This window comes from Schistocerca americana, chromosome 5 (assembly GCF_021461395.2).
Source record: "Schistocerca americana isolate TAMUIC-IGC-003095 chromosome 5, iqSchAmer2.1, whole genome shotgun sequence".
NCBI classification, from domain to species: domain Eukaryota; kingdom Metazoa; phylum Arthropoda; class Insecta; order Orthoptera; family Acrididae; genus Schistocerca; species Schistocerca americana.
The window spans coordinates 539,084,500-539,372,857 of record NC_060123.1 but is presented as its reverse complement, the minus strand read 5'-3'; positions in this window follow the sequence as shown (position 1 = coordinate 539,372,857).

Sequence of the window (288,358 nt, the reverse complement as noted above, 5' to 3'; positions counted from 1 at the left end):
TGCACACAGCACAGCCAGTGATTTTCATACAGAGGTGGCGTTACCAAAAAAAAAAAACCTAGACAGCCTACTTACATAGAGAAAACATGAACAGCCTACTCACATAGCCCCCATGCTCCCCACAAAAAATTTTACAAATTGGTTTGGGCAGTGCCCAATACAGATTTGAAAAATTTTTTCATAATTACAATAACAAAGATATCAAATGCACACACTTATTGATACAATGTTGGTCAAAAGCTAAAATTTTCTCACAGTCTATAAAGACAGTCCTGATTCATCACAGTAAAATTACAGTGTTTTTCTTTTTTTTCAAAGTCTGAACAGTAAAAGAAAATGCACACAGAAGTAGTGGATTTCCATGCAGTCTTGAAGAAGTAGTGTTGTCCTTCCAACGGAAAGACAGTGCTGACTTTTGACATGCATACAGGTAATGGGCCACAACAGAGTAAACCCACAGCAGAGTCAGTCGACGTTTTGAAGAGTATTGGTAGGTAGGTCATCACAGAGCAGACCCACTGTAGTCCTGGTAGAGATTACGGTATTGGTGGGCCACCAGAGGTGCAGACCCACTGCAGTCCTTGTAGAAATAATGGCATGGTGGGTCATCATAGATGCAGACCCACTGTAGTCCTTGTAGAGATAATGGTACTGGTGGGTCATCAAAGATGCAGACCCACTGTAGTCCTTGGAGAGATAGCCAGCAGCCATCTGGTGTGACTGTGCAGGTGCACAATCACCGTTGAAGAGTCTTGCGGATAATATAGCAAGTCCATAAACCACCACTTGTGCACTCACAAAGTTTTTGAAATTGTCCTTAGAACCAGCAATGCTGTTATCCAGTCCCTTGCTGAATCATTAACACACGTGCAAACACTATCAGTCCCTACTTCTCACATATTGTCCATATACTATGACCAACAGAAACGTGTGCAGTGAAATGTAACTAACAAGTTAATAATATCATGAACTGGTGTCAATTACAATTTTATAAATTTACAACAACATGAAAATACAATTACAAAGGTACAAAATACATCATTAAAGAACATAATAATACAGATAACGTTTGTAGTAATAGGGGCTTTACAAAAGAATAGAAATAAACATATACATCTGTGTTACAGGAATTATTACATGAGTACATACATAAAAGATCGAATAACTTTCGAAACATCAACTTCACACATGAGCATTAACACAAAACAGAATAAATAATGTCTAAACATCTTTACAAAGTAAATAACACATTATTAATGCCAATTGTATTTGAGGATAACAGTATTCCTCATCATAGTGAATGTAACTTAGTATTAGAAGAGAAAAAAGTTCTATGAAACAGTACACAGAGACAGGAAGAAAACAAATACACAAGGGTACACAAACATATAGTGGGATAACACAAAAGGGAAAGGGCCATATGAAACGTCCCCTTTGAACAATTCTTACATGACTGTCCTTAAACTGACACACAATATTTTGTTAGCGCAACGCAATCTGACTTTCAAAATTCTCTACAAAAGAATGGCCCTGACTAACATTAAACTATACCTTTCACAAATCACTTACCTCACAAAAATCTTCGCTGCTCAAGCTACTGCAATACAGCGAGCGCCACTACTGCCAGCTAAATAAAAGATTCAAACTATGGAAGGCACTAACTACTGATAGGGATAGTTAGCAAATGAAAGATATTAATAGAGAACAAACAATGTATTTACCTTGATATCATCATATATAAATATAGCAGTTCATGACAAATTACAAACCTCCGCCATCTCTCTCCCCACATCCACCACTGCTGGCGGCTCACCTCCAACTGCGCAATGCTACGCGCTGTTCACAGCCAGCTGCCTAACACTACAATGGCGAGTATTACAACAATGCAAAGCAGCCACAGACTGCACACAGCACAGCCAGTGATTTTCATACAGAGGTGGCGTTACCAAAAAAAAAAAACCTAAACAGCCTACTTACATAGAGAAAACATGAACAGCCTACTCACACATGGACCAAAATAAGACAAAAATGACCAGCAAACATGGACTCTAAAATATATACAAGCAATGAGCTCTTCATTATTGCTACTACGAAACACATTTTCTTCTTCATCAAGCCCTTTATTCTTATGAAGGGCCTACATTATGCATTAAGAATGAGGACACATTTCTGTTTTATTGTCCTTGCATGAGGTGTCGGTGGAACTGTTCAGCATACCTTACTGTGATCTACTTCACGTGGGTGAAAAGCTCCCAGTGCAGTTTTGTGGCACGTTGCCGATCCTCATTCGGAGGTCCTGCAGCTGTACGAAGGTTGGCTTTCAGCAGAGAACAACTTCATGAATATTCTGTTCCAATAAGTGAAAGTTCCCTTTTCTGAGCTAACTAAAAGCTCCAAGGCTGCCGTAATTACGAGACCTCCTCACCATACTAAGAAGAAAGGAACGATAGAGATAATTGGAAATGCAATCATCTGCATTGGTGAATATTTCTTTCAGTTCTCATGCGGTGTTAGTGATTTGACTTGAGTGACTATAGGGATCTTTATGTTCACTTATAAAGCGTGTTACTGGGGAGTTTGAGAATAAACTGCCACGTAATACATGGACACAACACACAGTAAATATTTCGTAGCAGTAAAACTGTAAACTGTATTCACAGTTCTGGATAAGTGCGGTGCATACATTAATCTTAATGCATGCACCGCACTTATCCAGACCTACTATATATAACCAATACACAAACTTATCAAAACAGAATCTGGTTAGTCTTAATGCAACCAGATTGTGTTGCGATAACTTTGTGTATTCGTACCATATTGTAGTTTCATTTTGCAGTTATTAGTTCACTGGAAGCCTGTCATTCCACACAGGAAATAGCAGACACAATCTTGTGTTACTTTTTCCCAACATTCTGTTTGTGCATCATTGTATATCGAGCACTATATGCCTTCCAGATGACACTTCTGCGTAAATCGACTCCACAATTAATACGAGACACCTAAAAGTAAAATTCACTACAGAAAAAGAAACTGACAGAAAGTTAAACGTCCTAAAACTAATAAACATAGGAACAGCAGGCAAAGTCAATTCTGTAAGTACAGGAATCCCACCACCCTCAGTAGAGCCATTTACTAAATTTCCACCTACCCCATAGCACACAAAGAAGCCGATTTCTGATACACACTACACATACTGAACAGATCTTCACACAGTGAAGATGACTGTAAATACGTTACTAAGAATCAGACAAGTAGCTTTTGTAAATGCATATGAAAACATACACGATAGACGATCTGAAGAGTGAAGGATTAAAAAAACTGGCCAGGTGTGAGTAAGAGTTGCGCACTGAGGATACCTTACAAACCGAATTATGTGTGCAGGCAGTTTACCCATTCCGAGAATCGAGGATTATGACAAATTTTGTCTGTTATCGGCCATAATAGTGGCACGTTATGTGTCCCAGCGATTCCAAGACCTTCGAAAATGTTTTAGTTTCATCTCTGGAGCCGGATAAAAAATTACCAGTGAAATATTTTTTCGTGTGATATGGTTAAAATTATCAGTTTCGGATTCTTCCCTTTACCTGTTCTGGGAAACCTCGCATTTTGCCATATTTCATGATCCTTGTTCAACGGAAAGTGCCCTACAGGTTTTGGTGAATGAATTTTAGAGTATGATGATGTTAGACGTAAATGGACGTATCTTTGGCTGAACTGACTTAGAAGCTTAAAATTTTTACACCACCATAGACTTCGATATGTGCCACAAATTTGAACTTGAGATGTTTACTCGTTCCTGAGAAAAACTGTTCTCAACAGTTGGACAGGCAGACAGACAGACAGACGAAAGACAGACAACAAAGCGATTCTATAAAGGTTACATTTTTAGAGATTGAGGCATGGAACCCTAAAAGGGAAACCCATCATGACCAATAAGCACAGGCACAGAGAAAACATACAGGCACAGAGAACACACCCAAACAACAATCATTCACAACAAATAAATAGTACACTCTTTTTTAAAATAATCGAGTGGGTTACATGGCTGGGAAACGTTCAGGAATCTCGGACCTAAAATAGCCTACAGAACACTCATTGTCAGCACATAAAGACAACAAACACGAACATGGACAGTCTCTCAGCTCATATGTCAAAGTTGCAAGTTAATATATACTCGGTAAACACGAAGAAACTTTTAACACGGAACACTTAAGGACACCAACTAATTAGTTGCAGCTGTTACTCCACTTTTGGGGAGCGCCTAATTGATACAGAACACTAAAACGTCCTAAGACCTCTCAAAAGTAGTAAAAGCGCTCTACCGAAAATGATAATGGAAGGAAGTACCACACTCAACGAAAGCCAGAGAAAGATAAAACGAAATTGTCAATGAATACTAACTTCTCTGTAATGAACCATTGTTTTCAGCTCTGAGAGAACTTCCACACACACATACACACACACACACACACAGAGACACACACACGCACACACACGGATGAGGAACAGAGAGAGAGAGAGAGAGAAGACATAGCCATCAAGGGCTGCTGCCACAGGAAATTTCGAAATATGCACCTAGAACACCAACACTGTTGTGACAACTAGGAAACTGTCAGCATCGAAAGAAAATTACACCAAAACTTCCTCAGATTCAAAATATATATCACGATTATTATGTTTTCTCGATTAACGAACAGGAATATTTTCACAAACAACCACAAAAACTTTCAAAATAAACGAGAAACGTATGTAACGTGACGGTATTAACAGTAGAAGTAACAAAGAAATAGTAGTAGTAAATCATATAACCATAATAAAGTGAAAAATAGCTCTAGCACCAAAGTTTCAATTAAGTCTTAAATTTTCGCTGCATTGAATGAACATCACTTCCCAGAAATTCTTATTATTGCCCGCGTCATGTTGAAAGGCGGCCCTATTGCCAGCCGTTCTGCGCATTCCCCACCATTAACTGCTAGTAGCCAATAAGATTCATTCTCTTTCTGAGACGCTAGCCGCGAGTTACAAACTGGACTGCGAGTATCTCTCTCCCAAGTGCTGCGCTGTTGCCGCATATTTTTAACAATACGGTTTCATTCGCAGGGCGACCGATTTGTTCATTCAAATGTCGATGTTACTTTCTTGTAGCAGTACAGCTGTGAATGTGTATCTCTTAACGTTTCAGTGTGATTTCCAAATGCAAATGTTATGTGACGGCAATAAACGTGAAGTTCCTCACAAGCAACTTTAATTCAATTGCGTGCCTATGGTGCATCGTCTTAGTCATGCGAGTGGTTTCGTGATTTACTGTCAGAAGGATCACTGAATGTAGTAATCAACGGAAAATCATTGAGTAAGGCAGAAGTGACAGAAATGATATCTGGCGTTTGCAAGGAAGTGTTATAGTACCTCCTCTGTTCCTGAGCCAATAAAAGATTTAGGAGACAAACGGAGCGGCCCTCTTAGCCTCTAAGCAGATTATGCTATGATTTACCGTATTACAAAGTCGTCAGAGGTTAAAACAAATCAGAAAACGACTTAGACGTCTCTATGGTGAGAAAAGTGACAATTGACTCCTAATAGTGAAAAGTCTGAATTCATTCGCATGATTACTAAGAGGAATCCACTAAATTCGGTTTACAGGATGAGGTACACGATTCTAAAAGCTGTAAATTCAATTAACCACTTAGGGATTACAATAACGAGTAACTTGAAATGCAACTATCACATGGATAACGTTGTTTGGAAAGTAAACCAAAGATTTCGATTTATTGGTAGAACACTTAGAAAATGCAACAGGTCCGCTAGAGAGACTACTTACACTACGCTTTTCCGCCTTCTTCTGGAGTACTGCTGTCAAATGTAGGATCCACAGAAGATAACATTGATCGAAAAGGTTCAAAGAAGGGCAGTTCGTTTTGTATTTTCGCGAAACAGAGGGGAGATTGCCACGTACATGATACTCGAATTGGGGTGGCAATCATCTAAACAATGGCGTTTTTCGTTTTGGCAGTACATTCATATGATATTTCAGTCGCCAACTTTCTTCTCAGAGCGTGAAAATACTTTGTTGGCGCCCACCTACATAGGGAGGAATGTTCATCATAATAAAATAAGATAAAGTTCGCAAGGAAAGATAAAAGCGTTCGTTTTTCCTACGCACTGTTCGAGAGGGGAAAAGTAGAGAAACAGTTTGAAGGTGGTTCTATGAACTCTCTGCCAGGCACTTAATTGTGAATTGCAGAGAAATCATGTATATGTAGACGATTCACAGGCACTCAAGAACGTTTACGTCCCGCATTTATAACTTCTTCAAATTTTAAACTGAAACCGATACTTCTATTATTGACATTATCAAGACTCAAGAACTAACTGCAGAAGTACGTGTCGGCAAAAGAACTGTACAGAGAAAACTGTACAGAGTAAACAAAAGTGTCGGAGCTATGCAGAGGACAGTACACAGATGCGTCGGAGCTGTAGAAAACTAAGGAAATTTTGTTTTCGTGCCGCCTGAAAATCATCGAAATGGCAAGAAACCTGTAACACAAGTACATGGTTTTGACAACGATGTTTAAAGCGCTCCGTGTTTAAAACGTACATAAGAAGGGAATACCCAACATTACAAAAACGTGTTACAATTATGCACCAGCAAATTGGCTTCACAGGTAGCGCTTCGTCAATGCAAAGAATTATAAATACATTGGTTTTAAACATGTTAAGAACAGAGTTTTTAATTTAAAGAAGTGACACAGAAGCAGCATGAGGCAAGTCCTTATAAAGATGTACGATACAAGAGGAGCAGGTAGTTCTGCAGTGTATTACGTGGATGAAACATGGGTGAATCAGAATCATTCAATGAATACTTGCTGGAAAATGAGTGAAGGTACTGGCGGTTTGAAAGTTCCCTCAGGAAAAGGTTGTCGGATACTTATTCTGCATGCTGCCTCATCTTCTGATTTGGCTACTGAGAGTAAACTTGTATTTAGATATAAGAAAAACGGTACTGACTACCATTCGGAAATGAACGCTGTCACTTTCAAGAAGTGATTTTCTGAAAAATCTTGCCATACCTAGCCTCGAAGTCTGTCATTTTAATTACCGTGCCAGTTGTCATTCAGCTGTTACAGAGAAATGACCAACTACGTGTACCAGGAAAGGCATACTGTGCTCTGGCTGAAAAATAAAAATATTCCGAGAACTATAAGCCATACTGGTGCTGAACTCTTGCAGCTCGTTAATTTATAAAAGTCACGCGACAGAATCTAAAAACTTGACTTTCTTGCATGTGAATATGGTCACACTGTTTGGATTTACTCACATATTACTGTCAGTATAAATCGATAGAATTAACTTGCGCACAGGTTACGAAATATGTGGGAAAAAAAAACATTTAACACAAAAGACATTGAAAGGCTTGAGTTTTAAGCAAAAGACAGCATCCGCCTTCAGCGTGGGCGCACTGTGTGTGCGTGTCACACTGAAAAGTTCCAAAAACGAGATTTTCACAGGGAGGTGAAGATGAATAAAAGCGTTGAACGTATCCTCCTAATTTTACAATCAGATGGTTCGGACATGGACAGTAGATGGTATTACGGTGTAGATTTTGAAACAAAGTAATGATCTTCCTTGGTTTTAAAGACTCGTGGTTTAAAAACGTTTTTGTCAGCATATCAATTGCATACGCTGTACACGAGAACTTCCTAGCTTTTATTGGTTGGGAATATGTAGCCTGTGTAGTATTCCAACTATAATGTTCAACACATTGTCCAAGGAGAGGTTAAGCTTTTCCCAGCCTGTTGGATTACTTGCGAGAATGTGGCTGGATAAATTCGTCGAAAACTCCAGTATTTGGAAACGTAAACCTCTGTCACTTTCAAGACACGAATTGGAAAATTCCTTAAAATGAAAGGAAAGGTTGCCTGTCGAAATATCGGTTGTTTAGGACGTTATCGGTCAGCATTCCGTCGAGTTATTCACAGAAGTTAGTTAATTGTTAGCCTGTTCAATGGATCATAAATGCGTTCCCCCACTGTAATGTCGAACGAGTTAGTTTAAACTCATAATGCCTGTTGACACCGAAAAATATGATAACACACTGACAATTTTTACGATAGTCTTTTGCACTAGTGTTTGCTAACAGTAATTGTATCGTGTCCATAGTGGTTTACACTGAACGCCAGTGAAACACACATACGCGCATTAAAGCAGTTGTCAAACAAATATAATAATTTCGGTTTGATTTTGAAGTTTATTTTTTTAGTATTATATTTTTACATATAACGCAGTCCAAATCACAAAAAATGCCAATTATTGCAACTATTTTCGATAATCCTGTCGTTTGACAATCTTCGTTTTGTGAAAATTGGTCTTGACGTCTTCACAAAGCTGTATCACCTGTTCTCGTCTTCCGATGTCACACAGACAGTTGCTGTGGAGCAGTGGACACAACCTCAAGATTCAAAAGTAAGATTTCTCTCAGGTAGACGAATGATGGAAATCGGTTTTAAAATGTATTGTTAGCACATAGTTTTGAACGTATAAGACGATATACCGAAGGCAAGGGAACATGATTGTGGTCCTCAGGAGCACAGGTCCGCAACACGGACATCGTTTGCCCGCTCTGTGCCGCCTCGCATGCGCAAATCGTATCCTCTCCACGCCTCAATACAGCTCCGCCTCAATGTGCGGAAGCCCCGTGTTATGTGAAGCAAGCTTATAGTGTTAGATGAGAGACTGTTTTAGTTCAGCAACTGTATTGCAGAAGATAGACAGCAACGTGGACAAAACAAGTGCTGTTAAAGTATTTGGTTTAACTGCCACACTTCTATAATTGCGTTGGCTTCCGCTGCCAGACTCAGTTGACATAAAAGTTTTCTCGGTGTGGTACCGCGTCATAACGTATAAAACTACTGCTGCTCGTTGAAAACCAACGTTTCGGCCACGGTTGCAGCGACCTTCTTCTGAGTCAGTAGATCCAGAAGAAGGCTGAAGCAGTAGTTTTATACATTACGACGCGTTACCACACTCAGAAATCTTTTATGTTCACAATACCAACTTGCATGCGAATTTTATCCATTGCGGATGCTGTCGAACTCCGTGACTGTCCCTCTATACGGTGCAGAAAAATTTCCGCTACCACTCACGATGGAAATGAACGTTTGGCGTCATTGGCCGGGAGGCCCCTTACGGGGCAGGTCAGGCCGCCTTGGTGCAGGTCTTATTACATTCAACGCCACATTGGGCGACCTGCGCGCCGGGTGGGGATGAAATGATGATGAAGACAACACAATACCCAGTCCCTGAGCGGAGAAAATCCCCGACCCAGCCGGGAATCGAACCCGATCCCCTTAGGACGACCAGTCATAATAAAAGGTTATTTATTTGTCACACGACCCGTTTCGGGCTTGTGCCCATCCTCAGGTGTTTAGGCATTCATGTAATATTTATATTGCTGGAGATTACTGTATAAATACAAAAAAATTATCTGCTGGTGACTGAACAGATGCAAGAGGGACAATTGTCAGTGGCAAGCCAGCATGTGTCGAAAATATATCTGAACTTACATAAATGTGAAGCATCATTATTCCAATTACGCTGTGGAGTCAGTTTTTCCGCTTACTTACACACTTGTTATCTTTTGCTCGTCCATATTTCAGTTTTATAAAGTTTAGCTACATATTTCACTATTACGACGTGCACTCGTGAAATACACTGTGTTTACATACAAACATGTGGGCTATGATCAAAGAACGTAGACGTAGCAGGTGTAAAGATGTTGCTCATACAGAAACATGTAGGTTACCGTCAAAGAACTTAGCCATAGAAAGTGCAAGGATAGTGCACAGCCGGCCGCGGTGGTCTCGCGGTTCTAGGCGCGCAGTCCGGAACCGTGCGACTGCTACGGTCGCAGGTTCGAATCCTGCCTCGGGCATGGATGTGTGTGACGTCCTTAGGTTACTTAGGTTTAAGTAGTTCTAAGTTCTAGGGGACTAATGACCTCAGCAGTTGAGTCCCATAGTGCTCAGAGCCATTTGAACCATTTTTTTGATAGTGCACACATTGTTGTTGTTGTGGTCTTCAGTCTTGAGACTGGTTTGATGCAGCTTTCCATGCTACTCTATCCTGTGCAAGCTTCTTCATCTCCCAGTACCTACTGCAGCCTACATCCTTCTGAATCTGCTTGGTCTCCCTCTTCGATTTTTACTCTCCACGGTGCCCTCCAATACTAAATTTGTGATCCCTCGATGTCTCAGAACATGTCCTACCAACCGATCCCTACTTCTAGTCAAGTTGTGCCACAAACTCCTCTTCTCCCCAATGTTAATTATCTGATCTACCTATCTAATCTTCAGCATTCTTCTGTAGCACCACATTTCGAAAGCTTCAATTCTCTTCTTGTCTAAACTATTTATCGTCCACGTTTCACTTCCATACATGCCTACACTCGATACAAATACTTTCAGAAACGACTTCCTTACATTTAGATCTATACTCGATGTTAACAAATTTTTCTTCTTCAGAAACGCTTTCCTTGCCATTGCCAGTCTACATTTTATATCCTCTCTACTTCGACCATCATCAGTTATTTTGCTACTTTAAGTGTCTCATTTCATAATCTAATTCCCACAGCATCACCCGACTTCATTCGACTACATTCCATTATCCTCGTTTTGCTTTTGTTGATGTTCATCTTATACCCTACTTTCGAGACGCTGTCTATTCCGTTTAACTGCTCTTCCAAGTCCTTTGCTGTCTCTGATGGAATTACAATGTCATCGGCACACCTCAAAGATATTATTTCTCCTCCATGGATTTTAATACCTACTTCTAATTATTCTTTCGTTTCATTTACTGCTTGCTCAATATACAGATTGAATAATATTGGGGATAGGCTACAACCCTGTCTCACTCCCTTCCCAACCACTGCTTCCCTTTCATACCCCTCGACTCTTATAACTGCCATCTGCTTTTTGTACAAATTGTAAATAGCCTTTCGCCTCCTGTATTTTACCCCTGCCACCTTCAGAATTTGAAAGAGAGTATTCCAATCAACATTGTCAAAAGCTTTCTCTAAGTCTACAAATGCTAGAAACGTAGGTTTGCCTATCCTTAATGTTTCTACTAAGATAAGTCGTACGGTCAGTATTGCCTCACGTGTTCCAACATTTCTACGGAATCCAAACTGATTTTCCCCGAGTTTGACTTCTATCAGTTTTTCCATTCGTCTGTAAAGAATTCGCGTTAGTATTTTGCAGCTGTGACTTATTAAACTGATAGTTCGGTAATTTTCACATTTGTCAACACCTGCTTTCTTTGGGATTGGAATTATTATATTTTTCTTGAAGTCTGAGGGTATTTCGCCTGTCTCATACATCTTGCTCACCAGATGGTAGAGTTTTGTCTGGACCGGTTCTCCCAAGGCTATCAGTAGTTCTGATGGAATGTTGTCTACTCCGGGGCCTTGTTTCGACTGAGGTCGAAACACATAGAAACTTAAATAGCTATTATAAACTGTGAAGTTATTCGATGCACATTACGAAATTTTTTTCCACATCTTCGTCGGAGAACATAGATCTAGGAAGTACAATGATGTTACTATATATGAAATTTCTAAAAGCTATTACAAATTAAAAAACAGTTCTAACTGTCCATTTTATTGGAAGCAAGTAAGAGGTAACAGATTTTGATTAAGGGGAAAGTTTAAAATTGTGACAATAGCAACGTCTGTTGCTGAGATGATATTAGTCAGTCTTCAAACAAGAGAGTAAAACCTCAAGATAATGCTACTCAAAGGAAGTAAATTACTCACCGAGTCAATTAGACCTCCGACCCTTAACAAGTCGATACGCAACTCTATAATTATCGATATCGGCGATGAGAAAACACGCTGCTACACAAGACAGAATGGGATGGCAGGTACTCAAATTTAAACTGAGCCAACGTTCAACCTTCTCCTTGCATCAACTAACGTCCGTTAACTACTAGTGTTCTTCCACACTTAAAAGTGGAATGCACCACTATTTACAGTAATTAAGTAAAATACAAAGAATAAAAGACAAAGAACGGAATGCCATCACCTTAGGACGAATTACTGGCATCAGTAGACATGATCCTGCGCGAATTTACACTCGCTGCAATAGCGTCCCAACACTAACAGATTTCATGCACACGATAGGTACAGATCAGTGACTCGTCCGCATTCAGACAAAACTATCTAAACGTAACCCAAAACTTTTAACAGCTATTAGACACTGTCACAAAATATCTTAGCACTAAACGAGGGTAGTCAAGAAAAGTCGCCAGGGCCAAAATTGAATGTGAGCTCATTTAGTAGTGGAAATTACTGCTCTTATGCACGAGCTACAGCAGAACTAAACTTTGACTCAACTAGATTAATGAACGCTACTTGCACATAAATCCTGTGTACACACACAAACAATATATATCACATGATACAATAACCGATACACTAGCAGACAGGCTTACACTGGGAATTCATAACTAGTATGACGCTACTAGTGAACAGGTAGGCAAGCTAATCCCACGGGCCTGATAACTACGTATTTCCAAAAGCGAGCTTATCGTAAGACTTGCAGTTCTACGAGTGCGGCATTAAGTAGCCAGGCGTGCCACAGGTTTTGAGAATAGTAACAGGAAGACAGGTGCCTCCACTCCTTACCGTAAGAACATCACAGGCCTCCTCCAGCACTCACCAGCTAAATTCACTACGACATCACGGCAGAGTCACTCGGCACACACCCAGCTCACTGCCCAACCCGTGAACACCGGCTCTCCACACTGCCTGCGTAGACGCTTCCACACTGCCTGCGTAGACGCCTCTCCCTTCGCCCAAACGCGACCTCCTGTGGTCAGCACACTGCAAGAGACGCTTGCTTGGCTATTATATCGAAACAGGTGAATAAGTAATCTAAGTATCCGACACATGGCGCAAATATATACCAAAATAGGTTTTTTATTTTGTAGATTCCAGAGTCATCACTATACATAGGCGAGAAAGTAAATTGCGAGGGCTTGTAGTCAACAAAAAACTGCATATTGTATCTAATACAGTGTTGCTCCAGCGATATGGGGGAAGAATCACAGACTAGCAGCGATATTACAGTGCCTGACAAAGAAAGGAGCGGGATATTATACGAAACTCCACAGGTTGAGAAGGTGTATGATACTATTTCCGTGACCGCAATACCAAGTGAAATTTACAAAGGGCTTGGCAGTAAGAGCTATCCACCCTTTGTCATGGATACATGAGCTATCTGCAACACATAAAAACTTTGTAAGCACTATTGATGACAAGAATGATTCAGTATTTCAAAACAAATTACTTAACTTTTAATTTGAAAGCTGTATGTCGAAAGGTTCGGGGTTAAGATGTGCACCTGCGCTTAAAGGTTAAACAGATTAGCAAACAGTGTGACAATGATAACGCCTACCTCAAAGCAACCAACCTCTTAATTTCAGTTGGCAACGAAGATGCGACTGGGCCCCAACCCGTCTCTTCTGACAGTTCACTAAAGCCCTGGTGGCAGTTGGCTGTTAATATTTTCAAGGTTAAACTGTCAGTTATTAAGACCGCTCTGTAGGAACGTCTTAAGACATCACTCGCATGAACCACAGGATCCAACTAATATACACCAATAATGACAGAAACGATCAGCTTAGTACAACAGGTTGTTCAGATAATTAACTAATGACTGAGAAATGCAATTACCATCAAAGAATTGAACCGGGTAACAGCTAAATCTAATCCCAAGGTCCCTCTTTTGTTTAACGGCAACTTGAGCCGGCCGAAGTGGCCGTGCGGTTAAAGGCGCTGCAGTGTGGAACCGCAAGACCGCTACGGTCGCAGGTTCGAATCCTGCCTCGGGCATGGATGATTGTGATGTCCTTAGGTTAGTTAGGTGTAACTAGTTCTAAGTTCTAGGGGACTAATGACCTCACCAGTTGAGTCCCATAGTGCTCAGAGCCATTTGAACCATTTGAACGGCAACCTGTCCCTTAGTACAATTGTTCCGGCTGTATCTACGACCAAGAGCTAATTAATTAGAACATTAATGGTCGGGTACAAACCAGAAAATAATAAGGAGGGCAGATAGACAATGAAACAAATCATCACGAGGATTACAGAATGTTACTCCCCTTCATCAGCAAGCAGTTCCATGGATCCACGGTATGTCGCAGCGGTTACTGAGTGGTGCCGATGAAAGCCGGGTAGAAGAGGGCAGACACGTCACGAGCGCTCGTCCGACACGAATCTACTTCTACATCTACATGGTCACTCTGCAATTCACACTTAAGTGCCTGGCAGAGGGTTCATCGAATCATTTTCATACAACTTCCCTACCATTCCATTCTCGAATGGCGCGTTTGAAAAAGGAAAACCTAAATCTTTCCGTTCTGGCTCTGATTTCTCTTATTTTATTATGATGATCATTTCTCCCTACGTAGGTGGGTGTCAACAAAATATTTACGCATTCAGGAAATAAAGTTGGTGACTGAAATTTCGTAAATAGATGTCGTCGCAAAGAAAACCGCCTTTGTTTGAGTGACTGCCACTACAAACCGCGTATCATATCAATGACACTCTCACCTCTATTGAGCGATAACACGAAACGAGCTGCCCTTTTTTGCACGCTTTCGATGTCCTCCGACAATCCTGACACGCGCAGCGATATTCCAGCAGAGGACGGACAAGTGTAATGTAGGCTGTCTCTTTAGTGGGTTTGTCGCATCTTAGAAGTGTTCTGCCAACAAAGCGCAGTCTTTGTTTCGCCTTCCCCACATTATTATCTGTGTGGTCTTTCCAATTTAAGTTGCTCGTAATTGTAATTGCTAGGTATTTAGTGGAATTGGCGGACCTTAGATTTGTGCGATTTGTGCGATACCCTAAATTTATCGGATATCTTTTAGTTTGAAAAATATGTAAAAAATCAGCCAACCGGTTGCATAGGTTTTCTATATACCTTGACCAGGTTTCGTCACCTCTAAGGGTGACTTCATCAGAAGGTAAGGTAAATACATGAAGAACATATCGTCAATGATGTACAGTGATTTAAGAGCTGAATTGCTCAAGTCATACATTAAAATATAAAACATAATGTTCTTCAAAAGATCAAACATTAAAACATAAGTAACACCGGTGTGGTAATGTAGCTACATTACGTTTACTTGGTAGCGTGACTAATTGCCACACAGTCAGTCTCCTCATACCACACCGGTGTTACTTATGTTTTAATGTTTGACCTTTTGAAGAACATTATTTTTATGTTCTAATGTATGACTTGAGCAACTCAGGTCTTAAATTACTGTACATCACTGACGACATGTTCTTCATGTAATTACCTTACCTTCTGATGAAGTCACCCTTAGAGATGAAGAAACCTGGTCAAGTTATATAGAAAACCTATGCAACCGGTTGGCTGATTTTTTTACAAATTTTTCAAATTTGTGTATACGGTTGCTGCAAACGTCAGCCATGTTCAAAGTCGTAGATTTCTTTTAGTCTCCATGTGGATGACCCCGCATTTTTCTTTGTTTAGTGCCAACTACCACTTTTCGCAGCATACAGATATTCTCTCTAAATCATTTTGTAATTGGAATTGATCGTCTAATGATTTTACTAGACGGTAAATTACAGCATCATCTGCAAACAATCTAAGGGGGCTGCTCAGATGATGACCTAGATCATTTATGTAAATCAGGAAGAGCAGAGGGCCGATGACATTACCTTGCGGAGCGCCAGATATCACTTCTGTTCTCCTCGATGATTTTGCGTCTATCACTACGAAATGTGACCTCTCTGAGAGGAAATCACGAATCCAGCCGCACAACTGAGACGATATTCCATATAAACGCAATTTGATTAATAGTCGCTTGCGAGGAACGGTATCAAAAACCTTCTGGAAGTCTAGGAATATGGAATCGATCTGAGATGACTTGTCGACAGCACTCATTACTTCGTGGGAATAAAGAGCTAGCTGTGTTGCACAAGAACGATATTTTCTGAAGCCGTGTTGGTTATGTATCAATAAGTCATTTTCTTGAAGGTGATTCATAATGTTAGAGTGTAGTATATGCTCCAAAACCCTACTGCAAATTCAGGTCACTGATACGGGTCTGTAATTCAGTGTGTTACTCCTACTTTCTTTCTTGAATATTTGACCTGTGCTACTTTCCAGTCTTTGGGAACCGACCTTTCGTCAAGTGAGCGGTTGTATATGATTGCTAAGAAAGGCGCTGTTGTGTCTGCATATTATGAACGGAACCTGACTGGAATACCATATTGACCGGAAGACTTGCCTTTCTTAAGTGATTTCAGTTGTTTCGCTACACCTAGTATACACTCCTGGAAATTGAAATAAGAACACCGTGAAGTCATTGTCCCAGGAAGGGGAAACTTTATTGACACACTCCTGGGGTCAGATACATCACATGATCACACTGACAGAACCACAGGCACATAGACACAGGCAACACAGCATGCACAATGTCGGCACTAGTACAGTGTATATCCACCTTTCGCAGCAATGCAGGCTGCTATTCTCCCATGGAGACGATCGTAGAGATGCTGGATGTAGTCCTGTGGAACGGCTTGCCATGCCATTTCCACCTGGCGCCTCAGTTGGACCAGCGTTCGTGCTGGACGTGCAGACCGCGTGAGACGACGCTTCATCCAGTCCCAAACATGCTCAATGGGGGACAGATCCGGAGATCTTGCTGGCCAAGGTAGTTGACTTACACATTCTAGAGCACGTTGGGTGGCACGGGATACATGCGGACGTGCATTGTCCTGTTGGAACAGCAAGTTCCCTTGCCGGTCTAGGAATGGTAGAACGATGGGTTCGATGACGGTTTGGATGTACCGTGCACTATTCAGTGTCCCCTCGACGATCACCAGTGGTGTACGGCCAGTGTAGGAGATCGCTCCCCACACCATGCACACCATGATGCCGGGTGTTGGCCCTGTGTGCCTCGGTCGTATGCAGTCCGGATTGTGGCGCTCACCTGCACGGCGCCAAACACGCATACGACCATCATTGGCACCAAGGCAGAAGCGACTCTCATCGCTGAAGACGACACGTCTCCAATCGTCCCTCCATTCACGCCTGTCGCGACACCACTGGAGGCGGGCTGCACGATGTTGGGGTGTGAGCGGAAGTCGGCCTAACGGTGTGCGGGACCGTAGCCCAGCTTCATGGAGACGGTTGCGAATGGTCCTCGCCGATACCCCAGGAGCAACAGTGTCCCTAATTTGCTGGGAAGTGGCGGTGCGGTCCCCTACGGCACTGCGTAGGATCCTACGGTCTAGGCGTGCATCCGTGCGTCGCTGCGGTCCGGTCCCAGGTCGACGGGCACGTGCACCTTCCGCCGACCACTGGCGACAACATCGATGTACTGTGGAGACCTCACGCCCCACGTGTTGAGCAATTCGGCGGTACGTCCACCCGGCCTCCCGTATGCCCACTATACGCCCTCGCTCAAAGTCTGTCAACTGCACATACGGTTCACGTCCACGCTGTCGCGGCATGCTACCGGTGTTAAAGACTGCGATGGAGCTCCGTATGCCACGGCAAACTGGCTGACACTGACGGCGGCGGTGCACAAATGCTGCGCAGCTAGCGCCATTCGACGGCCAACACCGCAGTTCCTGGTGTGTCCCCTGTGCCGTGCGTGTGATCATTGCTTGTACAGCCCTCTCGCAGTGTCCGGAGAAAGTATGGTGGGTCTGACACACCGGTGTCAATGTGTTCTTTTTTCCATTTCCAGGAGTGTATCTACTTATATGTCACTCATGCTAACAGCTGTTCTGGTTTAGAATTCTGGAATATTTATTTCGTTTTCTTTCGTGAAGGAATTACGGAAAACTGAATTTAGTAACTCCGGTTTAGTGGCACCGTCATCGGTAACATTTCCGTCGCTATCGCGGAGTGACGGTATGGACAGTTTTTTGCCACTGGTGTTCTTTACATACGACCAGAATCTCTTTGGTTTTTAAACCATATTTTGAGACAACGTTTAGTTGAGGAAACTATTAAAACCATCTCACATTAACGTCCGCACAAGATTTCGAGCTTCCGTGAAACTTAGCCATTCTTGGGGATTTGGCGTCCTACTGAATTTGGCACGCTTTCTTCGTTGCTTCTGCAACAGTTTTCCGGCGTGTTTTGTGTACCATGATGGATCAGTCCCGTCTCTTATTAACTTACGCGGTATAAATCTATCTATTGCTGTCGATACTGTATCTTTGTATTTGAGACATATCTGGTCTACACTTACATAATTAGCTTGGAAGGAATGGAGATTCTCTCTCCGGAAGGCGTCAAGCGAATATTTGTCGGCTGTTTTAAATAGATATATTTTGCGTTTATTGTTAGTGGTTTTGGTTGAAATGGCTTTGAGCCTCGCTACAATGACCCTGTGTTCACTAATCCCTGATGACGCTTTCAATTAGATCAGGGTTATTTGTGGCTAAGAGGTCAAGTGTGTTTTCACAACCGTTTACAATTCGTGTGGGCTCACGAACTAAGTGTTCACAGTAATTCGCAGAGAAAGCATTTACTACAATTTCGGAAGATGTTTTCTGTCTACCACCGGCTTTGAACATGTATTTTCGCCTACAAATCGAAGGTACATTGAAGTCTCCACCAACCCTAACTGTATGAGTGTGGTACTTGTTTGTATTGAGATTCAAGTTTTCTTTGAACCATTCAGCTATTATATCACCTGAGTCGGAGGATCGGTACAAGGAGCCAATTATTATTTTGGTACGGCCGTTGAGTAAAATCTCTATCCATATTAATTCACTGGAACTGTCTATTTCAACTTCACTAGAAGATAAACTATTACCAACAGATACAAACACACCACCACCTACTTTATTTAATCCATCCTTTCTGAACACGGTTTGCACCTCTGTAAAAATTTCGGAAGAATTTATCTCCGGCTTTAGCCAACCAACCGACGGGATGTCGGCCTGCTGCTTCTAGTCGACGCTGACCCCGGTGAAGTACTCCGGTATCTTCGCTCTACGCAGGCCCTCCTTGCGCAGCTCGTGGCTTCGGCCGCTCGGACCTCGTGACCACCTCTTGTCGCGACGCTGTCGCCAATCCCCAAACCTCGTGCCTCCCTCTCGGGCCAGCGAACCCCGTATATATAGCGGCAAGCAAAGACCTTCTAAGGACACAACCCACAGATACCAACTCATCCTCATAGATATTGGCAATGGGGCCGCAAGATGGATAGTCGATATTACACCTGAGCCAGTGGCGCCAGACAGAACAATCTGTGAACTCACATGGTTTCTTCCTAGAGAGTGGTACAGTTCCTCATATGTCATGCCTTAGCGCCTTCTGCTGGCATAGTTATTGGTAACGCTTTGTCCGTTTCTCTTCTTTTGCTGACTCACCTTGTAGTGGTTGTGATACAGCGTTGTACACAACAATTTCGTATTCGAATCGAGACTTGCCGACATGGTGTTTACTTACCGAAATGCCGTCCGCCCCCGGCAGGTGCGTGGTCAGCGTGACAGAATGTCAGTCCTTAGGGTCCAGGTTCGATTCATGGCTGAGTCGGAGATTTTCTCCGCTCAGGGTCTGGGTTTTGTGTTGTCTTAATCATCATCATTTCATCCCCATCGACGCGCAAGTAATCGACGTGGCGTCAAATCGAAAGACTTGCACCAGGCGAACGGTCTACCCGACGGGAGGCCCTCGTCACACGCCATGGAAACGGGCAGCGGGTACCAAGATTTTTTCAGGAGACTCATGCCCGCCGATAACAACCTCAGCATTCAATATTTGCAACAGGCTTTGTGAATTTAGAAATTTGTGGTAAGGTTCTATGGGTCCAAACTGCCGCGTGGGATTAGCCGAGCTGTCTGGGGCGCTGCCGTCATGGACTGTGCGGCTAGTTCCGGCGGAGGTTCGAGTCCTCCCTCGAGCATGAGTGTGTGATTATCCTTAGGATAATTTAGGTTAAGTAGTGTGTAAGCTTAGGGACTGATGACCTTAGCAGTTAAGTCCCATAAGATTTCACACACATTTGAATATTTTTGGACCAAACTGCTGGAGTCATCGGTTCCTAGTCTTACAGACTACTTAATGCAACTTAAACTAAATTACCTGAGGACAACACACGCACCCATGGCCGAGGGAGGACTCGAACCTCCAACGAGGGGAGCCGCGCGAACCATGACAAGGCACCTCAAACCGCGCGGCTACCCCGCGAGGCGACTGTGTTTGTCTGGGACAGGGTCGTACCCGTAATGTTCGGACACCAGGCTAGGAGGAGAATGTGATTAACACTGTGGAAGGCCTGTTAGTACCACGCAGTTCGCCCGCCAGCACAGGCTGGGCCAGATGGCCAGATGGCCGTGTGGAACATTCTCCATGACAATTGTTTCTACTCTCAGCACTTACAGCGCGTGCAGGGCTTATTAGCGACAGACTTTCCACATCGGGAGCAGTATTGTCACTGTTTTTTTTACCAGGCAACCATGGTTCGGGGATATGTGTCATCCATCCTATTCACAGATGAGGTCACCTCTAGGCGGAGTGGTATCTTCAATTTTTTAACAGTCATCTGTAGGGTAGTATACAGAACCCCTGTGGTATGGTGACAGCCGGAATGTGTGGACCGGGATAACTGGCGGCCGTATTTTGGGACCAGTCTTCCTTCCACGTTGCCTAAGAGGCCGGAACTATCGGCGTTTCTTTCGGGTGACTATGCCTCCCCTCCTGGAAGAAGTGCCATTGATGATTCGAAGGGTTATGTGGCTGCTACATGATGTTGCTCTAGCACACTTCGCCTTTAACGTCCGGTCACATCTCAACCGTCTTCCTTGGTCAATGGAACGGACGAGGGAGTCCGGTAGCAAGCCGTGCTCGTTCACCGGATCTCAACTCGTGCGATTTATGGTTACGGGGCCATGTCAAAAATTTCTTGTATGCAGAGCTCATTCCACATGTGGAGACAATGGAGCAGCGTATTCAAGTTGCCTTTGACACTGGATTCAGCCTGGCAGATGTGAACGTGTAGGACAGAACATCATACAGCGCGCACACACAAGCGTTGAGGCACATGGAAACCATTTTGCCGGCCGGAGTAGCCGTGCGTTTCTGGGTGCTACAGTCTGGAACCGAACGACCGCTACGGTCGCAGGTTCGAATCCTCCCTCGGGCATGGATGTGTGTGATGTCCTTAGGTTAGTTAGGTTTAATTAGTTCTAAGTTCTAGGCGACTGATGACCTCAGAAGTTAAGTCGCATAGTGCTCAGAGCAATTTTTGAAAACATTTTCAACACGTACTTGGGTGCATGGTACAGCGCGTGTTAGAAAGCAGTTTCTGTAACAATGTATGATTGAGTAAATGGCCTGTGGCGTGGAAGCCATACATTTCCGGACGTAAGTTCATTAGTCCTTTTTCGTTCCGTTTCCTCTCATCAATCAGTCCCTAGAGTTTGTACACGGCGGAAAAAATCACCCTTTATAAATGGAAACATTTTCTTCAACTGAAAGTTTCTGTGAGCATAATATACACCAACGAAGAGTAGGTGACTACTGAAACATCACTGGATTTGTCTCCTTTAGCACTAGTCGTAAGATGATATCAGCAGAAATTAATATAATTGCATTTCAAAAGAGACTGTACCCCGTTTAGTGAGGACATTCACAAATAATCTGTGTGGAAGCAGAAGTACAATACGTTAAACGTTTTAGGGTGTACCTGACGTGAAGAGCTCAGTTGAGTCAGCCAGCATACCAACTGCTCGTTGAGTGTTGAAGCCATACAGGCGCATTCTGGGATCCTAAGGTCAGTAAGCAAGGAAACGTTATTTTTTCTACAGGTGTCGGTATTCCAGCTGCCCCGTTTGAGCTCTGATTTGTTCAGATTCAGATATAACGCTTTTATCGGAGGTCAGCCTAATTTTGAAGACAAATTTCTAGCTAAACTCCTTAGATGATCATAAGCATTTTGCTTCAGGATTTCCAGCCACCGTGTGAGAAATATCTGTCTCATTTTACCAAGTGACTGGAGAGAGAACGGTGGATTTTGTAAGTTCATTCAAGTTGTTCATATAACTGGATAAACTGGAAGAAAACAGAAGTGGAACACTCCAGTATAGTTCACTGTGCAATTTTCTTAGATCATTAATGTGAATAACTGACGTCTTTGTGTCTTATACACCCGAATTTTTTTTTCTGTTTGAACAGCTCTCTCTCTCTCTCTCTCTCTCTCTCTCTCTCTCTCTCACACACACACACACACACACACACACACACACACACACTCACTCACTCACTCACACACACACACACACACACATATATATATATATATATATATATATATATATATATATATATATATATATATATACCTGTGCATAGCCCATATTGAAAACAAATATGAAATATCATGTCTAGCAACATGATTGACAACACTTTCACCCTCTACCAGACTGAGGTCAGGGTGATATCAGAAAACAGCTATAAACAGACAGGTGAATAGCATAGGTCTACGCAAAAGACGGACCGACGAGAGCTGAAACGGCTGAGTTATGTTACAAAAGTCATAAAGAGCTGTACGAGTCTGTTATATAGCTGCATAAATTTCAAGCGCAGATATTTTAGTGACGTATCGGTAATATAGCTTTATGTACAAGGGTTGGAACTTTAACTGTGGCAACCATTTATTTACAGCTCGTACAAAATAGGTACGTGTTTCAAAGTTTACTGACATTCAGCAGTCACCAGCATTGTGTGTAACCCATTGCCAGCGATGTTGAAGTCGTAGTATACTCTTAGCAGTGCCAGTCGTGTTCACAGTTCGAGCGACGCGGTCTTTGGCCCGACGAATTTGTAGCAGTTTTGAAGCGATGCCGTGAACTGTTTCCTTCAGTTTAGAAATCGAGTTGAACTCGAGAGGGCTTAAGTCAGGGGAATGCAGTAGGTGGTATAGCACTTAGCAGCCCCATCAGTCAAACAAATCAGTAACAGCTTGTACTGTACGTGCTTGAGCATTGTCCTGCAAAATGATGGTCAGGTCCTGGCAGAAAGTGTAATAACTTCCGTCTCTAAACTGGTCGTAGGTTGTGTTCCCGAAATGAATACCAATAGACGGATCCCAAGCCCTGTCCGAATCAAAAACGTTTTCTCTGTTTACTAAGTTATTGCTTAATCGAATTTCTATGGCTTCCTTGAAAATAGAATGGATGTTAAATTCCTCACGTCCTTGCAGCTCATCGAATGACTCGCATCTACACAATATCCTGCCGCAGCTGAGTTGCCTGGCTGCGGTAAGCGTGTGTAACTACAGTGTTCCACGCACCTCTCATGAACGGAACGTGTTGTCTGACCTATATATGACATCACAATTTCTCAAGGTATGTGATATACACCCGCCTTACGACACAATAAATCATCCTTCACTGCACAAAGTAAGGCAGCAAACTTCATCGGAGCCTGAAAAATCACCTTACCACGGTGTTTCTTGAGTGTACGGCTTATCTTCGAGGAAAGAGCACCGACGTAAGGCAAAAATGTTCTTGATCTGAAGGTATTACGTGTGTCTTCCAGATCACGTACTTGCGTTGTAGATTTCAGACTGAATGCGAATTTGTTGCTGGAAATATCCATACGCTTTTTAAAGATGTTCTTGAGGTGTGTGAGTTCTTCTAGCAAATTATCATTATCGGATACACAGTATGCCCGTGTATTAAGGTCTTAAGGACACCTATGGACTGTGATGGGTGATGGCAGTTACTGCCGTGTAAATATCGGTTAGTATGTGTTGGTTTACGATATACAGAATGTCTGAATGTACCATCACCTTTGCGAAAAACGGAAACATCCAAATAAGAGAGATGTCCATCTTTTCTATTTCCACTGTAAATTTAATGCTAGCGTCGATAGAATTCAGATGATCGAGAAATCGGTGTCATTCATCCTTCACACGAGGCCAAAGTACTCGGTACTGTAAAGGATAATTTATTTGCCTGTAAGACGGTTATGTACCAGTTTCCTTGCAGATATTTCGGTAAGTCATTTATAGGTCAGACCACGAGCACCTTTCGGGAGAGGTGAGTGGAATACCCTAGATACGCACACTTACTACAGCCAGACAAGTCAGCTGTGGCAGAACGCACGAGTTATTGGATGAACGGCAATGACGTGAAGATTTTAACATCCACCTCTTCCTTTTGGTATTTTGTTTTCGAGGAAGCAACATAAATTCGATTGACCCTGTAAATGAACCGAGAAAGTGGTCTTAATTTGGATAAAGCATGAAAACCGACTCTTGGTGTAATTAAATTGCAGAGAGATCATCAAGGTATTACATCGATAAGCGAATCGAATGTTTGAACGTTTTCTCCACGCATGGCACGTGAGTGTCGATCGTTTTTTGTGACCCGTATGTGCAGTATCGCCGTGTCAGAGTATATATACCCTCACTTGGCAACTTACCGGTCTTGAGACTCAATCTGACGATGGCCTGAAAGTACCCTGGCGAAATGTATGTGGAAGAACTAGTAGTTATGCGGCTGGATCCCGAAATTACGCCGCGGGAGTTAAAAATGCAAATCATTGTACAAGAGTGACATCGGCATTGTTCACGTCGCTGCAGGTTCTCGCCAACGAATACGATCGATATGGAAACCCCATGCTGACCGCCAGTGGGCGGCGCACTCGCCAGATCTTACGTCACTCGCCGTTATGTCCGACAGGTAGCAGTAAATATGCAGTTAGAGACGGCCACCGAAGGTCGCAACCCACACCTCTTCGTCAGTCGGCACAGGCAGAGAAGACGCGTCGAACGGACTATGGATACACAGACGCCAGCGCCACAATAATCGGTTTTTAGGAACAACTGCTCAGCACCAACGACAGTATTCTCACTCAAATCACCGTAAACACAACAGAAGGAGTTACGCAACTGCCTACTTGAAAATTTTTTAAATAACAGCGTCTGAATTTTACCCTTAGATGTACAAGGGGAGATCAAAAAGTTTCCATTAGAATGCTGTCCAGTTTTGAATAGGTAAGCCAATCAGGAACAATCGATGTGAGCATTCAGGCACTCATCCCAATGACGCACCAGATTGAAGATACCCATGTGGTATAACATCCTGGTATGCAAGAGGTCCGCAACTGTCTGCTGCACACCCTTGTCCGAAAGGAATCGTCGATCCTCCAAGGTCTTTTTTGGTAGCCGAAGGCGAGACAATTTCGTGGGGAGATATCCGGACGATAGGGCACGTGCTCAATTGTCTCTCATTTGAGTTGGCGTAACTTCTGCGTTGCGAAATTTGCGATACAGGGACGTACATTATCATGAAGAAGAAGATACCTTTGTCGTGCACCTATCGACAAGGGTGGTTTCCGACAGACATGCTACTCCATAAATATTCTCCATTCTCCGATGAATGACTACCGGCCTTTGTCTTTCTGTAGCGAAGATAAGAATAATAGCAGGACATTTGGTAATTTCCGTCATTTACCGCGCGCGCGTTGGGAAGGTAATCCCTTCGCTACTTGGCGCACTAGCTTTGCGCTACGTTACATTTACCCTCCAGCAACGCCCTCAAACGGAAACATTTTGGTCGTCCCTTATATTGCCCTTGTGTTTGGACTGCTGCGATGTACCTAGTATCCTTCATCTACAACTGCAGACACAACAAACATCTTTGGCAACGAGAACCGTATTGAGACACCCTTGGAACTGAGACAGCTATCGGATTCTTACGTACAATCGATAAAACAAAACTGTTCGCACGGATTGTGGCTAAGTCCCACATCGACCATTATTGGCGTGTACAGTACGTCTTAAATTTTGGCAGCTCTTTCGTCCCATCACTACCCAAATTGAGTTATAGCGACAACGTTTTATTTTACCAGTGAGGCATACTATACAGAACGTTGAAAATTAATACCACTTAAACATTTTACACGGAAGACAGGATGTCGGCAGTGATCGTAAAATATGTAGTGATTTGATCGCCTGCGTTACATGCGGATTGAAGCAAGTCTTATATCACTCACAGTGATAGTCAAAGCTCACAGTCAAAGAGAACGGTCGTCACTCGTTGAATCAGAGTGCGTTTCTGCCATCTGGCCAATATATACAGATCAAAAAAAAGTTTTGCATCACCCTGGTTCCCAAAACTCAAGAAAATAGATGTTGACTGTGGGTTTTGTATCACAGACACAGTCCCTTTGGCTGTTCAGAGACGTCACTAAGCCATCCCAAAGATGTAAACAACCATGCATGAGGAGCGCCTATTAGACGGAGGGGGTCCGACAGCCGATCAATTCCAATCATTCCACCAGGAAGGTGGTACACGGCTCGTGTTGTCTGCAGTTCAACCATGCCTAGACGGTCTATATCGCGGTTCCATAGCGTCCGCATTGTTACTTTGTGCCGGGAATGGCTTTCAACACGGGAAGTGTACAGGCGTCTCGAGTGAACCAAAGCGATCGTGTTCGGACATGGAGGAGATACAGAGAGACAACTGTCGATAACATTCCTCGCTCAGGTCGCCCAAGGGCTACTACTGCAGTGGATGACCGCTACCTAGGGGTTATGGCTCGGAAGAACCCTGACAGCAAAGCCATAATGTTGAATAAACCTTTTCGTGCAGCCACAGGACGTCGTGTTACGACTCAAATTGTGCGCAATAGGATGCGTGATACCCAACTTCACTTCCGGCGTCCATGGTGAGGTCATATTTGCAACCACGATACCATGCAGCGCGGTACAGATGGGCCCAACAACATGCCGAATGGACCGCTCAGGATTGGCATCACGTTCTCTTCACCGATGAGTGTCGCATATGCCATCAACCAGACAATCGTCGGAGACGTGTTTGGAGGCAACTCGGTCAGGCTGAACACCTTAGACGCACTGTCCTGCGATTGCAGAGAGGTGAAGGTTCCCTGCTGATTTAGTGTGGCATTATGTGGGGTCGACGTACGCCGCTGGTGGTCTCGGAAGGCGCCGAAACGGCTGTACTATACGTGAATGCCATTTCCGATCGATAGTGCAACCATATCGGCAGCATATTGGCGAGGCATTCGTCTTCGTGGACGACAATTCACACATCTTGTGAATGACTTCCTTCAGGATAACGACATCGCTCGACTAGAGTGGTCTGCATGTTCTCCAGAAATGAATCCTATCGAACATGCCTGCGATACACTGAAAAGGGCTGTTTATGGACCCAGCAACCACTCTGAGGGATCTACGCCGAATCGCCGTTGAGGAGTGGGACAATCTGGCTCAACAGTGCCTTGATGAACTTGGCGATGGTATGCCACGACGAATACAGGCATCTGTCAATGCAAGATGAGGTGCTTGTGGGCATTAGAGCTGTACCGGTGTGTACAGTAATCTGGAGCACCACTTCTTAAGCTCTCGCTTGTTGGTGGTACAAAATGCAGTATGTGGTTGTCATGAGCAATTAAAATGGAAATGATGTTTATGTTTATCTCTGTTCAGATTTTCTGTACATGTTCCGCAACTCTCGGAACGGAGGTGATGCAAAACTTTATTTGATGTGTGTATTTTTATGTACCAGTCGTAGTAGGTGCCAACGGCCGTTCTGTGGGAGCTTCTATAACCTTGATGAGTAAAACACAGGTGAATATAATTTGCACTCTTTAAGGGAGCTATTATAATGCAACCCAACAAAAACTGTGTCGCAAAACTCACAAAATTGTAAACAGAATTTTTCCAAAGTATTTTAACGGCATACATTTTATACGAGTGAGAGTATATTTTTATTTTGAGGAGTAAATGATTTTAAATCAGTGAGGTTTCTAGCAAAAGTTAATCCTTTGAACTGTATTACAAAACTCACAAAATTTTAAATAAAATTTATCCGAAGTATTTTAACGGCATACGTTTTATTCGAGTGAGAGTATATCTTTATTTTGAGGAGTAAATGATTTTAGATCAGTGCTACTTCAAGCAAAATTTCATCCTCTGCGAAGCTTGTATTTGAAATACTGGACAGAGTAACTAATCAAATAATCATGCACTTCTTTGGTACGAATGAAAATGGTAATGATACACTATCATTCTACATTTCGATTTCAGTCAGGTCCAAATTAAGTTGGTGAAGAGGGAGTTTTATCCCTAAGCCTAAAACTATTTACAGAACTAGCAAACAGAACGGGAAAGCAGATGCATCAGAAAAAGTCACTTACATGAAACTGAGTAGGAGAGAATAAATGTTTATCAACGAGCCCATGCATTTCGCTGTCGAAGTAAAATTATCAAGGCAAGTGTACGATATGGCTTTCGAACACAAATTATACTTCGCTTCTTCTTATTTCTCAACGAAATATTTGGTGTTTTTTTTTTTTTTTTTTTTTTTTTTATGCTGCCAGGCTAACCTTCGTGTCTCAGAGCAGCACTTTCACCTTACGTCCTCAATGATGTGTGGTGTGTATTCCAATCTCTGTCTTCCCGAACTGTTTTTACCTTCTACCACTCCCTCTATTAGCGTGGAAGTTATTCCGCCATATCTCAGCACATTTCGTATCACCCTGGCCCTTCTTCTTGTCAGTGTTTTCCACAGATTCCCTTCCTCACCGATTTTGCGGAAAACCTATTTCCTTACCTTATCAGTCCACCTAATTTTCAATGTTCGTCTGTAGCACCACATCTCAAATTCTTCGATTCTCTTCTGTTCCGATTTTCCCACAGTCCATGATCCACTACCTACAATGCTGTGTTTATAACGTATTTCCTCAGAAATCGCTTTCTCAAATTGTGGCCTATGTTTGATTCCAGTGGACTTCTTTGACCAAAAATGCACTCATAAAGAATATTATTTTCAGAAATCTGTCAATAGAGTCTGATTGCCATAACTACTAATTTTCTTTTGTTGAAAATTCGGAAGAAGCATTTAATTATTTAGGAGAAGAAGAATGTCTTAGCTGTGATCGCTATAAAAAAACTTTATTATAGATAACCGGTTTCGGTAAAACTAAGTTACTGTCTTCAGATTAACTTGTGGCACCCTGGTAGGCGTTACATATCGTGGTATGCGAACGATATTTTGTCGAACTGTGATGTACGTAGTAATTTAAATTTTGACGTACCAACAGTAGTTCATTTCATGTTTTATGTGCCCGAAAATTCAGAGGAAAAATTTTGTGCGTAGCTGGCACAAGATGTTTGTAAGAACCCTTATGAAGAGCTGAAGCTCGTAACTTAGTTTTACCAAAACCGGCTAGCTACCAAAAAAAAAAAAAAAAAAAAAAAAAAAAAAAAAAAAAAAAAAAAAAAAAAAAAAAAATATTAATAGAGATCTCGGCTGTTCTTCTTCCCCTAAGTAATCACCACAGATCGCCCGTTCGAGCTTAACATGAGTAAACCAACACATAAATATTCTTTTCTCTTCAGTTTGGACCGCTATACTTTAAGGAATAGTTTTTCTTTTTTTCCTTGTTCTGTGGCACACCTGATGCTCATCTACTTTCGCTACAGCACACTTTCCATTTTTTAATGTTACTGAACCCTTGTCTAAATGTGGCACTTAGTGGAAGTCAATCACGATGCTTGTTTGGTTTGAGAGTCGTCAATGAGCTAATGACTATGTAAAGCATTCATGTGGGAACATCAGCTGTAGCTCCCGAAATCGCAAAGTGTAGCCTTAAAATACAACACGGCATGTTCTTGAATATAGCTCTTCCTACTAAAAGATGTGCGAGGTTCTGCAAATACGGAGCATTGCAGTAAACAACATCCACGATAACATTCCGTAACACTACTGGAGGCAACTTGTTTCTGTCACGTCGTTTAGAGATATATCGTGGTCTTCGTCCTCATTGGCTTTTTCTCCGCTGGCCGCTGGCTTCATCGAGCACGCAGAAAACAGCGCAGGATGTAGTGGCAACTGGGAAATATGTTAGAGCTATCATAATGTTACGGAACATATGGATGGCGACTGATTTTATTTCTATTTTCAGAACCATAAAATCAAGAAAATGATTCAAGAGCGAGAATAGTATCAATAGCCATAGTAACGTTTCTGGACACAAGTTATCTGTAGAGCAGAGCAAAAGTCACAACAAAATGCTTCATGCTATGTCATAGTTCACATGCCATAAGACATAAATGTTTTTTTGAGGAAAATTTAAAAAATTCGATTAGTTTTTACTTGAAATCGAATTCACGCATTGAAGTATTTATTACGTCCACAGAAGCGGCTCGTAGACTCACAGTGAGCTATCTTAACAAGTCATGGTCTACCCCTCAGGGCGCACCGTTGATTGGTTCACAGTTTTCACCAATGATCATCAACATTAACTGAAAATAGTAGTTAGTTTTTAATTGTGGACTGAAAGTTATTGAAATCACTATTAACAAGCCATCAATGCTAGTAACGTCGACAGCACCGTTGGAGATGTATATTAATACTCAGACAATAGATATAAGTGATGAAAGTTATGTTCTTTCGCGCCAAACGTCCAACAAGAATCCGTGGTGTATGTTTAGGTTCCAGCATGTGTTACGGCTCTTAACCATGTCACCTTTCTCATGCTCTGAGATCACCTGTCACGCGACGTCAGGTGTACGCTTCTCGCTGCCTCACAACGACATAAATCTTCCTATGATGGATAAAATGTAACGAAATGCGAAATGTAGGTGGAGATGTGGCATGTACGCCACATATCCCCCTAAGAGAAATGTTTCTTCACAAGTTCACAAGTTCTAACCTAACCAAAACCTCCTGTGCACTGTCACGTAATTGTTCCTGTAGTTATCCTTCAGGATTTCAACATTGCGTTCTAAGGCGATGGTCTCTACTGACGAAATACAGTAACATACACACATAACTAATTATACTGTATGAAAAATATGGCTCTCATAGGACAATGTTACAATTGATTAAAAAGCCGCCGCGCGGGCTTAGCCGAGCGGTCAGGGCGCTGCAGTCATGGACATTGCGGCTGGTCCCGGCGGAGGTTCGAGTCCTCCCTCCGGCATGGGTGCGTGTGTTTGTCCTTAGGATATTTTAGGTTAGGTAGTGTGTAAGATTAGGGACTGATGACCTTAGCAGTTAAGTCCAATAAGATTTTACACACATTTGAACATTTTGATTAAAAAGCTCTTTTTGTTCTTTCTTTCCTTTCGAATACATCAAAACAATTTTTATATTCTGCTCTCACGACTCCTTCACATCATGTCCATTGTTTTATTTTGGGTGGCTAATGGCAGAGTCATCAGTTGATTCTCAAGTTTCTTGTGTGGTTTAGGTGTTCTGGCAATCATTCTTAACTACCCTCAAACATTTTGACACATGCAGCATACATAAGCAATACAAACATTAGACATATAATTTACTAATTTCAGCTGTCATTCCACATTTTTCATTAGCTATCATGGTACCATTGCTATGTACATTGACTACATTTCCCTTTGTGCGTATCTCATTATCCATATTCTTATTAACATTACTCATCTTGCGTCATCTGTAACAACCACAATCCACTAATTAAATAAACAACAATTATTTAAAGCACCAAAGTGACGTATCATCAGAATTGCGTTGAAAGTTCGTTCCTGAATAAAATGCTACTTATTTAAAAAACCAATGTTGCTATACTTGTACATTAACTCATTTTCAGTGGTGACAGTAGCACATCCCTCCCGACCTCCGCACGTGAAGTCTCGCTTACGGCCCGCCACACGTCGCGGACGCCGCATATTCTAAGACGCTTCCGCGGATTCGCTTCGTCGGCTGAAATACGTCCAGACGCCAGTACCGTGTGCCTGCTCTTGCTGCGCTACAAGTCGGTAACATCCTCAGATGATTACGTCACCTGCACTCTCCCAGCTCCACCTGCACAGTACACACCGTCACCAGATTAATATTGTGGCAATAAACAACTACCCATTGCACCTTATATCTGCAGTGTTCTGTAATAGGAACTATGGGAAAGACGCAGATATGGGCAAAGACGCAGATATGGGCAAAGACGCAGATATGGGCAAAGACGCAGATATGGGCAAAGACGCAGATATGGGCAAAGACGCAGATATGGGCAAAGACGCAGACATGGGCAAAGACGCAGATATGGGCAAAGACGCAGATATGGGGAAAAACGCAGATATGGGGAAAAACGCAAATATGGGGAAAAACGCAAATATGGGGAAAAACGCAAATATGGGGATAAACGCAAATATGGGGATAAATGCAAATATGGGGATAAACGCAAATATGGGGAAAAACGCAAATATGGGGAAAAACGCAAATATGGGGAAAAACGCAAATAGCGGGAAAAATGCAAATAGCGGGAAAAACGCAAATAGCGGGAAAAACGCAAATAGTGGGAAAAACGCAAATATGGGAAAAATGCAAATATGGGAGAGGAGAAATTTGTGGCACAACATGACAAGAGGAAATAATCGATTGGTAGGACATAGTCTGCAGCATCAACGATTCGCAAAATATGGGAAAAACTAAAATAGGGGAAAAATGCAAATGTGTGAAAAATGCAAATGTATGAAAAATGCAAATGTGGGAAAAATGCAAATGTGGGAGATACGCTAAAGTGGGACAAACGCCTGTATGAGAAAAACGTAAATATGGGAGAAGACAAATTTGTGGCACAACTTGAGAAGAGGAAAGAATCGGTTGGTAGGACATGGTTTGAAGTATCAGGGCATCACGAAACGTGGGAAAAACGCAAATGTGGGAAAAACGCAAATGTGGGAAAAACGCAAATGTGGGAAAAACGCAAATGTGGGAAAAACGCAAATACAGGAAAAACGCAAATGTGGGAAAAACGCAAATGTGGGAAAAACGCAAATACGGGAAAAACGCAAATACGGGAAAAACGCAAACGAGGGAAAAACGCAAACGTGGGAAAAACGCAAACGTGGGAAAAACGCAAATGTGGGAAAAACGCAAACGTGGGAAAAACGCAAACGTGGGAAAAACGCAAACATGGGGAAAATGCAGATGTGGAAAAAACGCAGATGTGGAAATAAAGCAAATGTGGAAATAAAGCAAATGTGGAAATAAAGCAAATGTGGAAATAAAGCAAATGTGGAAAAAACGCAAATGTGGAAAAAACGCAAATGTGGAAAAACGCAAATGTGGAAAAAACGTAATTATGGGAAAAACGCAAATATGGGAGAAGAGAAACTTGTGGCACAACTTGACAAGAGGAAAGAATCAGTTGGTAGGACATAGTTTGCAGCATCAGCGCATCACGAAATATGGGAAAAACGAGAATGTGGCATAAACGAAAATGTGGGATAAACGCAAATGTGGGACAAACGCATATGTGGGACAAACGCATATGTGGGACAAACGCATATGTGGGAAAAACGCATATGTGGGATAAACGCATATGTGGGAAAAACGCAAAAGTGGGAAAAACGCATATGTGGGAAAAACGCAACAGTGGGAAAAACGCAAAAGTGGGAAAAACGCAACAGTGGGAAAAACGCAAAAGTGGGAAAAACGCAAAAGTAAGAAAAACGCAAAAGTGGGAAAAACGCAAAAGTAAGAAAAATACAAAAGTGGGAAAAACGCAAATGTGGGAAAAACGCAAAAGTGGGAAAAACCAAAAGTGGGATAAACGCTAAAGTGGGATAAACGCAAAAGTGGGAAAAACGCAAAAGTGCGAAAAACGCAAAAGTGCGAAAAACGCAAAAGTGCGAAAAACGCAAAAGTGCGAAAAACGCAAAAGTGCGAAAAACGCAAAAGTGCGAAAAACGCAAAAGTGCGAAAAATGCAAATACGGGTCCAACGCAAATACGGGACATACGCAAATACGGGACATACACAAATACGGGACATACGCAAATACAAGACCAACCCAGTACGGGACCAACGCAGATACGGGACAAACGCAGATACGGGACAAACGCAGATACGGGACAAACGCAAATACGGGACAAACGCAGATACGCGACAAACGCAAATACGGGACAGACGCAAATACGGGACAGACGCAAATACTGGACATACACAAATACGGGACATACGCAAATACAAGACCAACCCAGTACGGGACCAACGCAGATACGGGACAAACGCAGATACGGGACAAACGCAGATACGGGACAAACGCAAATACGGGACAAATGCAGATACGCGACAAACGCAAATACGGGACAGACGCAAATACGGGACAGACGCAAATACGGGACAGACGCAAATACGGGACAAATGCAAATACGGAACAAACGCAAATACGGGACAAACGCAAATACGGGAGAAACGAAAATACAGGTCAACGAAAATCCAGGCCAAACGAAAATACGGGAAAACGCAAATATGGGACAAACGCAAAGGGACAAACGCAAATACGGGACAAACGCAAACAGGGGCCAATCGCAAACACGGGACAAACGCAAATATGAGACAAACGCAAATACAGGACAAACGCAAATATAGGAAAAAGGCAAATATGGGGAAAATGAAAATCTGGGAAAAACGCAAATATGGGAGAAGACAAAGTTGTGGCACAACTTTGTAAGTAGGCAGCAGTGGTGGATGTGGGCAGAGAGATGGCGGAGTTTGTAAATTCGTAAGACTGGGTGTCATGACCTGCTATAAATATTATGAGTTTTCAACACTATTAAGGTAAATACACCGTTTGTTCTCTGTTAAAATCTTTCATTTACTAACTATTAATATCAGTAGTTAGTGCCTTCCGTAGTTTGAATCTTTTATTTAACTGGCGGTAGTAACGCTGACTGTATTGCAGTAGTTGGAGTAATGAAGATATTTGTGAGGTAAGTGATTTGTGAAAGGTGTAGGTTAAGGTTGGTCAGGACCATTCTTTTGTAGGGATTATTGAAAGTCTGATTGCAAATATGAGGAAAACGCAAAGATGGGGAAAATGCAACCGTAGGGAAAACGCAACCGTGGGAAAAACGCAACCGTGGGAAAAACTCAACCATGGGGAAAACGCAACCGTGGGAAAAACGCAACCGTGGGAAAAACGCAACCGTGGGAAAAACGCAACCGTGGGAAAAATGCAACCGTGGGAAAAACGCAACCGTGGGAAATACGCAACCGTGGGAAAAACGCAACCGTGGGAAAAACGCAACCGTGGGAAAAACGCAACCGTGGGAAAAACGCAACCGTGGGGAAAACGCAACCGTGGGGAAAACGCAACCGTGGGGAAAACTCAACTGTGGGGAAAACTCAACCGTGGGGAAACCGCAACTGCGGGAAAAACGCAACTGTGGGAAAAACGCAACCGTGGGAAAAACGCAACCGTGGGAAAAACGAAACCGTGGGAAAAACGAAACCACGGGAAAAACGAAACCATGGGTAAAACGAAACCACGGGAAAAACGAAACCACGGGAAAAACGAAACCACGGGAAAAACGAAACCACAGGAAAAACGAAACCACGTGAAAAACGAAACCACGTGAAAAATGCGACCACGGGACAAACGAGACCACGGGACAAACGAAACCATGGGACAAACGAAACCACGGAACAAACGAAACCACGGGACAAACGAGACCACAGGACAAACGAGACCACGGGACAAACGAGACCACGGGACAAACGAGACCACGGGACAAACGAGACCACGGGACAAACGCGACCACGGGACAAACGCGACCGCGGGACAAACGCGACCGCGGGACAAACGCGACCGCGGGACAAAGGCAACTGCGGGACCAACGCAACCACGGGACAAACGCAGCCACGGGACATACGCAACCACAGGACAAACGCAACCGCGGGACAAACGCAACCACGGGACAAACGCAACCACGGTACAAACGCAACCACGGGACAAACGCAGATATGGGACAAACGCAAATACGGGACAAACGCAAATATAGGAAAACGCAAATACGGGAGAAACGCAAATACGGGACAAACGCAAATACGGGGCAAACGCAGATACGGGGCAAACGCAGATACGGGACAAACGCTGATACGGGACCAACGCAGATACGGGACCAACGCAGATATGGGACCAACGCAGATACGGGACCAACGCAGATACGCAACAAATGCAGATACGCGAAAAACGCAGATACGCGAAAAACGCAGATACGCGAAAAACGCAGATACGCGAAAAACGCAGATACGGGACAAACGCAGATACGGGACAAACGCAGATACGGAACCAACGCGGATACGGGACAAACGCAGATACGGGACAAATGCAGATACGGGACAAACGCAGATACGGGACAAACGCAGATACGGGACAAACGCAGATACGGGACAAACGCAGATACGGGACAAACGCAGATACGGGACAAACGCAGATACGGGACAAACGTAGATACGGGACAAACGCAGATATGGGGCAAACGCAAATACGGGACAAACGCAAATATAGGAAAACGCAAATACTGGACAAACGCAAATACGGGACAAACACAAACACGGTACAAACGCAAATACGGGTCAAACGCAAATATGGGTCAAACGCAAATACGGGACAGATGCAAATACGGGGCAAACGCAATTATGGGACAAACGCAAAGGGACAAACGCAAAGGGACAAACGCAAATATGGGACAAATGCAAATACGGGACAATCGCAAATATGGGACAAACGCAAATACGTGACAAACGCAAATACGGGAAAAAGGCAAATATGGGAAAAACGCAAATATGGGGAAAACGCAAATATGGGGAAAACGCAAATCTGGGGAAAATGAAAATGTAGGAAAAACGCAAATATGGGAGAAGACAAAGTTGTGGCACAACTTTGTAAGTAGGCAGCAGTGGTATATTTGGGCAGAGAGATAGCGGAGATTTTAAATTTGTAAGACTTGGTGTCATGAACTGCTATGTATATTATGAGTTTTTAACACTATTAAGGTAAATACATTGTTTGTTCTCTATAAAAATCCTTCATTTACTAACTATTAATATCAGTAGTTAGTGCCTTCCGCAGTTTAAATTTTTTATTTAGCTGGCAGTAGTAACGCTCACTGTATTGCAGTAGTTGGAGTAATGAAGATTTTTGTGAGGTAAGTGATTTGTGAAAGGTGTAGGTTAAGGTTAGTCAGGGCCATTCTTTTGTAGGGATTATTGAAAGTCTGATTGCGTTGCGCTAAAAATATTGTGTGACAGTTTAAGCACATTCTTGTATAATTTTTCAAAGGAGACGTTTCAACTTGACAAGAGGAAACAATCGGTTAGTAGGACATAGTTTGAAGCATCGGGGCATGACGAAATAGGGGAAAAATGCAATTATGGGAAAAAAGCAAATATGGGGAAAAAAGCAAATATGGGGAAAAAAGCAAATATGGGGAAAAAAAGCAAATATGGGGGAAAAAAGCAAATATGGGGAAAATGCGAATATGGGGAAAAAGCAAATATGGGGAAAACGCAAATATGGGGAAAAAGCAAATATGGGAAAAAAGCAAAAATGGGAAAAAAGCAAAAATGGGAAAAAGCAAAAATGGGAAAAAGCAAATAATGGAAAAAAGCAAATATGGAGAAAAACAGCAAATACGGGGAAAAAAAGCAAATATGGGAAAAACGCAAATATGGGAAAAACGCAAATATGGGAAAAACGCAAATATGGGAAAAACGCACATATGGGAAAAACGCACATATGGGAAAAACGCACATATGGGAAAAACGCACATATGGGAAAAACGCACATATGGGATAAACGCAAATATGGGAAAAAAACAAATATGGGAAAAATGCAAATACGGGAAAAACGCAAATACGGGAAAAACGCAAATACGGGAAAAACGCAAATATTGGAAAAACGCAAATATGGGAAAAACGCAAATATGGGAAAAACGCACATATGGGAAAAACGCACATATGGGAAAAACGCACATGTGGGAAAAACGCACATGTGGGAAAAACGCACATGTGGGAAAATCGCACATACGGGAGAAACGCATATATGGGAGAAACGCACATATAGGAAAGACGCACATATAGGAAAGACGCACATATAGGAAAGACGCACATATGGGATAAATGCAAATATGGGAAAAATGCATATATGTGAAAAATGCAAATATGGGAAAAATGCAAATATGGGAAAAATGCAAATATGGGAAAAATGCAAATACGGGAAAAATGCAAATATGGGAAAATGCAAATATGGGAAAAATCCAAATATGGGAAAATTGCAAATATGGGAAAATTACAAATATGGGAAAAACGCAAATATGAGAAAAAGCAAATACGGAAAAAATGCAAATATTGGAAGAACGCAAATATTGGAAAATCACTATATGGGAAAATCACCATATGGGAAAAACGCAAATAAGTGAAAAACGCAAATATTTGAAGAACGCAAATGTGGGAAAAACGCAAATGTGGGAAAAACGCAAATGTGGGAAAAACAACAATGTGGGAAAAACGCAAATGTGGGAAAAACGCAAATGCGGGAAAAACGCAAATGAGGGAAAAACGCAAATTTGGGAAAAACACAAATTTGGGAAAATCACTTGTGAGGTGCCGGGGCAAGCAGTGTATGTAACACTAAATTCTTCTAGAACCTACTTATGGAATTGATGCTCTAAGCCCCCCTATTCTAACTCCGACTTTTGCTGTTACACGTATATGCGAACTTATTGTAATCATCCCTGCAAGTGGAGTAGAATAGAGTTTGGCACCTGCAATAATTTAACTTGATAAATAAGTTAAATAAAGGATGGTTTCATTAACGTAGTGAGAAATGATGGGTTGCTCTACCGATTAACAGAATGGAAGTTCTGTCCAAAATAACAATATGATTTATTAAGACTAAACACAAAATAATAAACAAAAACACATGAAACATTTATAATACATCAAATTGGCTCAAATTGGATACTCAAACAAACGCTGTGAAGGTGAAGTTGTCCCTAAACTAGATTGTGAGGTTTAAGGTGAAGTGGTATGTGGAGCCAATTCCTTGCCACTCAAATCTTAAGAGAGACACACAGCTAACCCAACATTAATTGCTGCTACTCAAGACAGAACAAAGTTGGAAAAAGACGAACAGGAGCGCTCTGCTGAGCTCCGATTATCACCTAGGAAAATCCCTATCTGCCGGTGCTGCAGACATACATTAACAAACTGTCTTCTTAACTGCCAGAACACGATCTGTCGTACCGGAGGCGATGGCTGGTTGCTTCGACGTCCTCGACCGAAAGGCGAGAGCCGACTCCTCTTGAGTACCCGTACATGCCGAACACCGAACATTCCTGCCCCCACGACAATGGCCGTGGTTAAACGTTCCAATCAGCAACTCGAAAACCGGCGGAAAATTCCACTCCATTGCCGAAGCACTACCATTCCACCAATGGAGATTCTTGGCGCCAATTTCTGCGCTGATTTTGCTACGTCACGGAGCTATGCCCTGAGCAAGCCAATCACAGTTACTATTTTGCAGAAAGCGCGGGAATTTTCCCGCCACAACTGCCTTGGTACACAAGTAATTCCCACGCCTCGCTGGTAGCCCGCCAGCAAGTGTTTTCGCTAAGTTTCTGCGAAGTAACGGGACCTCTAGCCCAGCCGCTATTCAGGCCCCTCCGGGCATATCTTTTGACAACGTCGGCGTCTGGAAAGCATTTACTCGACTCCCTCACACCCTTTGAAAATCAGCAGAGCCCGCGTGTCACCAGACCTCCCGGGTGACGAGAGACGCTATGTGGGAAGTCCGCGTGTGAAGGAATAGCAACTTTCCACCTCATGCAATTAGAGAGGAGAATTGTAAGATAGAAATATGAGAGGGGGCTCATGCCACCTCTCATTGTCTCTACGCCATTTTAGATTGTAATTGGTGAGCGGTTGGCTCACTTAGGAGCAAGGTAGTGAGTCAATCGCCCAAGAACAATCTTGCAAACTGACTCCACATGCCGCACTCTATAAAGAAAATCACTGCAACTGAAAAATGCGGCTCATAGAGGGAGGATTATTTATGATGTAGCCAACTTCACCTTCTTAATATGGAACTCTAACACTCACATCACACATCCATACCCAGGGAGCCCCTTCCAAACACCGATTCACACAGACTTTCACGCTCTAAATATGGCCCGGGCATGTGAGCCAAATATGGAGCAGTTTATTCTTTACAATCAGAGTTGGAGTGCTCCGCAATCAAATGCCCAAGATGTTACAACAATTTGTATCATTAAACTAACCTGAACTCACTCACACATGATACTATTTAAGTTAACAATCTCTTTCAGAATCTAATTACAACCTCCGATTCATTCTGTGGTGTCACCGCCAGACACCACACTTGCTTGGTGGTAGCTTTAAATCGGCCGCGGTCCATTAGTACATGTCGGACCCGCGTGTCGCCACTGTCAGTGATTGCAGACCGAGCGCCACCACACGGCAGGTCTCGAGAGACTTACTAGCACTCGCCCCAGTTGTACGGACGACTTAGCTAGCGATGCAACATTGACAAAGCCTCGTTTATTTGCAGAGAAGATAGTTAGAATATCCTTCAGCTAAGTCAATGGCTACGACCTAGCAAGGCGCCATAGCAATTGATAGTTATCGTATGAAGGATGTCTCATCAAGAACGATGTATACAAATGATGGATTAAAGTTAAGTATTCCAGCAGCTACGTACTTTTCTTTACAGCATTCATTACATATCCTGTTTCAGACCTCACGCCATCCTGCGTGAGCTTATAGCGTGCATTTCGGCTTCCTCAAACAACACGGTGTTGGCACTTCTGCCGACACTTCACTTTCTGTCTCCCTGCAGCAAGAATAACCTTTACAAAACGTTCCCTGAACTGATGGTCCATTCACAATGACAGTGGTGGTATCTGCTTCAGTTTATGGGGACTTCAGGCACACTGTTTGCATACACACAACAATAAATTCAAAATACAAAAAAAACAACATGGTGTGGAGAACAATACAGTAATTTGTAATAAGAATTACAGTGTAAAACACAAACACATACAAGGTATAACATACATTACAAAAAACAACACTAGAGAAAGAAATTTAAAAACAAATAACAAGGTTCATGGGGCATCAAGTTGTGTGTGCACATTGCACAATGTTCACGACTGTGCTGAGAATGAGGCACTAAATCACATTGTTAGAAATATTCGAAGCACTTCACAAATTCCACAGTACTGACATCACATAGGGCTAAACGCCGGGTGTTGTTGCTACATTGTTGCAACAGCAATAGGGTGTGCTGGAGCATCTGCAGTACTCTGTTGAGATTGCAGCAAGACCCACGGATATGATCACGGCAGTACGGTAGGAAGACACAGTAATAGGCTCTCCTCACGTCGATTAATTGTCTCTGAGGTCTACTTGTTGGGATACATCACTAGTCTAGGTCTCTTCTCTCGCTGGACAGTACTTTACGTTTCCCAATATTGCAGTTCGACGAGGGATGATGGCACGTGGAGTGACTCCACAAGTGTGTGAGTTCATCCATACAGGATCGAACTAGTAGTGACGAGTGCTATAACTGCTCTCTAATAGAGAGGAGAAGTTAGAAATGAGACAATTCATTTGTTAGAGTTTGTGGCACGATACTGCTTTGTGTATGCAGATCGGCCAATGCTAGTGAGTTGTATAAACCCAAACAGGTGAGTATATAGCGTCCCTTTCTGTCCTGCGGCACATGAGACGCCGGTTATGATACCATGTTATCTTCTTCGTGTACTCACGACAACATGGTCTGCCGCAGGGAATCCCTCCAAACAGCTGCCACGTCCGGAGAGCTAGCTGGCTGTCATGTATGGGTCGCGTGTCAGTGTCAACAGCCAGCCTCACTTTCGCTTGTGGCCCGGCGCGGGCTGTCTGCCGCGTAATCCCTCAGGTATACGGCCCAGTGACTGTCAGCTTGTAGGACCAGATGCTCTCGCGCCCTTCACGTCAGGTGGCGCGCTGACGCTCTCCTTGCAGGTAGCCGATGACCTCTTGTTTTTGCTCCTCCTGGCCTCTGCATTGCCACGATTCCCGTCATCTGCACAGTTCTCACAAAAGTCTTATGCCTAACTTTTTCCCATGACCTTCTATGTTATAATAAATTTACATAACGATACATTGATGGTCTGTCATTTCAGACACTTATTTTAATTTTATAGTTATCAATCTATGGCTATACCTATAACCAAATCTTGGTGTATCTAAGCTAGACATGGAAATAATCTATCTTGATATTTGTGTAGAGACTGATCTCACTACTGTACATGGTGTGTGAACCTATACTGGATGAACAATTAAATGTGCGGGCCCGCACTAATATTACTATTAACTATATAGATCGACAGTTGACATGCTCAAGAATTAACTACCATTTGCCAACGATCTACATTCTATGTCTTTCAATTAAATTATGTTGTTATGCAGGTCTAAGTTTTACTGTGCTATAAAGAACATGCAACTATGCTACTTTCGCTCGCCCATCGTCCCTCCATCTCGGGTCTGTGGTTTGGTGACCTGAAAAATAGCATCTCAACAGGCGCGCGCCAAACACTTGTGGTAGAAAACCGCCACAATATTAAGGATCTAGTTATTGTAAAATCCTAAAGTTTAATTTATCCTAGTATATGGTACTCTATTTTTTTTTTACCTTATACAACACTCTTACATAATTCCTGTTACGCTGAGATGTCTCGCTGCTCGCCGCTGTTGACGACAGTGATGTGCGCGCCATATGACATGGCCTCCGAGTTCTCACTACGCCTCACTGAAACTCCAGAGACTGGGTTGGCCATGGCTATACAAGACAATAAATTTATAGTTGCAACTTCTTTTTCTATGTTATGCAGTATTCGCGATCAAAGCACACCTTTCCAGAGGCAATGTAATATGACCAAGCCAGGACTGGTTCCTGTTGAGGATTCCGTCGCCCACCACACATCAGCTACACAGTATGTCACGAATTCCCAAGTATAATTCCTTGGTTATTCATCTGTGACAGTCACAAGCAGCACGCTAAATCCCCAACCAGCACATTGGCATGGTAGGCTTTATGCCCGCATTTCTACCGTCTAGGCCCTAGGGCACCATTGGAGTCAAACGCTCACAGGTTCACCCCGACTTGCAAGACAACGATGCTGGCGCATCACTGTAAAAATTATACTGCACATGTTCATCCTCGAAATCAAGCAATATACCACAATCTTGCAGTGCACTGACGCGTGCCTGCAAGCATTGGTATGAACGTCTCACGAACTGGTTGTGGCCGCTATGGAGCGTATCACGACTTCTCAGAACGCTTCTAAGAGCACGTTCTTGTATGCGCCCGTTTGTGCGACATCTCCTCACTCATCATTATCCCTCAACATGGACACCAGACAGGAAAGGACTAAAACATAGCTCATGGAAAGGTAGTGCCTCTTATCGCAACGACAGAGGAGATCCCGAACATAGACAAAGAAAGTTAACAGCAGTAAATTCTTATGCGAGAAAACGCAGCGTGTTAATACTTTAACAATCTTAATCTATTAATGTAACGATAATTGTTCCCCAAACAAAGGTTCATATATTTGCCTATTCTACTATGTACATCACTTAAACTACTATTATTCCACGACCTTCTTTGTGTGAGAGATGTGGTGGAGTCCTATGGACTAGCGCCAATCCCTTGTCAGACTCCCCGTCCTCTAACGTGCATTAGGATTTGCAGGTCTAATTTCAATCTCCTGGTTCTCCTGTGGTCCTTGATTTCGATCTCTCCAGTTACGGTCGCTTTGCCGTTCGTTATTCCTCCTGTCCCAGATTCCTTGTCTAGATTGACCCTGTTCCCTGACGTTCTGGTTTCCGTGTCTCTGGTTCCCATAATCTTGAATTGCGTAACCTTGATTTCCGTAACCCTGGTTTCCTAACTGACGAGCGCGATTATGCGATCTGTTGTCGTCTGCCCTTGCTGGCCCGTGGTATTTGTTATTTTGCGCCTTCTTCCTGTCCTTTGCGTCTTGTTTATCGAAGACCACTTCGAGTTCGCGCAATAGACTCTTGAATGCTTCTTTGTCAGATCCACACTTGCCAACAAGTGTCTCTTGATACCTAACAGGCAATTTGGAAAAACAAAATTTGATGATTTCTCCCTTGCTATATGGACTATCTAAAAATTGATTCTTCTTGAGTAAATCATCAAAAAATTTGGTTGCGCTCCTTTGCCCGGACACTTCCAGTTCAGGACAAAATATTATTTCCTCTTTAATCCTGTCTTGCGTTTCCTTTGACCAGTAGATCCCCTGGAACGCATCAACAAATTCCTGATAAGTCTGTCACGTCGCTGCCACACCCCGCATCTTTTCCGCGGCTTGGCCTTCGATGTGTCCACACATGAATTCTAATTTTGCCAAGGTTAGCCATGATGACGGTAATGAATTTGTAAACTGCATCACCCAGCTCTTGGGATGCATCGACCCTCCTTTATCTCTGAACTTTTGGAATTTTAGTATCGACAGGAAGTGATTGTGATCAAAATCCTGTCCGATCCTCGCACTGGTGTTGTCACTCGTTTCCGATACTTGCACGTCTGCTGAGTGTCCTGATCTGTCTTGCTGATAACTGTGATGTGCTACGTCTGTATCACAGTGGAAGTGGCATTCAGCATTCACTCTCCTAAGTGGGCTGCAATTATTGGAGCTATTACTCGCAGTTTCTGCGTGTGCATTGTTCGTTCCGCACGCTGTCACTGGGCTAGAGCACGGCGGGCTTTTCCTCGGAGACACAATCCTGTGTATTCCATCATTGGTATCCGAACGCGCAGTGCTCGTGTGCCCGTTTCGCTCTAGTTTTGCTATCCGACTCTCTACTTCTTTCATTCGTTTCGTGATGTTCGTAACCGCAATATTACCTTGAGTCATTAAGGCCGCTAGGGATTTGGAGTGGACTTGTGTCGCACGTCGCAAGCACCCTGCGAGCTGAGAAGTTACTCTTGCGATTTTCATTGCCCCTGTTGCTGCAGTTTTGGCTAGGCTGCTACTTTTTGTGCTACCATTGACATTTGTTTTGCTTCTCCACATTCTTTCTTTATTGTTAATAATTCCCCACGAATTTCCCCTATGTGCGAAATTATTGCCTCCGTGTCGTCCTTACGCTGTTCGTCAGCTTCTTCCTTCTCCTTCTTACGTTGTTTCTCAGCTTCTTCCTTCTCCTTCTTACGTTGTTTCTCATCTTCTTCCTTCTCCTTCTTATGTTGTTCATCAGCTTCTTCTTTCATTGATCGTAGGAAGCTCAGTATTGGGTTTACGTCATCTTTTTGATCCTCTTCAAACATGGGCGATGTAACTCTGGACACCTGGGCGCTAGAGCTCTGACGTGACCGAGCTGGCCTCTGTCTGCACTTGTTCGTTTGACTATAAACTTCTGCTACCGTCTCGACCTGTGTGCCTGTCTCTGTTCCATCCTCCAATTCACTATCACAATCACGGTCGCGACGTTGCTCTAAGATCGCGTCCAAATCACCTTCCTCATCATGACCCTGTCGTCCTGTGCTGCTAAAAATGTGCCCATCTCATCTCCGAACCTATCCTCGTCAGTAACCTGCCTCTTATCCATTATGCTATCCTCTTTTGTTTTAGTTTCTCCCGATAATAGTCGTGCCTTACTTCTCGTGATCATTCATGAAAAAACAAATTCATCTAAAATTCACAATAAAAATCATCTACTCCCAAATATTTTTCCACGTAGACATAAAATTTCAACAACGCCATTCCAACGCTGTAACTACAAGCACGATTTGTTGTGGTACAGAAACTGCACACAAACCCGACAATGTGTGATGAGGTACGGACACCACATCAAAGAAACACAAAAAAACAGTGAACACACAAAAAATTTATACACTGAAAACAAAAACTGTAATCATGCGCCGCTAATAAAAACTAATCGCGGAACTACAAGTAAAAGAACTTGGGTACTAATCATAAAAAAAGTAGAGAAAAAAATTTTAATGTTCCTACTAAGAATACTGTTTGTTAATCAGTGATTCACAGGACAGATCCGAGGCTAAGGGTCGCCAATTTATGCGAGGTGCTGGGGCAAGCAGTGTATTTAACACTAAATTCTTCTAGAATCTACATATGTAAATGATGCTCTAAGCCCCCCCTATTCTAACTCCGACTTTTGCTGTTGCACATGGATCAAAAAATATACCCAAACTGACTGTAATCAACCCTGCAAGTGGAGTAGAAAAGAGTTTGGCACCTGCAATAATTTAATTTGATAAATAAGTTAAATAAAGGAAGGTTTCATTAACGTAGTGAGAAATGATGGGTTGCTCTACCGATTAACAGAACGAAAGTTCTGTCCAAAATAACAATATGATTTATTAAGACTAAACACAAAATAATAAAAAACACATGAAACATTTATAATACATCAAACTGGCTCAAATTGGATACTCAAACAAACGCTGTGAAGGTGAAGTTGTCCCTAAACTAGATTGTGAGGTTTAAGACGAAGTGGTATGTGGAGCCAATTCCTTGCCACTCAAATCTTAAGAGAGAGACACAGCTAACCCAACATTAATTGCTGCTACTCAAGACAGAACAAAGTTAGAAAAAGACGAACAGGCGCGCTCTGCTGAGCTCTGAATATCACCTAGGAAAATCCCTATCTGCCGGTGCTGCAGACATACATTAGCAAACTGTCTTCTTAACTGCCAGAACACGGTCTGTCATACCGGAGGCGATGGCTGGTTGCTTCGACGTCCTCGACCGAAAGGTGAGAGCCGACTCCTCTTGAGTACCCGTACATGCCGAACTCCGAACATTCCCGCCTCCACGACAGTGGCCGTGGTTAAACGTTCCAATCAGCAACTCGAAAACCGGCGGAAAATTCCACTCCATTGCCGGAGCACTACCATTCCACCAATGGAGATTCTTGGCGCCAATTTCTGCGCTGATTTTGCTACGTCACGGAGCTATGTCCTGAGCAAGCCAATCACAGTTACTATTTTGCAGAAAGCGCGGGAATTTTCCCGCCACAACTGCCTAGGTACACAAGTAATTCCCACGCCTCACTGGTAGCCCGCCAGAAAGTGTTTTCGCCAAGTTTCTGCGAAGTAACGGAACCTCTAGCTCAGCCGCTACTTCAGGCCCCTCCGGGAGTGTCTTTTGGCAATGTCGGCGTCTGGAAAGCATTTACTCGACTCCCTCACACACTTTCAAAATCAGCAGAGCCCGCCTGTCACCGGACCACCCGGGTGACGACAGACGCTGCGTGGGAAGTCCGCGTGGGAAGGAATAGCAACAATCCACCGCATGCAATTAGAGAGGAGAATCGTAAGATAGAAATATGAGAGGGGGCTCATGCCACCTCTCACACTATGTGGGAAAAACACTATGTGGGAAAAACGCAAATGTGGGAAAAACGCAAATGTCGGAAAAACGCAAATGTCGGAAAAACGCAAATGTGGGAAAAACGCAAATGTGGGAAAAACGCAAATGTGGGAAAAACACAAATGTAGGAAAAATTCAAATGTGGGAAAAACTCAAATGTGGGAAAAAGGCAAATATGAGAAAAAGGCAAATATGGGAAAAAGGCAAATATGGGAAAAAGGCAAATATGGGAAAAAGGCAAATATGGGAAAAAAAGCAAATATGGGAAAAAAGCACATATGGGAAAAAGGCAAATTTGGGAAAAACGCACATATGGAAAAAAGGCAAATATGGGAAAAACGCACATATGGGAAAAACGCACATATGGGAAAAACGCACATATGGGAAAAATGCACATATGGGAAAAACGCAAATATGGGAAAAACGCAAATATGGGAAAAACGCAAATATGGGAAAAACGCAAATATGGGAAAAACACTATATGGGAAAAACACTATATGGGAAAAACACTATATGGGAAAAACACTATATGGGAAAAAACGCAAATATGGGAAAAAACGCAAAAATGGAAAAAATGCAAACATGGGAGAAACGCAAACATGGGAGAAACGCAAATATTGGAGAAACGCAAATATGGGGGAAACGCAAATATGGGAGAAACGCAAATATGGGAGAAACGCAAATATGGGAGAAACGCAAATATGGGGGAAACGCAAATATATGAGAAACGCAAATATGGGAGAAACGCAAATATGGGAGAAACGCAAATATGGGAGAAACGCAAATATGAGAGAAACGCAAATATGGGGGAAACGCAAATATGGGAGAAACGCAAATATGGGAGAAACGAAAATATGTTACAAACGAAAATATGTTACAAATGAAAATATGTTACAAACGAAAATATGTTACAAACGAAAATATGTTACAAACGAAAATATGTTACAAACGAAAATTTGAGACAAACGAAAATATGGGACAATCGAAAATATGGGACAAACGAAAATATGGGACAACCGAAAATAGGGGACAAAGGAAAATATGGGACAAACGCAAATATGTTACAAACGAAAATATGTTACAAACGAAAATATGTTACAAACGAAAATATGGGCCAAACGAAAATATGGGACAAACGAAAATATGGGACCAACGAAAATATGGGACCAACGAAAATATGGGACAAACGAAAATATGGGACAAACGAAAATATGGGACAAACGAAAATATCGGACTAACGAAAATATGGGATAAACTAAACTATGGGATAAACGAAAATATGGGATAAAGAAAATATGGGATAAACTAAAATATGGGATAAACTAAAATATGGGATATACGAAAATAAGGGATAAACGAAAATAAGGGATAAACGAAAATATGGGATAAACGAAAATATGGAATAAACGAAAAAGTGGGAAAATCGCAAATATGGGAAAAACGCAAATATCAGAAAAACGCAACTATGGGAAAAACGCAAATATGGGAAAAACGCAAATATGGGAAAAACGCAAATATGGGAAAAACGCAAATATGGGAAAAACGCAAAAATGGGAAAAACGCAAAAATGGGAAAAACGCAAAAATGGGAATAACGCAAAAATGGGAGTAACGCAAAAATGGGAAAAACGCAAAAATGGGAAAAACGCAAATATGGGAAAAACGCAAATATGGGGAAAAACGAAAATATGGGGAAAAACGAAAATATGGGGAAAAACGAAAATATGGGGGAAAACGAAAATATGGGGGAAAACGAAAATATGGGGAAAAACGAAAATATGGAGAAAAACGCAAATATGGGGAAAAACGCAAATATGGGGAAAAACGCAAATATGGGGAAAAACGCAAATATGGGGAAAACGCAAATATGCGGAAAACGCAAATATGGGGAAAAACTCATAAATGGGGAAAAACGTAAATATGGGGAAAAACGCAAATATGGGGAAAAACGAAAATATGGGGAAAAACGAAAATACGAGACAAACGCAAATACGAGACAAACGCAAATACGAGACAAACGCAAATACGGGACAAACGCAAATACGGGACAAGCGCAAATACGGGACAAACGCAAATACGGGACAAACGCAAATACGGGCCAAACGGAAATACAAGACACACGCAAATACGAGACAAACGAATATATGAGTCAAACGAAAATATGGGACAAACGAAGATATGGGACAAACGAAGATATGGGATAAACGAAAATGCGGGATAAACGACAAAATGGGACAAACGAAAATATGGGACAAACGAAAATACGGGATAAACGATAAAATGGGACAAACGAAAATATGGGACAAGCGAAAATATGGGACAAACGAAAATATGGGACAAACGAAAATATGGGACAAACGAAAATATGGGACAGACGAAAATATGGAATAAACGAAAATATGCGAAAAATGAAATGTGGGAAAAACGAAAATGTGGAAAAAACGAAAATGTGGGAAAAACGAAAATGTGGGAAAAACGCAAATATGGGAAAAACGCAAATATGGGAAAAACGCAAATGTGGGAAAAACGCAAATGTGAGAAAAACGCAAATGTGAGAAAAACGCAAATGTGGGAAAAACGCAAATGTGGAAAAAACGCAAATGTGGGAAAAACGCAAATGTGGGAAAAACGCAAATGTGGGAAAAACGCAAATGTGGGAAAAACTCAAATGTGGGAAAACCTCTAATGTGGGAAAAACTCAAATGTGGGAAAATACAAATGTGGGAATATACAAATGTGGGAAAAACAAAGAAAGCGAAAAACGAAGATACGGGAAAAACGCAAATACAGGAAAAACTCAGATACGGAGAAAACGCAAATATGGGAAAAACGCAAATACTGGAAAAACGCAAATACGGGAAAAACGCAAATACGGGAAAAACGCAAATACGGGAAAAACGCAAATATGGCAATAACGCAACTATGGCAATAACACAACTATGGCAATACCGTAACTATGGAAAAAGGCAAATATGGGAAAAAGGCCACTATGGTAAAATGGCTACTTTGGAAAAAAGGCAACTATGGGAAAATGGAACTATGGGAAAATGGGAACTATGGGAAAATGGGAACTATGGGAAAATGGGAACTATGGGAAAATGGGAACTATGGGAAAATGGGAACTATGGGAAAATGGGAAAATGGGAACTACAGGATAAAAGGGAACTATGGGATAAAAGGGAACTATGGGAAAACAGGGAACTATGAAAAAAGGGAACTATGGGGAAAAAAAGAACTATGGGAAAAAAAAGAACTATGGGAAAAAAAGAACTATGGGAAAAAGGCAACTTTGGGAAAAAGGCAACTTTGGGAAAAAGGCAACTTTGGGAAAAAGGCAACTTTGGGAAAAAGGCAACTTTGGGAAAAAGGCAGCTTTGGGAAAAAGGCAACTTTGGGAAAAAGGCAACTTTGGGAAAAAGGCAACGTTGGGAAAAAGGCAACTTTGGGAAAAAGGCAACTTTGGGAAAAAGGCAATTTTGGGAAAAAGGCAACTTTGGGAAAAAGGCACTTATGGGAAGAGGGCAACTTTGGGAAAAAGGCAACTTTGGGAAAAAGGCAACTTTGGGAAAAAGGCAACTTTGGGAAAAAGGCAACTTTGGGAAAAAGGCAACTTTGGGAAAAAGACAACTTTGGGAAAAAGGCATCTTTGGGAAAAACGCATCTTTGGGAAAAACGCAACTGTGGGAAAAACGCAACTTTGGGAAAAACGCAACTGTGGGAAAAACGCAACTGTGGGAAAAACGTAACTGTGGGAAAAACGCAACTGTGGGAAAAACGCAACTATGGGAAAATGCAAGTATTGGGGAAAACTGAAATAAGGGGGAAAACGCAAATATGGGGAAAAACGGAAATATGGGGAAAAACGCAAATATGGGGAAAAACGCAATGAAGGGAAAAACGCAATGAGGGGGAAGAACGCAATGAGGAGGAAAAACGCAAATATGGGTGTAGTGTTGGCATAAGAGGCAACACTGTGTGCTAGAGGAGGCCGAAATACACGTGTTTGATTACCCGCTGACTGGCGTGAGGTCTGGAACAGTTAAGGGAATTAATAGTAGCAAATAAAGTACGTAGTTGATATAATACTTAACTTTAATCCACAATTGTAGAACATCTCTCGTTACGGTACATGCTTCACAATATTAATTATCAAATGCTATGGCGCCTTGCTGGGTCGTAGCAAATGACGTAGCTGAAGGCTATGATAACTATCGTCTCGGCAAATGAGAGCGTAGTTGTCAGTGATCCATCTCTGGCTAAGTCGGCTGTACAACTGGGGCGAGTGCTGGTAAGTCTCTCTAGACCTGCCGAGTGGTGGCGCTCGGTCTGCAATCACTGATAGTGGCGACACGCGGGTCCGGCGTATACTAACGGACCGCGGCCGATTTAAAGGCTACCACCTAGCAAGTGTGGTGTCTGGCGGTGAGACCACAATGGGAAAAACGCAACTATGGGAGAAACGCAACTATGAGAAAAACGCAACTATGGGAAAAACGCAACTATGGGAAAAACCACAGTCACTTCAACTCTTTGAAACGTTTCTTAAAATATCATTCCTCCATTTCCCAAGGTTTCTACACCATTTAAAACCTTTTTCTGTAATCTCTGTGCACATAACGCGTTTCGTAACCACAGTTAAAAATAATTTTATGTCCCAGTGTTCATTGTTAATAATGGATAAAACTACGCATAATCAATAGTCACATGAAAGTTTCGTAGTTAATAACATATCATCCACAACAAGAATAAAATTCACTGTTCTCCTACACACTGTTCAAAATGCCTTCGACTTCAATCAACGACTGCCTGATCACTGTTTTTCTGAGGTCGCGCATTATTTCCACTTCATAATTTTAACAATTCTTCCATGTCTATAACACACCGTTTACTGGCCATTTCCCCAGTTAGGGATGCCAATTATAAAGCATCTATCCGGGTAGTTGCATCCTACTGCCATTAACATGTGTCAAACGGCGTTTTCTTCACCACAATCAGAATCACCCCTCAAAGCATGCTCCCATTTTCGCATGTACCCTTCTTCGAGATTACCCTCCTTCGCGCCAACCGTGGCAGGTAAAACCCTGCTTTTATACAGGTTCCAGCACGATACGCCTCTTACCCATCCTACCGTTCTCACATTCAGAGACCATCAGTCACGTCACGTGATGTGCACACTTCTCGTTACCCTATGCGCCACGAATATTCCCATCCTGAATGTTAAAAAAAAGTGTAATGAAATATAGGTGGAGTCGTGGCATAAACGCCTCAACCTATACCACACAACTGCTTTAAGCACAAAAAAAGAAAAAAGGCAGGAAAGCTTCGAAAGCTGTTAGTGATTGTCAGAATTCCGAAGGTGCAGTGCCGCCTCCACCGCTTTGTGCATTCGACGCTAAAATTTAAGAATGGAGGTAACATAAGGCGCAGCTCGAGCAGCACTTCTCAGCACACAACATTCACAGTGAATCTCGTCTTTCATTTTTCTTACGCTGGTTAGGAGATTCTTTAGACTCTGTAGAAAATTGTTTTCTCAAGTTGATTCGCAGAATTTGTCCTACGTTGATCTCCTGAGTAAATCATGAATCTCAAGTATTTGTGGCTGCTTGCTCGCTCCAGAGTTTTTAGAACGTATTAACAAGCTGCAAGTCATATTAAAGAATGATTACAGATCTTAAAGACGAGACTGATTTAACTCTACTTGTGGCGCATCATTTAGGGACGAAATGCCATTGTCCAGAATGTAGCGTACAGTATAATGAAGGTAGAAATTTTAAAGGATCGCATCCCTTGTCTGAGCGACTTACTACAGTTCACAGATGCCAGGGAAGTGGAGTTAGATCTGACGAGCCTGTAGTTACATCTGTCTTTTACAGTGGCCCTTCCAGTCGCGAACAGTTCCTGTTGCTCAGCGTCGAGAGGGTGAACACTTGGCAATGCTACCGAGCCGGAACAATAGCCGTCCCGCGCCTGAAGTCGTGTGCCAAGTGCTTTATAATGCACCGCCGTAAATATTGCTTTTCCCGCCAAGCAGAATTCCGAAGTTGTCATAAAATCGGATACACACAGCAAGTGTGCTTACACAAGGTCAAATGATTTGAGTTCCATGTACACTGCAAATGTAGAAAATGGGAATATTCACTGAGCTGGCAAAAATAATGGGATACCTCCCAATATCGTGTCGGACCTCCTCCTGAACGGCGCAGAGCAGCATCTCGGCGTGTTGTGGACTGAACAAGTCGTTGGAAATCCCTCACAAAAATATCGAGCTATGCTGCCTCTACAGCCGTACAATATGCAAAAGTGTAGCCGGTGTGGGATATTGTGCACGAACTAACCTTTTGATTATGTCCTATGAATGTTCAATGGGAATCGTGTCGGCAGAACTGGGTGGCGAAATCATTCGCTCAAAGTGTCCAGAATGTTCTGCAAGCCAGTTGTGAACAACTGTGGCCCGGTGACGTGGCACATTACAATCCATAAAAACTGCCTCGTTGTTTGAGAATATGAAGTCAATTCAAATGGTCTCCAAGGTACTGAACGCAACTGAAGATACAGCCCATTCCATATTAATAGATCCCACACCGTTATGGAGCCACCGCCCGCTTGCACAGTGCCCTATTCACAACTTGGGTCCATGGTTTTGTGCGGTCTGCGCCACACTCGAACACTACAGTCAGCTGTTACCAAACTGAATTCGGGACTCATCTGACCAGGCCAGGCTTCTCCAGTCGTCTAGGGTCCAACCGACATGGACGCGAGTCCAGAAGAGGGGTTGCATGCGATGTCGTGCTGTTACCAAATGCACTCACGTCGGCCGTTGGCTGCCATAGCAAATCTTAATGGATACGTTCGTCTTACGCCCCACATCGATTTCTGCCGTTATTTCACGTAGTGTTTCCCGTCCACTAGCACTGGCCGTAAAGGCCGCTGCTCTCGTTCGCTAAGGTAAAGCCTGAAGTCTGGTGGTCTCGGTACACTCTTGTCACTTTGCATCTCGAAATACTGAATTCTCTTACGATTTCCGAAATGGAATGACCCATGCGTCTAGGCCGGCCGGCCGGCCGGTGTGGCGCTTCAGTCTGGAACCGCTTGACCGCTACGGTCGCAGGTTCGAATCCTGCCTCAGGCATGGATGTGTGTGATGTCCTTAGGTTAGTTAAGTTTAAGTAATTCTAAGTACTAGGGGACTGATGACCTCAGCAGTTAAGTCCCATAGTGCTCAGAGCCATTTGAACCATTTTGAACCATTCCAGGTTAAAACTCTGTTAATTCTCGTCGTCCTGTCACAATCACGTCGGAAATCTTTTCACATAAATCACCTGAGTTAAAGAGACAGCTGAGACAATGTATTGTCCTTTCATGCCTTGTGTACACGCCACTATCACCTACCGTATAAGTGCGTATTTCTATCCCATGACTTTTGTTACCTTGGTGTATATGATTTCACTAACGCATTTCGCAGGCACTCCGCCCAGCAGAAATCTGTGTAGGTGAAAGCGAAATCGCACGAAGCACAAACTTAAAAGTGCATACGAAGTCTTTGTTTTCGAAAAGTCACATCAGATGTCTCCTAACAGATGAAAATTACATCGTACACCCAGCCAACATTCAATGCCTGACAGTTTCCCGTAGAAGAAGTACGACAGATTCCAAGCAACAAGCTCAAATTGTTCTTTAGTGTGGGGTCTTGCCCACTCGTCGCTAACAGGGTGCGTAAGTGATGCAGCGTTCTCGGAATACAATACAACAGTTCTAACAAACAACATTAGTAGTTTTATTTCTATAAAGCAAATGACAATACTTAACTTTGGTGATACAGCAAATGCCGCTAGTGAGAGGCGACATGAAAACAGTAATATTCTTGCTATGCACAAAGTCCTAGTAAGCAGATGATACGGATCACGACGTAGCGCAAATGTCCGTTGCAGATTCGGGCGATCTGAGCGGTCGAGGCTAGCAGGAGCGGCGTTTCTATTCGCTTCTTCGAGGTGTCGCTCTTGGCGCGGCGCGGTCCAATTCCGCTCACCATTGGCCGACGTTTCCTCACTGTCTTCTCTGGTCTTGCGTTCCGCATCTTCGTTCCGGTGCTTACACCAGAACAATTAGTTTACAGGTTGTCGATGAAAATGTGAAATGTCCGCTAGATATTACGGGGTGGGGCAATAAAAATTGCTCGGAAGTGCGTATACGATTGGACGTGAATGTGTGCATATAACCACACCCCGTGACGCACACACCACGCGTACGCTCACCCTGTGATCCCCACCGCTGCGGGCTGTGTCAGTGTGATTGGAGTAGTGTAGAGGAAACCATAATACTCACAGTGGAGCAATGGGTGTTCATTGTCGAAACTTACTTGACATTAAAGTCGTGGAAACGGTGTGGTCAGTTATTTGTTAAGAAGAGAGCCCGAAAAAGGCAGGAAGAAGAAAAAAAAAATCCGAAACTTGCCCACACACCAGAAGAAGTGGCTGCAGTTCACCAGAAAAGTCTTCAGAGTCCTACCAAATCAACTCCACGTCTGCCGTAAGAGACCGTCATATCACGTCGAATACTCCACGCGGATCTGCACGTCACCTGATCTGCCAGTGAGCGATTACTTTGTGTGGGGAGCCTTCAGGGTCAATATGTGTCGCAACAACCCTCATAGTTTTCACGAATTGCAGCAAATTATTTCGGATGAAACTCCAGCAATTCCAGCAGTCCAGCTTCGATCCGACTTCAGCATCTTTCTGACAGTAGCCCAGAGGTGTCAGGAAATGAATGCCGGACACTTTCAACATTTGCTATAATCAGGTTCGTACTGTATTTCCTTTCCTCTGCTATGTTTCTTTGTATTCTGGGACTTTGGTCTTCGGGTCACTTTTATTTGCCCCAGCCTGTAGCTTCAGTTACCTTATTTAATCAGAAACAGGCGAACAATTAGAACTCCTAAGCCTTCAGCAGTCAAATCTATATCTCACCTTATAATGGCGGAAGAATTTCTATTCTCCGAATGTGTATAGTAAGAGCAAAAAACCAAAAATACGGCCAACAAAGTAACATTCATTGTAGTACTATCCCATACTAATCCAACAAATATTTGAATGAACACATTCGATTCTTCCGGTCTGGGAATTCAAGACGATGTCTTATCACTGATCAGATGTCACATGAGAGCATCAAATGGCTATGTGGCAAATATAAACATTTGTCCGTTGACACTGGGTTATGTGAAGGATTTCAAATCCCGTTTTATCTTTAAAGATAATGCCAAGCAAAATATCACAGAGGACGTCCTGCACCACACTCACATCGCAATGAAGTCGCTACTGAATCCAAAAGACTTGAAGTAATCGAAGTCCGGAAACCCATATCACTAGGTCAATGGGCTTCTGCTCTGGTGATCTCTAGGATGAGAAAAGTCAAAATTAAACGGCGTGAACATTTCAAGGCCACGATATATGCTCAAACAGGTTATAGATTAATTTCCACTACTACGTACCGACGAATTGATGGATTAGAAAGCGAAAGATGTTTGTCGAAATTAAGATTTAGCAGATGCTTACCTACAACTTCCCCATGACAGAGAGCAAAGAAATTCGTGATAATTAATATGCTTGAAAACTTGTATTATAAGTTATCATTTTAAATATATGTTAGTGAAAATGGATCTTATAATCTCCCCCCTCCTTTCTGCTGTCCACATTAAACAATGTCCAGTTCAAGTAATCAATAAGCAAAGTCTTTTATGAAGATTTGAGAGGAGCGAAGCTTACATTAACCTTTCAAGTTTACTTAGCTTGTCGGCTCCAGTTCTTCTGGTCTAGGGATCTGATTCTTGAAGCTGAAAATCTCACATCACCTCCTCAATGATGGTTTGAACTAAATAAATTTGAAGCTTGTTGTTGCAGCATGTTTTACGTAAATATATTTTCTCACATTTTTGTGTATGATACAGTATTTTGATTTTTTCACAAAGCAGAAATTACATTGTTCGTACAAAAATACTTCCGATGACATCAGAGGCATGCTTACCAGTCCCATACCCTGCGGAAATAACAATATTCCAAAGGCTTTACAATTTTTCTTGACAAATGAATTTCAACTAGTTACATTATTAATTTCGATTATTATTTCATAAATAAATCTAGGAATAAACATAGTAAGCAGTACAGGGCTGCGTAATTAATAATAGAAATTTTAAGTGTGCCAATAATTCGTAATTTCAAATGTTTCTAAAAAATCCATTTTAATTGTATATTCAGAACTAGTACTTATCAATTATAACAACAAAAATAAAATATTTTATAAAATAATTCCTTTTCATAAATTTTAGCATGAGATATGACATACTGTGTATAAAATTAGATGAATGTTTTTTAGAAAAACAACTGAGATAATGTTGACTTGTCCAAAATTCAGAAAATGATACTGGTATCGACAACGACTCTTGAAGAAGGTTAACGCTCCAGGAGGATGTCCCTTTACAATCAGTAACGCTGATTTGTGTTTTTAATGCTGAAGTCTGTGTCAGACGCTGCACTTCAGGCTTCTTGCGCCCTAAAGCTGATAGCTCATGTAATACAGTTGATTACAAAATTCAACTACCAGAATGCAAACAAAAACTTATTGTTATCACAAAATTTGACTATGAATTTTGATGAAAAACTGATTACTTTTAAAGTAAAATTGGTTGCCTGTGAAATATGATTAAAGAAAGAATCTGTTTTCTACACTGTTTGGCTTATCTGGGTCGCACTCCGTAACGACGTAAAAACTGATATCATAGCTACGTGGCGTCTTGATATCTGAGTTGCTAATCGAGCTACTGAGATGAGCAAAGGTGGAATGCGTTCTCTAAAAACATTGCTGTCATTCTTTGACAATGGTTTTAAATAAATTGAAAATTAATTGACATTAGAGATGTGGACAATCAGTCTGCGTTAAATGAGCTCACGGCAATCTCTTATCATTTGACTTCATATCATTTAATGAAACTTCAATAACAGGTAAGCTACCTGTGAAATCACATAACTGTAATCTAAGAATTACAAAAATTAAACTTCACATTTCCCCTAAATAAAATTCCAAAATCTAATTCTTATATCAATCGACAAAGGCTAACAAAAAAGTGAAAAGCAAAAAGATTTATTATATGGATTGTTGCATTTTTCAAACCGCTGACACAAAATTAATCACTACCTATAATTCATTCTTCACATAATGTATAATCGTACTAATATAAACATCCATTCAGTTTCTCTCTACATTAAATCTTCCATTAATCCGTAATATAATTCTCAAATATGTCTGTTGCTTGCTGCGTCTACTACACCAAAACTTGACTATTTACAAGTAACACCAAAGCACTGTTGTCCCGTCTCCTCTCCCCTCCTTGCGATTACCGTCTCGTGCACATCTTCGTAGACGATAGATCACCTGTAACTCATATCTATGGAAAGCAGTTCCTCTGCTGAGGCTGCGCGAGCTTTCTAAGCAATCTAAACTTTTTTGCTTTTTATTTGAGTTATTGTTCTTCTAACTGGTTTAATGCGGCCCGCCACGAATTTCTCCCTTGTGACCACCTCTTCATCTCAGAGTAGCATTTGCGACCTACGTCCTCAATTATTTGCTGGATTTATTCCAATCTCTGTCTTCCTGTACAGTTTCTGCCCTCTGCAGCTCCTTCTAATACCTCGGAAATCATTCCCTGATTTCTTAATAGAAGTCCACTCAACCTGTCCCTTCTCCTTGTTAGCGTTTCCCACATATTCCACCGAGAGAGAGGGAGCAGTGCTTAGCACGCAGGATTCGCATTCAAGAAGACGACGGTTCAAACCCGCGTCGGGCCATCCTGATATAGGTTTTCCGTAATTTCCCCAAATTGCTTCAGGGGAATGCTGGGATGGTTGCTTTGAAAGGACACACCCACCTCCTTCCCCATCTATCTCTATTCCGATGGCGCCGATAACCTCGCTGTTTGGTTCCGTCCCCCAGGTCAACCACCGCGAGGGGTAGCTGTGCGGTCTGGGCGCCTTGTAATGGTTCAGGGAGCTCCCCCCCCCCCCCCCCCCCCCCCATGGAGGTTCGAGTCCTCCCTCGGGCATGGGTGTGTGTGTGTTGTCCATCGCGTAATTTATGTTATATTATATTAAATAGTGCGTAAGCCTAAGGACCGATGACCTTAGCAGTTTGGTCCCTTAGGAATTCACACATATTTGAACATTATTTTCAACATCCGTCTGTAGCACCTCATATCAAATGCTTTGATTCTCTTCTGTTCCGGTTTTGTCACAGTCCGTGTTTCACTAACATAAAATGCTGTACTCACAAAGTCCATTTCCCGATTTTTTTCCTCAACTTAGGGCCTATATTTGATACTAGTAGCGTTCTCTTGACCAGGAATACTCTTTTTGTCAGTGCTAGTCTTCTTCGATGTCCTCCTGGCTCCATCTGTCATTGGTTATTTTGCTGCCTAGGTAGCACAATTTCTTAACATCGTCTTCTCCATGGTAGTGAAGTTACGTTTCTGCTACTTCTCATTACATTGTTTTCCTGCGATTTATTCTCGATCCACGTTCATTCCATCATTAGATCATGTAATTATTCTTCCCTTTCACTCGGGATTGCAGTGTCATCAGCGAATCGTATCATTGACATCCTTTCACCTTGAATTTTAATTCCACTCCTGAAATTTTCTTTTATTTCCGTCATTGATTCTTCGATGAACAGCCTGAAAAGTAGGGGTGAAAGACTACATCCCTGTTTTACACCGGTTTTAATCTGACCACTTCGTTCTTGGGCGTCCACACGTACTGTTCCCTCCGGGCACTTGTACATATTGTACATTATCCGTCTCTCTCTAGAGCATAACTCCATTTTTATCAGAATAGCGAACATCTTGCAGCATTTACATTGTCGAACGGTTTTTCCAGACTGACAAATCCTATGACCGTGACTTCATTTTTCTTTAGTCTCTTAGCTTCCATCATTAATTGCAACCTCAGAACTCCCTCTTTGGTGCCCTCAACGTTCCTAAAGAGAAACTGATCGTCACCTAACATTTCCTAAATTTCCTTATCCATTCTTCTATATATGATTCTTGTAAGCAACTTTCTTCCCCTACAGTTGTATTCCAGTCCCCCATTACTATCAGATTTTCAGCTCTCTTTACTTACTGTGTTACCCGCTATCGTTGTCGGTGTTGGTTTGCTGATGATTCTGATAAGAATAACCCCATCTCTGAACTGTTCACAGCAAGATACTATCTGCCCTACTTTCCCATTTATAACGAAACCTAATCCGTTACACCATTTTCTGCTGACTAGAAATCCTTGTTTGCTTTCCATTTCTCTTCACTGCACCCTACATATATCTCGATTGAGCCTTTGCATATCGCTTTTCAGATTTTATAACTTTCATACCATGTTCATACTTGTGACATTCCACGCTCCGGCTCGTAGAACGTTATCCTCTCGTTGGTTACTCAATGTTTTTCTCATGATCTCCGTCCCAGAGATTCGAGTGGGGGACTATTCCGGGCCAACGGAGAAATCGTCTTGACACTTTTACAATGATAGACCACATGTCCTGTGGATACACGTTATATGTTTTAATGCAGCGGCTTCCATTGCCTTCTGCATCCTCATGCCGTTGATCATTGCTGATTCTTCAGCCTTTAGGTGCAGTGTTTCACCCCAAAGAACAACAGAGTGCCACGAACCTCTATCCACTCCTCCATCCTCATTGACAAGGCCATTGGCAGAATGAAGGTGACTTCTTTTGCTGGAAGTCTTCGGTCGTCAATGCTGATTATTAATTAAAATTTGAGCGATGACGGGTTTCGAACCCGGGACCGAGGACAGTTTGATTACCAACTGTAGACGCTACGCTCAGAACATGCGTTCAGACTTTATGAATGCGGTTCGAGACATCCAAAACAGAAATTTACACGCACACCTGTCGATATCAGTGTCAGAGCCTTCCTTTCGGAAGCGCCTCAGCTCCTTCTTTCTTTCAAAGGCTTTTTAGAACAAGTAACAGTAATGATCCTGTTATATTCAAATTACGTGTACAGTACAACAGTATCTGCGTAACACCGGATGAACATCTCAAAGATTTGGACTGTTATTTTCATTGAAGAATGATGGCTGGCCATCGTCGACGATTTCAGTACATATTCTTTTTTCACTCATATGATTTCTACAACCATCACTGGCACCATCAGAGCAGTCAGTTCCGTTTTTTGTCTCCAAGGACTGCTTCAAGTGATCGTTTAAGAACAAAATTGCACACATCGACGGCACAGAAATAAACTTCGATTCCGTCAATACATTAATCTGGCACCGGTTTCCATTTTGCGAAACTCTGTCAGAATAACAGTCCACTGCCTGTACGGGACCAATGGCGAAGTGAGAGGTGCAGTTGCATGGGTCTGCCGAAGTCGTAACGCCCATGGCCGTCTACCTTGCCCGCCTAAGCCGCAACCGTTTACAGAGCTGTAGTCTCAACCACCGACGTAGCGCCTCTCTCCAGCATCAGTGACATGCTTTATTGACATCCAGACTTTATCTCCTCCGGCTTTTCACAATTTGTTTCCGGATATTCGTGAGGTGAGTGCAGGGACGCCGATTGGTCGGCACCATCTGCCGTTGTCTTCCGGCCCCATAACATCCACCGCGGCACAGAACTTCCCCACGATGTTGCTCACACCCGCACTACACGACGATGGTGCGAATGTTTGAGGAAGTGGAGGGGCAGGGAGGTTCAATGTGCGATCGACAGCGTGCCAGTTGCACAAAATGCTGCGTATAAACTGCAGTCTGACCAACAAACGTTCCAGATCCACCGTCACTCGCTGCAAGTACGACTAGTGGCACTAATTATGCAGTTAGAGAATTTTTTCTATCTGCACCTTTTTATAAGGCGCCGAACTCAGAGAGGACATGCAGACGACACGGAGAAGATAGAGAGAAGATACGCCGGTGCGACAATCATCAGGTTCTATAAGGGACTACTCAGCGTTAAGGACAGTATTCTGAGAGAAACCATTGTAAATACAAAAGTATTTGGCTAATATGCAAATATTGTAAATAAAAGTGTGCGAATTTTAACCATGCAGCCGTATGTCTTTGTGCTTGTAGTGTAATGATCGGTCTCGTTCGCATAGCCTTCAGCTGAAACTACAAAAATAAAATCTGTTATTCGATTCCTCCAGATAATCTTTTCCATCCGCAAACTCAACACCAATAATCCAATTATTACCTTTCTACTTTCCAACCCTAATATACTAAATCCACAAACTCGACACCAATAATCCAACTGTTTCCTCTCTACTTTCAAATTGTAACATGCTACCTCACCTTTATCAACACATCATACCAATGTCCAAATACAAATTCTCCACATGCTCTCAAAACCAAACTTCAACAATCTCCCCATTCCAGACCATGAACAAACCCCGAAATTTACCCGTCCTACCAGCTATAGGTCCATCCCACCCAACCCTCCTTACCAGGGCTCCTCTTAATCCCCTCCCTACATTTCCTTATCATCTATTTTCCTCTTCTGGCATTCATTCCGCAGCCTCCTTTTCCCAACAACCTCTCTGGTTCAACTTCTCTTATGTCAGAACAGTCATTGCTACCCCATAGCTGCTGTGCACCAGACGTCCATCGTTATACCACTACATTCCTACTCTCCTCACTAGCCAACCATTGCCGCTTCACCAACTGACTCCCTACCCAAAGGCAGGTTCTTCCTGTGTCTAGTGACAGGAAAGTGTTTCTTTTAAATATCAGTGTTTCGACACATTTTTTTATATTTTTTAAATGTGCACTTATCTGTGTTTCATTTTACCTTTTATGATGACTGTAACTACCAATAAAAGAAGTCACTTTAAGTTATTTTTCATCTTTAAAAAGTTTTAAATTTAATGTAAATACATCCAATAGATGTTTCTTGTTTCTCGTCTCATTTATTTTTGTATTATCAATTGGTTGAAGAGGGTGTCGCCTGTACCGCAGAGAGCCCTCCTCAATTCCGACAAGACCGGGGGAGTTCTGGAGAATTAGTGACATAGTGAAGAAATCAACAGTTTAGGAGATTCGATTATAGCAGACAGTATGGTGGCAACACTGAGATGACAGCATACTGAAGTGGAGCCATCCATTTTGTATTGCGTTGAATGATAAAGAACAAATTTTTGTTGAATAAAACCCTGTGGACCGCTAAATAAATTTCTACGCCACTTCGGTTACTGCCATCATCAGAGGTTAAAAAGCCTTTGAATCTCTGAAACAGGGTTCAGTGTCATTATTAAAACCTGTTCCTAATTGGGTCTTAAACTAAATACTTACCCCCCGATGAGGCGTAGCTTTTAATATTCGGAATGAATTCCGTTTCACAATTTCACTGGTTTTTATGTTTGAAAATGACAGTAGCCGAACCGGCCTAATAAACAAAGAAATTAAATTGGCGATCCAGGTGGTTCTGTTCACCATACTTTCACAGTCATCGTGTACTCCCTTAACGATAATAAGCGAAAGCACGTGAAGTATTTCCCTATTTTTGATTTTTTTACGCGCTCTAAAATTGTCTCTATGATTAAAATGAAGTATTGGAAGTGCAACCTTGGACAAACCACTGTACTTAAAGGGTCTTTTAGCTACCTATCAAAAAGATACAGAAAAGCGTTGCAAGAACTCAACGCACACAAGCTTGCACACTGATTCGGTTAAAACATGTAGTACATGGTTCCAGTGTAGCGTAATTTGTTCATCAGGCGGGCTAGGTTTCGCAGTAAAGCCATCACAAGCATCGCACCTCATGGCGAGCCTCAACGGGTGACAGAGAGAGAGAGACAGAGAGAGAGAGAGAGAGGGTACGGGTAGTTCACAGAGGAGAAGGTGGGGTTGGTCGACTGTGATGAGTTTGTAGGGGGGGGGGGGGGGGGGGAGTGGCCCGCATCGCCCTGGACGTCGCGACGTCTGGCCTGCATTATTCACGACTGGCGAGGAGACCGCGGAATTATTCACGCTTACCTGACGGAACTGTCGAAAGCCACACACCTAAGGCTTGTGGTTAATTCACGGGGAAACTTCATTAACTCCCCAGAATATTCCCCGTCGTCCTGTCGCCAGCGAAAAAGAGGTAGCTTCGCTCACGATCGCCAATAAAGTTTCGAAACCATGTTTCACTGAAATTTACACGCTGTCAGAAGCATTATTGCGGAGCTGGAGTGCTCAGAACGGTCAGTCACTTCCCGTTCGTGGAAAGAGACTTATCTTACAGCGCTCGTTAGGTGTTGACCATTCACTTTACAAAATACTGACATTGCTGAAGATACCACTCAGTTCCGCAATAAACTGTAGATCTGCTGTTGGTTAGTTAAATCTACTGTTCTATAACTGTGTAAATGAAAAGGAAGAAAGAAAAAAAAAAGTCGACCATAGCTGTAGCTGTTGGGTGAATATCCTCTTAGCGAAATTTCTTTCCATGCCCCTACGTCCAAAGGGATGATGCATTTATTAATTGGAATCATTTGTCCTACGACTTGGTCTTCCATATTGGACAGAATCATTGGTAAGTAAAGTTGGCCGGTTTGTACTATCTTGTCATCATACAGATGAGTGGCTCACGAAGCACGACGGTAGTGCTGTAGTAGTTAGTATTGCTACCGCTGGATCACGGGGTCACGGGTTCGATTCCTGGCCGGTTGGGAATTTTGTCTGCCCGGGGACTGGGTGTTTGTGTTGTCCTCATCATTCCATCATCTTTCGTGAAAGTGTCTAGATTGGCTGTGTACAGATTGGGAATTTTCTCGGACGCTGATGACCTCGCAGTTGAGTGTCCTACAAACCAAACATCATCATTATCATCATCATCATCACCACAAAACACGATAGCGTAACACATCCGTAACTTAAGATGTTACTGTGATTTGCCTATATTTTTGTAGACTAGTGTTTCTGTCATTTGTTCTTATTAATAAGATGGAAATATTGTACAAAAGTTACAATGTTTTCGAAATATGTTTACCGTTAACTTTTACATTGGGGTGTCAAAATCATGGGATAGCGAGATACAGAGATGGACGTAGTATCGCCTAGACAAGGTATGAAAGGGCAGTGCTTGACAGATCTGTGATATGTACTTGGATAACCACATAAAAAAGTTTCCAAGGTGATTATCGCGGCCAGACGGGAGTTAACAGAGTTTGAACATTGAATGCTAGTTGGATCTAGATACATGGGACATTCAGTTTTTGAAACTTAGGGAATCCAGTATGCCGGGATCCACAGTGTCAATAGAGTGCCGAGAATATCAAATTTCAAGCATTACCTCTCACCACGGACGACGTGGCGCAGCGGCGTTTGCGTGCAGTTGTCACTGCTAACAAACAAGCATCACTGCGTGAAATAACCACAGTAATGAATTGGTTGTGGCAGCAGATAACCGACGCAAGTGTCTTTGCTAACAGCACGAAATTGGCTGAGGCATCTCTCATGGTCTCGTAGCGATACCTGTTGGACCCTAGACGACTGGGAAACCCTGGCCTGGTCAGATGAGTCCCGATTTCAGTTGGTAAGAGCTGATGGTAGTGTTCGAGTTATGCGCATACCCTACGAAGCCATGGACCCAAATTGTCGACACGGCACAATGAAAGTTCATGGTGGCTCTGTAACGATGTGGGCTGTGTTTACATGGAGTGCACTGGGTCCCCTGGCCCAACTGAACCGATCATTGACTTGAAATGATTGTGTTTGTCTACTTGGAGACCAATTGCAGCCCTTCATGAACTTGATGTTTCCAAAAAATGTTACCGGGCCACAATATTTCATGATTGGTTTGAAGAACATCGTGGACAATTCGAGCGGGTGATTTGGCCACCCAGATCGCCCCACATGAACCCAATCGAATATTTATGGGACATAGTCGACATGTCAGTTCGTTTACAAAATCCTGCACAGGGAGTACTTTCGAAACTATGGACGTCTAGAGAGGCAGCATGGCTCAGTATTTCTGCAGGGGACTTCCAACGACTTGTTGAGTCCACACCACGTCGAGTTGCTGCAGTACGCCGGGCAAGAGGAGGTCCGACACGATATTAGAAGATATCCCATGACCTTTGTTACCTCGATTAAAATACTTCTCTTTGATAAAATAGCAGCCTTAGAGGGTAAATGTTTTCATATAAACAGGTTATCGCTCTCTCCAGTTAAATATGCGAAACTACATATTTTTCTCTTGCTGTTATTCCGCTTCCGTATGGCTGCAGTGAGAAGTTTTTCATTCAGCCCGCGAATTTGTGTTTTACAATATCGTGTCGTTGTGCTTCACTCGCCATCCTTCTGCGTGTTTTAGCGAAGAGTCCAGTGCTTACATAGGTTTCACTTGTTCGTCGGAATTAATTGCCATTTTTCGTGATCGAAGGGAAAATACCATCATTGGTAGTGAAACGTATGAAAAAATTTGCGCGGCCATTAGGCATCGCTATTGAGTTTTAATTTTGGCGTTGGAAATATAAGTTAGACAGCAGTTGTTTGTTGTTGATGTTTTAATTACACGTTTCGGGGTCACCGTCCCATTTTCAATGTCCCATTCCGGTACACTGCCAAGCTGTCGTACTGGGAACAGGCACAGTCGTTGGCTGTGCGAAAATTGGGCTCAGACTATTTGTCGGTTTCTTCCCTATTATTCCAATGGAACTAGTGTTCCTCTGCGTCAGACTAGCGTGTTTGTTGGCGTAATAATATTTTACAGCCTTTCTTTTTCTCCGACGTTTGCCCAACTTCAGAAAGTCTATTTGTGGCCAAAGATGATGCCAGATTCCCCGACAACACTTTGTCAGTTTACGATGATAAGCAGTTGTAAATAGGACTGTGACTCCGAAACTTGTCGCTAAAAATGAAATACAGAAAGCAAAATAAAATAAAAACCATGAAATGTACTCGAGAAACTTCTGTTTGTAAATCAAATGCTGTATCAGCTACGAACCTGCTACTGGAATTGTCCTTCAGAAGTAATGGAAGCTATGTGCCATAGCGCAGGATCTACCGTGATGTGGTAATATAGGTAGGAAGCGAAGATGGTAATGCTATTCCGTCTCCGACATATGTAACTATGCTTCAGTTCTTGCGACGGCGATGTAACAATAGAAACGAAATTTTGTCATTGTGTATATAAGAACTCATTGATAATGACCAGTATTTAATTTGACCTAGTTTAGCATGTTGTTCAAAGAGTACCTATTAAGTAACTTCAATTTTAGTATTTGGTTTATGTGCGGTTGCATACTCCAAGGCAGATACGCGTAGTAACCAGCCTATTGATATAGTCAGACCGATGAAGGTCACCAGAACGATGATATAAGCGGCGGGCGCCTGGACACTAGCCTTCTAGTTCAAGATTACCTCTAGTTGAGAATACTTCCAAGTCTACAGTTGGTACAGAACGTTACACCGAATTGTTGATAGTTAGCTCTACTGACAAACATAGACACCCACCCTCTGCTTATAGTTAGCCGCGGCTGACCCAAGTCGTCAACAGTGTTCCGGTTTTTTCGCACACTTTGAGTATAACACGTTTATTTAAAATGCACTGGTCTCAACTAATCCTTTGCTTGCCTGTCCAGATTCCTGCGGGGACAGATCCTTTGGCGACATTCCACCCAGTTGTGATTAGCGTCGAGGACGTAACTGTCGGCTCCCTGGAATATAACGGTTGCCGACTCGCATGGTAACAGTCTGTTACCACTTCTAGGAATGCTTTCAAATGGACCGGTGGAAAAGGGCAGTTATGTAGAAACTCTATGGGTCTGTCACAACGCAATATTAAGGACACATGGAAGCGCTGTATTCAGATCCCTGTTCTGTTATTCTGAATTTAGTTTGTAGTGGTTCCAAAATCAGTTCAGCCATATGCATTCGTTCCACACTATTGCATAACTGATTTGAAAGTGATGGCAGTCGATGATGACGACGTGTTAGCTGCAGCCTTTCCTTTCCTATGACGTTTGCCGTAATTCAGGAAGGAAGTATTTCTTCCAATCCATATGTGGCATACACCAAACCAGTGCTTAACAGTATTGGTTAAAAACAGCCTTGGTTGCTATTTTAGTTTTTTTTATTTTTCAACGACGTGTTTCGTCATATTTAGGCATCTTCAGGTTATCTAGATGGACGCGAGAGACACAAAGATCTGCATAACGCGTTACCGTTCACAGGAGCGAGTAACAGAATAAGATGGGGGCTCAGGTAGTAAGCATAATGCTTACTACCTGGGAGAAGGAATTTTCCGAATAGAAGGGATATTTGTGGATGTGAAGTACATGTGCAGATATACAAATGATTTCAATTAAAAAAAAAAAAAGATTTATTCAAGATAACGAGCTTCACAAACTGAGAAAGTCAACAAGCCCTGGCCCTTATGCAGGCAGTTATCTGACTTGACACTGGCTGATAGAGTTGGTGGATGTACTACTGGGGGGACGTCGTGCAAAATTCTGTCCAATTGGCATGTTAGATCCTCAAACGCCTGAGATGGTTTTAGGACCCTGCCTACAAGCTCCACACGATCTCAATGGGGAGAGATCCGACGCTATTACTGTCCAAGGTAGGGATTGCGAAGCACGAAGACAACCAATAGAAACTCTCGCCTTGTGTGAGCGGGCGTTATTTTGTCGAAATGTCATCCCAGGATTGCTTATCGTGAAGGGCAACAAAATAGATGGTAAAGATATCTTCGATGTACCGCAATACTGTAAGAGTGCGGCGGATGACAACCAAAGGATTCGTGCTATGAAATGAAATAGCACCCTAGACCATGTCTCCTGGCTGTCGAGCCGTATGGCAGGCGACAGACAGTTTAGTATCCCACTTCCATCCGGGGACCAGACACATTTCCGCTGGTCGTCGCTGCACGGTGGGACTCACCACGGAACACCTGTTCCCGCGACTGAGATCTCCGACACCTTTGTAAAAGGGCTTGTTGTCAAAGGAAGTCTTCGTAAGGGGCTGTGTGAGCTCAGCCTGCTTTCTGTGAGACGCCTATTAATGGTCCTTCTGGTCATTAGACCGCCAGTTGCACGTCGGGTCGTTGATAATCATGATTCCGGTGCTCCGAGTGCTTCTCTGCCGATCGCTCGGTCCTCTAATTCTGCGTTTTCTCTCGGTCGACAGCTTACTTCTTGACGTTCTGTTCGGCCACGGTTCAACCACTCCTACCAACATAGTCGAATAGTAGCACCATTCCTATTCAAATCTTGAGCTGCTGGCTGCAAGGCATAGTTATCGTCCGACTGAGAACACTAAATTCGGAAAGACTTTATGCCGTGCAGCCCTGTTTACGCTCCTTGCCATCTGCGTACTCAAATTGCGCTGCAGTGACACACATTCATCCACCGGCTACGGAGTTTACAATTCTGCATTATCCGTTGATATCTGCATGAATATCAGTTTATGACCATTTTGCGTCGCTTATTGGTTTCTGTCTTAGAGTGTATCCATACTCCAAAATTATTAACCAACGGAGGTACCACCTATCTAATTATAGCAACAAAATACGTAACTAAATTTAATTAAAAATAACAACCCTCTCCCTGTGTTTTTTATCGCATTTTGGCTGTTAATGACAACAGTTCACTTGGCGTTTGAACTTCGTTCATTTACGCGTTTCGGACACAGCCCATCATCGGAACATAAGAATAAAGTACATAATACAAATTATCGTGTCGTGTGATTTTGGTCTTAACGACCGTTCTCAGTTCGCATGGTATAAGATTAGCGGGTTCCTACCCTACTTTTCGATATAACTCAAACTATATTTTCCGTTATATTTACAAAACCAGCTCAAAAGACTTAGTTGGCTAATTTTAAAATAACGAGCAATAAATGTGTTTTCTCTCTGGCATACTTACATTCGAACTTTTTCCAAGAATCTCTTCTTGATTGTCTACAGCCCTTGATTTACCGCGTGAAAGAGAGATAAGACACAAAAGGAATTACCGACCATTCTTTGCTTAATGAAGGTTCCGGTCTTATCTCAATACGGGATCGAGTCGTTCCGCCAATTACCGATCACTTCAGCTGTGAATACAGGACATTTCGATTATTCGAGGCGCAGACATTAATGTTAAGCAGAACTGACACTACAAAGCGAACATAGTCCAGAATTAAAATGCGCTGGAACTATTCAGCAGCAAGATGCCCTTCAAGTGCAAATCGTCTTATGACAATGTTTGCTACTGACAAGGCCTCCATCGGGTCTTCTTCGATCCATCCTGTTAAAACTGGACGGATATCTTTCCTTTTATTTCTGAATGTAAGCACCCAAAATATTTGTCCCTTAATAACACATTCCCAGAATCAGTTTTCGTCATCTGTCTCCTCTGAAACACATCTTTATTACAAAAGTGTCTCCAGAAAATGATGTAGCAGGTACTTAAACTGCTCGTTCTGGGAGATTTTTCTTATTACACAATTTTAGTTATTGCGATAAATCTGATTATTACTATTCCATCTTACCATTTCAGGGCGATGAAGGAGCATAACATTTTCTACTGAATGACTCATTTGTATACTGCCACACAAAATGCAACCGAGCTACAATCTCATGACCATCTTACGATACGAGATCTGGTGATTTCGTGGGTACGTGACACGGTAAGGAGGAGGAGCAGAAACGAATGGGAAATAATTCTAGTAACAATATGCACTGTATATCGAGAAATCCAGTGGCAGAAGCAGTTTTAACAAGGGGCACAGTCGCAGGCCTTCGGAGACAGTATTACGACGCTGCGGAGATTAACACGAGCTTAAATGGCACCTGTAGCTGTAATCAAAGGCATCATGAGAGATGTGACATATGTGAACTTTTTTGCGAGACATCTGCACAAGTTAATGCTCTATTTGTTCCTCTGCGACGACTGGATCTAGTAACTCGAAAACTGTGGGCGGCACAAGACCATAATCGTTACACACTCACTGGCGGAGCATGATAGTTGATTCACGTTGTTGTCTTGGCCATAAAATTTTCCTGATCCTAATGCGTTGTAACAGATCTAGGCTACTATCGGTGGGAAAGTTTCGCGCCCATAAACCGCGAGCCGTTAATTTAAGGGAATTGCGTGACCTATCGCGTAGATATTACGTATATATATATATATATATATATATATATATATATATATATATATATATATATATATATATATTGTTGTGGTCTTCAGTCCTGAGACTGGTTTGATGCAGCTCTCCATGCTACTCTATCCTGTGCAAGCCTCTTCATCTCCCAGTACCTAGTGCAACCTACATCCCTCTGAATCTGCTTAGTGTATTCATCTCTTGGTCTCCCTCTACGATTTTTACCCTCCACGCTGCCCTGCAGTACTAAGTTGGGGATCCCTTAATGTCTCAGAACATGTCCTACCAACCGATCCCTTCTTCTAGTCAAGTTGTGCCACAAAATCCTCTTCTCCGCAATTCTATTCAATACCTCAACATTAGTTATGTGACTTACCCACCTAATATTCAGCATTCTTCTGTAGCACCACATTTTGAAAGCTTCTATTCTCTTCTTGTCTAAACTATTTATCGTCCACGTTTCACTTCCATACTGGCTACACTCCATACAAATACTTTCAGAAACGACTTCCTGACACTTAAATCTATACTCTAAGACAACAAATTTCTCTTCTTCAGAAACGCTTTCCATGTCATTGCCTCAAAGTTTTTATTTCTTCTTCATGGATTTTAATACCTACTCAGAACATTTCTTTCGTTTCCTTTACTGCTTGCTCAATATACAGATTGAATAGCAACGGGGAGAGGCTACAACCCTGTTTCACTCCTTTCCCAACCACTGCTTCCCTTTCATGTCCTTCGACTATTATAACTGCCATCTGATTTGAAAGAGGTCTTCAGTCGCCTAGAACTTAGAACTACTTAAACCTAGGTAACCTAAGGACATCACATACATCCATGCCCGAGCTAGGATTCGAACCTGCGACCTTAGCGGTCGCGGGGTTCAAGTATTGCGTTCCGAAGGTGAACCAACATGCCATTAAGTAGGTGGTTATAAAGTTTTGGCTCATCTGACAATATGCAGGGCGTTTCCTTAAGAGCGTGTAAAAATTTAACAGGTCGTAGTGGATGCTTAGCCGAACAATTTGAGGTGCTAAACCTGGGATCGGAGAAGCCAGCTTAAGCAGATAATAGGAATCAAATCATAATATTGTTAATTGTTTATTTACATTACTTTCGGTTAACTGCAAATACCATCAATGACACAATGAACGTATCATTTGTACTGTACCTTACAAAATGTGCTGAAAATGACGGTCATCAACTTCAATGCAAGTATGACATCGGCGAACATCTTCAAAAACTGGTAGGCGAGTGGACCACATGTTGCCAGGCCCCTTGTTTCTTGTTTCAAATGAATCAATTTCCGGCATTCGGCGATCGAGATAAATATTCATCGTAGCAGATGATGCCAGTTAGGATACCGTTCCCTGTACGACCTTTGAGCAGCAAGAGCGTTGCAACGTGCATGGCAGTGAGTTCAGCGAAACTACACCAGTACTGCTCCATCGTATTGCATTGTACGTCTCTGAATATCATGAATAATAAATGGAGTCTGTCGTTGATACACAGCACGTTCCGTCATGGGGAAATGTAAATACGATACAACAGAGCCATCTTAGGGACAAGTAATGTAAACGAGACCTGCACCATGACTTCCTACTAATCAGTCTCGTCCTCCTTGTTTCCTTGCTGGCAATAAAGAATGTACATGTAAATAAACAGCACAGTGCGTGTAAACTGGGAAGCATATTGGTTACAAATAAGGTGGAAAATAGTAATGTTAGACATAGCGGTAGAAAAGGGCTCTTCTATATTTCCTTAAGCTGGCTTCTTCCGTTCCAGGTTCCCTACGTCAAACCGTTCAATCGAGCATTCACTACGTCTTGTTACATTTTTGCACTCTCTTATGGAAAACACCGTGTATATTCTGCAAGGCGCCAACTTAGCTTTCGACACCTGAAGATGGCTGGTAGTTATCCAGCCGAAATATAGTGCAATGAATTTTACAACGACCGGCTGCAAGCCCGAAATATTTTTGAACAGTTGATTCGCCGGGAAAATTTCAAATTTTACTTTAATGAACATTTCGGTATATGAAGATCCTAATGGCTCACAAGGTACAATTACGCATTGTGGATGGAACTGATTGGTGTCTTACTTGCCTGAAAATCACTTATTACGATTTTTTTATTAGATTACGTCAGACTACCTAACAGATCAAAACGAAAATTTCTGTTCCGACACTGACAATGTTGAGTGTTTATGGAAAAAGTTCAAGGTAATCGTAAAATGCGTTTTAGACAGGTACGTGCCGAGTAAAACTGTGAGGGACGGGAAAAACCCACCGTGGTACAACAACAAAGTTAGGAAACTACTGTGAAAGCAAAGAGAGCTCCACTCCAAGTTTAAACGCAGCCAAAACCTCTCAGACAAACAGAAGCTAAACGATGTCAAAGTTAGCGTAAGGAGGGCTATGCGTGAAGCGTTCAGTGAATTCGAAAGTAAAATTCTATGTACCGACTTGACAGAAAATCCTAGGAAGTTCTGGTCTTACGTTAAATCAGTAAGTGGCTCGAAACAGCATATCCAGACACTACGGGATGATGATGGCATTGAAACAGAGGATGACACGCGTAAAGCTGAAATACTAAACACCTTTTTCCAAAGCTGATTCACAGAGGAAGACCGCACTGCAGTTCCTTCTCTAAATCCTCGCACAAACGAAAAAATGGCTGACATCGAAATAAGTGTCCAAGGAATAGAAAAGCAACTGGAATCCCTCAATAGAGGAAAGTCCACTGGACCTGACGGGATATCAATTCGATTCTACACAGAGTACGCGAAAGAACTTGCCCCCCTTCTAACAGCCGTGTACCGCAAGTCTCTAGAGGAACGGAGGGTTCCAAATGATTGGAAAAGAGCACAGGTAGTCCCAGTCTTCAAGAAGGGTCGTCGAGCAGATGCGCAAAACTATAGAACTATATCCCTGACGTCGATCTGTTGTAGAATTTTAGAACATGTTTTTTGCTCGAGTATCATGTCGTTTTTGGAAACCCAGAATCTACTATGTAGGAATCAACATGGATTCCGGAAACAGCGATCGTGTGAGACCCAACTCGCTTTATTTGTTCATGAGACCCAGAAAATATTAGATACAGGCTCCCAGGTAGATGCTATTTTTCTTGACTTCCGGAAGGCGTTCGATACAGTTCCGCACTGTCGCCTGATAAACAAAGTAAGAGCCTACGGAATATCAGACCAGCTGTGTGGCTGGATTGAAGAGTTTTTAGCAAACAGAACACAGCATATTGTTATCAATGGAGAGACGTCTACAGACGTTAAAGTAACCTCTGGCGTGCCACAGGGGAGTGTTATGGGACCATTGCTTTTCACAATATATATAAATGACCTAGTAGATAGTGTCGGAAGTTCCATGCGGCTTTTCGCGGATGATGCTGTAGTATACAGAGAAGTTGCAGTATTAGAAAATTGTAGCGAAATGCAGGAAGATGTGCAGCGGATAGGCACTTGGTGCAGGGAGTGGCAACTGACCCTTAACATAGGCAAATGTAATGTATTGCGAATACATAGAAAGAAGGATCCTTTATTGTATGATTATATGATAGCGGAACAAACACTGGTAGCAGTTACTTCTGTAAAATATCTGGGAGTATGCGTGCGGAACGATTTGAAGTGGAATGATCATATAAAATTAATTGTTGGTAAGGCGGGTACCAGGTTGAGATTCATTGGGGGAGTGCTTAGAAAATGTAGTCCATCAACAAAGGAGGTGGCTTACAAAACACTCGTTCGACCTATACTTGATTATTGCTCATCAGTGTGGGATCCGTACCAGATCGGTCTGACGGAGGAGATAGAGAAGATCCAAAGAAGAGCGGCGCGTTTCGTCACTGGGTTATTTGGTAACCGTGATAGCGTTACGGAGATGTTTAATAAACTCAAGTGGCAGACTCTGCAAGAGAGGCGCTCTGCATCGCGGTGTAGCTTGTTCGCCAGGTTTCGAGAGGGTGCGTTTCTGGATGAGGTATCGAATATATTGCTTCCCCCTACTTATACCTCCCGAGGAGATCACGAATGTAAAATTAGAGAGATTAGAGCGTGCACGGAGGCTTTCAGACAGTCGTTCTTCCCGCGAACCATATGCGACTGGAACAGGAAAGGGAGGTAATGACAGTGGCACGTAAAGTGCCCTCCGCCACACACCGTTGGGTGGCTTGCGGAGTATAAATGTAGATGTAGATGTAGATAGGTAACACGGAAGCGTTCTACGTTGTTTTATGTTTTATGTCAGCGTTTTAGTGAAAAATTGCTGAGGACGAACGCTGGGTCATCAAGTTCTCGTTCGATCGGAACAACTTTCGGAATATGTGTGTGTGTGTCAACACCAAAGCGAAATTGTGAATAAATGTTACAGGAAATCAATATTAAACAATGCTACCCCTGAAATCTACCTTTATCTTTTATTAGTGCATACTCCAGGGAGAATTAGGTTATCGTTTCGATGCTGTACGAGCCTTTTTGAACAAAACTAACACACAAAGGAAATTAGTGTGGTTTGAAACCAGTTCATGCTGAAGCAGAGGTAATTCCAAACTGTATGTACAACAAAAAGTTTGTAGACTTTCTAATGTTTTCCAAAATGTAGAAAGAGTTCTTTCCGTTGCTTATTTTAAACCACTTAACATCTTTTACTATTCCGAGAGTAATAAAATATATTCATGTTGTAGCGACGCCTCCCTCTACCCCTACACCCGCCCACCCCATGAACGTCAGTAGGGGCAGGATATGCCTCCTATTGACCCATACACGTTTGCCAAAATAGTCATTGTTTCTGTTAATAACCTGTACATGAATAGAAAATGAAATGGCTTTAACAAAAAAGTGGACTTACCTCCTTTTTCCATATACTAATATACTACTCAAATGAAAATATTAATGCCACAGTTCGAAAAACAATGACGGTAAAGAAGCAGAACACCTATGATATCACAGAACGCCTTTCCGTCAAAAGACCGGAGGGCAGCTACGAATAGGCCCAAAAGCTAATATGTACAGGAGGTACACAAATATCTTAAATCTGCCAACCGTTTGAAGACTGGAAACAGTTACATCCCGGCTATCTGACCTGATACAGATCATGAAAGCTTTTGGAGAGTACCCACTATCCTTATTCGAGCAAAGTTTACAGAGAAGCAATGTAATACTTGGAATAATTAGGTGTATATCAGCATGTCACCTTATTGCGTTAGATGGAACAGTAGATCTTGTGTGCGAAATGTAATGTTGCAAGATAATTTTTTTAAATAACATGTCAATTTATATAACCTACAGAGAAAGAACTAATTAGTAGAAAAAAACCTAGATGGACACATTTTCCTAATTTCAGATTTGTTTGTTATGTATAATTTAACAAGATACTTTTCTCAAATACTGGCACAGTTCAGTTAACAAAATCTATAAAATATCTATTAATGCCCGCATCTCGTGGTCGTGCGGTAGCGTTCTCGCTTCCCACGCCCGGGTTCCCGGGTTCGATTCCCGGCGGGGTCAGGGATTTTCTCTGCCTCGTGATGGCTGGGTGTTGTGTGCTGTCCTTAGGTTAGTTAGGTTTAAGTAGTTCTAAGTTCTAGGGGACTTATGACCACAGCAGTTGAGTCCCATAGTGCTCAGAGCCATTTGAACCATTTTTATCTATTAATAACATCTACAAAGTTCATTGAATTTAATTTTAGTTCAAACCACGTGATTACTAGTCATCATACTTTCACTGTCTCTAAGGGCGACGATCTTAAGGGCCTGAATGTACTTAATATCTACATGGCAACAATTGAGCTGTATATAGCAAATAATTGATATCAGTTGCTGCTTCGTAATGTATGGTATCTTCATAGTATAAATGGAACTCTGAATGTTTTGAACAGCATTGTAATCATTCAGAAAGATTAAGGAATAGCTTCCTTCAGACTGAGTCGCCTAAATCACTTTTTACTGTTATTTGATGTTAGTCTTAACGAACTGGAGGAGAATGATCTTCAAAATGTTCTGTCCTCGGGTCAAGTTTGCTAAATATGATTCCGTTTGTAGCAGTGTTTCGTTTCATAATCCTACATCAAAAGTAAATATGTTCTTTTTTTCATTACATTGTACGGTACACTTGCACTCTTGGTGATATGCTCATTTCCAAGAACCCAGGAGCAGCTCGTTAATACTGGGGTGGAATGTCTCCCGGAAGAAGGGAACCGTTCCGTCATCCAGATAAATCGGGGCGTGGACTGAATTATTCGCCCGATAAAACGCACGCACCGAGGCGGCGTGCACGCTCACCCTTCTTAATGGTGGCCGGGATTTCCCCCACCTGAGCATTTGACTGTGATGACAAGTAGTCGGCACCACCTTATCGACATCGTGTGGCCGCTCATTAAGCTCCTAGTGTACATCCTGACAGCCCATTAATGAGTAATTCAATCAGCATTTAATAGTTTTCGCCTGTAAATTGTGAATCTGACGAGTACGTCACAGGTAACACAGTTGTCTAAACATAAAACTAGTCATCGATGAAGAGCGAATGCTTAGGATGTGACAATACATTGGTAATGTTCAAGAAGCACGCACAGAATGAAGTAGTAGAAGTGATCAAGGCTAAGGAGTATTGAAAAATTTTGCTGTGTCGTTAAGTAAGAAAATTTTGCTTTTTGTCTGTTCCTTTAGCGCCTAGAGCTCACATTTGGTAACTAATCTTGACGTCAGTGAGCTACAAAGTATCGTCGAGGTAATGATTTTCTTAACATTGGAGCCGATGTGAGAATTGACCCACCTTCATTGCTGTTATACTCGAGGAAGAAGTCCAGTAAACTAACACCAATGAATGGTTCCATCGGAATTTGCTGTAAAAAGACACTTATAATTAGGGCACAAAAGGTTATCAGACTCTAGTCATCGACAATTTTTCAGTGAATACTTTTTTTAGGTCATCGCTGTTCTGGCTGGTTTGGTGCTGCCTGCCACACCACTCCCCTGATTGTTTGTTGGATGCACTCAAATCTTTGTCTTCCTTTAGGGGTTTTACTCTCTACAGTCCCTCTAGTATCCTGGAAATTGTTCAGTATGTTTAGGCAGTGTTCCTGTCAATGCTTTTCAAGGATTCAGTTCTCTGTGACTTCTGCGAAGAATTTCATCTTTTATCCTATAAATGCAGATAATTTTCAATATACCACTGCAATTTCCTTTTTTACCGGTTTTCCCACAGTCCATAATTGTCTTCTACACAATGCTTTGCGTCAAATGTACGGCCTCTGTGTCTGTGGTAATCTACTTTTTAAGTCCTTGCTTCGTCCGTTATGTGCTATTTTGTTTCCAAGGCAACAGAGTTCTTTCGCCTCTTTCTTGTAGTCTTTTTTTATATGTAAACCCGTGTCTGTCATTTCTTATCACGTTCTTCTGTTTACTCTCAATCCAAGTTCGGTACTCCACTTGACAGCTCATCCCATTCAGAAAGTTTTGTAATGCTTCTTCACTATCATTGAAAACAGCAATGTCATCAGCGAATTTTCTCGTTGACATCCACTCACCGGAATACAGCTCTCTATTTTTGATCTCTGTGTTATGTACATAATTGCTTTTTCGGCGGACAGATTGAACAAGAGGGCCAAAAGACCTTAACTTTGTCTCACACCACTTTGAAACCGAGCACTTCGTTCTTTGTCCTCAGTTGTTGGTATTTCTTCTTGGTTCCAGCAAACACACACACACACACACACACATGCAAAATGACTTACACTTTTACTCTGATCCTTCTTTTTGGCATACCTGTCAGCTACAACACAATTCATGTGCTCTATTGGTACTATTTGTATGTAGCAATTGCGAGGAGACCTCGAAGCAGAAAAGCGTGCATGTTTAACAAAATGCATAAGGACGATGTCATCTCAATTCTTAGACAGAGTAGTCTGTTTAAGAACTGTGGATCAACTTGGAACGAGGAGTCTACCAAGCTCTATAATTAAAGTTGTGGTTCCAATACGTTGGACAGCAATTGAAGAATTGCGCGTGTAAGAGATGTATTAGTTGTAAAAGAGTTTCCTACTTGATGCACCACTTGTGTAAGCCAGTAAACAGGTATCCACTGAAATTAGAATCAGGCCAAGGACGAACTTTAGCTTCTACTCCATTCAAAATCTATTTAGAGGAAGATGTGCAAAAATGGGAAAGTAGATGTTGCTACACGGTAATTCCAGTTGGAAGAGAAACGTATGCATTACTTTTTGTGGACGAACAAGTGAACATTGCAATAGATATTGACTGGCGAACAATATGAGCACTGGGCCTTTCAAGAAATTTTCAACAACGGTGTACCCTGGAGTGGGAGAAAATGAGACAAGAAGACAATACAACAGTTTAATTCTGCCTGATGGAACAAAATACTAATCGTAAAAAGTAATATACCATACAACTGTTGACAGTATCGGAATGTATTGGCCAGATGCATGGGAAGTAATAAATGAGATAAGCAGAGGCTTCTTGATATGCAAATGGATAGCGGTGGAAAAGCAGCGGAATGTCAGTATTGGATCAGAAGAGAAATGAAATACGTATAAAACTGGAATTTAAAAAGATTGTTGTTGGCACTATTGAAACAAAAATACTAATTTGGTGTGGGCATCATAAATAATTGCTGGTGTTAGGCGGCTGAAACGAGTATGGCAGTAGATACCCCCTGAGGATAGGAAATGAGGTTCACCAGGAACAACAGGGAATGTAGATGAAAACAACGGAGAAACAGCGATAGCTGTGTTAAACTCGCATATGCAAGGGCGAATGTAGAGTAATTAAATATGCAAACTGGTGCACCGGCTGAAAATATTGGCTTATGTCAGCAGGAATAGCACCTGCCACTTGGGTTCTGAGGCCATTGTCGGTACCTATCGGCAAATGGCTGAATTGGTTCAAATGGCTCTGAGCACTATGGGACTTAACTTCTGAGGTCATCAGTCCCGTAGAACTTAGAACTACTTAAACCTAACTAACCTAAGGACATAACACACATCCATGCCCGAGACAGGATTCGAACCTGTGACCGTAGCGGTCGAGCGGTTCCAGACTGAAGCGTCTAGAACCGCTCGGTCACTCCGGCCAGCTTTGGCTGAATTGCTGAACGCGATTAGCATAGCACACGAGGTGCGGGCGAAGTCGCTAATTGTGTCATCGTTCCCTGAGCCGATCGCGGTCCCCTGGTTTCGGGCAGAGTGGAACGTTTAAACCTGAGGTTCAGACGATTCTACGACGGTATCGGACGCGTATTTCTCGATCTCCACCATCGGGAGAAAAATGAAAATGGAAATGGGCTTATGGCATTTTCTGTCGGGAGGCCTCATCTGGGGTAGTTCGGCCGCCAAGTGCAATTCTTATTTCAGTCGACGCCAAAATGGTTGACTTGCGTGCCGGTGATGAGAATAAAATGATGATGAGGGCAACACAACACCCAGTCCCCGAGCGGAGAAAATCTCCAACCCTGCCGGGAGTCGAACCCGGCCCCGCTTGCATGGGAAAAGAACACGTTACCACCCATCTAAGGAGGCGGACAGTGGGAGGAGAATTGTAAGCTTTGGCTTACCAGGTTGGGCATGCACTACTTGCAGGAAGCGGTACTAGATTAGTGGAGGAAGTGTGGCGTACACATTTTCTTTTTTTAGGAATAGAAGGTTGGCTGGAACCGAAAGCGAACCGAAACTGAATCATAAGTTCATATTGGAACATTTAGCGGAAGGATAGGTCAATCGCCAGTAATGGCGGCATTTTTGTTGCAGTAAACAAATCGATAATATCAGGCTAGGTTATCTGGATCCCGAATGTGAATTAATCTGGGTGAAGCTAAGCGTTAAAGGTCAGTCGGAAACGGTAACCTCGTGCTTTTATAGACCGCTTCGGTCAGGAGCTGTAGTGGCAGAGCGCTTAAGACAGAAGTTGCAACGTATTGTTCATAACTTCCCTGATCATGCCATTGTAATAGGAGGTTCAACTTGCCAGGGATAGATTGGAATAGTTGCTAGAGAAAGGGATACGTGTGGCATTATTCAGAACGTCTTGTCCGAAAATTACTCTTAGCGGGAAACTAGAGAACCATCTCGTAATGGTAACGTCTCAGACCTCCTAACAACAAAGTGACCTGAACGTATCTAATCAGTTAACACAGAGGAATATAATATGAATGCTGTAATTTATTTTATTTTATTTGCCCGTCAACTTCCCTAGGACCAAATTGAGGAGCAAATCTCCAGGGTCATACATGAAATTATAACATAAAAGTAGCAACACATAAAAATAAAATGTTTATGAACCCGAAAAAGTTCAAGCCATAAGTTTAAGTAAACGCAATCAACAATACAACAAGAATCAGATTAATTTTTCAAGGAACTCCTCGACAGAATAGAAACAGTGACCCATGAGGAAAGTCTTCAGTTTCGATTTGAAAGCGCGGGGATTACTGCTAAGATTTTTGAATTCTAGTGGTAGATTATTGAAAACTGATGCAGCAGCATACTGCACACCTTTCTGCATAAGAGTTAACGAAGTGCGATCCAAATGCAGGTTTGATTTCTGCCGAGTATTAACTGAGTGAAAGCTGCTTATTCTTGGGAATGAGCTAATTTGGTAACAAGAAATGACAGTAATGAATGTATATATTGAGAGGCCAATGTCAAAATACTCAGACTCGTGAACAGGGTTCGACAAAAGGTTCGTGAACTTACACCACTTATTGCCCGAACCACCAGTTTCTGAGGCAAAATATCCGTTTAGAAAAGAAAGAGTTACCCCAAAACACAATACAATACGACACAAGCGAATCAAAATAAGCAGAGTAGACTAATATTCGTGTCGGACTATCACTCACTTCAGATACCACTCGAATAGTAAAAATGATAACATTAAGTTGTTGAACAAGATCCTGAATGTGGGCTTTCCACGACGATTTACTATCTATGTGGACACCTAGAAATTTGAACTGTTCCGTTTCACTAACCATATGCCCATTCTGTGAAATTAAAACGACAGGTTTTGTTGAATTGTGTGTTAGGAACTGTAAAAACTGAGTCTTACTGTGATTTAGCTATAGTTTATTTTCAGCAAGCCATGAACCTATGTTATGAACTGCACTATTTGAAACCAAGCCAATGCTGCACACAACGTCCTTTACTACCAAGCTAATGTCGTCAGCAAACACAAATATTTTAGAGTTACCTGTAATACTAGAGGGTATGTCATTTATATAGGTCTAAAATTGGCTACATTATCACTTTCTCCCTTTTTATCAAGCGGATTTACTACTGAGTACCTTAATCGTTCAGGAAACTGACCATTCCTAAGGGAAAAATTACAAATATGGCTCAATACAGGGCTAACATGTGTATCACAGTACTTTAATATTCTTCTAGGCACTCCATCATAACCATGAGAGTCCTTAGTCTTCAGTGATTTAATTATTGACTCAATCTCCTCCTTGTCTGTATCACAGAAGAGTATTTTAGACATCAGTCTCGGGAAGGCAATTGCCAAGAGAATTATATGATTCCCCGTAGAAACTAAATTTTTATTTAATTCACCAGCAATGCTCAGAAAATGATTGTTAAATACTGTACATACATCTGATTTATCAGTAACAGAAATATTTATACTACGTACTGACTTTATGTCGTCGTTGTGCTGCTGACGAGACACTTCCTTCACAACTGTCCATATGGTTTTAATTTTACCCTGCGAATTAGCTATTCTGTTTGCATACCACATTCTCTTTGCCTTCCTAATAACATTTTTTAAGCACCTTACAGTACTGTTTGCAATGGGCTACCCTGTTTCTTGATTGTGACTACTTCTAACATTTTGATATAATTCCCGCTTTGTTCTATATGATTTCCTTATCCCATTAGTCAGCCATCTGGGCTGCCTGTTACTGCTACTACCCCGTTTAGAACGTTCTAATGGAAAGCCCGTCTCAAAGAGCATGTTGAATGTGTTAAGGAATGCATTATAATTGGCATCTATGTTATCGGCACTATAAACATCCTGCCACTCTTGTTCTCTGACGAGGTTTAAAAAACACTGTACTGCTAATGGATTAACTTTCCTACGGAGTTTGTAATTATACATGACATTAGTTTGAGTACAAAAGCCTTTTAATGTTAAAATTGTGCATCATGGTCTGAAAGGCTATTCACCCTTTTACTAACATAATGCCCATCTAATAATGAAGAATGAATAACAATATTATCTATGGCTGAGCTCCTGCCCCTCTGAACCCTAGTTGGAATTCATATTCTGTACTCATTAGACTGTTCATTCCGTTCAGGGGATCGCGTAATTTTTCTCCACTTTCATTCAGGATAGCAATGTCAAATAGCAATGTCAAATAGCAATGTCATCAGCGAATCGTATCACTGATAAATTTTCACCCTGAATTTTAATTCCATCCTTGGACTTTTTGTGTGAAAACAGAAATGGTAATTTTTTTTAAAAAAATGGGACACACCATGAAGGAATTATCCGAATGGGATGAAAATGTGACGTACATGTACAGACAAATAAATGATAGCAATTTCAGAAAAATTGGATGATTTACTCAAGACGACGAGCTTCACAAATTGAGCAAGTCACTAGGGCCGTCGTTCCACATCTGTCCCTTATGCAAGCAGTTATTTGGCTTGGCATTGATTGAAATTTTTGTTGTATGTCCTCCTGATTGACATCGTGACAATTCTGTCCATTTGGTGAGTTAGATCGTCAAAATCTGAAGTGTCTGGAAGGCCCTGTCCATAATGTTCCAAGCGTTCTTTATGGGAGAGAGATCCAGCGACCTTCCTGGCCAAAGTAGAGTTTGGCAAGTGCGAAGACAAGCAGTAGAACTCCCGTCGTGTGCAGGCGAGCATTGTCTTGTTGGCGGAGGTTCGAGTCGTCCCTCGGGCATGGGTGTGTGTGCTTGTCCTTAGGACAATTTAGTTTAAGTAGTGTGTAAGCTTAGGGACTGATGACCTTGGCAGTTAAGTCCCATAAGATTTCAATCTTGGTAGTCCACTCTTATTATTCCCTCTTCGCTCTTGTACATGTTGTATATTACTCGCCTCTCCCTATAGCTTACCACCTAACTTTCTAGATACTTTGAACATCTAGCACTATTTTACATTCTCGAAAGCTTTTTTCCAGGTCAACATATGCTATGAACGTGTATCGATTTTTCTCTGTCTTGCTTCCTTTATCATCTGCAACGTCACTGGTGGGTCTACATTTCTTGAAGCCAAACTGATCGTCATCTAACACATCCTCAGTTTTCGTTCCCGTTCTTATGTTTATTAGTCTTGTCAGCAACTTGCATGGATGATATTTAAGCTGATTGTGCGATAATTCTCGCGCTTGTCATCTCTGGCAGTCTTCGGAATTGTGTGGATGAAATTTTTTCCGAGGATCAGGTGGTACGTCGCCGGACTCATACATTCTACACACCAACGTAAATTGTCGTTTTGTCTCAAATTCCCCCATTAATTTAAGAAATTCTGGTGGAATGTTATTTATCCCTTCTTCTTTTTTTGTCTTAAGTCCTCCAAAGCTCTCTTAAATTCTTATTCCAATACTGGAGCCGCTACTCTTCTAAATCGACTCCTGTGTCTCCTTCTATCCAATCAGACAAATCTTCCCCCCTCTTAGAGGCCTTCAGTGTACTCTTTCCACCTGTTCATTATCTTCTCTGTATTTCAAAGTGGAATGTCCGTTGCACTCTCAATGTTACCACTTTCGCTTTTAAATTCACAGAAGGCTATTTTGACTTTCCTATATTCTGAGTCAGTCCCTCCGACGATCATTTCTTTTTCAATTTCTTCGCATAGAAACAGTATGTACCGTAAAATATACAGATATAATCATCCAGGGACTTAGGTGGAGTGATTACAAAAAACAAATAGGAAAAGTTGACATTAAAGTGAGATTTTAATAAGAATCTCTAGGAAATGTAATTCATTCACGAAAAAAGAGGCTTACAATCCACTTGTACGACCGATTGTTTAGTACTGTTTATCAATTTGGGACCCTTAGGAGGTCTAACTGATAGAAGTGATATAGATGATCCAACGAAGAGCGGCGCGTTTCGTCACAGAATCGTTTAATCGGCACTAAAGCGTTACGGAGGTAGGGGAATCAGTTAGTGGTAACGAAGATTCCTCCGTGACACTACGTTAGATGGCTTACGTAGTAATGATGTAGATGCAGATGAAAAGCTGGTACAAAGCCAACTTGCATGAAAACGATATAGAAACAGTATTTAAGTATTAGCCCTACCAAGCAATGTATACAAAAGAAGCATAATTCTTTTGCAGATGTTAATTGAAACACGCTCGGCTCCTATATTGGGACAGTATTGTGACTATCATAGAAAAATATTTTTAGAATCTCTGTCCCAAAACGGTAAGAAACTTTTGTCATGTATTGCAGTACTCAGCGGCATAAAAATCGGTCTGTTGACTCTTCCTGGCGAAATAGGTACCGAATTAGACTATAGCACAGTAATGGCAAAATAATGATCTCTGTGTCAAAAGGCCCTTCACAGAGAAATGTAAACATCATAAAACAGTCATTTCACTGCTGAGGTGAGTGAATTAGAGATCAGCATGTTGTGTTACAACACAACTAACACGTTTACGCCAGAGCAGGGTATTGCGTTTCTTGCTATGGGGTAACACACACAGTCATGCTTTCCCTTATCTGGTGGCACTACTTTTCCCGTTCCCCAACATGGGGCAGAGGTCCTATCAAAACGCTTGGACTACTATTGTAATACACTGACCACAGAGACCACACAAAGTAATTTTACTACTCACAAATCCTTCGATATCTCATTGCTTCAAAAATCTCTCTCGTCGAAAGGTTACACAAAATTGTATTCACAGCCTTCGTAGCACTTCGGTGTCAGGTAATAAATCATACATTAATGTATATCTGCTAGCATAATAATTTGTAGATACGGGCGTTAGCCAGTGGTTGCACATGCCAAACAATGGGAGGATGTAGCGTCATGCCCGATGGGAGAATCTAGCGTGAATCACACTGCTCGATGAGAAAATATAGGCTTAGTCAATGGTAGTATAAGCCGCCTGGTGGGAGGATCTAGACTGACATAGTGGTGGTACACACCACCCGATGAGAGGAACTACCTTGTGCCACCGCTGGTACATACTGTCGGATGGGAGTCTCTAGCAAGAGCCACCGGTGGTACACACTGCCTGGTTGGAGGATCCACCGTGAGTTGTCAGTGGCATACACCAATGTGAACATGCTAAATACACTACGTTATCTGGCGGAAAATGACTTACAAGTTCGTGGAGCCCTCCATCAGTAATACTGAAATTCAATATGATTCTTTCTCACGTGTGTGATCCTGCGAAGGCAGTAGGGAATATTTATGTCAGAGCAAGCGGGACTGGGAAAATGGGCATGAGAGAACTACAATATGAGTTGTGGTGTGCGTACTGTAAGACCCTCGGTACACATACCATCTGATTATTTGACTCGTCGCTCTAACGAAGTAGGCGAGTGTCAGCAGTATGTCTCGTAGTCTTATTGTGGCGTGTTTATCTATTGCCGTTAGGTCAGACGATAGAAATGCCACTTGCACGCTTAAAGTAGCAGGTTGACGGTGGCCAACTTTAAACACAACTTGATTAATTTTGACACACATTTATTCAAATAATAAAAAGCATAAACCTTACGTAACTTGATTCTGGATGCTATATACAATTGACAATCTGAAGTTCCTTTGGTCTTGGTACGTTAATCTTATTCTCACATATCTCTGATACTTGACAAAGTGTCTATACATTTATCTTCATGGCTATGTACAGTAATATGATAGTCTTGTTAGGTGCAGACTGAAACTTGACTATAGACTGGTACAGACTAATGCACACTGGTACAGACTGGTGCAGACAAATGCAGGCTAATGCAGACTGACTGATCGGAGGTCTGTACACTCGTTATAATACCTCGCCCGTTCAGGTATCACTGCGCGAGTGTGATCCGCGAGGAGAAAAGGTTCTACGTTAGCAGCAATCTCATTGGCTGCATTACATATTAATACGCCGATCCGTCTCTAAGACAGCGCCATCTCGTAGTGCGGAGACGGACGAGCTCTGCGCCTGCGCTGTTGTGCTTAGCGGGGCGAGCTCTAGTGAGAAAGTTGTGTACGTGCTGACTATGCAGAACTATGTACACAACATGTCTACTGATTTTTAGTTATAAGTGGTCAAAATAACTTGCTTTGAGTCTTGGTCGATGTATAAAACTCATACTCCTTTAGAGCAAACTATACCTCCTGAAAAGTGTGTGACATTTCAGTTTTTACCACCTGCAACCACTGCACAGGTGAGTCCTCTGGATCTCTGATTTCTCCGTGCCTACATAACACATTACTGCGCAACCTGTAGCTACACCTTTAAGGATAGCCTGTTTCACAATAAGCTTGATGACATACTGATTCATATTCAATTGCATGCCGTCGCATTCCGTTTGTTCTCATCACTCTGTTACATCAATATGCTTCTGATGACAGCTTCCACTCTCGCAGGCATGCGTTCAATCAAGTGCTGGAAGGTTTCTTCGGGAATTCTTCATGGAGTGCTGCTTTGAGGAGAGGTACCGATGTCAGTCGGTGAGGCCTCGCAGAAAGTCAGAGTTAAAAAACATCCCAAAGATGTTCTGTAGCATTCAGGTCAGGACTCTGTGAAGGCCAGTTCATTACAGTAATGTTATTGTCGTGTAACTACTCCGCGACCGATCGTGCGCTATGAACAGGTGCACGATCGTGTTGAAAGATGCTACCGACATCCCTGAATTTCTCTTCAACAGTTGGTAGCAAGAAGGTGTTTAAAACATCAATGTAGGCCTGTGCTGTGCTAGTGCCACGATAAACAACAAGGGGTGCAAGACCTTCCATGAAAAACACGAACACACCATAACACCACCACCTCCGAATTTTACTTTTGACACTACACACGCTGGCAGATGACGTTCACCGGGCATTGCCGTACCCACACCCTGCCATCGGATCGCCACATTGTGTACCCTGATTCGTCACTCCACACAACGTTTTCCCACTGTTCAGTCGTCCAATATTTACGCTCCTTACACCAACCGAGGTGTCGTTTGGCATTTACCGAAGGTATGCGTGGCTTATGAGCAGCCGCTCGATCATGAAGTCAAAGTTTTCTCACCCCCCGCCTAACTGTCGTAGTACTTGCAGTGGATCCTGATGCAGTTTGGAATTCCTGTGTGATGGCCTGGATAGATGTCTGCCTATTACACATTACAACCCTTCGACTGTCGGCAGTCTCTGTCAGTCAACAGACGAATTCGGTTGTACGCTTTTGTGCTGTACGTGTACCTTCACGTTTGCACTTCACTGTGACATCGGAAACAATGGACGTAGGGATGTGTAGGAGTGTGGAAATCTCGCCTACAGACGTATGACACAAGTGACGCCCAATCACCTGACCACGTTCGATGTCCGTGAGTTCCGCAGAGCGCCCCATTCTGCTCTCTCACGATGTCTAATGACTACTGAGGTCGCTGATATGGAGTTCCTGGCAGTAGGTGATAGTACAATGCACCTAATATGAAGAACGTACGTTTTTGGGGGTGTCCGGATACTTTTGATCACATAGTGTACCTAATTTCAATAGGTCTTTAGGTCCGAACGGATCTCCGTCGAAGTTTTTACTGAACTAGGGGGCTCCACTCGTGACTATAATTTATCATTATCTTGAGGAAAGATAATTTCCTGTTTAATGGCAAAGAACATAGTCTTCAATCATCTACAACAAAGGAAGTATAACTGATCGACAGAATGACCGTCTTCCACAAGAATGTTTCAAGATTCATATACGAGTTTAAAGCTTTGTAGCATTTGTTACATTAGATGTGCAATTATAATTAATACATGGAATGAAAGAGCAACTCAAGAAATTTTTGTAACAAGTATTCAATGCGCACCATTCGTCACACTTCGAGTCGATAGGCCGAGCCCTTCCCAAACCTTGATCAGCGTGTCAGTAGTAATTGTTACAAGAATGCTCTTTCTAAAGTCAGGTAGATCAGCAATTTGCGGAGACACATAAACATGATCCTCTTCATAAAGGTAAAAATCGCATGTTGTCTGATAGTGTGTGATCATGGAGGTTAAGCAAAACAAATTCTCTCATCCGGCCCCTTGCACCCAGTCCAGCGGTCAAGTACAGCTTCAGTTAAGTAGTCACGTACTGACTTATGCCATCTTACTGCCAAAAAAGTTCTGTGGTTCGGTTTCTTATTATTCAGGAAAGAGCCATAGCTGTAGCGCCTCAAGATAAGAACCAAAAATTACAGGCGCTTCGCCAAAACAGAAAGGCCCATAATACTTCTGCTGGGAAACGGCACAAAAAACGTTCAATATAGGGGAGTCTCGGTGGGAATTTGCTGACTCCCAGATGCACAAATTATGTGTGTTCAATTTTCCATTTAAGTGAAACGTCGATTCATCATTGATGACAACAGGATCCAGGAAATATTCATCGTCATGTAGCAATATTTCGTCTGCGAAGCAGGCACATGAACTGTAGTCTGTAGGCTTTAGAGCTTGTAGCAATTGCAAACGATAAGGACATAGTTGTAAGCTTCACCTTAAAAGTCTCCACATAGACGTCACTGGAACTGCTAATTCACGACTAGTCTCCAGAGCTGCTTTCTAGAGTCTACGCATGGGAGACTCTCACTCGTTCAACATGCTCTGCAGTCGCTGTCAGTCATTCCGTGGTCTTCTTTTTCTCACAAGTATACAAACAAGTTTAAGTTGTTCTTTCTTTCGACATCTTCCTTATAATATTGTAAGTTGAATGTAATAAATGCTAAAAAGCCTAAAACCCGTTTACTTTCATTCTGGGAAACCCTGTACTACATCTGATACTAGCAGAACTGGAACTGGGTGGACTACCTGTACCAGAAGAACTGTTTTCATTCTCCATTATTATCTGCTGGTGCAGCCTATGAAACTACAGTAACAGACGTTTTAAAAGTTTACAATGGTACAGAGATGTAAATAAGGGATTCCAATATCTTACAAACAGCGCCACTTGAATATACTATCGCGTTGAAAACTAGTTTCATCAGATCAAGCTGCTAGCCTCCAAAAATAGGTATACCCTAAGAGTAACTATAAATTCACAGAAAAGCAGAGCACAAACAGTTGCTTGTCTAGTGCTGATCTTGCATATGCTTAAAACGCAAGTGATAAACAAGGAACAACTTTTGTTTCAAAGTTATGATCTTAATTTTCCCTACATCGCAAGTAAGCTGCTTGTTGGCGTCAGGTGAAAGTGGTCGTTTTCTCAGCACGATACCCCTGACTTTAGTACCTTGGGGCTCAAGCGCCTGTCACTGCCATGCTATTAAGTTCTTTAATCCTTAGCACACATTTTAAAAGTATTTTGCTCTTCAATGAAGCTGCATTTCTTTATTTCCGTAGGAAACTGAATTCAGAGGACAGAGATAAAAACAAGCTTTAGTTAATACTGTCAGCATGGATGCTTCAACAAGAGGACGAGAGACAACGATTCTGAAGTTCTGTTCAGTGCGAAGGACTGTGATAGCAGCACCAACGATCATAAAGACAGATTTCATTCCTTTCTTTATGCATCGCTCCAAAATAATAATGCAGTTTTATTTAGGATTTCGGTATCAGGACTCACTACCGTAAAGATAAATTTCATTTCGTTTTTTATGCATCGCCATAGAATAAGGAAGTAGTTTTATACGTTCTGCAAAGTTTATGAGTCCACCCTTCTTGGAGAAGATGTGGAAAAGGGCTTGCGAAAAAATTTCTATATCGTTGTACAGCATAAACAGCGCTAGTTGAAACAAGTAACACCTTGTATCGTCGAATAAAATCATTTGAAATAAGATTCCTGCAATAGAGAAACACTACACGCGACTTAAAAGTCCCCAACTTTCTGTGGTCAAAACCACTCTATTGTGAAATAACTCCCCACACGAAGGGAGTCGATTCTGTCATGGAACTGCACGAAGCGACAAGTGGTTAGATACAGAGATGTTCATTTCAGGATTGTGTAACAATGCCTTTGGCTAAATTCAGAACTTCAGTGTTTCATGAAATGAGGGCATGTTACACTGCTGATGCTAATCCATTTAATGAAGACATTGAGAAAGTAGCGTCTCTCCTTCCATCCCCTCCCTTCCACATCTGCGCTGCTCGCATCTTCATTTCTTCTTTCGGTCTCAGCATGTTTATTCGTTAAATAGATTGAATACGACTTCACAGTGCACTGGCTGCTGAACGTTTCCTCATTCTGCCACCAACCGCCTTGTCAAAGAGGGCGGAAGAGCGCACATAGGTTCAGGGCACTCCCTTGTCCTTGGGATGGGTAACTGCCCATGAAGGCGAAGGAATCAGCAATGATGCCTAAAGGCATAAAATGCCTGATAGGTGGCAAATCAAGTTTTAAATCCAACCCAAAATCGTTTCTGCTAGACAACTTCTATTCCATGGAAGAATTTATATTTAAAAACTCGTAGCCTTTAAAAAACTCATTGTTTGTAAGTGCAGTTGCATGTAGTAGGACTAAAACAATGATATGTTGATTAATATTAATACTAATCATGTATACATATCCTGTAAACTGACGCATTACACATCATTTCGATAGATGATATCGTTCATATCATCTATGGATTCGATGCCAAACCAACCAGGTAACTAACTTTAGTAGAAACTCTGATGATAACTAAAGTATATTTTGCATAGTCTTCACTTTAATCACCAAAATTGAAGTCTGGTCCCTAGCTATCAAAAGGTTGTTCTTTCATCAGAAGATTTAGTAGGGATGAGTGTTCTACCTTGAGGACAGGGTGCCTCAGAACAAATGATGTTTCCTGGCCCGCATTTCAATCTGATCACCGATCTCAGAATTATAGTCTGCACGGATTGCTGTGGTGGGTAGATGTGCAAATAGCACGGCATGCATGAGGAGAGTGGTAGTGGTTGGAGTCAGGTGCGGGCGTTGTAGGGGAAATGCCGATCGCTGGAGGGGAAGTGCCATTCTAAACTGAAACCCATGCTTACAGTTTTTGTAGGTATTAATTCGGGCCCCTCAGCGCCCACACTCACATTGTGACCATTCAAATAGATCTACTGTCACCTCTGCTTTGGTTAGTATGTAGAAAGGATTCCACCGAAAATGCGGAGATTTATTTCCGCCTAGCTTGTTAACCATTTGCAACTTTCATACAAGTGTCACGAGTGGAGAATTTTGAGTAAAATCTACACATTTCTCTGGCTACCATGTTAAAAAATCTGCTACTTTTGCCAAAACACGGCGGAGATTACAGTCCAAAATGGTTCAAACGGCTCTGAGCTCTATGGGACTTAACATCTGAGGTCATCAGTCCCCTAGAACTTAGAACTACTTAAACCTAACTAACCTAAGGACATCACACACATCCATGCCCGAGGCAGGATTCGAATATGCGACCGTAGCGGTCACGCGGTTCCGGACTGAAACGCCTAGAACCGCTGGATCATAACGGCCGGCTTACAGTCGCACCTCACTAACGTATCGCGCAGATGCAGTTGCGAGAGAATTCTGAAACAGTGATTAATTATTAAGTTTACTATGTGAGGAACTGAGGAAATGTCAGGCAGTAGCTTATGAAAGAGCACACCTTCGGTACAAGAAAACATTTAATATTTTCACATATGTTGATCCAACACCCATAGCATCCTATCATTGACCCTTAAAAATTACGGTACATCATCGAAAAAGTCTGTAATTAGTGAAATGACATGGTAGATAATGAAAATACGGAAAAAATACTCTCGTGTCTTCATGGTATCATTTGTCGAAATCTCACTTCGATATCTGAAACCACCTATGAAATATGAGGAATGTTGTGAATATTTCACGCCGGGTTATCGCAGCGCTGGACGACAGCAAATGAGTGTGCTACGTCGGACCAATTCTTTTTCCATATTAGAGACACATAGATGCCTCCACCCAAGTCTAAAGTAAAATTCTATATGTTACTTAAATTTCGTACAGAACAATATTTTATGTAATATGTACCAAACGCAAAATCATAGCAACCTCTATTTTTCGTGGTAAACTTTTTTGATGTTCGTGCAGTGTCTTACTTCTACGTAAATGTCACAATGACTATGAAAATCAACCAAATGATCGGTACATCGTCATGAACCTGACATAAAGCTATAATTAAAGCAAAAATAATTTTTTTACCGGATAGAGCGTGTAAAATGGATTGATATTGATTAGTGGACGTATGCTTTGATTCTGTCATCGCTGACCGGCCGATAGGTGGAAAACATTTGTCGGCCTCGTCTTCCGAACAAACGAATGAATTCGCTCAGCGCTTTGGACGAAAGCTGCTCACTGCGCGTCGACCACTGTGTCCTGCGAGACTCTGATGAAGTGATACACACTACAGGCCGCCATGAAAAGTTTCCAGTATTTTCAATGTTTTTGTTGTTGCGCAGCATGAGGTTGTATTTTGTGCAGATTTTGCGAATATTATAAGTTATACAAATTTAAATGTCGTGTCATGTATTTAAAGCGATATGGAGAATAATTCTAACTCTTCAGTAACAGAGTTTCATGGAAAGTATTCTATTTGCTTTCAATAAGAGCTGTGTAATGTGTGGACTGTAAAGCCATACTTTAAAGGTACACTGCACACCATGTAATGGTTTCAACAGAGTTATCAATACGTCTAGCCTTAGCTCAATGTTAGTACCACAATACCCAACAATTTTTTCGCGCAGTATTGTCAGTGATCTATTTTAGGCATAATAAAGGATTGTCTTCGTTTATGTTATAACCTCTGTAAATAGCTGTTCGTCTCTGTTAAGCAGCTGCAATATTGTTTTTATTTTTTATTTTTTATATGTCTGTGAATGTAGCTGCTTCATGCGTAATACTGTATTACCCCACTGCATACAAGTTAAACGTAGTTAGGCTCAAACGCGTGTTGTGTCTGACATTCTGTTCACAAGGACTTTATTGTGCCAAGTTTCCATTGTGGCCGAGCAGTTCTAGGCTCTTCGGTCCGGAACCACGCGGCTGCTACGGTCGCAGGTTCGAATCCTGCCTCGGCCATAGATGTGTGTGATGTCCTTAGGTTAGTTAGGTTTAAGTAGTTCTAAGTCTAGGGGAGTGAAGACCTCAGATGTTAAGTCCCATAGTGGTTAGAGCCATTTGAACCATTTTTGTGCCAAATCTGTCTAAATTAGAGTTAAAGTATGTTGTAATATGAACATTAAGCAGACTTACATTAGCTGAACAGTTCGTACATGATTTCAGTCAACAGGCGTCTCTGTAACTGTGAAAAATCCTCAATTGGTGGTGCATTTTACTTAACTGCCACTTTAGTGTGTTATGTGAAGTGCTGATACGACCATTTTTTCCATGAAACTGAGCGTGTTACATCTGTCATACTGTATGTTCGGCTAGGAATCGATTGTGCGTGTGGCCTGTCCCATAAAAGTTATTGCATGATGGAAGCAGTATGCATTTGAATGTCACTATAACTCGTTTCACACTGGTGCATGTGAGTACATGTAAGCCATTATCTCTATGCATTTTGTTTTCTGTCACCGCGTCTGTGAGTGCAACAAGCGCAAACTGCTATTAGAAGAAACACAGAAAACACCTATAATGAGTGTCGTAGCAGACGACACTCAGTTCAGTAACTGATGTATGTAAACCTCTATGACCATCTTTGGCTGTACCAATAAACTGTGATTAGCTGTTCAGTCGCCTCTGTGTGGTCCAAATCTGTTCACAGAGTCAACGCCGATTACACTTTTAACATGAATAATTACAAATCCGAGCACAGTCTTTATGGATTGACGAAGTAATTTATATTATGATGTGATAACAGCTCACTCTGTATAGATGTGAACAATTTAGGTCTTTGTGATGTATGGTTCTCGTAATGAATCACATCACTATGTTACGGTATACTTTTACTGTATTTTCAGTGTATAATTCATGGTTTTAGCACCTGGCCATAACGATTTTATTTTTCGCCTAACATGATGCTGAGAATACCTTTACGTGAGTACGTGATACTCTGTTATGTGCGTGTTGTTAACATTTTCATAAGTTAGCTGAATAGTTACAGTTTAAACCTGGAATGTCACTTACATTGAATTTATTTGTCCTGCCGATAGTCAGACGTCCGAAACTGGTTGTGTAAATGAAGTATTTTACCAGCAGCTCAAGGCAATAATATGACTTTTTCATTTTTTATAACGGCTTTGGGGCACCACTTGAAAACATATCGCTAACGCCATGCTTCGTCTGTCGTGCACCATTTCGTGCCTAGAAACGAAAGTCACTCTTTTACCGTGAAACATATGAAATAGGCAAATGAACAGTGTTGCTTTAATCTCTTTAAAATTTTACATGTCTTTGAAACTAAAATCTGTGTTCGTTTCCGTAGCTTCCATTTCATAATGTATTTAACTTTCAATTGTATGTGATAACGCTTGTACTTAATCTGACGTCACTAACTGTCTGTTGGTATATGGTAGAGTAGTAGTGTAACAGAAAGGATATTAAAATCAGTATTTGCAAAATTCCAAGATTGTAACACTCCTAAATTTCAGCAGAATATTTGTTTCTAGGGACATAATTATTTTGTACCTTGGAACGTGTTTTCACATGTGGGAGAACCTCACTTATATAGAGTAATTTTTTTTTAATTTCAGAATACAAGAAATGAATACCATCATTTAAAAACAGAATAAGGAAATATATTAGAGTTCTTTTACTGTGTTGGAGAGAGGTGAAAGTCTGAAAAGTGTTGGAAGCTACGACACTCTCTCATAAATTGAACGATGACACACTGAAGCCGTACGACGCTATTGTCGTACGTTGAGAAACTTCCAGTTAAATGAAATTCATATGTCATGTAGGAGTGAGCCGCACGATTAATTACGTGAACATCACCTCCTTCTGCTATCTCAGTGACTGATTTCTTGCTCGCAGTTACAGTTGGTTGAAAGTACCCTTTTCCACTACCCGCTCCCGGTCCCTTCCTCCTTCGCTGTCGGCCGCTCTATCTCTCACTCTCTTTCTCTCTATTTCTAGAGTAAGTGGTGGTAAGGTGCAGAACACGTTCCATGTCACGTCTTCCGTAAGAGTTTATACTACATCCCTTTACAGCTCTTCTGAATAACCGCATTAAAAAAAAGGTGAAGTTGCAACTCTTCGATGAATCTACTCGGTCTTCCCTATTAATCCCCTATTATATTTAGTAACTCACCTTTCAAATTTAGTAACTCATCTACTCCGTGAATAAGTTGCACTCTTATTACCCTCTCAATATTAATCAGGTTATCGTCTAATAGTTCACTTGGTTGTCGTCGCCGGCGGATACCTAAATAGACATCTAAGTTCTTTCCTGACCTCCTCGAATCTTGTAAATATACCAGTGAGCCAAAATAATATGGCCACTTGTTTAATAGCGTGTTGTTCCACTTTTCAAGCACAGTACAACAGAAATTTTGCTTGGTTTGCATTCTACAAGTCCTTGACAGCATGTCTACTCACAGGTTGAACGATTCCCGAAAGTAACGGCATGGTTGTTTACCGCTGGAGCTTGATCAGGCACATTTGCGGATCAAGACATCGGTGTGGGTTCACTATAATGCCCCTTAAATCACTGTAGCACGATTCTGAACTTGCGACACGGACAGTTATTCTGCTAGAAGATGTCATCGCCCTCGGGGAGATTTCGAGAATGAAGCGATGCAGGTGAACCGCAATAATGTTCAATTAGTTCACTGTTGTCATGTTCCTTCGATTACCACCACAGATCCCATGAGGACAACTCAGTGTGCGCTGTAGCCCTCATCGGCCTGAATTTGTGGCGCAGTGCATACTTCGTAGAGCCATTCGCCTAGTTGACGGCGTGTAAGGACCCAACCATCGACCTGATGTAACAAGAAATCCGATTCGTTCGACAGGCTACACGTTTCTATTGATCCGCCGTGAAAGCTCAATGGTCCTGTGCCCACTGCAATCATAAATGACGATGTCTCTGGGTAAATACAGGAACGCGTATGAGTCCTCTGATGTGTACCTCCTTGTTCAACAATGGCCTTTGAATGGTGTACTACGAAACAGATGTGCCTGTACCAGCACTGTACTCTGTCTTCCGATCTGCCACAGATCGCACATATCACATTGGGGATTCCTCAGAGGTCTACATTTTGTTGTGAGACTTGGTCATCCATTTCCATAAGTCTTACTGGTTATTTCACCATCCCTCAACCACTTTCCATAGGTACTCATAACAGTAATACCCCAACAGGCGACCAGCTTCACCGTTTCCGAGATTCTCGTTTCCAACCATAATGCCACAGCAGTATATACTTTGTTAAAATCACTTACAGCGGTAGATTTCTGTATTTGCGGCACGTATCTTCGGTATAATGACTACACATTCCTCTCTCTTCCGCTTAAATTCTTACCATATTGCGTCACGTGCTGGACATACCAGCAGCAGGCATTCAACTTTGCGGTGGGCGGTGGTCATAATGTTTTGTCTCATCAGTTTCTAGTGTCGGAGACAGTGCACGGCAGTAGGTCGTGTTACGTGCTCACCCACCTATGATCACAAAAAGTTTTATGTAAGGATTTAGGTAGGTATTTGGAACCGCGTTGGTAAAGATCATGCTCTCTATTATTATGGGATGTTTCCAAATGTTTTACTAAGCACAATCGTTGAGCAGTCGTGAAACCACGATATTAACTCAGTGCATCGAGCAAATTTCACTCAAGATGCACAGCCGTAACACTGATATGCACTATCAATATCATTTAGACACATACACAAAATGTTTTCCTCATTATAAAGCTCTGTATCGTACATAAATGCATGCGCACGTATTTATATCTGAACTCAAGTGCCTCTGTTCACCATTATTTTGTCATCTGTGTCGTCAAGTACCACATGGTTCTCCGTTCGCCACTACCAGCCAATCAGAAAGCAGAATTTTCTTCATTCGCGTGTAAGGGAATTTTGGCAGTTACCAACTTGAGGCATGAGATTATTTATGTGCATCTTTCTATTGGTCGTCCATGCATCCAGTCAGTGATAAAGACGCCGAACGCTACTCAAAAGTTTCATAACACCATTTTCGAAATTGCATATCTTTGCATGTTTAATAATAGCCAAAACTGAAATATTAATCTAAATTTCCTCAGACTGAAACATCATTTCCTGTCTTATAAGATTAGTCGCATTCAAGGAGAGAGCTAATTAGCTGTAATGCTGCAACTTCAGAGGGTTCTGTAGATGAGTCTAAGTATGACAACAGTCTGCCTACCTCCAGATGTATGTACTGATTCCGCCATCACAGCATGATATCCGTAATTAACTGATATTATACAGTTATCAGTGATTGACAATTTTGTAATAAGTAATAGAGATTCCTTTCATGTAATAAGTAAAACAAGTTCCTTTTCGTAGTTAAATGGATTAAATTTAACATAATGAAGAATGACGTGATTTAGAGAGCATAAGGATGCTCGCATAATGCTTCACTCATTCTGATATATATGTAGCTGCCTCCTCAGTCCCAGTCTGCATATAGACTGAAAAGAAAATGCCTTCGGAACACAGGGCTATCGGATACAGTGTAATATGTGCGAGTAAGTATTTCCAGAGCAGCGCATGTATCGAGTTATCGCGCCTGACATAGTGCTTGCATGTCATAACATGATGAAATACGAAGAACGCAAAATTTCTAAAAAAATTTCATCCACCAAACACACAGATTTCAGCCTCGTTAAAAAATGTATTCCCCAAAATACTTAAACACCATAGCTTGAGAGCTTTGATGTAATTCATTAACCAATAGCAGCCAGTTTCCGATAAAATGTGTATTAATTCTGTTGCTCACATTTTTACAGCCGTTTTATTCTACATATAAGTGCTCACGATGTACTCTGCATGTAGCAGCATTTGGCCACGAAGTTCAAGACTCGTTAAATCGACCACAGAGAATGAATAAGCGTTTATGGCTGCATTGACAGTATTCAAGAAACAGTTCACGTAACATCCATATGGATGTAATCAGCCAGTTTCCGCAAGAAGGCTTTATTCAACTAGGAAAAGACGGGAAAAATTTAGCGGTCCAGTTCATTCTTATGCAAAACAAAATATAATAACCTGTCAACTGGAGTGACAACCAGATATATATTCATCACTCAACTGTTTCTTCAAAAAACGTGCAAATTTATTGTGATGTTCTGATTAGATTTAGGCTCTTTACGATGTGATCTAAAGACCAATTTGAAAATGCTTTAGTTAACAGGATCTATTATGGGCAAAGATGGCTGTCAGCTGCTCTTCTGAAACAAAAAACAAACTTAATCAAGGTAATTCAGACTTCTGAAAAGTGAGGCACCGCAAAGAGCTAGATGTTGAAACAGGAATGAGGAGAAGAAACACGCAAGGCTGGAAAAGCACGCAGAACTAAGGGGAAGAATAGGTGCGACGTACAGGAAAATGAAAGGAATCTCTCAAGAAAAGAGAAGCAGCTGTAAGGATATCATGAAGTCAGATGGCAAGACAAGAGAGGAGAGTATAATATCTTGATGTTACAGACTTTCTCCTCTAGCCAGAGCTATTATTCTAGTTAGTAAATTCTCTTATTCCATTTTTAAATGATAGTATACACTTTGTATGTGCTGCAGCAAGTTTCTGATATTTCTAAACTTACTCCGGAAAATTACGGTTTTTGCAAACGTGAAAACATGTTTCGAGGAAAAAGACGCTCATGTATCTAAGAACAAATATTCGATTAAAATTGGAAGGCGTTGGAATCGAGAGAATCTTGTCACTAATGCACGAGACTCGGTCCGTTACATTATTACTCAACTGAACTCCAGTTATCACTAAGTGAAAAGAAATTAAGCAGAAGCGTTATCAAATATTAGCTAAAAGTTAAATACATTTTGCAACAGAAGCTATTAGAAACTAAAACAAGTTTCTATTTTCAAAACAGATAAATCTGTTAAGCTTACTCGATTTGAGCCTCTAGGGGCGACCTGAGGTAATGGACCAGAGAAGCTAAACTTCTATGCCAAGATTGCTAATAATAACCTCGGTAAAGGGGTTCGATTATCAATGTTACCATCTTCAGATGACTGTCTATCAGGATCTGAAGATGGTACCTTCGATTATGTAAACCGGTCACCGGGAACAAATATTACTAGCGGTCTTGGCAAATAAGTTTTAGCAAAACTACCTTTTGTAGCATTTGAGGATACAGGGAAATCTTTTAACAATGTTGACTGGCCTACACTCCTTGAAATTCGGAAAGTAGATGGGATAAAATACAGGGCGTGGAAGGTTATTAACATTTTGTACAATAACCAAAAAGCCGTATAAGAGTCGAATGACATGGAAGGGAAGCCGTAGTTGAAAAACACGTTTAATTCAATCTTTATATTGAGCAGGCAGTAACCAAAACAAAAGAAAAATTTGGAAAGAAAATTAGTTCATGGAGAAGAAATAAAAACTTTGAGGTTTGCTGATGGCCCTGTAATCCTGCCAGAGACGGCACAGTATTTGGATGACCAGTTGAAAGGAGTGGATGGTGTCTAGAAAATAAGGTAATTAACTGTAATCGAGTTCAATCAGGAGAAGCGGAGGGGATTGGATTAGGATCTGAGGAACTAATAGTAGTAGATGAGTTTTGCAATTTGGGCTGTAAAATAACTGAAGATGGCCGATTTAAAGGGGCAATAAAATGCAAACTGGCAATAGCAAGAAAATAATTTCTGAAGAAGAGGGTTTGTTCGTTTGGAAGTCTTTGTTGTGGGTATTTGTCTTAAATGTAGCCTTGTATAAAAATGAAACGTAGACGATATGCAGTTCAGCCAAGAAGAGACTACAAGCTTCGGAAATGTGGAGCTATAGAAAAATACTGTAGATTATACTGGCAGATCGAATAACAAAGGAGGAAGCACTAAATCGAACTGGGGAAAAATAACTAAAGATGAACTTCCTGTATATTGTTCATTTTTTACAGCATAATTTTATTTGGCTCTCTCCTTTTATTTACTTTGCGAGAAATAGCGTAAATACACTCTCTGCTTTTAATATTCCATATTATTATTGCTTTTAGTCTTTGGAGTTTGCTCCGTTGCCGAGAGGTTTTATTATTTGCTTGTGACTCTTGCATTTCGCTTCTATCTATATTAAAAGTCTCTTATGGTGTTTTGGCAACCCTGATGACTGAGGTAAGACAAAAACGTTTTGTGAAGTTATTGTAAACTGGTATTTTACGTGACTGTCCAGTAAAATGGTGAAAGCATGTGTTCACTCACAGCTTAATACAGCTGTATAATTTTCGCTACCACCGGTACAGAAACTGCCCCTACAAGGTGCAAGTATCAGCAGTGATCATCGCCGTGACGACACAGAAATGAACAGAAACCATAGTCTTTAAGATACTTCATGTGTTTCCACAGAACAGGTGACCTGTGACTGAAAACATTTGGGGCACCAAAAGGACCCTGGCAACGGGAAGGTAAACTTGAGAAAAAAGTTGAATAACCAGCGAAAGGGTAATCTTCTACAAGTCGAATCATATAATGGGATTGGGGAGTCAGAAATTATGAAAAGGGAAAAGTAAAGGATCAATGTAGCACTGGGAATCATCCAAGAGAATTATAAAGAAGATTAAGGATTTCCGCTCGCTCGAATGTAAGGTATTATCAAAAGCAGTAGAGAGATGTGTAACTGGAGTACGATTCGTTATGAACAGCAAGGTAGGTCATAAAGTGAGTAACTTACAACAATAGATGGATAGGATTATTCTCATCAGAATCAGCAGTAAACAAACAGTGACGAAAATATTCCAGTTATGTTTCAGTTATACAGACCTAAGAAGCAAACAGAAGAAGAAGATAATATATGAGGGCACTCAATGGGCAGTTCTGTATGTTATGCTTATTGTGGTTTTTAGTCCGAAGTGGTTTGATACAGCCCTGCATTCTACTCTGTCCTGTGCAAGCCTCTTCACCTCCAACTACCTACTGCAATCTCCATGCTTCTGAATCCACTTACTGTATTCATCTCTTGGTCATCGTTTGTGATCTTCCCTCGAATACTGAATTCGTGATCCCTTGATGTCTCGGAATGTGTCCTGTCAACTGATCTCTTCCTTCAGTCGTGCGACAAATTTCTTGTCTCCCCAGTTACATTCATTATCTTCTCATTAGTTACATGATCTATCCACGTAATCTTCAACATTATTCTGTAGCACTACATTTCAAAAGTTTCTATTATCTTCATGTCTAAGCTGTTAATCGTTTGATCACTGCTGATACTTGCGCCTTGTAGGGGCAGTTTCTGTGCTGGTATCTGTTAATCGTCCAGACAAATATCTCCAGTAAGGCTCACGGACACTTATATCATATTTTAACAAATTTCGTTTCTTAGGAAACGCTTTTCTTGCCACTAGGACTCTACATTTTGTATCCTCTCTGCTTCGGCTATCATCAGTTAATTTGCTGCCCAAACAGCAAAACTCATGTACTAATTTAACTGTCCCGTTTTCTAATCTGATTCCATAGCATCACCTGATTTACCTTGTTTAGGATTTATGATGTTCTTCTTAGGCCAACGGTCTTGCCGCTATGGTAACACCGGTTCGCGTCAGATCACCGAAGTTAAGCACTGTCGAGCTTGGCTAGTGCTTGGATGGGTTACCGTGCAGGTCTGCTTAGAGTTGTTGACAAGCGGGATACACTCAGCTCTTGTGAGGCCAGTTGAGAAGCTATTTGACTGACAAGTAGAGGCACCGTCTCGAGAACTGACAACGGCCGAGAGAGCAGTGTGCTGACCGAATGCCTCTCTGTATCCACACCCAGTGACGCCTAAGGGCTGAGGATGACTGTGCGGGTGGTCAGTACCGTTGGGCCTTCAAGGCATATTCGAACACTGTTTGTTTGTTTTTACGTTCATCCTCAGTGCCCATTTCAAGACGCGGTACATTTCTTTCATCGTCTCATCCTAGTCTGTTGCTGCGTCTGACAGAATTACGATGTCATGCGCAAACCTAAAAATTTTTATTTCTTCCCCCTGCAATCCAATTCCTACTCAAAATTTTTCTTTGGTTTTCTTTACTGCTTGTTCAATATACAAATGAATAACATCGGGCAGGCTAAAATCTTATATCACTCCCTCCTCAACCAATGCTTCCCTTCCGTGCTCCTTGACTCCCATAATTTCCATGTTGTTCCAGAACAAGTTGTAAATAGCCTGTCGCCCCCAGTATTTTACCATTGCTACCTTCCGAATTAAAAAGAGGGTATTCCTCTCACCATTGTCGAAAAGCTTTTCTAGGTCTACAAATGCTATAAACGTGGTGTTGCCTTTGTTCTAAATACGTAAAATCAGTTATCCATGTGGGATTAGAACACTGTGCTAGAGGACCCATTGAGTTCTGCAATAAATTTCAGATTGCAAAAACGAATACGATGTTCAAAAATGACAAGAGGAGGAGCTGTACTTGGAAAACGCCTACTGAATAGGGGTAGATATAAAACTTCAATAGATCATCATCATAATCATCGTTTAACAGTTCCAGTTTCCCAGGTACTGGTAATGAGTCTCTTCCACTTCGTCCTCTCCTAATACACCCGTTCACGGAGAACACAATCCACTGTCCATCCTGTGGTCGCTAGACCAGCCTTGATCAAGTCCACCCATCGGATTTGAGGTCTTTCTTGAGGTCTTTCCCCATCCGCCTGTCTTTCCAAATTTATTTTGGCTGTTCTAGTTGGCTCCATTTTTCATCACATGCCCGTACCATCGAAGTCTAGATCTGCCAATTCGATCTAATAGGGATATCTTTATTCCGGCATCTTTCCTCGCCTCCTCATTCCTTAACTTGTCCATCTTGGTCATTTGGATAGTGGATCTAAGAAATGTCATCTCTGATGCTTGCCACTTTGATGATTCCCTTTTTGTTAGAGATAAATTTCTCGAAACCATCGGATAGTATTGCACCCCCAGGAGCAGGTATAGACTCTGACCAAACTTCAGTAATGACGAAGATTAAGCTGAAATCGTTAGCGTTATAGTGAATTACTGACTAATGACGATGTGCGTTTAAAGCTGTGACTATAGATACTAAGACAAAGGATTCCACGATAGGCAGTCCAGTCGAAGACGAATAGATACATCTACAAAGGGCAGTCACAGATGTTGGACAGACAAAGAAGGAGGATAACTGCTGAAAAATCTTGGGTGAAAGAAGACGTACTTTAATTGATCGACAAAAGAAGGAAGTGCAATAGTGCCTTAGGGAAAGACAGAAATATAGCAGTGTGAGTCACTTAGGATTGAAATAAATAGAAAATGTTTCAAGAAAGTCAACACGTACAGACTGCGGGGAAAAGTTCGGAGAAATTGAAAAATAATGGTCATCAGAAGAACAGATTCAACATACAGGAAAGTCAAAACAATCTTTGGTGAAAGAAGAGCAAATGTGTTAACAGTGAGAGTACCGGGAGAATTACACAGTTGAAGGTATGGGAGAGAGCGAATAGGTGGAAAAAATACATTGAAGATATTTTTCGAGAACATAGCAGGAAAGAATGGTTCAACGTCCCATCGATATCGAGATCATTAACCACAGAGTACGGGCTCGGATTGTTTGAAGGTGGAAATGAAATCGGCCGGGCCTTTTCACAGGCATCATCCCGGCATTAGCCAGGAGACATTTAGTGACATTACAGAAAACCTTCATGTGAAAGATCAGGCGCAGATGGTCTCTACAAGATGGAGGAATTGTTTTCTGGCGTGATAGAGGAATAAATGGAAGTTATTGTGGAAGGTAAAGGGGATCCGATGGTTCCAGTCACAGTTTGAAAGAGTTTTAGGAGACATGTGACCAAATAAGTCAGAAGGCAGAGATAACATTCTTTCGGACTAAACTGGAATCCATTGGATCCCTCCATGGGCAGCGACCACTGAGAATTTCAGTATTAAGAATAGGATAGTAATCGGTCGTGTAATGGTTGTTTATTGGTACAGATCTACATTTCGATTAGTACTTAGTCATCATCGGCTTTAAAAAGTACAAAGATAGGTGGAATCAACAATCGATACAAAATATTTCCTACAACTGTGGTATATGATCTATTTCGTATCCGTTTTTGATTCACCCTGTCTTTGCATCTTTTAGCACCCATGACACATATGTAATAGACGAAATCTAGATCGTCTCCAATAAACGGTGGAATTTGCGACTAACTGCTGTCCGTTTCTTAATATTGAATTCTTTAGGAATTTAGATAACTCTTCTTCGAAGTGGTAACCCAACGGCAATTCATGTTGCTGTGTAGGAGCTATGAGACTGGAAACATACCATCAGACTTTCCCTAAAATATCGACCTCACAATCTCGACAGTAATAAGGGCATGTAAGCACGAGAAATATTGCACAAACAGCCATACAGATCATGCATCCAAGTTTCTGACGATAATATGACACAGATGAATGGAAGTGATAAGTGATTATCACTGGACGATTAGAAAGCCTCCACGGTCTAGGGGAGCCTGCGCAGTAGCTCATCGTGTTCGGTCAGAGGCTGCCTGCATTGCCCTGATGGTAGATGCCATATTTCCGAGAAAAGACAAACTGTGTACAGAGGTGGACATCTTTCATAACGATAGATGCATACTTCTGTTGAGCCATCGTGCCTTTCAGAATGACGAAATCACCCAGGGAATTCCAAGAAAACATTCCCCAGACGTAACTGATGCAGGGTGTTTGCTTTCGGGCTTTACACGCCGTACATACCAACGACCATGAGCCCGATGGAGCATAAAACGTGATTCAACTGTAGAGGCCACATGAGGGCACTAAGTGGATGTGCGGTTGTGGTAGTGACAAGCAGCCTTTTGCTAACCGAAAAGGCCCGGGCTCGATTCCCGACTTCACTTTCTCGTGGTCTGGGTGTTGAGTTGTCCTTACAGTAATATCGTTATTACTGACAAGAAAGTCGCGTCAAACACACTGTCGTATCGCTTTTTCACTACTGAGCTCTCTATATACATACGAACCGAAACAGGGTACCTGTTGTGAAGTCTAATACTCACAAACATTCGCTGAACACTCGTAGATGAAACAGTGTTGGTAGCCCATTGGTTCGTCAGAGCCGTTGGTTGCTCAACCATTGCTCGCCTTTTCGCTCGTGCACGTCTCTGTAGCCGACGTTCAGTCCTGTCAGCAACGACTCGTGATGCACAAAAGTTGACTCGGGACTGGTTTCGGGTAGCAACGTTTTACCACACACGGTGGCACGCGGGCAGTTTACAAGCTACGCCCTATTGGAAATGCTTCCAACCTTGGTCCGAAAGCCAATGTTCATGCCATTCAGGACGTCAGATAAATCGCTCCGTTTCTTCTTACGCCAACGACTGCTCTGTTTCAGCGTCCCCCTGACAGGTTTTATACACCCTCCACTGCTGGTTCTGCCACCTACCGTATGTCATTGTTTGACGTTGATGTCGAACATGGGCAGTGGTTACATTGATGTGATGGAACATATAGTTCACTCTTGTCAGCAAGCAAGAGCGGAGCGACAATCCACTTAATTTGCGTACCTAAAGATACATACGATATTACACGCAATGACGGTATCGGCCAGTTAATAAAGAAGTGGCATGAGCTCCAAAATCTGTGACATTGATAATACCTTTGACGGCTTTCAGCGGTAAGATACAGAATCAGGAAAAAATTAAAAAATGTGCAGCCCATGCCGAAGAGTAAGGAATTTGTAATTATTGTAATATTAGTACAGTTGCTACATTCTCTCGCGACAACTATGTCGGCTGTAGTATAAACGATAAGGGGCTTAGCCTGCGCCTGTTGGAAGTTAGGAGGGTCGGTGGAGCAATTTCTTACTCTGAGGTTTATTCCACCTGACTACCATTATAACCAAACCGAATGCTGGACTGTGATATAACGTGAGTTGTATACTATTAATAATGTATCGGTGCCAGTGGTTAGTCGCTTGAGAGCCTTGGTGCCACATAGATTGGATTGTATCCGGCGCGCTGCGGGCCAACGTCAACCTAACTTTTGTTAAGGTTTCGTAAGCACCACAGACCACGACCTCTGAGATTCTCTAAGATGTTTGGCTCTTAGAGATAGCCCTGCTCTCCCGCTCTAGATGCTGCTCACTGTAAGCAATCTTGGAAAGCAACAAATCAACCAAGTAATACTGTAGTGAAAAAGGGTGTTACAGCAAATAATAACACTGACCTATTGTGATAAATAAAATGTAATTCAGTGTCGCAGTGTCCTCCAACAAAGCACATGTTACAAACTGAAACGGATTGTTATTGCAGTAGTGTTTGGCTCCTGTAGTTAATCCGAGAGCACGCAAATGACACAGTATCAGGCTAACGTCTTCCCTTACATGCCTTGTGATGACACATCTCTCATTTACGTTCAGAAATTATCTTCACAATCAATCAGGCCCTGTCCTTCAGAACAGTGCAATATACATTATCCCCTTCTAGAACAATCTGTCTTCTTTTTACGTACATAGAATTTAGATACCAGTTTCACTCAGAGTTAAACAATTAATTTTCCACTGCCACACGAGACTTCAAATGATGCTACTACTTTAAGCACTCGCTCGCCTGAACATTGCCACATTACACAATGAATTTAGATTCACTTAACTGCACTCGACTCTATTGCCATCTTGCATACAGTAAAATCTTGAACACTTACCGGACTTCACACCAGGAACGAGCCATGCAAGAAATCACTTACCCATGATGATGAGACTGAATATTGATACGATACGCGGTTCCACCGTTGTTTCTACGTTCATCAGAGTTCCAATGAGACTTCATATAACATAATCATAATCACTGCCTCGTGTACACTTTTACTGGCGTATTAAATTGTGGGATAACCTGTTGCTACTCAAATGCTGTTCCAGAAACTCAGAGTATTGCCCGGATAGCCATTTGTACTGTAAAAGTGCTTACTACCCGAATGAAGTTAGCATTTCATCGGAGCGGTCAGATACGGGTCTGTCCATCATGAGGGACCCAGAGCAAATCTCCAGAGCGAAAGCGCCAACCCAAAAAATAGCGCTCCCCTCCACTTTGTTCGTACCTCCGCACCGATGAGTAATCATTTTGTAAACTGAAGAAGGAAAATAGCATTTTATTAAGCCCTTTCCTCAATTATGTACTTAAGATTACATTTAAAATATATTTTTCTTAACCTGAAGGGTTAAGAACAAGTGGGACATTAACTCTCGACGCCGATATCTCGCAATATCGCCATCCAACTCTACAGGTGGGGTTCCGCCAGGAGTCCACAATTAAGTGTGCTTTCTGATACTGGAACGGTATTACTATGCTGTAAAGGTACTACAAACCTATCATTTACCCGCACAACTGGCACTCCCATCTACATCCAGCCACACCAGCCAGTTTGCCTTCCCACTCGAGATGACTCGGAGCCTTGTATATACCGATCGTTCGACGTATGCCTGCCCACTGCCTTCTGCATACTTCCATTTACATTTACTCTGATTAATAACGAAAATATATTAATTTGTGTCGTCTTACAGGTGGCATGAATTAATTTGGTTTTAATTTGGGTGAAGCCCTTACATTATTATTATTAAACTTACTACTGAAGCCTTTAAACAAAATTACAAAATAGATGGACACATTTACACAGTACTATGCAACGTAGTTGCTGTGTTACACTGTGTACAGAACTTTATTCGGAAATTACTATCTTCTTCCGATTTTATGATACCCAGAGATATAAAATGCATCATCTGCGTTACTTTTGACCACAGATTCTTCCCGATCCATCTCTGAAAAACAGAGATGTAAGAGACTTCAGCTTTACAATATGATGGGCGAATTCTGTCATATAGTTCCATGTCCTTTGCATAATCCACCTTGTTTGAGAAAATTAGGAGTGTCCTTCCTCTCTATGCTCAAAAATCCTCTCAGACATATAAACCTTTAAGGGGCAGTTAAATGAAAACAAGGGAGATGGAAAAGAAGTAAGTAAGTTTGTAACACCATAACTCTACTGCTCTACTGATTTACTTTGCCTTTTGTTTTATTTAATATTACATCGTTGAGTTAATGTAAATGTTGTTGGATTTAAACCATACCATGAGAGTGTTTATTGTTTTCTCCGTTATAAACATGATGTCTTTTGGAATGTGGGAAGTTTCACCTACGTAATATGTACAATATGAGCAAATGATATGTTTGTCTTTCTCACTTAATGTCTTTGGTTATCTTTGAGATTGAATAATTTTGTTTAAATAATTTTTTGTAGAAATACCAGTAAGTGCAAATGTTCTGTTTCAATTAATATGTTTGGCTGTTGTTATGTAATTACTGATCCTCACTTAGGGTTCTTAGTTATTCTGTATGTAAAAGTTACTGTAGTTCCCCTCGGGAACAGAACTGTGTAGCGCGCGCAAATTGTGGTTGGCCTAGGTGGAAAAGGTGGAACCAAGAGTCAGTCGGGGACGAGCTACTAAACTATCAACTGCTCAAGTAAATGTTGTGTATTGTGCTGGTTCCGAGAGAGGCTTTTCCTGACGCCTTCCAATGCCTCGGATGGATGGATAAATAGCTGAAACTATTTTGAAATTGGTATCTATCATCACCACCAAGAAATGACAGAGTCCAGCAATTCTGCCTGCAAATCCTCCTACCAATATGCAACGGCCACCACATTGCGCATTCACTGTAATGGAACAATGTAGTAATGTACAGTGAACGATCAGCTTATTGGATTTGTAAGTGTGCTCAAGTACAAGGTAATTTATAACTGAACTCTTGTACCAACGGTGATTTATCCTCAGTCACTTATCCACTTAGGATCCCTTCCACGCTAAAGTGCTTACCGAGTGTCCTTTATTGAAAGAAAGTTAAGGTTAATGTGGCAAGAGAGTGAGCTAAAGTACATGATGCTTGTTGAAAATAATTTTCCTATGAAAACTGGTTATTAATATGTTGTTACCAATTTCAAAATTAAAAGTTCTTAAAACTGAGGATGGTAAAGTTTTACTTAGTAAATGATCACATTGCTGCTTATTGCAATTCGTAAAAGGTGAGTCAGTTTCTGTCAGATATGTCAAGTTGTGTTTTACTGCAGTAAGAGTTGAGAACTAATACCATGTTTCATTAGTGTATTGAAAGTGTGTTGAGTATGCTCTGTTAAGTGGTCAAGATCAAGGGCCCCTCTCCACTGAAAGTAGTTCAAATGCACAAAATTACTCAATTATAGCAAGTTTCAATTACTCTTACTATTCAAGTAAACTTCTGTACAATATTGGACTCCCCTTCTCTGTTAAGAGTGCATATTAATGTTGTAACAGGATCTATAGTTTGTCTATTGTGCTCATACTGCATAAAGATTAATTGAAAGACAACTATCTATGAAAACAATAAATTCTTTATTCAAAAGCCAATGAAAAGTAATCTGTTAGTGGATTCCATTTAACTTTCACTCTTATCGGGAAAGTATTTAGCTGACAGAGACTTAACCTGTGACCAGTTCATAATTTTGCAGTGAACTACATTTATAATTTTATGTAAACTAGGAAAGTGTTTGAAGAATAATACTTAACCCATGTCCAATTTATGATTCTACAGGGAATATTAATAGTAATGTTATAAAGCTTATTCAGTTTGAATAAGCCTTGAAAGTAAAAGTGTGTTCCGTCATCTGTTATAATTTTGCAAATAGTTTGTGCTGCTCTAACTGTTAGTTCCAACCTTAACGTTGACATATGCAGGTGTCAGAGTTCATTGCACTCGCGTGTGGTAAAGTATATGTTGTGTTTGTCCGTTAAAGTTATTAATAACTATTTTCTTGAACAAGAGTGTTAATCATTCTCTTGCCTAATTAGGCGGGCAACCGTTTTCCTTACTCTCGGAACAGTGTAGATAGGTAAATTATTGTTTGTTACTACTTAAATGTTTAATTAATTCTAACTTTCACTTCCGATAAGCCACCTCCGTTATGTACAACACGGTCAACATTGCAATATTCCTCTCAGAGGGTAACACTACTCTGTTGCTGTATACCATAATTACTTTAACAGAATAGTTCCATTTTACAAACTGCCTCCAGCTTTGAAGTAATGGTATAGCAGTAGCGGACGGTAGTATTATAGGCTGTTTATTAGTTTAAAAAAATGGTTCAAATGGCTCTGAGCACTATGGGACTTAACTTCGAAGCTCATCAGTCCCCTATAACTTAAAACTAATTAAACCTAACCAACCTAAGGACATCACACACATCCATGCCCGAGCCAGGATTTGAACCTGCGACCGTAGCGGTCTCGCGGTTCCAGACTGTGGCGCCTACAACCGCTCGGCCACCCCGGCCGGCTATTAGTTTGAAAGTAATCATCATAACTTTTAATACATTTATTCCACTGCGAGTCAAGATTGTCAGTTCCTTAATGAAAAAATGTTTGTTGAACCTTGACTGTACTCAAGCTTGTACCTCTTCTTCTGAAGGAAGACGATGGACAGGAATGTCTTTCTTGAAGGCTCCAAAAATATAGAAATTGCATGGAGAGAGATCGGGACTCTATGGAGGAAGTGCAAGGGCTTCCTAGTGAAACACCTGCGGCGTAGTCAAAATAAACTTGGCAATAGTGGGCAGGCCCACTTGTTACCTAGGTTGGTTCCTCTACGGTGCAGAAGTTTCGCTAGTGAGCCGCTACATATAGTCCCTCCCTATCTCTTTCCATGCAATTTCTATAGTTTTAGATCTCTGGAGAAGGGTATTCATGTCTGTATTATTTTTCCTCAGGCTACCAGTTTGTAACGTTTGGCGTCATTCGCCGGGAGGACCCTTGCAGGGCAAGTCCGGCCGCCTTGGTGCAGGTCTTATTACATTAGAAGCCATATTGGGTTACCTGAGCGCCGGATGGGGATGGAATGATGACGAAGACGGCACAACACCCAGTCCCTGAGCCTGGAAACGAACTCGTGCCCGTAGGACGGCAATCCGTCACGCTGACCACTCAGCTATCGGGGCGGACTGTAAATAAAAGGGCGTCTATAGAATATAAATTGTCCAAAAGAAATTATTTTAGGTTTGATTTGTAAATATGCCTCAGTACCAGGTGGTTGTAATTAAAAAGCGGTTACTCACAGAGGTAGATATGCTCACTTGGCAGTTAAGGCAATGCGTAAATGCAGAACCGATTCATGCGGAAAAAAAAAATTGTTTCAGTTTTAAGTGCCAGTAGCAAATCTTTAGCTTTATAGCATCTCACCCATATCTCTGGTGCTCATTTTGAACAAACTGTGAAATAGGCTGTTAATAATAAAGTCAAAAGACAGCTTCAAATACTAGCTTATGTATATCTTTTGAAAAAAAAAGAAAACCCACAAAAAGCATGTGTAACGAGAAATTTCTTTCTTTCTTTCTTGAAGACGTTGTCCCGCGTCACGCGGGGTCAGCCGTGTTAATATTTATTTGGCAATGTTAGTTGCAAAGGGTGGCTGGACGCCCTTCCTGCCGCCACCTCGAACCCCCCGTGACTGAATGACTGTACCCCAGCTGCGTCTAGTGCAAACCATGGAATTGAACGAATGTTTTCAGATGTCTGCGAGTCGTGTAACTGAGTCGGAACGTGGGGACCAGCCCAGTATTCACCTATCGGGATGTGGAAAACCGCCTAAATACGTCTTCCAAGCTGGCCGGCATACCGGTCCTCGTCGTTAACCCGCCGGGCAGATTCGATCTGGGGTCGGCGCGCCTACCCGAGTCCAGGAAGCAGCGCATTAGCGCTCTTGGCTACCCTGGTGGATCATGTGAAAAGAGAAATCTATTTCCATAAGTGAGAAACTCCAGGACTGCGATTGGTCATTAAACCAGAATGTCTTCATGCCTTTCGTTAAATACAGCTTATCAAATAGGTGAAATAAAAGTAAGAAAGGAAAAAAGTCGGGAAAATCTTCGTACCAAAATATGAGAGTAGGAAACGTAAATTGAGAAGCAATAAAGAAATTTACGAAACAATTAAGAACGGCAGAGTTGTATTCTATGGACAACCAAAACAGATAGATGAATAGAGTACAACAAAAAGAATTTTTAATTTTTTGACAGAAACGCAAAAACATCAATGACAAGGGTCAAAGAAGCTAAGTAGACCTGAGAGGAAAAGAAATAACTGGGAAAAAAATAGAAAAGAAACGTTCAGAGCAACAGCTAAAAGTTTAAGGACTCCCAGAACAAAATGAAGAAAAAGACAGGTGGTATATAGACAGAAGAAAGAAGAGAAAATAACAGTGAAAGAATGAGAACTGTTGGAAAGGAAGGAATAAGAAAAAGAAGACATAAGTTATTTCATGTGATACTTAGTAGGCGAAACAATTTTAAAAAACCAAAATTATGCATTTATCCCTTACCTGATCTTTTCTGCCAACGTTCCGCTCCTAATCGGTTACATATTGAAATATTTCTAAACATCTTTCTTACATTAACAGCATCAGATTTGCACCCGTTGGCCCAAATAGGACATATTTCCGACAGTAAATCGGCTCCGCATTAACTCATTACAATATGTACCAAGTCTAGGTGCCATACGTTAATTACAGCCCACATCCGAGCAGGTCCACTTTATTTATAACCAACCGGTAAGTAGACATTTTGTGTTGCTGGGAAAAGATCAAAATTTTTTATTGGTTCTATTGAACTCTTTCTGAGCGTATGACAGCTTTACTGTTCTGGTTTTGTACGTTTGGGTAGATTAGAATAAACTAAGGTTGAGAAGGAATGCTCCCATGACCTGCAAACCTTAATCAGAATAGCCGAAACAGGATTTATCGCCATTCCGTCTCCAATACGAGTCCATTTAAAAACTGTAGGCTTCAAACATGAAAGTGCTGTCACTATGAAATGAATTTAGCAGATGCTGGTGATCACAGATTTTTCCTTGGAGCGGCTTTTCGATAACTGTAAAATCAACAGGGTGTAATATTCTCGAAACCACTCTTAGCACGAACACGTGCGGATGGATGAACACGCACGCTTAACGTAGCTTCCATAGAGGCACGCTCGCTGCCGTCGCAGGTCTGCGCGCGCTGCTGGGGACAGACAGGATGGCGGCAGGCGGTAGCTTTGTGGGTGGCTCTTCGTGGTCGCCTCCGCCGCAGCCGCAGCCGCCGCCGTGGTCGCGAGTCGATATTTTCCATTTACAAAGTTCTTCTCCATTTGGAGCGAGCTGGAATTCGGCTAGTCTCTTGCTCGTCGTCCTCCAAGAACTCGCTGACTTCCTCTTTTTGTCCCTGCATCTTTTTGTGTGGCTGTAAGAGCAACAGATTCATCTGCCTGAAAAATGAAAGCGAAGTCGCACAATACTGACATGGACGCCGTACCACGATAAAGCCACTTTGCCTGTTGCCTTCCTTTCACGTGCAGCTGGGAGGATCTCGCTGATGTGTAAAGTGTGGGACCCAATCTCTCACTCACTGCCCTATCAAGTACTTTCACTTATACTGGTTAACACACGGATATCAAACACGGCGCAGTAAGTGGAATATCAATAAGTGGAATAACATGCCCGAAATAAGTCAGTTCGATGCAGTTTAGTATTTTTTTGAAGCGATGCACATCGTTCGGAGTTCTTTCGGATTTTAGATCTTAGTACAGCACCAGAATACTGCCTAGTCATGCTGTCTTCATGAATATTCTTGCTTTCTAAGATAGAACGGGTTCTAATAGATTTATGTGGTATCAACATAATTGGGGAATTTATGTATCACAGTATGCTACACCTTATGTGATACAGGGCTAGATGATAAAGCAGACAAACGATGAATGCTAAACTACACGAACTGTCATTATGATAAATTTTCGCACCCAATAACTTAAGAGCTACTACAGGAACAAAACGTTTAATCGCCGGCGTGCGTGCAAATTAAGACCTACGTTCGTATAATAATGACGATAAAATCATTTTCTCATCGACTTTACTCTTATTAACTTAGTTACCAAATTACGTAAATTTTCGTTTTGTTAAGTTGATCTACTTTTCTTTTCCTTTTGAAGGCGGGGAGCAACTTTTTCAACTTTGTTACTTTAGTTTCCCGAAGCACCTTTTATCCTGTGTTTGCTTCGCTATTAACATTTTTATTACCTAAAGAATGTTTCATTTCTACTGAGGTGATGTTTAGTAGTAAGCAGGCTACACCTGTATCACGTGTTTCGTTGAAAAACGTAACGCGTTTAATGTAGATGCACTCCGCAGTGTTGTTCTTAGTGGATTATGTTGAACTTCCCACCTCATGGACACCATTCCATTCCTAGTATGGATTAAGTTTTACAAAGTTAAGATATGGAAACTGTTGAATTTACCATCCTGAGGACCACTGAGAAACTACATAACTGTTTCGATTCACGAAAATCGAAGATTAACGGCCAGGGCCGTGAAATGGTAATTACGTGCCCACGCCCCCGATATAGCAACGCCAAATTGACGTCGTTCGTGAACAAACGATGTTATAGTCGCCTGGGACACCCATGTCCCTTCAGCCACGAACATACATAAAAAGACTGATTACGAGATCCTCTTTTGCCACATATACTACTAACTATCCATTACCTTTCTTGGGCACTGATGACCCCAGATGCTAAGTCCATAGTGCTCAGAGCCATTTTTTAACTACTCTTAAATACACTTATTTATCCAACAATAACCTAGTTAGAAATAAAAAACTCCCTCACTCATGTAGTATTTCATAATAGAACACTTAAAACATTCCTAAACATTAAACATTCTAAAACATCCAAAACAGTACAGTAGGGCACTGTGTGTACTTTGCAGTGCCTGTGTAGTTCGATGCAATGTTGGTTGCCCCCTGTGTTCGAATCATAAGATTTGTATGCGAGCGGTATGACTTATGGAAATGTAAATCTAGCCGTGACTCACGCAGGTACAGACAGAGCGGTTAAGGCAACCACTCGCTTAAGGCGGTAAATACGGGTTCGAGTCCCGCTCTGGCACAAATTTTCGTATATTACTAGTAAATCGTACCCCCCGTATCCAGATGTACATTCCGAATTTGCTAATAGATGTCATAATATCCTAAAACATCCGGAAAATTTCCAAAACATTCGTAAATAATATTCGAGAACGTTAAACATAACACAGGAAATTCCTTTTGTCGTCAAGAATGAAATACACTTTCAATAATTTATAAGATTCTTTTGGCAATGGTATGATATCATTCTATGACAGATTTCTCCTGTAAAAGCTAATATAGAACGGAATTGAAATTCGTCAGTCCTCACGGAGGTAGCATCAAATGACGTGATTTCGAAGCAAGCACTGGATGCTCTTTTGTTTTCTACAATTTTCCATTATTCCGAAGTTTCTTCAGTTATGTTACAATTCTGTCAGAGGCAGCTACAGTGGTGCTGATGACATTGCTCCAGTCATGTAACACGTACAGGTGTGTTGTATTTCTCTGACGAATTTCTTGACTCCATAGGACTGACAGACTGGATCCATTTGGACAACGACAACGTGCTTGTGTTTGTTGTACTCTTAAGTGTGATCCTAACGCAATGATCAATCAGCTAGTCTACAACCTCCATTGCTTTTGCTCGTCACCAATAACGACGCATCCGAGGTCTCACGTCCATTTCGGTATTTGATTCCCAAATTCTTCACGGCCTTACCGTAAGATTCTATTCCTGGAACGCCTCTACGAAACCAGCCGCTTCAGTTCCAAACCGAAATCTTCCTCATGAATGGGGTTTAGAGGGCTCCATTACCATCTAATCCCCATGGGACTATGGGAGGTGGCTTTGCGAAGTTACTGTGACCGTCACTGAAACACCACACACATTTTTCATCTCCATCTACATTATTACTAAGTAGTGCACAATAAAGAGCCTGGCAAAGTGTTAATCGAACCACTTTGAACATATTTCCCTACCGTTCCACTCTTAAATAAGGCTCGTTTAAAAGGAGCTCTTAATTCTTCCCGAGCGAGTTCTGATTTCTCTTCTTTTATTATGATGGCCATTTCTCCCCATGTATGTGGGCGTCAATAAAATGTTTACACAACGGAGAAATCTGGTGACTGAAATTTCATGAGAAGTTCCTGCCACAGCATAAAAACACTTCGCTTTAGTGGCTGCCACCTCAGTTCGTGTATCACATCTGCGGCACTCTCTCCCTCATTTCGCAATACGATAATTCAAAACGAGTTGCCCTTATATGAATTTTTTGGATATCCGTCAATCTTATCTGATGCGGAGCCCACACAGCACAGCAGTACTCCAGAAGAGGGTGGACAAGAATAGTTTGTGAAATCTGTTTAGTGTATCTGATACATTTTCCAAGTGCTCTTCCAATAAAGCGCGGTCTTTGGTGTGCTTTCGTAACATCATTTTCTATGTGGTAATTCCTCTTTAAGATGTTTGTAATTGTAATGCCCAAATACTTGGTGGAATTTGCGGGATTTAGATGTGTGTGATTTATCATGAAATTCGGGGATTCCTTTTAGTACACATTTACACTATGTGATCTAAAGTATCAGGACACCCCCAAAAACATACATTTTTCATATTAAGTGCATTGCGCTGCCACCTACTGTCAGGTACTCCATATCAGCGACCTCAGTAGTCATTAGACATCGTGGCAGAGTAGAATGGGGCGCTCCGCGGAACTCGCAGACTTCGAACGTGGTCAGGTGATGGCGTGTCACTTGTGTCATACTTTTCTACGCGGGATTTCCACACTCCTAAACATCCCTACGTCCACTGTGTCCGATGTGATAGTATAGTCTAAACGAGAAGGGACATGTACAGCACAAAAGCGTACATGCCGACTGCGTCTCTTGACTGACAGAGACTGACACCAGTTGAAGAGGGTCGTAATGTGTAATAGCCACACATCTATCCAGACCACCACACAGGAATCCCAAACTACATCAGGATCCGCTGCAAGTACTACGCCAGTTAGGCGGTAGATGAGAAAACTTGGATTTCATCATCGAGCGGCCACACATCACGCCGGTAAATCCCAAACGACGCCTCGCTTGCTGTAAGGAGCGTAAACATTAGACGATTGAACAGTGGAAAAACGTTGTGTTGTGTGACGAATCACGGTACCCAATGTGGCGATCCAATGGCAGGGTGTGGGTATGGCGAATACATGCCACCACTAGCCAGCCACAACGATTTACGAACGTTGACGCAGAGTCTGAGAAGAGTGGGATGATGAGCCTTTAAATATCATCCAAGCTAAGTCTGCCTTGAAGATCAGTCTTTTGAGATCCGCTATTGTTGCCAGCATTCCCAGAGTGGCAGATCTGTGTATTATGAGAACGTACTGGTAAATAATATCCCTGAATTTTTTATATGGAAACTCTTAACCGGTTTGAAATACAACGAACGTTTTTAATATTCTGTATCCTCTTTATCCGTGTCCACATATTTATTTATCAACGTAGTCACCCTGGCGACAAACACATTTCCCCCAATTGTTGACACCGTCGCAGTAGACTGTTTGACTTTGTTGACGGATCCACGTCAGCCTGTTTGCACCACTTCATCACTGTGAAACTGAAGTTGTCGAAGACGTTCTTCAAGTTTTCTAAACATGAAAATTTGAAGGGAGTAAGTCGACACTATATGGAGGATAATCTCAGACCGTGTACCTAAGGCATCGGGCTGTTGCAGTTGTCGCAGCGCTCTTGTGGTCTGGAATTGTTATGCTGAAGTAGACGTTGGTTCCTGTGTGGACGAACTGTTAGTATTCTAAACTCGATTACAGCACGCTGTTTCTCGCGCACTGACGTACACTCCTGGAAATGGAAAAAAGAACACATTGACACCGGTGTGTCAGACCCACCATACTTGCTCCGGACACTGCGAGAGGGCTGTACAAGCAATGATCACACGCACGGCACAGCGGACACACCAGGAACCGCGGTGTTGGCCGTCGAATGGCGCTAGCTGCGCAGCATTTGTGCACCGCCGCCGTCAGTGTCAGCCAGTTTGCCATGGAATACGGAGCTCCATCGCAGTCTTTAACACTGGTAGCATGCCGCGACAGCGTGGACGTGAACCGTATGTGCAGTTGACGGACTTTGAGCGAGGGCGTATAGTGGGCATGCTGGAGGCCGGGTGGACGTACCGCCGAATTGCTCAACACGTGGGGCGTGAGGTCTCCACAGTACATCGATGTTGTCGCCAGTGGTCGGCGGAAGGTGCACGTGCCCGTCGACCTGGGACCGGACCGCAGTGACGCACGGATGCACGCCAAGACCGTAGGATCCTACGCAGTGCCGTAGGGGACCGCACCGCCACTTCCCAGCAAATTTGGGACACTGTTGCTCCTGGGGTATCGACGAGGACCATTCGCAACCGTCTCCATGAAGCTGGGCTACGGTCCCGCACACCGTTAGGCCGTCTTCCGCTCACGCCCCAACATCGTGCAGCCCGCCTCCAGTGGTGTCGCGACAGGCGTGAATGGAGGGACGAATGGAGACGTGTCGTCTTCAGCGATGAGAGTCGCTTCTGCCTTGGTGCCAATGATGGTCGTATGCGTGTTTGGCGCCGTGCAGGTGAGCGCCACAATCAGGACTGCATACGACCGAGGCACACAGGGCCAACACCCGGCATCATGGTGTGGGGAGCGATCTCCTACACTGGCCGTACACCACTGGTGATCGTCGAGGGGACACTGAATAGTGCACGGTACATCCAAACCGTCATCGAACCCATCGTTCTACCATTCCTAGACCGGCAAGGGAACTTGCTGTTCCAACAGGACAATGCACGTCCGCATGTATCCCGTGTCACCCAACGTGCTCTAGAAGGTGTAAGTCAACTACCCTGGCCAGCAAGATCTCCGGATCTGTCCCCCATTGAGCATGTTTGGGACTGGATGAAGCGTCGTCTCACGCGGTCTGCACGTCCAGCACGAACGCTGGTCCAACTGAGGCGCCAGGTGGAAATGGCATCGCAAGCCGTTCCACAGGACTACATCCAGCATCTCTACGATCGTCTCCATGGGAGAATAGCAGCCTGCATTGCTGCGAAAGGTGGATATACACTGTACTAGTGCCGACATTGTGCATGCTCTGTTGCCTGTGTCTATGTGCCTGTGGTTCTGTCAGTGTGATCATGTGATGTATCTGACCCCAGGAATGTGTCAATAAAGTTTCCCCTTCCTGGGACAATGAATTCACGGTGTTCTTATTTCAATTTCCAGGAGTGTAGTTACTTTACACGATGCCATGTGACACCTTACAATCTGTAGCCCTTTAGAGGCACAGGGCTGCAAATATGTAGAATGTTAGCAAAATTTATTTACTTATACAGCACATTTTCCACATAGGAAATTCAGAGGCATTACTTTTCAGCACGCCCTCTCTGTTTCGCAGTATACTTCCAAAACCACATGCGAATATCACAAGCTGTTCATCCTATGCGCAAAATAAATAAAAATCCTTCAATTTCCATCCTTCCTTGTGTTGCAATTTTAGGGGCACTATGAGTGAAATACTGACGTGCACGGGTTGGAGTAAAATATGGAAATGTCACAAATGCAACACACTACCAAGCCTAATATGCTATAGGAAACCTTCTGTCTTTCAAAAGGGGTTCTAGTCGTCTTGGAATGAATAAATACATGTCCTGCATATTTTAGATGGAATCTTGCACCCTTCTTCTCGCCATATAACACTGAGTTAAGGTAACGATGATGGAGATGGATAGCGATCATGTACGCTTCCCTATAGACAGACCACAAAGGCCCAGTAATATTTAGATCTGCTGACAATGGTGGCCAGAGGAGATGTGATAATTCATCCTCGTACTCACGAAATAAGTCCTGGAAAATGGGTCCTGGACTTTATCAGCCGTGTAAACAGCTGTCCTGTCGTCTCGTAACCATCACTGGGAACGGATATGTTACAATGGTATGGACCCAATCTGCCAAAAAGTCGCACAAATCTTGACATTAATGTGACCTTAGCAGAGTAGCTACGAAGCCCACTGATTCACTCTTGGAACGCAAACTCTGCACGAAGACAGAAATAGAATGAAGCACGAGCCTTCCGACTAAATCATATTTTCTCAGTGCTCAGATTTTATAACTTCAGTATTTGCTTCCCCCCTCCCCCCCACCCTAAGGGCGTTTGCATATTTGATGAGTGGGTTTGAAAATCCATCTCGATCACTGGTTTTCTTCATCGTTCGTGTTGTTTTGGTGCTGGCAGGATTCGCTAGTACGATATTCAGTACTGCAATGACCTTTACAGCTATCATCCTCCTACTTTTCGTAAAAATGCTCCGCAACCACCGTCTGGCACGATCACTCAACGTGTTCTTTCGTCCGCGTTGGAACTTAGCGGTTGACGTTTCTCCACTTTCCCCGTACGCCGTTTAAATCTTCGATACGGTGCCTCTTGAAACACCAAACATTTTGCCTACCTTGAGTAGAAGGCACCCTTCACACGAGCTCCAACAATTTACTCACGTTCGAATTCACTTAACTCCGAGATAATGCAATCACAACTACACAGAAAATAGTTATGACTACGATTGACACTTGCAACGTATTTAAGCACAGGTACTGTTCGCGGTGAAACACAACAGTGCAACCTGCAGGCTTAGCTAGCATATTCATTTAAGTTCAAGCATTCATTTCACCTGGTAGGTCGTTACGTTTTGTCCAACTCCTGTAGTTAAGGCAGGAATAAGAGACAGAGAATCAAACTCGTACATGACAGCTTCAGCACTAATGGTGAACGTGAAAGCAGCAGGTTTGTGTCAACTGTTATATTCGAAAATGAAGTACCGTCAATAATTACGTGACATGGATGACCTCTTGCATTCCTTGTGGATCGTGTTTGATCTATTTTGGCTTGATTTGTGAAATCTCTTTTGACTGGTTTTATGGCCCCCGACACGACTTTAAATCCTGTGCCTACTTCTTCAACTCAGAGTAGCACTTGGATCAAGGGTCCTCAATTATTCGTTGAATATACCCTAATATCGGTCTCCCCTACATTTTTTACTCTCTACATCACCTTCACATACCATGTAAGTCATCCCTTATGATTTGTCTTATGATTATGTCGATCTTTTCCACACGCTCCTCTCTCGTCCATTCTGTGGTGAACCGCTTTTTCCCTTATCTCATAAGTCCACATGGTCATCAACGTCCCAATACAGCCGCCCATTTCGAACGCTACGGCTGTCTCTTTTTCCGGTTTCCTTACAGTTAACGATTCAGTTCCATACTATGCTCTGTTCCAAACATTATGCTGACAGAGACAGAAATTACGTCTGGACGTCTTCTTCTGGCTAGGAATGCCCTATTTCTCTTTCCTAATATGCTTTCTTTCCTTCTCCTCCTTGATTCGTTTACCGTGTGTCATTTTGTTTCGTCTACCTCATGGCCCCCAATAACGATAATTTTATCCGTCATTTCATTTCTGCTACTCCTCATCAGTTTCTTCACTTATTGCGCTCATTCCTTTCCTACGTCTTGTGATTTTATCCAGAGATCGCAGTGCCATACCAAAGTCGGCACCCCACCTGAAGATAGCGATGTGTTGCTGCATACTGCAAGGACGAATGCGAGGTACTGGGGAAGCTACATCCTCTCTTCCATCTCCGCAACGCCACTGCACAGAGTCCGATGTCCAATAGAGCAGAGGAAGGTTCTGCCCGGTTCGTGACCTACGATCAAGCAGAAAACATTGTCTAGTTAGCACACATGCGTTACTCAGGTCTTAGATTGCACAACCATTCTGAACTTCGTAAACTTCGTACTTCGAGAGTGTTTCTCAAACGATGGTTTAATAGTCGAAGGCAGTTGTACACATTTCGCACATTCATGAGGGAACGGCCCGTGGTCTAGGGGTAGCGTTTTTGATTCATAATCAAAAACGTCTTCGGTCCCGGGTTCCATCCCCGCCACTGCCTAAATTTTAATAAATAATCAGCATTGGCGGCCGAAGACTTCCGCCATAAGAAGTCAGCCTCATTCTGCCAACGGCCTTGTCAAAGAGGGCGGAGGAGCGGATAGAGGTTCCAGGCACTCTCTCGTCCTAGGGGTAGGAAATTGCCCCTAAAGGCGGAAGAATCAGCAATGATCAACGACATGAGGATGCAGAAGGCAATGGAAACCACTGCATTAAAGACACGTAACGTGTATCCACAGGACATGTGGCCTGTAATTGAAGAAGTGTCATGATGGTCTCTCCATTGGCAAAAGATTCCGGAATAGTCCCCCATTAGGATCTCCGGGAGGGGACTGCCAAGGGGGAGGTTACCATGAGAAAAAGGTTGAATAATCAACGACAGGATAACGTTCTACGAGTCGAGGTGTGGAATGTCAGAAGCTTGAATGTGGTACGGAAACTAGAAAGTCTGAAAAGGGAAATGCAAAGCCTCAATCTAGATATAGTAGGGGTCAGTGAAGTGAAGTGGAAGGAAGACAAGGATTTCTGGTCAGATGAGTATCGGGTGATATCAACAGCAGCAGAAAATGGTATAACAGGTGTAGGATTCGTTATGAATACGAAGGTAGGGCAGAGGGTGTGTTACTGTGAACAGTTCAGTGACCGGGTTGTTGTAATCAGAATCGACAGCAGACCAACACCGACAACGATAGTTCAGGTATACATGCCGACGTCGCAAGCTGAAGATGAACAGATAGAGGAAGTGTATGAGGATATTGAAATGGTAACGCAGTATGTAAAGGGGGACGAAAATCTAATAGTCATGGGCGACTGGAATGCAGTTGTAGGGGAAGGAGTAGAAGGATAGGCTACAGGAGATTATGGGCTTGGGACAAGGAACGAAAGAGGAGAAAGAGTAACTGAGTTCTGTAACAAGTTTCAGCTAGTAAAAGCGAATACCCTGTTCAAGAATCACAAGAGGAGGAGGTATACTTGGAAAAGGCCGGGAGATACGGGAAGATTTCAATTAGATTACATCATGGTCAGACAGAGATTCCGAAATCAGATACTGGATTGTAAGGCGTGCCCAGGAGCAGATATAGACTCAGATCACAATATAGTAGTGATGAAGAGTAGGCTCAAGTTCAAGACATTAGTCAGGAAGAATCAATACGCAAAGAAGTGGGATACGGAAGTACTAAGGAATGACGAGATACGTTTGAAGTTCTCTAACGCTATAGATACAGCAATACGGAATAGCGCAGTAGGCAGTACAGTTGAAGAGGAATGGACATCTCTAAAAAGGGCCATCACAGAAGTTGGGAAGGAAAACATAGGTACAAAGAAGGTAGCTGCGATGAAACCATGGGTAACAGAAGAAATACTTCAGCTGATTGATGAAAGGAGGAAGTACAAACATGTTCCGGGAAAATCAGGAGTACAGAAATACAGGTCGCTGAGGAATCAAATAAATAGGAAGTGAAGGGAAGCTAAGACGAAATGGCTGCAGGAAAAATGTGAAGACATCGAAAAAGTTATGATTGTCGGAAGGACAGACTAAGCATACAGGGAAGTCGAAACAACCTTTGGTGACATTAAAAGCAACGGTGGTAACATTAAGAGTGCAACGGGAATTTCACTGTAAAATGCAGAGGAGAGAGCAGATAGGTGGAAAGAATACATTGAAAGCCTCTATGAGAGGGAAGATTTGTCTGATGTGATAGACGAAGAAACAGGAGTCGTTTTAGAAGAGATAGGGGATCCAGTATTAGAATCGGAATTTAAAAGAGCTTTGGAGGACTTACGGTCAAATAAGGCAGAAGGGATAGATAACATTCCAGAATTTCTAAAATCATTGGGGGAAGTGGCAACAAATCGACTATTCACGTTGGTGTGTTGAATATATGAGTCCGGCGATATACCATCTGACTTTTGGAAAAGCATCATCCACACAATTCCGAAGACGGCAAGAGCTGACAAGTGCGAGAATTATCGCGCAATCGGCTTAACAGCTCATGCATCGAAGCTGCTTACAAGAATAATATACAGAAGTATGGAAAAGAATATTGAGAATGCGCTAGGTGACGATCAGTTTGGCTTTAGGAAAAGTAAAGGGACGAGAGAGGCAATTCTGACGTTACGGCTAATAATGGAAGCAAGGCTAAAGAAAAATTAAGACACTTTCATAGGATTCGTCGACCTGGAAAAAGCGTTCGACAATATAAAATGGTGCAAGCTGTTCGAGATTCTGAAAAGAGTAGGGGTAAGCTATAGGGAGAGACGGGCCATATACATAATGTACAACAACCAAGAGGGAATAATAAGAGTGGACGATCAAGAACGAAGTGCTCGTATTAAGAAGGGTGTAAGACAAGGCTGTAGCCTTTCGCCCCTACTCTTCAATCTGTACATCGAGGAAGCAATGATGGAAATAAAAGAAAGGTTCCGCAGTGGAATTAAAATACAAGGTGAAAGGATATCAATGATACGATTCGCTGATGACATTGCTATCGTGAGTGAAAGTGAAGAAGAATTAAATGATCTGCTGAACGGAATGAACAGTCTAATGAGTACACATTATGGTTTGAGAGTAAATCGGAGAAAGACGAAGGTAATGAGAAGTAGTAGAAATGAGAACAGCGAGAAACTTAACATCAGGATTGATGGTCACGAAGTCTATGAAGTTAAGGATTTCTGCTACCTTGGGAGTAAAATAACCAATGACGGACGGAGCAAGGAGGACATCAAAAGCAGACTCGCTATGGCAAAAAAGGCATTTCTGGCCAAGAGAAGTCTACTAATATCAAATACCGGCCTTAATTTGAGGAAGAAATTTCTGAGGATGTACGTCTGGAGTACAGCATTGTATGGTAGTGAAACATGGACTGTGGGAAAACCGGAACAGAAGAGAATCGAAGCATTTGAGATGTGGTGCTACAGACGAATGTTGAAAATTAGGTGGACTGATAAGGTAAGGAATGAGTAGGTTCTACGCAGAATCGGAGAGGAAAGGATATGTGGAAAACACTGATAAGGAGAAGGGACAGGATGATAGGACATCTGCTAAGACATGAGGGAATGACTTCCATGGTACTAGAGGGAGCTGTAGAGGGCAAAAACTGTAGTGGAAGACAGAGATTGGAATACGTCAAGCAAATAACTGAGGACGTAGGTTGCAAGTGCTACTCTAACCTACTGTTATACTGGAAGATTGTAGTTTCATTATGTAATAACAAGTCTTTTAACTATTTCTCATTTCCACTGAGGATAAAAATAACGTCAGCTTTTTTTTAACATTCACGTCATTTCACGATGAATCGTTTCTGAGGGTAGCTCCCCCGTTGAAAATTGATTGTTAATCCACTGTTCGCTAGCTAGGCTTGTCAAGCTTAACCAAACACTCGTTAGCCGCCAGTTTTCGGAGTTCCTGCAAGGCCTTCGCAGCTACAGTATCTGTCACAGTGCACTCAAGGTCCCCACTATATTTCACCCCTGTAAGTCATCCCCCACTCTGCTGTGGCGTTGGACGAGGGGTTGGTCTTCTGTGAGATCAAGGGGTTAACCTCATATTTAGTGAAGTAGCTTCAGCAGAACTGCTACGTATTTTGGGAAGACCTTGTGATGGTGTTTCTCGATATCAAAAAGGTATTTTATGGCATATGTAGAAGAAGGTCTGGAAAGCACTAGTAAAAGAGGGAATGGAAAAAAAGACAACAATCAGAGTGAAGTAGATGAACTGTGGAAGTCTGAATTTTTTGAAAGTGGAAAATGAAATGATGGACTGGTTCCAGCAAAGAACTGGGTTAAGCAGGGCTGTGCATTGTCACCTCTCCTCTTCGTTGTGCCCATGGTTGAGATAATGACTAAGGGGGAGGAAAAGACAAGACGAAAGCAATAGTGTTCACATATAATTAGCCGATTTGGGCAGGGGATGTGGAGCAAACAGCGAGTCACCGGTCCCATCGGATTAGGAGAGGAAGTCGGCATCGCCCTTTCGAAGGAACCATTCCGGCATTTGCTGAAGCGATCTAGGGAAATCACGAAAAATTGAAATTAAGATGGCTGGAAGCGGATTTGAACCGTCGTCCTCCCAAATACAAGTCTAGTGTGCTAACCACGGCGCTATCGCGCTCGGTGATCGGTTCAGCGAAAACTGGAATGCTTGGGGAGATACTGTGAGACAGTACGGAATAAAAGTAAGTGTACACAAATGTGCGATCCTTGTTGCAACAAGGAAAAAAAAATAGACTAATTAGCGAAATAAGTATTGGATGTGAATAGTTGAAGAAGGCGGGAAGCGTCAACAAAAAAAAAGAAATATATACTAATTAGTGGAATAAGCATTGGATGGGAACAGTTGAAGAAAGTAGGAAGCGTCAATTACTTCGGAAGTGTGAAAGAGGAAAATGGGAGGAATGAGATTGAGTTCAGTGAACGTGGGAGAGAGGCAGAAGCATTCTTGCGAAATATTAGTAGCCGTGTTTGGAACAATGATGTCCCACAAAAAAGCAAAGAAGTACTATACAGAAATTACTATAGCCCTGTACGTCTAAAACATGGGTAATGAAGAAAAGAGATGTAAGTAGATTGCATGGATCTGATATGAAGTTCCTCAGAAGTAAGATAGGAGTAATAAGTCGAGATACGGTGAAGTATCGAAGAGTGATGGAAATAGTGGGAGAGGAATCCTTGCAGACCACGATTGAGACATCAAGGCTAAGACAATGGAAAACAAGAGAATTTCTAAGAAGGTACACGAAATGGAGACGCCAATGAAACGACGATGGGGAAAACGAAGGGGTAGAAGTGTGAAAGGTGTGGGGGAATGTGTTGAAAAAAGAGGCGAGGAATGGACCAGAGTGAACGCAGGAAGAGGGTCGGAAAACAGGCCTACATGGCGAGACTTGTGCTCCAGGCACAGCCGGAGGCTGGAAACTGTTCACGTTGATGATCCTTTCACCATGAGTTGTAATCTTACTCGTGAATCTTTCTCTTATTTCTTCAACTGCTTCGCATAAGAACAGTAGAAGAGAAAAACTGCATTCTTTTCTTACACTCTATTTTATCCGGACACATCACTCTTGCCCTGAATACTCGGGAAAATATTTTGACGAGAAGGCGTCTCCAAAGACCATGTAACGGAATGAAAGGACGCTCTTGTTTTGATGTAACAGATTATGAGTTCCTGAAAAAAATGTAAATACGTGGTTGCTCGCTTTTTATGCACGAATCTCCGTGGATCATCGGTTTCGTTCCATGAGTGCAGAGAGGGTTGTCATTTAGCGGGACTCGGTATTCTGCGCTAACCGGCGACATGAATACAAAACGTCCGCCGAAAACATCGCGCGTCACTCTGGCTCTGTGGTGTGTTTCGCTGCCTTCGTTTCAAAGGACTGGAAGGCGCGACCGGCGTGGGCGTGAGTGAGTCAGGGCCAGACGAGCGGCGACCGCTGACGCCCCCCCGCGTCTCTTCATTTCGCCGCCTGAAAGCGGCGCGCACGCCCGGCGACCATTCTCGCCGTTATTACAGCTCCGCCGCCTCAGATTCTCGTAATACGCCCTGGGACCTCGTAATAGTTCCTTTAGCTGCGCGGAGCTCTCCTCGTAGATGCCGTGGCGTTGAGCTCCTGCGCCTGGTTAGCGTAAGAGTCGAAACGTTGTGCACACAATGCAGCTAGCTACATTTCTTTGTGTCAGAGTGCTACTACAGTAGTGGATATCAGTGTAAAGTCATGTAAATTTGTACAAAAATTGACATTGTCGGTTGGAATAGTTGCGCACGGCGTATATGCAACAGTATGAGAACCAGTATGGAGGGTGAACATTAATGAAATCGTCAGACTGCAGGGACGGATTTGTGACGGGAAATAGAGGAAAATAGGTCCTATGAACAGCTGTCCGGAAATGCATCGTTGCCACGGAACATGGCGCTGACGAATGACAATTCCTCTTACCATATGCCCTGCGTTCCTTATGTGTTGCGCCGGCCAGAGTGGCCGAGCGGTTCTAGGCGCTAAAAGCTGGAAGCGTGCGACCCCTACGATCGCAGGTTCGAATCCTGCCTCGGCCATGGATGTGTGTGATGTCCATAGTTTTTTTTTTTTTTTTGTCAGCAGTCTACTGACTGGTTTGATGCGACCCGCCACGAATTCCTTTCCTGTGCTAACCTCTTCATCTCAGAGTAGCACTTGCAACCTACGTCCTCAATTATTTACTTGACGTATTCCAATCTCTCTCTTCCTCTACAGTTTTTGCCCCCTACTGCTCCCTCTACTACCATGGAAGTCATTTCCTCATGTCTTAGCAGATGTCCTATCATCCTGTCCCTTCTCCTTATCAGTGTTTTCCACATATACCTTTCCTCTCCGATTCTGCATAGAACCTACTCATTCCTTACCTTATCAGTCCATCTAATTTTCAACATTCGTCTATAGCACCACATCTCAAATGCTTCGATTCTCTTCTGTTCCGGTTTTCCCACAGTCCATGTTTCACTACCATACAATGCTGTACTCCAGACGTACATCCTCAGAAATTTCTTCCTCAAATTAAGGCCGGTATATGATATTAGTAGACTTCTCTTGGCCAGAAATGCCTTTTTTGCCGTAGCGAGTCTGCTTTTGATGACCTCCTTGCTCCGTCCGTCGTTGGTTATTTTACTGCCAAGGTAGCAGAAATCCTTAACTTCATAGACTTCGTGACCATCAATCCTGATGTTAAGTTTCTCGCTGTTCTCATTTCTACTACTTCTCATTACCTTCGTCTTTCTCCGATTTACTCTCAAACCATAATGTGTACTCATTAGACTGTTCATTCCGTTCAGCAGATCATTTAATTCTTCTTCACTTTCACTCACGATGGCAATGTCATCAGCGAATCGTATCATTGATATCCTTTCACCTTGTTTTTTAATTCCACTGCGGAACCTTTCTTTTATTTCCATCATTGCTTCCTCGATGAACAGATTGAAGAGTAGGGGCGAAAGGCTACAGCTTTGTCTTACACCCTTCTTAATACTAGCACTTTGTTCTTGATCGTCCACTCTTATTATTCCCTCTTGGTTGTTGTACATATTGTATAAGACCCGTCTCTCCCTATAGATTACCCCTACTTTTTCCAGAATCTCGAACAGCTTGCACCATTTTATATTGTCGAACGCTTTTTCCAGGTCGACAAATCCTATGAAAGTGTCTTGATTTTTCTTTAGCCTTGCTTCCATTACTAGCCGTAACGTCAGAATTGCCTCTCTCGTCCCTTTACTTTTCCTAAAGCCAAACTGATGGTCACCTAGGGCATTCTCAATTTTCTTTTCCATTCTTCTGTATATTATTCTTGTAAGCAGCTTCGATGCATGAGCTGTTAAGCTGATTGTGCGATAATTCTCGCACTTGTCAGCTCTTGCCGTCTTCGTAATTGAGTGGATGATGCTTTTCCAAAAGTCAGATGGTATATCGCCAGACTCATATATTCTACACACCAACGTGAATAGTCGTTTTGTTGCCACTTCCCCCAATGAATTTAGAAATTCTGCTGGAATGTTATCTATCCTTTCTGCCTTATTTGACCATAAGTCCTCCAAAGCTCTTTTAAATTCCGATTCTAATACTGGATCCCCTATCTCTTCTAAATCGACTCCTGTTTCTTCTTCCTTAGTTTAGTTAGGTTTAAGTAGTTCTATGTTCTAGGGGACTGATGACCTCAGAAGTTAAGTCCCATGGTGCTCAGGGCCATTTGAACCATTTGATCCTTATGTGTTGCAGGCAGTGAGATGGAGGCAGCGTAATGAAAGTAACAAAATGGTCAGGTAATCATGTCGGTAACAAGCCGAGATGGTGTTTGTGTACTTCCAAGCAGATCTACAGAGGAAGCAGGGCTGTCCTAAAACAAGTACCCTGTCAAACCACATCACACAATATATGTGTGTTATCAGGGGTCCTTTCAGACAAACGTGCAGGGAGTGTGTTCTACAGGTTATCGAGACGAACCCTAGTACAATCTCTAGGCAAGCGGCCCGCCAACATGGTGTAAGCAAAGTACGATTATGTGCATCCTGCTTGATAACCGCTACTACCCCTATTATATGCAATCCCATGGAGACCACTTTCAACATATGTTGTGATGTATGATGCGATGCAGCTCGGTTCTATGTTTTGGACAACTTTTGGACACGTGCAGTGTTCATTTCCGGACACATGTTCATAGCACCTTTTTTCCTCCATTTTGACTCAGGATTCTGTCCTTGAAGTTTGTCGGTTTTATTAACGTTTAACCTGTACTGAACAGTGCACTCAAATGAATCGCATTTGACACTAGTAGCACAGTATATAACAATACATCAACGATCCAGGTGATAGACGGTCGAACTCGGTATAAAGGCAGTCGGCTCCGTGAGCTATTAGTGTATGCGTAAGTTCCTTTGCTGCAGAAAGGAAACAGACACATTAGTTACAGTGCCTACTATGTGCATAAACCATGATTGTGACATAGCCACTAGGAAAACATAATGTGATGAAAAAATAGAAATCGGTGCATAAAGGGAAATGGGACTCTGTAATCATCAATTCGCCAAGATGTTGAACCGTTCAAGTACAGAGATTTATAATTTCGTTAGATTCGGTGCTCCATATGGACCGAACGGAAAATATGGGCAGGCCAGAAAATTTTCTGAGGTATCAAAGCGGTTGCTTGTTGGTGCTTTACAGTTGCCAGTAACTGTCAGACCTGTACGACAAATTTCGTCAAATGAAAATATCTTGAATTCAAGAAACGACTGCAGAAGTCTGCTCTAACAGCTAACATAGAGAGGCTAGATTGTAGTTTGCTGAAACAAATATGGACATGAAAACGGGATAAAGTGATCTTCAGTAATGAGAAGAGGTTTAATTTAGGTCGTTCTAACGGATTTCTATATGACTGGTATGATCTAAGCAGCAGATAACAAAGAGCAGAAATTTTGGTGATTGAAATGTTATGATTAGGGCAGCAGTCTGGGCCAAAGGTAAATGACACTATTGCTTGGGTTAACACCAGAGTGAACTCTCATATGTTCAGTAACATGCTGGAGACAGAATCTATTGGAATGTATGAGGACCTACGGGACAAGAGACTAATGATTCAACAAGATAAAGCATCTGTGCAGCTTACTGCACAACAAGAAAGTGGTTTAAAGTAAAGAAGTCAATGTCTTGCCCTGCCGTGCACGTAACCTATATTTGAACCCGCTGGAGAGCATATGAGGAATACTTGCAAATAGTGTTTATCGGAGTAGAAGACAATTTGATGCCATATGTGAGCTGAAAAGAGCGATGAGTGGGCGACAATTTCACTGCATGAACTTAAAACCCCAACAGTATCCATGTCGAAGATATTTTTTGAGGACATTAGGAAGAAGAGAGTTAGGACAAAGTACTAGCAATGCAAAATCACAGTAAGTCAGTCAGCGTCATTATTTCAATCTCGATCAAGGAAAAATGTAAACACCTTATTTTGTAACTCGTGTTGTGAAAGAAACCACGTAATTTCGTATTTATTGTTTATGTCTTATATGCATCAACTCCATCCATAATAAGCTCGATGCATGTATGCTTCAGACATTCTATACAGCTTTCATAGGAAACCCCCTTTTATGCTGATTTCAGCTACTGCTAATGTCTTTGCATTCTAACATACCGAGCTAGGTGGCGCAGTGGTTAGCACAAAGGACTCGCATTCGGGAGGACGACGGTTCAAACCCCCATCCGGCCATTCGTGATTTAGGTTTTCCGTGATTTCCCTAAATCACTACTGGCAAATTCCTGGATGGTTGCTTTGAAAGGGGACGGACGAGTTCCTTCCCCTCCCTTCCCTAACCCGATGGGACCGATGACCTCGCTGTTTGGTACCCTCCCCCAAATAACTCAACCTTTCTACACTGAATAATTTTGAGTAATATAGAAAACATTTTAAAAAACTGGTCTGTGGATGTGTAGCGTTTATGCCACGCTGCCTGTAGCGGCACTCTCGGAAACAGGTACCTGAAGGTCATCTCACTGTCCTACTGCATTGCCGGTTAGTGACACATTCAAATGATAGTAAAAATTACGAAAAATTTAGTAGACATCTCTACTGTCAGTCTAGAATATGATGACGTACTTTATAAGAGAAAGTTCTTGCCAACTAACGTTACAAGAAATTTTGAAGAAATATATACACAGGGTGTCCCATTTATCTTGACCACCCTGAATAATTGTTTGTCCAGGTGCAAATTACAAAATGTTTCAAGCAAATGTTCTTCAGCCGTCAGGGGGACAACAATCAGCATGATTGTCTTCGTTGTAGCTTTCTTTCTTTTTTTTTACAAAGATATGAACAGCAGTATGACTTTTTTAAATAGCACATTGTATTTTTTATTCGATAATTCATTTCCTCTCCTAAAGACCTACTCAAAAATGTATCACAATGTACCATTCACTGAAACACAACTTTATTAATTACATAACACAACGTTGACTTTGAGCCCGGGATCACAAACTCGTCCACTTTGCTGGAGTTATGAGAAAACAAATGTAGACCAAGTAAAAGCTTAACACAAAATTGACTATTACTCTCCTGTACCATTGCTCAGGAGTAGAACATTCAAAGGTGCTCAAAGTGGTAACCCTGAACACCGATACACTGGTGCACTCGTTGAATGAAAGAATTATTTACTGCTTCTAGTGTTGCCTGCTGAAGAGGATTACAAGGAAACACCATACGTTCATGCCATGTCCCTTGAGTTGTAGGAACATCGCGATAGACAACGTCTTTAATGCAGCCCAAAAGATAAAAGTCCGGAGGATTTAAATCAGGAGATCTAGTAGGTCAAGTAACTGTTCCTCCTCGACCAATCCATCTAGCAGGATACCTTGGGTTCAGAACACGACGTGCACACAAGGCATTTAGTGCTGGACATCCATCGTGCTGATACCACATAAGCATTCTGGTTCCTAGTGGCACTTCATCCAGAACAGGAGGAACAATTCCTCTGAGAAAGTTTGCATACGCTGTGCCGATTAGACTACCATTCATGAAATAAGGGCCAATAACTGTATTACCAAGCATCCCACACCAGACGTTAACTCTCCATTGACACTGATGTTCCACCTGTCATAGCCATCATAGGCTGTCACTGGACCAATAATGCGCGTTCCTTGTATTTACCTGTCCTTTGTTTGAGAAGGAAGATTCATCGGTAAATAGAACATTGGAGAAGAAGTTCGGGTTGGCAAGGATTTGCTGCTGTGCCCACTGACAAAACTGTACACGATTCTGGAAATCATTTCCGTGTAATTCTTGACGTAGGTGTACATGGTAAGGATGGAACCGGTGACGTGTAAGAATACGATGTACACCGGTCTTAGGAATGCCAATCTCGTGTTCAAGTTGCCGTATGCTCACATGCAACGGAAGCGTGGACAGTGGCTTCGGCAGCTTCGACTGTGCGAGTGCTACGACGATTGTGTTGTCGTGGGTTGAAACTTCCCGTTTCCTGAAGCGTCGCAACAACACGGGAAAACATCCGTCTGGAAAGAGGGTTCTTGTCAGGATATCGCTCTCTGTACAGTTCCGCTGCCCGCGTAGCAGTTCTCCTACCTTCAACAACAACAACAACAACAATAAAAGAAACGTTATGTCGACGCAGTTTGTAGGATGGACAGCCTTTACTGTATGTCTACTCTACACAACAGCATTTTAAAGGACTAAACTACTGTACTAAATGTACCCGTCCAATAGAAAACAGTATTGCGGTTACTGTTCTGCTAACTTACATTCCCCGTAGATGAGTAGCATTTCTACCTTCTCTTCACTGGTGTACATTCTACTCACACAACTCTTCAAATAACGATGGTTGACAGAATGACGGGTGTACATTCTACATATGTTTACATTTGTCCTCTGGCAACGTCAGCACGTGGTTGTGTACCATTACCCCGAGTACCTGCACTAAGCGTTGGGAGCGCCAACGTCAGTGTTGTGTTATGTAAATAATAACGTTGTGTTTCAGTGAATGGTACACTGTGATACATTTTTGAATAGGTCTTTAGGAGAGGAAATGAATAACCGAATAAAAAATTCAGAGTACCATTTAAAAAAGTCAAACCGCTGTTCATGTCTTCGTAAAAAACAAAGCAACAACGACGGATATCAAGATGATTGATGTTCCCCTGACGGCTAAAAAATATTTGCTTGAAACATTTTATAATTTTAATTTGCACAAACAGTTACTTAGGGTGGTCAAGATAAATGGGACACCCTGTGTGTAATCTTTTACTTGAGCCTGCGGGATAAGTAGACCCACTGACATATTCGGATTGAAAACAATGCATGAACACTGTCGAAGTTCATAGACGCAGGTGATACATATTTTATTGTGAAGCATAGAAGTATTCCGAGATAAAAAATGAAGTATCGTAAGAGGTATGAAACTGATCCACCAGCGTAACGAAAAGGGATTGGGTTGGTTTGGGGAAGGAGACATGACAGCGAGGTCATCGGTCTCATCGGATTAGGGAAGGACGGGGAAGGAAGTCGACCGTGCCCTTTGAAAGAAACCATCCCGGTATTTTCCTGGAGCGATTTAGGGATATCACGGAAAAACCTAAATTAGGATGTTCGGACGCGGGATTGAACCCTCGTCCTCCCGTAACGAAAAAATATCCTCGTTAATGAATCTGCGTTCAGTAAGACCTTGCAGAAACTTCCAGTGAGAATTCTGTAAAAAAGCTATAAAATTAATTTTGGTAACATCTGAGACATCATTACGGTATCGTTTCGCATGTGAACACATTGTATTTAGGAGAGACTCTTTGTGCGACAGTGCTTTACTATTCGTGTGCCGTCATTATGGACCATGGATATTCCCTACCTCCCGAACATTTATTTGCAGCTCTTACTGACACCCATTGCCAAAATCGTAGATACACGCTGAACAGAAGAAAGTGTATGTATTTTCTAGCCAATATTTACTCTCAGGTCCAGTGAAACATGTTTTTGCGGGTGGTTTTATGAAAGCCCAATTTGATCGAAGTATACTACAAGACTATGTTCTCAGCACACAGTAAGTGAATTTTACTCAAAACTTCGTTCTTGCTGCAGCAGTGTCTCTGCATTCCATTAATATATTCGTCTATCATTATAATTTCTGGATGAAAAGCCAAGTAAGAGAAGAAGACAAAGAAATGAGGTCTATGAGTCAGAATCATTAACTTTTTTCACAGAGATCACTGTGTACTTTTCTAGCCGTTGCATTCTCTCCTCTGTCGTAGTGTGGAAGTACAGTTCGACGTACTAATTTTATGTCCAAATCGTCAGATTCCATAATTTACATTTTCATCTATATCCGATTCTTCGAGACTGAAAGTACAGTCTCACATCTAGAGATTCTGCCGATGCTAATCCACTGGTAACATTGCCAATGTTAATACACTATTAATATTAAAGACAGTCAATTCCGAAATACCATAAGGTTTTATTATGATTTTACGAACTTGCGCAATATTCATATTGGTCCTGGTATCTTCACTTTTGGCCAGACCACAAGAAAACCTCCAATGCGTTGAATAAGACAATTTCGTATCGTTGTCGAATGTATTTTCGCCCTTTACGTATACCTACCGGATTAGCACAGCACCTGAGATGCTGCTTCTGAACGTCACTGACTACCAAACACACGTCAATGCACCGTTAGACAGAAGACCAAAAGCACACGGTAACAAAGAACACTCAGCTGTCGCTGATCTCATGCACTGGGAACAGTGTACATGTGGCAACAAAGCAATAAGGTTCAATTGGCTCTGAGCACTATGGGACTTAACATCTGAGGTCATCAGTCCCCTAAACTTAGAACTACTTAAAGCTAACTAACTTAAGGACATCACACACATACATGCGCGAGGCAGGATTCGAACCTGCAACAGTAGCAACAGCGCGGTTCTAGACTGATTTCGTAGTGGACACTCCAGTGATTTTATTTCAAAACAGATTTACATTTACTGCTTTTGCTGCGCATGTCAGAACAGATTGGCAAGTAACCCACTTCACTATGACAGATGGTTAAGACACGTGGAGCTGAGTGTGGGAAAGGTTCAGTCATTGGAAAAATTTTCCTGGATTTCGACAGACCGTAGAAGCTCCCGGACAAAATTTTCGTCGTTATGAGTAACGTCAAGTGATATTTGGTAGGTTTATACAGATATATTCTGGGTAAACTTGTTTCGGTGCTTTGACTTGGTGATCTTTGCAAGCCGCGGGAGCGTGGTGCTTTTGAATGGGCGGTCTTGAAACGCCGTACAAGAGCAAAAGAGAAGAGAGGGGCTCGAGAGGACGTTGATGGCCACTTTACTAGCTGCAAGGAAGACGTGAACGTTGACTAGGATAGTAGAGAATGTTGACATTGAAAGGCGACAAGTTTTCCTGTCTGGAGGTGGTCACATTGTAGGTAGCCATCTCGCTTTCTGTTGTGGAAATTTCAGTGTGGTTGAGCAAGGTTTTAATTCATATACAAAATTTCCTCATCGAGGTGCCCCTACTGCGACGCTCTATGGTTTATCGTGGAAGTTAATGATGAGCTCCCGTCTACTGTGCTGCATAATTACTGACTTGCGCCAAAGGCGAGTGAACTAGCTGATTCCCTTGCCTGTTGGACTGCTCCATCATTGCAGTGTTTTTTTTTTATTCAAACCTCTATGAGAATAATCTGGGTGTGTGTTCTGAGGGATTTGCCTGTGCTCGTAACAATTGCACTTCCTGGATGGCTTTGGGGACTCGCTTAAATGTGCGGTTTTGGGCCAAAGAGCCTGTGCAGTAGCTGAATATCTATTTATTAATTTATTTATGCCGCTGCTATACCTTAAATGACATGTAATTCTTTTTAAGGTGCTGCTCTATGTGTGGTAACATTGTTTATTTGTGTTTTAGAGTCTAATACTCAATTGTTTTTATTTTAGCTGTGTGAAACTAGAGGAATGACCTGATGCATCCAGTGTCGCATATAACTGCCATCTTCTAGGCTAAGTTTTAGCGCGAGGGTTTGGCATTCATCTTCGGCGACATATCTGTAATTTAATTTAACATGTATCATTTGTAGTCAGAGTATGCTAAGTTTAAATCCACGCAACGGTGCACTGTTTGTTCTAATTATTTGACGCCTGTACAATTATTTTGGATGTTACGTTGTTTAATTTGGTCTTTGGTGTTTAAGAGGCCTTTTGATGCTAAATTTTGTTATTATTCCAGAATGAGATTTTCACTCTGCAGCGGAGTGTGCGCTGATATGAAACTTCCTGGCAAATTAAAACTGTGTGCCCGACCGAAACTCGAACTCGGGACCTTTGCCTTTCGCGAGCAAGTGCTCTGCCACTGAGCTACCGAAGCACGACTCACGCCCCGTACTCACAGCTTTACTTCTGCCAATACCTCGTCTCCTACCTTCCAAACTTAACAGAAGCTCTCCTGCGAACCTAACAGAACTAGCACTCCTGAAAGAAAGGATATTGCGGAGACATGGCTTAGCCACAGCCTGGGGGATGTTTCCAGAATGAGATTTTCACTCTGCAGCGGAGTGTGCGCTGATATGAAACTTCCTGGCAGATTAAAACTGTGTGCCCGACCGAGACTCGAACTCGGGACCTTTGCCTTTCGCGGGCAAGTCCTCTAGTTCTGCTAGGTTCGCAGGAGAGCTTCTGTAAAGTTTGGAAGGTAGGAGACGAGGTACTGGCAGAAGTAAAGCTGTGAGTACTGGGCGTGAGTCGTGCTTCGGTAGCTCAGTGGCAGAGCACTTGCCCGCGAAAGGCAAAGGTCCCGAGTTCGAGTCTCGGTCGGGCACACAGTTTTAATCTGCCAGGAAGATTCATATCAGCGCACACTCCGCTGCAGAGTGAAAATCTCATTCCGGAAACATCCCCCAGCCTGTGGCTAAGCCATGTCTCCGCAATATCCTTTCTTTCAGGAGTGCTAGTTCTGCTAGGTTCGCAGGAGAGCTTTTGTAAAGTTTGGAAGGTTGGAGACGAGGTACTGGCAGAAGTAAAGCTGTGAGTACCGAGCGTGAGTCGTGCTTCGGTAGCTCAGTGATAGAGCACTTGCCCGCGAAAGGCAAAGGTCCCGAGTTCGAGTCTCGGTCGGGCACACAGTTTTAATCTGCCAGGAAGTTTCATATCAGCGCACACTCCTCTGCAGAGTGAAAATCTCATTCTGGAAACATCCCCCAGGCTGTGGCTAAGCCATGTCTCCGCATTATCCTTTCTTTCAGGAGTGCTAGTTCTGCTAGGTTCGCAGGAGAGCTTCTGTAAAGTTTGGAAGGTAGGAGACGAGGTACTGGCAGAAGTAGAGCTGTGAGTACCGAGCGTGAGTCGTGCTTCGGTAGCTCAGTGATAGAGCACTTGCCCGCGAAAGGCAAAGGTCCCGAGTTCGAGTCTCGGTCGGGCACACGGTTTTAATCTGCCAGGAAGTTTCATATCAGCGCACACTCCTCTGCAGAGTGAAAATCTCATTCTGGAAACATCCCCCAGGCTGTGGCTAAGCCATGTCTCCGCAATATCCTTTCTTTCAGGAGTGCTAGTTCTGCTAGGTTCGCAGGAGAGCTTCTGTAAAGTTTGGAAGGTAGGAGACGAGGTACTGGCAGAAGTAAAGCTGTGAGTACCGAGCGTGAGTCGTGCTTCGGTAGCTCAGTGATAGAGCACTTGCCCGCGAAAGGCAAAGGTCCCGAGTTCGAGTCTCGGTCGGGCACACAGTTTCAATCTGCCAGTAAGTTTGTTGTTATTGTCACTTTTAAAACAATTTTTTTCTATTACATTATTTTGGTCTTCGTGGTTTTTAAAAGTTTTTTATTCTAAACTATCTCTTTAATGACACTGGATAAGTATTTTGTTAATAGCGACTTCTGACCAAATTATTAACGCACCTTTAAATAGTTTTGATGTTAAATTAGTAACTAAACTACTTGTCTTTTAAATATGTTTTGATGTTAAGCTTAGGCTACAATTAGCGGCACTTTAAGTATGTGTTTGTGTGTTATACTATCAGATCTTTTTATTGGCACCATTTTCGTAGTAATAGTACCTGGTGTACTGTTGATGGTTTGATAACAACTTACATTTGGTCAGCTGAATAAGTGATCGGTTTATTAGCATGTGGATTATGTAAACTGTATTACATCAAGTTGACAAACGATTTTCTGTTAAGATTGGCCTTAGTCACTTACAACTCCCTGACCCCCACGCAGTTGACCAGTTTAATAATAACAAATTATGAAATAACCAAGCTGACTGTAATGGAATCCTTAACCTGGCTTTCACATATTTATAGTGTTATTTATTAAAAAGAACTTTGGAGAGATAAACACATGGATCACATTAACGTGACGAATATGAGCAGGCATGGCTGATCTTTGATGTAAAAGCGCTATACACTGGCATATATGGAACTGTTGGGTATGGTCATCTGACATTTTACTTCGGTGCCCAGAAACGTTAAACATGACATCTTATCGAATGACAAGTTATAGTTTGAAGCGAAATCTTAAATTTTCCTGGACTGAATGTTTGAAGAAATTTGGGGGTTGCACCCGGTCGTCGTTATCTATATACACTCCATGATATTTCTACAGGGCACTGCCAGTCAACATCATCGAAATCTAACGACCACGTCCTCCGTTTCCCAGTATACTTATGTGGAGCTCTGTGGGTATTCCATGCATGCGTCAAAAGCATGTTGACAGACGGACCACACTACACGGCAGAAGCACCCTCGCTGAAGCAACTGCAGAACTCAGCTGTCCCCTGCAGTACCGGTTGCTGCGGCATTCGACGAACTACAGTGAGGTGTAGTCATCGGATAGCCATATACAAATATGCAGATGGCGGTGGTGTCGCGTACACTTATAAAACATCACTGCATTGGCGGAGGTGTCGCTTGTACTCAGGTGATTCATGTGAAAAGGTTTCCGACGAGCTTAAGGCGGCACAATGGGGAATTAATAACTTTCAATGCGGATAAGTTGTTGGAGCTACACGCATGGGACCTTAGGGAATTCAGTATTCTGAGAATCACAATGTCAAGAATATAGCGAGAATACCAATTTTCAGGCATTACCTCTCTCCACGGATAATGAAGTGGCCAACGGGCTTCACTTAACGTCCGAGATCAGCGGTGTCTGCGTAGAGTTGTTGGTGCTAACAGACGTGCAGCACTACATCAGATCACCGCAGAAATCAATGCTGGACCTACGACAAACGTTACCGTTATGAGTGCACGGCGAAATTCGGCATTCGTGGTTTATGGCAGAGATGACTGATGCAAGTCGAGTGCCCTTGCTAACAGTACGACATCGTGTGCAGCGCCTCTCCTGGCCTCGTGACCATGTTGGCTGGACCCTAGACGATTGCGAAACTGCCGGCCGGGGTGGCCGAGCGGTTCTAGGCGCTACAGTCTGGAACAGCGCGACCGCTACGGTCGCAGGTTCGAATCCTTCCTCGGGCATGGATGTGTGTGTTGTCCTTAGGTTAGATAGGTTTAAGGGGCTCCGGAACGCCCTATACTTGCAATGTTAAAATAACGCTTATAAATTACATCTTTCCTCACAAAGTATTTGAGGTAGGAAGTTGAACTTTTTACAGATTATTTATTGGAATAGGGGCTACAACTTAACACAGGGATTTTACAAAATTTTAGTTCAGTTATTAAAGATGATTTTTTTTCAACTGTAATGAAAATTCACAACATTTTTTGCAATTTTTTATTTATATATTCAAAAATATACAATTTTTTGGAAAGAGGCTGTGTTAAATTATGCAGAAGGTACTGTGTAACATTTACTGAAAGTTTGAAACAAATATGTTTGGAAGATCCTTAGAAAACATCTAATTAGTATGAGAAAATAAAAGTTTTGGGAATCGAGCGACAAAGATTGGATTAACTTTTTAGTGCATTCCAGGTCCATAGGATGGATTATCTTCATCCTCTGCAAACTCCTCCTCCAGCTTCCTCTTGTTGCTCCTCCTGTTTACTCTTGCTTGTATTTCTAGACTCTTTACAGCCCTGTCTGCAGCCCGAAGGCGTTCCTTCTCTAAAGCAAGCATCGCTCGGTGTTGTGTTCGTAGATTTTGCTACCATTTTCTTCAGTTGCAGTTACTGCAACACTGTTCCAAAAGGTGGTCATGTATGAACACTTATCACATTTCAGTTGTATTTCACTAGCAAGTCCTACGTGCTTTATTAAGGGAGAGTTGCAAACCAACTTCACTACAATGAATACATCTTACACAGTTTGAAAAAATTGCTTTGAGAACCGACATATCAAATATTTCATTCACATCCGATTCGCCCATAACACATTCATAGTTTTCACTCATTGAACCAAGCTTCTTCTGTGAAGTATTTTCTTTCCCACTTTGACTGCTATGGGCAGGTGTACTTGAGAGGTTAGGTTCACTCACTTGGTTATCGTCTTTATTGTTTACAGTAATAACACATACCTTTGGCTTTCCAACATTTCTCCTTTTCTTAAAAGCCTTCAGAGGATTTCTAGTAACTTTACTTTTACTCATTATTATACTTCAACAAAACAGAGACTCAAGAAACAGAATTAATTACGAATATTTTCGAGATAACGGCAGAGTAAACAAACATGAAACAATCGACAATCACACCAGCGATATATATTGAACCATCACAGGTTAGCCACAACACATACTTTATCTCACATCACTAAAATGTACCTGATGAACACGGACGTTAATAATAACACCATTTGACAGTAGTTTAACAGCGCCTCAGTGGGTCACGCCCATGTAGAACACATTTCAAAAAAAATTTAAAAATAGTTGTAGTCTTCGGAATTGAATAAATTATATATCTATTAAAAGGTAATAGTCTGCAGATTCAGAAAACGCAAAAAAGTAAAAATTGAACTTTTCATGATTTTGAGCCTTTCCGGAGCCTCTTAAGTAGTTCTAAGATCTAGGGGACTGCTGACCTTAGAAGTTAAGTCCCATAGTGCTCAGAGCCATTTTTGATTCGGAAACTGTGGCCTTGTGAGTCCCGATTTTCAATTGGTGAGAGCTGATATTTGGGTTCAAGTGTGGAACGTACCCATGAATCCACGGAACCCAGTTGTAAACAAGGCACTGTGCAAGCTAGTGATCTCTCCATAATGTTGTGGTTTGTGTTTAAATGAAATGGACTGGATCCTCTGGTCCAACTTAACAGATCATTGACTGGAAATGGTTATTTACGGCTACTTTGAGACCAGTTGCAGCCATTCATAGACTTCATGTTCCCAGGCAACAATGCGCCACGTCACCAGGCCACATTAGTTCGCAATTCGTTTGAACTACATTTTGGACAATTCGAGCGAAAGATATGGCCAGCTAGATGCTCGACATGAAACCCATCGAACATCTATGGGACATAATCGAGTGATCAGTTCGCGTACAAAATCCTGCACCGGGAATACCTTCACAATTAAGGACGTTATAGAGGCAGTATTGCTCAATATTTCTGCAGAGGACTTCCAACGACTTGTTGAGTTCATGCGCTACGCCGCGAATAAGGCGATCCGACACGATTTTCGGAGATTTTTCACGATTTTTGTCACATCCTGGCTCAACGTCTTCACTTTGAGCAATTCGTGGTGATCATAGGATTCCTCGCATTATGTAGTCGGTTCGATTTTCCTTCTTGCGTTTTACCTAGCAGTTCTAGTAATGAAGTCTCAAAAGTACGTTTCTTTATCCTAAATTATTGTTTTACCACACTCCATTCAATCCTCGGGGAAGATGCGACTGCCGGCCGGAGTGGCCGAGCGGTTCTTGGCGCTACAGTCTGAAACCGCGTGACCGCTACGGTCGCCGGTTCGAATCCTTCCTCGGGCATGGATGTGTGTGATGTCCTTAGGTTAGTTAGGTGTAAGTAGTTGTAAGTTCTAGGGGACTGATGACCTTAGCAGTTAAGTCCCATAGTGCTCAGAGCCATTTTGAAGATGCGACTGTAACTATGGCAGCTAGTTCGGCTGCAAAAAGCAAGCGGCGCGTTGATTTTCGTTACAGTGTTCTTCCACAGTGCGCATGGTGTGACCTATATAAGCCATACCAAACTGGCAGTGAAATTGGTGTATTCCAACCATCCGCCGAAACTTTTACTTCAGTGATACTAGCACATCAACAACCTTAGATGGTAAATGAAACCCACTTTCACCTGAAAATTATGGAGATTTCTTGCTATTAGAAACAAAAATTCGCATCATAGTCAAGGAAAGATAAAAAAAAAATTGCTGGCATGCTCTTCTCTTTATCCACTTTCTGATTCTTGGTTTCAAATGATAGCGCCCTGTCTATCTGCCGGATAAAATATTCATTTTGCTCAAAAACTGCCTTTATCTGGGCGAGCTGGTTAGGGAAACTACCTGCATCTGAGACTGTGCGAACTCTGTACACTCACAATTTGTGACGTGTGATGAGAACGCTATGACCGTTAATACAAATAGGCACTTGTGGGATTTCGATTACCTGAACGTCCCAGAGAGACATCATTCTCCCCGCTAACCAAGACACCCAGGAAAGACAGGTAACCATCTTTCGCTAATTCCATAGTGAACTGGTTGTTCTCATTCGTGAAGCTGAGCTGATGTAAGCACTCAATTGACAGATCTCTTTCATGATGCCACACTACGAAAATATCGTACATTACAACCTAAATACAGCCACATTATCAGTTCAAAACAGGAACCAGGAAGTGGATGAAGAGGAGAGCACGCCAGGAAAATTTCTAGCTTTTCATCCCTATGACGGCAATTTTTATTTCAAATAGCGAGAAACGTCCGTAAATTTCAGGTGAAAGTGATTTTCCGCCTACCATCTAAGACTGCCGTGACGCTCGGCTCAGTGAAGAACAATTTTTTTTTATTGCGAAGGGCTGGGATTTACGAAACCTCTTGCCAGTATGTTGTTGCCTATACTGGCCAGACCAGACGTATTGTGGGAGAACGCTGCGGTGAACATCAACGCTGCACTCGCCGTTTACAACGGAGCGAGTCTGCCGTTGCCGAACGCAGCATTCCCACCGTGAATTCAACAGAGTATGAGAAAATAATTTTGAAAACAGCAATATCTTTCTGGGACTCAATTATTAAAAATCGGGGAAACAGGCATGGCGGAAAGTGTGATGAAATGTGGCAGCAATGTCCAGCTGGACAGAGTGAACCGAAGACCGTGGCGAGCGGTAACGCGGTTGAGAACTAAGTTCTGCAGTTCCACCAGAGAGTTCACTGCCCTCGGGTAGAGTGGTCAGTATTATTTTGACGGATGAGTGAAATACACACAGCATGCTTTACCGGCTCTCCCAGAAATGTTGCTGCAAACTGCGAATGGCTGTAGAGGCTGTCTTAAGGAACAAATCGATGATAGGAACCCGTGTCCAGAAATGTCATCCACCGACGCTGCAGAGCGTCGAAGTCATAGGTACCGACGCCTGCCTGCCGCTAGGTCGCCCCTTTGGCAGGAAACGTGACTTTGTACGCTGACGAGTTGTAAGTGAAGCGTCTCGCAATGCTGATTGTTATTCAATGATCGCGACTGATTTTCATGATCGCCAGTGGAAAAGAGGGTGATAGCGGCCGCGTAGAGAGGCCTTGTCTCCTATGAATGCGGCGTTCTGTAACCTCTGTGGATGACTGTTTCGGACACGGATCTTATCCGCAATTTAGTGTTCTCCAATATATCTATTGTTTTTCGGTATACGCTGACGTAAACATCACTGCGATTCGTTCCGTCTCGGCCCGTCAGCGTACAATGTTTCGCCTGGTGCTGAAAGGGTGGCCTAGCGGCAGATGTCGGCCCCTGTAACTTCGATGCTCTTTAGCGTTGTTGGGTGACATTTCCGGACATGCGTTACCATCCTCGGCTTGTTCCTCAAGATATCCAATGTATCTGGGACACTCTGTATATCGCGAAACGGAAGACGTTTTGTCAATCTTCGATGGTGCACCTGAGGATTACCGTCAGTTGCTCAGTCGAAAAATCATGGAGTGTAGCTGACGACGACCGACTGAAAGCCTGAATTCTCTTCGACGTTACAGTTTGGTTGTTGAAAATGGAATATATGTTGACCGACACTCTGTCAGCATACTATACCATATTAAATGACACTCAGCAACAGCCAGTGATATTATGTGAAATAGATTTGGAGCTCGATATCGTGAGAAGAGATGGCAATCGTACCATTGACTGATGTATTCTTACTGGTTCTCACGGTGTATTGATTTTAGCATATCAACTAAAAAAAGTGTCTCCTTATTTCGAACAACTGGACAAAAAAAAAAAAAAAAAAAAAACTTCTGTCCATTTCTCTTAATATTGTTGAGGCAGTAGTAGCGAACCTATTGATCACACCTTCTTTCACTGTTAGAAAGAGGCATCTATGTTGTAAACGGCTGACCCGGTACACGTTTACACTCTCAGTTGCGGCTTGCCCATATGACGGCTTCCACAGGTCATAAAATTTTGGACTTCATTATTTATATTATGTGAATTTAAAACTGTAAAATGCGTCATAATATACTCATTAAAAGGTATAATCTTAAGTTTAAGGTTTAACGCAAAATTATTAAGGTTAGAAACTGTGTACATGTCTTCAGGTAGCGCAGCTCATGGTGCGCCAAGTATCCAGACTATACTCACCCACTATTTGAGAATAAGCGCCCTTAGCAACTTCCTACAATCTTTACCTATAATTTCAAACAATTGCAAACTTTTGTAGCTGACAATCCGAGAAGAATAATGAAACGAAAAAGAAATCATCGCTTACTACATTTTTATAGCTCTAGCAGTACAACATTAGTATCTGGAATGAAATATGAATTTATTACTTCTTTACTACTTTATATAAATAAGATATTTTTCAAACTTTATCATCATATGACGCTTAACGTAGGCCTACCAGCAGAATTATTTGTTCGACATGTAGTTCAGGAGATATGACGTCATAAATATTGAAATGCGTGGAAAACTTGTTTTTCTAAAAGAGAGTTGAATTCTTTGAACAGTTGGGGATGGAGGTTTCAGAAGTTGCGACCTACGATAAGATTTCATTGTTGGACAACGATACATCGTTAGAAGACATAAAATAAGCAGAGCCTTCTTCCAACAATCAACGAGCCACCTAACGCAGACATAAAGGATTTACAGGCCATCCAACGTAGCCCTTCATCTGAAGCTACATAAAGAGAACAACTTACGGATTTAACGATATTGGCGCATTGATGTGCACCTCTGTTCCGCAGCACGAAGATTCCAGGAATCGCTACAAGACACTGTATACACACATTTGTCATGCATAAATCGCATGTACCGAAGTCAGTAGCCATGAGCCTCTCTGATCTGTAAATGAGTTAAGTACTGTTTTGTTCTATGTTCCATTCTCAGGTGGCGAAAACAGATGCATTACCGATTGTGCCATCTTAGCAAGTCATTATTGGCATATGAGCCTTTTAAAAGCAAAGAAACGTGGAGCAGTAAAATACTTGGAAACTAAAGTACAAAACAAAACATACCAATTTCTGCACACAACTACAGGTAAGTGAGTAAGTTACACAGGAACTCAACTGAACAGGTCAGGCGAGGCGCTAACATTGTGAAGATACTGTGAGACTGAAGGCTAAAGATAACTATGTAATGAGTTTGTAACTAATAACTTTCATGAAATGTATTCGTAGTTCCATATATGGGCACTATGAGTTGTATAATAGAATGACGACAAAGAAAATTTTAGCCGAACCAGGACTAGAATCCAGATATCAAATTTAATGCTGCTGGTTGCATTACCACTAGGCTATCCGTGCACGCTTCACAGCCAGACCCAGACATCTGTATGTCATCGGCCATTTGTCTACAACCTGCATCCGTACATCCATTATGTATATTTCTGTACAAGGGAGCCATTTTACACTACTGGCCATTAAAATGGCTACACCAAGAAGAAATGCAGATGATAAACGGGTATTCATTGGACAAATATATTATACTATAACTGACATGTGATTACATTTTCACGCAATTTGGGTGCATAGATCCAGAGAAATCAGTACCCAGAACAACCACCTCTGGCAGTAATAACGGCCTTGGTACGCCTGGGCATTGAGTCAATCACAGCTTGGATGGCGTGTACGGGTAAAGCAGCACAAGCAGCTTCAACACGATACCACAGTTCATCAAGAGTAGTGACTAGCGTATTGTGACGAGCCATTTGCTCGGCCACCATTGACCAGACGTTTTCAGTTGGTGAGAGATCTGGAGAATGTGCTGGCCAGGGCAGCAGTCGAACATTTCCTGCATCCAGAAAGGCCCGTACAGGACCTGCAACACGCGGTCATGGATTATCCTGCTGAAACGTAGGGTTTCACAGGGATCGAATGAAGAGTAAAGCCACTGGTCGTAACACATCTGCAATGTAACGTCCACTGTTCAAAGTGCCGTAAATGCGAACAAGAGGTGACCGAGACGTGTAACCAATGGCACCCCATACCATCACGCCGGGTGATACGCCAGTATGACGATGACGAGTATACGCTTCCAATGTGCGTTCACCGCGATGTCGCCAAACACGGATGCGACCATCATGATGCTGTATACAGAACCTGGATTCATCTGAAAAAATGACGTTTTGCCATTCGTGCACCCAGGTTCGTCGTTGAGTACACCATCGCTGGCGCTCCTGTCTGTGATGTAGCGTCAAGCGTAACCGCAGCCATGGTCTCTGAGCTCATAGCCATGCTGCTGCAAACGTCGTCGAACTGTTCGTGCAGATGGTTGTTTTCTTGCAAACGTCCCCATCTGTTGACTCTGGGATCGAGACGTGCTGCACGATCCGTTACAGCCATGCGGATAAGATGCCTGTCACCTCGACTGCTAGTGATACGAGGCCGTTGGGATCCAGCACGGCGTTCCATATTACCCTCCTGAACCCACCATTTCCATAGTCTGCTAACAGTCATTGGATCTCAACCAGCGGGAGCAGCAATGTCGAGATACGATAAACCGCAATCGCGATAGGCTACAATCCGAAGTTTATCAAAGTCGGAAACGTTATCGTACGCATTTCTCCTCCTTACGCGAGACATCACAACAACGTTTCACCAGGCAACGCCGATCAACTGCTGTTTGTGTATGAGCAATCGGTTGGAAACTTTCCTCATGTCAGTACGTTGTAGGTGTCGTCACCGGCACCAACCTTTTGTGAATGCTCTGGAAAGCTAATCATTTGCATATCACAGCATCTTCTTCCTGTTCGTTACATTTCACGTCTGTAGCACGCCATCTTCGTGGTGTAACAATTTTTATGGCCAGTTGTGTAATTGCAGATGAAAAAAATTGAAGAAATGTATGATGAAATAAAAGAAATCATTCAGATAGTGAAGGGAGACGAAAATTTAATAGTCTGGAATTCGGTAGTAGGAAAAGGGAGAGAAGGAAACGTAGTAGGTGAATATGGATTGGGGTAAGAAATGAAAGAGGAAGCCGCCTGGTAGAATTTTGTGTAGAGCATAACTTATAGCTAACACTTGGTTCAAGAATCATGAAAGAAGGTTGTATACATGGAAGAACCCTGGAGATTCTAAAAGGTATCAGATAGATTATATAATGGTAAGACAGAGATTTAGAAACCAGGTTTTAAATTGTAACACATTTCCAGGGGCAGATGTGGACTCTGACCACAATCTATTGGTTATGAACTGTAGATTAAAACTGAAGATACTGCAAAAAAGTGGGAATTTAAGGAGATGGGACCTGGATAAACTGACTAAACCAGAGGCCGTGCAGAGTTTCAGGGAGACCATAAGGGAACGATTGACAAGAACGGCGGAAAAAAATACAGTAGAAGAAGAACAAGTAGCTTTGAGACATGAAATAGTGAAGTCAGCAGAGGATCAAGTAGGTAAAAAGACGAGGGTTAGCAGCAATCCTTGGGTAACAGAAGAAATATTGAATTTAATTGATGAAAGCAGAAAATATAAAAATGCAGTAAATGAAGTAGGCAGAACGGAGTACAAACGTCTCAAACATGAGATCGACAAGAAGTGCAAAATGACTAAGCAGGGATGGCTAGAGGATAAATGTAAGGATGTAGAGGCTTATCTCACTAGGGGTAAGATAGATACTGCCTACAGGAAGATTAAAGAGACCTTTGGAGAAAAGAGAACCACTTGTATGAATATAAAGAGCTCAGATGGAAACCCAGTTCTAAGCAACGAAGGGAAAGCAGAAAGGTGGAAGGAGTATATAGAAGGTCCATACAAGGGCGATGTACTTGAGGTCAATATTATGGAAGAGGATGTAGATGAAGATGAAATGGGGTCTATGATACTCCGTGAAGAGTTCGGCAGAGCACTGAAAGACCCGAGTCGAAACAAGGTCCCCGGAGTAGACAACATTCCATTAGAACTACTGACGGCCTTGGGAGAGCCAGTACTGACAAAACTCCACCATCTGGTGAGCAAGATGTATGAGACAGGCGAAATACCCTGACTTCAAGAAGAATATAATAATCCCAATCCCAAAGAAAGCAGGTGTTGACAGATGTGAAACGGCTGCAAAATACTAACGCGAATTCTTTACAGACGAATGGAAGAACTAGTAGAAGCCGACCTTGGGGAAGGTCAGTTTGGATTCCGTAGAAATATTGGAACACGTGAGGCAATACTGACCCTACGGCTTATCTCAGAAGCTAGATTAAGGAAAGGCAAACCTACGTTTCTAGCATTTGTAGACTTAGAGAAAGCTTTTGACAATGTTGACTGGAATACTCTCTTGCAAATTCTGAAGGAGGCAGGGGTAAAATATAGGAAGTGAAAGGCTATTTACAATTTGTGTAGAAACCAAATGGCAGTTATAAGAGTTGAGGGGCATGAAAGGGAAGCAGTGGTTGGGAAGGGGGTGAGGCAGGGTTGTAGCCTCTCCCCGATGTTATTCAATCTGTATATTGAGCAAGCAGTGAAGGAAACAAAAGAAAAATTCGGTGTAGGTATTAAAATCCATGGAGAAGAAATAAAAACTTCGAGGTTCGCCGATGACATTGTAATTCTGCCAGAGACAGCAAAGGACTTCGAAGAGCAGTTGAACGGAATGGATGGTGTCTTGAAGGGAGGATATAAGATGAACATCAACAAAAGCAAAACGAGGATAATGGAATGTAGTCGAATTAAGTCGGGTGATGTTGAGGGTATTAGATTACGAAATGAGACACTTAAAGTAGTAAAGGAGGTTTGGTATTTGAGGAGCAAAATAACTGATGATGGTCGAAGTAGAGAGGATATAAAATGTAGACTGGGAGTGGCAAGGAAAGCGTTTCTGAAGAAGAGAAATTTGTTAACATCGAGTATAGATTTAAGTGTCAGGAAGTCGTTTCTGAAAGTATTTGTATGGAGTGTAGCCATGTATGGAAGTGAAACATGGACGATAAATAGTTTAGACAAGAAGAGAATAGAAGCTTTCGAAATGTGGCGCTACAGAAGAATGCTGAAGATTAGATGGGTAGATCACATAACTAATGAGGAGGTGTTGATAGGATTGGGGAGAAGAGAAGTTTGTGGCACAACTTGACTAGAAGAAGGGATCGGTTGGTAGGACATGTTCTGAAGCATCAAGGGATCACCCATTTAGTACTGGAGGGCAGCGTGGAGGGTAAAAATCGTAGAGGAAGACCAAGAGATGAATACACCAAGCAGATTCAGAAGGATGTAGGTTGCAGTAGGTACTGGGAGATGAAGAAGCTTCTACAGGATAGAGTTGCATGGAGAGCTTCATCAAACCAGTCTCGGGACTGAAGACCACAACAACAACTACAACATAGTGTAATTGAAACTCAGTTACCCGGAGTCGCCGGATAAATAATTCACGGGAGTGCCTCTGTTGTTCCAAAGTACGATGCATGACATGCATGCGTGTACGAAGGAAGATTGCATCGTACTTCAGAACAACACAGTCACTGCAGCATCATAATTTTTCAAATAATACAATACAAATATTCACAATATAAGACTAACTAAGTTTTGGCACAAGAATGTCAGTGCTTACCTCAGGGGCAGTATCTGGAGATGTGTGAGTAGACTATACATCATGAAGTCAGTGACTTCAGTCAGTATGAATTTGAAGTAATACAGGCGCCCCCAACGATTTCTTCTCCAGTGCCAACCTCTTCATCTCAGAGTAGCTGTTGCAACCTACGTCCTCCGTTATCTGCTAGATGCATTCCAACCACTGATTTCCTCTACAGTTCTTGACCTCTACAGGTCCCTCTATTACCATGTAAGTCATTCCGTCATGTCTTAACAGATGTCCTATCATCCTGTCCCTTGTGCTCGACAGGGTATCCCACATATTAATTTCCTCTCGGATTGATCGCAGAACCCCCTCATTCCGTACCTTATCAGTCCACCTAATTTTCAACATTTGTCTGTAACATCACACCTCGGTTGCTTCCATTCTCTTCTGTACCACTTTTTCCACAGTCCATGTTTCACTGCCTTGCAATGCTGTGCTCCAAACGTATATTCTCAAAAATTTCTTCTTAAAATTAAGGCCTGTATTTGATACTAGTAAACTTCTCTCGTCCAGAAATACCGTTTCTGCCACTACTAGTCTGTTTTTGATGTAGACCTTGCTCCGTCCGGTATTGGTTATTTTGCTGCCTAGGTAACAGAACGCCTAACTTCATCTACTTCGTGACCATCAATTCTGATGTTAACTTTCTCACTGTTCTCATTTCTGCTACTTCTCATCACTTTCATCTATTTTCGATTTACTCTCAATCCGTATTCTGTACTCATTAGACTGTCCAGTCCGTTCAGAACATCACGTAATTCTTATTCACTTTCACTCAAGATAGCTAATTCCCATTATTTTCGCCTTTCTTCAAATTTCTCTCAATTCCTTTTCTGTACTTATTACACTGTTGAAACTAACTGGCTGATTAAAATTGTGTGCCGGACCGAGACTCAAACTCGGGACCTTTGCCTTTCGCGGGCAAGTGCTCTACTGACTGAGCTACCCAAGCACGACTCACGACCTGTCCTCACAGCTTTAATTCCGCCAGTACCTCGTCTCCTTCCTTCCAAAATTCACAGAAGCTCTCCTGCGAAAATTTCATTCTATTACACTGTTCTTTTCTTTCAGTAGATTATGTAATTCTTCCTCACTTTCATTCAGGATAACAATGTTATCAGCTAATCGTATCGTTCATACCCTTTGATCTTGAATTTTAATTCCACTTCGAAACCTATCTTTCATTTCCATCATCGCTTCTTCGATGTACAGATTGAACAATAGGGGCGAAAGACTACATTCCTGTCTCACACCCTCTTTAATCTGAGCATTTAGGTCTTGGTTGCTCACTCTTATTATTTCCTCTTGGCTCTTGTATATTACAGTCTCTTCCTATAGCGTACCCCTATTTCTCGCAGAATTTCGAACATCTTGCAACTTTTTACATTGTCGAAAGTTGTTACTAGGCCGACAAAGCCTACGAACGTGTCTTGATTTTCTTTTAGTCTTGCTTCCATTCTCAGCAACATTAGAATTGCCTGTCTGGTGCCTTCACCTTTCCCAAAGACAAACTAATTTTATCTAACACAACCTCAATTTTCTTTTCCATTCTTCTGTATAATATTCTTGTCAGGAACTTGGATTCATGTGCTGTTAAGTTGATTGTGTGGTAATTCTCACACTTGTCAGCTCATGCAGGCTTCGGAATTTTGTGTATGATATTTGTCTGAAAGTCAGACGGTATATAGCTAGACTGAACGTGAATAGTCGTTTTGTTGCCACTTTCCGTAATGATTTTAGAAATTCTGATGGAATGTTATCGATCCCTTCTACTTATTTGATCTAAGTCCTATAAAGATTTCATAAACTCTGATTCTAATACTGGAATCCGTATCACTTCTAAATCGACTCCTGTTTCTTCTTCTATCACATCAGGCAAATCTTCACCCTCATAGAGGCCTTCATTGTTCTGTCCTCTGCATTTAACAGTGAAATTCCGATAGCACTCTTAATGTTATCGGCCGGCCGCGGTGGCCTAGCGGTTCTAGGCGCTCAGTCCGGAACCGCGCGACTGCTACGGTCGCCGGTTCGAATCCTGCCTCGGGCATGGATGTGTGTGATGTCCTTAGGTTAGTTAGGTTTAAGTAGTTCTAAGTTCTAGGGGACTGATGACCACAGCAGTTAAGTCCCATAGTGCTCAGAGCCATTTGAACCATTTGAAATCTTAATGTTATCCCCCCTGATTTTAATTTCACCGAAGCTTGTTGTTACTTTCCTATATGCTGAGTCAGTCACTCTGACTATCATTTCTTTTTCCATTTCTTCACATTTTACTTGCAGCCATTTCGTCTTAGCTTCCCTTCATTCCTATTTACTTCATTTCTCAGTGACTTGTATTTCTGCATTCCTGAATTTCCCTGAAATTTTTGTATTTCCTTCTTTCATCGATCAGCTGAAGCATTTCTTCTTTTAACCATGGTCTACCTTCTTTGTACCTATTTTTTTCTTTCCAGTTACTGTGATTGACCTTTTTAGGGGTGTCCGTCCCTTTTGAACATTACTGCCTACTGGAGTATTATTTATTGCTGTATCTACAGCCTTAGAGAACTTCAAGCGTATCTCGTCATCCATTAGTACTTCCTTATTCCTCTTATCTGCGTATTGATTCTCCCCGACTAATCTCTTTAACTTCAGCCTGCTCTTCATCACTACTACATTCTGACCTGAGTCTATATCTGCTCCTGGGGACACTTTGCAATGAAGAATCTGATTTCGGAATCTCTGTCTGACCATGATGTAATCTAACTGAAGTCTTCCCATATCACCCGGCCTTTTCCACGTATACCTCCTCTTCTTGTGATTCTTGAACAGAGTATTACCTTTTACTAGCTGAGATTTATTACAGAACTCAGTCTTTCTCCTTTCTCATACCTTGTCCCAAGCCCATATTCTCCTCTAATCTTTTCTTCTACTCCTTCCCCTACATCTGCATTCCAGTCCCCATGACTATTATATTTGTATCTCCATTTGCGTATTGTATTACCCTTCCAATATCCTGATATTCTTTCTCTATCTCTTCATCTTCAGCTTGCGACGCCAGTACGTATACCTGAACTATCGTTGTCGGTGTTGATTTACTGTAGATTCTGATAAGAATAACCCCATCACTGAACTGTTCACAATAATATACTCCCTGCTCTAGCGTCCTATTAATAACGATCCTACTCCCACTATAATACGCTGCTGTTGATATTACCCTATACTCATGTGACCAGAAATCCTTGTCTACTTTCCATTTCACTTCACTGACTCCTGCTGTATCTAGATTGAGCCTTTGCATTTTCCATTTTAGATTTTCCAGCTTCCCGACCACTATAGGTCAAGGAAGAAATTTCGGAAGTCGTGTGGTATTACAGTTGCTAAATACACTGAGCAGCACTGTCTGTAGAATTTTTATGGTCTCATCCACCGTTTACTATGACATCTGTCGACGTAGTTTTTGCTGTGAGAAATACTGTGACTGTAGTGGTGCTTTACTGTTTTGTGGGTATTTACAAATGTCAGACGAGGTGAAGCTGTTAAGAAGGACCGCTGTTTGTTCGTCGATATTAAGAAATGCATATGTACCAGGAGTGAATAGAACTACAGTACCTATTTCACGGTAGCACACAGAGTTAAAACTTCGTCCGAAAAAAAATTATACCAAGAAATATAGTAAAGAAATGTAAAATACGTTGTTATCGGCAATAAATAGATCACTATCGTGAAAGTGTGTGATGAGGTGGATATCAGTTTGCAGAACAATACTTCAGGTAATGAATAAATAAATAAACGAAATATAGTAATAACTGACAAGCTGCTGCCGCAAAGAGCAGTGAAGCCAGGTGAATGTAAACACGAGAACTCAATGGTGTTGGGAGTAGCCTAGGACAGCAATTAGTGACTGCATGTCGTACGTGTACTGCGCATAACGAGTCTCCATTTACAGTGTTTTCTGTCGTGCGATGCATTTACATATATAAAACAACGCTACGTGTATTAAAATTATGAAGCGTGGTAGAGTGTCTGTTATGGTTTCCGCAAAGAGCACCGTCGTTCTGGCCCGAGACTCGCCAATGAAGCTCCAGCTAAGAGAATCGTATCTCCTCACTATTTTTGATGCTTACATTTGTCCGAATACTCGTTGCGTAAGATGGATGTAGAGTTGAATAGTGAAACAGTGGCATTTAGTCGCTGGAAACATACTGAAATATGTTTCTATTTATTTTACATGCGAGGCTTTTTCATTACCGCAACAAAAAGGGACCTCACCTGTTCTCACTGGCAGAATGCGCGGACCAACGTGAAAGAGCAGCCGCACTTTGACGAATTCCTTTAGCAAGAGACTCTGTACTGTAAGGTTGATGAACTCTCTGGGAAAAAGTTACAGCAAACTGTAACATCCACGAGATAAATTTTAGCTACAGTACGACGAGAGGAAATTATGCCTCTAACAGCTATAAACATTATCTATCCGACATATGAAAAAACAGTGAAATAAAACGATGATAAATATTAATTATTTATATTATATATTACGATGTAATTGGACATATCGATGTGTATCATACAAAGGCAATGATAATTGTAAATTCCTTTTATGATCAGCGTTTGTCTTCCTTTGTTATTACCTTTTGTTGTTTGGCTTTTGTAGGTTGCGGATGCAAGACGCATATCAAACTGAGGTCCGTTAAGAAATCGTAATTATTCGTTAACTATTACTTGAGAATAGAGTTCATTATTATTATAAATATGATTCAATAATTATTAGTAACTTTAATTCCTCTCTTAATAAGCATTATCTGTGTTAATTATTTCTTTCCGCTGCAAGGAGCGCAGTCATTGATGATAGCGATTTGTATCGCGTTTTTATCTGTGTTTCTTACGAAAGTATCAAAGGTTTGCTTGATGAAAATTAGTCTAAATAGTGCACAACATGAAAGTAAAGGTTAATAAGCGTTTCAAATACTTATCCTGTTAAAAGGAAATTAGCTTTAACAATAGAAAGTCTCTATCAATTGTCTGCCGCCATCTTAACAATTTTCTCAGCGGCAAATTCAAATTACGCAACTCTGCAGACATAAATGCCGAAGGTAATAAACATGTGTAAAAATAAATGTGCACCGGTGGTCCCGAACTCATTTTAATGAAAATAATTCGAATCAGATTGGTTCTTTATTAAAAAAACAGTGCTCATAGCACGATCCATACAACAAACTTTTCTTGCTGATGTATGGAGCCAAAATTCATTACTCACGAGTTGCGAAGAATATTGTTTCAGGTAACATATGTCAGTGTTGTGTGCGGCTGATATTCGGTGGTTGTAATGATCATTTTGCTAAAGATAACTGTTTCCATCATCATCAATAGTTGTATAGAATCTGTTGTATGAACTGATTTAGTGACACTTACACATCTTACAGACAACACTTTAACACAACATTAACTTGAAGTTCTTCAGCAACTTGACCAAATCTTTATCCAGGAGAAAAAATTATTTAGTAATTACTCACTGTAATTCAATAAGATTATCATTTTCATTTACAAATTAGTTAAATACCAAACCACTGAATAACACAGCGAACGCCACAAAACTCAGCGGTTGCATTGATAAGTGTGAAACTGCTCAGAGTGGGATGTAAGTTAGACGTCTCTTACGACAGCTTGAGCTATCACATAAAATTTCAGAACATTAAGAAAAAGCGAAAATGATATCGCCAACTATTTTACTTCTTTACCTCCTCTGGCCGGCCTGAAGTGAATACAGTTTTGTATTATACAACCATACGCTCCTAGAGTCATGGGCTTCCTGTATCAATTCGATCTACTAGATTCAGTTATACAATCATTCGCTGGTCGACATGGATTTTACCTAAACAACAAAGTGAAGTGACACAAGAAGAGTGCAATAATTTTAGAAGATCACCACAGTTCGTGGTATTTACATGGAATATGTTACCTCCAATGTACAAAATACTTGGTTTGGCGTCAGTGACGACAAAAACAAATATTTTACGAACGGTGATGTAAAACTGAAATAATTCTCAACTTTTTCTATACAGTAAAATTACAGTATGTGTATGTGATACGTAACATGTCCAGGGAATATCAACACAAATAGGTCTTTCATTGTACAAAATTTCTCAGTTCACAGCAAGCTTATGAGATAGACAAAAACAGAACGTGAAATTCGGAATATGTCAGTTGGCTTTGAAACATTCAGCTTACTTGAAATGAAAGCTTATGAAAAGTTGGAAGTGACCTTTATAGTGAGGAGTGCTCCTCAATACTCAACACACATCAGTCATTGATTTCATCCTTGAGATACACATTGGAACCACGTTCTTTCACCGCATGGTTTTTCTTAACGAGTGTAGCTCATTCTGTGCAGAATCTTGAAGAACTCTTAAGTACGTTTAATCCAGATCATCATGCGAAATGTTATTTTAAAAAAAGTTACAAATTATGACTTTGAGTGTGTAATTTTATACTCAAAATTAGGTTTAAAACTAAATGTTCACAAAAAATTAATATTTATATTAAAACGAGGAAGTACAGAATATGTATAATAACCAATACAAGATCACTACAATCGATGTAGGAATTTAGTTACAGCCAGGCGGTCTAAGGTGCCTTGCCACGGTTCGGGTGGCTCCCTCCGTTGGAGGTTCGAGTTCTCCCACGGGGATGTGTGTGTGTGTGTGTGTGTGTGTGTGTGTTGTCCTTAGCATAAGTTAGTTTAAGTTAGATTAAGTAGTGAGTAAGCCTAGCGAGCGATGACCTCAGCAGTTCGGTCCCATAGGAACCTACCACCACCAAAATATTGAGTTACACGTTCATGCTCGTCTTCTTAAGATAATTTAGAGATCCAAGTCTTCTAATGTTATTAACAAGGTAATAAACCATCAAAGTAAACCGAGCGAGGTGGCGCAGTGGTTAGCACACTGGACTCGCATTCGGGAGGACGACGGTTCAATCCCGTCTCCGGCCATCCTGATTTAGGTTTTCCGTGATTTCCCTAAATCGTTTCAGGCAAATGCCGGGATGGTTCCTTTGAAAGGGCACGGCCGATTTCCTTCCCAATCCTTCCCTAACCCGAGCTTGCGCTCCGTCTCTAATGACCTCGTTGTCGACGAGACGTTAAACACTACCCACCACCACCATCAAAGTAACACAATGATGAATCAACACGGAGAAAAGAGGTCTCTGGTCGCTGGCGGCAGATTATTAATAATTTTGAATAATTACTCAAAATGTTAGACTGTTAGTAACTCACAATTAATTTTAATATAGAGGAACTATTTGGAAAAGGTTGTTATGTGGTAAGGTATTTATTATTTCCACCCATAGCCGGCCAGACTGGCAGAGCGGTTCTAGGCGCTACAGTCTGGAACCGCGCGACAGTTATGGTCGCCGGTTCCAATCCTGCTTCGGGCATGGATGTATCTGATGTCCTTAGGTTAGTTAGGTTTAAGTAGTTCTATGTTCTAGGGTATTGATGACCGCAGAAGTTAAGTCCCATAGTGCTCAGAGTCATTTGAACCATTTTTTCCACCCATAATTAATGGCAATATAGGCATTTTCCTAAAACATTCTTTTTCTATTGACAAATAAAGTCTCATTTGGACTGGTTTTCCATTTTCAAACATGATTTTACTACTTGCACTACTGGCCATTAAAATTGCTACACCAAGAGGAAATGCAGATGATAAACGGGTATTCATTGGACAAATATATTATACTATAACTGACATGTGATTACATTTTCACGCAATTTGGGTGCATAGATCCTGAGAAATCAGTACCCAGAATAACCACCTCTGGCCGTAATAACGGCCTCGATACGCCTGGGCATTGAGTCAACCAGAGTTTGGATGGTGTGTACAGGTACTGCTACCCATGCAGCTTCAACACGATACCACAGTTCATCAAGAGTAGTGACTGGCGTATTGCGACGAGCCAGTTGATCGGCCACCATTGACCAGACGCTTTCAATTGGTGAGAGATCTGGAGAATGAGCTGGCCAAGACAGCAATCGAACATTTTCTGTATTCAGAAAGGCCCGCACAAGACCTGCAACATGCGGTCGTTCATTATTCTGCGAAATGTAGTGTTTCGCAGGGATCGAATGAAGGGTAGAGCAACGGGTCGTAACACATCTTAAATGTAACGTCCACTGTTCAAAGTGCCGTCAATGCGAACAAGAGGTGACCGAGACGTGTAACCAATGGTACCCCATACATTCACACCGGGTGAGACGCCAGTATGGCGATGACGCATACACGCTTCCAATGTGCGTTCACCGCGATGTCACCAAACACGGATGCGACCATCATGATGCTGTAAACAGAACCTGGATTCATCCGAAAAAATGACGTTTTGCCATTCGTGCACCCATGTTCGTCGTTGAGTACACCATCGCTGGCGCTCCTGTCTGTGATGCAGCGTCAAGGGTAACTGCAGCCACGGTCTCCGAGCTGGTAGTCCATGCTACTGCAAACGTCATCGAACTGTTCGTGCACTTGTTGTTGTCTTTCAAACGTCCCCATCTGTTGACTCAGGGATCGAGACGTGGCTGCTAGTGATACGAGGCCGTTGGGATCCAGCACGGCGTTCCGTATCACACTCCTGACCCCACCGATTCCGTATTCTGCTAATAGTCACTGGATCTCGACCAACGCAAGAAGCAATGTTGCGATACGATCAACCGCAATCGCGATAGGCTACAATCCGACCTTTATCAAAGTCGGAAACGTGATGGTACGCATTTCTCCTCCATACATGAGGCATCACAACAACGTTCACCAGGCAACGCCGGTCAACTACTGTTTGTGTGTGAGAAATCAGTTGGAAACTTTCCTCATGTCAGCACGTTGTAGGTGTCGCCACCGACGCCAACCTTGTGTGAGAGCTCTGAAAAGCTAATGATTTGCATATCACAGCATCTTCTTCCTATCGGTTAAATTTCGCGTCTGTAGCACGTCATCTTCGTGGTGTAGCAATTTTAATGGGCAGTAGTGTATATGAGATTGCAGCAGTTGCCAACAAGTATTCAGTATACGCATTGCATTCGTTGTTCATACTGAACAACGAAGTAACCAGTATTCACGTTCAATCATTTACTTGCTCGTCTCCGCAATAAAAGAAAAAATATCTCTCGCTTACGTAACGCAATATTATCCTACTACTAACAGATTATAAAGGAACGAAACTGCCAAAGAGACTAGCTTTCGATTGTTAAATATGCAGGTATCGTGTATACTTCACTGGTCCAAGTTAACGTTCAGTACACTTTATTTAGCATAGCAGAGTCAGTTACATTTCAGTACCTTCATTTTGTTCTCGCGTGAGGAAGTCGCACACTAAAATTTATCAATTACATCTGGCCCATCCTTGGTATAAGTAAATAAGACTATTAAGGTTCGTGCATGTACAGCAGGTAGTGAATGCGTCTGACGCCTGTTTTCCGCTTTATTCTTAAACAGTGCGCCGTCCAGCTACCTCGTGAAGAGCCGAGAGCGGGGCAGCGACCGCGTGCGGCGCTCCCATCTGTTTTTGTTATGACTCTCGGCGAGTGGCGTGGGTTTTCAATGGCGCAGCACGAGCACCGAACATAATGCGTGGCACCTGCTGTGATGGATGACGCGCCAATCGTCGCCCGCGGCCACCCGCCGTGAGCGATATTGAAAAAACCGCCCCTCACGCCGTCATTAATAGCTCAGGGGGTGGCGACAGCGTGGGAAGTGGAAGCGGACACCGGGGAAACAGTTATTTGCAGGCACCCGTACTGCAAAGGGCGCACTGCTTCCGGCTAGCTTACACAGTCGCTGTGGACATATTGTCCTCTTTGGCAGTTTTGTTGAATATGTATGTAAGTTTGTGCGTCTGTGTGTGTGGTGTTCGTTTACGAGAACGCACGCGCAAACAGACTTGCGCCGCTTTTTCAGGAGCGGCTCCACAGCTCTCATTTGATAACTTCGTTGCAGGAAACTACATTTACTAATTTCTATGCTGCTGTAAATGTGGCAATACGTCATATTATACGCCGAGATGACCATAGTGCAGGAACTCGACGTGACTTGTACTCAACGTTCAAAAAAATGTGTGAAATCTTATGGGACTTAACTGCTAAGGTCATCAGTCCCTAAGCTTACACACTACTTAACCTAAATAATCGTGAGGACAAACACACACACCCATGCCCGAGGGAGGACTCGAACTTCTGCCGGGACCAGCCGCACAGTCCATGACTGCAGCGCCTCAGACCGCTCGGCTAATCACGCGCGGCATGTACTCAATAGATCGTAGGAAGTTCTGTGCAGAAGCACTGACCCGTGCTGCCTCTACAGCCGTTTATAATGGTGAAAGTGTTGCCGGTGCAGGAATTTGTGCACTAGCTGACCTCTTGTTTATGTCCTCTTATTGATCAATGGCATTCGTATCGAGCGATCTGGGTGGTCAAATCATTCACTTGGACTGTCCAGAAGGTTCTTCAAACCAGTCGCGAACAATTGTGAACTGCTGAAGTAGTGCATCGACAGTCACAAGTATTCCATATTTGTTTGGGAAGATGAAGTCCATAAATGGCTGCAAATGGTCTACTAGTAGACTAACATCATTTCCAGCCAATGATCTGTTCAGTTGGACCAGAGGACACAGTATATTTCATGTAAACTCAGCCCACACCAGCTTGCACAGTGTCGTGTTGGCAACTTGAATGCCCGGCTTCATAGGCTCTGCGCCATATGTGAACTTTACCGTCAGCTCATACCACTGAAATCGGGACTCATCTGACTAGGCCTCGGTTTTCCAGTCTCCTAGTGTCCAACCAACATGTTCACGAGCCCAGGAAAGGTGCCGCATACGATGTCCTGCTGTCGGCAAGGGCACTCGACTCGCATCAGTCGTCTGCTGCCAAAACCTATTAATGTTGTGTTGTCAGAAGAGCCAACACCGTGTTACGAGAGGAGGCCGAAATGCACGCGTTTTAGCTCACGCAGGCTGGCGTGAGGAGGGAAGAACCATACTGACGTGAGGTCTGGAACGTGACAAGGAATTAGAATTCAGAAAGCGGAGGTAATTAGTTTGATACTTAACTTTAATCCATTAATGATGAACGTCGCTCTTGACGGTAAATGATTCACAATATTATCTGTTCAGAATACATTCACAGTAACTGAATATGGCGCCTTGCTAGGTCGTAGCAAATGACGTAGCTGAAGGCTATGCTAAACTGTCGTCTCTGCAATGAGAGCGTACGTAGACAGTGAAACAGCGCTAGCGAAGTCGGCTGTACAACTGGGGCGAGTGCTAGGGAGTCTCTCTAGACTAGACCTGCCGTGTGGCGGCGCTCGGTCTGCAATCACTGATAGTGGCGACACGCGGGTCCGACGTATACTAACGTACCGCGGCCGATTTAAAGGCTACCACCTAGCAAGTGTGGTGTCTTGCGGTGACACCACAATTAACACGCAGTTTCGCGGCACTAATCTAATGGATCCGTTCGTCGTCCGTCCCACGTTGATTTCTGCATTTATTTCACGCAGTGTTGCGTTTCTGTTTGCAATGACATCTCTAAGCAAAGCCACCGCTCTCGCTCGTTAAGTGGAGGCCGTCAGCCACTGCATTGTCCGTGGTGAGAGGTAATGCCTGAAATTTGGTAATCTCGGCATCCTCTTGACATTATGGATCTCGGTATACTGAATTCCGTACCGTTTTCCGAAATGGAATGTCACATGCGTCCAACTACCATTCCGCGTTCAAACTAATGCTGTTGAAATTTTTAGAAATATTAGGAATCTGATATGTCGACATTTAAAAATGCGTCGTTATTGGCAATTGATGATCGAAAAAATACATCGATATGACGTTATGTGATTAGAAGCATAATTCACGCATCGCCTGAAATTAAATAAACAAATAAAGTAAAATATCGGCTGACAGTTTTAAAGCTTCATATCTAGGTAGTGATATATTATTAGATATTCTGTACATCAACAAGCTAGCAGCCAGCTTATCCCCCTTAGAGCAAGAATTGAAAGGAAAACGATGCTCGTTCATGCTTGACGATAATCACTTTGCTGATAATTTTTAACTGCAGGTAAGGGGCACAATAAAAGGTGTCCGATGGGTCCATCGTTCGGTTTCGTCAGATATCGGACTAGCAGTTGTAGTGTCAAAATTGCTTTCTGTAGTTAAACGTTGCAGTTGCTCTTGGTAACACTAAACGCAGTTTGCTTCAGCACTTCCCCTCACACATTTCCGCCCACAGCAAAGACCAGTCTCCTCATTTGAATTTTTGGTCATACTTCAGCAACTGTTTTTGAAGAATGCCGATGTGAAAAACTAGCACACTAGTTTCACTAGCTGCACGTCTGGTGTGCTGTTTCTTCACATCGCATATTTTGTTATTCCTTTCACACTGCCATACCCAGTGCAATCGGGCTTCTTCTTTGTGCCATCTAACTTGCTTCACATAATCCGAGGGAAAGACTGGACGTAATGAAGGCTCAGAAAGAAGTACGACTCCTTCATACCGTCAATGTGAAATAATGTTCTACTTTTTTTTTTTTTTTTTTTTTTATGTCATGAGTCTTCTGACTGGTTTCATGCGGCCCCCCACGAATTCCTTTCCTGTGCTAACCTCTTCATCTCAGAGTAGCACTTGCAATCTACGTTCTCGCCGGCCGGAGTGGCCGTGCGGTTCTAGGCGCTACAGTCTGGAGCCGAGCGACCGCTACGGTCGCAGGTTCGAATCCTGCCTCGGGCATGGATGTGTGTGATTTCCTTTGGTTAGTTAGGTTTAAGTAGTTCTAGGCGGCTGATGACCTCAGAAGTTAAGTCGCATAGTGCTCAGAGCCATTTGAACCATTTGAACCTACGTCCTCAATTACTTACTAGATCTATACAAATCTCTGTCTTCCTCAACAGTTCTTGCCCTCTAGAGCTCCCTGCAGTACCATAGAAGTCATTCCCTCACGTCTTAACAGATGTCCAATCATCCTGTCCCATCTTCTTATTAGTGTTTCCCGCATGTTTGTTTCTTCTCCGATTCTGCGCAGAACCTCCTCATTCCTTACTTTATCAGGCCACCTAATTTTCAACATTCGTCTGTAGCACCACATCTAAAATGGTTCGATTCTCTTCTGTTCCGGTTTTCCCACAGTTCATGTTTCACTACCATACAATGCTGTACCTCAGACGTACATCCTCAGAAATTTCTTCTTCAAATTAAGGCCGGTATTTGATATTAGTAGACTTCTCTGGGCCAGGAATGCCTTTTTTGCCATTGCTAGTATTCTTTTGATGATGTCCTTGCTCCGTCCGTCATTCGATATGTTACTGCGTAGCTAGCAGAATTCCTTAACTTCATCTTCTTCGTGACCAAAAATACTTATGCTAAATTTCTCGCTGTTGTCATTTCTACTACTTCTCATTACCTTCGTCTTTATCGATTTACTCTCAGCCCATACTCTGTACTCATAAGACTGTTCACTCCGTTCAGAAGAGCAAGTAATTCCTCTTCACTTTCACTCAAGATAGCAATGTCATCAGCGAATCGTATCTTTGATAGCCTTTCACCTTGAATTTTAATTCCACTCCTGAACCTTTCTTTTATTTCCATCACTGCCTCCTCGATGTACAGATTGAACAGTAGAGGCAAAAGTCTACATCCTTGTCTTACACACTTTTTAATACGAGCACTTCGTTCTTCGTCATCCACTCTTATTATTCCCTTTTGGCTGTTGTACATACTGTATATGACCCGTCTCTCCCTATAGCTTACCCCTACTTTTTTCAGAATTTTGAACAGCTTGCACCATTTTACATTGTCGAAAGCTTTCTCCCGGTCTACGAATCCTATGAACGTGTCTTGATTTTTCTTTAGCCTTGCTTCCATTATTAACCGCAACGTCAGAATTGCCCCTCTCGTGCCTTTACCTTTCCAAAACCAAACTGATCGTCATCTAGCCAATCCTAAATTTTCTTTTCCATTCCTCTTTACATTATTCTTGTAAGCAACTTGGACGCATGAACTGCTAAGCTGACTGTGCGATAATTCTCGCACTTGTCAGCTCTTGCCGTCTTCGGAATTGAGTGGATGATGTTTTTCCGAAAGACAGATGGTATGTCGCCAGACTCATACGTTCTACACATCTACGTGAATAATCGTTTTGTTGCCAAGTCCCCAAATGATTTTAGAAATTCTGATGGGATATTATCTATCCCTTCTGCCTTATTTTACCGTAAGTCCTCCAAAGCTCTTTTAAATTCCGATTCTAATACTGGATCCCCTATCTCTTCTAAATCGACTCCTGTTTCTTCTTCTATCACATCAGACAAATCTTCACTCTCATAGAGGCTTTCAATGTATTCTTTCCACCTATCTGCTCTCTCCTCTGCATTTAACAGTGGAATTCCCGTTGCATTCTTAATGTTACCACCGTTGCTTTTAATGTCACCAAAGGTTGTTTTGACTTTCCTGTACGCTGAGTCTGTCCTTCCGACAATCATACCTTTTTCGATGTCTTCACATTTTTCCTGCAGCCATTTCGTCTTAGCTTCCCTGCACTTCCTATTTATTTCATTCCTCAGCGACTTGTATTTCTGTATTCCCGGAACATGTTTGTACTTCCTCCTTTCACCAATCAGCTGAAGTATTTCTTCTGTTACCCATGGTTTCTTCACAGCTACCTTCTTTGTACCAATGTTTTCCTTCCCAACTTCTGTGATGTCCCCTTTTTAGAGATGTCCATTCCTCTTCAACTGTACTGCCTACTGCGCTATTCCTTATTGCTGTATCTATAGCGTTAGAGAACTTCAAACGTACCTCGTCATTCCTTAGTACTTCCGTATCCCACTTCTTTGCGTATTGATTCTTCCTGACTAATGTCTTGAACTTCAGCCTACTCTTTATCACTACTATATTGTGATCTGAGTCTATATCTGCCCCTGGCTACGCCTTACAATCCAGTATCTGATTTCGGAATCTCTGTCTGACCATGATGTAACCTAATTGAAATCTTCCCGTATCTCCCGGCCTTTTCCAAGTATATCTCCTCCTCTTGTGATTCTTGAACAGGGTATTCGCTATTACTAGCTGAAACTAGTTATAGAACTCAATTAATCTTTCTCCTCTTTCATTCCTGGTCCCAATCCCATATTCTCCTGTAACCTTTTCTTCTACTCCTTCCCCTACAACTGCATTCCAGTCGTCCATGACTATTAGATTTTCGTCCCCCTTTACGTACTGCATCACCCTTTCAATATCCTCATACACTTTCTCTATCTGTTCATCTTCAGCTTGCGACGTCGGCATGTATACCTGAACTATCGTTGTTGGTGTTGGTCTGCTGTCGATTCTGATTACAACAGTATCCACTGAAATGTTCACAGTAACACACCCTCTACCCTACCTTCCTATTCATAACGAATCCTACACCTGTTATACCATTTTCTGCTGCTGTTGATATTACCCAATACTTATCTGACCAGAAATCCTTGTCTTCCTTCCACTTCACTTCACTGACCCCTACTATATCTAGATTGAGCCTTTGCATTTCCCTTTTCAGATTTTCAAGTTTCCCTACCACGTTCAAGCTTCTGACATCCACGCCCCGACTCATAAAACGTTATCCTTTCGTTGATTATTCAATCTTTTTCTCATGGTATCAGCTTAACAGTTCAAGCATCGAAGCTGCTTACAAAAATAATACACAGAAGAATGGGAAAGAAAATTGCGAATGCGCTAGGTGACGATCAGTTTGGCTTTCGGAAAAGTAAAGGGACGAGAGAGGCAATTCTAACGTTACGGCTAATAATGGAAGCAAGACTAAAGAAAAATCAAGACACTTTCATAGGTTTTGTCGACCTGGAAAAAGCGTTCGACAATACAAAACGGTGCAAGCTGTTCGAGATTCTGAAAAAAGTATGGGTAAGCTATAGGGAGGGACGGGTCATATACAATATGTGCAACAACCAAGAGGGAATAATAAGAGTGGACGATCAAGAACGAAGTGCTCGTATTAAGAAGGGTGTAAGACAAGGCTGTAGCCTTTCGCCCCTACTCTTCAATCTGTACATCGAGGAAGCAATGATAGAAATAAAAGAAAGGTTCAGGAGTGGAATTAAAATACAAGGTGAAAGGATATCAATGATACGATTCGCTGGTGACATTCCTATCCTGAGTGAAAGTGAAGAGGAATTAAATGATCTGCTGAACGGAATGAACAGTCTAATGAGTACACAGTACGGTTTGAGAGTAAATCGGAGAAAGGCGATGGTAATGAGAAGTAGTAGAAATGAGAACAGCGAGAAACTTAACATCAGGACTGATGGTCACGAAGTCAATGAAGTTAAGGAATTCTGCTACCTAGGCAGTAAAATAACCAATGACGGACGGAGCAAGGAGGACATCAAAAGCAGACTCGCTGTGGCAAAAAAGGCATTTCTGGCCAAGAGAAGTCTACTAATATCAAATACCGGCCTTAATTTGGGAAGAAATTTCTGAGGATGTACGTCTGGAGTACAGCATTGTATCGTAGTGAAACATGGACTGTGGGAAAACAGGAACAGAAGAGAATCGAAGCATTTGAGATGTGGTGCTATAGACGAATGTTGAAAATTAGGTGGACTGATAAGGTAAGGAATGAGGAGGTTCTACGCAGAATCGGAGAGGAAAGGAATATGTGGAAAACACTGATAAGGAGAAGGGACAGGATGATAGGACATCTGCTAAGACATGTGGGAATGACTTCCATGGTACTAGAGGGAGCTGTAGAGGGCAAAAACTGTAGAGGAAGACAGAGATTGGAATACGTCAAGCAAATAATTGAGGACGTAGGTTGCAAGTGCTACTCTGAGATGAAGAGGTTAGCACAGGAAAGGAATTCGTGGCAAACCAGTCAGTAGACCGATGACAAAAAAAATAAAAAATAAAAAATAAATAAATAAAAAAAATAATAAACATAAAAAAAACGACTAAAATTCTTGCATGTCATAAATAGGTAGAACGTTATTACAAAGGGACTATTTTTACACTGTCGTCGGGTTTAGCATTTTCCTTTTAGGTTCAAAACATGTGTTGTTGCATACAGTTTAAAGTGGCATTTCGCACCCGTTAGCACGGTGATCGTCATGTTGTAACTCTCTGAACAACACAAGATAGGACACTATATTTTGTTATACCTCTGATAAAACGTTTCAGACAGTGGAGGTCATCCTCAAAATTTACAAATATATTTCGAAGATTTGAAATTAGCTGTGTGTTACATGCAGCAAATATATCAACCGGAAAAAATGTGAGTAAAATAGATTATAAGTGAACGTTGTCTTCCTCTTTAGACATGTGGTCAGGTCGTCGACGCTCATACTGAGGGCAGGGTTTCATCCCCAACACTTTCAGGAATATTTCCTAGCTGCGAGGACAGGAACCGAATACACTCAGCCACGCGATGCCGGTCGAGGAGCTACTTCAATGTGAAGTAGCTGCTCGAAGGTCTGAATGTCGACTTCGACCGAAAAACCTCATGCCCTACATACTGCATCAGCATGACGCGACCTGGCTGAGAACCACACAGTGGCCGGTCGACATCGAGTTGTCATTAATTCCTGATCGTGGAGTTTAGTTTTACAGATGATTGTAACTGGTTAACTAAAATCTCACAGCAAAACTGTAGCGAATCTTCAGATGAACTATTAGTGGTATCCCCGTCATGAACGATGATTCAGTAGCCCCTACCCATACATTTCATGCAACCCTCAACACTTTCAAAACCCACACGCTAGAGTTTCCTATTCTCCTGCTCACTGAATGCAAACTGTTAGTGCTATAGAAAAACCGAACTGGAAATATAATGTAGTTAAATTTTGAACCTCGATACGTTCTCGCTGGAGGCCACAGCTTCCAAGTTATTCTAGAAAAAAACGTTTAAAGGTGACTTCTGTACGTTTTTCTTGAATAATTCGGAACTACAGCCTCTAGCGAAAACGTATCCAAGGACAAAATTTAACTACATTAAGCTCCCTACAAAAAGTTCCCGTTAATTTTTCCTATAGGGCTTACAGTTTGTGTGTAACGACTGAGATAACATGAAAATCTTTTTTAGGTACTCCAGCGTTGTAGGTTGCATACAACCTATGTGTAGGGGCAGCTAAATCGCACTGTATAAATTTGAAATTGCCACATGTGCTCGCATCGCACATAAAAGTAAGTCATACCATTGCAATCAGTGTAAGGAAGTTACAGACAGGCTAAAAATCATGTAATGTCGAACAAAAGATACGAGATACAAGATAATGAGCGAACTAGCCAGATGTTCCAATTAAATTTGCATGGAAGTTCTGTACTATTGTATTTTAATGTACCTTCGGCTCGTTAGCACTGAAAGAATATTGAAAATAAATTAAATGATTTGTGTCCCAGCCATTTTCACTAGTAAGAAAGTATGTACTCCAAATGAAGGGCTAATAACACCTTTATTTACTTTTTACAACAGTTTACTTACCGTAAAACAAGGGTATGGACCCAGGCTAATAACACCTTTATTTACTTTTTACAACAGTTTACTTACCGTAAAACAAGGGTATGGACCCAGGCGTTCCACTTCGGGATGGGTTGGTGGAGCGAAAATGATGGTATAGAGAATGGAGAGGTGGAGGGTAGCTAAACGGGGCACTATATAGCAGGGATGGCCGTAGTTCCGTCTTTGCTCTGTTTCCCCATTTTTTCTTTTTTTATGGCTAGACAAACTGTGTGTGAATGTAATTTTCTGAATACTGGTACGATAACTGCGACTGAACTTATCTAACGATCAGCATACAGTTAAAATATGAGACTAGAAAAATTTAAGAAAGTCGTATCAAACAGGAAACTTTTTACACACAATTTTATAAAAATCAATACTTAATATTCCATATGTCACCGTATTGTCACCAAGATTTCGGTCTAGGAGTGAGTACTCCGGTACAAAGCTGACGATCTGAGTCTAGGCTCGTAGAACTCCGACATGGGAAATCCTCGAACTGTCTCAACGCGGACCACTGATTTAGCAACGGCGAAGCATAATTACTGAGACAGCTGAAGCTGCGTGAATATTGTGGTTCGCTGTGACTATAACCAGTGACCACGGTGATGACCTAGACATTGATCTACTGAGCGTTAAAGATTAACGTTTACCTTCTATTACCTTCAGCAATTAAAATGTCAATTATTTATTCTTTACGAAAACGTCTTCAACATCAGAATATAATATATTCACTTTTTCCTGATTTTAATTATTCAGCTGTTTCCTCTTTGGACATGTTACAGTTAATGCTAAATTCTACAAATATACGTTGAGTATTATGAATTAAACAGTGAAGTTTTAAAAAAGTAAACTTGAAAAAACTCAGCTGAAAACTATTTCAAAATAAATTAAAGTAAATTATGTTATCCTTATTAAAGGTATTTCACTGATGGAAATGGAAAGTGCTACAAAATGAAAACCTTGACCGAATCATACCAAATGAATACACTGGTGTTGCTATGGTTTTTGGAAGTAGTTAGTTAAAATTTCTTTATCATGTCGTCTTATTTACAGTATTTTCGGTAAGTGAACAATCATTCCTACGAATGAAGGACGTTGTAAGTGCAGGATGGCCATCTGATGTGTCCAGCGTTACCAGAGGATATGCAAGTGCAGCTTATCGCAGTATTTTTGACTTGGAAAAATCGGATCATTGGTATGACGGGCATGGGATCACCATAATGACAGATTGCGCAGACATTTGGCTGTAGTTCGATGGTTTCAGAACAAGTTGTTACAATGGGCAGATGGATTGAAAATTGTTTGATGCTGAATAGCGGGTAATCAGCGCCTTTTAAAAATTCGTTATAGTTGTTTACGAGTTGTTACTCTTGTAGAAACGAAAAGCAAAGGACATAGAACTACAGCCAAAGATTATACAAACTTACGCATTTAATTTGCGGTAGATCTGTTCCTACCGATGTCACACGTTAAAAGTGTTACCAAATGAACACAGAATCACAATGTCGCAAGATGAGTAGCGAACTTCCGAAGGTATTATGATTGAAGGACCGACACTAACAAACAGACAGAGGGCAGCGCTCGAAAGCGGGGAGAAGTCTCATGTAGATTATCAGCACGAACTGTCAGGAACACATTACTGGAAGACGGGTTCAGATCGACAGTTACTGTGACTCGTTCTGAGACCTGCGTGACGTATAGTCAGAGTGAAGTGAGACTTTGACTCAGGTGGCAGCACGTTCTGCGGTATTCGGCGACGAGTTGGCATCTGTGTGCCGGTGTTATCTACGCCAATGTGTCGTTTGATAAACTGGCGGCTGAAAAGGGTTTACCGGTGCTTCATTCTGCCTTCCTCTGCACTTTTAAAACCTTGCCCAATAATGATGGGATGCCAACATATTCGCGTTATTTTATTATTTTTTTATTTTATTTTATTTTATTTTTTAATTTTTTTTAACAAGAAACTCTCCTCTAATTCCCACAAGCTCCTCTAACTGTAGCTCACACACACTACTCCATCGCTGTAAGTCGCTCCTATCCATCCACTCCTTGTTGCCGTTTCTCATTCACTCATTCAGCCCAACTTATTGCCGTTATCTCTTTGTGTATCCTGTGCCAGCCACAACTGCCTTCGTTCTGTCCTAATACTACCACTACTACTACTACTACTACTACTACTACTATCAGCGCTACAACTACAGTCTACTTTCACTGTCACTGCCACCCTCTTGCTCTTTCTTGCCGCTAATATCTCATTCCATCCATCCTACTGCTGCTGTCTTTTCTCGATACCACTGTCTCTCTCCTCTATGTTGCCCCGTTTTCACACACTCTGTCCCTCATTATCAATGGCTCTCACCCATTTCAAATTTCACTTTATTCTTCATGCACCCCCCCCCCCCCAACCCCCTTCTGGCACCATCGCCTTTACTCTTTCCCTAGCACTGTTCCGTCACTATCAACTACGTTCCATTGCCACTGTCACCCTCTCTCTACCACACACAGCCATTGTCTCCTTCGCTTGTTCTACGATATGACCACTGTTCACTATCTCCCAGTATTTACTTTTTTTCCGTCCCTTTGTGACTGCCACCGTCTCCTTCTCACTCATCATAAGAAAGCGTGAATATGTTCATATGCCAGAAATTGTAGGAAAATTGTTAGAGGTGTTGAGAATGTTGAATGAGGCAGCGGATACCCCACTTTTCATTCAGAGTCTTTTGATTAAACAGGAACAAAGCCCCCTTATTCGTGCCGATAGGAAAATGTTTTCGCTGGTTCCACTGTTTTCACAAGTGCGGCAGGGTGTGTAACTAATACGAAAAGAAGTGTACTGGTCGGTAAAATTTAGATATTTCAGTAATATTGAAGCGAAATAACGCAAACCTCAGACCGGATTTTATGTGCAAAAAAAAATTGCATGTCCCTCATTACTACAACGTGGCGTTACCAGGTGAAAACTGAGACACTTCAGAGCGTATTTCTCTTGGATATGTCACCTTACAGACTACGTTTTCGCCTCTCAGCGTATTTTGCGTGTACAATCAGGGCAACTTTCAACTTGTATATCTCAGTAACGAATAAAAATATGCAGAAAATAGTCAAGGTTGGAACAGGACAACCGACAAAAAATTACAGTCATTTGCTGTTCGTAGAGGTCTTAGAATCTACGGCTGGGTTGGTCCGCTAGTGGCAGAGAAAACTTAGTAATAAAAGGCTTATTGCGGGATTTGCCGAAGAATCGCCAGTGGACTAATAGTGCCTCGACAAGCTCCATCAAGCCCACCGTTGACCTCCTACTGGAACTGATGTTAAGCATCATATCCGACTCGAATGAAAGCTTAATCATTCAATATCCGTCACATGATGAACATCGCCATAATGACAAACACTGGACTGGTGCTTCATGGCTTAAGGATTTGAAATTCATAGGTGTATGTATTAAAAATTCCATGTTTTCACAGCTGTGAGATTGACAGTAGCTCCCACGTAAGAGGGTTTATCTTGTATACTATGACGCAGTGACACATAGGCTAAGGCAGAGGCTTGGGGGTGCGACAGAGCATTGCAATGGCCTCATTCCACGGGAGCAAGAGGGCAGTCATGGAAAAAGTTCAAGAAACACTGCCTTAGATGGTTATAAATTGAATTGAGCGGCGCAACGTGGCTTTAATACCTGAAAGAATGTGCAATGTACGAATAACTTTAACTTTACTTACTATAGGCAGTCTTCTTTCCTTGTAGCCGCGTAACTGTTGAGAAGTCTCTTGTTAATAGCCTTCTGTGCAAGAAAGATCGGCATGTAATAATATATACGAGGAGCGTTCAATAAGCAATGCTACACTTTAATTTTCTAGGCCAGTTTCGGTTTGAAAACGCGGACTTTGTTGTGGAGCATCATGGTATATTCCCGCTTCAGCCCCCACAATTTCATGAAGTTCCGATAGATCGCGTGGCTACAAGTAACCTTGAAAATGGCACCTGTAATTAACGTGCGTTGAAAGCAGAGAGCTGTCACTGAGTTTGTTTTGGCGGATAATTAAATCATCGCAGATATCAACAGGAACATGCTGAATGTCTACGGAGACCTGGAAGTAAACAAAAGCACGGTGAGTCGTTGGACGAGGCGTCTGTCATCATCGCAAGAAGGTAGCGTAAATCTGTCCGAACTTCCTAGTGCCGGGCGGCCGCACACAGCTGTAACTGTAATGTTCGATCGTGTAGACACTATCATTCGAACTGATAGCCGGTTCACAATCTAACACATCGCTGCAGAGCTTGGCGTCTTTGTTGATAATGGTAACACACTCGTCCACCATAAAAAAACAAAGCCGAAAGCACATAAATATTTCTTTATTTAAAGCACTCGTTTAGGACAAGCATTGTTGTCATCTTGCGGTCCTAAAATTTTTTTTTTTGTGAATTGTCTTCATTTTAAGTCGAACTTCACTACAGGTTGCCATATGCAACTTAAAAACAACATGTTTCGTAACAAAAAGATTTTTTAAGACCTCAAGAAGATTGCGAAGTCTGTCGAGGCAGGTTTTTTGAAATAAAGAAATCTTTATGCGATCATGCGATCTTGGCTCTAGAATATTTTAAACAAGTAAAAAAGATCGCTCCTTCTTTTTTCTCAAATACTGAAAAATTCCTAAGTCCACCAGTTGGGGTACTCAATAATCTGAGCCAGCTGGGTTCCTCGTCGTCTAACAGACGTCCATAAAGAGTGCGAAATTGCTTACACATGATCGTGAAAAATTTTTGTCAAAAAAAATGTTCAAATGTGTGTGAAATCTTATGGGACTTAACTGCTAAGCTCATCAGTCCTTTGGCTTACGCAGTACTAAACCTAAATTATCCTAAGGAAAAACACACACACCCATGCCCGAGGCAGGACTCGAACCTCCCCCGGGACAAATTTTTGTCGAACAGCGTCACAGACGGTAAAAAATAGTCACTTAGAACAGGAAACAGAAGGGCAATCCATGGAGTGGCACCACATCACCTCTCCTGCGAAGAAAAAGTTCAATGCCGCACCATCAGCCGGCCGTCTGGGACTCTGAAGGGGTTGTTCTGTTTGACATCTTACCTTATGGTGGAACGATCAACTCGGAAGTGCTACCATAAGGAAACTGGAGAAACGAATTCAAAGTGTTTGTCGCCACAAAAATGCAAACGAACTTCTTATTCTCCAGGAGAACCGCACGGCCTCATACAATCCTGCGCACCCGAGAGGAGTCACAACACTTCACTGGACTCTTCTTCTTCATCCATCCTACAGCCCAGATCTCGCACTTTCAGGCTTCCACCTCTTTTCCCAAAAGCATGCACTCCACCGAAAACAGTACGTGGTAATGTAATTTTTATTGTTGCAGCAAGCCATTGCCTCTGACGTCGACAAGTAGAGTGGTACCACTCGGGCATACAGGGCCTCCCAGTAATATGGAGTTAGGCCATCGTATTGAACAGAGATTTTGTTAAAAAGATAGGATTTATTGGCAAAATAAGGAGGAATAATACATTTTATTGGAATCCTGAATAAAACCAACCTGGTTTCAGAAAAAGAAGTGGGGCATTACTTAACTCCGCTCGTACATTACGACTTCACAAGTGATATAATTGATAACCTCTTTTTATTTCCTCTTTCAGTGTATCAACGACAACTAACTATTTTCAGGCACGATGCGGTCTGTTCTCGGCAGCTTGGCTCCACTCCCCTGTATATCTGGCTGCCTCCTGAGACCAGCTTCCCGAGGCCAGCGCCTCCTCGCCAGCGTCTTCGGCCGCACATTATCTCGACGTCCAGTAATGAGCATCGAGCAGGGCAAACTTCGACGTGGACATAGAGCTTAGTCCGCCAGCTTATCTGCCAAGCTGATAACCGTAGAACGAAGCTCGGCGGTCTCAACAACCCCTCCTCGTGTTAATGGACACCGGAGGAGGAAACTTTGCGCACGCGTGGCGTCCCACTGGGACGTGACTTCGCTTCCTGTGGGGAACGATAACTGGAGCCGGACATAACGATACTCGTTGCTGTGAAACACTAACGTACAGTACAATTAATTACTGTGTGCTTGCTCCTCTTCCTGTTCTCTCAGTTGTTTTGATTTCCTCTTATTCTCGAGTCGAAGTTAATACCTGTTGCAGACAGATATTCTGCGTGGATCCCAAATTTCACAGTTTTCTCGTGGGTATTCGCTGAGGAATCTGTAATACGTCAACCGTGACCTCTATCATATTACGCAGTAATAATTAATGGGATTTATTGCTCCAACCAGCTGAGTACCCGGCGATTCCCCACTATGTGTTTACTCCAACCTTCAGCCCCTTTCTCTCCAGCTCCTCGTTCCCCCATCTTTTTGTCCACCTCCTTCGCCCGTCCCCTGTCCATATCATCCTGCTCCTTTTTCCGTCCATCTCCTCCTCCCCTCTCTCTCTGTGAATCTGCTCCTCTCCCCTCTGTCCATCTGCTATTTCCTCCTGTTCATATCCTCCTTCCTCCCTCTAATTCCATCACCTTCTCCCCCTCACTTTTTCCATCTCCTCCTACCCCCTCACACTGCCCTTCTACTTCCCTCCGCTCTCTTCTCTCTATTCATCTCTTCCACTTCCATTTCTCTGGCTTTCTCCCCCTCTATCTGTGCATCTCCTCCACTTCCCTTTTCTGTTCATTTCCTTCTCCTCTCTGTCTGTTCAGCTCCTTCTCCCTCCTCTCTCTATCTTCCTCCTCCTGTCAATATCTTGCGCTTTCCTTTTTCTGTCCATCTCTTCCTTTCCCCTCTTTCTTTCGATTTACCCATCGCTCTCTCTATCTGAGTGTTCCTCTCCCTTGTCTGTGCCCATCTACTCCTTCTCCCTCACAATGCGTTAATCACCTCCTTCTTGCTGCTCTCTCCACGTTACAACGCTCACCGCAATAGGTTGGTCCTTTTCCCCGCAGTTTTTCCTTCCAAATTGTGACTAATATATGTACTAAATTTGACTGAAATCGTTCAAAGGGTTAAGGACGAGCTTTTTATATGTGGCTTTGCCTGCGTACATACATGTCGTACATATTTCAATAACATTTTATTTCACACGTATTTGTATACATATTTCACTTGTATAGTGAATTTCGCCTACAGTTTTATTTCACGCAGTTCAGTGTTTATGATGTCGTATCTCCAGACCTATGTGCTGTACAGTAATATAATTTTGCAGGTATACGTGGCTGCTGTTTGCGAAGCGTGTTGTGAATAGAGTAAGTAGTAAGGAACCAATAAATTAAAACGTCATGCATGATGCCATAGCCTTTCAAGCATCAGAGTTTTTATGACGTTATATCTCGTGAAATATGTGTCGTATCATAATATAATTTCTCTGGTACGTTCAGTGATATATGTGAATACTCCTTGCGAAATGTGTCGCCAATACAGTTAATAGGAAGGAAGTAATCAATTAAAGCAACATGCGTCATACCCTATGTTTACTGCATGAACAGCTAAACGTCTTCAGCGATAAACGTTTTTCTTCCATCCTGTCGTGAATGCCGTCAGCGAGAAGACGTTTCGTGAAGATCTGAAATTAGGTGGAAAGTTTGTTATAAGTCTCTAAGTGCTCTCATTATCAAATACTGGATCACAGAAGTATGAATATTCAAAGGTCGTGTTATACACTTGTTTTTACCCCCCCCCCCCTCTTCCTCCACCCCGCACCCATTCGGTAGATGGTTTATTAACCACACAGAAATTCTTTCCTAACAGTGCGCAACATTTGTTCCAAATTTGACTGAAATTGGTCCAGTGGTTAAGAGATGTTGAAAATGCGTGTGTCCATACATGCATACGTATGTATGTACATACATTTTATAACACAATACTGACCGTTAAAATTGCTACACCACGAAGATGACGTGCTACCGACGCGCAGTTTAACCGACAGGAAGAAGATGCTGTGATATGCAAATGAGCATTCACACAAGGTTGGTGCCGCTGGCGACATCTACAACGTGCTGACATGAGGAACGTTTCCCACCGATTTCTCATACACAAACAGCAGCTGACCGGCTGAAACGTTGATGTGATGCTTCGTGTAAGGAGGCGAAATGCGTAACATCACGTTTCCGACTTTGATAAAGGTCGGATTGTAGCCTATCGCTATTGCAGTTTACCGTATCGCGACATTGCTGCTCACGTTAGTCGAGATCCAATGACTGATAACAGAATATGGAAACGATGGGTTCAGGAGGGTAATACGGAACGCCGTGCTGGATCCCAACGGCCTCGTATCACTAGCAGTCGAGGTGACAGGCATCTTATCCGCATGGCTGTAACGGATCGTGCAGCCACGTCTCGATCCCTGAGTCAACAGATGGGGACGGTTGCAAGACAACAACCATCTGCACGAACAGTTCGACGATTTTGGCAGCAGCATGGACTATCAGCTCGGAGACCATAGCTGCGGTTACCCAGACAGGAACGCCTGCGATGTTGTACTCAACGACCAACCTGGGTGCACGAATGACAACGTCATTTTTTCGGATGAATCCAGGTTCTGTTTACAGCATAATGATGGTCGCATCCGTGTTTGGCGACATCGCGGTGAACGCACATTGGAAGCGTGTATTCGTCATCGTCAATGTATCACCCGGCGTGATGGTATGGGGTGCCATTGGTTACACGTCTCGGTCACCTCTTGTTCCCATTGACGGCACTTTGAACAGTGGACGTTACATTTCAGATGTGTTACGACCCGTGGGTCTACCCTTCATTCAATCCCTGCGAAACCCTACATTTCAGCTTCAAAATGAACGACCGCATGTTGCAGGTCCTCTACGGGCCTTTCTGGATACAGAAAATGTTCGACTGCTGCCCCTGGCCAGTACATTCTCTAGATCTCTCACCAATTGAAAACGTGTGGTCAATGGTAGCCGAGCAACTGGCTCGTCACAATACGCCAGTCTTTACTCTTGTTGAAATATGGTATCGTGTTGAAGCTGCAAGGGCAGATGTACCTGTACACGCCATCCAAGCTCTGTTTGACTCAATGTCCGGGCGTATCAAGGCCGTTATTACGTCCAGAGGTGGTTATTCTGGGTACTGATTTCTCAGGATCTATGCACCCAAATTGCGTGAAAATGTAATCACATGTCAGTTCTAGTATAACATATTTGTCCAATGAATACCCGTTTATCATCTGCATTTCATCTTGGGGTAGCAATTTTAATGGCCAGTAGAGTAATTCTGTACAAAATTTTGTAAACAAATATAAAACCTACTTTTGAAATTGTTGCAACGTTTTAACAAGCCATCGAAGTACGAGGCCTTGTTGAAAAGTAATGCCTCCAAAGTTTTCATGTAAAAACCATTACAGTTATTTTGAATAAAACGTACGTTATTAGTGTTCTTCTTCTTGTTTCTTCATATCTACATAGTTATTTCTCAACATAGTCACCCTGACAACAGACAAATGCTACGCAACGAGACGCCCGTTTCTTATTACCGTCACTGTAGAATGTTTGATTTCGATGAGGAAGCCATAATCACACCTCCCGTTACGCTGGTGCATCGCTATCAAAGTGAAGTCCTTTAGGATTTGGAAACAGGTGAAAAGCGGTTGCGGCCAAGTATCACCTGTATGGAGTATGATTGAAGAACTGAACCCAAGACTTCTGGTTGTTCCAGATGTCGCATCACTCGTGTGTGGTCCTGCACTGTCACGCTGAAGGACAGGGTAAACCATGTGTGAACGAAGTCTTCGCACTTGAAACTCGATTACAGCAACCTGTCTCCTACGAATCGACAATAATTGCGCTACACACCACCAGGTTATACTGTTCAGTTCGGAGCCTTCTAGCTGCAGAGCGCTGCAAATATATCCGTATCTTTTAATGTATATCTGTATTACTGTATAGGCTTGGAGAATGAAGATGGTATTAATAACGATTGTTTTATTTCAAAAGCTGTAAGAGTTTACACATAAAATATTCGGAGCCATTACTTATTAGCACGCCCTCGTACGCCGTACGTTATGATGAATGACAAAACCTAACAATGTAATGCGTAGGAATATAAAATATGATACGAAGAGAGAAAAAGCATTTATTACGAAAACTCCGGTGGATACCGCTATTTTATGACAGAGTGCGGCATGTATATGAAGACGTGATTCATTTGGAAAAAAAGTGATGTGTATAAAACACTGCTAGGATTGAAAATACAACGTAGCATAAAATTAATATACAGGTGTTGTTGTATTCAGCAACAAGCGAAATGTGCTCTTGCCAAGTTTTATTATAATGGCCGTCGCTGAGAGCTACAAGTTACGGATGAATAAAAATGAAGTAAGAGACGTGTAACACATCAAGCGCACTTCAGTAATCAAAACAGTGGTACCTAGCAGTCACTGGATTTAGTGTCAAGAAGTCAATTAAAGATAGCAACCATTCTATTAATGACTATGCCTCTCGGTCAAATAGACAACATAGTCACCCTGTGATATCACGACACTTTTGAAAAGATTACAGTACTGATATACATTAAAAGATACGAGTTGAGCAGAAAATGTGACTGTTGATTGTTGTTATGTAAGCCATTTACGTGGCACCACTAGCTATTTAACTTCTATAGAGTATATCGCATGACAAAATATCATGACTTCTTACACATCTCTTTCTTTTATTGTGAACCATCAGTCTTCTGACTGGTTTTGAAGTGACCTGTCACGAATCTCCCTCCCGTGCCAATCTTTTCATTTCAGATTAGCATTTGTAGCCTACGTCATCAGCTATTTGCTGGACGTATTAAAATCTCTCTCTTCCTCTACCGTTTTCATCATCTATAACTCATTCTCGTTCCATGGAAGTTATTCCCCATGTCTTAATCGATGTCTTATCATCCTGTCCTATCTTCTTGTCCGTGTTTTCCATATATTCCTTTCCTCTCCGACTTCATACAGAACCGCCTTATTTCTTACCTTACCAGTCGTCTTAATTATCGACATTCGTCTGTAACACCTCTTCACAGGTGCTTGTGGTCGCCGCAGTGCATTGTCACCAGAACAACACAGGCACTGCAATATCACGTTCAGTTACAGACCACATGTCCTACGGAGACACAATATGTTTCTTTACTACAGTGGTTTCCACTGGGTTCTGCGTCCTCATACCGTTGATCATTGCTGATTCTTCCGCCTTTAGGGGAATTTCCCACCCCAAGGGCAAGAGAGTGCCCTGAACCTCGGGTGGAGGAGCGGCCCGCTTTGACAAGGCAGTTGGCAGAATGAGGGTGACTTGATAAACCGGAAGTCTTCGGGCACCAGTGCTGATCATTTTAATTCAAAATTTAAACTGTGGCATGGGGCAAACATGGGACTGAGAATGTGTTGATTACTGATCAATGAACCTACCACTTTTTTTCTTATTGCCTACGTGAGGTGTTCTTGCAACTGGAATCCGAAATAGCAAAAAAAGTCAGGTTTTCGCCGGGGATGGAATAGGAGACCCTCTACGTGTAAAGCATATATATCGCCTTTTTTAATAACAGGAATTTACTGAGTGCCATATACAGTTAATTTAAATTGAAAAAACGATCCTAAACGTGAACATGACACAGTTAAATGTAGGAGATTAGGATTGATTAGAACATGCTGAGTAGAAGTGAGTGAATGTTCGTGCAAAGCAGCTATACCGCCTTTTTTAATAACAGGAATTTACTGAGTGACTACCATATAAATTTAACTTAAATTGAAATAACGATCATAAACGTGAGCATGACACAGTTAAATTTGGGAAATTAGGATTAATTAGAACATGGTGGGTAGAAGTATGTGAATGTTCGTGCAAACAGGAAATACATTTCCAAAAAGGTAGCAATAATGGTAACAGATAGTTTCTGGCTGGTGGAGATAGGGTAAGAAGGGGTCGACAGCCGAGGCCTGGCCAAAATTCCCCATCCCCTGCCACTGAGCTCCTCCCTCACATATTTTTTTTTTATGTTTCGTCGTGTAAGTTTCCAAAAATTAATCCAAAAGCGCGAAAGGAAGAAATACAGAGGATAAACAGAGAGAAGAAAACAAAAGCACATCGCGGGCACCAGCTGCTGCTGGAACTATCCAACGCAACGTCTTCGACAGGTAAGATTCAGCATGTTGGCAAAGAGTTCTCGAAATCGTATCAGTTACATGCAGAACCAGTAAGCCGTAGATATAAACTAGCGAAAAACCAAATGGTCATCATCTCCTTCACCACCAACGACAAACTGTACAAAATGACCAATCAGTCAAATCACCGTATTAATCTTCGTCCTCGGTAAAAAAGTAGCCGGCCGTAAAATAATATCTGTGGAATATGCAGCTTCTACTCGACAAGAGAGGAGAGTCGGGATCAGTAAACCGGTGTTGCAGCAATTCTAGGGGTACAGACCTACTGCATTTATACGTTTCACTAATCTCGATACGATGTAGACGGTCGTTGGTGGAAATCCAATTCTGGCCGCCCGGTCCCAGGTGGAGGCTACTGCCATTGATAAAACAGGGACACTGATGTTGGCTCACACAATTTTTTAGGAAATATGGTATGATAGTTGTTCAACAGAATTGGGGCATGGAATCCCTTCCCAGAGGGTCAACAAAAACGTAGTCATGTGCACCGGCCACTGCAACGCGACAGCCACCAAATAGCTCACAGCTAGGTAGAACGATCGAATGTGTCTCTGCTTAAAATGCAGACAGCCAACATCAACAAGGCGATCAAGAGTCGCTGGACGCACTGAAGTGAACACCCGAGGCGTAACGGTATGTAACAACTGAGTAATCGTCAAAATGGCACGCCGAACATATTCTGTCAGTTCCACAACAAAGTATACGCCATAATTTTAAATGTAACGTCTCGAATCTGTTGGTTCAAATGGCTCTGAGCACTACGGGACTTAACGTCTGAGGTCATCAGTCCACTAGAACTTAGAACTAGTTAAACCTAACTAACCTAACGACATCACACACATCCATGCCCCAGGCAGGATTGGAACATGCGACCGTAGCGGTCGCGCGGTTCCATACTGTAGCGCCTAGAACCGCTAGGCCACTCCGGCCGGCTCTCAATCTGTGATCAATACGCTTTTCTACAGTGTAAAGCTAAACAGTGGGACAGTTTAATGTTTTGTTTTGTCGGTTTTAGTTTAAAATGAGTGCAAAATATTTGAAGCGTCACGAGACAGCGTTACTTGTAAATCATCCAAAGGGACCAAAGCTTTCTTATGGAGCTGCTGTTAAAATTCTTAGAAAGTCAAAGACATTCGTTCCGAAGTGGGTCAAACGATATTTAGAGTTTGGAAATGTGGATGATTTACCGGAGAGAAGTTTAAGGTGACAAGCTATAATTGATCATGGTGGCGATTAGTTTAACCATTAGGTAATTAACCATTAGGTAATAACATGTATTTTCATGTAAACGCATATTTATAATAGTGTCTTGTATTTCATACAAATAACAGCGTATATTTTCTTGTGGAACCGACTGTAAGACAGACAGACGCCTTCCGCTTCTTGTCATTAAGGCCCAGTCCGGCGACAGAACGTAGATTCGTCACAGTCTCATATCGCAACCTGAAGATATGACGCTGCCATAAAAAGCGACGAGACATATACTTCAGTTTCCTACCCATCATAGAGCGAAGGAGGAAAAGTTGTGCGATGTAGTAGGTCTTGCACAACACATACGTATCACAAATTCGTGTTTTCTGAAGATGGTTAAGAGAGCGAGGTTGATGTTCCAGTAGTGTCCCCTGAATCTTATCAGTAACCGATTTCCAATTGAGAGTCCGCCCCCGGTAGCTGAATGGTTGCCGGCACGGTAGCTCAGCGTGTTCGTTAGAGGGTTAGCTGCCCTCTGTAATAAAAAAAACTGAGTTAATCGAACAACAACGAACTTACAACGGATGTCTTACGACGTCCGCCTCGAGCAGATACAACGAACGAGAGCAAACAAAATGAGATTTCAAAAAATAATAAATAAATAAATTAATTAATAAAATAAAAAAATATAATTAAAAAATGGTCAGAGCGACAGACTGTCAATCCTTAGACCCCGGGGTCCATTCCCAGCTGGGTCGGAGATTTTCTTCTCTCAGGGACTGGGTGTTGTGTTGTCCTAATCGTCATCATTTTATCCCCATCGACGCGCAAGTCACCGAAGTGGCGTCAAATCGAAAGACTTGCACCCGGCGAACGGTCTACCCGACGGGAGGCCCTAGCCACACGACATTTTTCCAATTGAGAGTCGACATTTGGAAGCGAAATCGATGAATAACGACTCCTAGTGACGTGTGACGATATACAGCTCTGGCACACTGATTACTGCTCCACTGATTACTGCTCAACCGAAACCCCGTAAATTGCCGCTTTAAGTCGCACCCCGAGACCGGCAATAATCATCGATGATAGCCTTCAGCAGAGGTATCTCTGCACGTCGACGTAGAAAAACCATCACATCTACATCTACATCTACATCTACATCCATACTCCCCAAGCCACCTGACTGTGTGTGGCGGAGGGTACTTTGAGTACTCGGGCATTGGTGTTTGTGTTTGTTCTTAGGATAATTTAGGTTAAGTAGTGTGTAAGTTTAGGGACTGATGGCCTTAGCAGTTCCCATGAGATTTCACACGCATGTGAACATGTGTGTGTGTGCGGTACTTTGAGAACCTCTATCGGTTCTCCTTTCTATTCCAATCTCGTATTGTTCGTGGAAAGAAAGATTGTCGGTATGCCCCTGTGTGGGCTCTAATCTCTCTGGTTTTATCCTCATGGTCTCTTCGCGAGATACACGTAGGAGGGAGCAATATACTGCTTGACTCCTCGGTGAAGGTATGTTCTCGAAACTTCAACAAAAGCCCGTACAGAGCTACTGAGCGTCTCTCTTGCAGAGTCCTCCACTGGGGTTTATCTATCATCTCCGTAACGCTTTCGCGATTACTAAATGATCCTGTAACAAAGCGCGCTGCTCTCCGTTGGATCTTCTCTACCTCTTCTATCAACCCTACCTGGTACGAATCCCACACTGATGAGCAATATTCAAGCAGTGGGCGAACAGGTGTACTGTAACCTACTTCCTTTGTTTTCGGATTGCATTTCCTTAGGATTCTTCCAATGAATCTCAGTCTGGCATTCGCTTTACCGACGATCAACTTTATATGATCATTCCATTTTAAATCACTCCTAATGCCTACTCCCAGATAATTCACGGAATTAACTGCTACCAGTTGCTGACCTGCTATTGTAGCTAAATAATAAAGGATCTTTCTTTCTATGTATTCGCAGCACATTACACTTGTCTACATTGAGAGTCAATTGCCATTCCCTGCACCATTCGTCAATTCGTTGCAGATCCTGCTGCATTTCAGTACAATTTTCCATTGTTACAACCTCTCGATATACCACAGCATCATCCGCAAAAAGCCTCAGTGAACTTCCGATGTTATCCAAAGGGTCATTTATGTATATTGTGGATAGCAACGGTCCTACGACACTCACCTGCAGCACACCTGAAATCACTCTTACTTCGGAAGGCTTCTCTCCATTGAGAATGACATTCTGCGTTCTGTTATCTAGGAACTCTTCAATCCAATCACAGTTTGTCTGTTAGTCCATATGCTCTTACTTTGTTCATTAAACGACTTTGGGGAACTGTATCGAACGCCTTGCGGAAGTCAAGAAACACGGGATCTACCTGGAAACCCGTGTCTATGGCCCTCTGAGTCTCGTGGACGAATAGCGCGAGCTGGGTTTCACACGATCGTCTTTTCCGAAACCGATGCTGATTCTTACAGAGTAGATTTCCAGTCCCCAGAAAAGTCATTATATTCGAACATAATACGTGTTCCAAAATTCTTCAACTGATCGACGTTAGAGATGTAGGTCTATAGTTCTGCACATCTGTTCGACGGCCCTTTTTGAAAACGGGGATGACCTGTGCCCTTTTCCAATCCTTTGAAGCGCTACGCTCCTCTAGAGACCTACGGTACGCCGTTGCAAGAAGGGGGACAAATTTCTTAGCGTACTCTGTGTAAAATCGAAATGGTATCCCGTCAGGTCCAGCGGCCTTTCCTCTTTTGAGCGATTTTAATTGTATCTCTATCACTCTGTCGTCTATTTCGAGATCTACCAATTGGTCATCTGCGCGACAATCTAGAGAAGGTACTACAGTGCAGTCTTCCTCTGTGAAACAGCTTTGGAAAAAGACAATTAGTATCTCGGCCTTTAGTCTGTCATCCTCTCTTTCAGTACCATCTTGGTCACAGAGTGTCTGGACATTTTGTTTTTATCCACCTACCGCTTTGACATAACACCAAAATTTCTTACGATTTTCTGCCAAGTCATTACATAGAACTTTACTTTCGAATTCATTGAACGCCTCTCACATAGCTCTCCTCACACTACTTTTCGCTTCGCGTAATTTTTATTTGTCTGCAAGGCCTTGGCTATGTTTATGTTTACTGTGAAGTTCCCTTCCCAGAATGAGCTTTACTTCTACCAGTATCTCGCCTCCTACCTTCCAAACTTTACAGAAGCTCTCCTGCGAACCGTGCAGAACTAGCACTCCTGAAAGAAAGGATACTGCGGAGATATGGGCACACAGTTTTAATCTGCCAGAAAGTTTCATATCAGCGCACACTCCGCTGCAGAGTGAAAATCTCATTCTGGAAACATCCCCCAGGCTGTGGCTAAGCCATGTCTCCGCAGTATCCTTTCTTTCAGGAGTGCTAGTTCTGCAAGGTTCGCAGGAGAGCTTCTGTAAAGTTTGGAAGGTAGGAGACGAGATACTGGTAGAAGTAAAGCTGTGAGTACCGGGCGTGAGTCGTGCTTCGGTAGCTCAGATGGTAGAGCACCTGCCCGCGAAAGGCTAAGGTCCCGAGTTCGAGCCTCGGTCGGGCACACAGTTTTAATCTGCCAGGAAGTTTCAAGTTCCCTTTGTTTCCGCAGCAGTTTTCTAACTCGGTTGATGTACCACGGTGACTCTTTTCCATCTCTTACGATCTTGCTTGGCACATACTCATCTGATGCATATTGTGCGATGGTTTTGAACCTTGTCCACTGATCCTCAACACTATCTCTACTTGAGATAAAAGTTTTCTGTTGAGCTGTCAAGTACTCTGAAATCTGCTTTTTGTCACTTTCGCTAAACAGAAAAATCTTCCTAGCTTTTTTAATATTTCTATTTACGGCTGAAATCATCGATGCAGTAACCGCTTTATGGTCGCTGATTCCCTGTTCTGCGTTAACTGTTACAAATAGTTCGGGTCTGCTTGTCACCAGAAGGTCTAACACGTTATCGCCACGAGTCGGTTCTCTGTTTTACTGCTCAAAGTAGTTTTCAGATAATGCAATTAAAAATTTTTCGCTGGATTCTTTGTCCCTGCCACCCGTTATAAACGTTTGAGTCTCCCAGTCTATATCCGGCAAATTAAAATCTCCACCCAGAACTATAACATGGCCGGGAAATCTACTTGAAATATTTTCCAAATTTTCATTCAGGTGCTCAGCCACAACAGCTGCTGAGCCAGGGGGCCTATAGAGACATCCAATTACCTGTTTGAGCCTGCTTTAACCGTGACCTTCACCCAAATTATTTCACATTTCGGATCTCCGACAATTTCCTTCGATACTATTGCACTATCGCTATAAACACGCCTGCCCTTTCACTGTCCAGCCTGTCTGCGAGATACATTCCAATCTGAGTTAAGAATTTCATTACTGTTTACATCTGGTTTCAGCCAACTTTCCGACCCCAGTACAATGTGGGCATTGTGACCGTTTAATTATGAGAGCAGTTCTGAGACCTTTCTATAGACGCTCCTGCAGTTTACTGTTACCACATTTACATTGTTATTCCCTGTTGCGTTTTGCCTACTACTACCTTGTCGCGTCTCAGGAGGCGTCTTGTCGGCCCTACGGAGGGAATTCTCTAACCTAGAAAAGCTACATGTGCACTCCACAACATCAGCGTAGTCGCGAACAGCAAGGGTCCTTCCAAAAGTGTCCAAACCCAAGGCTAGGACGCAACCTTTCGAAACAGCGGCTCCAGATATAAGACAAAAACATCAAAAGTGGGCTCTTCTGTGGCACTCCCAGACGTATGGGAATCGGAGGCATTAGGTGCTCATTTACAACTACCGAAGCTGTAATGCCTGTGAACGTGTTGGATAACACTGTACGAGCCTCAAGAGTGAACCGATCATCTCCAAAATCGGAAGCAGAATGTCATGTTTAACGAGATCGATAGCTTTAATGAAATACAAAGAGGCCAATGCACAATGAGCAGAATTAACGACAGTAGCCGAAACCATCTCATCGTATTTGGCCACAGGGATAACAATAGAGCAGCCGGCCGAAGTGGCCGTGCGGTTAAAGGCGCTGCAGTCTGGAACCACAAGACCGCTACGGTCGCAGGTTCGAATCCTGCCTCGGGCATGGATGTTTGTGATGTCCTTAGGTTAGTTAGGTTTAACTAGTTCTAAGTTCTAGGGGACTAATGACCTCAGCAGTTGAGTCCCATAGTGCTCAGAGCCATTTGAACCATTTGATAACAATAGAGCGATCATGGAGACAACTCTGTTGCTCGCCGACAAAATCTGCCAGCAAGGTAGAGATCCTGCGAATTACCGCCCTGGCCACTGTCTTACAATCAAAATTCAATGTCGTCAAAGGACGAAAATTATCAACAGTATTACGACCAAGATGTTTAGATATCAACTAAGTTTCCCCCGCCTTGAATGAAGAGGATACCTCACTCAACATGGATGTACATTTGACGCCCAAGAGAGGCCAAAACACACATAAAATTCCTTGGGGAGCCATTTCATACTTGGCGATTTGTGAGTAGGAGAAGAATCATTGAGATCGTGTACACCATCTGGGTGAAAGGTGAGATTCTTAAATGTGAGTAGCGTACCTAGGGTCTCAATGGACGGTTCGAAGAGAAAGTCGGTAGGTGTATTCACGTCGTAACGATCCACATAGTACTAATGAAGGCGTGAAGTACTTCAGATGGCTGTCGTCGGCTGCTGTAAGAGAAGCAGTGCAAGAGTGGCGTCGTCGGGCTTGATGAGGAAGCAAATGGTATAACCAGTCAATTCATCCTCCACGAATGATCGTGATTTCGATCGTATCTGCAACCCTTCCATCTGCCGCCGCTTTAGCTGCAACAACTTTGCTTTTATACATCGTACATCTGCATTCCTTAGGAGGGTGCGATCTGTACCGCCTTACAAGTCGCGAAGAAGAGAATAATAACATTCGTAAGTTCTTAGAAAATCCCACGACCTAGCTACAAATTAATAATCAATTTTGGCAGTGCTTTGGTTTAGTCAGGGTAGTCCACCATTCTAGAGTGATACAGTACGTCCTAGCGGACCGGAGACGACGCTCCCACACATTGTGTATCCCATCATCGAGAGAAGTGTCTGCCGAGTGAGTGACATTTAACAACCACGAGGAAAGGAATAGTTTCACAGGTTGCCAAAGGACAGTGATCAGAAAAGCTAGCAGGGATAACGTCGACTGCAAGAATGCGACCGCGCATACAATCCGATAAATAGAAGCGGTGAATCCTGCTACTAGAAGTCGCAGCAGAGTGCGTAAATTTAACCAGCGTCGGATATTTACACACCCAAACATCTTTCAAGCCCATCGAACTTATCATCTCGTTTAAATATCAACAATAATTAAAATTAGGAGACTGATCAACAGGACGTAAAACACAGTTAAAATCACCACCCAATAACACACCCCGACGACTCCTACGTAAGAGAAAAGGAAGTTCAGATGTGTGTGAATTCCTAAGGGACCAAACTGCTGATGTCATCGGTCCCTAGACTTACACACTAATTAATCTAACTTAAGCTAACGCATTATAAGAGCAACACACACACACACACACACACACACACACACACACACACACACACACCCATGCCCGAGGGAGGACTCGAACCTCCGGCGGGAGGGGCTGCGGAATCCATGAAATGGCGTCTCTAACCGCGCGGCCACCCCACGCGGCGACTCCTACGTAAAAGATAAATAATCTCCTCTTTATAATAACGCGGACGTTCCACTGTGTGCCCACAGCCAAAAAAGACGACGTCGTAAAGGCTACATCCTATTCCTCTGCCGGATTCAACAATCTCTACCTCATCAATGGGAATGCCTTCTCGAAAGAATATTGCACCTCACTTCGAAATTTCGGGCGAAACGTTAAAAACAGTGCGAAATCCAGGAAGAGCAAAACTGGTAAATAAAACTTCTTGCAGAAACTGAATCTTCATCCTAGGTTGTTTTCCGCAGTGCTGTCCGTTCCGACTGTACACGTTGTGGATCTCAGAGACAGCGGGAGGCAGCTCTGGGATTACAAAAATGGTTCAAATGGCACTGAGCACTATGGGACTTAACATCTCAGGTCATCAGTCCCCTAGGACTTAGAACTACTTAAACCTAACTAACCTGAGGACAGCACACACATCCATGCCAGAGGCAGGATTCGATACTGCGACCGTAGCGGTCACGCGGTTTCCGATTGTAGGGCCTAGAACCGCTCGGCGACCGCGGCCGGCTCTGGGATAACAGATTCCGCTATAGCAATACGAGACAAATTACGATCTCCATCGCCGAGAGCAGACAGAGGAACAGGAGGGTAGTCCGCAGCTCGTGGTCTCGCGGTCGCGTTCTCGCTTCCCGAGAACGTTCTAGGGGACTAATGATGGCTCTGAGCACTATGGGACTCAACTGCTGTGGTCATAAGTCCCCTAGAACTTAGAACTACTTAAACCTAACTAACCTAAGGACAGCACACAACACCCAGTCATCACGAGGCAGAGAAAATCCCTGACCCCGCCGGGAATCGAACCCGGGAACCCGGGCGTGGGAAGCGAGAACGCTACCGCACGACCACGAGATGCGGGCCGGGGACTAATGACCATAGTTGTTAAGTCCCATAGTGCTCAGAGCCATTTGAACGATTTTGAACAGGAGGGTATTGCTACATTAACTGTTGGACTTCTGATGGAGGCTGCGAAAGAGATGACTTCGACAAACTCTCGCTCCGGGGCGGCGCCATCCCTGCTGCAGCAGGAACACCTGACACTGCCTATCCGGTCTCCACCTCGCCAGGGCAAGGTGATACCATACTATGGTACCACACTACTGGTAGGAGTGATAGACGAACACGTCTCAGGGGCAGGTGGGACAGGGTAGGGCACCATCTTGTTTACAGAACCGCTTATTACGAATCACGCGCGCCGCCGTCCAACCAGTAGTGGGAACGCGGTCAGACTTTATTTGAAGAGAGATCTATCGTATATTCTCCAGAATCGTACAAAGATGTGACGTTAAGTTCTTCACAGGAGAGGACAAGGTCAACAACCGTTAACTTGCGGCGCCATTCCAAGGAGGGCCATAAAACAAAAATTCTCAGCAAGCTGTTAGTTCGGAGATGGCCACTTTTGTTGCACTGAAAACAGATTCCCATCTGTCTGCTGTATGTGAAATGAATACGACAGTCACAAATATGCGAATCAGACGAAGTGTACTTTATGAATTGCATATACACCAAACATATGCCGCTATAACATTGTAATTTGTGTTGAATTGACCAACGTTAACGGCGAATGCTCTCACGTCACCATATTGCACCAAAACTCCTTTGAGAGAAATATCCTCTACCTCCGGAGGAAGACTGAATATTTGAACTTTCGCATATTTAATGTCCGCATTTGCAAGCAGCACCATACTGGCCGAAACATCTCTATGTCGGAAGGAAACCTGAGTACCGTGCTTGAAGAAGAACTTTTCCACTTGCAACGGATCTACGAATTTCGCAAAGGACACATAATTCTTAGTGTCAAACTAGGAGGTATGCACTTGGTCCGAGGTAACATGCAAAGTATCAATTAACCAGTCATGGATTTCCAAAGAACCGATCTGCATGGTACATGTCGCCTTGTCAAAAAAAAAAAAAGAACTCACAGTACCTATGGATGAAATGCTCTTGGATGCCATGCGAAACACAAGAGAGGAAAATTGGAAATTTGTTGTAAGTTTCTATGGAAACAAACTGCTAAAGTTATCGGTTCCTAGACTTACACACTACTTAATCAAACTTAAACTAACTTACGCTGTGCACAACACACACATCCATGCCCGAGGGACGACTCAAACCTTCGTCGGGGGGAGCCGCGCGAACCGTGACAAGGCGCCCCAGACCACGCGGCAACGACGATGTCACTCGCACAGAGGCACAAATACCACTGAAGTGCTGAACTGCAAACACCTGCGACGCTTCGGCGGAGCAAAAACGAAAACACCGACTTTGCTCGGCTTAGCGGTTCTAGGCGCTTCAGTCCGGAACCGCGCGACTGCTACGGTCGCAGGCTCGAAACCTGCCTCCGGCATGGATGTGTGTGATGTCCTTAGGTTAGTTAGGTTTCAGTAGTTCTAAGTCTAGGGGACTGATGACCTAGGATGTTAAGTCCCATAGTTCTCAGAGCCGTTTGAACTATTTTGAACCGACTTGCTCGCTCGGCGCACGAGGCAGAATTGCGATCGCTATACCACGCGTGCACGTTACACTTTTCATATGCAGCATTTTTTATAAAATGACGAAGATACTATGTATGGTATGTAACTCACCTCTAGTATGTGAGTGTAATTATCCTTCCTCTGCACTGTCTTCCGTTACAATATTCTACCACAGAATGATAATGGTGATACTGAAACGGGTCATGAGGAGTGATAAATGAAGAAAATATGATTTTAGGAGATAAAGACAAGTGTAATCATTAGTGTCAAACATCGTTACGGATCCCGTGAAAGATTTCTTGTCTACAGTGACTCAATTCTTTTGTAAATGTATTACGTAACGGTTCAGAAGATATTAATATACACTCCTGGAAATGGAAAAAAGAACACATTGACACCGGTGTGTCAGACCCACCCTACTTGCTCCGGACACTGCGAGAGGGCTGTACAAGCAATGATCACACGCACGGCACAGCGGGCACACCAGGAACCGCGGTGTTGGCCGTCGAATGGCGCTAGCTGCGCAGCATTTGTGCACCGCCGCCGTCAGTGTCAGCCAGTTTGCCGTGGCATACGGAGCTGCATCGCAGTCTTTAACACTGGTAGCATGCCGCGACAGCGTGGACGTGAACCGTATGTGCAGTTGACGGACTTTGAGCGAGGGCGTATAGTGGGCATGCGGGAGGCCGGGTGGACGTACCGCCGAATTGCTCTACACGTGGGGCGTGAGGTCTCCACAGTACATCGATGTTGTCGCCATTGGTCGGCGGAAGGTGCACGTGCCCGTCGACCTGGGACCGGACCGCAGCGACGCACGGATGCACGCCAAGACCGTAGGATCCTACGCAGTGCCGTAGGGGACCGCACCGCCACTTCCCAGCAAATTAGGGACACTGTTGCTCCTGGGGTATCGGCGAGGACCATTCGCAACCGTCTCCATGAAGCTGGGCTACGGTCCCGCACACCGTTAGGCCGTCTTCCGCTCACGCCCCAACATCGTGCAGCCCGCCTCCAGTGGTGTCGCGACAGGCGTGAATGGAGGGACGAATGGAGACGTGTCGTCTTCAGCGATGAGAGTCGCTTCTGCCTTGGTGCCAATGATGGTCGTATGCGTGTTTGGCGCCGTGCAGGTGAGCGCCACAATCAGGACTGCATACGACCGAGGCACACAGGGCCAACACCCGGCATCATGGTGTGGGGAGCGATCTCCTACACTGGCCGTACACCACTGGTGATCGTCGAGGGGACACTGAATAGTGCACGGTACATCCAAACCGTCATCGAACCGAACGTTCTACCATACCTAGACCGGCAAGGGAACTTGCTGTTCCAACAGGACAATGCACGTCCACATGTATCCCGTGCCACCCAACGTGCTCTAGAAGGTGTAAGTCAACTACCCTGGCCAGCAAGATCTCCGGATCTGTCCCCCATTGAGCATGTTTGGGACTGGATGAAGCGTCGTCTCACGCGGTCTGCACGTCCAGCACGAACGCTGGTCCAACTGAGGCGCCAGGTGGAAATGGCATGGCAAGCCGTTCCACAGGACTACATCCAGCATCTCTACGATCGTCTCCATGGGAGAATAGCAGCCTGCATTGCTGCGAAAGGTAGATATACACTGTACTAGTGCCGACATTGTGCATGCTCTGTTGCCTGTGTCTATGTGCCTGTGGTTCTGTCAGTGTGATCATGTGATGTATCTGACCCCAGGAATGTGTCAATAAAGTTTCCCCTTCCTGGGACAATGAATTCACGGTGTTCTTATTTCAATTTCCAGGAGTGTAGATTCCAAGGTCGTGAAAAAAAAGCCATAAAAGTACAAATAACAAGAGACGCTGAAAACTGTACATGTTCATTTAATTTAATAATTGGCGAACCGGTTCCGATTCACCTTCGCACATGAAGCATTAAATACATACTGTGAGACGAACTATGTGCCACAGAGTAGTTCGTTTGCGGACCAGTGCTTGCAGTTACGCATAAATTTCTGAGAAGAATGTCAAGTAACTGAATTACATGACAATGATAAGGAACGCGATGTATCCAGCGCATACAAGGAAAGTTATCCGGAGGCTTGAACGCTTAAATGTTAAGTGTCCTGTGCTGAATTGAAGTTTGGCGTGACATCTTATGGCATTAATAGGAGCACATCGGAAGGTATTGTTTGCGGTTAGAGTTTGTGGATGTGTGTGCTTATGAGTGATTCAGCATGTGTCTCAAACAAAAGAAAAGAAAAGAAAAACCATGGGTGATGTAAATGTTTAGCACGTTTCAAAACACTCCTCTTGCTATGCTTAGTACACACTATGATGCATTGTTGAGACTCATTGCCACAATCCTTTGTCGTGGGCTCTTTATGGCCCACTTCTTCGCTCTGCCAAGCAAGCAATCGTGTCCACATCTAGGTGTGAGTCCAGGAAGATGCAAAACTGAAAGCTGAGTCATCTGCAGCGCTGCATAAAGAACGGACCGGATGTAAGCGAAACAAAGCTGGTGAAGTACTATATCAGAAAATATTTTAATTTTAACGTAAAAAATAGAGCACCATATATTTTGAATTCGCTTCACAATTGTTCTCAGACGACTGCAGGGGAACTACTGGTCAAAAATATCTGATTATTTCAAATTGCAAGTTCACAACGCATCTTGAAGATCAGGAGATTATAGTTTCATTATTGGCCGTATTTATCAGAATTCTTCAAAGTTGAGAAATTCACTGCCCGTTGTGTCCTGAGTTCCTAGTGAATCTACAGTGCCAATTGCAATTGCTAATCTGAGGGAAACAGAAATTGGCTGTCCGAAATTGTTGTCATGTTTTAAACAGCGTATCTCCACATCATTCGAAGGTGACTGCAACGTTAAAAGGCAGAGTGTACAGTGCCTCACACTCTTTCAGGATACGAATGTCTCTAAAATACTTGGCAACGTGTAATTCACTTTATCTATAGAGAGTAAGACATGTGTTCCTAAGGTAACTGGACAAATAAAACGCAAGAGAAGTTACTGCAGTTCCACGCATACAGTTATAATACACGGAAGTATTTATTAATACCGATGATAAAGTAAACGGTCGCCAGCAGTGCGTAGCCGTAATTGACCTTTGAAAACGTTGAGTTCACTCAGAAGCTATGTGTAACTACTCTCAACTGTAAAATCTCCTTGTTGATCCCAGAAACAACATCCAAATGCATTTACCCACATCAGATAATGAAAGTACAGTACTTATTACTTTTCCCCTAAAAGAAATCATAAGCTGAACATTAGACGTATTATGGACAGATCACTGAACTTCACTAATGAACACAACAAAAGGTCATTGCTTACATCACGTGAAATGTTACTGAATTATAGGTTCTCGTTCTGGCTTGTGCAACAACAATAAATCTACAAACAACAACATGTTTAACATTTTGGAAAATGAGTGCAAAGTTTGTTACCAGTACAGAAGCGATAATTTCCGCTTGAACTCTTAACAGCTGCACCAGTAATAACATGTCACTGAAGTACCATTTGTGTAACAATTTGCAAAGTGAGTTAAATGAAATTCTTGTGAAACTATATTAGTCATAGGTCAATTAACATTAGTATCCATTTCACTGTGATACAAAATAACGTAACTTACTTGAAGTCCACATCTGGCTGCCTTCTAGCCTGACAATAGCTTGATCATTTAAACAGGACTCTTTCACCCTCCTATACCAACAGCTTTGACTTTCCAAAGCATATTTAATGAAATTAGTTATTTTAAATACTCAGAGAAAGTTGAAATATGTCTTTGTAAGTCAACAGGTAGAGCGATAGTTAACATTTGCTTTTCTCAACAAATATTACATAATTTTTAATACAGCCCACAGAAGTGGAGAGTCAATTACATTTACTATTGTGAACGTTTTAATAACCTTAGGAAAAGCCCTACTGTAGTACTCATAGAATTGAAGACTAGTGCAGTTACGACGGAATGGCTGCATACCAAACGCTTATCTCTGTATTTGTGTGGCTACTGTGCTGAAGTGTGGTTTAACCAATCTTCGCAAACTCCATTCCACTTAATCATAACTGCAAGGCGTACTTGCCAGCCCACACATATACAAGCCACTCTTTCAACACCTTTCCATCGTTGTAACAAACATAAATTGCAAATATTCTGCATACCACACAGTTTTTAAAAATTTTCCCTTCACAGCGTCGTTTTATGGCATAGCCCGCAGCAGTAATTGCACTTAAGTCAGCCAATACTGTCTTACTTCAGTTCATGGTATTCAGCTCAAACGTAAGCATACCACACATTGTCGTTTAAGCTACCTCTTGCCAAATTCTCTCTTACGAAATCTATATCTTCAAAAGCGTCAAAAACCAATCCCAGAGATATGTTCTTCCTTTATTGTTGTCATCTGTCTTGCCAACTATACTTAAATAAGTTATTATATTTACATAATGAGATTCGTTCCTAAACTTTCTTGTATTACAAAGAGATTCTACGCATTATTATACGATTAATGATGCTTTTCCAAAAAGAATTACATTAGAGACTCACAAAATATATTAAGTACAACTGACACAAATATGTTTAATATCTTACATTAGGAATTAGTCTTTCTTGTTACTATTTGTAATACGAATTTTCACCCAGAGGTGGCTATCAGTAAATAACTTCATTGTTGTGCAATTCAGCTACACTATGGCATAAACGTGCACCTTCCTTCTGTAGCACAGGTATTACCTTTACTCATTCATGTTTCCCTGTTGCTCAGCATAGGGCACAGATGGCGCAGTCATTTATTTGCAGTACTTGATGTGATGTAGACCTCTGAGACATTACAAGTGGAAGAGAGTGACTCCATCAGGATTCGACCCCACTACCATTTGATTTCAAGCCACACGTTTTACCACTAGACCACCACACCAAATACCAGCCAGATCCCACTTACAACCTTCTCAATGCACTACTGCTCCTGCGAGACTTGGTAAATGTTTGCTAGGTGGCAATGATATCTATTTCACAAGTTTACTCTCATTCCTTACACGTCAGATAAGTTCTACGAAATATTTCTAAATTATGTACAAAAGCCTCCTATTAGTCAGAAGTGGATCAACATCCTTACAGTTGTTCTTGAGATAGTATATATAGATAGACACAAGCAAATGACTTAAACTATTGTACTTAGGGACAATAAGGTCGTCTTGTTTCATAGACTGGAGACTCATTTGAAACAGAATAAGAACTTGTAGTGTTCTTTCAAACTCCAAGTGATGGCTGAACTATTTTCGTTCTTACATAACATTTTATCAGCACACTGAACGAAAAAAATTATGTTAATACGGTATATCACCACATCTATTCGAGATAGTGACCTCATTTCAAGGAAGATGATAATCCTAAGCTGTCACCAGTTGTACCTGCTGAAGCCACAGTGACCAAATTGGAGAGATGTTATTTGCTGAGTGAATCCCATTGTTGCAAAACAGTTGTAAGTGGGTATGCTGGGTGCACTTGGGACGTCTGTAGTATTCCGACCTTTCTTCAACACATAAATTTGTTTCTGATTTCGATTCGTTTGATCACAGGTGATCAAAATAATCAAAATCTAGCTAATTCGTTTAATTCGTTGAAAAAAGGTTAGACTGTTAAAGAACTCACAATTGTATCGAATGTACCCACTTACTTCTTAGTATAAATTTTATCTGGGCACTTACAGTGCCGTAGAATTCTCTTAAGAAATTAGAGAAGTTTTACAATCCAGTATTTTGTATGCTCTCGCTTCACAATGAACCAAATAAATTTAAACCAAAAATTCCAAATCATGGAATACTTTATCATTATTTTTAAGTTTCTTCATTTCTTAATATCTCAGTTTAATATTACCTTCTTCAAGAAACTGAAAATCCCAATTACAGATTATTTTGAAATATCTGTCTGGCAAAATAGTATTAAGTTCATTATCATGTTCCAAACATATTTTATCTCCAAATCATGAATGAAGATATTCACAGCCTTTAATGCTATGTGAAATATATACATGTAACTCACTAACCTTTTTAAATGTATTATTATTACTAATTAAGTTTAGATCTTTCAGAAAAGCTTCCATTTGTATAGAATAAAAACTGTCTCAAAATGTTGAAGAACAATTCTTTGATCATATTGAAATCTGAAATCTTTTTTAAGTTGTTTGTTCACTACATTTTTGGAATTTACATCTCTAGCTATTTGGTTGTGTTTTAATTTTATATTATTTTTTGCTTCATCGTCAGTTACTTTTACCATACATTTGCCATTCAAGTTTGGAAGAATTACCTTCATATCTGTTTTTCCATGGCTTCTCTCATAATAGTAACTTTTACCCGCCCATTCACATAACATACAACCCTATTCCATAGTATTTGCGCTATTGTCAGTATATATTACAGTGTTCATATGAAAATATCCAAACGCTTTTCTTAGGTTGTCTAACATATACAATCTCAGCCTTGTATTTGATGCAATTAACACTACTATAAAAAATTTTGTAGCCATTTTATTTTCCACAGAATTATCCTCTGAACTGGAAATGGACCAAATTTTCATTAATTCAATTTACATCTATATTATCTAATTGATTATCCAATAGTATTTCATAAAGTGTTTTCTAAATCTGTAACATACTATGTTAAGCTCAAGTTTCTATGTCATCTGAATTTTCCCTATAAAGTATTCAGATATATTTTATCAATGGCATATATTCCAGCATTTTGTTTCATCTTACCAGGATCAAAGTCAACATCCAATTTCTTTTCATTTCTTTGACATACCTCTCTCCACCTTCAAAATTAGTTTTACTGGTTTCTAATTTTATTTTTATGAAGTCTTTCACATAACTTTCAAACAACAAGTTGTGCTTATTTCTAAAGCTCAGAACTCCATACATCTAAAATTTTATATTCCTTTCCTACAGTCAGTTTTCTTTCTTCCAATAACTTATTTCCTCACAGTTATGATCACATGTATTAATTTTCTTTTCTGCACATTTGACACACAAAGGAAACAACAGTTTTTTCATTTTTATTAATCTTTGTTCATACAGGCAAAACAGGGTGAGACAAATGTCTGAGAGTCATACCTTGCATTCTATAAATCTGTACTGTTCCTTATTATAATAGTTTGGTTTACATCTTTGTACTGCATGTTGTACAGGATAAAAATCGTAAAATTGTTCAGTTGATATAATTTATTTTTATGATAATTTATCGATTTAGCTGTTAATTTTAAAGTATTTGTATCTCCACTGCTAGAAGCATCTCCCAGATTTAACGTTTTGACCATTTTCAGTATTTCTTTTAATTTTGTTGGTTTTTTGAACATTTCTGAGTTAATCAAATTATATTACCACATCTTAACTACATTATATACAGTGATCTGTATTTCTGTACTTCTCATTAATATCTTTTCATATTAATTATCCATTCATTCTTGAGTTTTCTTGTTAACCATTTCAGGTCTAAATCATTTTTAACAACTATGCCAAAACAGCAATGATTTTCCTGAACAATATTTGTTTCCTCATAAAATCACTCTACTTGTTCTCCAACTGTTTTTACTTCTCCACCGTTAAGCATGTGTTGAAGATGTTTATTGTTTAAACAACTAAATCAAGTTATGGATTCCTTACTGTAGATTCGTTTTGTTCGTTATCACCTATGACAATTGCACATTTAGGCAAATGTTTGGATCTGTAAATACCCATAAGAACTCCAGTGATTGTTAAATAACAGAATGGAGCAATATCTGATGTTTCCAAAAATTGGTTTCATAGTTCTAGATGACCTCTTCCCATCATGTCTACAGCAGAATTACAGCATCTGACAATTTCTTTTTCTCATAGTGAATACATGATTTTCTTTAACTTTTTATCTTCTTGCTTTTACTACTCAATAAATTGTTCTCTGTGTTTTGATTTAATAGTGTCAACACAGTAATACTTGATAACAGAGATCAATGCTAAGTAATTTTCATTTTCTTTGGAACTGAATAAATGTGGAAAATATTCTTTTTTCAGTTCTTTCACATAAAATATTTCTGCAAATTTGTTAAATTTTTCATGCACGAAATTATTTATATTTAAAAATTTCAAACCTAACTGTTTATCTCAGGTAACATTAATTTAGTTCTTGTTTAGGTAGCACAGAGTTTTATTGTATTTTCAATGCAGTACTTCAGAATCACTTGTGATCATACCATTTTGCATAGTGAGCTATGAATGTATAATTCTTCTTTTCTTCAGTTGTCGTCCACCTACAGCATTCTTCATTTGTTTTAAATTTATAAGCATGAGGCTGTTGAATTGTGAGCAAGAATGAGATTTGGGATACATGTTCCTGTTTCTCGTTAAGATTCATAAAAAACCATGTATTTTTTAGTACCTATGCAAAGAATTTTCTAGAGGAGGCCTACTTCATGGTGTTTAAACTCTGTAGTGTGAATATGTTATTGCAATTGGTACATTTAATAACGTAATAATTTTTAAATTCATCACTTACGTAACAACTATATTTACTACAATTCAGACAAACTTTCACTATATAGCCTACACCAAATTTTGTTTTTAGAAATCTCAACTGTTTGCAATCTGCATTGCATGTAAAATTGATGTGTTTAAATTTTTACTTTTTTTACAGTTTCTACTTTTAACAGTGTCACATTTATATTCTTTTGATCTTGAACAAATTTGTTTACATTTATAATCTCTATCACAAACTCTTTGGAGATTCTCTAAACGTTGTTCATTATATTATAGTATCTATTGCAGTTCTTACAACAAATTTTATTTTCAATTGCGTTGTGTTTAGGGCAAGTATAACACATATATTTTTCATTTCCTTAGCATTGATGTTTGTTGTTGCTGTTATATGATTTATTACAATTATCATAGAAACATGATGATCATCAGGATGCTGATACACTGCTAATTACATCAAAATGGTTGTGATTTTTATACAGATACTATTTTATTCCTTTCTCAGCGCCATGATAGATAATCAAATTGAAATGTTCAGAACATATAACATTTATTTGAATATTCAATAATTGTTCAATATTTTTAATATTGTCTTGAGCAGGACTAGAAGCAAATTCTGCACATAGTGTGCCCACTTGTAAACAGGGAAATGGAACTGTCACTGTTCATTTAGTATATGTCTCTAAGCACAGATGTCGCCACTTCACTTTATCCACTAGTTTGTTTACACTGTGCCTGGGATACTCCCACTCTCATTTCTCAGTGTGCAGTGCAATCATGTGAAGATATTGTGTTGTTCCATCATCCCATCACCAAACATCACGATTCTAACTCAAAAATTAAAAACAAATGGTTCATAAATAAGGTGGATTGGTTTTACATCCACATGAGGTACCTAAATACTCTTCATGGCATGAGTATCAAACATGCCTCTCAACAACTGAAGAATAATTTTTAAGTATGTAAGTATCTCGAACAACTGGTTTAATACAAAATTTTTATATAATGACGATCGCCTTTGCAACATGGAGCAGAATGAGGCACAGTTAATAAATGTCTCTTTTAAATTAGAGAAATAAAGAAATCCGAAATATAGATATCATTGGTGATGAGAAACGGTAAAGTCAATATGGGGCGCAAAAGCATGACATATTGATAAATGCAAACAGCTGCGAAGATTTTCGTCATTAATACTCGATCGAAACCTTGATTTACTCATTTCGTTATGGTGAAAAATTTTTCACATACATAAGTACCAGTGGATCCTAACATGGACACAGCTCTCGCAGCTTCGTGATGCAGCCGTGAAAACTCTTGCTGAGAAAAGTTTTAATAGAATTCCATTATACTTCGCCCTACAAAGAACTTGTCCTTAGGCCTTGTATTGTACTGCAGGTCGAACAGTTCCAATTATAGATTAATGGGAGCATCTTTAGTTGATGCTGAAAATAGTTGTGTGACACAATGAATGACAGGAGACGCTTGTAACATCTCCAAATCATGCTCGAAAGTGTAAAATTATTGGCACGATTTCTTGAAATCTAGCACTTCAGCAGGCCAAACCAAGGGTAGGGAAATGTGCAGTGCTTTCAGAAAATACTTGGCTTTCCCAAAGAGCAACCTTCCTTTCAATAGCACTTATTTTTTCCAAAATGTCAGAAATTACATTATTGGGAGCCTAAAATAAAAAAAGTGAAAAAAATCGGAGTAACATTACCTTAGACGGAGCTTGTATAGTACACATTTCTGTCGCTAGATGTGTATAGCGCATCACATTGGCAGTTCAGGGCCGCCTGTGTTGTCGACCTGGCTTGTTGTGTTCATCTGCAGTGATCATTATGTTATTTATGATCGTAAGTTTAAGTGAACAACGTGCAACTGTGAAATTTGGTTTTACATTTGGTAAAAATGATGCTGAAACTGCTTTAATTTTGATAACCACTACCAAGGTGACGCTGTGGGAAAAACTCAGGTGTATGAGTAGTTCTCTCGATTGGAAAATGCCTTGTGTCTAGGACCTCCTGTCAGGTAGACCATTCTCCTAGTGCAAGTCTTTCGAGTTGACGCCACCGCGGTGACTTGCGTCTCGTTGATTATGAAATGATGACGATAAGGAAAACACCCAGTTCCTGTTTGGAGAAAATCTCCTACTCAGCCGGGAATCGAACCCAGGTCGTTAGGTGTGACATTCCGTCACGCTGACCACTCAGCTACCAGGGGCGAACGTTTCCTCGATTTAAAAATGGTGACATGTTGATTGATGACAGAAGTCGTTCTGAAAGCCCATCAACTGTCTGAATAGACTAAAATATTGAAACGTTCATTCAGACTTGTTCTCCCAGGTCAGGCTGTGAATGAAACTTTTCATTTGGAAATTTTAATAAGATTGCGCAGACTCGATTTGTGGCAGACAGGAGACTGGTTCTTCCACCACAGCGCACCAGCTCAAACAGCCCTCTCTGTTAGACAGTTTTTGGCTAAAAATGGCCTAGTTCCACTGCCCTACGCATCTTACTCGGCTGACCTGGCTCCGTGCCGGTTTTTCTTGCTTCCACATTTGAAATAGGGCATGAAAGGACACAGATGTGACAACATTTAAGAAGTCAAGGAAAAAACAACGGAGGAGCTGTCAGCCATTTCCAAATAAATGTATATAAAAATTTTTCGAGCAGCGGAATGCATCGCTGGGACTAACGTATTAGTTGTAATGGAGAGTATTTAGAAGGGGATAAGGTAGTTTTGACAGCAATTTGAAAATAAGTAGCTTTCAAAAAATAATTCCGGGTTTTTGGGTACTCCCTCGTATTTTCACCTCCCAAACTGACGTTTCATGTGAGACGTCCATGAGAAGTGGAAGAACTGATGTCCAGAAGGGTCTTGTAATTTCAATTCACTTTTTCCCCTTTCATGTAAGAAATATACTAAAGCCCAACATAAATAAAAAACTCTCCCCACCATTTTACTTCGGCTGAACAGGGGTACTTCAGTAGATTAAGGTCTGCAGTCCTCTCCAGATCCTCCAAGAACTGGTGAAACTGGCGATGTGTAAGCGCAAGGGTTTTCAGATAGTTTGCAGTAGGCAAAATGATTTCCATGACGTTTTCGAAAGTCATGATTTTGCGCAAAGCGCCTGTCGATATACAATACCGTGAATTCCATACGACGTCTCTTCTGTACGTCTTAAGTTTTTGTGGACCAGTGCAATGAGTTCTCTGTGGTGGCCTCTCATTTTCGGTGCTCTGTCCGTGGTCACAGAGGATTAAACGATATCAATTCATATCGATACTATCAATAGCTTGCTCGAGAGCTTGGAGCAAGTCTACACCTGTTGTAATCTCTTTCAAAAGCTCTAAGTCTTAAACGTCCTCTGTTACCCGCGAGCGTTTTGGACACATCTTATGTATATCACTACCGGAGGTGTACCTGTAAGATCTCTAGCTTCATCCAAGGAAACAGAGTAAGCAATGAAATCCATTCCTATATTTATTAATCGACTGTGCACATCGCTGGTCATAACCTTATACATTTTGACAATGTTAGTAAAGGCAGATTTCTTGTCACCTGCTAACGTTCGTGCGACACAGAACTTTTGCATAATCGGAAAACGATTTCACAGATCTTCCTATTCTTAATAGTGGTTTGAAACTTGCTCACAGGGCAGATGTAATTTGATTGTCATACGAGAAAACTAAAAACATTACGTTGTACAGGAAAATAGATACGAATGTAATATAAGAAACGAAGAATTCAAGAGGTACCAACGATTATGAGCTAAATTATAAAATAATTGATGCCCCCTATTCATATTCTTAAGCGCACTTAATCTGGCTTCACTGTTCATGTTGTGCCTTCCAGTCGTGAACTTGTACAGGAAGCCTATTATTCGGCGGCACATCCAACACTGTAAGTTTTTAGCTGATGCTATATAGGAGAAACTACAGTTTCCAGTCCTGTTCAAATGACTGAGAACGGAGGTCTCGCCGACTGTCAGTCGTCTCAAGTAAGGCCCCAGACGTCAGATGGAAGAAAGACTGGATGAGCTTCGGTCCTTCTGATACTGCGTAAACAAGGAAACGGAACTGTAGCTACTCATTTGGTATGTGCCTAGTCACAGATGTCGCTGTTCCGCTTTGTCTCCTGGTTGAAATATATGGACTTGTGCTGCACTTCCACAGTTTTGCAGAGTGTGCAACATTTGCGCTGCCCCAGCACTAGAGTAAATCCTTCTCTGTAGCTGTAACTGATTACATAGCTCTTCTTGTAGTTTGTATTTATCTTCTAGTCTAATTTTCCTAATTTAAGCTTCAGTTACTTTTCCACCTATGATAACATTTGTGTGATATGTTACTGCAACTATTATCGTTCTTGGACTACACGAGCTATCATTTGCATTAAATCTGGTAGTGCATTTTCCAGTCCTTGTATCATAAGTTACATTTATTGTTTTATTACCTTTACCATCTCTCGGAATTGCTAACATCAGAAAATTACATTCAGGGTGTCACAAAAAGAATGACCCGATTTTAAATAGAATTATTTATTAGGAAGAAGGGCTTAACACCAACAAATTGCATACCAAATTACTCCGAAAAGGCAGACGATCACAGGAATCCATTATAAATGTTCAATTTGTCCTCCATTGGTTGCATGGAGGATATCTAGCCGACAGCCGCATTCATCGCAAACTGAGCGTAAGGTGTCTTCTGTCGCTGAAGCTACAGCAGCTGATATTCCGATTTTTAGATCACCAATGTCATGAGGTAATGGGGAATGTAAAGGACCTAGGAGGCCAAGAGCGTAAAGCGCGGTCTTGCAGTCCTGTATGATCTATCCACCGTTGACACATGTTGGCCCTGAAGAAACCGTGCATGTTGTTGTGCCAGTGCTGTGGTGGTCCATTTTGCTGATAGATGGAACTGTCAGAGCCAGGTTGTGGGAATAACCAGTTCCCCAGCATTTCAAGATATCATTGTCCTGTTACGATTTCTTCCTCAAAAAAGTAGGGTCCATAAAGATTGCTTTGCGAAACAGCACAAAAAAATTCACTTTTGGTGAATCACGTTCTCGTTCAATTGATTCATGAGGATTTTCGAGCCCCCATATCCACACATCGTGATAGTGAACCTTACCACTAACATGGAAAGTTGCCTCATCACTGAATGTCAACTGTGACCTAAAAGTGTCAACTTCAATGTCCTCTAGAATACCACTGCTAAAGTCCACTCACTTATCTGTGTCAGTATCTCGAAAACTTTGTACCAGTTGTAATCGGTATGGTTTGAGGGCTAAATAACGCCATAACACATGCCACATTGTCATGTGCGGTAATGCAAGTTTTCAGCTAGCACAACACGTAGACTTGGGGGGGGGGGCTCCACTCAAATGCTCATCGGATTTGTTCCATTGGTTGTTCAGGTACGCCTGGCCAGACCGGACTTTGACCTTTACATAGGCACTCTGTATCTTTAAACTGTTTATACCACAGTCAAATGTTCTTTGGTGATGGTGGTTTAGCACGAAATCGAATATGAAACGCCTGCTGAAGTGCAATCGCTGATTGACTATGACTAAATTTTATAACACAGTATGCCTTCTCTTGCGCGGACGCCACATTGTGTGAGACTGGTTGCACAATCCTGGTCAGAGCTCAATGTGGCATCTAGTGAATTTTTTCTGAAACTCTGGACCTTGCTGATTACATCTAGCGCTGTTTCAGTTCCCTAGCTACATTTCTCTCAATATTATTACAAGTTAAACTCGGGTCGTTCTTTTTGGGAGCCCTGTACAGTAATTGCTATACCTGTAGATTCATTGGATGTTAATATATAACTGATTTTATTACACAAAACCTGAACCAACTGTTTACTATTATTTGTTGCTTTACATCCTGTAGAAATTGGATAAGCCATCATATGATTTAAATCTTTTATGTTCAGTTTGGCACCTTTTCCAAATTTAGTTCTCTTTTTAGCTGCTTGTAGCACAGAATTAAGTGCTTTCATTATAGAATCTGTTTTCTATAATGCTATCGTGTTTACTAATATAAATGTTGTTAAAATTATCTTATAGTCAACAGGTTAACATTGAAACTTTTGATTCATTGTAGATTTTACTTTATTAATCCCAAATAAATAATTTTTGGATGGCTTTTTCTCTTTTCCTTGTGTGAATGGTGTGCTACTGAATGGATCAATTTGATCTAATTTCACTATTCATTCCTTTCACATTGGCCAAGTCTTTTCAGTAATGTCATCAACAAATCTGTAAAAATAATTTATGTTAGATATGTATTTTGGTTGTGTTCAGCTCCTTTCTTATTATTGAGAGTCTGTGTAGGAACAGGTAGTTTGTGAGTTATAATTAAATTAGTTAATAAATCTATTCTTAATTTGTTGTAAGTAGTTACATCATTTCTTCCACAATAATCATGAAGCTGGGCAACAATGAATTGCTCCATTTTAGCCTCCTATTTTAAGAAAGTTTAGCCAAAAATGAAATGCTGCCTTTGTTATTTGTTATATCTTTTTATTTGCATCTTTTTAATGTCATTTTATATTTTTCTGATTCCACCATTTATGTCTTTTATGCCACATGCTGCTCATCTCAACAGTTATTTCAATACCATATATCTCCTGAATTGATCATCAGTCACTTGAGCTAGTTTTGTATCATCACTTGTATCATCAGTGGCAACATCTGACACAGCCTGCCCTGCTGCACCAGTCTTCAGATTGTGCCTGGTTATCTAAGCAACCTAATCATTTGAATATCCCATTACTTTATTTCTGTCATTTGCAACTACTATTTTCACATTCAATAATACCTGCAGTAGCTTCATTAATATAAAAATAAAGTGTTACAAGACTATTGTAAACTTGAACATTTTTGATGTAATGGAAACTGGGCTATTTTTGTTAATGAACCTAATCTACACATAAAAATTGTATCAATACAAATATAAGCTCTAATTAAAAATGTTTCTGCTACACAGATGCTATTGCAAGTACAACCAGCTTAATGAATTTATTGGAACTTACTCAAAATAACAATGAGACTATGAGAATAATAACATGCTTTCAGGCTAGACATGTTTGTGTTACACTGGAATATAAAGACATCAAAATGATGTAAAACAACTTGTTGATAAGCAAGACAAACAGAAAATGGTAGATATAATAGGAGGTGGTGTATCACTGCCTCTACATTTTCAAGAACCACTACAATTTTCATTAGATAATATGGCTTGCATGACCTAGTTATAATATCCAAATTATCAGTGATCAACAGTTTAATAAATGAAATACACATGAGGTTCTACCGAAGATTCGTAAAACGGAGAATGTAAAAGGAAGGAAATAGAAAGTCACCTAAAAATTTTAACAAAATCTAAAATGAAAGTATATATAGGTTCAGAGAAGTAATTCATGATGTGATAGCAATAATAACTCATAGAAACAGAGAAATAGGTGCATTAATACCTCATTTGGTTCCCCAGACAATTGACCAGAATATATGAGCAATTTTTATTCTTTTAAAATTATTGGACAATAACTGTGAATATCATTATGATGTCAATACAGCTCAACTAAAATATTAAAAAAACAGTTAAACAGAAACAAATGACAGACATGTGGATTTTAAAAATGTTAGAATTAATTACCATCCTAATTCTGTAAAACTACACCTGAGAATGAGAGAACTCTTACTTATTATTTACTATCGCAGTTAAACCATATTTTGAGTGATTACTCTCAAGAAGAATTAGTCAATGATATATTCGATGTCATTGACCAAATTTTTTAATTATATCCCTTTAATAACACATCTAAGCCTTGAATGGAAGACATGATCTATTAACAACTCATCAACACATTGAAAATAATGACATTTAGTTCTTACAAATTTCTAATTTTGAGAAATTAAGTGTACAGAAAATTCAAAATGAAGGATCTGTTATTTCATAATCTTTTACTATTTTTAGGATAAAAGATACCGATAGTTGTAAGTATTTAAATGAAATAAAATCTTCAGAAAAAAAGTTTATTTTAATTCCAGTATAATCTTTCCTAAAATTCTTTTAAAAGTCTTCAGACCATCCTTGATGAAATGATAGATATTCCCACATTATTTTATCTTGTAATTCTCATATAAAATCTTTAAATAAAGTTTTACTATATGATACATCATTCCTACTTTTTTTTATAAATTCTCTCATAAATTTGTGAGCTAATTGTTGATGTGCTGATATGCCTTTCCCATTTCCTTTATCTTGGAATTCTCTTATAAGATTTTCAAATACCTTAATATACAGAACTTATTTTTAATTCTCTTATGAAGTTATCAGGTATTTCATGGCACCTCCATAGATAAGCCAGTCTAATTTATCACGAAATTCTCTAATAAAGTTTTAAGATAATTACAACATTGTGAAATTAGATGTTTCTATTCAGATTTACATAATAAATTTTCCATTTTAATATAAACAACAACTATATCTCCATCATTTAATTTGTTAAATACAATTACTATACCAGCCAGAAACTTAATTTCTTACATAAGTTGAATCATTTGAATAAATAGTTGCTTTTTAGCTTTTAGTTATTCCAGCTAATTATTTTTAGTAAGATCATAAATATTCGGTGCATTATTCTCTCAGAGACGATCAGCAAGTTCTTGTTTTCTCAGTTGAGACTTTCCTTTTATTCATAATTGTTTTTCTCTAGCTTACAATTCATTGACTTTTTGGACTTTCAGACTCTTCATTTGAAATAATTAATTTTATTAGAAAAGTTAAAAGTGACTATTTATATAGTTCAGCACTTATGAAGATTTTATACATTATTTATGAAGATCTTCAAGTCGTCAAACACTGACTCCCCCCCTCCCATGGTGATATAGATTTTCATCACAATGAAAGGAATCTACTGGGTCACATTTGTATGTGGTACCTGAATATGATTTTTTAAATGATGTATATCTTTGATATGCTTTATGTCACTGATTGTGTACGACCGCAGACTCAGAGATACTGCTTCTGGCCGAAGATTACTATAGTGTTAGAGTAATAGCGCACTGGGCACATAGTTGTAGGTAGTGGTTGGTGATTGAAGGATGATGAAATAGGCAGTGTTTGTCATGTGCTGTGTGAAGCAACCAAGTTAGTGATTAAGTTAGGTATGTCAATATTGTTGACCTAAGAAGCAGAAGCCTTCATGCAAGGAAGGTAAAGGTGTTAAATAATTATGATTTTTTGTTTTTCCGAGTGTGGTAGTATAGATGAGATGGCTGATAATTTGTAATTGGTGAGTAATCCCAGAATATAAGTTAACTAATTTGATAATAAGGCTGCTAAGATATTTCACCCTTGTAACGAAAGTAGTCAATGGTTCACATTTTTATGTGGCGCCTGAATGTGATTTTTTAATGATGTATATCTTTGATGTATGTCAGAGATTGCAAAGGACTTGGAAGAGCAGCTGAACGGAATGGACAGTGTCTTGAAAGGAGGGTATAAGACAAACATCAACAAAAGCAAAATGAGGATAATGGAATGAAGTCGAATTAAATCTGGTGATACTGAGGGAATTAGATTAGGAAATGAGACACTTAAAGCAGTAAAGGAGTTTTGCTATTTTGGGAGCAAAGTAACTGATGACGGTCGAAGTAGAGACGATATAAAATGTAGAATGGCAATGGCAAGGAAAGCGTTTCTGAAGAAGAAAAATTTGTTGACATCGAGTATAGATTTAAATGTCCGGACGTCGTTTCTGAAAGTATTTTTATGGAGTGTAGCAATGTATGGAAGTGAAACATGGATAATAAATAGTTTAGACAAGAAGAGAGTAGGAGATTTCGAAATGTGGTGCTACACAAGAATGCTGAATATTAGATGGGTAGATCACATAACTAATGAGGAGGTATTGAATAAAATTGGGGAGAAGAGGAGCTTGTGGCACAACTTGACCAGAAGAAGGAATCGGTTGGTAGGACAATTTAGTATTGGACGGCAGTGCAGAGGGTAAATATCGTAGAGGGCGACCAAGAGATGAATACACTAAGCAGATTCAGAAGGATGTAGGCTGCAGTAGGTACTGGGAGATGAAGAAGCTTGCACAGGATAGAGTAGCATGGAGAGCTGCATCAAACCAGTCTCAAGACTGAAGACCACACGAACCACAACATGTCTTTGATAGGCTTTATATCCCTGCCTGTGCAAGACTGCATACCCAGAGATACTACTTCTGGTATGAGATTATTATAGTGTTGGGATAAGAGATCGCCGGTGTTATTGAACTCTGATTATTTTATTGTTAATTTTTGGCGATTAATTTCAGAGGATCTGTGCACTGCTGTTAGATTGGAATTGCAAATGAGTGGGCCTGATATATGTGGAGCAGAATTTTCTTTTGGTTGGAGTAGCAATACATTGCTTTGAAGTTAGCTGTGATGTGCTATTGTGCAGCCGGGCAGTATTGTTGACTGTGCTGTTGCTGGTTTCAAGGATGGCATAACACTTACCTGTTGCAGATAACACACTTCCTCTGGCTGTTGACTCACTGCTTTCAATAAGCTATTCATTAATTCTTAAATAAAAAAAGGAATAAGTCAGGCAATGTAGAAAATTTGTTGCACATAATGTCTCATGTTCTATCAGAAAACATGGGGAATATAAAATACAATCAAAAATTGAAAATTTAGAAGAAAAATTGAAGATTTACAAATTGGAGAAGATATTCAAAATTTAAGAAGTTGAGAGGACATTCTTGTAGAAAAAATAAATCTATTACAAGCACATGTAGTTATGCTAACTGAAGACGTTAATTTGAAAAATATATTTATTATTCTGAATTAATTTATAATGACCTTGCATTTGACTACGATGTTATTACATGTCAAAAAAAAAACTTCAAATAATATTAAAAGTACTTTTAGTCACACATCCAACTTTTGACGAAATGATAAGAATAGAACATAAACCAAAATTAATCAACATGAACAATAAAATGAAAGAAGAACTGGATTAGAATATTAATTTATATCGAAACCACTTTTCATTAGTTAATGGATCACTGATCCACAACTTTGACAGGATATGTAGAACCTTTTATAGTATATTAAAAATTATACAGAATTAAATTGTAAGCAGCAGTTGCACATACATTGAGACACAAATCTTATTAATGAATCAGATTGGAATTCACAATAGAGATCTGAAGAAATACAGGACATATCTGTTACAAAATAACATTATTTTTATTTACCCAACCATTATGTGAATTATCATACCCCAATAATGTAACATATAGCTGATCTCCTTTCCTTCCCAAATATTTTTCAAACACATATACCATTGGTGATTTAGTTTTCTGTAACTAATACTCATATAAATTTCCGTTTACTTCTTGACAATTTGAATCTCTCTATTTGTATGTGACTGGATTAGAGTGAATAACATCATCAATTTTTACATGTCTGTTGACCAGGTACACATGTGTCCTTATCCAAGAATTGTTTAATCTTACTAATGCTAATTTCATTTCCTACTTTAAATTTCATTTTATCATTGGATACAACAATAGATGGTTTCTAATTTTTGATTAACTTCTATTGGTTTCATTTTTATTGTTAATAGTTTTGTGTTTTTTGTATTGACCTATATATTTTGCACTAAATCAACCCACTAATAATTTCCTTGAGGACTAAATCTTCTAGCAGTCCATAAAATGTTTCTGCAACATGCTTTTAGTTCAGTAAAACTTGGATAATGATAAATGCTACATTTTCATTAAGTTCTTGAAAATGTTTATTGTAGAATTCTTTACCCTTATCTGTGTGCAAATTTCTCTGACTTCTCTCTCTAAATATTCTTTAAAAAGCATCAACTACATTCTTGACAATTTTGTCTGGAATAGGTCAACCATATTTTGAAAAAGCATTGACAACAATTAATACAAATTTATCTCCTATATATCTTTTTATAATCTGTTTTAAGTTACAAAATTCATTTCCACTACATCTATCACTAAACGTTTTACACTTGAAAATGTAGATATGATCCTGTTCCATTCTATCATTTGATTCTAAAACCAATTCTCCAAAAATCAGTAACTCTCCTGAAACAGGTACAGTTTTAACAGATTTATTTATAGATATAAATTTTTTATCTTTCATTTGTACTTCAAGTAATGGATTATTGATATTTGCTAGCTAAAAAATTTGCCATTCATCAATGTTGTATCTTTCTATTTCCATTTTAAAATTAGTAGTTTTCGGGTCACCATTTATATTGGCTTCTAATAAAATAAACGCCTTGATTTTTACATCATGCACAAATGTGTAATTTAGTATTTCATCTCATACAACAAATTTAAATGTCAGTTTATATTTGCTACATGTTGTTTCTTGACGAGTAGTTATTTAACTTAGATTTGGTGTTAAATCTGTCTTTGAGAAATTATGTGTAAAAGTTTGTTTGACTTCTGTCTTTGTAAATTGATATGTAAAATTTTATTCTTATAACTATGAATTTGGTTAATCTTTTCATTAAACTATGTTTTAGAGAAAATGATTGAATCGTTGAAAAACTTGTATATTCAGGTTTTCTAAATATTCTTTGGTAACTGCATCATTACTGCTTATTCGATTTTTAAATCTACTGACCTTCTACCTTTAAAACCTGTATAACCTTGAGTTACTTTAAAAATTCCTTGTTATTCTTTATCAAACAATTTCATTAAACTTTCAATTTTTAGATATATTTTTGTTTCTAAATCATTTCAGTTTATTTTCATTTCACTGCTGTGCTTAGACTGGCAGCAGCTGGAGGGACTTCAGACTTTGCCTGCAGCTTATTTCCAAATACGTCCACTTATTAAATTCAGTACATGACTAAATTTATAATTACGGGTAATAGCTTCAACACAAACATTCACAAATGACAACAAACTACTTCTTTAGAATGGCATATTCATTTTTAATATAGTACAGCTCACTTGACCAAGACATTTAACCAATTCTTTAAGTATATTCCTCCAAATGAAACAAACATAATTTTTTACTGTTAATCTTAGAGTAACAAATCCATTATGTACTGGGATTATTAGCTGTGTCTAAATTTGCTATTCCAGAGTTTTGTTTGTTTTTGAAGTAATTTATCAATCATATTAACACTTCAAAATTTTCTTTTTATTAGCTGCTTAACTGACTTTTCTAAATGAAAATGTGATAACTATCGATCATACTTAATAATTATTTTTTCAAAGTTGTTCTTCTACATCCACTTCCCTTCTGCTTGATTTACCTTTTTTGTTCTTCCAAATGTTTATCACCATTCTTCTTACTTATAGCTGAATTTGCTACAGCAGTTGCTCTGGCAGCCAGTGAACCAGAAGTTAATTTTAATGTTAACAGCCTCAGTTGCACAGATTACCTAGATTTACCTAGGTTGCTGTTGGTATAGCACAGCCTTCTTCAGAGTAAAAGTAACTACCGTTTGTCCATAGTGGACATCATCAAGCTAAAACTACACATCCATAAATTATCGTCAGACTGTAAAAACTTGTTCGAAACTGCCTCAGCACCACTTTGCGAACGAGATGCGGCAGCCATGAGTGCTGTACTAGAACGGACCGTAGTCTCATGAGGCCTATTTGGGCGAACACAATACCTTGCACCTGCGTGTAAATTGTGTGAAGGGTACTTGCTGGGACAAGACGCCAACCTAACTCTTGATCTTGAATTTACTAGTAAAGTGAAATGAAAGAAAGGTGCCACTGATGTAAATGATGTATACATTGCCCTCTTCAGAAGATACTTAGGTCGACTGTTTTAACATTTATGAACGTTGGCATGATATAAGGAAGACATCACTTGCTTACAATGTGTGGCCTGTCTAGGAAAACTTGTTGCTTAAGCATGAAGTTTAATCAACGTAAATAACTTAGGAGTGGGAAGGATATTATAAAGCCAGCATCGTCATTATTATGACTGGAATTAAAATTTTTGTTTGAGATCTAAATTTTAAGAATATGCTTAGCTATGGTTACAACATATAAACATCCTACTGATTTAACACACAAATGGTCATGAATGAACTTATGAACAAATCTACAGCTAATCTGTAACATCTGGCAATATGGGCCATGTAATATAGATTAACATTATTCAAGATTAAGTTATTTGACCTGAAAAGGTCAAAACAAAACTGATGCATGTGCCTGATTGAGCTTCATGACAAAGTTATGGTAATGAGTTAAAGAAAACACTAAAGTAGGGGATAATGTGGCAGCAATGGGGTATTCAATTTGTCTTCTTGGAGGTGTCCACTATGGGCAAACAGTAGTTACTTTTAATTTGAAGAAGGTTGGGTTATATCGACTGAAACGTAGGTAAATCTAGATAATCCGTGCAACTGAGGCTGTTGATCTTTAATATTAAAATTAATATTTATACAGTTGATGACAGGGCCGCGAAATGTTGAAAATATTTATGTTCTAACTAGTAACTGCTTTTTTTTTTCATCAGTCTACTGACTGGTTTGATGCGGCCCGCCATGAGTTCCTTTCCTGTGCTAACCTCTTCATCTCAGAGTAGCACTTGCAACCTACGTCCTCAATAATTTGCTTGACGTATTCCAATCTCTGTCTTCCTCTACAGGTTTTGCCCTCTACAGCTCCCTCTAGTACCATGGAAGTCATTCCCTCATGTCTTAGCAGATGTCCTATCATTCTGTCCCTTCTCCTTATCAGTGTTTTCCACATATTCCTTTCCTCTCCGATTCTGCATAGAACCTCCTCATTCCTTACCTTATCAGTCCACCTAATTTTCAATATTCGTCTATAGCACCACATCTCAAATGCTTCGATTCTCTTCTGTTCCGGTTTTCCCACAGTCCATGTTTCACTACCATACAATGCTGTACTCCAGACGTACATCCTCAGAAATTTCTTCCTCAAATTAAGGCCGGTATTTGATATTAGTAGACTTCTCTTGGCCAGAAATGCCTTTTTTGCCATAGCGAGTCTGCTTTTGATGTCCTCCTTGCTCCGTCCGTCATTGGTTAATTTACTGCCTAGGTAGCAGAATTCCTGAACTTCATTGACTTCGTGACCATCAATCCTGATGTTAAGTTTCTCGCTGATTTCATTTCTACTACTTCTCATTACCTTCGTCTTTCTCCGATTTACTCTCAAACCATACTGTGTACTCATTAGACTGTTCATTCCGTTCAGCAGATCATTTAATTCTTCTTCACTTTCACTCACGATGGCAATGTCATCAGTGAATCGTATCATTGATATCCTTTCACCTTGTATTTTAATTCCACTCCTGAACCTTTCTCCTTTCTTTTATTTCCATCATTGCATCCTTGATGTACAGATTGAAGAGAAGGGGCGAATGGCTACAGCCTTGTCTTACACCCTTCTTAATACAAGCACTTCGTTCTTCACCATCCACTCTTATTATTCCCTCTTGGTTCTTGTACATATTGTATATAACCTGTCTCTCCCTATAGCTTACCCCTACTTGCTACAAAGCAGTAATGCAGCCAACAGCGATGGAAGAAATCTCCCTTGCAATTTTGTCAGTCCAGAACCTTATTGCTTTTTTGTTAGATACTCAATAATATTTTTACAACAGGAACATCTAATGCTATAAACAAATTTCCACCAATTTTTTTATCATTCTTTCTTTTTTGAGCAACAGTTAAAAAACGATAATTACTATTTAATTGTTCATTGTTCATATCATATTTAACTGATTTTGATTTAATCAGTGCTCAAGTTATTCGTTTATATAGACAAAAATTTTATAAGAAAGAATATTTTTAATTGGCACTCAATTTCTGCTACTTCAAATTTTAGATAACAGTGTTTTATTGCTATTGCAATTTCTATAATTGCCAACCTTTTTCGTCAAGATGAAGTCTAAGGTCTGCTTCAGCTGGTACAAGATCATACATTGTACTCAACCCTTCAGGAAGATCAATTCTCTTCTTAAATCTTGCTTTACATACAGTGTTCTGCTATCTGCTGTCGTAGCTAATTTTTCTGCTAATGACGAATCAGGGCATGCATCCCTTCTTTTGCATATAAAAGAAGTTCTTTATCAGTTTTATATCTTTTCTCTAAATCTTTGTTGTCTCTTTTGCAATATCATATTTTTTGCATTATTTGTCTAATGGATTTATTCCTTGATCTCCCCTAGCTAATCTTTCATCTAGTTTGCCTCCTAAACCACAGAATCTATAGCCTTAAAGATTCATTTTGAATCAAGAACCTCATGTAACACAGAATTTCTTTTGGATTGTTTGATTATAAAATCGGTAACTTTATTCATTAACATCTGTGTTATGGTTGCTTTTTCATTATGATAATTTTTATATCCAGCTAATTTCTCTCCATGAACTGCGGCTAGTCTATCGATTAAATCTCTAACATTATTGAAATAATTATGATAGTAAATAATAAGTAAGATTTCTCTCATTCTCAGGTGTAGATTTATAGAATTAGGATCATAATTAATTGTAACATTTTTAAAATGCACATGTCTGTCATTTATTTCTGGTTAACTGTTTTTGTAAATTTTTTACTTGTGCTGTAATAGCATAATAATGATATTCACAGTTATAATCCCATAATTTTTAAAGAATCGAAGTTGCTCACATATTCTGCTCAATTGCCTGAGGAACCAAATGAGGTAAAATGCACCTATTTCTCTGTATCTTTGATTATTGGTATCACATCATGAATTACTTCTTTGAACCCTTATATTCTTTCATTTTAGATTTTGTTTAAATTTTTTAAGTGAGTCCGGTCATCCTTCCTTTTAAATTCTCCATTTTATAAATCTCCGTGAGAACCTCATGTCTATTTCATTTTTTAAACTGTTGAGTCACTGTTAATTTGGACCCTTTAACTAGGTCATACAAACCATATTCTATAATGAAAATAGTATTTCTTGAAAATATAGAGGCAGTGATACACCATCTCATATTATATTTACCATTTTCTGTTTATCTTGCTCATCAACAAGCTGTGTTATATTATTTTTGATATCTTTATATTCTATTGCATCACAGACACGTTTAGTCTTTAAGTATGGATTATTCTCATAATCAATTATTTAATTGGGCCCTTTATTTTATTAATAAAAATTTTATGTGTAGATTTGTTTCATTAACAAATATAGTCCAGTTTTCATTTCGTTTCAGTACATCCAAAATGTTCAGATTGACAATAATCACATAACACTTAATTTTTATATTAATGAAGCTACTGCTGGTATTATTGTTTTTGAAAATAGTAGTTGCAAATGACAGAAATGAAGTAATGAGATATTGAAATGATTAGGTTGCTTAGATAACTAGGCACAATGTGTTCTAGCGTTTGTAGAGCTGTCTGATCGCTATGAGCTTCGAGGTTCAATGACCCAGGACGTCAAAGTTGAGTAGTTGTTTCAACTACCCAAGCCACGTCCATTGATATTGCGTCGGCCCGTTTCAGTGGTTTGCTGTTGGGGAGGTTTTCCTGTGAGCAACACTGAGTATTTATACTGCTGAAACTTAGCCGCCATGTGGCGCAATTAACCTTTTTGGTTGACTATAATTTGATTGCACCAGTGGAATTTTCTGCCTTGTGGCCATTAGTGTCCTGGTTACCTGCCCTGGGCACTGACATAAATTCAGGCACTGTTCTTTTGGGTGAAGTTAACTATATTACTGTGTGTACCAGCGGAATTTTCTGCCTAGTGGCTGTTAGTGTTCCAGTTACCTGCCCTGGCCACTAATGCAATTTAAGGCAGGTCCCTCTCCTCACCTGTTGTCGCTGTCCAACATGGTGTGTAATATAGATTGCTAACACATACACTGTTGTGGATTATCACGTTTGTAAACTTTTGTGATTGAGTTCTCATGTACTGATTGATGGAAAGCAAGTCCTTGTGTTGGTCGGTCCATAGATGTTCCCTGGTTGGTTTTCGATGGATCAAGTGTCTGAGTGCGGTTGTCTTTATTGTCTTTCCCACCAGTGTTTAATTATCTGGTTTCAGTTGCTTAAGATTTAAAGCTTATGGTTATTTTTTCTTTTTTTTTCTTAAAAATTCTGCAAAATTGATTGTGGGCTTTCAGTCTTGCAACCTTATTCTTAAAATCATCTTTCACGCTTAAACATTGTGGCCTTCTGCCTTTAAAAGATTATAGTAATATATTTTAAAATTTTGAAACTTAATTATGCCCTTCAGCCATTGGTATAGCATGTTGCATATGTTAGTTCTATCTGCTTTGTCTTGAGGCTTTCCACTTCGCCATGATATATGTTTTTATTTATTTACTTTATTTGCTTTTTTAATTGTATTTTCATCTTGTTGATTTATAAGATTTCTTGTTTTTAAACATTGTGGCCTTCTGCCCTTAAGAGTCTATGGTAATATATTCTAACATTCTGAAACTTAATTGTGGCCTTCAGCCACTTGTATTGCACCTTGCATATGCTTGTCCTATCTACATTGCTTTGAGGCTTTCCACCCAGCTGTGATAGATTTTTTAAATTATTTTATTGTTATTTTAATTGGATTTTTATCTTGTTGATTGTTAAGGTTCCTTGTTTGGAGACCTTCAGCCATGAAAGCATTGCATTTTGTAAAGATTCCGCTATGAGCCACTGTGGTTCTAAATGTGTTATTAAATTCCAATAAATTATAATTAGAAGGTCAAACTGACCTCAACCTTATTTGGCCCTTTCCACAGTTTCCTGTTCTGCCCATCAGTTTTAGTAGGCATTACAGTATTCAACCAGCTAGGGACCAACAACTTTATATGTGCCGCCAGGTTTTATTCCAAAAATTCTATCTTCGCTATTCACAATAAATACTAACATTCTTTCACTTATATTTAGTTCTTTAACATTACTGTGAGCGTTGTCTTTTAACTTTTTCCTATGTTTAGTCTCTTCTTGTATTTCTGTTTCCTTCCTTTTAGTCTCTTCATATTTATGCAATAGATTTTGTATTTCTGACTCACTTACATTATTGTCACACACTGGACTTTCATAATGGTTAATTAATGAAAATTCTCTTAAATAATAATAATGATATGGAACCATTTCTTTGTTAACCTTTTTATTTTCTTCAGTAGCTTTCAGAATATTATCACCTAAACCTTTAATTCCTTCTTTTACTTTTTCTGTACAATCAATAACTGGTTGATGTCCTTTTTCATATTTTTCACATACTGTTATTGATTAGTTTTTCCAAACCTTGTTCTTTCATTTGTGCTTTTTTGCTGTTTTTAACAACCTCTGTATCATATTTCGAAACAATTTAATATTTATAAGAAAATTAATAATTATTCTTGAAACATGTATGTCTGATAAACGAATTATTCACCCCCGATTATCAGGAATTTTTTTATTTTATTTCCAAACTGACTTTTTTGGGTTTACTAGTCATGACCCAAACTGGTCATTCCAGCATATACTACACGTTTTTTAAAATCATCAAATTTTAAGTGTCCACCAATAAAATAATGCTAATGTGATTTAAATTTGTGTCATCTTGTCTGAAAATATTTAAAACATTCATATTATCTCAGTTTAATTTTTTGGTATTTTTTAGTAATTTTCAGGTAAATTACAACAGTCTGTTCCTTTACATCTTTCACCAATAAAATATTCTCTAAGTGTATTCTGATTTTCAAGAATGAAATCATGGAGTACTACAAGTGAATTATTTTTGCACTGAAATAGTGGTGTAATTTCAACGTTATTTGCAAAAAAAGCAGCAATTATCTCATTATGAGAGTGTTCAGATTTTGGGACATTTTTCTAAATTCTTGATACTTTGGTTGATCCAGGCTTTTAGAGTCAATACACAAATTATTCATTTTATTCCACTTGAACCAACCAGGGGTAAAATATAATTATTACTCATTAATGTCATTTTTCCACATCCACTTGGACCTGTTATTATGTACCAAATAGAATTTGACAAAATCTTACCATGTTTGTATTTTGATTTCCTCTTTGGAATTCTGATTTTGGATTCCCAATTAGTTTTTATTTCATTGAAATATTTTTTTAATATAAATGAGTTGGTCATTTCAATTGAGTGGTAAGTTATCTGTTAGCAGAATGAAATTTTCACTTTGTAGTGGAGTGGGCACTGATATGAAAGTTCCTGGAAGATTAAAACTGTGTGACAGAACAGGACCCCTCAAACATAGGACCTTTGCCTTTCAGAGGCAAGTGCTCTGAGTTTGTATCTTGTTCTGAAACACAGTTTTAATCTGCTAGGAAGTCTCAAGTCATTTGTTCTGAAAAAAGATTAACTGTAGCTACATGAGGCAGCTATACTAATGTAGCCCTCATTGGTTTTCATACAACATTTCTATACCCAAATATTTCACCAAAAAGTAATGAAGTTTATTGTCAAGGAGAGTTTCCTGTTGATCAATACATTTAAAAAAATTAGAAAAATTTATCCATAGAAAAATTCCAATTATTCACATTAAAGCAGATGACATTTTAAATAGAATTATTGTTGAGAGTGATGTTAAATTGTATGTAGTGATCAAACTGTTCAAGGTAATAAAAGCACTATTTGCTAATGACATTCCTAAAATTATGCAATTCTAATTAGCTTATATAAATTCTAATGTAGCTGATGGAATGTTTGTGATGCATACCAATTATTTTCATTGAGAATGTACATTATTGCGTCATTCAAAACAACTGCAGAATTTGTTGGACAAATATTTCATGAACCAAATTATCATGAGTCTATTCCAACATTTGATGCCATTCAAGATTTAGAAACAACTGTAAGTGATGAAAATGACAATTTGATTGACTTCAGCTATGTTTGTGTAATAGTTGTTTTAGAAATGGTTTAGTCATGGACTAACTGTCTGCTATTGCTGATGCTTAATAAAATGTATTCTCTAACAAATAGTGAACAAAATCGAGAGTAACCAACTCTTCTCTCTCAATGTGAATAAACAATCTAAAAATAATTTAAATGTACCAAACAATGATACAGAGATTAACATATATCCTGGTGATCGATAGGTAGTCCTAGCTATAATTATACAGGGACTTCAATATTATCTAGTATATGATGGAGAATCGAATAAAAATTAATAGATAGTGAAGTACCAAAACTGTTTGCTTTGGTAACCACAAAGAAAGGAAATGACGTTTCCTCTACAACTGAGCACCCTTTTATTTCTTCATCAGCTTTGTTGTTGTAGACTTCATCTCTTATCAATAAGTATGGCAAAATAATGCGTAGGAAAAATTAGGGTTTCTATCCACTGAATATACTTGGTGGTTTCTCTAAGGACTAGAATGAAACTTATTTTTGAGGGTATCTTAATGTAATTCGTCTTAGATTGTCTGACTACAGCCAAGCTGGATTCAAAATAAATGATGCACTTCTGAAAGAAGAAAACTTAAATAGAATCTGTTGAATTTTTATGTACCAATCGTTAAACATGAGCAAATTTCGAGTTAGTACAACGATAAAAACCCTAAAAAAACAGTTTTATGAGCAGCAAACTGTAGAACTTGCTGGACTCACTGGTCAGAAAAATTATGAGTTAGACATTACAAATTTTTATAACTCTCTGGAGTTTGATGTGCCACATTTTGTATTTGTTGCATTTCAAGCAAATAATAAAATTAACAAGTGCCATCCCCGTAAGTGCAGAGGACTCGCCGGTCCAAATGTAGACACACGGTGGGAAAGTGCTGGGATTTGGGTTGAAAGGCAGAATCTATGTAAGTCCTCAGTGTGGCCTCGCATTATTGGCTTGCTCAGTTTGTAGAGCACTTTCTCTTGAATAGATCATCCAACTTTATGGAATTTTAATTATTTGTTTGTTCATGTACATGACATCTACCGATTTCCGTCCCATTCGGATAATTCCTTCAATGGCGCGATGGCTATTTCTGTCGTAGATTGTATGGCAGGGATACATGATGTACGGTCAGAGATCTCGAAGAAGGGATTCTGCTAGTTGTTAACGAAAAGAGACACTGAGGTCGGCCAGTTGGCCGCTACTTGAAATTTGTTGCTCCAGCGTGGCGGTACCATCGGCGCACAGTTGTGCGCGAGAGACAGAGCGAGTTTGTGTGTAGGCGGGTGTTTTTCCGGGCGCTCGCGCCTGCGCGGGGCGTGTCCGCCGCTGGTGGCCGGTGACGTCCTAAGTAACGACCCCAGCCGCGGGCTACGGATGGCCACCATAAAGCTCGTTACGGCACGCTACACTGGCCGGCCGGACAATGGGTGGGGCGGAGCGGCAGGGCAGCGGCGCTGGCTGCACAATGCGGCCCTGTGTCGCGGTACGCTCGCCCGCCCTTTCCGGTTCGCCGCGGCGACTGCTGCTGCTGCCGCTGCTGCTACTGCGGCGGCTCGGCGTGCGACCAGTGCCCGGGGAGGGGACTGCGTATCTATTACTGAGGACCAGTCGGACGAGTGCACAATGCCTATTATGAGATCCGTCAACAGCCGCGAGCGGTACGCATCACGCGGCTCAAATGTAGCGCAACTGTGAACGAGCCAGTATCTCCGAGTTTTGTTTTCAAATATTGCCTCATATTGCTTTTCTCTTAAAAAGGAGATGGCAAGTTTTAAGTTAGAAAATTTCTAATGAACATAAATAGTGACTTACAGAAAAAAATTTAAAATTCTGTAAAACAGTCTCGATTGTACAGTAGCTGATGCCGTGTTCTCACAGACCTTGCTCCTTCCACCGCCATCATTCGCCATCACTGTGCTTACGGCCTGAAGATGGTCTAAAGCAGGGCTTCCCAACGTGTGGTTCGCGGACTCCTTAGGGCTCCGCCGGCTCTTCCTAGGGAGTCCGCGGCCAACCTTCACCAAATCGTGTAAAATAATGAGTAAAATTATTGAATAAAAATGTGAAAATCAAATTCATCACTTTTTTTTCGTGTGAAAAACATGTGTCCTTTTACTTCCGGACGTATTCCCAAGCAGCCTTTGCGGTTCCTAGGTGAGAATGCATACACAGTTTAGTGCCAGAGAATGCGGCTTCTCTGATTGTTTCGCCACAATACGAGGCTCGTTTGTGCGCCGGCTCACAGCGGTAGTTGCGCTGAAACCTTTTACGCATGCGCGGAGCGAGCTTTGTCGACCAATCACAGTGCTCGCTGGCACATATGCGGCCCCAGGCGTCATAAATGTTAAACTTGCTTTGTCAGTGCACTACCTATTTCGTAAGTCGATTTTTGACCTTCAACTTATTTTTATTCATCTCTAAACCAAAGGCTATTGATACTTGGCGGGAGGGGAGGAAAGGGGGGGGGGGGGTCATTGGGAACATGAAACTTGCATTAAGAAACTTTCAGTTCCCATGGGTTTCGCTCTGAAATTTAAAGTTACTGTGCTCTTGAATGACTAGGAGTCCGCCATGGATTTTATACTGAAGAAGGGGTCCACCAGCTGAAAAGGTTGGGACGCCCTGGACAATAAAGTACGGACCGAAAGCGTTTGCCAACTACTAGGGCTATCCAGAAAGTAAAATTAAGTAAAAAAAAAAAAAAAAATACCAACATGGAAAAACCAAATTTCATTCTCTACATTTTAAAGATACACTCCCAAGCTGTTTTCTACTTTAGCCACTCAAATTGAGTCACTGATCACCCTATGGCACTAGATTTTCAGTACCATCTTTGTAGAAATCTGCCACTTGCGACCGCAACCACTGATTTACACCGGCATGCCGTTCGGCTTCAGTATGAAAGCGCTGTGTACCGAGCCATGTGCTCATCATTGGGAAGTGGTTATTGTCGCTCAGCCCCAAATCTGGTCTGTATGATTGTTGCTAGACCTTCCCGTCCAAAACGGTGGAGGAGCTCTCGGATACGACTGTCCTTGTAAGGACGTGGGTCGTCATAAAAAAAAAAGGCAACGACAATAGCTCCCGTAACGTACCAAAATACAGTAGCCAATGATCTTTCTTTCTGACAGCGATTTAAAACGATTCCTCAGTTTTTTGGGATAGTTTGTGTGTCCCTGTCCCATAAACTGCCGTTTTGGTTTACAACTGACACGCTTCACACAAGTCTCATCCCCAGTTACTATCAGATCATCAACTTTGTTACAGTTTGCCTCACAATCTTCGAGGAAAGTCAGAGCTTCAGCTAGTCTCAGTTTTTTGTGGTGTTACGTTAGGATTTTGGGAACCTACCTAGCAAAGGTTGAAATGTTCAAATGTGCCCGAGGGGGGACTCGAACCTCCGCCGGGATCGGGCGCACAGTCCATGACTGCAGCGCCACACACCGCTCGGCTAATCCCGCGCGGCACCCACCTAGCCCAAAATTTGTGGTAACCAAGTTTCTCTGCCACAGTTTGATGCACCGAACTCCGTGAAAAATGGTGAAAATATTGCTAAAGTTCCACAGTCGTGAAACGACGATTTTCATGAATTTGGTCGTTGATTTTTTTATTACCAGTTCGTCAGTCACAAGGCTAAGCTTACCACTGCGGCCTTCATCGGAAGCATTAGTACAGCCATTTCTAAAGTCAGTGCACTACCACTTCACTAATTTTTCACTCATTATTCCTTTTCCGTACACATTACAAAGGTCGCAATTAATTTCAGTTGATTTGCAGTGTTTTGCCAGCCACAGAGAGTACCTCACATGTGGTGCGTTTTTGTATTGCAGTACAGATTTTAACACATCACAGAAAGCAAAGTAGCTGAGACACACACCACACGCTACCACTACTGGATGGAAACTGAGTGTAGGAACATTGTGGCACCAAGATGGCAGCTGTAGCCCCGCCCACCGTTGCAATAGTTAAAAACGTCTGTTACGTTCTGGATAACGGTCAGATAACAAACATCTGTTGCGATCAAGAGTGTTTTATTAATATAAATTTTTTGTCGACACTCATTAACTGAATTTTAATATTTCCCAACGACTACTATTAAATCTCCAGAAAAAGAATACTTCCTAAAATTTTACAAAATACTGTTATTTGGAGAAAACGACAATCTAGGCTGTGATGTGACTCATTCGTAGTATACATTATGTTTTATGTGTGACAATACTTATAACAGACAATTTGTTTGTTGTATCGTAATGTGACAAATTGTTCGACGTGTTACGTTCCTCGAATGCTGAACTAGGTAAGGTGGGTTTCTGTTATTTTTAAGTGATGCTTTCATTGCATTAAGAACAACGTAGTTGATGTTACTATATATTTCGCTTTATTCTGTCTCTTGCATGTCACTGAGGCAGAGCGCAGGAGAGTAATGGCATTACGTCCTTTCTAATGGGTCTGAACAGTGCAGGTCGCCCACATGCCAAGATGCAGCTGGACTCGTCTGCACCACTGATATTTAATTGTTGTACGTTGTGGAAGAGAAAAGAATTGCACTATTTTAAATGGATCAGATATTGTGAGACTGTCAATGAGTCAGTCTGTGTCCACCTGTCAGTTTAATGAGCTTCCAAGCTATTCACAGCACTGAAACTATTACATCAGATTAAGCTGGTGAAGAATAGAATTAAACTGGATCAAATTTTTTTCTGTATACAATGAGTGAAATATGTGGTGGAAAATTTAATAAATTTAGTAGGAAACAGGTGGTCCGTAAATTATTGGACACGTCTGAAGAACTGATTTTACGTAAACTGTCATGAGCAGTGATTTTTTATGCATTTTCAAAGGAATTTTAACCAGAGATACAATGTGAGTAGTCCAAGTTATACACACTCGTCTATTTATTTGCTTTCCGAGGCATTTTAAGTGTATAATCAGTAATAAAATTTGTACACGTCATAAATCTGTAATGACACATGAGCTACAACGTACGATGTATGGAATATTTTTGGAGCGGCAAAGTCAGAGCATCATTGAACAGTTCCACAACCACAGAAAAACTCAGTACAATAAAAAGAATATTGTAATGACATTTTCTGCTGCCATTAGTTTTAATTTACTTCAAGCTAAGAACATGTAACAATGAATGAAGAAAATAGGTCACAAATATACCTATGAATAATGTTTGCAGAATAAAGAGTATATCTAAACAGTGATAGATTCTAATTAAAGTAGTAAAACATGTGGCAGTCATTTGCATGGACTCCCATTACAGTTTACGGTACCGAGTTAGTGCTCATGCAGTGCAGTGGGACTTTCAAGCAGGTTACAACGTAACACTGCAATATGCTACCTATGATTTGAGTTCAGAAAATGGCCAATATGAAGGGTATATTACAGGGAAACTTACCCATAAACTGTCACACAGCATTTTTCATAATGTCAGTGCTCATCCCCATGGTCTATCCACTCGACTCTTTAAAGCTGTGTAATAATCACAAACCGTATTCAGTAATCCCAGTGGCTGCTCAGCTATTTTACCTCGATTTTCGTGACTATGGAGAGGCTTTGCTAGCTGGCTCACAATAAGGGAGTTTACTTAACGGAACATGGAGAGTCATAAATTGGTTAAGAGCTGAAAGATGCCGTTCAGAGGAAGTAAATAACGCAAAATTTGCTTTGTCTCAACAACCCACGGTGGGCGACTGCAACCGGCTTTCTGAATGGCTCATTGCATTTACTTCTGTAGAGTGTGCACTTCATCCCGTGCGTCTGTGAGTAAGCCTTTCTGTTCTTCCATTTCAGAATCTTCTCGTGCAATGGGAGAGGTTGTCTGCCTTCCACCTCAAGTCTCAGGATCCCTGGTTACTCACAAAAAATTCCGCAGGAGTAGAGTTTATTTAATATATTTACAAAGTAATAGTTGGATGAAACTTACAAGGTCTAATGCAAGATTCTTACATTACCAGAAACAATCGAGTTTCCGGTGGGAGATAGAACAGTAAAGACTTATTGCCAGGTGATTGGAGACGAGTTTTGCTGTCGTTCTCAAGGATGTCTCCACTTAAAATGAGTACAGAGACTGAGCTAGATTCAGATTTGTCAGCAATTACTACCGCCTTCTTCCAGCTCCAAGGTGTAAATAACGGTAAGAATCAGACTGTGAATCAGTTACCGATTCTGTATGGAGAAAGAATGCTGTTTACCTTTCATCAGGGGCTAACTGCACAGCTTTAATGTTCGCAGCCAGCTAGTTGCTTCCACCACGTGATTTGGCGGTTCTACTGTTTGTACTTATTTCCTTTGCATTTTTTCTTTAAGCCACTAACCGTTCTTGCAATCATTGGCCATATTCGTGATTCGTTCTCATGATTGTGCTTTTATTCGCCTCATATTAAGTTTTTGTTTCCTGGTGTCAGCTGATTATTCGAATTTAAATGTTATATGGCACGAACCTAGCAAATGAAAGTCACGGTTTTTTCTGTTATAGACAGATGCTGCTGAGAGAGGACAAGTTAATCTCTCACCTATTTTTCGCATACGGAAAATTATTATATATATTATTACAACCTGATGGACCTTGAGCGAAACTCCAGAAAATTAGCGGACTGAGCAGACGTTAATGGAGCTGTTAGGGCACTAAAAGATTGAGATATTTATATGATTCTTAGCTTGTAGAAACGGCTTGTTGGAAGTTGAAAGCAATTGGCGGCAAGCACATCCGTTAGTAAATCTTGCTGGACAGGGCCACAGCCATACAGGGCAGACAGGTCAGCCTGTCATTGAGGCAGGACTCAAGCAGGACCTTGCCGCAATACTTGCGGCAGCGCTGGCAGAAGCCTGGGCGGGGGCAATGGTCTACAGGAATCCGTCTGCACAGTGGAGTCGTAAACAACTGTGTGCCGAGTCACATGTAACAAAACTTCACATATTTTCGTGTTCACTGATAATCCAAGTAGGCCAGAGAACCAGTTCCCTTGGCTGCCTCTGTTGTATAAGAAAACTCCGGCATCTGAGAAACGTTGAGAGATAGAATCTTTATTACAGGTCATAGCTAGGACTACAAAGCTCCAAGGCACAGGCGATTTAGATAAAGGTCTTTGAAATTTTATCTGTTTTTCTGTAGAGGTGTGGAGCACGGGGCTGCAGAACTTCTGTCTGGTAATGGACTTGTGGTCGAAGCTGTGGCATGTGTGGTTGGTAGTTGGGACATGTCCTGAGACACACTTCGTTGTGACTACTTTAGACTGGGGAGCCTTTGGTGAAGTTCTTACTGTACCGTCAATGTGACTTCAAACCGATGGCACACTTATTCGTTTTTGGTTTACCAGTCTTGACGTTTGGTATCCTTGTGCGCTCCGTTGTATAAGTGAGCCTAATTGGTCATTGGTACGACCAGTGAACGGGTGTGTCACACACTGATATGTACCGTGATTTCAGGGCTCTGGTTGAGAGTAAATTGCGATCCGTCTGCCTTATCGCTAGACCATGAGATTTTTGCATTTCTTTCGTGGCCGTGATCGATTCACAGATGCCACCTCCACATCTCACCTCCTCCGCCGCACACATCTCGCCAGCTGCAAGTCACATCGCCACACGAAGTAAACAGGGTAATGTACTGCCTCTCCACTTGCTCTCAGCTGCACCTACGTAGAGAAACTTCAGTAAATTTGATCAGTCAAAGTCAACTCTCAGTCAGGTCAGTTCAGCTTGCGTTATCCACATTTTTACGGCCATAGTACTTGACGCTCTGATCGCTTAGTTAAACTGTCTTTGCCATCCAGGATCCACCCAGTGGATAATTAAATCATCTTTTAGTTGTTTAGGGAATTCAGTCTATAACTTGTTTAGTATAATATATGTCTTGTTTGGTAAAATAAATGTTGTTAGTACACTAAATTTATCCAACATTCTCAATCAATGAAACAGTCCAAGCAAGTTACCTTTCACTACCTCTTGTCATTAACATATTCATCTGTGGTGTAGTACCAATATTTATATGCTTCATTGGTTCATCTATTAAGTATCATTCAATATGACGTTTCTGTTGTGCAACGTCGTCATTTCCTTTCAAACTGCATGATCTCGTAAGGAGCTTCCCTTCTCTGTAGGTCACTAGAGATCAGATTTAAAGTACCTTAAGTGTATGCTCAACAGCTCAACTGCCAACTAACAGGCTATAATAAAGTTATAATTCTCACCTTGAAACAATAAAGTTACGTGAGGGCGCAGCTCATCTGTATATCAGCAGTGGGCTGGACCACTTTGTTTTGGTTCCCCTAGCACCATACTATGGCAATGGGCGGGGGAGTTTTGCTGTGACTGCAAACAAACAAACAAACAACAGAGTAATTATGTAACTTTACTTCTTAGAGGCGAAAGTAATAGTTTCTGATACCCAAAATATACAAAGTGAGGTTGATAAGACAGGCCACTCTACGTACACTTTGTGTGGAAAACAAAAAAAGAAAAGACATGCCACGAAGGAATCATACGAATGTGACAGAAATCGGTAGGTATCATTTACATGCATAGACAAGAAAGTGATTGTGATTTTAAGAAGACTAGATGGTTTACTCAAGAGAAAGAGTTTCACAAATTGAACATCTCAGTGACGCGTTGGTCCGGCTCTGGCTCTGATGTAAGCAGTTATTCGGCTTGGATTGACTGGTAGACTTGTTGGATGTCCTCCTGAGGTATATTGCACCAAATTCTCTTCAATTGCGGTGGTAGATAGTGAAAATCCCGAGCTGCTTGGATGATCCTGCCCTTTCTACTCCAAACGTTCTCAATTCGGGAGAGATCCAGTGACCAGTTAAGGCAACATCCGATGACTTAACTGACCAAGGTATGTTTGGTAAGCACGAAGACAAGCGTTTGCAGTTGCTGCCTCTGGATCACAGGGTGCTGGGTTCGACTCCCGGCTGGGCCGGGGATTTTCTCTGCCTGGGGCTGCGTGTTGTCTTCATCGTTATTCGTGACAGTGTGGAGACTGGACAGTGTAAGGAATGGGTATTCGGACAGGCTCTGATAACCGCGCAGTTGGGCACCCACAACCAAATATCATCATCATTATCACGGAGACAACCAGTAGAAACTCTCACTCTTTGCAGGCAGGCATTATTTGGATGAAACGTAAGCAAAGGATGGCTTGTCATAAAGGACAACAAAATGGGACGTATGATGTCGTCGAAGTACACCTCTGCTGTATGATTACCAAAGGGGTTCTCCTATGAAAAGAAATGGCACCCCAGATCATCACTCCTTTTTTGTCAGGCCATATGGCTGGCTCGGTTACGATTCTATCCCACCATTGTCTAGGCCGTCTCAAGATAGGTCTCTCGCCTGGAATCTCATGAATGGAGTATAACTGTCTTCAGTGATGAGTTCTGTTTCGAACTGAGCCACGGTGAAGAACGTTTGTCGTATTAGACCTCCTTCCGCATTAATGAAAGTATTTGAATATTGTTTCAATCATTATCATTTAATACTTGTGTTTTAATGATTGCATATGTAATATAAGTATTAAAAATCCATTCAGAGGTTAGCTGTATGGGCGATAACAATAAACCATTAATAAAAAATTAAAAGAAAAGCAGATATTAACAGTGGACAAACATGGGAGAGCCTCACTCTACTCTACAGACACCATGCTTTTCAAAGACGTCAATCAATCCTCTTCTCACCTGATTTTCTGATTTTGTCTTGTCAAGTTCACCACAGTATCTCTTTTCTGCCTGCATTTGCTGATATTTTGTATGCCAGAGAGGAAAATCAGGCTGGCTACCTAAATTGTGTTTACTCTCGCTTTAACTACAACTGATTGCCAGCGCAACGTGTACCTATAGCCACCTGTCTCTAATATCTACTACAACTGATTGCCAGCGCAACGTGTACCTATAGCCACCTGTCTCTAATATCCATGATCGTTCGTTTTAAATGACTGCTGATGTAATTAAGAATTCAGGTGGAAGGTGTTGGTTTGGCTTTGCTGTTGCAGGAAAGGCAGTTGAATGTAATCTCAGAAATCGTGTCCGATGACAACACCTTGGCGCATCATTCGGCTGCATGTCCCTAGACATGCCCTTTTCCCTTTTCGAATCCAAGCTTTGGGACGCCATCTTCAAAAGTTCAGCCGTTGAGCGGAGTGCAAAATATTACGCTGGAAGAATCGGACGTTGTCTCTCCTGTCTTCTGATTGGAGAAGACGCTGGTTTTTCCTGGCAAACTCCTCAAGGTGATTGGTCAGTGCAACCCCACCAAGGTTTTTCATTCTCTACACACAGAAGTAGTTTGTTGTTCAGACAAAACTGAGCCGGGCGCACGTGAGTTGAGTCGCAGGAAGCAGGCCCTGCTCCTTAGTCAGGTAACTATGACGTGCTGTTTCTGTACACAATGGTTTAAGGATGGATAGGAGTCACATTTCTCTACAATGAGGAACAACGCAGGATTTTTGCGAGTGGCGATTTCAATATCACTTCACATAAATTCCCATGGAACTGAACGTGGTCTTTAATCGATCATGAATCACTTCATGCATCCTGTGCCATGTTAATCTTCATGCTTCTTTTCGCTGTGAGTCACAAGCCAGCTTTGGCGATTCATTACTAATAAAAAGTGGTCAACTTTGCTTTTGCTTACTCGGTAAGTCTGAATCTTTGTGTGTGAACTATTGCAGGTCCATATGGCATTTCCTTAGACGTTAGATCATTGCTGACTAATAATGAACGGTACCGATATTATCGTTTGCACGTATGGAACCATAGGAGTAGTATTTGTGTTTGTGTTCCGTGTAAATTCAGTTTCAGGAGTATACTCCATCTGTTAGACAAATGTTCGATATGCAGCTAGTTAGTTCGTCAAATTCACAACAACATGCATATCTCCTCCTGTAATATATAAACTCCATTAGATCTCGAGAGGAAATTGCTTCAAATGGTTAGTAAATTGTTATCCTTTGAGTTCCCTCATTAAGTTCCTGTTGACGAATTTTCTCCTTAGTATAGAGACTACGTTAATACTTAATTGCTGTTCATTCAACGTCAGGCTATAGGGGCATTCAGGGCCAGGTAGATGATGTTAAGCACGATACTTGTGCATCAGATACCCGTCAGATTAAGAAAGTCCTTGGTATAAGGCGAAAGGCATTCCTACCACAAACAAACCGGGTACCTACTTTTACTTTCCCGAATTCTTGCCATAGATTTTGAAGCGTATGTGGTGACTGAATCATATTCAGAATACGACAGTCGAGACAGTCCTAAGGAAGACAGATTTGGTTTAGGTATGTGAATTTGGGGCCCGTGAAAGTAATCTGAAGTGATTAATTTACTCTTTCAGTAATTTCCGAGATTTCCATTAGTATTATCGAGATTTTGCTAGATGAATCAACCAGCGTCGTAGTTAGATGCTGCCCTCCATCTTTTCCACTCGTATGTTAACCTTTTCAACTCAGCGTAACTCGCACTGCGTCGACCATCCCCTATAAATCGTCACATATTTAAGTCTTGTTCTGTCCTTGCTATTCTTCCCCTGTTCCATCTTCCACTTTGTTGACTGTACCTAGATGACGTATTAGATGTTCTACCAATTGCTCGATTACCGAGTCGTTTTCAACTTAGATTCTAAGCAAGCCGTTATATATCTAATTTTTCATCATCTTTGGATTCACCTTTCCTTTCCTTAGCCATATACTGATTTAAGAGTGTTGTCAGGGCACTCTCTTGCCTTTGTGGTGTGAAAAGCCCATAAAGGAGGAATAGTCAGCAATGATCAACACCTTGAGTACGCAGAAGATAATGGAAAAGTTTCGTAATGATCTCTCCATTGGCAAAAGATTCCGGAATAGACCCCCATTTGGATCTCACAGAGGGGACTGTCAAGGGGGAGGCGACCATGTGAAAAAGAATGAATAACTGAAACAGTAGGGAAGAGAGCAGAAGAAAGCGTTACTGGAGAACATGGGATTGGTAATAGGAACAAGATACGGGAAATCGTAGTTGAGTTCTGAAATAAATAACAGCCAGCCGTAGACAATACTCTGTTCAAGAATCACAAAAGGACCAGGTATACTTGGAAAATGCTGGGAGATACGGGAAGATTGCTGCCAGCTAACATCATCGTCAAGCAGAGATTCCTAAATCAGATATAGGACTGTCAGTCTTATCCAGGAGCAGATATTGAATCTGATCACAATTCAGTGGTCATGAAGAGTTGGATGAAGCTTAAGAAACTAGTCAGGGGAATCAATATGCAAAGAAGTAGAATAAGGAAATACCAGGGAATGATTAGATACGCTTGAAGTTCTCTCAGGCTATAGATACAGCAATAAAAAATAGCTCAGTACGTAGTTCACTTGAAGAGGAATGGACATCTACAAAAAGGGCAATCACAGAAGTTCGAAAAAAAAACACGATACAAGGAAGGTGACTACGAAGAAGCTATGGGTAACAGAATAGATACTTCAGTTGATCGATTTTCAAGGAAATTCAGGAGTACAGAAACGTAAGTCGCTGAGGAATGAAGTAAATAGGAAGTGCAGGGAAAATAAGACGAATTGTCTGCATGAAAAATGTGAAGAAATCAAAAAAGGAATGGTTGTCGGGAGGACTGACTCAGTGCACAGGGAAGTCAAAACATCCTTCGGTGAACTTAAAAGAAAGGGTGGTTACATGAACAGTGCAGGTGGAGTTCCACTGTTACATGGAAGGCGTCTGTGATGCGGAAGATTTGTTGGATGTGATAGAGGAAGAAACAGAAGTCGATTTACAAGGGACAGACGATCCAGTATTAGAACTGAAGAGGGCTTTGGAGGACTTAAGATCAAATAAGCCAAAACGCATAAATAACTTGCAATCAGAATCTCTAAAATCGTTGGGCAAAGTGGCAACAAAACGAGTATTCACTTTGGTGCGTGGAATGTATGAGTCTCGTGACACACCATTTGACTTTCGGAAAAGTATCATCCACACAGTTCCGAAGAGTGCAATTTCTGAGAAGTGCGAGACTTATCGCACAATCAGAGTAACAACTCATGGATCCAAGTTGCTGACAAGAATGATGTACAGAAGAATGGAAAAGAAAGTTGAGGATGTGTTAGATAACAATCAGTTTGGCTTTATAATAGGTAAAGGCACGAGAGGGGCATATCTGACGTTGGGGTTGATAATGGGAGCAACACTAAAGAAAAATCAAGACACGTTCATAGGATTTGTCAATCTGGAAAATGCGTTCGACTATGTAAAATGGTGTAAGATGTTTGAAATTCTGAGAAAAATAGTGTAAGCTGTAGGGAGAGACGAAGAATATACAACATGTACAAGAGCCAAGAGGGAATAATAAGAGAGGACCACCAAGAATGAAGTGCTCGAATTAAAAAGGGTGTAAGACAGGGGCGCAGCCCTTCGTCCGTTCAATCTGTACATCGAAGACGCAATGATGGAAATAAAAGAAAGTTGAAGGAGTTGAATTAAAATTCAAGGTGAATGAGTATCTGAAGTGTTGGCAGAAGAGCCAACACTGTGTTGCTAGAGGAGGCCGAAATGCACGCGTTTAATTACACGCTGACTGGCGTGAGCTCTGGAACAGTTAAGGGAATTAATAGTAGCAAATAAAGTACGTAGTTGATGTAATACTTAACTTTAATCCACAATTGTAGAACATCGCTCTTGATGATACATGCTTCACATAATAAATATCAATTGAATACGGCGCCTTGCTAGGTCGTAGCAAATGACGTAGCTGAAGGCTATGCTAACTATCGTCTCGGCAAATGAGAGCGTATTTGTCAGTGTAGCGTCACTAGCAAAGTCGGCTGTACAACTGGGGCGAGTGCTAGGACGTCTCTCTAGACCTGCCGTGTGGCGGCGCTCGGTCTGCAATCACTGACAGTAGCGACACGCGGGTCTGACGTATACTAACGGACCGCGGCCGATATAAAGGCTACCACCTAGGAAGTGTGGTGTCTGGCGGTGACACCACAGTATCAAAGATAGGATTCGCTGATGACATTGCTATCCTGGGTCAAAGAGAAGAAGAATTACATAATCCTCTGAATGGAATGAACAGTTTAATGAGTACAGACTATGCATTGAGAGTAAATCGAAAACAGATGAAAGTCAGGCGAGGTAGCAGAAATGAGAACAGCGAGAAACTTAACATCAGGATTGATGGTGACGGAGTGGATGAAGTTAAGGAATTCTGCTACCTAGGCTACAAAATAACCAATGATGGACAGGCCAAGGAGGACATCAAAAGAAGATTAGCATTGGCAAAAAGGGCATTTCTGACCAAGAGAACTCTAGTATAATAATATCAAAGATAGGCCGGAATTTGGGGAAGAAATTTTTGGGAATTTACGTTTAGAGCACAGCAGTGTTTGCAAGTGAAAAATGGGCTGTGGGGAAATCGGAATAGAAGGGAATCGAATCATTTGAGAAGTGCTGCTTCAGACGAATTCTGAAAATTAGGTTGTATGATTAGGTAAGGTATGCGAAGTTTTGTGCGCAAAGTAGAGGAGGAAAGGAATTCGTGGAAAACCTTGACAAGAAAGGACAGGGTGATAGGAGATCTGTTAAGCCATCGCTGAGTGACTCCCATCGTACTACAGGGAGTTGTAGAGGGTAAGAACAGTAACTAAGATAGAGATTGGAGTACATCCAGAAATTATTTGAGGGCGTAGGTTGCAAGTGCTACTTTGAGATGAAGAGGTTGGCACGAGAGAGGAATTCGTGGCGGCCCGCATCAAACCAGTCAGAAGACTGATAACTCAAATAAGAAAATTTAATAATTCGCAATCTTAACAGTATACGAATTTAATTTTACGTAGTAATGATATTCTGAAAGTGTATTAAATGTCCATATTAGATGTAATTCATTATCCATAATGGTTAATCACGTATATCAGATCTGTTAATGTGTTAAAGTTGATCTTTCAGAGGTTGAATACATGTATTCCATTGCTGGTATTTGAATACCCCTGATTAAAATACAGTGTTATGACAATACGCTGCAATTTTTGGTCACGATCTACTTTCCAATAGGACCCACTGCAGAAACTATTCAAAAGCTCTTCCCCAAAACGGAACTGATATTCAGCGTGGCTGATGATCGTGTGGGGAATGTTGGCCTGGGCTAAATGTAGGTAATCCCGAAAATGTTGCCATGATCTGTGAACTTATTCAGCGGCGTCCGAGGAATTCCCCCCGAAGAATCGCAACAGGTAGTGGCATACAGTATTGAGAAACAGTCTACACACGTTTTCAGTCAAATTCCGAAGTTATCAAGTTGAGTTTGGGAGACATATTCTCACAATGAGTGATAATGAAGATTTGATTTTGGCTGTATCTGGTACACGCGTATGAAGCATTCATCCATCGGAATGAATTTGTGAATGAACAAATCTGTTGGGTTATGGGTTGTGAAAATTTCTGTCTCTGTGAAGCGAAACCACTACATTTTCACAGAGTTACTTTCCTCCTTCGAAAGTCGACAACTAATGAACGTTACGTGGCAGTTTAAGAATAACTTGTCGTCACATAGCAAGAGTTGGAGAATCGACCAAGTATTTCATGCAAGATAGGGTCCGACTTCATCGCATCGATAAGATGATTCCCTTACTTGATGAATACTACAGAATGCTGTGTTGGATAACCCCAAATCTCATGGCGTAGGGGTACATTGACGTCCATATTTAGGCATAACATTACTTGTGAGTATTTTTTGTTGGGAACATTGACACTTACAACTGGAAGCATCCTACGACACTGGAAGAACTTCGACCGTCGATCGGTGATGCAATTAATCAATTTCCGTTGGACACACGAGGTTCAAGGGCAAAAGTTTCATTATCCATTAGTGTCACCTACGTAATGTGAAAGGTGGACATTTTGAGAAGTCTGTGATGGGACTGTAAAGACTGTTTGCAGAAGGCAATTTTATTACTGTATGCTGTCACAAACTGTACAACAAACAGCGCCATTTGTTAGCAATTTTTGTAACTACAAATTTGAAACTTCTGCAGAAATTAAATGCAGCTTTGCATTGTTGCGTTGTTCTATCCACCTTTGTTTTCATGTTTATTTAATTTGAAAGTGACGGAGCCTATTGTTGGACTCACTAAATGATTACAGTGGAATGTCAGAATACATCAAACTATAATGAGAGTAATTATAACATTTATTAAGTAACTAACTCCAGAGATTTGTAATTTAACATACTTTCAAACAGAAAATTCAAATATCAATTTTTAAATAGTTTGGTAAGTTAATGTTAATGAATTAACTGTTTTTCAAAATTAACTGTTTTTCAACATTTGGAATTTCACATATTCTTAACAATAAACACAAGTATCAATTTTCTATAACAGTTTAGTAAGTTAATTCTAAGGAAACTATAAGAGTTTACTGTTTGGAAATGTGAGGTATTGCCAGTATCGAGCTAACGATGAAGTCAGTGTTTATGTTAACATTGTAAACAATGTTAGTGTCATTGATACCAATAATCGTAAGAAGATACCAACAGAAAACTCAGTGCACACTTACATAAAACAAGCAGTGATATGTGTACAGACTTACCTTCTGATAGAGACTGGCATTTGGAGAAATGATAGTTCCAGACCACAAGTAGATCTCTTACAATAATTTTAGATCTACGTGAAGCTCTTAGGTTACAGTATATTTAACCATGTTAGTAAAAGTCTGAATGGGGAAATGCACATTTCAACGCTATTCGCTAGATACAATGTTATACCAGTGGCCAGTGTGGCTTAGAGACGCCACAATGCACCGTATAGCTGAGTTACTGGACCTGGAAGGAGGTTCACTGCTGAAATCCTGAATGTTGTTTCTCGAGCTTTGCAACCTCATCTGTTGCTGAGAACAGCGTTACTACAGAGAAGGCAAGAGTCGTAAACCTACGAGTGTACAGCGAGATGTGACGTCAGCACTGGTACCCTGCCACCTCATCTGCATAACAAGGATGGAGCGTGGCACTCAGACCAAATGGTCGCGCGAAGTTGCAGCAGTGATGCACAGTGCACTGGCGCACATCAGAGTCATTATCCCGAATTCTTGACAGTAACAATATTTTATATTCACACTATAATTTGACGAAACAATAAATTTATAAATATTGACATATTCTGAATCTCTACTAACTAGCAGAATATTTCACACTGAAGTCAGTGGCGGTTCGTCACAAACATCTGCAAATATCTTTAAAGCGATTTGTCTGCAGATTCATGGTCACTGGAGCGCTTTTCCTTTTTTTCATATACTTTCACCCATGTCAGTTTCCCCTGATAATCACGATGCACCCAGTAATTTCTAAAGCTCTGTGAGATTCAAAGATACAGTCTTAGAATTTTTTAGCTCCCCAAATAGATTTTGTCACCCTTCCAACACTGTGTGTTTGTGGTGTAGGGACGCTAGCGACGAAGTTACCAACGCGCAACAGACGTAATGATAGCGATATCCAAAATTTAATAAATGTTATTATACAAAAACAGTGGAAGGGTAGATGCTGACATATGATAGATTCTGTCACAAAGAGTTGTTTTATAGTAATTTGTATTATAATTTGTGACAGGTGTTGCAGTAGCTACAGTTATGTCGTAGAGGAATTATGTGTGATAAAAGCGATTTGCTGTTGTGCTGACAGGAGGCATATTTAGAGGCGAAATTAGAATGCATAACTTCAGCCATTTATTCGCCCATAAATTTTTACCAATCCTTGCCCCGGAAACTAGCTGTCTTATATATCATTAGAATAAATCTGCTTGACGGAACGTATCATTTTCGCTCTATCGTCGGTTCTCTCATACCTGATACATTGTCAATAGTTCCATAGGAGACCTTCAGATCTATTTCCAAGCGATTATTTTATCTAATTTCAATACTAAATTGTAATTTAAGAGTATGGGCATTGTAACACACACGATACAAAATCTGAACAAGAAATTCTCTAAAAATAATAGCAACTGCACAGAAGAAAACACTTGATTTTAATCAGGTAGAGGAGCAAACTTTCTTTAGTTGAGTAAAACTTGTGACCTAAATTGCAGAACGCGGTTGTGGCTGAGAAATACAGCTTTGGCCGAGCGTCACAAATTTTGTGAAAGTTATCGGCTCCTTCAACGAAATCACTTCTAGCAGTCCTTAAGAAATAAGGCATTGATGAGAATGTAATCTTCGAGCCAGGAGGAGATGAAGCTCGACAGTGAACGGAAGTATTTAACAGAGTAATAATGATGATAGTTTTACGGGTGTATAATAATACAGAAATAATTTTAACGACGAATATAGATTTGTGGTAATAGTCAACGAAATTTTAGTACCTGTTGGTGAATATTTTCGTACTTTGAACTGCCGTATGGGTAGCATATAATACAAAGAGAAGTGTAACAATGGACTCGAATTCCTTTGGTACACAAACAACGGTTTTACGAACTAATTATGTGATGTGCCTGAAGAGAATAGTGTACAATGAAGGTGTCTTTTTTTCCTTACTTTTCCCAGTGACACGTCGGAATTTATTGAGAAAATCGAGAATTGTCAGCGAGCAAGCCAGAGATGTATGTTGTCTTCCAATTACTGGTACAAGCAGTAAAAGTAACAAATGAAGAAGAGACCAGACTACAACAGAGTATTTCATCAGAGCGGTGAAGAAAATTAAATATATGGGAAGGTAATCTAATATCTGTGAGTATAGCATGCCGTCAGGCGAGACAGTGGTATGTGGACTGAAGAAGATTATTGGTCGATGTAGAAGAGAAGCAAAGACGAATCACTAATTATACATGTTTCGCTGGCATTAAGACAGCTATATAAACCACGATGATGCATACACGTTGCGGGAATGTAAAGGTCTAGACCATTAAGATCAAGTCCTCTGTAAGCCAACTGTTAGGTCCAGAATGAAATTTTCGCTCTACAGCGGTGTGTGCGCTGATATGAAACTTCCTGACAGGTTAAAACTGTGTGCCGGACCGAGACTGGAAGGCAGGAGCTGTGCCTTTCGCGGGCAAGTGCTCTACCATCCCAAGTTCGAGTCTCGGTCCGACACACAGTTTTAACCTGCCAGAAAGTTTGATATGTTAGATAGTCTCAGCACTCTAAGCACTGAGCCTACTTTCAACTGCAGAAACGCATCGCTGCTGGTTGATTGTAGAATGATCTGAAAGACACAAGACAGTATGTCCAATTTGTGCAGAGAATGTGTGAAACACTCACGATGACGCAAATGAAGAACAGAAAGAATCTGCGTGCAAAAAACGTCACTTCCTTCAGATACCTGGGATCTACACAGCGGAAACATATGAAATTGTAAATTAAATACATACAAAACTTGGACACTATGACTCAGCGCATCTTGATGTAATTTATTGATGTCTATGATATATCAGAAACGACGTGTTTGTTATTTGCGTGAGTACTACTGAACCTGAGCGACGTTACTTGTTCTCAGGAAGTACGCTATATTTTCTCGAACTGTCATATGTAGTGGAAACGGCCTTGCCGCAGTAGATACACCGGTTCCCGTGAGATCACCGAAGTTAAGCGCTGTCGGGCGTCGTTGGCACTTGGATGGGTGACCATCCAGACCGCCATGCGCTGTTGCCATTTTTCGGGGTGCGCTGAGCCTCGTGATGCCAATTGAGGAGCTACTCGACCGAATAGTAGCGACTTCGGTCAAGAATACCATCTTAACGACAGGGAGAGCGGTGTGCTGATCCTACGCCCCTCCTATCCGCATCCTCCTCTGAGGATGGCACGGTGGTCGGATGGTCCCGGTAGGCCACTCGTGGCCTGAAGACGGAGTGCTTTTTTTTCATATATAGTAAACTGTTCCACAGTTACGTCTGGTACATCAGTAATCGTAAATCATACCAAACGTATCTGCACACTCCTGGACAGTATATCCTCATTTCTGGAAAAAATATCCTAATTTTCTGTTTCGGAATTTCATATAAAATATTTTTTCCCCTTGAGTATATGCCAGTATTCCTGATGAGTGCAGCCAATATTTTTTTCCCTTGAGTATATGCGAATATTCCTGGTGAGTACAGCTATACCAGTGTAGTCTACGATTTTTACTAAATTATTCAGCTCTCATCTTATTTGATGCACCGATGGAACAGCACTGAAGAAAATGTTGTTGTGTCTAGACAAGACAGCCTAGACACAATGAGAGGAAGCCGAAAGGCACGCGCTAAGCCAAAGCAGGGTGCGTGAGGTCTGAAACAGGATACGTAATGAATGCTATAAAGAAAAGTACGTAGCTTCTGGAATACTTAACTTTAATCCATCCTTTTGGTACATCTGGAGCTTGTGACGATACAAGTGAGACTCTTTAGATACATGCAATGTTACTAATGGCGCCTTGCTAGGTCGTAGCCATTGACTTAGCTGAAGGCTATTCTAACTATCTGCTCTGCAACTGAGCGAGGCTTCGTCAGTATAGTCGCTAGCTACGTCGTCCGTACAACTGGAGCGAGTGCTATTCCGTATCTCGAGACCTGCCTTGTGGTGGCGCTCGGTCTGCGATCACACAGTGGCGACACGCGGATCCGACATGTACTAATGGACCGCGGCCGATTTAAAGCTACCACCTAGCAAGTGTGGTGTCTGGCGGTGACACCACAAATGTGACTAAGATCTCGTCGCTCTTGTGCGGCACCGCCAGCAACTTCTTACTTTACTTGAACTACAATATGTTGAGCCGCTCTCCAGCGATACAACTTTCTACAACTTTCTACACGTGGTAGTGAGAGGGCACAGTTAACAAACAATCACATCAGAAATGCTTCCACAATAAAGTTAACGAAGTCGTCCAGAGCCGTTTATAACCAGTTCTTCAAACAAGCCACGATGGGCTATTCCGACTCGAGCGGTGAACGTGCTAACCGCTGCCGAAAGTATAATTTTATTCGCATGCGATAGAGAGGGGCAGGCTGTCAGCACACCACTTTCTCGTCTAACGTTGGCTTCCCATGCTTTAAAACTGTTACTTCTCACTCAATTAGCACCGGAGTTGCCATTACGAGAGTCCGTGCATCCCGTTACACTCCCCGCATTGCGGAAAATTCCGTGGCGGTATCAGGAAACGAATCCGGTGTGTCCGCCTGGCAGTTAGACACAAAGATCACTCAGTTACTGAAGAGGGGAGGGGGGGGGGGGGGGAGGACTGCTGTATTAATTTGTATTAATTGCTATACTTATCACATGTGTACGAGTTCAGTGCACTAGCTTTCACAAAAATGTGTTGAAAATGATATAGTAACACGTAGAATATTACAGCAAAATTGAATAGATTCCGTTTTGTAATGCCTTTATTTCCTGTGTATATTCGCAGTTGAACAGTGACTGTTTGTGCTCTTTATTGCTGTATTGAGAATTTTATTAAACACCTGGGCGTAACATTGAAAAGCGATAAGAGGTGGAGCGAGCATGTGACAACTGCCGTAAAGAAGGGAATGATCGACTTCGGTTTATTGGGTGAATTTTAGGAAAGGGTGGTTCACTTGTAAAGGAGACGGAATATAGGACGCTGGTGTGACCTATTCTTGAGTACTGCTCGAGTATTTGGAACCGTACCAAGTCGGACTGAAGGATGACATCGAAGCAATTCAGAAACGGACTGCTACATTAGTTACACGTAGGTTCGAACAATACGTGTTACGGAGATCCTTCGGGTACTTAAATGGTCCCCGGAGGAAAGGCGATATTGTTTTCGAGAAACACTATTGAGAAAAATATGGTACCTCTTTTCTCTTTGTTTACAGTTGCAATTATTATAACTTCTGCAAGTGAGACATTAAGATCTGTAATGAAATAAATGTATTATGAAATGGATGTTAAAACCAGTAAGGTGCCACCTAGTCAAAAGAAGTAGATATATTTATCACTAATATATTCCACAATATAAAATTGGCATTACACCATTGAATGTAACACAGATGTGTCTTTCTACCAGTCTTCCAGAATTCACCAAATGACTACACCGTGGTCCCATCGTTCGGCGTAATAGCAAAAGGATTTTAGGAAAATTGTGCTTCATTACAAAGCTGACAATCAACCATATAAATTACGCACTAGTTGGGGACTTCTGGAAAGCAAGCACCAATACCAGAAATTATTATGTGCGTTACGTTAGTGGTCTGTCGTGGCAGAAGCAGTATCTGTAACAACAAGGACAAAAGTGTGACGTGTTAGCGTAACTAGCGTAGCTGCTACAACAAGCTTGTAGCAATCATTCTATCCACACACAAGTCTCGAAAAGCATGAGAGAATATTTAAAACCTCAATGAAGTTGACTGGTGGCACTGCTCCTCATGAAAACTCTCAATGTTGTAGAATTTTATCGAAATACTGAGGATCGAATGTTGGTCGCCTAGCAGTGAATCCTCAACATGTATATTAGTAACATGCTGCTCGAAAAGACCTGTTATAATTAATATACGAATGCACTATTTATGATCAAACTCTGGGGACAGTAAGAAAAACAAATATCTAGGGCCAGTTTTGCTGGACATATAATCAGCATAAACACTGATCTTATAGAATCATCATTCTTATGATGAATTCCACTCTTGAGCCAACCTTTGCATCTCAGAGTAGCACTTGACACCTACTTCCTCAGTTATATGCTGGAAGTACTTCAAACTCTGTCTTCCTCTACAGCTTTTACCGTCGGTAGCTCCTTCTGGTACTATGGCAGATGTCTTAACGGATGTCCTGTCTTCCTTTCACTTCTTCCTGTCAGTGTTTTCCAGATATTCCTGTAATCTCCGATTTTGCGCAGAACGTCCTCGTTCCTGACGTCTTCATGATCAACATTCGTCTGTAGCACCACATCTCAAATGTTTCGACTCTCTTCGGCTACGGTTTTACCTCAGTCTGTGCTTCAAACGTACTTTCTCAGATAATTCTTCCTCAAATTAGGTCTTACGATCGATACTAGTAGACTTCTCTTGGCCTGGAATACCTTTTCTGCCAGTGCTAAAACTCGTATTATGCGTTTCTTCCATCCGTCATGGGTTATTTTGTTGCCTAGGTAGCCGAATTCCTTAACTTCATTTACTTTGTGATCATCAATCCTAATATTAAGTTTCTCACCGCTCTCTCTTCTGCTACTTCTCATTACTTTCGGCTCTCTTCGTTTTGCTCCCAATCCGTGTTCGGTGCGTTTGAAATGTGATGCCACAGAAGAATGCTAAATATTAGATGGGTGCAGTTACTGGACAGAACTTAGAAGAAGAGGAATTTGTGCCACAACTTGACGAGGGGAAGGGATCTGTTGGTAGGACACGTTCTGAGGTATCAAGGGATCACCAACTTGGTATTGGAGCTAAGCGTGGAGAGTAAAAGCCTTAGGGGGAGACCAAGCCATGAATAAACAGATTCAGAAGGATGTAGGTTGTAGCAGTTACTTGGGGATGTAGAAGCATGCACACGATAGAGTAGCATGGAGAGCTACATCAAACCAGTCTCTGGACTGAGGACCACAATAGCAACATTGCAAATTCGGTCCTCCTCTACAGTTTTTGCCCTCTACAGTTTCCTCTAGTACCATGGAATCCACTCCCTAATGTCTTAACAGATGCCCTGTCATCCTGCTCCATGTACCTCTCAGTGTTTTCCACATATTCCTTTCCGCTCTGATTCTGTACAGAACCTCCTCATACCTTACCCTGTAAGTCTACCTAATTCTCAACATTCGTCTGCAGCACGACATCTGAAATGCTTTGGTTCTCTTCTATTCTGGTTTTCTCACAGTCCGTGTTTCACTACCACACAATGCTGTCCTCCAAAAGTACATTCTCAGAAATTTCTTCCTGAAATTAAGACCTATGATTGATACTGATACGCCCTTGTTAATCCCTCAAGACAGGACAGATTGTATAAATTGTGGAAAGGGACAAAAATAAGGGGCTGTCAGTTACACTCGAACATACAAATTTATTATTTGATCAAACATTACAAGAGCCCAAGAAAGTTTTCTTTTAACACACAGCTTTAATCTTTCGGACTTAATTACCAGCTGAAAGCCACTTTAATTTAAAAACGGCTAAAGGCCAATAACTTAAAACGCAAGCATAATCAGAAATTTAAAGGTAAGCCTTATCTTAAAACAGTTCTTTAGTTAGCCTGAAGTAAACAAGTTAAATTCAAATCGGCTGAAGGCCTAACACTTAAAACTCGATAACATTAAATTTTATTAAATACGAAAGGCCTTACGTGAAACAGTACTTTAAACTAGGCTGAAGGCCTTAAGAGCAAAACAACTCTAATTTTAAGAAACATTGGCTAGAGGCCATAGAAGTACAAACAACAAGAACAAATTAAAAAAGAGGGCAGTACACCCAAGGGCGCTCAGATGTTCGAGGGTCGGCCTGGAATTCAAACAGTAACGCTCGCTTAGGTGAGACAGGCCGTCGGCCCAACCATTTTCAGTCCGCTAGGATCTAGCCGACAGACAGTTAACAGACTGTCAAGATCAGTACCGCTCCACACTTGCACAAAAACTTAAGCGATGCCAACAACGGAGACTGGAACAACAACCAGAACGGATCACAGACAACCTATAAGCGGTGGACGACCCAGATACACGTCGTCTAATCAGACGACCGACCAAACGGCGAAGAAAGGTCGTTGCCGCTCAAACGCGTGTGTCGGCAATTGTCGGGCGAGGGATGGCTATCCTGTCCCTCCTCGCTACTCCACGCCAACTGACCAATCCAGACACAGTACGCCGACAACCTTTAAATTACTTGTCAGTCAAACCACATAAAAAACACACAATTTCACGAACACTTGCACGAAGAACTAGAAATGCGAATGGCGGTGACTGAGCAAAACGAGGACGAATCACGAGCTGGCACACACAGCCAACCCATAAGTGATCGACGACCGACCGACGATCAACCAAGGTCGTCCCCACTCAAATTATGTGTGTCGGCAATCACCGGCAAGTGATGGCTATCCGCTGCATGCCCCACTGGTGCTACAACGCGACTGCGCCAACCGACTAACTGCTACACATCAGCACGGAGACTGCACTAAAATAACTGGAAAGTGAACATCACAGGCTACACGCAATTTCACAAACACCTGGACGAAGAATGCGACCAAAGCTTAAAGCAGTGGCTGTGCAATTACCAGGACAAACCACGATATGAGACACACACCGCCAATCCATAAGCGATCGGTGAGCAAATACACGTCTCCGGTAAGACGATCTACAGACAATCAACCAAGACCGTCACCAACCGTGTGTGCCGGCGACGGTCTGGCGAGTCATGGCTATCGGAACCTCACTGCCGCTCCAACCCGACCGAACTTCTGCCGCGTCCCAACTGTCCGACTGCCAGGTCCGAACTTCACTGCTGCCGCGTTCCAACTGACTTCATTGCCCGGTCAGAACTGGACTGCTGGCGTGTTCCAGCTAGTTGGACGACACACGACGACCAGGAAGTACAGTACAGCAAAGATAATACGGCAGAACCTATATCGATAAGCGCTGCTGCTGCCGCTCACGGGCAGGCAAGGCAGCAATTCAGTGACACCAGTAATTGAAAATTAACATAACGAGGCGACAGTACGGCAAAAACAGGGTGTTAAGTAAGAGATGGTACGAACACGAGCCACGCACGGCTCAAATGCTAGTAGACTTCTCTTGGTGAGAAATGCCCTTTCCGCCAGTGCAAGTCTGCTTTTGATGTCCTCTTTGCTCCGTCCGTGATTGATTATTTTGATACCTAGATAGCAATATTCCTTAACTTCGTCAACTTCATGACTATCAATCCTGATGTAAAGTTTCTAGCTGTTCTCATTTCTGCTACTTCATTTTACTCTCGTCTTTTTCCGATTTACTCTCAATCCATATTCGGTACTCATTAGACTGTTCATTTCATTTAACAGATCTTGAAATTCTTTTTTAATTTCACTGAGGATTGCAATGTCATCAGTGAATCTTATCATTGATATCCGTTCACCTCGAACCTTAATTCCACACTTGAACCTTTCTTTTACTTCCAAATGGTTCAAATGGCTCTGAGCACTATGGGACTTAACTACTGAGGTCATCAGTCTCCTAGAACTTAGAACTACTTAAACCTAACTAACCTAAAGACATCACACACATCCATGCCCGAGGCAGGATTCGAACCTGCGACCGTAGCGGTCACGCGGTTCCAAACTGACGCGCTTAGAACCGCACGGCCACACCGGCCGGCTCTTTTACTTCCATCAATGCTTTTTCGATGTGTAGATTGAACAGAAAGGACGGAAGACTACATTCTTTTCACAATTGTTTGGTCTTCCTTTCTTATTATACCCTCCAGCATTTTGTGCATTTCTTCTGTTTTCCTCAGTATTTCGAAAGCCTTGCACCATTTGACGTTGTCGAATGCTTTTTCCAGGTTGACAAATTCGTGCCGTTGGCGCCAGTCGCTTCTCTGTATTCATTTAATATCTCTGTGATCGACTCTGCATCACGTGGACGCAGTCATCCTATTTGGTCGCTTTTCGGTTTTTTAAGCGCACGACGCTGTGGGTAGAGGGCTGGTTTTGGTCGGTTGGTTGGCGCTCTGGTGTGCAGTCTGGGTTCGGCGGTCGCTCTTTGCGCATGCTCTGCCTCTTTTTGTCACGGTGGCAATGGGGCTGCGGACGGAGACATGTTTGCAGCCTGCGAGTGTGTACTGCGTCTAGTGAGAGGACGATGGTCTCAACTTGTGAAAGTGGCTTTCTAATGTATTAGCCTGACCGGATACGCTACAGAATCAAAGTGTGGGGATTATTCAGGTTCTTAAATTCCTGTTTTATATATATTATTATTATATAATTAAAACTGCTACACCACGAAGATGACGTGCTACAGACGCGAAATTTAACCGACGGGAAGAAGATGCTGTGATATGCAAATCATTAGCTTTTCAGAGCATTCACACATGGTTGGCGACGGTGGCGACACCTACAATGTGCTGACATCAGGAAAGTTTCCAACCGATTTCTCATACACAAACAGCAGTTGATTATCGTTACCTGGTGAAACGTTGTTGTGATGCCTCGTGTAAGGAAGAGAAATGGGTACCATCACGTTTCCGACTTTGATAAAGGCCTATCGCGATTGCGGTTTATCTTATCGCGACATTGCTGCTCGCGTTGGTCGAGACCGTCAGCAGATGACAGAAGAATATGGAATCGCCGGTTCAGGAGGGTAATACGGATCGCCGTGCAGGACCCCAACGGCCTCGTAACACTTGCAGTAGAGATGACAGGCATCTTATCCACATGGCTGTAACGGATCGTGCAGCCACGTCTCGATCCCTGAGTCAACAGATGGGGACGTTTGCAAGACAACAACCATCTGCACCAACAGTTCGACGACGTTTGCAGCAGCATGGAAAATCAGCTCGGAGACCGTGGCTGCGGTTATCCTTCACGCTGCATCACAGACAGGAGCGCCTGCGATGGTGTACTCAACGACGAACCTGGGTGCACGAATGGCAAAACGTCATCCAGGTTCTGTTTACAGCATCATGATGGTCGCATCCGTGTTTGCGGTGAACGCACATTGGATACGTGTATTCGTCGTCGCCATACTGGCGTATCACACGGCGTGATGGTATGGAGTGCCATTGGTTACACGTCTCGGTCACCTCTTGTTCGCATTGGCGGTACTTTGAACAGTGCACGTTACATTTCAGATTTGTTACGACCCGTGGCTCTACCCTTCATTCGATCCCTGTGAAACCTTACAATTCAGCAGGATAATGCACGACCGCATTTTGCAGGTCCTGTACGGGCCTTTCTGGATACAGAAAATGTTCGACTGCTGCCCTGGCCAGCACATTCTCCGGATCTCTCACCAATTGGAAACGTCTGGTCAATGGTGGCCGTGCAACTGGCTCGTCACAATACGCCACTCACTACTCTTGATGAACTGTGGTATTGTGTTGAGGCTGCATGGGCAGCTGTAGCTGTATACGCCATCCAAGCTTTGTTTGTTATTACGGCCAGAGGTGGTTGTTCTGAGTACTGATTTCTCAGGAACTATGCACTCAAATTGGGTGAAAATTAATCACATGTCAGTTCTAGTATAATATATTTGTCCAATGCATTTCTTCTTGGTGTAGCAATTTTAATGGCCAGTAATATATATATATATATATATATATATATATATATATATATATATATATAATTTCATACTGTTTTCAGTTAACGGCTTTCCCAGTGTTTGGAGGCCCCTGTATTTGTTTCGTATTGATTACAGGTGCACGACTTATTGAACAGTGGTTACCTGTGTAAATGAAGTTTGCCCGTTTTTGACGCACTTGAGATACGGACAAGGGGTGGATATCTAAGTTCGTGTCTGTGCGCTCAGAAGTAACCACAGGTTCGATTTTCTGGCTGTCTGCAGGTATTTAGGTAATGTGTTCAGAGGTAAAGGAGCAGGGGCCTAATGATGAAAAATTTATTGTGTCCTAGAGCCCTGCCGCATTGTAATTATTGAGTGTGTGTTTGTGTAATATGAATAATATAATTAATCGGCTCTGGGGTTATGTTATAAGTTAAGTTACGAATGCGTGATTTAGTACTATGTTTAGCATATTATAGATCTGAGTATATCATCACTTTCTGCTCTGGCAGTAATAAACCTGTCTGCACATACTAGTAATGAAAAAATAGTGCATATATTATAGTGGTTCGCTTGTTGGTCCCTTGTGGCCGTGTCGGCCGTGGTGGCCGTGCGGTTCTCGGCGCTCAGTTCGGAACCGCGTGACTGCTACGGTCGCAGGTTCGAATCCTGCCTCGGGCATTGATGTGTGTGATGTCCTTAGGTTAGTTAGGTTTAAGTAGTTCTAAGTTCTAGGGGACTTATGACCACAGCTGTTGAGTCCCATAGTGCTCAGAGCCATTTTGAACCTTGTGGCCGTGCTTTGGAATTTTTCTGATGTTTTTGTGTTACTCTGGATAATGGCCGGTTGCTGTGTGGTTTTATGTTGTTCTTTCAGCGGTATAATCAGCGGTGCGCATCGTGCGTTGTATGCAGTCATTTAACTGGCGACAACGCCTCGGTAGCGGCCAGTTTGGATTGTAACCGATAGCGCGGTCGCTTTGTTTATCAGTGGACTCCAGTTCTCCAGCGAATTTAAGCTAAGTATTTTATTATTTGCTCCTGGTGACGCAGATTCGTCCGTCTTTCCGTCTTCACCGTTCTTTCAGCTTCCATTCAGGCTCGATCTGAATTGTAGTCCCGCGTACCTCTGATGCGCCGTTGCTTGTCACTGAAATTTTGTGTTACCTGAAAGATGCCTTTTCATTGTACTGGGTTTTTAATATCTTATTCAGAAAGAGGAGATGTGAATTGTTTCTTCTGTTATATCTTAAAAGGTGTCCTTGTTGTGTGGACGTTTTTCTCAGTAAACCATTAACTGTTTGGATGATTTTTAAGATTTATGTTAAGTGGGTTTTAAAATTATTTATTGTGTGGGGTGAACTTTGACTCTCGTAGACATTTTTCTGTTTCGTAATGTTTCAAATTCAAGGGAAATTATGTGTATTGTTCTTGGGTAACAGCAGTTTACTGTTGTAACGCAGTTGTTAAATTAAATCTGCGGAAATTTCAAGCCAGAGATTGTTTTTGATTGGTAATTATTGCCTTGTTTTTATTAAGTTGAAGTATCTTGAGCGTGTGTCCCACGTCTCCACAGTGTCTTTATTTTTCTTTTGTTTTCTTTATTCTATCAATGGGAATGTCAGAACTACCTCCGTGGGACCTTTTACCATTCCTAAAGCCAAACTGATCATCTAAAATCCTGTTGTGTACATAGTTCAGCGTAGTCAGCGCGTACACAACTTTCCCACTAGAGCGCGCCCCGCTAAGCACAACAGCGCAGGCGCAACGCTCGTCTGTCTCCGCACTACGAGATGGCGCTGCCTTAGAGATGGACCAAATTCTGCTTCCGCCGATCCGCGTATTAATATGTAACGCAGCCAATGAGATTGCTGCTAACGTAGAACCTTTTCTCCTCGCGGATCACACTCGCACAGTGATATCTGAATGCGCGAGGTATTATAACGAGTGTACAGACCTCCCATTAGTCAGTCTGAATTTGTCTGCACCAGTCTGTACCAGTCTGCATGAGTCTGTACCAGTCTACAGTCAAGTTTCAGTCAGCACCTAAGAAGATTACCATATTCCTGTACATAGCCATGAAGATAAATGTATAGACACTTCGTCAAGTATCAGAGATATGTGAGAATAAGATTAACGTACAAAAACCAAAGGAACTTATGATTGTCAATTGTAAATAGCATCCAGAATCAAGTTACATAATGTGTATGCTTGTTATTATTTTAATAAATGTGTGTGAAAATTAATCAAGTTCTGATTAAAATTGGTCACCGTCAATCTGCTACTCTAAGCATGCTAGTGGCTTTTCTATCGTCTGACCTAACGGCAGAAGATAAACACGCCACGATAAGAACACGAGACATATTGCTCACACTCGCCTACTTCGTTAGAGCTGCAAGTCAAATAATCTGATGGTGTGTGTACCGAAGGTCTTACAGTACGCACACCATACATCCTCAATTTTATTTTCCATTCTTCTGTATATTATTCTTGTCAGAAACTTGGATGCATGACCTGTTAAGTTGATTGTGCGATAATTCTCGTACTTTTCGGCTCTTGCAATCTTCGGAAATGTGTGGATTATGTTTTACGTCAGATGTTGTGGTGTCACCACCATACACCACACTTGCTAGGTGGTAGCCTTTAAATCGGCCGCGGTACGTTAGTATACGTCGGACCCGCGTGTCGCCACTATCAGTGATTGCAGACCGAGCGCCGCCACACGGCAGGTCTAGAGAGACGTCCTAGCACTCGCCCCAGATGTACAGCCGACTTTGCTAGCGATGGTTCACTGACAAATTACGCTCTCATTTGCCGAGACGATAGTTAGCATAGCCTTCAGCTACGTCATTTGCTACGACCTAGCAAGGCGCCATTATCAATTGCTATTTATCTTGTGATGCATGTACCGTCAGACCGATGTTCACCAATTATGGATTAAAGTTAAGTATTCCAGCAGCTATGTAATTTTTTGCTAGTCTCAATTCCTTGTCATTTTCCAGACCTCACGCCATCCTGCGTGAGCTTAAACGCGTGCCTTTTGGCTACCTCGTAGTGGCTTGGCTGTCTCGCCAAGTCACAACAGATGGTATATATCTAGACTCGTACATTCTACACACCAACGTGAATAATCGCTTTGTTGCCACATCCCCCAATGATTGTAGAAACTCTGATGGAATGCTATCTTCTGAAGCAATTTGAAGGTCTGATTGTAATACTTGATTCCAGATCTCTTCTAAATGTACTTCTGTTTCTTCTTCTATACCATCAGACATGCCATCCTCCTTACAGAGACCTTCAATGTGTTCATTCCACATGTCTGCTCCCTCCTTGGCAGTTAGCAGTGAAATTCCCATTGTACTCTTAATGCCACCGACCTTTCTTTTGATTTCAGGGAAGTTTACTTTAGCTTTCCTGTATGCTGTGTCAGTCCTTCAGACAGTCATTCATTTTTCAATTTCTTCATATTTTTCATGTAGGCATTTCGCCTTTGTGACCCTGCACTTCCTATGTATTTCATTCCTAAGTGACATATATTTATGTATTCCTTATTTTCCCGAAACTTTTAGTACTTCCTTCTTTCATACAACTGAAGTATTTCTTCTGTTACCCATGATATTTTCGCATTTACTTTCTTTATATCTATGCTTTTCTTTCCAACTTCTGCGGTTGACCTTTTTAAAGATGTCCATTACCCTTCAACTGAACAGTGTACTGAGTTATTCCTTGTAGCACTATCAGTAACTGTAGGAAACTTCAAACGTATCTCCTCATTGCTTAGTACTTACGTATCACATTTCCTTGCGTATTGATTTTTTCCTGAGTAATCTTTTAAACTTCAGCCTACTCTTCATCATTACAAAATTGTGATCTGAGTCTGTATCTGCTCCTGGATACACCTTTCAATCTAGTTTTTGATTTCGGAATTTCTGTCTGACCATGATGTAATCTGACTGAAATCTTGCCAAACCTTCCGGTTTTTATCAAGTATACCCTTTCCATTCTTGATTCCTGACAAGAGTATTTGCTGTTCCTAGCTGAAATATATTGCAAAACTCAATCTTACTCCTCTTTCAATCCTAATAACAGGGCCTTATCCCCCGTATCCCTGTCTTCTGCTCCTCCCTTTGCAGCTGCATTCCAGTCCTCCATGACTACTAGATTTTCAGCTCCCTTTACACAGTGCCTTACCCGTTCATTATCTTCATATACTCCTTCTATCTCTTCTTCTTCAGCTTGAAACGTCGGCATGTATAACTAAACTATTAGTTTTGTTTTGCTGTCGAGTCTGATAAGGAGAACCCTATGACTGAACTGTTCACGGTAACACACTCTCTGCCCCACCTTCCTTTTCATAACGAATCCTACTCCGTTATACCATTTTCTGCTCATATTGATATTGTCCTATACTCGTCTGACAAAAAATCCTTGTCTTCTTTCCATCTCACTTAACTGAGCCCTACTGTATCTAGCTGGACCCTTTGCACTTCCCTTTTCAGGTTTTCTAACTTCTACCATATTAAAAGTTCTGACATTCCGCGCCCTAAATCGTAGAACGTTATCCTTTCGTTGATTTTTCAATCTATTTACCGTGGTCACCCCATTGGCTGTCTTCTCCTGGATATCCGAATGGGGGGAGGGGGCTAATCTTTTGCCAATGGATATATCATCATGACAGTTTTTAATTTACAAGACACATGTCTGATAGATGCACTGTATGTGTCTTTAATTCAGTGGTTACTATAGGTCTGTCGAAAAGAGCATGGGAAGCAACAGAGAGCCGAAAAGGAAAGAGAGAAACCAAGTGGGTTGTTGAACTCTGAAAGGAATTGTTCGGAATTTGGGATCAAGGTGGAGGTAAATGAAATTTGGAGCAGCAAATACACCGACTGATATGTTGGAGGTGGACGACAAAGGAGGATACAGGGACAGATAGAGTGTCACCAGTTGAGCGGACAAGAAGAAACTGAAGATCTCGGAAGAAGTGTGGGGAAGAAGGAGACGAGGGATGAGGAGGGTCTGCGACGTAAAGAAGAAAATACAAACCCATGTTCCAATTCTCCATGTAGCAACAGCCAAAGGAACAGAAGGGTGACATGTATGCTTGGGAGGGGGGAGGGGGAGGGGGAGGCGTAGCGGGGCGTTGGGAATAGAGGAGAAGGGAGGAAAAGGAATATCGCCCGATGAACACCCTTGGATGACTGTTTATAGATGGATATGTTAGGTAAAGGTTCTGTTCTGCATTATGGCCCTAATGGGTCAACTGGGACCGACCGACAATCGTGTTATTTTTTGTTGACTGGGCCACTAGTTGCAGTTTGGAAAGTGTGGGGTCAGCAAACCGCTCTCCTGGAAGTTATCGGTATTCTGGATCCGTAGTTGTTGTTGTGGTCTTTAGTCCTGAGACTGGTTTGATGCAGCTCTCCATGCTACTCTAACCTGCGCGAGATTCTTCATCTCTGAGTACCTACTGCAACATACATCCTTCTGAACCTGCTTAGTGCATTCATCTCTTGGTCTCCCTCTACGATTTTTATCCTCCACGCTGTCCTCCAATACTAAATTGGTGACCCCTTGATGCCTCAGAACATGTCTTACCAACCGATCCCTTCTTCTTGTCAAGTTGTGCCACAAATTCTTCTTCTCTCCAATTCTGTTCAATACCTCCTCATTAGTTATGTGATCTACCCATCTAATCTTCAGCATTCTTCTGTAGCACCACATTTCGAATGCTTCTATTCTCTTCTTGTCCAAACTATTTATCGTCCGTGTTTCACTTCCATACATGGCTACACTCCATACAAACACTTTCAGAAACGATTTCCTGTCACTTAAATCTATACTCGATGTTAAGAAATTTCTCTTCTTCAGAAACGCTTTCCTTGCCATTCCCAGTCTACATTTTATATCCTCTCTATTTCCACCATTATCAGTAATTTTGCTCCCCAAATAGCAAAACTCCTTTACTACTTTAAGTGTATCATTTCCTAATCTAATTCAAATTGTTCAAATTGCTCTGAGCACTGTGAGACTTAACTTCTAAGGTCACCAGTCCCCTAGAACCTAGAACTACTTAAACCTAGCTAACCTAAGGACATCACACACATCCATGCCCGAGGCAGGATTCGAACCTGCGACCGTAGCGGTCGCGCGGTTCCAGACTGTAGCGCCTAGAACCGCTCGGCCACTCCGTCCTAATCTAATTCCCTCAGCATCTGGGAGCCGTTATTTCTCATTTAAGTAGCTCCTCATTTGGCATCTCGAGGCTGAGTGCAACGTTTAGCAGTGTTCCCACAAGGGAAAATCTGGGTGCTCGACATTCCAGTCATATTCTCTGACGAAAGAGCATTGGTGGCCGACAGAGATGTACGATACAATATAAATTACCCCCAGCCACAAATTAAACACGCACTGACGTAAATGTGTGGGTGTAAACATGCGGTGCATACAGAAAAACCAAGTTTTCGAATACGTTCAGAGCCGTCATCCGTCGAGAGTGCAACCGATGTTTCGCTTCTCCACTGTCAAGAGGTATTTGTACGGCGAATACCCTCGTATTCAGGTGCAATTCCCGGAATGCCCTTCAGAGCGGACGTCTGAATTTGCGGGATTCCAGCAGGATGGATCACAGCCCATACCTGGCCGCATCCTCGGCTCCGTCCCTGCGGTCTGGCCTTTAGCCGTACTCGACTCGTCGCTTCAGCCGCTGCTGCCGCCCCCAGCCGACCGCCGCGCTGCTAATGAACCGGCGAGGGCCGCCTCCCGCCCCCATCCCCCGCGGCCGTCCGTGTTTTTGGGCGCCGAGGTCGGCAGCGGTGGCGGCGGTGGAGGCAGCGGCAGCGGCGGGGGCGGCGCGTGCCAGCCGGGTGGGACGCGCGCCAGATTTATCGGGGGCGGGTGGGGGCGGCGCGTGACTGATGCGGGCCGCATTGTTCAGTCCCAGCCGGCGGGCACGCCCCTGGCCGCCCGCACCCCTACTCCCACAGCCCTAGAGCGACTCACAGGCCCTCCCGCCGTGTTTTCACTCGTATCTCTTTTTATTACCGCGCGATCGAACACACTCGTCAGACCGTGCATCGGGGAATAACAGTGACGGCCAAGATATGACTACGGCGACACGAAAGGGAACAATATCCGTTATCGTAAAACATTTGGTCGTACGTCGCACACTGCCCGTTTTTGTGGCACATTTAATATCACTGAATACTGTATTGTGTTACACTTTTCGGCCCTCCACGTTCCTGAATGATGTTAGGTGACATTGCATTATTTAAAGCAAATCATTTAGTATATTACGATAAAAGTAAGTATGTTTATTTTGTCAGCTGCATGTCAGATAGCGAGCGCTGAGGAGACCAGAGAGGTACACGTCCTGTGTAGTAGGTATTTTAAGGGACGGTCGCGGAAAACCTACCAGCCTACGACAAACACACAACATTAGATGATACTGGAGCCGTCCGCGTTATACATATTTAATTACCATACAATGTTAATGAATAAAATTTTACTTTGTTCTAAGCAATTCAAATGTTTCGAATCACATCGTCTATGTTGCTCTTCAAATCTGTAAAATTTTAATTGCGAAGATACTTCCTTTTTCGAAAGTATTACATTTTATTATAGCAGACTGTTTTCTAATACTCTGTATATGATTATTTATTAATAATACAAAAAAGTTGACTCACAAGATTTTTTTGTCAAAGAAAACTCCATGTAAAACATTTTTTCCGAATTTTAATTAACAAATTAAGAGTAGGAAATAGACAAAAGGGATACCAAATTGACGACCATGAGGTCTATTATGAAAAAAGAAAAGAATTCATAGCTTGATACTAATCATAGTAACTGAGAAACGTTAACTGTGGTTCCGAGTAAAACTGAAATACACTCCTGGAAATGGAAAAAAGAACACATTGACACCGGTGTGTCAGACCCACCATACTTGCTCCGGACACTGCGAGAGGGCTGTACAAGCAATGATCACACGCACGGCACAGCGGACACACCAGGAACCGCGGTGTTGGCCGTCGAATGGCGCTAGCTGCGCAGCATTTGTGCACCGCCGCTGTCAGTGTCAGCCAGTTTGCCGTGGCATACGGAGCTCCATCGCAGTCTTTAACACTGGTAGCATGCCGCGACAGCGTGGACGTGAACCGTATGTGCAGTTGACGGACTTTGAGCGAGGGCGTATAGTGGGCATGGGGAGGCCGGGTGGACGTACCGCCGAATTGCTCAACACGTGGGGCGTGAGGTCTCCACAGTACATCGATGTTGTCGCCAGTGGTCGGCGAAAGGTGCACGTGCCCGTCGACCTGGGACCGGACCGCAGCGACGCACGGATGCACGCCAAGACCGTAGGATCCTACGCAGTGCCGTAGGGGACCGCACCGCCACTTCCCAGCAAATTAGGGACACTGTTGCTCCTGGGGTATCGGCGAGGACCATTCGCAACCGTCTCCATGAAGCTTGGCTACGGTCCCGCACACCGTTAGGCCGTCTTCCGCTCACGCCCCAACATCGTGCAGCCCGCCTCCAGTGGTGTCGCGACAGGCGTGAATGGAGGGACGAATGGAGATGTGTCGTCTTCAGCGATGAGAGTAACTTCTGCCTTGGTGCCAATGATGGTCGTATGCGTGTTTGGCGCCGTGCAGGTGAGCGCCACAATCAGGACTGCATACGACCGAGGCACACAGGGCCAACACCCGGCATCATGGTGTGGGGAGCGATCTCCTACACTGGCCGTACACCACTGGTGATCGTCGAGGGGACACTGAATAGTGCACGGTACATCCAAACCGTCATCGAACCCATCGTTCTACCATTCCTAGACCGGCAAGGGAACTTGCTGTTCCAACAGGACAATGCACGTCCGCATGTATCCCGTGCCACCCAACGTGCTCTAGAAGGTGTAAGTCAACTACCCTGGGCAGCAAGATCTCCGGATCTGTCCCCCATTGAGCATGTTTGGGACTGGATGAAGCGTCGTCTCACGCGGTCTGCACGTCCAGCACGAACGCTGGTCCAACTGAGGCGCCAGGTGGAAATGGCATGGCAAGCCGTTCCACAGGACTACATCCAGCATCTCTACGATCGTCTCCATGGGAGAATAGCAGCCTGCATTGCTGCGAAAGGTGGATATACACTGTACTAGTGCCGACATTGTGCATGCTCTGTTGCCTGTGTCTATGTGCCTGTGGTTCTGTCAGTGTGATCATGTGATGTATCTGACCCCAGGAATGTGTCAATAAAGTTTCCCCTTCCTGGGACAATGAATTCACGGTGGTTTTATTTCAATTTCCAGGAGTGTATTTCATGAGCAGCTATTGCTAACTATGTAAACCAAGGGTCAAAAATATCAATTTACAGAATAAATTGAAACTTCTCTCCTTTCTTTTGATCTGCATAGTCTTAATAATAACAGAATACTGATCAATATTAAAATATAATATTTACAGACTTCTGAACGAAACTTGCAAAAAAGAAAAAGAAGTTGGAAAAAACCGGTCAAATGTCTTTCGAAATGGTTTGTCTAAAAATGAGGAATAAAACAATTTAGAGAATCATTTGACACGCCTTTGAATGATTGGTCGAAATCATGTGCCGCAAATGAGATTCTGATTGAGAACTTAAAACTCAATGTTTAACTGACAATATTAGAACTTTCAAGAGTGTAGAGGATGTTTCGTCGTGAAAGTTCACTCAGTGGTCTCCTTTACATCACTAACGTGTGAACATCTCAGCTGCTGTACATCTTTGGCTTATCATTCAAAGACGGGTCAGATGTTTGTCTAATCTGTTTTACTTTGTGTTTTCAGACAATTTATTTCACAGAACCTTGAGCATCCTATTGATTTTTCTAAATCTAATCATATAACATGGGTGAAAGATGTTACGAAAATTTAAAAAATTATTAACAAAAGAGCTTATAATAATATTAATGAACGTCTATGGTGCACTGGCATTACTTGAAACATTAAGATATTTTGCAGCGATTTTCAAGTACATTCAGTTTTCCCGTCTAATTACGAGGGCTACTTTTTACTCAACATATCATCGGTAGCGAAATGGAAACCAAATCGAAATGGATAATATTTTATTTGCCAAATTTACCCACATCTTCCATTTACCTGTCTCCATATTCAGCGCTCCGACTTAGACACTTTCTGTAACGTGGTACTAACTTTCGAGTACCCTTGTCAAAGAACACAGCCGCCTGCGGTTTCCGCCAATTCCCTGCGTTGGTCAACATCTCGTGGTCTGTGTCAAAACAGTGTCCTCATCGCCAGACGTTCATGTGAACGAAGAGATCCAAATCAGGGGGAGCCAAATCTGGGCTGCATGGTGGAGAGTCAAGAGATGAAAACCGGACTGAGGCAAGTCTGGGCTATACGGTGGGTGATCGAACACTTCCCATGGAATACACAGCAAGAGCATCGTTGCTGTACGTGCACTATGCGTCCGAAATTTGACTTGAAGAAGGAAAAATATGACAATTATGATACGTGGACTGCATGAAGTCAGCCGAAACGCTTTGCACGCATTTTATACTTGGCGGGAGATTCTGTTGCTTTAAGGATCTTCGTACACTGATCAGCCAGATCATCAAGACCGCCTACCTAGTAGCTAGTAAGTGCAACTTTGGCACTGGTAACAGCGTCAAAGCGTCGTGCCATGTCAGTAACAAGGCCTTGGTAGACCGCTAGAGAGAGTTGGAACCACATCTGCAAACAAAAGTAACGTTATTCCCGTAAATTCCGGGGGGGGGGGGGGGAGGGGGGGGGGGGCACGAGCTCTGACGCCATTTTCAATCACGCCCCAGATGTATTCTATTGGGTTCAAATCGAGTTGGCGGCCCAGCATGTCAAGGGGTGTACATGGTCTTGAGCCAGTGTGTGAGGCTCCTTGGCTGTCATGATGCCTTACACGAGTTCCTCTGGGCCCGTGGATGACCACAAGAACGTTGCCCAAGGGCAAATGGCGCCCCGCCAGCTTGTGTCCTTCCTGCAGGACACGGTTGTGAAGGGGCTGTTTCCTGGAAGACGAGGGCTTCAAGCCCTCCCATCGGCATGATGAAGAAGATTCATCAGACACTGCAACGCTCTGCCACAGCGCTAACGTCCCATGCCGATGGTCACGTGCTCATTTCAGTTGCAGTTGCCGATGCCGCGGTGTTGGCACATGCGTGGATCGTCGCATGCGGAGGACCATCGCTAGGCGTGTTTCAGACACCCGACGGGCCATGCAGTTTCCCAAATGCTCGCGCCGGGCCTTCGGACCATCACAATCTGTTCTCGGTCAAACTCAGACAGGCTCCGCTCCTTCCCCATTCTACACACTGACAGCACGCTCACTGATACTACATGCACCTTGCGTGTGTCTGCCTAGCAGTCATTCTCCGCCAGGAGACGCAGCTTTCACCTGGACGGGATTGTATCGATAGTAGGTCGGTGGTCATACCATGTTCATTGTGCGCTCAGACCTGAAAAGTGCGACGTGACGCTATAGATGGGCGGAACACATCCGCGCAGGGCTTCAGTGGAGTTTCGCTGTTGTTTTAATCTCACGACCGGTCGGAGCCTGAAAACAAAAATAGTTCTAGCAATTTGGTTTTCCGATAGCGTAAGAAGAACCTGTAATGTCAGATGAAGATAATGTAGCTTTGATAAAGAAGTTAGAAAAAAATCTCACCAAACAGTGATCACTCTCACCCAACATAGAGAACATGCTGCGAGGGTTTGGATCCACTCTCATAGTATTCACCGATTACTGCTATTGCATGGCACAATGACATGACAGCAAAGCTAACACTACAATACTGAGAACTTTTTGATGAAATAAAACAACTGAGGAATGTTTTGAAGCCAGTGTGATGTATCATTGTAAAACGATCTAAAATATTTAAATAATTCTATTATATTTGCATAAATCGCTTAATACGTATGCAGTTACTTAGGCTGTTGTAGTGATGTACAGCAAGGTGTGTCCGGTTCATGTGCTTAACGAGGGAAAGCAGAAGGTTAGCTTCGTGAAGAGTGACGAAACTGTTTTGAGATTACGTGACTGATAGCTCTGGACATATTTCTTATCTTTCAGCATTCTTGACACGCTCATTGTCTCTTCAGACTGATAGTTATTTCTAATGTTTGTAGATAACTATTTACGCCTATCAAGTATTTGAAGAAAAGCATTTAGAGGCACCATCTGTACGCAAAATGTTCGTTCTCAACCGGGTTCAGTCTTAGCAACCATCATCACAGAGAAATGCCTGTACACTGATGGACCAAAAATATACTAAATTGAAACAGAACACAGATGTATGTGCACGATAAATTTGCTCCATAACACTTTTGAAGACATTATGATCCAGTAAAGTACAATAGTGAATGCTCGATGACTTTTAGCTGTAACCAATCCATATTAACAACTAAGAGACGTCATGGACACACTATTGTAGATTTGTGGACCATTGTGTTTTGAAAGTTGTTATGGAGAAATTTGTGCTGGACATACAGATGTATCTTGTAAGAATTTAATGTATTTTTGATCAGCGATGTACAGCTTTTCCTCCATGATGCTAAAAGCTGAAACCTCTTGAGAATTAAGTATGTATGTGTAGCTGGTAGGTCAAAACACCTCTCAGATTAGTATGTGAAACGTCTGACAGTTTAATACTCGTAGAACAGGATCTGAGTCGATTGATGAAATTTTTTCTAGTGGTGAGGGGATGGGTAGTCCCTGGTTGCATAGCACGTATTTTTAAAAATCAGACAAATTATGAATAAATATACATGCGCTTTTACTCAAACAATCTTAATGTATGAAGTAACTTGAAACAAATTACTCATTATTAGACGTTTGACGGAGCACATCTACATATCATGGAAATCTGATCTTCGTGTTATTATTTTAAAGAACGCCACAGTACATGGTTCAAGAACTTTATTATGTTGATTCAAAATTGCTTGTCAACAAATGCAGACATAGTAAGAAATTTTGTTCTGTTATCACACCGGATTCTGGACACATCCTCCGATGACTACGTTTTCTTGGTCTGATGCACGAAATACATTCGTGTCGTTTATCCACTTAGTGCAGATGGGACTTCTTGGACATAATTGTAGCTCCAGTAGCCGCAAGATGGTTAAAATAGATATTTAAATCGACGTCTCCCTTTGTCATTAGAATGCTCTAATATATGCCCACACAAGACAAACCAAAGCACATGAATTAAACAGGAGATTGTATTATACGCGCTAAACATTCTTCGTTCCTTTTGACTTGTATTTGGTTTCGTTTTCATGTACTGTTAGCAGTCATGGTAGTGAAGTGTGGCGAAGTGTACTACCTGATTAACCTGTTTCACTTCCCAGTCTGTTATTCATTAATTAGCAACTTCGCCATCAACTAAGACTACTTCGCCATTGTTGATACGGATGACAAAGATATCAGATTCTGAGTTACCAGCGGAGGTATTTTGACCTGATACAGAGTTGTTTCGAAATTATTAGAATGTACCAAAAATTGTACAGTTTAATGTGGGTGATTGTCCAAAAGGAATCTGGAAATGGCCATCTGGAAATGTAAGGTAGAAGATGTTAGTTACAAACATTGACTACATTTATATATTACCCAAGAATGATAAATTGTTCGATAACGTAGAAACGAAGAGAATCTAAATTCTAGTGACTGAGATTTCAGCTTTGAAACCCAAACGACTTCGGACAAGTTGTAACTGGGAATAAACCTGTATTTGTAGCACCCGTCGTTACAATGTGAAGATAAGTGTCGACTTAAGAGGTAGAGCCAAGCCTTTCTTCATTATTCACATAGGAGCGTCGTCCTTATTTGGTCTGCAACGTCCTTCCCAATCCCCAGCCCATTCACTGTGCTTCAAACTCTAGCCACCTTTTAGTCATGTCGGTAACACGATAAATGTATTATCAGTCATTTCGAAAGACCTAAGATTTTAATTTTACGGTCAAACGTTTCTACGAGCACGCTTCAAAACTTCCACTCTAGAGTAAAGCGATGATATTACTATGTCTCAGTAGAACAGCGACACGAAAGTTACCATGAGTTTGTTTCTAACTTCTTTGTGTTTAGAAAAGACACGATATTCAAATACAATTTAAAGCAATACGTTAGGCTCACAAAGCCTCAGAATTTTCTCTTCAACCATTATTAGGAGGTCACTGGAGAGGACTGATTGCATAACGTCGTCGCTTGGCACAACTTTCGTGAAACTGTGACTGGCGGAAGAAATATGTCCAACTGGCAAAAACATTACTGGTCAATAAAATTGCAACATCACGAAGGCAGCATGTAATAAAAAGTTGAGTGCACTACTGTCTTGAAGAAACAAATAATCGCATCTGCATAAAGTAGGACGAGTAGCACTACTTAGAGTACGGGTATGATGAAAGATTACTCAGCGGGCTTTTTATTCAGAAATTGTTCACCTGTGAGAAGCTCATGTTAAATCTCATCTATGACGGAGAAACGTCTGTCGGCAGGAGTCGCTATTCGACAACAACAGTTCATCATTACGTGATACTTCTGCCCGCGTTGGTCATGATTCAGTGACTGTCACGCCAATATGGAATTAGTGGGCGCAGCAGGACAACACGTACAGCCATGTAGGACCTCAATAGTCCCATGCGACTTGCACCTGAGAGGACAGATTTACTAATCGTTCACGCTTCCAGGACGGTAATCACAATACATGGCTCTGTTTGATGCAGGACACGATTTTAGACGAACAGTGCGACAACGTCTGGAATATTGCGGACCGCCTGCAGGGTGTCCACTTTTGCGACTTCCCGGAACTAGGAAACATAGAGGGGCGCTCAATCACGTGGTGAGTCCCAACAACAACGAACACTGGTGCTGAATTTATTATTATTTTTTCTCTCATTTCAGAGGCTTTTCTCCAACATAATAATTTACTCCGAATTTACTATACAAAGAATAAACAATCTTAAACTATATTTTAAAAATATTTCTCTAGGTGTTCGGTCTTGTGTGTCTTCTTCCTCTGTGCCCATTCTCCTCATTGTGTGCTCTACATTTTGGAACCAGGTGGTCATAGGTCGTCCTCTTCCTCTTCTCCCCTCCGGTTCCCACTCCAATATCAATTTTGGTATTATGGCTTCCTCGATTCGTCGTACATCCTCGTACCACTGTAATTTCTTCCTATGCATTACGTCATATATTTTTTCTTTTATTTCCATTCCCCTTATTATATCGGCGTTCCTTATCTTCTCTTTCCTGGAGATTCTTGCCGATCTTCTCCAGAAGGCCATCTCTAGAGCTTGCAATTTTTTAATGTGCTTCAGGTTAACTGTCCAGGTCTCCGTTCCATACAGAACCACGCTCTCTAATACAGATTTGTATATTAATTTTTTAGTTCTGCTCATTACATTCCTGCTCCATAAGACTGAGTTAAGCATCCCGATGACCTTCCGTACGCTACTAATTCTTTTATTGAGTTCTGACTTTGATTTTCCCTCGATGTCTACAATGGATACCAAATAACACTGGCGCTGTACCTCTTGATATTTTCGGAAGAGCTTCGTTCAGCAAACAGCAGCACGATAGACTGTAACCTCCCCGCAAAATTTAAAATAATTGTCAATATTATTTAGGGATGCTAATGGACATTGCGCTAAGCGTAACCTGCCCACAATGGAATCTAGTGACAATGACAATTAAACAAAAATTAGCAATCTGACTCAAATATAAATTCTTCACAAAAAATTAAAGTCTATTCAGTGATAAGAAAATTCAATTAAACCGAAACATCGGTCTTTGGCCCTGTGCAAAACAATCAGAATTAAAGTCTTACCTCAGAATAAATGGATGTCACATTTCTGCTCTTTTTTGTGCGCACGGCTTGGAGGAACTGCATTGCAAATAATAATATTTCTTTTTTTGGTGATTTTACTGAAATTTTTCTTTAAAAAAAATGGAGTGAAATGGGAAGTGCAACGAAATCTTTAGTTCAATAAAAAATAAATTTTTTTGAGAAAATGCTTTTGAAATAAAAATTGTTATTGGGGGACTTGTTGGAGAATAATTACAATAAATAAATTTTTTCATTATCTAATGATTATATTAATTAATAGTATACCTTATTCACCATCTTGACCAGTGTTGCCGACCGCCTACATCACACAACCGCACTGGGCTGCTACTACTGACCGACCGCTCTGCATGACGACTATTAGCGTACTGCACGCGACGACTACTGACAGAGTACTGCTCTCAACTAGACAGAGCTACAGACTCGCAACGACTACTGACAGACTCGCAACGACTACTGCAACACTCGCGCGGTCAAGCGCAACCTCTCTGGTCACAGATGCTACAATGCCTCGCCATCGCTGCTATGTTACATACGTGTTTCATAACCCTCCACTGGGGGGGCAAAAATTTGGCAGCGATGGTGAGTCATTTGGACTTGCCAAGCGCGGCAAAATTTTTCTTTAATTAACAAAATTCTACAACTTACAGAATATTTAAATGTTGTGCACACGCACTAAGTACAAAATATATCAAACAAAGACAAAATGTGAGTACAAAACATAGTAGCAAATCAGAAAAATGTATATACAAATTTTTTGACAGATAACAAAGTGCACAGGCACCGAAAAAATTCTTTAGCATATTCAGAACAAATAAACAGACTGGCAAAAAATATTATGTTGACAAGTGACATGAGTGCACATGCACTGCAGTTGAGAACATATCAGTAAATGATGAAATGTATATACAATGAATAACAAATGACATAAGTGCATACGCATTGAAGTATTGAATATACAGAATAGTAGAATACATATTGAAAAATGAGATAAGTGTACAGGCACTGAAGTTCAGTAGAAAACATATTAACACCTAACAGAAGTGCACATGCACTGTAGTTCAGAAAATAAAAAAAATGTATATACAATATAAAAGACAAGAGTGTACATATACTGTACTTCAGAACAAATCGAAAAATGTCTTTAGCATTTTCGCAATAAATAAACATAATGGCAAAAAAATCATGTCGACCAGTGCCATAAGTGTACTCGCACTGGAGTTCAGGAATCGAAAAAATGTATAACCTATGAACATAAATGATGTTACCAAAAAAATTTTTTTTTTATGTGACAAGAATCAGGATAGGAAAGGGAAGGATTGCCTCATGGTTGTAGCACTTTAGATTGCACACAGCTGCTCTGAAAGTCCATATCTTTCCACAGAAGTACAACACCAAGTGACAACACTTGAAGTTCTTTTCCCATCAGAATTTATCAGTGTAGCCAAGACACTGAACTGTCGTAGTAATGTTCCATGTTTTCATTTTGGCAGTAAATTAGGTACACCAAACAGTGGGACCATAATAACGTCTTCATCGCTTACGGTGGTGGACAGCATGTCGTGTCAACACCACGCTCTTACAAGGCGCACCAACGTAGAACTAGTGCAAAACCAAATATAGTGCTCCATGATCACTAGGATAAACAGGACAAATGGACATTGCAGTAATTTAGGGTAGTCAGCTTATGAGGTGAAGGACATCAAGTCACATAATATTGACAATTACAGTCTTCATTGATAGTTTGTGGCATTCATAGCCCAGTTATTGAACATTTCTGTACCAAGTATGTAGTATTACAGAAAAATGTTCATTAATTGTTTTACATAGAATCAGTAGCCTTCTTTTCCTGGTTACAAAGTATTATGAAATAATCGCATTCTTTTCAGTTACAGAGTATAATTAAGAATCATTAACCTTCTCCTAATTACAGTTAATTAATCACTTGTCATTCCAATAATAATCATTAGCCTTTTCCTAATTACAGTTAATTAATCATTTGTCGTTAATTAATCATTTGTCTAATTACAGTTAATTAATCATTTGTCGTTAATTAATCATTTGTCATTCCAAACGTAAGAATCATTAGTCTTCTCCTAATTACAAAGCATTATTAAACAGTCACATTCCTTTCTGGTTACAAAGTATCAACATTGGAAACAAGAGCTAATCAATGGCATAATTAATAACAATTCGTGGAGTGACATTAATTATTGGCACTTAGTGGCCAGCAAGTATTGAATATAATAAAACATAGTTCATCATTCAATATTATTCAGATCATTACGAAGTCATTATTAAAAATCAGTTAATTAATCATAGCATTAATAATCACAGGCATTATAAGTAGTATCATTACAATAAACAGTGTTCCTCCTTCAGTAGTATTCAGATAATTACAAAGTCATTATTAAAATCAGTTAATTACAGTCAAATCATTAATAATCACAGGCATTATAAGTAGTATCATTACAATAAACAGTGTTCCTCCTTCAGTAGTATTCAGATCATTACAAAGTCATTATTAAAATCAGTTAATTACAGTCAAATCATTAATAATCACAGGCATTATAAGTAGTATCATTACAATAAACAGTGTTCCTCCTTCAGTAGTATTCAGATCATTACAAAGTCATTATTAAAATCAGTTAATTACAGTCAAATCATTAGTAATCACAGGCATTATAAGTGGTATCATTACAATAAACAGTGGCAGTTATTAGCTAGTGACAAAGCATTATTTTGAATATAGTCTCATTAAGAGGTCATTAATCAAGTGACATTCTATTCAGAGTTGATCAGTATTATTCAGAATTATCATAAACTAGTGACATTATGTGGGACTGGTAATACATTTTTTTGTTAGCAATGCATTGCGTTGGGATCGATAATTAATTGCTGAGGCATAACACTATTTGCTTTTGACCTATTGCAGCAAATGAGGATAGGTAACGTCATTCGTCATGAGTCAGCTGTAGCAAGGTTATGTAACAAGGCAGTACATGTGATCACATTTATAAATGATAAACACAAATGGGTAAAATACAAAAAAAATGCAAGTTCTAGAACAGGTATAATAAGTAACAGGTTTAGTAAGTATCATGAAAAGCTTCTCCTGAAAAAATACAAAATGGATTATTGACCTGAAAGAGGAAACGCACACTATGCTGAAAAGTAGTGAACTTCGAATTAACAGGTAGTGAAATGTGTATAAAAATGTGTTCCATAGCTGTCCTTTCCAAAACTTTCCGTCATCCTACTATGCAATATAACACCTGCTGTCAAAGCAAACTGCAACAAATACTTAAATAACTACATAACATAAATACATAACTTCAACATTATCCTCATCTGTAAAGAAAACTTCATTATCCATAATACCATATCCTTCATCCTTATTCATCAGTATTCATTATCATCTGCAAAAAATCACTTCATTACTCATTACATAACTATTCCTTATCTCTAGCATATTTCATCACTAAAACTAAGATGTGTAGTTCAGTCTGACAGCCTGCATCAATCACCTTGTATTCTCAAAGAAAAAATTAGTTAAGACTGCTATTCTGTGATGAGTATAGTATATTCTTGTTAATGTTTGTTAATCCTGATCCATTTACTTTTCCTCATAAAGTTATCGCATCTCCTTTCGTTTATTCCGTAGGTGAAATTCCCATTTCTGTTGAATTTATTTCTTACATACATCATTTCTTTCTGAAATTGATGACAGAGATTAATGTCTTGCATTTAAATCATATACCCACTAAATAATGACTGGTTTATGGTGACACAATTAGCCATACAGCATAACATGACAGAAAACGTAATATGTTAAAGACGTTGACAGTGTTCAGATGCAAAAATGTACACAGAATAATACAATGCAGTAGCAAAAAAAAAAAAATGTAAAACAGTCACGATGTTGAGATGTCATAGGGCAAAAAAAAATGTCAAAGTCGACTGGTGTGTGTTATATCTTAACTATTTCACAATACATACAAACAAAACTGGAGTACAATCATATACACAAAAAAGTGGAAAATGTGCACGGTCTGATGTGTAACGACAAGAAAAGCGACCTGCTAACCTTACCTTGCCGGGCACTTGCCAAGAAAAAATACGATAATCATCAGTAATTAGTCAGGTGAATTAATTGCATTAGTAAATGACATCATAGTGTCTTGAATCATAAAGTGGTTTCACTCAATAAACGGTTTAATGTTTGAGATGTGGTGATTGCCTTTCGATTTTCTGGTTCTCAAAGTTTCGACGTGTACAACATTGGGGTGAGGGATGCTGCGAATCCGATACGGACCTGCGTATAGAAGTTCAAATTTACTGCACTTACCTTTTAATTTACTGGATAAATAGTGTGTACGTATCAATATCTTCTGTCCAACGTGAAAGTCGCGGCGTGTACAAACCTGTTTTTGCTGTCTTCTCCGGCGCTCTGCGGCACGTTTGATGTTGTTCAGCGCAATGTCAATTATTTCGTGGTGTCGTAATCGACGAGATGTAGGAAATGTTATTAATTCTTTAATTTTGTTAGGTGGTTCAGCATTTTTCAGTATAACGGACGGAGATAGCATAGTGGATTCATTTGGTATGGAATTAATTACATCTTGGAATGAGAGTATGTATGTATCCCAATCAATATGTCTTTTGTGGCAGTATATTCGGCACAGCTTACCAATTTCTTTCATTAATCTTTCACAAGGGTTCGAAGAAGCGTGGTACTTGGATATATAGATCGGAGAAATGTTTCTAGCTCGTAACATGCGTGTCCATACGCTACTACGAAATTGTGATCCATTGTCAGAAATTACTTTCATCACATGCCCTACATGAAATAGAAAATGTTTTACAAATGCTTTGGAAACAGTTTTAGCAGTAGCTTTGCGTAACGGAGTGAAAGTAACAAATTTTGAAGTGAGCTCAACAGCGACAAAAATGTAGCAAAAACCTCTGTTAGTTCTCGGAATCGGACCAAAAATATCTACTGCGGCCATATGTCTTAATTTAACAGGTATAATGGGATATAAAGGAGGAATATGTGAAGTGGTGTCTGATTTAGCTTTCTGGCAAATTTTACAAGACGCTAAAACTCGTCGTATACGTTTCTCCATGTTGGTAAAATAACAGTTCTGTCTCAGTATAAGAAAACATTTTCGTGCTCTGTAATGTGCGTAGCTTAAATGAGTGTACCAAATTAATTTGTTGACCAGTTCGTGAGGAATGCATAATAACCAATTGTTGCTGTCAGGATGAGAGCGGCGAAACAGAACGTCATTGCGTACAGTGTAATGGTTTCTAATCGTAACATTATTCCTATCTTGCCAAAGGTGTTTAATTTCTTTCCACACGTTGTCTTTATTTTGCTCTTTTGCTATGTCCTGTAATGACGATGAAATAAAGTTTTCAAATGCAACTTGCTGAATGTACATGACACTGAAATTTGTTTTGCAGAAGTTGGTTGCTACGTCTTGCTGATTGTTGCTCAGAGAACGCGATAGTGCGTCTGCTATAACATTTTGTGTGCCGGGAATGTGAACTATTGTAAAATTAAATTCTTGTAAATAAAGTTTCCATCTGCTTAATCTGTCGTGAGTAAATTTAGCTGAAAGCAAAAATTGTATCGCTCTGTGGTCTGTGTAGACGGTGGTGTGTCTGCCATAAAGAAAGTGCCTAAATCTCGTGAAAGCCCATACAACACATAATGTTTCAAGTTCTGTAACGGAGTAATTTCGTTCAGCAGGCGACAGAATGCGGCCTGCAAATGCGATGTTCTTAATTACTGTAGAACCATCTTCTTCAATTTCCTGGAAAATGTGTACGCCTAAAGCGGTGTCGGAACTGTCGGTGGCAATGGAAAAATTTCTAGTAAGATCTGGGTGCGATAAAAGTGGAGCATTCAACAAAGCATGTTTCAAATAACATTCTCGTGAACAAAATTCTGCATGTCAAAAGTAATGTTTGCGTTACTGTAATATGCAATCTGTGCTCTATCTGGTTAAAATTCTATCGTACGTGTTATTATTTACGGGAGAATGTTGTGGCATATCCACTATATGAACTGTTATGTTATTTCTTAATGACGTGTTACGCTATGGATGACACCTATTGTCTGTTTCATTCATTATTATTTGTTGTTGCTGCTCATAAGATCGACTGTTATTAAATGTACGCTGAAAATTGTGCTCATCATTTTTTTTACGTCTGTCGTGACAGTAATTTCTATACGGCGCATTGCGATACGAATTGAAATAGAGTGTTGTCTGTACGTAGTTATTTCTTTGCTGCCGTGCGTTACTATTTGTTGTAGCTGAGACTATACATGCACGCGGCGAAACATTAAAGTTTGGTTGACCTTGTAGACTGCATTGTTGGTTAGGTATGCTAACCGGCTGGTTTTGATGTTGTTGTTGTGAAACACCTCTATTGTTACCAAAGTGTTGTTCCTGTTGCTGAAAATTTTGACGGTATTGATAATTAGAATTTTGCCTGTTATTAAAGTTTTGGTAGTTGTCGTTCCTAAAGCGTCTGTTATCTTTCCGATTGAAATTACGTCCCTGATCATAATTGTAGTACTGTTGTTGACCTTGGTTGTTACACGAAAAGTTTTTGTTTACAAAAGAATAATCGGATTGCTGTACCTCCAAGAGCTGTAAAAGATCTCTGAATGCTGAAATGTTTTCTTTTTGCTGGCCCGTTAGAAGTGACACTCGTAATGACCGTGGTAATTTAGAGATGCATAGTTGTATAAGTGCGGATTCACTGTACGGTTCACTTAGGTACTGGTTTTGTTGTACCATGTGCTCAAAAAATTGCGTTACACTGGGAAAATTTGAGTTTTCATAGTTTGGCAAACTAATTAGTTGATCTTTAATTCCGCGCTGTGTCGTCTTCGACCAGTACGCTGACAGAAAAGCATTCTGAAATTCCTCTACCGAGTAACACTGTCTCGCGATCGGTCTCATACGAGTTGCCGGTTCGCCTTCCAAAAAACTGCAAATAAATTCAAGTTTATGTGTTACAGGCCAAGTCGGTGGAAGAGCAAAACTGAACTGTTGAATCCAATCCAGTGGGTGAATCTGCGTTCTGTCGTTTTTAAATATTTTGAACTTTCTTACTGACAGAAAATGTTTGTAATCGAAATTATCATCTCTGTGTGATGCAACAGGTTCAGGATCGTAAGAGTATCTATTGAACTGTGGTTGTTCGGAATCTAAGTCCCGTACTCTCTGCAGATTACCCAAATTATACGCACTGCGTGAGTCTGACACATGTTCATAAAGTGGCGTCTGTTGTGGTATGTTATTAACTGAAATGTTTTTCATCTCTGTTACTTCTTGTTGTAAATTTGATAACTTTCTACGTAACGTATTGTTAGATGAATCGATCTCATTAATTGTCTGCTGTAAATTTTGAAATTCAGGTGTTTGGATAAATGAAACCGGCGCAGTATCGTCTGATTTATTGTCACTAGTATTTTCGATAACATCAATACGACTGGCCAATTCATCACATTTTTCAGTCAGTATCTTAACCTGATCATCGGTTTTAGAATCAGACGCATTAATCTGTTTTTGCAACTTACGCGTAGTTTCGCTCAGTTTTTTAACATCAGCTTTGATGACATCGCAATCCTGTGTTAGATCTAATTGTTCGAATCTGTCTGTCACTGTTTGAATATTTACTGTGTGTGTATCTGTTTTTGATTTAAGATCAGAAATTTCATCCCGTAATTCCGCGTTCAATTGTTCTATGGTATTAATTTTGTCGGACACTGTAGTAATATTATTGTCTACATACGTCTTCGCTTTCGCGAACATTTTACGTTTGTCCTCTTGTCTTTGTGCAGTGATTGTTTCCATGACTTGTCGTTTTACTTTGTTTTGATCTTGAATAAATCTGTGGAAACGCGTATCACTGTTCTGTATGTGCTGATTAAAGCGCTCGTTAATCTGAGTGTTCTGCTGTTCGAATTTCGCGTCTATCTTTGCGTCCATAGTGCGCGAAAGTTCTACCGTCATTGCTCTAAACTCGTCCCGTAATTGTGTAGCTTTTTCAGAGCATTGTTTAGCGACTCCGCTAATTTCGTCTCTGAGTGTATCTGTTGCGGCTGTTTGCATTTCTCTTAATTCTTGCGCAACAGACTTAATTTCTTCGCTATTTTTTCGTGAACAAGCCTCAATTTCCACGCGCAACTGTTCCTTAGTGTCATGGCACTGCGCGGCAACGGCTCTAATTTGTTCACTAAGCTGTCTGGAATTGTCGTCTAATTTTTCATTCTGTTGTCTGACCTGTTCACTAAGTTGTTTGAGATTTACGTCATTATTGTCAAGTTTCTCATTTAAGTGTTTGTTATCTTCCCTAAGTTGTTTGAAATTTTCATTCTGTTGTTTGACCTGTTCACTAAGTTTGTCTTGTTTTTCGTTCTGTTGTTTGAAATTTTGCCGCAAAAATGCCATAATTGGATCCGATTCAAAATTAGCATTTCTATTCTCTGTGCTGTTCAATGGTCGATCTGGAATTGTCTCTTTTTGCGTGACCATTTGGTCATTCTGTAATTTACAAAAAGGTTTGCCAGTTAAACATACACTGTCAGTCCCTATTTCGGAATTAAATAAATCCGTCGTACTTTCACTACACTGACCATTTTCATTCGAAAAATTTGTTTGTATGTTACTTGAATTTTCCAAATCGGGTGTGTTAAGCTCGGCAGCGCTCATTGCAATAGAGCGTCCCGCGTCATCAATTGTCGTCAAATTAACAGACGAGACAATTGAGTTCGTTTGTTCATCATTAAGGTAAAAGTCATCATTAGTGGTTGGAATGCACTGATTGTCAGTGAACGCAGGAATGTCATGATTACACTGCGTGTCACATGTCCTATCGGTAAAGTTGTTTAAATCGGTAGTTTCGTTCGTAATACCTCGCGATACACTATTCATAGTCTTTCGCGGCATTTTTGCAATAGTCACAATTATTCACAAAACAAATGAGCACCATGCAAAAGCAACACACAAATACAACAGAGCAACGAATTGTCGTTGACCTGTAGAAAGAAAGTCACAAGATTAATAAAAGCGTTGCGCCAAATCCTAATTATATCTAAGCAAATAAGAGCAGATATCTGACTGTCGCTCAAAAGACTCTCAACGAAATACGATCCTGGACTGGGTGTCGCCAAGTGTAACCTCCCCGCAAAATTTAAAATAATTGTCAATATTATTTAGGGATGCTAATGGACATTGCGCTAAGCGTAACCTGCCCACAATGGAATCTAGTGACAATGACAATTAAACAAAAATTAGCAATCTGACTCAAATATAAATTCTTCACAAAAAATTAAAGTCTATTCAGTGATAAGAAAATTCAATTAAACCGAAACATCGGTCTTTGGCCCTGTGCAAAACAATCAGAATTAAAGTCTTACCTCAGAATAAATGGATGTCACATTTCTGCTCTTTTTTGTGCGCACGGCTTGGAGGAACTGCATTGCAAATAATAATATTTCTTTTTTTGGTGATTTTACTGAAATTTTTCTTTAAAAAAAATGGAGTGAAATGGGAAGTGCAACGAAATCTTTAGTTCAATAAAAAATAAAATTTTTTGAGAAAATGCTTTTGAAATAAAAATTATTATTGGGGGACTTGTTGGAGAATAATTACAATAAATAAATTTTTTCATTATCTAATGATTATATTAATTAATAGTATACCTTATTCACCATCTTGACCAGTGTTGCCGACCGCCTACATCACACAACCGCACTGGGCTGCTACTACTGACCGACCGCTCTGCATGACGACTATTAGCGTACTGCACGCGACGACTACTGACAGAGTACTGCTCTCAACTAGACAGAGCTACAGACTCGCAACGACTACTGACAGACTCGCAACGACTACTGCAACACTCGCGCGGTCAAGCGCAACCTCTCTGGTCACAGATGCTACAATGCCTCGCCATCGCTGCTATGTTACATACGTGTTTCAAGACATATCCGTGAATGGAAGTGCCGGTGAGAACGACGGTTGCAGTTGCATTCGTCACGATCTTACGTTCCTAACACTGGCTTGTTGGTCCGTTTGGCGTTGTGTAACGGCATCACGTCTTCTACGCGTACCTGGTGCTTTGGACGGAGATTATTATACATCTGACAAGTTGAGTGCGATGCCTTTACACTCCCTGGTCTCCACGACGTTATCTTTTAACTATATAGTGCAGCGTCACGTGTTTCCCGTGCTGTCGTGTGCTACCTCGATAAAGCAGGCGTTTGTTGCCCAGGGAAGTACATTCTCCAGATCTCTTGCCCGCTGAAAAGCTGCGGAAAATCTGACTCTGCCTATGAGCCATTCCGAATAAAGAAAAACAGCCAGATCAATACAATTTGTTTCTCATTATGAAGTGTTAAAGAGATGAATCGTTTTCAGAATATCATAATACGTTACTGTTAAATGTAACTTCATATCTTTTCGGCCTTACTGTAGGGGTGAATTGCGCCTAGAGGGCAGCATTCGTAGGAAAACACGACGTTTTCTTTGTCCATTGATGGTTCAAATGGCTCTGAGCACTATGGAACTTAACATCTATGGTCATCAGTCCCCTAGAACTTAGAACTACTTAAACCTAACTAACCTAAGGACATCACGCAACACCCAGTCATCACGAGGCAGAGAAAATCCCTGACCCCGCCGGGAATCGAACCCGGGCGTGGGAAGCGAGAACGCTACCGCACGGCTACGAGCTGCGGACTTTGTCCATTGAGGAATGCACAATAGAGACCACCATAAGTAGTTTCCTCCTTTTACTGATATTTATATTGTTGTGAGACGTGACGTTGTATTTTGTGTAGCATTTGCAAGTATTTCACTTTCTACACATTTAAGCGCAGTGTAATATTTTAAAGCTAGTTGGAACATATTGTTAATTCCTCAGATATAGAATTTTATATTTCTTGGACTGTTTATATAACATGTGGACATTCAAACTATACTTCAAAGGGGATGCACCCTCTTGTACCTTGAAACAGAAGAATTTCTTTTACCGTTGAACATATGATACCTGCAAATGAACTAAGATTCTTTTATGGCTTAACAACATTCCCAGTCTTGAAAATGGATATTTGTTTGTTGTTTCAACAGCTTCTGTTCAAAAATTTATTTACGTTGTAACTGGTTTCTGATACTATTACATGTTAATTTGGTGTGACTTGCCGGGCGCGGTGGCCGAGCGGTTCTAGGCGCTACAGTCTGGAACCGCGCGACCACTGCGGTCGCAGGTTCGAATCCTGCCTCGGGCATGGATGTGTGTGATGTCCTTAGGTTAGTTATGTTTAAGTAGTTCTAAGTTCTAGGGGACAGATGACCACAGAAGTTAAGTCCCATAGTGCTCAGAGCCATTTGAACCATATTTGGTGTCACTTGTTGATTATTGGTGTCTATTAGAATAATAAAGCAACAGACAGAATATTAAATACAGTACTGACAATATTTTCTTGACTGCAACGTTTTTAAATTTCAGTGTAATATTTGTTCTCAAGAGCATGACGACTTTGTGTCTTGGAATACGCTTTCACATTATCATAATCTTTAATTTCCCGAAATATCTTTTGTTATTTAAGAAAACAGACTGCAGCACATAAAAAGCGAATCCCATCGTTTAGAAATGGAGTAAGAAAATATACTGAACTTCTGTTGAACCACTGGCTAGAGGGGAAAGTGTGTAAAGTGTACCAAGACACATCACTCTTCCCTAATAAGCAGTTACGACGATGGTGGTTGTGACAAAGCAAACTGCTCTTAGGACTATTAAACAAATGTCCCTGTCGACTGAACGAAAAGTTGCTAAAAAAGGAAAGGAAACGGAAAAATATGTAAGACACCTGCACGTACCGCAAAACACAATCAAACTGCAGATGTAGTCGCGATTCCGTCCTGTGAACTCCCGTCGTCGTTAATCGGTCATCTTACTGTTCCGTCCTCACAAAGTTCCTGTTAACCACTTCCTTAGTCGATCTGTGTCTTTCCTCCCTTTCGGGCTGTATTTCAGTGTTTTCGTAGGTATTCTTTAGTCCGCGATATTACTCGCATGATGTTACCACCTATCTGCCTTTTACGTATACTACCCTCCGCAAGTTTGGAAACACCTAGTAATTATAGACAATGGAAAGGAAATACAGTATAAAAACTCATTTTGTTGTTTTCCAAATGTTTATTAAGCTCAAATAATGCACAGGAAGATACAACAATTAACTTATAACAATTAACTTTTCGTTTACTCAAAATAGCCACCCTTTTCTTTCATCACTGCCTTGCACACTCTCGGCATTGCCGAGGTTTCAGATGGAATTAATCTCCATTCTTGCTGCAGGACCTCCCACAGTTGTGACCCACTCTTGATTTCCCGTTTTCGGATCCTCCTGTCCAATTCATCCCATAGCAGCTCGGTTGGGTTACAATCAGGGGATTGGGGCGGCCATTCCATGCTTTTCAGTATTTTACGAACCTCTAGAGACTTCACGTAGTTGTGAGACAGGCGAGACGTATGTTTCGGGTTGTTGTCTTGCTGCAAGACAAATCCATCAGACGCAAACCAGATGTCTTCGCATGTCGCTGGAGAATGGCATGATAATCGTTTTGGTTGAGTTTTCCATCTATTTTCACCAAATCTCCGACTTTATTCCCTCCAAAGGATGCCCAAACCGTCACAGAAGTTCCTGCATGCTTTACAGTGGGAATTACGCACTGACGATTCAAGCGTTCATGGGGTAAGCGGCGTACAAATTGACAGCGTTTACTTCCAAATAATTCGATTTTGGATTAATCAGTGAATAAGACTCTTTGCAAATCCCCTGCTGTCCAATGTTGGTGTGTTTTAGTCCACCGAATCCTTTTCTTCTTGTTAACAGGGTGCAACAGTCGTTTCCCTGTTGTTACATAACCTCGGAGGCTGTTGCCCGCCAGGCGTAATCTCACTGTTGACTCACTCACCGGTGTCTTCCTCGTTGCGTTTAGTTCAGCAATCAATTCACGTAAAGTTTTTAATCTGTTACGTTTACTGGTCACTACCAAGTACTTTTCCAGGCGTTCTGATATTTTCCTGGGTGATCCTGAGCGAGAACGATCTCCATAGGAGCCTGTTTCTCGATGCCAGTCTATGGTTTTGGCAACTCCGCTGATGGAAATCATCAGTTTCTTTGTTATTTGTCGGAAACTATTGTTCTCTTGGTGTAAAGTGATTATCATTGCCTGTGATTCATAGTGATTCATAAGGAATCTGGCAGTTTGGGGACATTTTCAGTTACTTTCGCGGCGTGTTATACCGTCATGAAAACGCAACTATAAGACAACAGAAATGTAAACGTGGTACCTCTACATAGCCATGCGGTCTACGCACGCCACCTGGCGTGTTTAGTACAACTGCTTGGACAGGTAAAGTCGGTTTACATAAAACGGAGCAATACTAGTATTTTCCAATATGTATGTATATGTACAATAATTAAGTGTGCAATAGTGTACGTGTCATTATTAACCGTTATTTGAGCTTGCTGTTCCGTATTATAACCAATAACTCAAATAGATCACTTCCATCTAGCTCCGTTGTTATAGGCAGCTTCCACACTTATGGAGGGCAATGTATTTCCACATTAATAGCTCTTGCATTTATATCTTTTCGAGGCTTTTCCATTTTGCTAAATCTTTTTTTGCTTTCTTTACCTGCAAAGGTTTTTTATTTGTGTTCTGTTTACTGTTCCACATACTTCATGACACTAATGAAGCTTTTCATCTTTATCATACTGTAAATTGTGTAGTAGTTTAAATATTCCTATTTAAAATGTTTTACCTCTGAAATAATTTTGTCATTAATTACCGTGCTCGACGTACCTGGAAAGTCCATGATTTTTCGTGTTATGGAGCAAAATTTTAAGATTATACTATTTATGCAGTTGGTTTAGGCAAAGAGCAACTAAATATACACAAACTGCACTTTGTTGTACTTGAATTTTCTTAAAGGCAAATAGTAATGCACTTCGCTGTTTTAGCGATGCTGCTGGAAATAAAATTAGTACACCCTTCCACGGGTTTCCTATTCACTCAAGATTTATTGCTCCAAAAAAGTCTATGGAGTACATGAAATTATTATAGTCGCAGTTCAATAGCACAAAATGTTCTAAGGCACCACGTATCGACCCGTGCTGAAACACTCATACTATTAACTGGTGTAGCCTCCACGAGCGGCAATGCAAGCACTGACTCTGGCATCCATTCGGTCGTACAGATGGTGGATGCTGTTGTGGGATACGTTATTCCACGCCTGCTCGACCTGTTCACGTAGTTCTTTAAGAGTTATTGGTTGACGAGTCGCACGAGTCACTTCTCTTCTCATCATATCCCACAAGTGCGCTGTTGGAGACAAATCGGGAGATCGTTCTTGCCAGATACGTTGCTGCACTCCTTGCAGAGCAATTTGAGTCCCGTGAGCAGCATGTGGGCGAACATTATCCTGTCAGAACAACAAATCACCATGTTGCAAGATGGGCCGAAGGATGGGTTTAATAACATTCTGCAGTTACTGAGCGCAGGTTAGCGTCCTCTCCAGAAACACCAGTGGTGAACGAGAGTTTATCGCACCATAGACCTTGAGATCTGGAAGGGGGACAGTGTGTCTTGAACGAATGCCCTCACGAGACACCGCTTATGAGGTCTGCGTCGTACTCGCAAACCAGCGTCGCAAGCGCTCAGGCCGAATCTGCTTTTATTGCTGAAGCCCAAGCCGCGGCATTCCATCTTACAAGTGATCTTCTGATGGCACCAGTCGAGCCGTGCACGTCGATGCTGTGGCTGACTGGAAGACAGGCTGGAGGAGTGCTTGCCCTTAGTCCCACTGCTGATAACCAGTTCGCAACACTGCATGTTGACCCGCAAGCCTTCTTATCGGTGCTGTGATGGGTGTGCAATCTACCATTGCTACACTCACAAATGTGTGAAATCTTATGTGACTGAACTGCTAATGTCATCAGTCCCGAAGCTTACACGCTACTTAACCTAAATTATCCTAAGGACAAACACACACACCCATGCCCAAGGGAGGACTCGAACCTCCGATGGGACCAGCCGCACAGTCCATGACTGCAGCGCTACACTCACAATATACAACGATCATGGCGGACGTCTGTGTCACATTGACGTCCAGAACCTCGCGTACTGGTATCAGAATGCTCACGTGACCACTGAGAACAGCATCGTTGCACAATAGATGTAGCAACGTGTGTAGAGGTTCTTCGAAAGGAACATACACAGTTTGATCCCTTTCAAATTCGCCCATCGTCGTCTGCTTGTTTCACAAGTATGCACCACACGGAGACTATTGGCTATGAGCATTTCCTGCTAACGGGTAGACACAGATGGCGCACTGGTAGCTATGCGACTACGCTACCTGTTGGCGGACGACGCTGAAACCATTGTCAGTACATCTACTATCCCCGAGGTGGCACATGCTGTCATCGGATCATAATCGACGCCGTCTTTCCAGGTGTGCTAATTTGTTTTCCCGCCAGTGTACGTTGCTGGATACTTCTCTTACTCCGGTTTTTAACGATATTGTCTATATAGATGTTCAGGAGTGTAATTGAAGGAGACCATAGCTGTCTCAAGGGGCTGCCGCCACCAGCTAACAGTGGGAGCTATGAAGTTGTATTCCATACTGGGAGGGAAAATTTGTTTACCTCCTGACAGGATTCACTTCGTTAAGCTGGAAATTTCTGTATTGGGATTCTCTTGTCAGAAATTAATTGGATCTTCGATTCCGACACGCATCGAGGCGTTTGTTGTACAATAATAAATAAGTGAATAAAAAGGGAAACACCCCCGAGGGGGGCAGAACGCATGGGCGGGCCCGGAACGACCAGTGTCAGTAGGCAAATCCCCGGCTTTGTTCAGCCGGCGGGGCGCCAGGGCTGCAGTATGCGCGTCACGTCCGGAGCGTCCCTTCCGCCCTTCTCGCACACCACCTCCGCCACTGTTCGGTGGCTGAGCCGCCACCGCTGGCTGCAGCACGCCTGCAATCGTGCTGGTCAAAGGGTGGCCAAGGAAGAGCCGCCGTCAGGGATGTGTCTGGCCAAGTACAGATAGGGGCTCTCAGTACATACGGTGATTGACCAACCGTTCTGTAGCAAAACTTAAAGCAGTTTGCAAGTTATTTGAGAAAGCCATTACACTGTATATGTTTGCAATTAAAACTGGCAGCATCCAACATACTTCAGACTGGAATTATGTATACTTCATCCAGCAACACTGGAATGACTAGCACTACAGGACGACTGAACAAGTAGGTAGGAGTAACACCACCTACATTCAGTATGCAAGGAAATATTACTATGATAGTTTCTCATTCAGAAACCGCTTTTAAATTTTGCTACATTGAGAAAAGCTTCTATGCCTCGCTCAAGAACGAGAAACGTCTGTCGGTTTATGTTACAACATCGGTAATGGCAGGAGAGTGGTGTAGCGAGAGTGGTTCTGAAGTACTGCTGTTTGCGCTGACCGGTATCCCAAGACCATTTTGTGAATATGGAATTGACGGTGTCAGTAGGAGCATACTATAAGTCATGAAGGACTTAGTTGGCGCCGCGCAGGATTAACCGAGCGGTCTGAGGCGCTGCAGTCATGAACTGTGCGGCTGGTCCCGGCGGAGGTTCGAGTCTTCTCTCGGGCATGCGTGTGTGTGTTTGTCCTTAGGATAATTTAGGTTAAGTAGTGTGTAAGCTTAGGGACTGATGACATTAGCAGTTAGATTTCACACACATTTGAACATTTGACTTCGTTGGCTCAACGTGCCTGGGACATACTTTTAGTCCGACAGTTCCGGGTGACACAGCCACGACACATACCTCGAGTCAAGAAACGGACTTGTTCGGAGCAAGATCACGCACAATGCAACAATGTCAGGAGCACAATAGACCGTCGGCACGGAGACTATTTTTTCTAACTATCGGTCGAGAGCAGAGAATGAGAGTTGACATAAATGGACACTGTATTGACACCACGTAGCCTTTTGAGACAAGGCCCTGGGTGGTATACAGCACCACAGTGCACGTATCCGTGTGTGGAAGCTGCGAGGAGAAGTAATGTACCAGACTGCATTCAACATCATCATACAGACAGACCTCCTCACGGTGTGCGAGCCACTTGATACGTAACACGATTCCTTGAACGACGCTCCACGAAGTAATTACACGAATGGGACGGAAATCGATATATGTGGTGTACATGTATGGAATAGACATGAAGTACCATGCTTCTTCACAGAGCGTAGGGGAACGATGCGGGAGACTCGCACCGCCGTACTAAGCAAGGTCCTAATGAAGGTGGTTTGCCGTTACCTTCCTCCTACCGTAATGGGGTTAAATGATGATGATGAAGATGACACAACACCCAGTCATCTCGGGGCAGGTCAAAATCCCTGACCACGCAGTGAATCGAACCCGGGACTCCGTGCTCAGGAAGCGAGAAGGCGGACGTACATGTATAGACAACCAAAACATTGCAATTTCTAAGAAGCTGGAAATTTATTCAAGAGAAAGAGCTTCACAAATTGTGCAAGTCAGTAACACGTTTGTCAATCTCTGACCATTACACTACGTGATCAAAAGTAACCGGACACCCCCAAAACATACGTTTATCATATTAGGGGTATTGTGTGGACACCTGCTGCCAGGTACTTCATATCAACGACCTCAGAAGCCATTGGATATCGTGAGAGGGCAGAATGTTGCTCTCCGGGAATTCACACACTTCCAACGTGGTCAGGTGATTGGGTGTCACTTGTGTCATACATCCGTACGTGAGATTTTCACACTCCTAAACATCCCCATGTCCACTGTTTCCGATGTGATAGGGAAGTGGAAAACGTGAACGAAACGTACAGCACAAAAGCGTACTGGCCTACCTCGTCTGTTTTGACTGACAGAGACCGCCGACAGTTGAAGAGGATCGTAACGTGTAATAGGCAGACGTCTGTCCAGTCCATCACACAGAAATTCCAAACTGTATCAGGATCCACCGCAAGTACAATGACAGATATAAAACTTGGATTTCATGGTCGAGCGGCTGCTCATAAGCGACACATCACGCCGGTAAATGCCAAACGACGCCTCACTTAGTATAAGGAGTGTAGACATTGGGCAATTGAACAGCAGAAAAACGTTGTGTGGACTGACGAATCACGGTGCACAATGTAGCAATCCCATGGCAGGGTGTGGGTATGGCGAATGCCCGGTGACCGTCATCTGCCAGCGCGTGTTGTGCCAACAGTGAAATTCTGAGGCGATGGTGTTATGGTGTGGTTGTGTTTTTCATGGAGGGGGGCTTGCGCCCCTTGTTGTTTTGCGTGGAACTATCACAGCACAAGCCTAAATTGACGTTTTAAGCACCTTCCTGCTTCCCACTGTTGAAGTGTAATTCGGGGATGGCGATTGTATCTTTCAACTACTGTTCATAATTCACGGCCTGTGGCGGAGTGATTACACGACAATAACATCGCTGGAATGGACTGGCCCGCACAGAATCCAGACTTGACTCATACGGAACACGTTTGGGATGTTTTGGAGTGCCGACTTCATGCCAGGCCCTACCGACCGACATCGATACCGCTTCTCAGTGGAGCACTCCGTGAAGAATGGGCTGCCATTCCCCAAGAAACCTTCCAGCAACTGATGGAACGTATGCCTGCGAGAGTGGAAGCTGTCATCAAGGCTAAGGATGGGCCAGCACCTTATTGAATTCCGGCATTACCGATAGAGGGCACCACGAAATTGTAAGTTATTTTCAGCCAAGTGTGCGGAGACTTTTGGTCACATAGTGTATGTAAGCAGTTATTCGACTTGGCATTGATTGATAGAGTTGGTGGGTATCCTTCTGAGGAAGTCGTGCCAAATTCTATCCAATTCGCTCGTTAGATTGTTAAAGTCGCGAGGCTGACGAGAATGCTCCAAACTTTTTCAATATGGGAGAGGTACCGAGACCTTGCTGGGCAAGGTAGGGCTTTGCGAGCAGGAAGACAAGTAGTAGAAACTCTTTCCTTCTGCAAGCGGGCATTATATTGCTGAAATATAAGTCCTAGATGGCTTTCCATGATGGTGTCTGTATGGGACGTAGAATAACGTCGACGTACGAAGTGCTGTAACGGTCCCCCGGTGACAACCAAAGCGGTCCTCCTATGAAAATAAATGGCATCTCAGACCACCGCTCGTGACTATCAGTCCGTAAGGCGGGCGTCAGACAGGTTGGTATCACAATACTCTCTGGGGAGTCTCCAGTCACATCTACTCTAGTTATGGGGACTCAGTTCACAGTGGGACTCATCACTGAAGACAATTCCACTCCAGTCATTGAGACTCCAGGCCGAAGACGTACTTCGAGACTCCCAGACAGCTATGGGATACCAACTTGACTGTTGTCCGCCATATACAACCCGGCAACTAGTTCTTTTTGCAGCAGCACCCCCTTATTATTATCTGTTGCACCCCTATAACATAGCGGTATGTCGATGATATTTTGCGTCCCGTTTTGTTGCCCTTCATTACAAGCCGTTCTGGGCTTACATTCCAGCAAGATAATGCCCGCTCGCACATGGCGAGAGATTCTACTGCTTGTCTTAGTGCTTGACCATCCCTACTCTGACCAGCCGCGTCGCCAGATCTCTCCCCAACTGAAAGAGTAGGAAGTATTATGGGCAGGGCCTCCCAACCAGTTTGAAATTTTGACGATCTCACTCGCCAGTTGGATAGAATTTTGCATGACATCTCTCAGTAGGGCATCCAGCAAGTTTGTCAATGAGTTACAAGCCGGATAACTGTTAGCATATGGGCAGAGTTGGATCAGTGAATTACTGACTTGTTCTGTTTGTGAGCTCTTTTTCTCTTGAGCAAATCATCCATTTTTTTCAGAAATTATAATGTTTTATTGTCTGTACACGTACATCATATCCAACGAGATGAGTCCCATTAGGATTACTGATCGTGGTGAGTCGTTCTGTCTTACTCTCCCTCTCACCAGCTTCTTCCGCTACGGATTAGCTTACTTTCAATAATAAATGAGTATTGTAACGTAGGATAAACTGTACGGGATGAAGTCTTTAATCTTCATCAGGTCATCCTGGTTCAAGTTTTCTGTGGTTTCCCTTAATAACAAAGTCCGGAATGGTTTTTGCTGTATCCTTCAGAAAGTGCACTGGCATCGATGTACGAAATTATGAACTTCGCTTTCTCAAAGCAGATTTACGGAATACGTAAATACGCTGAGCACACTTTCCCATCTCAGGTACTGAAGATGAAGGCAGGCATATGAAATCCTCTACTGCACTGCAGGCGAGAGCTGTTTGAAATTCACTGTGAGTACCTGACAAGACTCCACTTGTATTTCGCCAACAAAATCCTGAATGACATACACCAATGATTTAAGCTAACACACGAAGAAAAAAGTCGCAAAGAGTTGAGTCACTTGAGTTTGGCGGTCATTGTTGGTCACCATTACGTGAGATGTCGCGATCCGAAAACATCTCTAGGAGCTACCCAACTGTTACTCGTGAAGTGTGTGATAGGGGGCCCCATCCTGCTGAAACCTTCTCTCTTCAACAACTATTCTATTAGAATGTGGCCACAAAAAATCTATCATAACACGATACCAGTTTCCATTAACATTTTCCTGCCTCATTAAAATAAAGAAAAGTCCATGTAAGTTGAAGTGCGCCTCGTCACTGAAGAAGAATTTTCTGATAAACCACTATCTTCCTGTAATCTTCTCAGAAACCAATAAACCAAATGCCGCCTTTTCCTAATATTAGTTCCTTTCCGTTGCTACGTTAACTGAACTGTGTAAAGGTACTAATGGAAATCTTACCGGATAATTCACCGTACAGAACAGTATTTTAATCCCAATTCCACGCCACTGTATACCAGTTTGACCCGCAGTACTGTTAATGAAACTCTCCTTCCAAGGGAACCTGTTTTTCACATGAGTGTAAGTTCAACGTTATTCCAGTACTGTCAAGATACAAAGTGACTCTTCACTACTGATTACCCTTAACAAGTGATTAAAAGATGAATAAAACTTCTACTAAGCCTAGATTTTTAAGTAAAAATATATGAACAGCAGTAATGCAAAAGAAAGACAGCAAATGTCATGGCGGAGACAACATCGTATGAAACATATGATTCCTGAAAAAGAAAATACGTCAAGCATATAACTGAAATAAAAAATAGCGATTAATAAACCGTCAAGCTTTGGTTGTACCTGTTATGCCCTCAACAGTTGTAGCCAGTCTTTAGACGTATTTCAGTCTTCTATGAGCAGCACAGAGGACATTTTAAAAGGCCGAAGATGCATAACACATACATACCTTAT